General features: G+C 46.6%; 10 protein-coding genes, 6 long non-coding RNA genes, 1 other non-coding gene and 2 pseudogenes across 38 annotated transcripts in view; 8 read left to right on the forward strand and 11 right to left on the reverse strand.

Annotated features, from left to right (window-relative positions):
• Window positions 1–7,527: 7,527 nt before the first annotated feature.
• Window positions 7,528–14,231, reverse strand: LOC129628781 (trehalase-like). Of its 3 annotated transcripts, none has more exons than XM_055548301.1 (4): window positions 13,557–14,231; window positions 10,320–10,431; window positions 8,429–8,482; window positions 7,528–8,184 (listed from the first exon to the last, which is right to left on the reverse strand). In XM_055548301.1, the coding sequence occupies exons 2-4, from the start codon at window positions 10,404–10,406 to the stop codon at window positions 8,044–8,046; spliced, it is 282 nt and encodes a 93-aa protein (XP_055404276.1). In that variant the 5' UTR covers window positions 10,407–10,431; window positions 13,557–14,231; the 3' UTR covers window positions 7,528–8,043. The 3 variants fall into 3 exon arrangements, with proteins under 3 accessions (XP_055404276.1, XP_055404274.1, XP_055404275.1); XM_055548299.1 differs by lacking the exon at window positions 13,557–14,231 and adding an exon at window positions 12,116–12,207; XM_055548300.1 differs by lacking the exon at window positions 13,557–14,231 and adding an exon at window positions 11,103–11,369.
• LOC129628782 (uncharacterized) lies at window positions 11,551–16,315 on the forward strand. The gene is made up of 2 exons (XR_008702901.1): window positions 11,551–12,098; window positions 15,401–16,315. It is a non-coding gene; the product is annotated as an uncharacterized LOC129628782 (long non-coding RNA).
• A 26,009-nt stretch (window positions 16,316–42,324) lies between these two features.
• On the reverse strand, window positions 42,325–74,033 carry DDX6 (DEAD-box helicase 6). Of its 6 annotated transcripts, none has more exons than XM_055548307.1 (14): window positions 73,851–74,032; window positions 69,916–70,385; window positions 66,812–66,875; window positions 65,827–65,931; window positions 57,882–58,011; window positions 56,860–57,006; window positions 55,609–55,703; window positions 53,541–53,663; window positions 52,992–53,120; window positions 51,865–51,981; window positions 50,528–50,591; window positions 48,237–48,338; window positions 47,658–47,840; window positions 42,325–46,634 (listed from the first exon to the last, which is right to left on the reverse strand). In XM_055548307.1, the coding sequence occupies exons 2-13, from the start codon at window positions 70,113–70,115 to the stop codon at window positions 47,665–47,667; spliced, it is 1,452 nt and encodes a 483-aa protein (XP_055404282.1). In that variant the 5' UTR covers window positions 70,116–70,385; window positions 73,851–74,032; the 3' UTR covers window positions 42,325–46,634; window positions 47,658–47,664. The 6 variants fall into 6 exon arrangements, with proteins under 6 accessions (XP_055404282.1, XP_055404278.1, XP_055404280.1 ...); XM_055548303.1 differs by having other exon boundaries at window positions 47,634–47,840; window positions 73,851–74,031; XM_055548305.1 differs by lacking the exon at window positions 73,851–74,032 and adding an exon at window positions 73,350–73,435 and having other exon boundaries at window positions 47,634–47,840.
• Window positions 74,034–89,999: 15,966 nt separating this feature from the next.
• On the reverse strand, window positions 90,000–92,817 carry LOC129628092 (uncharacterized). The gene is made up of 3 exons (XR_008702721.1): window positions 92,708–92,817; window positions 92,346–92,494; window positions 90,000–90,326 (listed from the first exon to the last, which is right to left on the reverse strand). It is a non-coding gene; the product is annotated as an uncharacterized LOC129628092 (long non-coding RNA).
• A 5,750-nt stretch (window positions 92,818–98,567) lies between these two features.
• On the forward strand, window positions 98,568–98,639 carry TRNAW-CCA (transfer RNA tryptophan (anticodon CCA)). Its single transcript has one exon. It is a non-coding gene; the product is annotated as a tRNA-Trp (tRNA).
• Window positions 98,640–99,355: 716 nt separating this feature from the next.
• Window positions 99,356–100,327, forward strand: LOC129628825 (CBY1-interacting BAR domain-containing protein 1-like; annotated as a pseudogene).
• Window positions 100,328–111,863: 11,536 nt separating this feature from the next.
• LOC129628752 (ATP synthase F(0) complex subunit C1, mitochondrial-like) lies at window positions 111,864–112,240 on the reverse strand (annotated as a pseudogene).
• A 14,429-nt stretch (window positions 112,241–126,669) lies between these two features.
• On the reverse strand, window positions 126,670–151,367 carry LOC129628786 (uncharacterized). Its single transcript, XR_008702903.1, has 3 exons — window positions 151,232–151,367; window positions 150,597–150,674; window positions 126,670–127,245 (listed from the first exon to the last, which is right to left on the reverse strand). It is a non-coding gene; the product is annotated as an uncharacterized LOC129628786 (long non-coding RNA).
• Window positions 151,368–154,756: 3,389 nt separating this feature from the next.
• LOC129628788 (uncharacterized) lies at window positions 154,757–167,348 on the reverse strand. Of its 2 annotated transcripts, none has more exons than XR_008702905.1 (3): window positions 167,257–167,348; window positions 166,111–166,210; window positions 154,757–154,886 (listed from the first exon to the last, which is right to left on the reverse strand). It is a non-coding gene; the product is annotated as an uncharacterized LOC129628788 (long non-coding RNA). The 2 variants fall into 2 exon arrangements; XR_008702904.1 differs by lacking the exon at window positions 154,757–154,886 and adding an exon at window positions 161,660–161,801.
• Window positions 162,241–173,791, forward strand: CXCR5 (C-X-C motif chemokine receptor 5). The gene is made up of 2 exons (XM_055548310.1): window positions 162,241–163,003; window positions 172,724–173,791. The coding sequence occupies exons 1-2, from the start codon at window positions 162,947–162,949 to the stop codon at window positions 173,789–173,791; spliced, it is 1,125 nt and encodes a 374-aa protein (XP_055404285.1). The 5' UTR covers window positions 162,241–162,946.
• A 3,202-nt stretch (window positions 173,792–176,993) lies between these two features.
• BCL9L (BCL9 like) lies at window positions 176,994–203,109 on the reverse strand. 2 transcript variants are annotated; one of them, XM_055548312.1, is made up of 10 exons: window positions 202,907–203,109; window positions 196,672–196,727; window positions 188,110–188,211; window positions 186,487–186,872; window positions 185,665–185,784; window positions 182,467–182,677; window positions 182,227–182,311; window positions 179,843–182,126; window positions 179,120–179,401; window positions 176,994–178,686 (listed from the first exon to the last, which is right to left on the reverse strand). In XM_055548312.1, the coding sequence occupies exons 3-10, from the start codon at window positions 188,133–188,135 to the stop codon at window positions 177,593–177,595; spliced, it is 4,488 nt and encodes a 1,495-aa protein (XP_055404287.1). In that variant the 5' UTR covers window positions 188,136–188,211; window positions 196,672–196,727; window positions 202,907–203,109; the 3' UTR covers window positions 176,994–177,592. The 2 variants fall into 2 exon arrangements, with proteins under 2 accessions (XP_055404287.1, XP_055404286.1); XM_055548311.1 differs by lacking the exon at window positions 202,907–203,109 and having other exon boundaries at window positions 196,672–200,404.
• Window positions 203,110–206,230: 3,121 nt separating this feature from the next.
• LOC129628045 (uncharacterized) lies at window positions 206,231–208,294 on the reverse strand. The gene is made up of 3 exons (XR_008702703.1): window positions 208,167–208,294; window positions 206,879–206,991; window positions 206,231–206,770 (listed from the first exon to the last, which is right to left on the reverse strand). It is a non-coding gene; the product is annotated as an uncharacterized LOC129628045 (long non-coding RNA).
• A 19,798-nt stretch (window positions 208,295–228,092) lies between these two features.
• UPK2 (uroplakin 2) lies at window positions 228,093–230,067 on the forward strand. The gene is made up of 5 exons (XM_055548637.1): window positions 228,093–228,168; window positions 228,643–228,777; window positions 228,964–229,102; window positions 229,344–229,414; window positions 229,796–230,067. The coding sequence occupies exons 1-5, from the start codon at window positions 228,093–228,095 to the stop codon at window positions 229,930–229,932; spliced, it is 558 nt and encodes a 185-aa protein (XP_055404612.1). The 3' UTR covers window positions 229,933–230,067.
• A 6,879-nt stretch (window positions 230,068–236,946) lies between these two features.
• On the reverse strand, window positions 236,947–239,888 carry LOC129628798 (uncharacterized). The gene is made up of 3 exons (XR_008702907.1): window positions 239,722–239,888; window positions 239,570–239,614; window positions 236,947–238,036 (listed from the first exon to the last, which is right to left on the reverse strand). It is a non-coding gene; the product is annotated as an uncharacterized LOC129628798 (long non-coding RNA).
• A 151-nt stretch (window positions 239,889–240,039) lies between these two features.
• FOXR1 (forkhead box R1) lies at window positions 240,040–259,272 on the forward strand. 3 transcript variants are annotated; one of them, XR_008702906.1, is made up of 7 exons: window positions 240,040–240,251; window positions 247,258–247,332; window positions 247,427–247,671; window positions 247,910–248,136; window positions 249,119–249,357; window positions 249,822–256,905; window positions 257,791–259,272. XR_008702906.1 is itself a non-coding variant. In XM_055548325.1 (6 exons), exons 1-6 carry the CDS (start codon window positions 240,191–240,193, stop codon window positions 257,847–257,849), a joined length of 906 nt encoding a protein of 301 aa, XP_055404300.1. In that variant the 5' UTR covers window positions 240,040–240,190; the 3' UTR covers window positions 257,850–259,272. The 3 variants fall into 3 exon arrangements, 2 of the variants coding, with proteins under 2 accessions (XP_055404300.1, XP_055404301.1); XM_055548325.1 differs by lacking the exon at window positions 249,822–256,905; XM_055548326.1 differs by lacking the exon at window positions 249,822–256,905 and having other exon boundaries at window positions 247,427–247,596.
• Window positions 259,273–262,988: 3,716 nt separating this feature from the next.
• CENATAC (centrosomal AT-AC splicing factor) lies at window positions 262,989–271,194 on the forward strand. 3 transcript variants are annotated; one of them, XM_055548322.1, is made up of 11 exons: window positions 263,153–263,372; window positions 263,514–263,677; window positions 264,095–264,193; window positions 266,741–266,807; window positions 266,883–266,945; window positions 267,264–267,328; window positions 267,483–267,588; window positions 268,663–268,693; window positions 270,599–270,688; window positions 270,766–270,898; window positions 270,985–271,194. In XM_055548322.1, exons 1-11 carry the CDS (start codon window positions 263,253–263,255, stop codon window positions 271,058–271,060), a joined length of 1,014 nt encoding a protein of 337 aa, XP_055404297.1. In that variant the 5' UTR covers window positions 263,153–263,252; the 3' UTR covers window positions 271,061–271,194. The 3 variants fall into 3 exon arrangements, with proteins under 3 accessions (XP_055404299.1, XP_055404298.1, XP_055404297.1); XM_055548323.1 differs by lacking the exon at window positions 270,766–270,898 and having other exon boundaries at window positions 263,137–263,372; XM_055548324.1 differs by lacking the exons at window positions 268,663–268,693; window positions 270,599–270,688; window positions 270,766–270,898; window positions 270,985–271,194 and adding an exon at window positions 267,681–268,588 and having other exon boundaries at window positions 262,989–263,372.
• RPS25 (ribosomal protein S25) lies at window positions 271,158–272,978 on the reverse strand. Its single transcript, XM_055548329.1, has 5 exons — window positions 272,799–272,978; window positions 272,466–272,561; window positions 271,752–271,935; window positions 271,314–271,412; window positions 271,158–271,207 (listed from the first exon to the last, which is right to left on the reverse strand). The coding sequence occupies exons 1-4, from the start codon at window positions 272,799–272,801 to the stop codon at window positions 271,318–271,320; spliced, it is 378 nt and encodes a 125-aa protein (XP_055404304.1). The 5' UTR covers window positions 272,802–272,978; the 3' UTR covers window positions 271,158–271,207; window positions 271,314–271,317.
• A 177-nt stretch (window positions 272,979–273,155) lies between these two features.
• TRAPPC4 (trafficking protein particle complex subunit 4) lies at window positions 273,156–276,625 on the forward strand. 2 transcript variants are annotated; one of them, XM_055548327.1, is made up of 5 exons: window positions 273,156–273,465; window positions 273,655–273,829; window positions 275,142–275,245; window positions 275,877–276,003; window positions 276,281–276,625. In XM_055548327.1, the coding sequence occupies exons 1-5, from the start codon at window positions 273,291–273,293 to the stop codon at window positions 276,357–276,359; spliced, it is 660 nt and encodes a 219-aa protein (XP_055404302.1). In that variant the 5' UTR covers window positions 273,156–273,290; the 3' UTR covers window positions 276,360–276,625. The 2 variants fall into 2 exon arrangements, with proteins under 2 accessions (XP_055404302.1, XP_055404303.1); XM_055548328.1 differs by lacking the exons at window positions 273,156–273,465; window positions 275,142–275,245 and having other exon boundaries at window positions 273,694–273,829.
• Window positions 276,626–277,284: 659 nt separating this feature from the next.
• The window catches only part of SLC37A4 (solute carrier family 37 member 4), a 6,328-nt gene continuing 1,566 nt past the window's right edge, over window positions 277,285–282,046 (reverse strand). For 6 of the 8 annotated variants that reach the window (XM_055548319.1, XM_055548315.1, XM_055548318.1 and 3 more), the window contains 9 exons: window positions 281,975–282,046; window positions 280,924–281,156; window positions 280,374–280,617; window positions 279,744–279,902; window positions 279,412–279,497; window positions 278,825–278,938; window positions 278,568–278,633; window positions 278,073–278,211; window positions 277,285–277,962 (listed from right to left, as the gene is read on the reverse strand). The exon at window positions 281,975–282,046 is cut by the window's right edge and continues 269 nt beyond it. In XM_055548319.1, the coding sequence (XP_055404294.1) occupies window positions 277,796–277,962; window positions 278,073–278,211; window positions 278,568–278,633; window positions 278,825–278,938; window positions 279,412–279,497; window positions 279,744–279,902; window positions 280,374–280,617; window positions 280,924–281,156; window positions 281,975–282,046 (1,280 nt within the window). In that variant the 3' untranslated portion in view covers window positions 277,285–277,795. The remainder of the gene's footprint in view (window positions 277,963–278,072; window positions 278,212–278,567; window positions 278,634–278,824; window positions 278,939–279,411; window positions 279,498–279,743; window positions 279,903–280,373; window positions 280,618–280,923; window positions 281,157–281,974) is intronic. The other 2 variants (XM_055548321.1, XM_055548320.1) reach the window with 2 other exon arrangements.

Here is a 282,046-nt window from a genome sequence, read left to right on the forward strand (position 1 = left end):
AATTCCCTGGCAATCCAGTGGTTAGGACTTGAGCTTTCACTGCTCACGGCCCTGGGTTCGATCCCTGGTTGGGGAATTAAGATCCTGCAAGCCTAGCAGAGCCAGCAAAGCAAAAACAAATAGCAACAAAAAAGTAGAGACGAGTATTTTTTAAACACTTTATTGAAGTTGATTTACACTGTTGTGTTAATTTCTGCTGTACAGCAAAGGGAGTCAGTTATACACATAAACACATTTTTTCTTATTTTTTTCTATTTGGTTGATCAAAGGATATTGAATGTATGTTTCTGTGCTATGCAGCAGGAGCTTGTTGTTTCTCCGTTCTACATGTAATAGTTTGCAGCTGCTAATCCCACATGCCCAGTGCATCCTTCCCCCATCTCTCCTCCCCCTTGGCGACCACAAGGCAGTTCTTTATGTCTGTGAGTCTGTTTCTGTTCCACAGATAAGTTCCTTTGTAGACCACATTCTCTTTAACCATGCGTCTGTCATCGGACATTTGGTTCACTTTTACTTTTTGGCTATGTGACTAATGCTGCTATGAACACGGGCATACAAATATCTGTTCCTGGCCTTGCTTTCAGTTCTTCTGAGTATGTATCTAACAGTGGAGTTGCTGGATCATCTATGTTTAATCTATGCTTAAATCTATATTTATGCTTAAATCTATGTTTATCTTAAGTCATATATTTATTAATATGCTTAAATCTATATTTATCTATGCTGGTCAATCTATGTTTAATATTTGAGGAGATGTCAGATTGCTTCCCACAGCAAGTGGATTTTAAATCTTCCCACCCGGGATGCAGGATGGTTCCACTTCCTCCACATGCTCCCAGCACTTGTTATTTTCTGTTTGTTTGTTGTTTGTAACAGCCACCCTAAGGGGTGTGCGGTTATGTCTCATTGTGGTTTTGATTTGTGTTTCCCTAATGATTACTGATGCTGAGCATTTTTTATATGCTTATAGGCTGTTTGTTTATCTTCTTTGGAGAAATGTGTAGCCAACTTTTTTGACCTTAAAAAATTTGTAGTAAGCTTTGAAATCAGGAAGTGTTAGTTCTCTGACCGTGTTCTTCTTTTTCAAGATGGTTTTAGTTATTTAGGGTGTCTTTCAATTCCACGTGCATTAGAAAATGGCCTTGTCCATTCCTGCAGAAAAGGCCTTTGGAATTTTGATAGGAATTGTGTTGTATCTGTAGATCCCATCAGGTATTCAGGATATCTTAACAATAGTAAGCCTTCTTACTCCCAAACACTGGATGCTTCTGCATCCATGTAGATCTTTCTTAGATTCAGCAATGTTTTTTAGTGTTCAGCATACAGGTCTTTCATCTCCTTGGATAAACTTATTCCTGAGTATTTTATTCTTTTAGATGCTATTTTTAATGAGATTCCTTTTCAAGTTTCTTTTTCAGTTTGTTCTTTGCAAATGTATAGAAACTCAATTGATTTTTGTGTGTTATCTCGTACCCTGCAGCTTTATTGAATCTGCTTATTAGATCTAGTAGCTTTCCTATGGATCCTTTGGGATTTTCTATGTGTAGAATCACATCATTTGTGAATAGAATATTCCTCCTTTTCAATTTGAGTGACTTCTATTCCTCCCCCCCACACTACCCTGCACTTTACTCTGGTTAGAACTCTGGAATAGTGTTGGATGGTGAAAGTGAACATCTTTGTCTTGTTCCCTGATTTTAGGGGACCGTTTCCAGTCTTTCACCATGAGTGTGCTGCCAGATGTGGGTTTTTCATAAATTCCCTATATTATACTGAGGAAATTTCCATTTCTAGTTTTTAGGTGTTTTTTTTTTTTAAATCACGGACGGGTGTTCAGTTCAGTCAGAGTCGCGTCTGATTCTTTGTGATCCCATGGACTGCAGCACGCCAGGCCTCCCAGTCCATCACCAACTTCCAGAGCTTGCTCAGACCCAAATCCTTCGAGTTGGTGATGGGTGTTGAATTTGGTCAGATGGCTTTTCTGCATCAATTAATGATCATGTGGGTTTTTTCCTCCAACTTCTCTGGTGGCTCAGGGGTAAAGAATCTGCTTGCCAATGCAGGAGACACACTTTGGATTCCTGGTTCAGGAAGATCCCCTGGAAGAGGAAATGGCAGTCCATTCCAGCATTCTTGCCTGGGAAATTCCAGGGACAGAGGAGCCTGGTGGGCTACATGCAAGTCCATGGAGTTGCAAAGAGTCGGACACCACTTAGCGACTAAACAACTATTAATGTTACACATACTATTAATGTACTTATTGGTGTTACATTAAGATTCTTATGTTGAAGCACCCTTGCATTCTTGGGGTAAATCTCACTTGCAATGTGTATAATCCTTTAAATATGCTGTTGGATTTGGTTTGCTAGTATTTTGTTGAGGGTATTTTCATCATGTGCATAAAGGATATTGGATCATAATTTTCTTGTGATATCTTTATTTGCTTAGGTGTCAGGTAATGCTAGTCTCATAGGAGTTAGGAAGTGTTTTTTCCTCTTCTGTTTTTGGAAGAGTGTGAGGAAAGATTGGTGTTAATTCTTTAAATGTATGGTAGAAGCCCTTGTTCTTGGACTGTATTAAGGTTCTCCAGAAAAACAAACAAACCAAAAAGAAGAAAAGAAAACAGGGAGATAAGAGAGAGGGAGAGAAAGGATTTATTTTAAGGAATTTGCTCACATGATGAGGGAGGCTGGCAAGTCCAAAATCTGCAAGATAGGCCAGCAGGCTGGAGACCCAGGGAGGAGGTGCAGTTCAAGTCTACAGACTCTGTGCTGGTAGAATTCTCTCTTTTTCTGAGGAGGTCGGTCATTTTTCTATTAAGGCCTTCAACTAATTGAGGGTAATTACCTTATGGAGGGTAATTTACTCAATGTCTACTGATTTAAAGGTTGCTACTGCTGCTGCTGCTAAGTTGCTTCAGTCGTGTCTGACTCTGTGTGACCCCAGAGACGGCAGCCCACCAGGCTCCCCCGTCCCTGGGATTCTCCAGGCAAGAACACGGGAGTGGGTCGCCATTTCCTTCTCCAATGCATGAAAGTGAAAAGTGAAAGTGAAGTCACTCAGTTGTGTCCAACTCTTAGCAACCCCATGGACTACAGCCCACCAGGCTCCTCCGTCCATGGGATTTTCCAGGCAAGAGTACTGGAGTGGGGTGCATTGCCTTCTATCCCACCTAAAAAATATATTCACAGAAACATCTAGAATAATCTTTGACTTCATATCAGGGTACCTTGGCCAAGCTAAGTTGACACCTAAAATAACTATCACACAGAGTTTTATATGTTGAAAGGTTTTAAATTATAATCGCAAAGCATAGACATTACTTTGCCGACAAAGGTCCGTCTAGTCAGTTCAGTTCAGTTCAGACACTCAGTCGTGTCCATGGACCGCAGCACGCCAGGCCTCCCTGTCCATCACCAGCTCCTGAAGCTTGCTCAAACTCACGTCCATCAAGTCCGTGATGCCATCCAACCATCTCATCCTCTGTTGTCCCCTTCTCCTCCTGCCTTCAATCTTTCCCAGCATCAGGGTCTTTTCAAATGAGTCAGTTCTTTGCATCAGGTGGCCAAGGTATTGGACCTTCAGCTTCAGCATAAGTCCTTCCAAAGAATATTCAGGACTGATTTCCTTTAGGATGGACTGGTTTGATCTCCTTGCAGTCCAAGGGACTCTCAAGAGTCTTCTCCAACACCACAGTTCAAAAGCATCAATTCTTCCATGCTCAGCTTTCTTTATAGTCCAACTCTCACATCCATACATGACTACTGGAAAAAAACCATAGCTTTGACTAGATGGACCTTTGTCAGCAAAGTAATGTCTCTGCTTTTTAATATGCTGTCTAGGTTAGTCACAGCTTTTCTTCCAAGGAGCAAGCATCTTTTAATTTCATGGCTGCAGTCACCATCTGCAGTGATTTTAGAGCTCCCCAAAATAAAGTCTGTCACTGTTTCCACTGTTTCCTTATCTATTTGCCATGAATTGGTGGGACCAAATGCCATGATCTTTGTTTTTTGAATGTGTAGTCAAAGCTACATTTTTTTCCAGAAGTCATGTATGGATGTGAGAGCTGGACCATAAAGAAAGCTGAGCACTGAAGAATTGATGCTTTTGAACTGTGGTGTTGGAGAAGACTCTTGAGAGTCCCTTGAACTGCAAAGAGATCAAACCAGTCAATCCTAAAGGAGATCAACCTTGAATATTCATTGGAAAGACTGATGCTGAAGCTGAAGGTCCAATACTTTGGCCACCTGATGCGAAGAAGTGACTCATTGGAAGAGACCCTGATGTTGGGAAAGAGTGAAGGCAGGAGGAGAAGGGGATGACAGAGGTTAAAGTGGTTGGATGGCATCACGAGCTTCAAGGACATGAGTTTGAGCAAGCTCCAGGAGTTGGTGATGGACAAGGAAGCCTGGCGTGCTGCAGTCCATGGGGTCGCAAAAAGTCAAACATGACTTACCAACTCAACTGAACTGAACAACTCGTTATAAATCTGTTCACATGTTCTGTTTCTTCTTGGATCAGTTTAGGTAACTTGTGTGTTTCTAGAAATTTATCCATTTCATCTAGGTTATCTTATTTGTTGGCATACCTTATTTGTTGTTCATCGTATTCTCTTTATTTTTGTAAGGTCTATAGTAATGTCTTCATTTCATTTCTGATTTTAATGATTTGTGCCTTCAGTCTTTTTTTTCTTTGTCAATTTTTTGTTCTAGTAAAAATTTTGTCAATTTTTTTTTAAAGAACCAATTTTTAAAAATTATTATTTATTTATTGGCAAGGAGGTGTGTTGGGAGGGAGGAACCTGTCCCCTCCCTGGCAGTCATACCTCATCCTGGAAGGTTGGAAAAAAATGTCGCTGGGTCCGGGTCACTGTGGAAATGCACACCAAGTGGATCGACACCAGGCTGTGTGCCTGCGGCTCCAGCAATGAGTCCCTGCTGCCCAGTGGCCCCATGCATCCCGCTCACTCAACTGCCAATTATCCTATCTCTTTTCTTTTTAAATGTGGACCTGTGCAGCTTCCCTGGTGGCCCAGATGGTAAAGACTCTGCCTGCAATGCGGGAGACCTCGGATCAATCCCTGGGTCGGTCACATCCCCTGGAGGAGATGGCAACCCACTCCAGTGTTCTTGCCTGAAGAACCCCATGGATAGAGGAGCCTGGTGGGCTGCAGTCCACGGGGTTGCAAAGGGTCGGACACGACTGAGCTGTAAATTTCCCTCCAAGCACTGCTTTTGCTTCATCCGATAAATTTTGGTGTTTCGTGTCCTTGTTTTATTCATTTGTAAGGATTTTCTCATTTCCCTCATATTTTCTTCTTCAATTGTCTTCTTCTTTGATTGTCTAAAAAGTATGTTATTTAATTTCCATGTTTGTGGAAGCAGTTTTTGTTTCTGTTACAGTGTGTTTACTTCAAGCATTTATTTTTAATTCTTTTTAAGAATGTCCATCTCTCTGCTTACGTGACCCATCTCATTTTTGCAGGGTTACTTCTTCCATTAGAGCCCTTAGCATATCAATCATATTGTTGTTTAGCACAGGGAACTATAGCCAATCTCCTGGGATAAACCGTAATAGAAAAGAATAGAAAAGAATGTAGCCATGTCTATGTCTAGGAGTCATTTGCTGTACAGTAGAGAGTGGCACAATGTTGCAAATCAATTATACATCAATTAAAAAGTTCCAGGCTCTGCCCTACAAGCGGCAAATCAGTGGAGGGTGCTCTGGACAAGAGGACAGTGAAAGTGAAAGTGAAGTCGCTCAGTCGTGTCTGACTCTTTGTGACCCCATGGACTGTAGCCTGCCAAGCTCCTCTATCCATGGGATTCTCCAGGCAAGAACACTGGAGTGGGTTGCCATTTCCTTCTCCAGGGGATCTTCCTGACCCAGGGATCAAACCCAGGTCTCTGGCATTAACAGGTGGATTCTTTACTGCTAAGCCACAAGGGAAGCCCAGAGTTGTTTTTAAATTCCTGGTCTAATAGTTCCTACATCCTTGTTATATCTGAATCTGATTCTGGTGCTTTCTCTGTTTCTTCAAACTGGTTTTTCTTTTTTCTTTTAGAATGCTTTGTAATTTTTTGTTGAAGCCTGGACATGGTGTACTGTGTAAAAGACACCTGATAGTTACTCCTGTAGAAGTTTTGACTTGCAAGGTTTTGCTCTGGTAAATTGTGATTCTCTGTACCCACTTGTCTCTCTGATTTGGGGGCTATCAATTTGCCCTGTTACTTCAATCTCCGACCGATCTGAGAGTTGTTAATTTTCAGTGTTGTTAAAACAGACTGATGACTTCCAAGTTCCTTACGTGCTGAACTAAAAACTGGAAACCCTTGTTTGGTTTTTTTTTTTTTTAAATTTCTCTATATTCTTTATTTGGTGCAACACTATCATGTACTTCTTTTTAAAAAACAGATAAAGGAGTCTGGATGTTAACCTTTTTTTAAATTTATTTTTTAATTGAAGGATAATTGCTTTACAGAACTTTACTGTTTTCTGTCAAACATCAACATGGATGTTATCTTTTTAAAATTAAATTAATTGATTAATTACATTTTTGGCTGCGCTGGGTCTTCATTGCCCTGCACGGCTTTCCCTAGTCGTGGAGTGCGGGGGCGGCTCTCCAGTTCTGGCATGTGGGCTTCTCACGGCAGGGGCTTCTCCTGCTGGCTCTAGAGCATACAGGCTGCAGAAGTTGCGGTGCACGTGCTCATTTGCCCCGCGGCACATGGGGTCTTCTCAGGCCTGGGATCCAACCCATGTCCCCTGCACTGGCAAGCAGATTCTTAACCACTAGACCACCAGGGGAGTCCTATACGTTACTTCTTTAAGTATTTTACCTCCTTGGACATACTTATAGTGGTCACTTTGAAGTTTTCACTTTTAACTCCACATTTGTTCACTCTTACAGGCAATTTTCTCTTCTCTGCTTTGTGTGCATGTGTGATACTTGTGTCTTTGCATGTCTCAGAATTTTTGTTGTTGTTGTTGGGAAATGGACATTTAGAATAAGAGAGCAATGGCACCCCACTCCAGTACTCTTGCCCGGAAAATCCCATGGACGGAGGAGCCTGGTGGACTGCAGTCCATGGGATCGCGAAGAGTCAGACACAACTGAGCGACTTCACTTTCACTTTTCACTTTCATGCATCGGAGAAGGAAATGGCGACCCACTCCAGTGTTCTTGCCTGGAGAATCCCAGGGACAGCGGAGCCTAGTGGGCTGCCGTCTATGGGGTCGCACAGAGTCGGACACGACTGAAGCGACTTAGCAGCAGCAGCAGCAAACTGGGGGACTGTCTCCCTTTCCCCATGCCCCTCAACCACGGCTTGTTATTATTATCTGTATGTGTATGTGTGGAGTGACTGCCTAGTTTATTTTAGTGAAGGCTATTTCCCTCCCTTGGTGTTAAGCGTATGTTGCTTCCAGGAGGCTCAGCTTTGATTATAACCTTAGTAATCCTGGGATGACAGTGATCTTCCTTTCTTCCCCTGAGTACATTCAGCTGATAAAATAACTGCTGGCTGATTGCTCTATTTTAAAAAATCTCTAAAGACATAAAATGATCTAGACTAATGCTTTCAAATTTGAACTTCCCTGAAGGGCTAGTTTAGGAGGGCAGTGTTTGACACTGTTCTGATTCCACTTCTTGGGACTTGTGTCCCCTGGTTTCAAGGACCCCAGGCTGGATGATTTTAAGCATTTTCAAGCATCTCAGCAAAACAATAAAGCAGTTTTGGACTATGTGTTTGGGAGGCCTTGTGAGCAGCGTGGAGTTGGGGTTCGTGGGAAAGGAGACTAGGTCTGATCCATGATGCAGCATTTCCAGCCTATTAAATGTTTCAGGAGGGACCCAGGGCCCAACCATGGCCCCCAGGTCCTTGCCCTGCCCCCACTCTGTTATGACCAAGGACTGGGCTGGGGGAGGGGACAAGGAGAGGGGGGTGAGCTTTCCAGGGATAAAGGATCGAGGCGCAGAAGGTAGGGACACGTGTGGAGGTTGAATCGGCAGGAGCTGCAGCCAGATGGGGACCTGAAGGCCCGTCACTGTGGCAGGAGGCTGAGCAGGAGGGCAGCTGCGAGGCACTGGGGCGCCAGCAGAGCGGTCTGGGCCCCTGAGCTCAGCCGGTCCCCATAGCGGTCCAGCAGCATCAGAGCCACACCATTGGTCCAGCCAAACCCCTCCTGGAGAAAGGTAAGGTCCATGGGGCAAGACCCCTGGGGCAGGCCCCCAAGTCCTCTTATAGGTTGTGGGGTCCCCACCTAGAGGCCCAGGCCCCCCAGCCCCAGGGGTACCAGGGAGCACCAGTCGGGCTCCTCCCTGGGATGCAGCCTCCACAGAAGAAACTGAGGCCCAGAGAGGGGAGGTCATGGCCAGTTATGGGGACAGTACAGCCCCGAAGCTTCCTGGAGGATGTGGCCCACTCACCTGAACTTCATACTCCCCTCCACCACCTGGCTGTCCACCGTTGCTGATGTCATACTGAGGACAAGAGGATGAGCTTTAAGGTCAAGCCCTGCCCCAGCCCCCAACCCCAGGCCTCTAGGGAAGCAAGCAATGGGAGCCCCTTACAGGGAGAAGCTGCTCTGGCCAGCGGCTGAGCCCTGCAGTGCCCAAGAATGACCACCAGGTGCCGCCACTGCCCCTGAATGTGCTGGGCACCGGCTTTGCAAAGCCTGACAATTAATTCCCCCATCTCGTTCTGGGCAGGAGGACCCTGAGGATCTTCTCATACAAGGTTTTTTTTTTTTTTTTTTTAAGCCTTTTTCTGTTTTTTAATTTTTATTTTATATTGGATTACAGTTGATTAACAATGTTGTATTAGTTTCAGGTGTACAGCAAACTGATTCAGTTATCTATTCTTTTTTCAAGTTCTTTTCCCATTTAGGTTATTACAGAGTACTTAGCAGAGTTCCCATGATATACAGTAGGTCCGTGTTGGTTATCTGTTTTATCTATTTATTAAAAATTGGAGTATAATTGCTTTACAATGTTGTGTTTCAGCTTATATATATCCCTTCTCTCTAGAGCCTCCCTCCCTCCCACCCAGCCCCGATCCCACACCTCTAGGTTATCACAGAGCAGAGCTCCCTGTGTCATGCAGCAGCTTCCCTCCAGCTCTCTATTTTACACATGGTAGCGACTTCACTTTCACATTTCACTTTCATGCACTGGAGAAGGAAATGGCAACCCAGTCCAGTGTTCTTGCCTGGAGAATCCCAGGGATGGGGGAGCCTAGTGGGCTGCCGTCTATGGGGTCCCACAGTGTCAGACACGACTGAAGCGACTTAGCAGCAGCAGCAGCAGTGTATATATGGCAATGCTACTCTCGATTTGTCCCGTCTTCTTCTTCCCTCCCTGTGTCCACAAGATCATTCTCTATGTCTGCGTCTCTATACCTGCCTTGCCAATAGGTTCATTAGTACCATTTTTCTAGATTCCATATATATGTATTAATGTATGATATGTTTTTCTCTTTCTGACTTACTTTACTCTGTATGATAGACTCAGTGTTCATCCACATCATTACAAATGACCCAATTTCGTCCCTTTTTATTGTTAAGTAATATTCCATTGTATGCATGTACAACATCTCCTTTATCCATGCATCTGTGGATGGACATCTAGGTTGTTTCCATGTCTTAGCTATTGTAAACAGCACTGCAGTGAACATTGGGGAACATGTATCCTTTTGAACCATGTTTTTCTCTGGATATATGCCCAGCAGTGGGATTGCAGGGTCATATGATAGCTGTATTTTTAATTTCTTAAGGAACCTTCATACACCCGCTCCAGCATTTATGGTTTGTGGGGTTTTTGATGATGGCCATTCTGGCTGGTGTGAGGTAATATCTCATTATAGGTTTGATTCACATTTCTCTAATAATCAGTGATGCTGAGCATCTTTTCATGTGCCACTTGGCCATCTGTATGTCCTTTTTTTTTTTTTTTGGCTGGGGCAGGTAGTGTATGGGATCTCATTTCCCAGGCAGGACCCAAAATCGCCAGAGCCCCCAACCCAGGGGAAGCAGAGGTCTGAACCTTATTCTCTCAAGGATTGGAAGAGGCCCAGGTGCTAAGACCTCCTTCCTGGAACCAGAAGCCAAGCTGCTCTTAATCTAGGTTGGCTTAAGGAGAGTGGAGGGTTGGTTCCCCTGACAGGTGGGGGCAGGAGTAACTGTTTGCTGAGAGGCTGAGAGAGCAGAGAAGTTAGAGAAAAGCCTCTGCATCCTTTGTTCTCGCCTCCCAAGTGCCAGGGAGGCCGAGCCTCTATCCTCATGGGGTTGAGTTGAGGTAGGCCCCATCCCTGCCTCCCTACCTCTGATGACCAGGTCCTGCAGGGGGGCCCAGGCATTGGGGAAGTCCCATTGCTGGCCTGTCTTCTGGAGAGAGGTCGGGATTCCATACTGGTAGGTGAGGATCCGGCTGTCCTAGAAGGTTCGAGACATTATCGTGACTGTGGGTGGGGGCTGGACAGGGAGCCAAGAGGCTGGGCCCTCCTAAAGCCAGGTGACCCCTCCTGGGTCTTCTCTTCTTGGCTCACAGCCGCCCCCTTGTGGCCGAAGTAGGACCTGCATGCTAAGACACTGGGTGGAGTCGGGATGTGTGGCTGCCACTTGCCAGAGATCACAGGTCAGAGTCAGGGAGCAAGCAGGTGGTCCTGCCCCGGTGTAGCAGCCCACCATGCTGCCTCCTCACCTCCAGGTATTTCAGAGCCTTATCCACATCGTCCGGGTCAGACAAGCAGCCGGCCCAGAGGAGTGTGGTTAATGCATAAAACTTAAAATCTTTGACACTGAAGGACATATTAGAACCAGTCACCTTTCTCCTCATCTCACAGGACAGCTTTCAGGGTGACCTAGCTCAGTTTCTGTAAATTTCAGTATTTCACAGCCTGGGAGTCATTCTCCTGGTGGCACTGGGTTTAGAAGGAATAACCAGGGCCCCTCCTCGGACCCTACAGAAACTCTCTACAAAGAACTGAGCAGGAGGAGGGCAATCTACTTCTAACTCCTCACCTCCTCCCTGAAGCCCTCCCTGCCTCCCCCAGGCAAACCGAGCTCATCCTCTACCCCCAGCTACCCCGTCCTGCCCTTCACACCTCACGGTGACTGTTCACTCTGCTGCTGGGCTCACTCTTGCCTGAGGTCCTGAGGCCAGGCCTCTGCTCAGGAACCATAATTGCTCCCTCTGATTCTGGCCCAGGCCTGTGCTCAGCATGGTCTGTTATGCACTTTCTCCCCTTTGTCTGAGGCTCAGAGAGGGCAGCCTTTTGCCCAAGGCTGCGCAGCTCCTGTCCTCCAGCCCGGCCCCAGGGCCCTGGCACCCACTGCACAGAGCGCAGCTCCTGGGTCATGCATGTGCTGGCTTGGGCTGCTTCCTCACCAGCCCCCACCCAAAAGGAAAAACCTGAGCCCCTTCCTCTGCTCCCCTCCAAATCTCTGACATGCTGGCCTGTCTCCCTCTAAGCCCCCTCACGTGTGTAGCGCTGGGAGGGGATGAACAGAAAACACCTGATGTAGAGCAGCGAGCCCTGCTCTGACGCTCCCGCGCTCTCCCCGGGCACGCTCATCCACGTCCGCCTCACTGGAGAAAGCTGTTGGGGTTTCATCCACACCTGGGCCAGAACTAGGGGCCCTGAGCCTCTGGGCCTGGCTTCACGGTGACCACAGAGATTCGGGGGCACTGGGAGCCAGAGGAACCTGCCACCAGCTGGCTGCTAATCCTGGCTGCTGTGTGGTGAGCACTGGGGTGCCGGGCTGAGGGGGTCCCGGCTCCTGTACACCATTGCTCTTGCTGGGATTCTAGAGGCCGGAACGTGGGGGCCAGCAGACCAGACTCCCCATGGCCCAGGCCTGGACCAAGGCCACACGGCTGAGCAGCGCCAGAGCTAGAGCCCAAGCCCGGGCTGCAGGGCCACCAGCCTCCGCTCCACACGGGCCCAGGGTGCCCGTGTCCTCTCTCCTGACTCCAGGTGAAGCCAGAGGTCCTCAGCCACCCCGAGCAGTTCTCGCTGATCTACTCAAGACACCCCTTCTTTGTGCCCGATGGGCGCTTTGTGGAGTTCCACCAGTGGCAGATGTCCGGGGACTGCAGGGTGAATGAGGGGTTAACCTGGTGAACGGGTGGGCGCCCTGACGTGGCCAGGGCATGCAGGACAGAGGGTGGCAATGGGTGATGCCTGAGCTCTCCTCCCCCAGGGACTCCTTGGGTGATGGAGGCTCTGCTCCTCTCTGAGGTGACTGAGATGGTGAAGAGCATGCTGCAGAACTGACTTCCTGAAGTGGGCACCCCTCCCCATGCTGCCCCACAACCCCCTTCCTGAGACCTCCCAGGGTGGGGCTGGGGCGGGGCATCTGCTCTGAGGTGGTGCCCATCCGGCTCCACTCCAGGGACCACATTGACACCTTGGCCTTAGAGCTGGACTTTTTTTTTAATTTATTTATTTGGCTGTGCTGGGTCTTAGATGTGACATGTGGAATCTTTCGTTGGGGCACGCGAACTCTTAGTTGTGGCATGTGGGATCTAGTTCCCTGACAAGGGGTTGAACCTGGGCCCCCTGTACTGGGATGCCTGCACGGGTCAGTCTTAGCCACTGGACCACCAGGGAAGTCCCTAGAGCTGGACTTTTGGGCTAAGAACAGGAGCATCTCTGTGAGCTCCGGGAGAAGAACTATGTCCTGAATCGCTATGAAGTCCCTTACGGGGGCCCCAGCTGAGGACCCACCTGGCCAGCCTCTCAATCTGTTGTATGTTCACTCCGGTTTGAGTGTCAGGACTTCCCTGGGCAGGAGGGTGGGGGACTGAGTCCCACCTCTCAGATGGTGAGCTGATAGCCCTGGGAGATTCAGGGCTGTGGGTCCCAGCTGAGGCAGCCTCCTGCCTGGGCATGGAGGGCCTAGAGCCCCAGTGCCAGGCCCCTCCCAGCTCCAGGAGTGCCGGTGACTTAGCTCCTCCTCTCAGATCGTGTGGGCTCCCAGGAAAGGGGTGTTGATCTGTGCTCTGGGGGCTGGATCACATCGACCCAGATGCTCATGTATCCTGGGCCAGGCCCTGCTCTGGGCCATACCTGGGGCAGGAGAGGCCCCAGAGGACCATGGGAGCAGGCAGGACACCACTGAGACCGGGGGCAGGGGCTGCATTCTGGTAGGAGGAGAGCAGAACACCCTGGCACTAGCTTCTTTGTAGTTCAGACACCAGCCTGCGCAACGCAGCACTGCCCCTCCTCCCAGAGCCAGGCCTGGAGCAAGACAAGGGAGCCTCAAGTCCCCACCCCCACCTGCTCAAACCACAGCCACCTGTAGATCAAAACACATCTTTTTTAAAATCCTCAGCTGCCTGAAAGATGTACATGGTTGGGGGTGGGGCTGAGACTACACACATGCGGTGGGGGGACTCCTGAGTGCCCTCAGACTTTGCACGTTTCTGCATTTCTGCACACGACAGCGATTTTTGCAGAAAGATTGTGGAGGGTGCATCTGGGCCTGGGACCAGCCTGTGGCAGCTGTCTGTGGCTGCTCTTGTCCACCCAGGATGCCCAACCTCTTGTTCTCACCTCAACCACTGTGGCGGCTTCCTCTCCCCGTGAGAACAGGGACTCCCACAACGCCCAGAGGACTGGCCGTCTCCCTGCCTGGCCTGGAGTTCAGGGCCACTGCCCAGTATTAGCAAAATTCACAGGCTCCCAGGTGATCCACTCAAGTCACACACGCTTTCTCCCACCCAGGCTCTGTAATTAAGGGTATTAGCAATGTTTGTAAATCTCCATGAGAGAGGATTTCAACCAGAACTGGGCCCCAGAAGCCCCTGATTGAAGCCATTCAAGGCTGTGGGCTCCTGAGCGGCTCATCTGTATCACCTGAAGGCTTTGCTAGCCACAAGGGGTTGCAGACTCAAATTCCAGGACACAATTATGGGATGTAGTTGAGACTAAGGAACTCGAACTATGCAAGCAGGAAGATGCTTGGTGGGGCTGGGGTGACCAGAAAGCACATTCCTTTTTTAAAATTTGATTAATTAATTAATTACTTTGGCTGCGATGGTCTTAGTGATGGCACTCGAACTCTTTGCATCATGCAGGGTCTTTCACTGTGGCGCACAGAATCTCTAGTTATGGCGCACGGGCTCAGTAGTTGCAATGTGCTGGCTTAGATGCTCTGTGGCAGCTGAGATTCCCGGGACCAGGAATCGAACCTGTGTCCCCTGCATTGCAAGGTGAATTCTTAACCACTGGACCACCAGGGAAGTCCCCGGAAAACACATTCCTGTGTAACTGGGGTCTCTGCTTCTGGCTAGTGTAGGGGAATGCAGGGTCCTTGTTTGCTAGATCTTCCAATTTCTCAACATAAGATGGAGATCCATAGTTTACATGAAATATTCCAATTTTTAAGTGTCTCGATGTCCCAAATTCTGACTGTAGCTCTAGAAGTGCAAGCCTGTGAGGAAGTGAGGCGTAGGAAGGAGGAGACCTGAGCCCACTACAGGGTTCCCTTTTCCCCACTGCGTCCAGAGCCCCACTGTTGAATGAGTCAGCCTGGATGCTCACTCCAAGTCATGTGTTGCCCTTAACTGTGTAATGTAATGTGTGTGTGCACACTCATGTCCGACTCTGCGACCCCTTGGACCATAGCCCACCAGGTTCCTCTGTCCATGGAATTTTCCTGGCAAGAATACTGGAGTGGGTCACCATTTCCTACTCCAGGAGATCTTCCTGACCCAGAGATCAAACCCACATCTCCTGTGTCTCTTGCATTGTCAGGTGGATTCTTTAACCACTGAGCCACCTGGGAAGCCCTCTATAGTGAGATACTCTTAATACGTAAGGATTGAGATCCTTAATACGTAAAGATCTCTTGCAAATCAAAAAGGAAAAGTAATATTGTCACGCTTGGAAAAAATCTATAGAGTGACTGGATGGCCGATAAACATGATGCTCGGTTCATTCTTTTTCTGGATCTGGTTCAGCTCTCAGCCCACAGGGACACAGCTCCTCACTGCCCTCTGTGCTCTGACCTTCTTAGATGTTCTCAGCCAGGTCTCACCACTTAACTTGTCTGTCTAGTCCTTCTTGGCACATTTACAAGCAGATGCGTCACTGGTGGGAAAGATAATACATTACTTATTCAGCTTTGGTTTTGCAGTGAAATGGCAGGCTATGTGGGGGAAGGACTGAGAGAGGGACCCCGAGAGGCAGCCCAGGCTTCTCTCAGCCGTCTCAGTAAGCCAACTCTGGCCCAAACTTGCATCCTCATGCAGTAAAAGTGCTGCTCGACCCCCATTCTTGGAAGGCAGCTGGCAGGGGCGGGGGGTGAGTGGGAGGGGGAGGAAGGTTCTCCTTGCCTTGGTCCCAGAGTATTTCTTTGAGGAAGAAATTCTGGTTTCCTTCTGTACTCTTCTCAGGGTAGCGATGTGACCAGCTTTTTTGAAGAGGTTGATTTCCCAGGCTCCCCTGTAGTGAGGGGTGACCGGGGACCCAGTTCTGACACACGCAAGTGAAAGCCACTGGAAGAGGCTCCTGGGAAAGCTCCTTCAGAGGAGAGAGACTCGGCCAGCTTTGCTTTTGGTCCTCTGCCCTTCGCCTTCCTTCCTGCCTTGAGCACAGATGAAGTGCTTGGATCTGCAGAAGCCACCTTGCAACCACAAGGCAATGAACGCAAGGCTGAAAACCAGGGACTTAGATGGCAGAGCAGAAAGATGGAGAACCTGGGCTTGGGTTGTGCTGTGAGTCACACAGCCTTGTGTGCATGTTTTAGTCACTCAATTGTGTCCAGCTCTTTGAGACTCCATGGGTTGCAGCCCGCCAGGCTCCTCTGTCCATGGAATTCTTCAGGCAAGAATAGTGGAGTGTGTTGCCATTTCCTACTCCAGGGGACCTTCCCCACCCAGGAATCGAACCAGGGTCTCCCGCACAGCGGGCAGATTCTGTACCGTCTGAGTCACTTGGGAAGCCTTCATGGCCCTGGGCTCCCCTCAGATGAGAAAAAAAAAATGATTAGTAGTTTAAGCTGCGGGTGTTCAGATTTCTGTCCCTTCTGGCTGACTCCAGCTCTGGCAGGTCCTCTTGCAAGGCCTTCCGGTCAGTACTTTCTCCCTCACACCTAGCTCAGTGCCCTCCTGGCCTGTCAGGGTGGCAGTGCCGCCGCCTGCCTGGCCTAATCTCAGTCCAGCTCTTTGTGGAGGGGCAGATCAGTCCAAATAGGACCAATCCCAGCACACCGTCCGCACAGTCTTGGAACCGAACCCCAGACCCCCTGCGTCCTCATCGGCACTCGTGTCCACAGCTCCTGGCCTCCCCACAGGCAGTGGAGCCAGGGTGGTGTGTGACTACAGATGGAAAGTGGCGCTTGCAGCTCTGGGGGTGCCGGCGATGTTCTGTTTCATGACCCATGACAAGGCGTTTGGTTTACGTGATCTGTTCACTATCGTTTGTGTTTTATGGACGTTCCCACTTTGCATCTTAATTCACAGTAAAATCATTTGAAAATTTCAGAGGCCATTGGTCAGCTGGATTTGGCCCATTTGGACAGGAGGGGGAGGGTCGGCGGTGGCCGCAGGCTGGACCGTCCAGCAGCGGCCTGAAGAGCCAGCAAGGGGCACCTCCTGGGGAGGGGCAGGGTGAGCGGGCAGGACCGAGCCTTCCATGGAATCGAGTGTCAGCCAGTTCATTCTCTTAAGAATAGCTGCACACCTGCAGATCAGCAGTTTCTGTTGTGGTGAGAAGTATTAAAAAAACAAATGAAAGGGCGAGCTCGCCTCTGACACGCCAGCCTCACGGCCCCGAGACTCCTGCCACTGTCTGTCACTGCCCACGCGCCTTCCTCGATCCGTGCTGCTGGCACATGTAGGGCCTGTGACCTGCGACCCCACTCCAGCCCCCCAGGGCCACGGAGCCAAGCCTGTCTCTGAGTGGGGGTCTCACACACGGGCTCCCCGTACGGGCAAGTCAGGTGACCATTCTGAGCCTCAGTGTCCTCACTTGTGAAGTGGCGCTATTATCTCTCCTGCAGGCGTGTTGTAAAAATCAGACGTGATGTGTTTTCAGGTACAGAGAGTCAGCCAAGGGCAGCGTCTGCTGTGTTCGTGAGTGGAGATGCCCTAGTTTAGTCCATCCCAGCAGTGGAGGGGAGGGAGCGGGACTGTTCTCTTCGAGGCCCCCTGCAAACTTCACACCATGTGGATGAGGGTCCCCGAGGGCTCGAGGGAAGGTAAGGTTAAGCTTCCCTCAGCCCCCACCCTCCCCTGGAAGACCTCCTTGTCAGCCACTCCCCATGAGGCTGTCCTTCCAGACCCTTCAGCTCTGAGCCTTGTTTGACACAAACCTGCAGGGAGCGGTAGGCCAGCAGGTGCCCAGCAGAGTGAGCATCATGCCAAGAAGAACTGGTGGTTGGACAAGCAAAGACCAATCTCCAGGCAACAAAAGAGGGCTGTTCTGGGGGCCTCGAAATCTGGGTAGAGTGAAAGGTAGCAGGAAGGCTGCTCAGAGCCAGCCACCCACAGCGGCCTGCGGCCCAGCATGGGGCCGTGGAGACCCTGGACTGGAAGGCTTCAGGATTCCCCGCAGAAGGCCTCCTGCAGAGCTCACAGCCCAGGCTCATGGCTTGTTAATAGCTGCATTCCTCAGGCTGTCTCTCTGCCGCTCCACTTCTGGGGTTTCCTGCAAGAAGGATGTGGTTTGGTCAGCCTGGAGAGGATAGGCCTGGAAGGATCTTCTGACATTGAAAGTTCCAGGCTGTACAAAGAAAGACATGTGGATGGCCATTAGGCACAGGAAAAGATCCTCAACATCACTAATTATTAGAGAAATGCAAATCAAAACTATCTCACACTGGTCAGAATGGCCATCATCAGAAAGTCTATGAGTAACAAATGCTGGGGAGGGTGTTGGCGAAAGGGAACTCTCCTGCAGCTTCAGTGGGGGTATAATCTGGTGCAGCCACTGTGGAGAATCGTATGGAGAGCCCTCAGAAAACTAAAAATAGAATTACCATATGACTCAGCAATCCCACGCCTGGGCATATACCTGGACAAAACTGTAATCAAAAAGATACATGCACTCTAAGTTCGTAGCAGCACTCTTCACAATAGCCAAGATATGGAAACCTAAATGTCTGATGAGTGGATAAAGAAGATGTGGTGTATATATATACACAATGGAATAGCACCCAGCCATAAAAAAAGAACAAAATAATGCCATTTGCAGCAACATGGATGGACCTAGAGATTATTACAGTAAGTGAAGTAAATCAGAAAGAGAAAGCCAAATACCATATGATATCACTTATATGTGGATTCTAAAATATACCATACGTAAACCTGTCTACAAAACAAGACTCACAGACATAGAGATCAGACGTGTGGCTGCCAAGGGGGCGAGGGGTAGGGAGAGGGATGGATCAGGAATTTAAGGTGGGTAGATGCAAACTATTGCATTTAGAATGAGTAAACAAGGCCCTACTGTATAGCACAGGGAACTATAGCCAATCTCCTGGGATAAACCGTAATAGAAAAGAATAGAAAAGAATGTAGCCATGTCTATGTCTAGGAGTCATTTGCTGTACAGTAGAGAGTGGCACAATGTTGCAAATCAATTATACATCAATTAAAAAGTTCCAGGCTCTGCCCTATAAGCGGCAAATCAGTGGAGGGTGCTCTGGACACGAGGACAGTGAAAGCGAAAGTGAAGTCGCTCAGTCGTGTCCCACTCTTTGAGACCCCATGGACTGTAGCCTATCAGGGTCCTCTGTCCATGGGATTCTTCAGGCAAGAATACTGGAGTGGGTTGCAATTTCCTTCTCCAGGGGATCTTCCCAACCCAGGGACTGAACCCGGGTCTCCCGCATTGCGGGCGCACCCTTTACCATCTGAGCCACCAGGGAAAGTTAATTCCTAGGTCTGAGTCTCCAAAGAGGTGATGGGTCTGTGTGGGGCAGACGGGGCTGAGTCACAACTCCTCCCTAGAAGGCATACCTGGCATCCTGTACTTCAGCTTACGAGAAACTCAAAGAGTATTGAAAAGTTGGGAGTGTAATGGCAAGAAACACACGAATGCCTGCCACCTGACTTTGCCCTGTTTTCGTCTTTGTTTTTAGAGCTGAAACAGGTCCCTGCTTGCATTCCTGACCCTCCCAGGCTTAGCCGCTCTTCTGAATTTGCATTGTCAACAGTTAGAACTGGACTTGGAACAACAGACTGGTTCCAAATAGGAAAAGGAGTACGTCAAGGCTTTATATTGTCACCCTGCTTATTTAACTTATATGCAGAGTACATCATGAGAAAGAAACACAAACTGGAATCAAGATTGCAGGGAGAAACATCAATAACCTAAGATATGTAGATGACACCACCCTTATGGCAGAAAGTGAAGAGGAACTACAAAGCCTCTTGATGAAAGTGAAAGTGGAGAGTGAAAAAGTTGGCTTAAAGCTCAACATTCAGAAAACAAAGATCATGGCATCTGGTCCCATCACTTCATGGGAAATAGATGGGGAAACAGTGGAAACAGTGTCAGACTTTATTTTTCTGGGCTCCAAAATGACTGCAGATGGTGACTGCAGCCATGAAATTAAAAGATGCTTACTCCTTGGAAGGAAAGTTATGACCAACCTAGATAGCATATTCAAAAGCAGAGACATTACTTTGCCAACAAAGGTCCGTCTAGTCAAGGCCATGCTTTTTCCTTTGGTCATGTATGGATGTGAGAGTTGGACTGTGAAGAAGGCTGAGTGCTGAGGAATTGATGCTTTTAAACTGTGGTGTTGGAGAAGACTCTTGAGAGTCCCTTGGACTGCAAGGAGAGCCAACCAGTCCATTCTGAAGGAGATCAGCCCTAGGATTTCTTAGGAAGGAATGATGCTAAAGCTGAAACTCCAGTACTTTGACCACCTCATGCAAAGAGTTGACTCTTTGGAAAAGACTCTGATGCTGGGAGGGATTGGGGGCAGGAGGAGAAGGGGACGACAGAGGATGAGATGGCTGGATGGCATCAGTGACTAGATGGATGTGAGTCTCAGTGAACTCTGGGAGTTGGTGTTGGACAGGGAGGCCTGGTGTGCTGCGATTCATGGGGTCAGAGTCGGACACGACTGAGCGACTGATTTGATCTGATCTGATTCTCATGCACGCCTTCATACTTCTGCTGTATGTATCGACAAACCACATGTAGTATTAGCTTTGCATGTTACTTTTCACTGTGGTAAAACACATAAAATAAAATTTCCCATTGAACATTTTCACCATGGTTTATTGCACGCTTCAGTGGCACGAAGTACATTCCCATTGTTGGGTAACATCACCACTGTCCAGCTCTAGAAATTCTTAATCTTCCAAAACTGAAAGTCTGTGTCCATTAGTCAATAAGGTTCCTATTCCCTCCTCCCCCACAACTTCTGGAAACCATCATTTTACTTTTTATCACAATGAATTCTTGGTATGAATAGACTCATATAATGTTTTTCCTTTTGTGTCTGACTTATCTCACCTAGCATAGCATCTTCAAGGTTCCTGCATGTCGTAGCATGTGTCAATTTCTTTCCTTTTAAAGGCTGAGTAAATTTCATTGCATATGTCAGCCAAGCTTTGTTTATTCATTCATTGATGGACATTTGGGCTGTTTCCACCTTTTGGCAACTGTGAATAATGCAACTGAACACAGGTATTTAAGTATCTGTTCAAGTAGTTGCTTTCAGTTCTTTTGGGGACGTACACAAAAATGGAATTGTTGGATCATATGGTAATTCTGTGTTTAATTGTTTGAGGAACCCCCCCTATTGCTTTGCATGTTTTAAAATCTTATGTACTGTGTATGGAGGGTATTGTACTGTGTTATTTAGCAATTCGTTGCTTTTTTTTTCTTTGGCGCTTGTATGTTTCTCAGTTTCAGCCGTATTAATACATAGATCTAATCTGAGAATCTGTGTCCTTTAACTTACAAGTATTGTCATTACTTGGACTTATTTTTACCATCTTATTATTTTGTGCTCCTCGATCTTCTCATGGGTTTTTCTTTTTCGTTTTTCTCTTGTTTCCTATATCAATCGAATCTAGTGAGCCTTTTTTATTTTTTTATGTTTTATTTTTTGGCGGGACCACTCGGTAGGCAGGACCTCAGTTCACCACGCAGGGTTAGAACCTGTGCTCCCTGCATTGGTAGGCAGATTCTTAACCACTGGACCATCAGGGAAATCAGAGCCTCTTTTGTTATTTTTTTCTACTTTTATTCCTTCCTTCTTTCATTCATTTTCTGGGAAATTGTAGGTTTCATTCCTACTCTTTAGGGCTCCTCTCCCCTTCTTTTCACACGTACACTGATTCAATTAATGAGGAACAGGACCGTCCCCTGATGGGGGAAGGGCCTTGGAACACTTCGATCACCTCCTCCCCTTCCATAGCAGCACCCGGGCTTGTGGGCCGCCTTAGTTTCCTCCAACTCACCGCCGTCAGAGTCGCACGTTTCCACAGTCGGTGCGTATATCCATTTACCCGCATGTTTACCAGAGTGTATTTGCTCTCTTCATTGCTTTTTTAAAAAATTTAAGTGTAGTTAATTTTTAATGTGTTAGTTTCAAGTGTACACCGAAATGATTCAGTTACATATATATATATAATTTTTTTCTTTTTCAGATTATTTTCCGTTACAGGTTATTACAAGACACTGACTATAGTTCCCTGTGCTAAGCAGTAGGTCTGTGTTTTTGCTCTTCACGGCTTTTTTACATCTCACACCTTCTGAGTTCCATTTCCTTTCTCTTAAAATAAATGTGCTGGCAGCCCTAACCCGGTGATGTTATCGTGAAGTCTTTTCCGTCTTCATCTGAAAGGTCTTTATTTCACTTTCACTCCTTGCGTTGGGTTGTCAGCAACGCTGGCCACCAAGTTCTGTCCATCCCTGTGATGCCCATGTCACTCCTCCCAAGGAGATGGAGTTTATTTCCCCTGCCCTTAAACACGGGCTGGCCTTGTGACTTGCTTTGATCAGTAGAATGTGGAAGTGACCCCGTGCCAGGTCCAGCCTTAGGTCATAAGAAGACTGACTGATTCCACTTTTACCCAGCTGGGGTCCAAGCACCATGAAGCTAAGCCCAGTTGCCCCACTGAAGAGATAGAGGGGGCCTGGAGGATGACAATGACAAGGGGCCAGAGAGTCACCTGAAATCCCGTCCCTTCCGCTGAGGGCCTGCGTGTGAGTGAAGCTGCCTCGTTTCTTCCAGTCTCAGATGGGCCACCCTAGCCAAGGCCACACAGAAGGTAAAATGAGCTGTCCCCACTCTGTCAAATTACAGAACTGTGAGCGAATACACAGGGGAGGTTGCCTTAAGCCACTATATTATGGAGAGGTTTACTATGCAGCAAGAGCCAACTGGAGCCCTCTTGAGTGGTATTTTAGGGGAGTTTGAACTCTAGGGTGAGTTAGTTTTTGCCAGCACTCTGTAGCATGCCTCTGACTTCCGTCTTCTGTTCTGCCATCGAGAAGGCTGCTGTAAATTGTTTTCCTATGTAGGTAATCTGTCAGGTGATTTAAAATCATCTGTTTGTCTCCACTGGTCTGCAGTTTCTCTAAAACATATCTGGTAGAGTCTCTGTTTTCTTTTTCCTGTCAGAAATTATGCTGATATTCCTGCTTCTGCCTTCTCTTCCTCTTACTCCTACAAATAGTTTTGGAGTATATATTATGTGCTAAATACTATTCTAAGCGTTGGGAATTAAACTGTGAACAAAAGAGAGGAAGACTCTATTCTCATATGGGGGGAGACTCTGTTCTCAGGCACAGAGCCTGAGAATGAAGCCAGCGTGCAGAAGAGCAGAGTTGAGGTTTTGGGAAAAGCAAAACTTGAATGCATGGTTGAAACCTGCATGGTGCCATACCCAAAGGCAGCCCTACTCATTATATTTTCAGTAACGTAGCGATCATTGCCCCTTGTTTCTTTCTTTTTTTTAATAAATATTTTTAAATTATTTTGCTTATTTATTTACTTTTGACTACATTGGTTCTTTGTTGCTGTGCTCAAGCTTTCTCTAGTTGCGGAGAGTAGGGGCTACTCTCTAGTTATGGTATGAAGCCGTCTCACTGCAATGGCTTCTCTTGTTGCAGAGCACAGGCTCCAGGGCACAGGGGCTCAGTAACGGCAGCCTGTGGGCTCTAGAGCACAGGCTTAATAACTGTGGTGCACAGGCTTGTTAATAGTTGCTCCTCGGCATGTGGGATCTTCCCAGGCCAGGGATCCAACTGGTGTCCCCTGCGTTGCAAGGTGGATTCTTAACCACTGGACCACCAGGGAAAACCTGCCCATGGTTTCTTAAGATAGTTTAAAAAAAAAAATTATTTAGCTGCACCAGGGCTTGGTTGCGGCACGCAGGATCTTCGTTGCCGTGTGGGATCTTCGTTGCAGCGGACAGGCTGGACTCTCCCGTTGTGGCGCTCTGCCTCGGTAGTCGTGGCGCGTGGGCTTAGTTGCTCCACAGCATGTGGGATCTTAGTTCCCCTACCAGGGATCGAACTCGCATCCCCTGCATTGCAAGGCAGATTCTTAACTACTGGACCACCAGGGAAGTCCCTTAAGACTTTTAATTTTAAAAAATCCACTTTTAAATGGATTTTTATGCCATTTACAAGTGAAACGGTACTAACTGATACCTATCCCAGCCCAGCCTGATCCAGATGTCCTTCCTCTGTGAAACTTTACATTCATCTTTTCATTTAATTTATTTTAAAATTAATTAATTAAAATTTCTGTTTCTATTTGATCTTGTTCCAAAAAAGAAAAAAAAAAGATATAAGTACATTAACAAAGATGGATAAAACACAGGTAGCATAGTTTAGAAGTGTTACTATTCTTACCAAACCTGAAGAGGCGTATGTTTCATTAACTCTGAAAAATTATCAATTGTCATCTCTCAATAACGCCTTGGCCATTCTCTTTTGAAATTCCTGTTAGACAAATGGTAGACCTTCTCATCTTATTCTTTGCGTCACTTAACCTCTTTTTTGTAATTTCTATTTCTTCTTCTTCCTCTGGGTAATATTCTTAGACCAGTTTCCCAATTCACTATTTTTCTCTCTTCATTTGTATTGAATCTGGTGTTTAGCCTATTTATTGAATTGTATATTTCAGTTATTTTTTCATTTCTGGAAATTCTATTTGGTTCTTTTACACCTATTCATAGTATTTTATTCTTTTCTTATGCTTTCAATGCCTTATATGCATCTAGACATTTTAATGATATCTATTGTATAATATCTTTAGTCTTCATATAACATCTCAGATGCTTGAGAGTCTAATTTTGAGGTTAAGTCCGCTGAGTCTTTCATTATGATGGCTTATTTCCCTTTCCTTTCTTTTTTCCTTTCTTTCTTTCTCTTTCTCTTTTCCTCCCTCCCTTCCTCCCCTCTCCCCGCCCCTCTCTTCCTTTCTCCTTTCTTTCTTTTTTGTAAGTCTGGGTTGCAAGCTCATGTTCAGTGGGGCTTTATCCTTTGGGATTCCATGTGATCTGGGTTGAAAGCATGATATTCCAGAGTTACTTTGTGATTGCTTCTTTTAGGAACCCCAACAGTATCACTCACTATGAGAAGTTTTTTGTTTTTTTTTTTTTAATGTTATTCTCTTGTCTTGTTGCTGGATCCTATATAAATAATCATGAAGGCAGCATCAACTCAAGCCCCAAACAGGAAACACAGACCTATGTTTAGAAATTCTAAACAGGAGAATTTCATTTTCTACCCAGAACCCAAGCTGAGACATCCTTTTTTGCTATTTTCCTGGGCTAGGGAAGATTTGCTTCCCTAGATCACCTTTTCATTGAGGCTGTAACTCTTTGAGGATTATGGATCTAGGTGAGGACTCAGCTCCATCTTTTTACTTCACAGCCCTTGGGTATTATTGACTACCTTGCAGGATAATTTTCTAAGTGATATGAGAACTAGAAGCATGTTTTGTTCTACTGAAGTGCCTCCGAACGGGCTCCTGGAGGCTCCTGGACGGGGGCTGGTCATCAGAAAGACCAACCAATGATGAGAAGCTTGGAATTTTCAGCCCCACCCTCATCTTCCAGAGAGAAGGCAGGGGCTGGAAATGAAGTTAATAATTGATCATGCCTATGTCAGGATGCCTCCATAAAATCCCAATAGTACATATGGAGCTGGGAGAGCTTCCAATTAGTGAACATATGCACATGGGGAGGTTCTTTAGCAAATTTATTAAACCCAAAAAGGGGGATCGTTGAACTTCAGATCAATGCCAGTTAGTCAGAAGCACTGGCATCTGAAGAGTGTGTGTGTGTGTGTGTGTGTGTGTGTGTGTGTGTGTGTGTGTGTGTGATGGTGTGGCAGTCTTGTGGGACTGAGCCCTTAAGCTGTGGGACCCGATGCTATTTCTGGCTAGTGTCAGAATTGAGTTAAACTGTAGGACAAAAGCTGAGCGCTGAAGAATTGATGCTTTTGAACTGTGGTATTGGAGAAGACTCTTGAGAGTCCCTTGGATTGCAAGGAGATCCAACCAGTCCATTCTAAAGGAGATCAGTCCTGGGTGTTCTTTGGAAGGACTGATGCTAAAGCTGAAACTCCAGTACTTTGGCCACCTCATGCGAAGAGTTGACTCACTGGAAAAGACTCTGATGCTGGGAGGGATTTGGGGCAGGAGGAGAAGGAGACGACAGAGGATGAGATGGCTGGATGGCATCACCGACTTGGTGGATGTGAGTCTGAGTGAACTCCGGGAGTTGGTGATGGACAGGGAGGCCTGGCGTGCTGCGATTCATGGGGTCACAGAGTCGGACAGGACTGAGCAGACTGAACTGAAATGAACTGAGTGTCATAGAGGTTTGCTCCACACGTTTGGTGGCCAGAAGTGTCATAATTGAAGTGTTTTCTGTGAAGGTAAAAGAGACACAGAGAAGACAAATACCCAGGAAGAAAAAAAATCTAAGCTTTTCCTTATACTCAGAGAATAGCTTGTTGGTTTTGAGAGGTGAGGGGGTGGGCAGTGGGCAAAACGAATGAAAGGAGTAAAAAAGTACAAACTCCCAGTTGTAAAATAAGTCATAGAGATGTAATATATGGTATAGGGATCATAGTTTATAATACTGTATATTTGAAAGTTGCTAACAGCGTAGCTCTTAGAAGCTCTCATCACAAGAAAAAAAATTGTGTCTACGTGTTACCTAGAGGATTCTAGGGTTACCTAGACTTACTCTGATGATCGTTTCTCAATATATATATATATTGATTCACTATGCTGTATGCCTGAAACTAATATAATGCTGAAGGTCAGCTCTATCTCAGTAAAGAAAAAAGGATCTTTGTTACATTTTATCCAACATTTTAGGCAATCGCTTTGGGAGGGTTTTTTTATATTTTCAGAAACAGAAGTCTAGATTTTTCTTTTTAACTCCATTGTCTAGGATTCCATTTTTATTTATTAAAAATTTTTTTTCATTTCTTTGGCTGTCCTGGGGTTGGTTGCGACACGCAGGATAGTTTTAGTTGCGGTGTGTGAACATTTTGTTGCAGCACGTGGGATCTAGTTCCCTGTCCAGGGATTGAATCAGGGCCTTCTGTATCGGGAGCTCAGACTCTTAGCCACCAAGGAAGCCCCTCCATTTTAAAAAAGGAATGAAAAATATTAATCTCATTTACTGACATTCTTCTCATTAAAAATAACTTCTTACATGTTCATTGTGGGAAATTTAGAAGCATTTAAATAAACAAAATGAAAATATGCTCTAAGATGACCATCTTGGGCCAATATTTTGGCATTTGCTCTTCCAGGTTTTTTCCTAAGCAGATGTCAACATTTCATTTTCTAAATCAAAATGGGATCATGCTATACATATTATAACATGCTTTTTTTTTTTCATGTAACAACACATTATGTGTGTTAGTTTTCTACTGCTATGTAAAAAACCACCACAAAGTTAGTGGCTTAAAACAATACACATTATCTCATAGTTTCTGTAAGTTATAAGTTTGGGCACAGCTTACCCACGTTATCTGTTTCAGGTGTCAGCAGGGGCTATGATCTAAACAGAGGCTCAAGTGGAGAAACAGTCCTTTCTCAGTTTATTCAGATTGTTGGCTGAATTCATCTCTTTATGCCTGTAGAGTCTGTCTTTTGCTGGTCATCAGTTTGGGTGACACTCAGCTTGTCACAATACGGAAGCTTCAGAACCAGCACTAGAGAGAGTCTCTGACCTTGAGACAGCCTAGATCCTCTTTCAAAGCCTTTCAACTCACAGCCTTTCAACTGATTAAGTCAGGCTCACCCAGCCACAATAACTTCCCTTTGACTACAGTAAGTCTCCTACCTATGAACCTTCAAGTTATGAATTTTCAAACATGCGAACATGCATTCACATGTCCAAGCACAGAAGTTAGTTCGCATGTCTGGTGTACCATGTCGTGTGTGTGCAACATCTACGAGTAGTTGTGCGTTTGCATGCTTTACTGTGCAGTACTGCAGAGAGTACAGCAATGCAGTGTCGTTATTTCAAGCCCAGGACATCTGGAAGCAAGCACAGTGTCAGCAGTGAGGTAGCTGGTACTGCTGAAATTTTCAAGGTACTGTACTGCAAGATTAAAAAAGTTTTCTTCATTTTCTTGTGTTTGTTTTTAATGTATTATTTGTGTGAAAAGTATTATAAACCTATTACAGTACAGTACAATATAGCCAATTGTGTTAGGCTAACTTTATTGGCCTTATGAACAAATTAGACTTACAAACGTCCTTTCAGGAAGGAACTCATTCATATATAGGGGACTTACTGTATTCCAGGTGGCTCAGCAGTAAAGAATCCACCTGCCAATGCAGGACACACAGGAGTCGCGAGCTCAATCCCAGGGTTGGGAAGATCTCCTGGAGTAGGAAATGGCAACCTACTCCAGTATTCTTGCCTAGAAAATTCCATGGATAGAGGAGTCTGGGGGGTTACAGTCCATGGGGTCGCAGAATCAGACACAACTGAGCATGCACACACACGCTATACTTCAAAATCAACTCAGAACATTAATTACAAATGCAAACCCCCTTCATCTTTGTCACATTCTATTGGCTACGAGCAAGTCACAAGGTAGGATTCATGAGGTCCCCCCTAGGGTCTGTCCACCGCAATGTATTTATCATTTCATATCATTATGTATTCTATTAACACTTGCGTGTAATGTTAACAGCCTCACCACATTCTAGTATACGGATGGACCATGAGTTAATCAATGCTTTATTATCAGACCCTGAATAAATGTAAACATTGAAGTTTATTCTTTTTTCTTATTACAAACAATGCTAGAGAGAATGCCTTTATACTGATTTCATTATAAACAGTAGTATTATTTCCTCAGAATAAATTCCTCCACATGGAATTGCAGGGTCAAAGGATTCACAGAAGGTTCGGCTTTGGAGGCAACGAGCCCGCCTGTAGTAGAGGGCAGTTCTCAAGCGGTAAAGTGAAGCAGCATGGGTTAGAGGTGGTGATGGCCATGGTGAGGAACTCGCTCTCACTTGGAAGTCGAATAACGCCCGTGCTCTGAAAAGTGTCTGCTTTGTGGTTGCACAGCCTGCCCTGTAGAAGGTAGGCAAGAGTTTGTGTCTACAGTCTCACACATTCAGGTGTCTTGATTGTAGGTGAAGCTGAGACCAAGAGCTCTCCTGTCACAGCTGCAGCTGAACCACTGTCCCTGAGCACAGCTCACATCTGCCCGCGGCCCTTGGTTTGTTTGTGTTCATCCAGAATGAGTGACTTCTAGTGGGTGTGAGCCGGCCTCTCAGTCTCCCTCATTTCACCTGTCCCAGAGAGGAGCCCAAATGTAATAACTTCCCGGCAGCGTGGGTCCCCAGGTGTCACGGCACCTTAAACAATTTGGACTCCTTAAGCTTAAACAATCTGGACTCCTCCTTTAAGAAAAGGAATCAAATTATGAATGCAAAACTAGGAGTAGAACTATAGAGAGGCTTGGGTTTATGCGTCATTGCCTTGGCAGGAAACCCACCCCTGCTGGCCACAGCTAGGTGAGCCCTGCCTAGAGTTCGATTCTGTTTATTTCCAAACATCTTAAATTAGATATGTTTCTTCCTTGCCTTTTGTGGTGTATCAACATTGAAGAATTGAGCAGGACTTTAATAAAATAGTCATTTGGAGCGAAACCTCTCTGGTTTAACCCTCTCCAGTGAAATCACTGACATGCATGACGGGCACACACACGATGTCAAACGCGCTATTCTTGTTTGAAGTGCAGAGTCTGGGGCAATGGGAGGGTGATTCTTCTAGCATTTATGGAGTCTGCCCCAGGCACTGTGCAAGGTCATTTCATTGTCTTATTTCACCCTTTTGCCTGCCATGGCTCAGACAGTTCTAGGGGCTCAAAGCAGCTCCCATTTAAGGGCAGAAAATGCCAGGACACCCCAAGTTGACGTGCAAACACAAAACCGTTAGCAGAGCAATTGTGACATAAATCCTACTGCGTCAGTCTGTCTCCCAACAGGAAACAGATGGCACATTCAAAATAGGATAATTTGAGGAGGGTTTATTTACAAAAAAAGACGTGGTTATTGGGGAACCACAAGGATAGGGCAGTAACCCAAGTTTAGGAGCAGCCAGGCATGGCCATCACGAGGCTGGCAGTGGGTGGAGGAGAGCTGTGCTTCAAGCCTGTGGTGAGAGAAGTCGTGGTCATTGGTTGAGGGATGCGGCCAGCTCAAGGAGAGGGAATAAGTAACTTGACCACACTCTATTTTCTCTCTCTCTCTCTCTCTCTCTCTCTCTCTCTCTGATCTCCTGTTGGGCTCTTCCAGGATACTGAAGACACAGGATGTGGACCATACAGATCAGCCTACTGGGTCAGAGGACAGGGCGAAGGGGATGTGGGGTGGGGTGACAGGGGGTTCTGGAGGGGCAAACAAAAGATAAATGGCAGAGTCCACCCCTTTGGCCCTCAGCATCCACTCTAGACATTTGTCCACAGGAAAATTTTGTTTCCTCAACACAAAGGACTCATAAAGTCCCATCAGCTACTGTACCATCTTGGGGTGATGCTAGTTAGTTATGCTTTGAGCTGAAAGCACTGGTGTTCTTCAGATAAGGTAAGAAAAAGAAACAGTTGTAGTTCATCAAATGTGGCTGCTGCATTCCCATCTCTATAGCTGACCCCAAGACCAAGGTAATCTTAGCTGCCTTCTTATACCTTCTATTCTCTGATCTCCTTAGCCTCTGACAGGATGTTTCTGGACAGGGTTCTTTTCTTTTTTTTTGGCCTCGTGGAATGTGAGATCTAGTTCCCCAACCAGGGGTTGAACTGGAACCCCCTGCATTAGAAGCGTGGAGTCTTAACCCCACTGGACCACCAGGGAAGTCCCAAAAGGGGCCATTCTCATCTCCAGCTCTTGGTTCTTGGACCCGTGCATCTTGCCTATGGGGAAATGGCCCTATACATTGGCAGCAATTTAGGCGTGTACTGTATCTCACAGGATGGCACCCCAGTCCTGCAGGATGCTGCCCCGGTCCTGCAGGACGCTGTCTCTCAGCAGGTGATTCCATCATCCCATCAAGGCAGAGTCTTCCAGGGTGCTGAGTGAGACCAGGAGTGAATCCTGAGTCTCACTACAATCAATAAACAAAGGGGCAGTTGGTTTAAACCTCCTGTAAGTTATCAGAACCATAGTTATAAAGTAACACAATCATGTCAAATGAAGAAAAATATACAACCTAAAAGTTGTAAGTTGTGCTTTGCTAGGGGACCTTGCTGAGAGGACCATAGCCTCTCAGATAGTTTGGAGGAACTGCTCCAAAGAGGTAAGAGAGGAAGCAGGATATATAGGAGATTTTGCTGAAACAAACGTGTAGTCAAACATTTAAAGATGACAATTAATCACAGAAAACAGGCATCTCAAGTTCATGGTTTTAGTGCTTTTCTCTGTATGGAAAGATGCAAGGGTCTGGGTTCATGGAAATTATTCCTTATGCTTGTTAACTGTCTAGGGCCATGTACGGTCAGGCCACTCAAGATGGCTGTTTTCCTGCTGTCTGTACATCTCATGCTTGACCAGACCCTGCTGCACTCACGTGACTATCCAATCCTCTTAATTACAGGGCTTAATCAGTAACTATCAACATGCTTGCCCCCTGCCCTAGCCGCTGGTTTCCCTGGTAACTGATGAGCCAACCTTATGGCAATTTCCCCTATAAATGGTAGCCTCCGTCTCCCCTGAGTTGTGAAGGTCTAGCTAGCTCTCACCTGCTGTACACAAAGTGGGTGTCACTCCAGGACCTTTTGCTTCAAAAGTGTAAGTTCCCCTATCTAATAACCCACTGATGTCTCTGTCACTGTTTCTGGGTTCTTTGGTCTCCAGGCTGGGCAGTTATTATACACAAGGTTTCCAAGCCTGCTACATGGAGCCCAAGAGACAGGTCAGCCAGGAGGCCAAGGAAACTCCCTTGAGCCCTGACATGTCTAGAAATAAGGACAGGGAGCAGAAAGTTGTGGGGACAATCCCAAGGTGGCTCTCCACTAGCACGTGGGGCTCTGTGGCAGCTGACTGCCATGAGAGACGTGTTTCTCTTCCATTATATTCACAATATCCTGTTAACCTCAGAGTCTCTGTCTAGTTTAAAGGCAGCAGCCTTGTGCTGGTGGTTCATCTGAGTGCACAGGGATGGCTGGTGAGTACAGACAAAAGGCAAGGACCTGTATTATCTAAAAAACACAGGCATACTCCCCGCTTCCTCCCGTATAACTAATAACGTACATTTGCTGGTACATTGGTCACAAGTGATGAACCAACATTGATATATTATTAGTGCCTAAAGTCCATGCTTTATTCAGATTTCCTCAGTCTTTCACTTACGCTTTATTTCACTTACTTCTTTATTCCAGAATCCTACCTTTCATTTTGGAGAAGGCAATGGCACCCCACTCCAGTACTCTTGCCTGGAAAATCCCCTGGACGGAGGAGCCTGGTGGGCTGCAGTCCATGGGGTCGCAAAGAGTCGGACACGACTGAGCGACTTCACTTTCACTTTTCACTTTCATGCATTGGAGAAGGAAATGGCAACCCACTCCAGTGTTCTTGCCTGGAGAATCCCAGGGACAGGGGAGTCCGGTGGGCTGCCGTCTCTGGGGTCGCAGAGTCAGACACGACTGACGCGACTCAGCAGCAGCAGCAGCAGCCTTTCATTTAGTTGTCACACCTCCTTAGGCTCCTCTTGGCTGTGACAGTTTCTCAGACTTTTCTTGTTTTTGACGCCCTTGATAGTTTCAAGGAGTACTGGTCAGTATTGGCCAGGAACATTTTTAGAATGTCCCTCAAGTTGGAGTGTCTGGTGTTTTTCTCATAGTTATGTTGGAATTGCGGGTTTGGGGGAGGAAGAGGACAAGTGCTGTTCGCGTTGCATCATTTCAAGGGTACATATGGTCAACATGGTTCTTTACTGTTGATCTTGACCTGAACCACCTGGCTGAGTTATGTTTGTCCGATTTCTCTGCCATCAGGTGATTCTTTTCTTCTCTCCTTTCATTCTTTAAGAATGGAGAAGGTTTAAAATTTTTAGCCTGGTTTCAGTTCAGTTCAGTCACTCAGTCGTGTCCAACTCTTTGTGACCCCATGAACCACAGCACACCAGGCCTCCCTGTCCATCACCAACTCCCGGAGTTCACCCAAACTCATGTCCATCGAGTCGGTGATGCCATCCAGCCATCTCATCCTCTGTCGTCCCCTTCTCCTCCTGCCCTCAATCTTTCCCAGCATCAGGGTCTTCTCAAATGAGTCAGCTCTCCACATCAGGTGGCCAAAGTATTGGATTTTCAGCTTCAACATCAGTCCCTCCAATGAACACCCAGGACTGATCTCCTTTAGGATGGACTGGTTGGATCTCCTTGCAGTCCAAGGGACTCTCAAGAGTCTTCTCCAACACCCCAGTTCAAAAGCATCAATTCTTTGGTGCTCAGTTTTCTTTATAGTCCAACTCTCACATCCATACATGACCAATGGAAAAACCATAGCCTTGACTAAATGGACCTTTGTTGACAAAGTAATGTCTCTGCTTTTCAATATGCTGTCTAGGTTGGTCATAACTTTCAAGGAGTAAGCATCTTTTAATTTCATGGCTGCAGTCACCATCTGCAGTGACTTTGGAGCCTGGTTTATGTATGTCCAAATGCCCCATCCCACATCTCAGAGGGCTCCTCCCTCCCCATCAGTATTGTGTAACATGAGAAACCTGGTAGGCTGTGCATTCCAGTGGGTCCTGTGGTTCTATAATTCTTGCAGTCAGACCCAGGTCTTGGTCTTCGGTTTTCTATGCCGTAGGACCACATATGACTCCTTCAAATCTTCCTTAAGGCCTTCTGCTTCTTTCTGCATGCTCTATTTTTTTTTAAAAGAGCTTTCTCTGCTAAGTCACTTCAGTCGTGTCCGACTCTGTGCGACCCCGTAGACGGCAGCCCACCAGGCTCCCCCATCCCTGGGATCTGAGGCACAATTGACCTACAATAAACTGCACATATTTAGAGTCTGTAATTTAATATTTTAACAAGTATATACCTGTGAAGCCATCATCACAATCAAAATACTGAACACATCTATCACTTCAATGTTGCCTTGTATATCTTTATAATCCTCCCCTCCTTCCCACCTCTTCCCCAATAGGCAACAACTAATCTGCTTCTTGTCCCCAAGGGCTTACATTTTCTAGAATTTATTTTGTGTTTTTTAATTTTTTTAATTAAAATATAGTTGATGTCCAGTATTGTTAGTCTTTAGGAATACTACATGATTCTGACATTCGCTTACAGTAGGAAATGATCCCCACAGTGAGGCTAGTAACCATCTGTCCCCATACAATGTTATTACAATATTACTGACCATACTCCTTATGCTGTGTATGCCATCCCATGGTTTGTTTATTTTGTAAGTAAGGATTCGTATCACTTAATTCCCTTCACCCCTACCCCCACCGCCTTCCCCTCTGGCATGCGCCCATTCTCTGTATCTTCATCTGTTTCCATTTTGTTTTATTTTTTAGATCCCACATGTAAATGAGACAAACAGTATTTGTCTTTCTCTGTCTGATTTATTTCATTTCGCATAGTACCCTCTGAAAGTGTTAGTCACTCAGTCCTGTCTGACTCTTTGTGACCCCTGGACTATATCTCTATCCATGGAATTCTACAGCAAGAATACTGGAGCCATTCCCTTTTCCAGGGGACCTTTCCAACCCAGGGATTCAACCCAGGTATCCTGCATTGCAGGCAGAATCTTTACTGTCTGAGCCACCAAGGAAGCCCCTAATACCCTCTAGATCCATCCATGTTGTTGCAAATGGTAAATGTCCTTTTTTCTGATTGAGTAATAATCCATTGTGTGTGTATGTGTATTTCAAGTGTTTATCCATTCACCTATCAATGGACACTCAGATTGCTTCCTTATCTTAGTTATTATAAATAATGTTGCAATGAACATTGGTGTGTATATATCATCTTGAATTCGTGTTTTTGTTTTCTTTGGGTAAATAAATACCTAGAAGTGAATTTGCTAGATCATGTTGTAGTGCTGATCCTAATTTTGGGGCAAATTGCCATACTGTTTCCACAGTGGTTGCATCAATTTAAAATCCCACCAACAGTGCACAAAATTCCCTTTTCTCCACATCCTTGCCAACTCCTGCTGTTCGTCCTCTTTTTGATGATAGCCATTCTGGCAGGTTTGAGGTGATAATCTTATTGTGGTTTTGATTTGCATGCTTGCTTGTTATTAATTAGTTGTCAGGCATTATTAATTTTAGTTTGGGTGCTGGATTTTTTTATATTCTCATAAATATTCTTGAATTTTTTTTTCTGGGAAGCAGTTATTTTGGAAAAAGTTAAATCCTTTGGGGTCTTATTTTTTTAATTAAAATTTTTTTATATTTATTTATTTGACTGTGCGGGGTTTTAGTTGCAGCATGTATGGTCTTTGAGCTTCATTGCCGCATGCAGAATCTTTAGCTGTGGCATGTGGGATCTAGCTCTCACCAAGGATCAAAACTGGAAGTGTGGAGTCTTAGCCATGGACCACCAGGGAAGTCTCAGTTCTTGCTTTTTAATATGCATTGCTGCTGCTGCTTAGTTGCTTCAGTCATGTCTGACTCTGAGTCACCCTACTGCCAGGCTCCTCTGTCCATGGGATTCTCTAGGCAAGAGTACTAGAGTGGGTTGCCAGGCCCTCCTCCAGGGGATATTCCTGACCCAGGGATGGAACCCAGTCCCCTGCATTTTAGGCAGGTTCTTTATCACTGAGCCACCAGGGGAGCCCTTAAGATGCATTTGGTGGGGACTTATCAGCACTCTAATGATTCCTCATTACTATGGCCAGACCTTTCTCAGTACTCTACCCAATGCCTCATGAATCAGGAGGTCTGCCTGGTGGGCACAGGCACTATTTCCAACCCTGTGTGAGCTCTGGGCACTGTACCCCCCTAATCCTTTTGGGTGGTTCTTTCTCTGGTCTCAAGTAGTTTCCAGGCATGCTTGGGCAAATCAATGCTCAGCCAAAGACTCAAGGCGGATCCTCTGCATATCTCTGGAGTTCTTTTTCTCTGCAGTCCTCTCCTCTCTGACACTTTGTCCTGTAGTCTCCATCTGCTCGCTCTCCTCAGAATCTCAGCTCTGTTTCCTCAAGCCATGTAGCTTGCTGGGTTCCACTTGGGTTCCCTTCCCTGCATCACAGCTGGAAAGCTTTCTCAAGGCAGTAAGTTGGGTGTTCATAATCACAGGGCTCATCTTGCCTTTCTCCGTATGGTCAAATGCTTAATAATGCAAAGGAGACATTTGAAAAATCTAGGTTTTGCAGCCATGGGCAGAAGTAGCATCTATCTACAAATCCTGTTTGTTCATTCAATAGTTATGGAGCCTCCATCTTTGGGTTTCACTGTCTTTCATCGCCTGGTGTCTTAAACTATTGCCTCATGTATTGTCCATTGTTGGCTGCTTTAGGAAAGGGAGTAGATTTGCTCACCATTACTCTATCTTGGCAGGAAGTCTTGGAAGGCAGTCCTCTTCTACTGCCCTCACTGGCAAGTTCCTAATTGTGTTTGCATGCATGCGTGCTAATTTGCTCAGTTGTGTCCAACTCTGTGAGACGTTATGGACTGTCACCCACCAGGCTCCTCTGTCCATGGGATTTCCCGAGAGTGGGTTGCCATGCCCTCCTCCAGGGGATCTTTCTGATCCAGCGATCAAACCTGATTTTTTCCATCTCCTGCATTGGCAAGTGGGTTCTTTACCACTAGCACCACCTGGGAAGCCCCAGTTGCATTTTTATAGCCTTTAATTTCTTTTCTTCCCCTACATGGTCTGGTGGTTTAGTTGCTAAGTGGTATCCAACTCTTGCGACCCCATGGTCTGTAGCCTCCCAGGCTCCTCTGTCCATGGGATTCTCCAGGCAAGGATACTGGAGTGGGTTGCCATTTCCTTTTCCAGGGGATCCTCCCAACCCAGGAATCGAATCTGGGTCTCCTGCATTGCAGGCAGGTTCTTTACTGACTGAGGTACTACAAAGGAAGCTTATATGGTCTCAGTTCAGTTCAGTTCAGCCGCTCAGTCATGTCTGACTCTTTGCGACCCCATGAATCGCAGCACGCCAGGCCTCCCTGTCCATCACCAACTTCCAGAGTTCACTCAAACTCATGTCCATCGAGTCGGTGATGCCATCCAGCCATCTAATCCTCTGTCATCCCCTTTTCCTCCTGCCCCCAATCCCTCTCAGCATCAGAGTCTTTTCCAATGAGTCAACTCTTCGCATGAGGTGGCCAAAGTACTGGAGTTTCAGCTTTAGCATCAGTCCTTCCAAAGAACACCCAGGACTGATCTCCTTTAGAATGGACTGGTTGGATCTCCTTGCAGTCCAAGGGACTCTCAAGGGTCTAGAGCCCTATATTAGCCAGGCTTAATTCGAGGAAGCAGAACTACAATGGATATTATAGAATGAGGAATTTATTAGAGGAATTAGGCTTTACTCCAGTGGTTTCCAGCATATGTTCCCTGGATCAACAGCATCAAGCCTCAGCATTACTTGGAGGCTTGTTAGAAATACAAATGTATAGGCCCCACCACAGACCTATAAACTCAGAAGCTCTGGGGGTAGACTCAGAAAGTTGGTTTTAATAAGCCCTCCAGGTAATTCACATGTCTGAAGTTGGAGAGCCACTGTTTTACATAATTGGAGGAGAGACTGGGGAAGTAATGGTCCAAATGAGGATATTAAAAAAAAAAAAAAAAAAAAAACAGGGGAAAATCACTAATTGACCCTCTTAATCACTAGTTTGAGTGAACAAATTAGTGCATTCACAGCCAAGTGGTCTGGCAATAGATCTGTGTTGCTATTGGTCAGCAGAGCTACCAATAAGGAACAAGAGCTGGACATGAAGCAAGAACAAGAATGTGCAGCAAAAATAAAGAGCAAGGGGAAATTGGAACTTTCTGGCACCTCTCTCATCACCTCTGACCATGATAACCTTCAGATTGTGATTCCTGCTGCTTCAGTTTCACCTTCCAAATATTGTGCAAATTTTCTTTTGGCCAGCTCTGATTCTGAGCCAAATAGGGAAGGGAATTGTGGGAAATTTAATTTGAGCTTAACCAAATTAGTATATCACAAATCTACCAAAGTAGAACTTAACAAGACAGGAGATTCTAGGAAAGGTAGTTGCAGGTTAGCTAAATGGACAAATTAGAAAAAAAAAAAACCACAACATTCCATCTCATGTTAATATGACATTCAGTCACTTCTATTAACCATTTTTAGCTTCCAAATTTAAAAATTAGCAAAATTATGCATCTGATTAAATACTCCACTGTCCAGCAGAAAATCAAAAGCATTCTAACCCTCTCCCCAAACAGGATACAAATTCCTATATGTCATTTTATATTTTCAGGCAAGTTCAAGCCTTTTCTAGTGGGTCAAAACCCTTTTTGACACCTATTAATAAATCTTATCTTTGATGGTAGGAGAATGAGAGGAGAAAAAAATAACTAGTTGATACATACCTAATAGATTTATAATAAAATAAGGAATAAATACTGATAAATATTATAATCTTCATTTCTACAACTAGTCATGTGGTCATATGGTATCAATAACTTCCTTCTTCCACTACCCATTCCATATGTCCTTTGTCCTCTGCAAGTATCTTGGATAATCTTGATTCTCTGCCTGGTGGAATGACCCAAACCTTCTGAAGAGTCTGGACTATTACTAATCCAGTCTTTACTAGATTATTGTAGTTTTCCATTAACTTTTATCACATTATAAGGTATATTGAAAGTAGCCCCAGGAGATTTGCATTCCAGACAAAGTCTTCCTTGCTCTCTCTGTGTAATCACAACACAATTTCTCCCTTTCAAATTAGGGTCACAAAGCAGCCTGTTGGTTGAGTAGCAGGAGAAGCCCAAAATAGGCAGAAGTCCAGTGTGGCAGGCTCAATTTCCAGTTTAATGGAACTTCTGATGAGTTCTCTGGAGGAAGCATTTCTCTCTTGGGAATTAAGACCTCTGGTTTGTAATCTATTTTATATATAGTAGTATGTATATGTTAATCCCATCCTTCTAATTTATCCCTCCCCACTCTTACCCCTTTGGTAACCATAAATTTTTTATATTTGTGGATCTATTTCTGTTTTATAAATAAGTTCATTTGTATCTCTTTTTTCAGATTCCACATGTAAGTGATATCATATGATATGTCTTTGGCTTACTTCACTTAGTATGATAATTGGTAGGTCCATCCATGTTGCTGCAAATGGCATTACTTCATTTTTTATGGCTAATATTCCATTTTATATATATATATATATACACACACACACACACACACACACACACACATTCATACCATATATTCTTTATCCATTCCTCTGTTTATGGATATTTAGGTTGCTTCCATGTTTTGGCTATTGTAAATAGTGTTTCTATGAACATTGGGGTACATATATCTTTTTTAATTACAGTTTTCTCTGGTTATGTACCCTGGATCAGCATTGCAGGATCCTATGGTAACTCCATTTTTAGTTGTTTAAGGAACCTCCATACTGTTTTCCATAGTGGCTGCACCAGTTTAGATTCCCATCAACAGTGTTAGGAAGGTTCCTTTTTCTCCATACCTTCTTTAGCATTTAGTGTTGGTAAACTTTTCAATGATGGCCATTCTGACTGGAGAGAGGTGACCCTCATTGTAGTTTTGATTTGCATTTCTCTAATTAGCAATATTGAGCATTTTTTTCATGTGCATTTTGGCCATCAGTATGTTTTCTTTGGAGAAATGTCTTAGATCATCTGCCCATTTTCCAATTGGGTTTATTTTTCTGTTGTTGAGTCATATGAGTTATTTGTATATTGTAGAAATTAATCCCTTGTCACATCATTTGCAAGTATTTTCTCCAAGTCTGCAGGTTTACTGATTGTCACAGACCCTTGATTTTCCTGTCTCATCCTTTACCTGCACTTAATCCCATGGTACTACCAACGAAAATCCGAACTGTGATGCCACCACGTCCATGAATAGCCCATGCACCAACCCTGCTAAGGAGGTTATCATTGAGCTCATCAAATATAAATAACTCCATGCCAGAATCTCATTTTAAGAGTCTCTTTTCTGGGACCACTTCTGGAACCAATTATTCTGTCTGGGTCCCAACAAGAAACAGATGGCACATTTGTAGTAGGAAAATTTGAGAATTTATTTTCATCATGCCTATTTACAAAGCTGTGGGTGTAGGGAAAATCTACCAAGGGGAGGGAACCAGAAAATGGAGGCAGGGTGACACTTAGCTGCAGAGATCTCCAGGTGAGAAACAAAGCGGCTAGAGGCATCTTGTGCATGCGTGCATGCTAAGTCACTTCAGTTGTGTCCAATTCTTTGCCATCCAATGGACTGTAGCCCACCAGGCTCCTCTGTCCACGAAGTGGGTTGCCATGCCCTCCTCCAGGGGATCTTCCAGACCCAGGGATTGAATTACTCTTTTCTGTCTCTTACATTGGCAAGCAGGATCCTCACCACCAGGGAAGCCCTGAGGCATCTTACAGGCTGGGAATTAAAGGAATACAAACTCCCTCTTTGGGCTTCCCTGGTGGTTCAGACAGGAAGAATCCGCCTGCAATGTGAGAGACCTGGGTTCAATCCCTGCATTGGGAAGATCCCCTGGAGGAGGGCATGGCAACCCACTCCAGTATTCTGGCCTGGAGAATCCCTATGGACAGAGGAGCCTAGCAGGCTATAAGTCCATGGGGTCGCAGAGTCAGACACGACTGAGCAACTAAGCACAAACTCCCTTTCATCTAATTTCCTATGGGAGTCTCTGGTGAGTAAACCCAAATGCAAGCCAGCAATCGGGAAATATTTATGTGGCTCATCTTAGGCTGGACTGTACATACCCATTCTTTGAAAAGGCTGGTGGCTTGTCTGTCATTTCTTCACAGTGTATTGTAGTGAAAACTGAATTTACAACTTCCTTGAAAGTTGGCAGACCTCTGGCCTGCAAGGAGATCCAACTAGTCAATCATAAAGGAAATCAGTCCTGAATATTCATTGGAAGGACTGATGCTGAAGCTGAAACTCCCAATACTTTGGCCACCTGATGTGAAGAACTGACTCATTTGAAAAGACCCTAGGAAAAGATGCTGGGAAAGATTGAGGGCAGGAGGCGAAGGGGACGACAGAGGATGAGATGGTTGGATGGACATGAGTTTGAGTAAGCTCTGGGAGTTGGTGATGAACAAGGGAAGCCTGGCATGCTGCAGTTCATGGGGTCACAGAGCTGGACACGACTGAGCGACTGAACTGAAATTTGACTCCTCTTGCTTTTTTAACTTATATGCAGAGTACATCATGAGAAACGCTGGGCTGGAAGAAGCACAAGCTGGAATCAAGATTGCTGGGAGAAATATCAATAACCTCAGGTATGCAGACGACACCACCCTTATGGCAGAAAGTGAAGAGGAACTAAAAAGCCTCTTGATGAAAGTGCAAGAGGAGAGTGAAAGCTGGCTTAAAGCTCAACATTCAGAAAACTAAGATCATTGCATCTGGTCCCATCACTTCATGGGAAATAGATGGACAAACAGTAGAAACAGTGTCAGACTTTATTTTTGGGGGCTCCAAAATCACTGCAGATGGTGATTGCAGCCATGAAATTAAAAGATGCTTACTCCTTGGAAGGAAAGTTATGACCAACCTAGACAGCATATTCAAAAGCAGAGACATTACTTTGCCAACAAAGGTTCGTCTAGTCAAGGCTATGGTTTTTCCAGTAGTCATGTATGGACGTGAGAGTTGGACTGTGAAGAAAGCTGAGCGCCGAAGAATTGATGCTTTTGAACTGTGGTGTTGGAGAAGACTCTTGAAAGTCCCTTGGACTGCAAGGAGATCCAACCAGTCCATTCTAAAGGAGATCGGTCCTGGGTGTCCTTTGGAAGATATGATGCTAAAGCTCAAACAGTACTTTGGCCACCTCATGCGAAGAGTTGACTCATTGGAAGACTCTGATGTTGGGAGGGATTGGGGGCAGGAGAAGGGGACGACAGAGGAGATGGCTGTATGGCATCACCAACTCAATGGACCTGAGTTTGAGTGAACCCCGGGAGTTGGTGATGGACAGGGAGGCCTGGTGTGCTGTGATTCATGGGGTCGCAGTTGGACACGACTGAGCCCCTGAACTGAACTTGTTCTTTTCTAAAGCTGTTGTGGATGGCGGTTTGCCTTTCCACATGCATTTTACAATCAGCTTTTGTCATAAAGCTTGCTGGGGTTGACTGGAAGGAAATACAGGGAACCTGTAGATGAAACTGGGGAACGGACAAGACAGCTGTAGTACATGGATTGAAGACTGTTATCTTCAGGCCTGATTCCTCACCAGCGTTATCTTGCAGTTTTCAGCATACAAGTCCTGCACATACCTTGTTACACAAGTCTTTTGGGTGCACAGGTGAGGATGTCGGGTCCAGCTTTGTCTGCTTTTCTCCAATTACTTCGGTCTTTTGATTTCTTTCATCAGAATTTGTAGTTCTCATAATACAAATTCTATTCACTAATTTTGGGGGGCAGGTTCTGAACAATTCTAGGGGGTAATTACTGGCAGTTCTTCAACATACCGTGGACCAACTCTCTCCTTTCTCTTTTCCTGTTCTGTTTAGGCTATGAAAAATTAAATGCAAATGGAGAGACAGCCTTAGGGCTGGACAAAGGTGCTCTCAGATTTTATTGAACTGGGGCTCAGAGGAGTAGTGCTGAGTCTTCTTGCTTTTCAGAATGTGAGTCATTTAACTAAAAATGACTTCAAGATTGAACAGCTGCTACTAAAGACACACCACACACATATTTGGAGTTCCAGTGGGCTTTTATTGAGATAAATTAACAAATCAAGATTTTATCCACCATCTTTTCTTTTAAATTCAGCAGAGACTCTGGTCAATATATGTGTACATACAACATAAGACATTCCAACAAAAACACAGCCCCACTGGAACATTTGCCAATTAACAGAAAGCCAATTTTCCCATTCCCCAGATGTTTTCAAAATTGAGTCCCCACTGTTCACTTCTCAGTGGAACTGGTCCCTTGTGGCTAGGGACACTGGAATTCTATCCTGTTTTTACTAAACAAAAAATAACTTGTCTTCGTTTTGTTTCAAAAAAGGGAATAGTGACTTTGTTTTCTCCAAGCACCCCTCCCCCACAACCACTGGTTAAAATACAGTAGCCTGTATCTTAATAGCCCAACCCTACCCCCTCCCTTGCCCTGCCCAGTACTGTCTACTGGAGAATTTAAATACACTTCTGTTGGAATCTGTCAGCTATGGAGGGGCACAGTCCAGGTGCCAGGCTAGCTCCCTCTGACCTCATGAACCTTTGGACACTTAACTCTTTACCCCAAAGATGAGTTTTTAGATCAGAAAGAAGTGGGTTTTCTTTGGAAGTTAAAAAACAAAAACAAAACCCAAAACCCTAAAGGTATGAAGTAGAACTACAGGCTCAAAAGGTCCACTAAAGTCACTAAGAAGTTGACTACATCAGCTCCCATGAGGCCAAAAATTTTTGGCTTGACAAAGGTATTTTGCCAGGAAAATGATTCTACAACAGCTTAAGACACACAGAACGCTGAAAAAAGTAGCAAATAAAAACAACATGGCTTAATTCCCAAGAATTTATTTCATCTTTTTCTTACTCATCTATAGTAAGGTCAGGAGTGTGACTAAAGGCAGTTTCTGATGAGGTCACGAGCTTCCAAAGTGTTTCTAAATCCTTAGTGCAGATACCCTCCCTCTTGGGGCAAAGTAACCTCCCTCCCACCCCTATTAAAAAATAAAAAAGAAAAAAATTAAACCAAGTGATCAGAATGAGATGTTTTGATTCCAACAATGTACACTCAAGGCTTTGTGCTGAGTTGTCTGGTTCTAATCCAAGCATGATGGTATCAAACACAAAGCACAAGGCAAAGGAAAGATGCTCCCATCTCATTCTGAAAACAAATACTGACAACCAATCACCTCCCCCCTCCCCCCGCCCCTTGAGGCCAACCTGTAATGATGCTGGGACCAACTTGAAAATAATTTAGAGATTATATTTAGGTTTCTCTCCCCCTTACTTCTTCCCATGGAAGATCATTTTAGAATAAATTTATTCCATTCCATTCCTAAGGGAAAAGGCAAGGTTTCTCCATCGGAATGTAAGGACGAGAGAGACAGCAAGCTGTGTAACAGTCCATAACTCATTACACGACTATATAACCACTGGTTAAACCAGGAGCTAATTGTAATTTAAATATTAAGAATAAGGGGAGTAGTTTTTATCCAAATGAACCACTGGAAAAATATTACCATTACTTAAACACCCAATACTGGAAGGAACAGAACAACAACTAATAGTAACAATGCTCCTTATTTTAAGGGGGAATTGAAGAAAAAAAAAAAAAAAGACTAGGCTTTGACCTAGTTTGTAGAGCATCTTTCCATTTAACAATTCCTATTCAAGAGTCAAGCACCAAAACTGGACAGCTGCCTGTATAAGACTGTGTCCAATAGTGGTGTCCCAGATAGTTTTAAGTGCCACTCCTCATCAGAGGCTGTACTTCAGTAATACTTTCCATTTAAAGTCTGTGCTTTTAGAGGGACCCACAGGCACGTGGCACCGCAGAGCACAGTCTGAGGATGGCGAGAGACTGCGCTGTTGTTTAGTCACCCACTCTCTCTCTAGCGAGACACAAAATTGCGTTTATGAACTTTCCTTGTTTTTCTTCTATAATGAATGATCCCTCTTATCTCGCCAGAGATGGGGGGGAAGAGAGAGCTGCATCAGTACAAGGGCAAGATTTTTTGGTCAAAAGTTGATGCCTTTTAAGTTCCCTCCCCCCACCCCTCCCTGGGAAAAGGTTACTTTCTTAATTAGGCCTTGCATTTAGTAACCAACATTGGCTGGAGACACAGTGTGGCTTGGATACCAGATAAATGAGTTATTCTTTTTTGGGTTTGTACTGTGCAGCTCTTGCTACAATTTTTAAGGAGTTAGGGCTATGTCTGATCAGGAGGCATCGGCAGGATTTTGATCCTCAAGGAATTTTGGAATTACAAATAATTTTGCTTAGACCTAGGCAGAGTCAAAAAAGCAACTTTGAATAAATGACTTCTTTATCCAGATGAGTTAAGCATGAAAGTTTATGTAAGACATATCCTGGAATATTTTAGGGTTTTAAAAGACAATGACAAATGAAAACCAATTTTTTTTTAAATTTTTTTTCTCTTTTTTTTTTAATCCTAGATGCCTCCTGATTGACCTAGTATACTGGGTTAAAAGGGAATTAAAAACATTAAAAAAAAAAAGTTCACTGGTATTGATTCATCTCACTCCTTTTGCCTGGAGATCAGGCCAAACATCAAGCATGTTGGGAGGGGCACAATTTAAAGCAACACTATTGACTGTAAAGCATTTGCCAGCAATTTACAATGCAAAATGACAGATAATTCTTGTCACAAAGCAAGAGAATGGCAAGCAGCTTTCTGTAGCATGAAAGTTAACAGCTCTCAGGGGTCGCCCGTTCCTGCAAGTTTATGTATCAAGGTGGGCAGAGGGCAACACACAAAAGTACAGGAGGTGATCCACAGAAAGTAAGCCCCAGAACTGCTGAAGTTACCAAAGCTGGTACTGGCTAATATTCTGAAATGCAAATCCATGCTTTATACATACACTGCTCAAAGACACTGCCGCTCAATCATACCCCCACACTGCAAGGCAAATTCTTTGTCCCCTTTTGCAGAGCTTGAAAAGTTTCTCAAACTTTTAAAAAAGGCTGGCGGGGAACAGTATCAGAGAGAACGTCTCAAAAAAATAACATCTTGAATTCTAGGTTTCTGAAGCTTCCTTGCTCTCTGTCAGGCCTACTCCAAAGGTACTGTATGAGACAGTGTGGCAGCAGTGAGCCCCAGACTTCTGGGTCTCTTTTCCATGTAGGATTCCTGTAGAGGTCTGCTCTCTACAGTAAGAAGCCAAAATACTTTTTAGATTTAGTGTTGCGGAAAACTGAGCCCCTCTCATCTTTAGCTGCTCCCATAATCACTCTAATCCCCTTAATCCCAGCAACCTTCATCCAAAAAAAAAAATATATATATATGTATATATATATATATATGAACCCAGAAAAAAAACCTATTTACAAAGTTTATACAAGTATACACACCCAATTTTCTATGGGACACGCTCTGCCACAGAGGAAAGAGGGTCAAAGGCTCTGACATGTCTACACATCAAGTGCCATAACTGCTAATGGAGGCGTATGTAAACCAGTCTTTAGTGTTCTGCTATAGAGCACAAAAGGCTTGTCATATGGCTCCTGCGATGATAGACTGCTCTTTCCTTTGGGAGCGATGATGTTGCATCTACTCAGCCCAGAAGAAATTTTTACTTGGGATTGTTTTTTTTGTTAAATACATGTATTTACAGTGCGGATGAACTGCAGTTGCATATCAACTCCTCCACATAAAGAAAAAGAAAATGGTGTTTAACATTACTAATACGTTTCATCTTCCAGCCCTGGGCTTGAGTATCGGGTAGAAAGGGAACAGAGAGACTTCAACTTGAAACCAAAATGAAAAGACAAAAATTTTTAAAAGAAAGAAAAAAGAAAAAAAAATACTATTGTTGATTCCTTGGGCTGTGTCTAAAAGATGATATTCTGAATGGTCTCATAGCATAAGGCACTTCGCACAAATAAGTAATAAGCTCTTCAGGCTTAAAAACGGATGAGTAACCAGGGAGAAGTTGAAATGCACTCAAGAGTCAGCTGTTGGAGAATTTTGAAATCGTAGACAAGCTTGTGTTCATCAAGGTTCTTCTCTTTTTAGGGTTTCTCCCCTTCTTTCTCTTCCTTCTTTGTCCCCCCTTCCCCAGAAAAATTTTTAAAAAACCAGCAGTTAGTGCAACTAATGTTCAGTCAGCACACAGTGCAAACAAGTGGAACAAAAAAGGTAAATTCCTTTTCAGCTTTTCTCTTCACCAGTTAAAAAAAAGAAATGTCTGAGCTCTTACGTCTTCATAGTTCCAAAATAAAAGAAGATGAAAAACCCACAAAGAGAAGAGCATTCCCCCCAAAATCGATGTGTCACAGATCCAAACGAGCCTTCCATAGTTTGTCAAAGCCTAAAGAAAGAAGAAACCTAAAATTATCGCCAGTAAGCAATATAAACTAGGACACACACACGTGAAGCACATGTGAAGTAGGCGTTCACAAGTCCATCCCAAATGCTCTCCATAATAGCTTCTACTGAGCCTCTTTACACACTATAGAATCAGCTCAGGATTAAGGAATTTCCACTGGACATCCCAGAGACAGGATGAAATCCTGAAAGTACTGGTAGCAGGCAGTAGTCATCTGTGACAATTTTAAAAAGTTTTTTTAAATCCTTTATGAACTCAACAGCCTGTCAGTGTACTAGCATACATGAGCTAGTTTTTGTCCACGAGTTTTGTGTTTGACAAGTAAATTAGGACAAAAAGGTTAAAGTGAAGAGTTAATTTGGAAACTCTAAAAATAATGGGTAAAATGTTAACTGCTAATTTGAAAACTATCATCTCTGAAATCAGATTTTCCTTACAGGAATATTGGCTGTTTTGGAGGGTTTTTTCCTATGTTAATTAAGCCTTGTTTTAAGCATTTCTTCCAGAGTCCTATAGTCAACAAAAGATGAAAAGGTGGATGCACGTGAGTCCAGTGGCCATTTAAAGTAAGGCAGTTATCCTTATAACCTGATTATACCTTTAGCAATAAGGTTCTACAGATAATTTAACCTATTAAGGTACCCATTAGAAATTAAGAGTGAATGCTAACAGATGACCAAGTGATAAAGGAAAAGAGCAAAAATATTTTCATATTCAAAATTGCTAATTTTTTTTGCTTCCATTATTTTAGAAGTCTGAATTTGTCTTAAGTACCGTTCATATACATTCCTTAGGAAGATGGCATTCAAGAACTGCATTTATGGATTGGCCAGTAAGATCACATCAACTGAAATACTTCCTGTTTACTGCCATTTATGTCAAGAGGTATTTCATCTTTTATGCTAACTGTATACGGTAGGACATTGCATCCCTCCTGGGGGAAGAGGACCTTGATCTCCTTCCTGGAAACATTATGCTTACTTGGCTATTTTCTCAGGTACACACATGCTTGTTAAGCTTTCTCATCTTCTACAGGCTCGCTGTGGTATTCTGCCACATACAGGCTCTTGTCAATGTTGCTCGGGATAGGTTTGATTTCAGTTCCCAGCTGCTCCTCAATACTTTTCAGGTTGAAGCGATCATCATATGTGATCAAGTTGATGGCTAAGCCAAGATGACCAAAGCGACCTGACAAAAAACAATTCTAATTAATGAGTTAAATATGGGAGTCAATGTGTAAGCACTAGTCTCTGTGGTAAATCCATATAGGATTAATGTTTTTATTCAGTGCCACTCATTCACAGCCTAAACTAACAGTGTCAAAAGTTGCCAAAATACACAGTATAAAATACAAACAGTACAGTTACAAAAGTGAGGTTCTAATTTGTACATCTTAAATTAGGCATCAGGTTATTTTAACTTAAAAATAAATGTTCTGGAAGAATTAGAAATTGATATATCAAAAAACAAGTTTAAATTCACTATTTTAATTGCTACCACACTCTACTTCACAAAAGGAACAAAATTTAGTGATTAAACTTCTCAAAAAACTTGCACAAAGAACATCTCCTTCCTTTTCCTCACCTGATCTTCCAATACGATGGAGATAGGTCTCTGCCAGCTTTGGGAAGTCAAAGTTTATTACCACATTCACAGCTTGTATATCAATACCTCGGGTAAACAAATCTTTAAAACAAACAAAAAAAACCTCCATTATATCCTTCAATTTGGTGTCATAATACTCTTTAACATTTATTTCTAAAGGAACCTAAGCTTCACTCACTTCATGCAGTAATTCAAAAGGATCTGTAAATTACTGGCATTATTTCTCATGCGCATTAACCATAAGCAGCTTTCTGTTCACAAGTTACCTTTCTGAGGTAACATAGTACAAATCAAGGATGACTGAAAAAGCTTATACACTCAAAAATGAGCTCCCAAGTATAATTTTCTTCACTCTATTTTTAAGTATTTAATTCAAGGTTAATAAGTTATTTTTAAAAGTTCATTGCATAATGGAGAAAACTTTTAAAAAGAGGCAATCTACCAGCAAGTAATTTATACTTTGTTCAGATTTCTTTCATCCCATTCTGCTGAATGACTTATAACAGGTCTGAGGTAAGCTAATATGCACGACTATCCCTTCTCCTTTTTTCCAGTCCCACAATTATTATGCTAATTTAGGCTTTGACAAATACACACAGACACAACTCCAGTAAGTTCAATAAGCTAATAACTAGGTTTCCCTGCACTTCTCAGCTCCACATGTCAAAATAATCCATGATGGTCAGACAAGTATTTCTAATATACTGGTTTGAATTTGTAACTTGTTATTTTCAACTGTCTCCAGATAAAATTTAAAACTGACATTCAAAGTCCTCTGTTCTATATTTTGGTTGTAACACATCTCAAAACTTCGACTATACCAACCTCACCCACTATACTTCTTTAAACTATCTTCTTAGCAATCTATAGATTACTTTTTATGCCAGGCCCCTAATGAAATATTCCTTCTTATCCAAGTCTAAAACTCATCTATAGCCTATGAATTACAATTTCATATTTTCTCAGATCACCTCAGCTAGTTATTTCCCTCTCCTATGAAAATTTAGGGTTATTTAATGTATATACCTCACACTTGCAAATTACTCTTACTCCCTTGGAGATCTAGCCCAATGCCCGTTTTTGTCAAATTTTACTGCCACATAGCCATGGCCATTTGTGAAATATACTGCCACTGAGGTAGAACAGCAGAGTCAAGTCACTTGTAACACAGACCACATAGTATGCAAAGTCTAAGATATTTACTACATGGACTTTACAGAAAAAGTTTGCAGGCCCAGCCTGAGGTTCTTAATGTCATCTTTTTATCTCTGATTAAACAACTACTCTAGAGGGCTGGTACTTTGTATGTATTTATACATGTTACACATAAATGTTCAGTACTTATTTAATGATGTATTTGCCCACCGTTCTGAAAAATGAGAAAGAAGAAAGCACTGGCACTTCAAAACTTATCTGAGGGCAGCCTCAGCAAGTTAATGCTTAAAATAAAACCATGTAACCACAGCAGTAATTCCTAACAATGTGTGAGTTCTGTAAGTACTACCAACTCTTTCTAGGGGAAAAAAAAAGTATTTTTCATTCTCAAATAAGGAAATGGTTAATGGCAAACGGCACCTTTCTACTTGTCTGTACAGTTGATCCTTGAACAATCAGGAGTTAGGGTCTCAGTTGAAAGTCTGCATATAACTTTATAGTTGGCCCTCAGAACCCATGCATTTCTGTATTTATCTCTGTGTACAGCTCAAAAATTAAAAAACAAAAAACTAGGTTCTTCCCTCTATCCAGAAACCTAGTTTAGATTATAAACCTAGTATCAATACTAAGACTATATTCCCAGTGTACAGACAGGAGGCTACTGAATCTAACTGTCCACATGCACCCCCAGTCCGCTTTTCTTTATGTAGTGAAATACACCAGAACACAAACTAGTCTGATTCTGGCAAAAGAAAGAAAGGCCATAATAAACGTCCAAAACATAGTTTCTTAACATAATTCATTTTGCATATGCTAAATAGAACTCATTCCTATATGCTAAAACTATTTAGAAAATACACAAACTCCAAAACTGGTTTAATAGGCAGAGATTAGGTAGGAGTGCCAAAGTAAGTGTTTTGCAGTTTCAGGTACGGAACCTAATTTCAAAAGTTAACTACAAAAAAAAAAGTTACCTACAGCTCATTCTCAACTTCAGAAATTCTAGAAATGGTAGGAAAGGGAGCTGACTATGTAAGCAGCTTCACTGCAGGACAGGACCGAGAAAGAACAAAACTAGGAAGGAAACAATGGGTAAAGGAATAGAAAATACCTACCAGTGCAAACAAGATTGCGGCATAAGCCATTTCGAAAATCATGAAACACACGATTTCGATGTTCCTAGGAATAAAGCAATGCATTTATTTGATTACAACTCACACAAGCCTCCAAATTTCCATCATTTTTTTCTCCTACCCAAGCAGTTTCTTTATATCCAAATTTGTTTTCATGAATGAGAAAAGAGCCACATTCAATATACATTAAAAACAAAAGGTAGGAGAAAAAGAAAAGTCTCCCGTGGGAATTAATAAGCAACAAATATACATGTATTCATATTATCTCAATTCTTAAAGGTATTTTTTTTTTGCTGGAGTGGGTTTTAAGTAACAATTTTCACCATATTTACTTCTAAAATGTTTCAAATAAAAGAGGCCAAAAGTTTAGCTTAGCTGAAACATCTACTACTTATCTTTTCAGTTATTATATACAAAAGCTAAAAATAACTACTTTTCAGTTAAATAAAAATGAAAACACATTAACTCAGGCAAAATCAATAAATCTACCATCTGGCAAAACTGGTCTTTCTTTTCAATGCAATGTTCCTCCACTCTGAAATATTCTCTTCAATTTTATACACCATTTCCTGTGATAATTTTAATATTAGGTGCCTACATGATGGCACCTGATCCATGACAATAAGCTTCTTTGAAAACCATATGTGAGCTGATTAAGTTCTTAACCTGTCAGACTACAGAAATTGCTTTCCTATCATGAAATTTCACAATGTTAATTAGCACATACAAACACAATATGTTGATAGTTTTGAATTTATTTTCTGTTAAATCAAGTTCTGAAACAGATTACATCCTTTTTCTGAAGGCAAACAATAAAGAGAAAAAGATGAACCTGAGAAGGTACACAGATAAACTAGAACCTTCTACAAACCTTCCAAAACTGTGGCTGACAGTCACACATAAAGTGGCATCTGAAATGTAGTATGACTGAAGACTAAATTTTAAATAGTTTAATGTTGCTAGTGGTTACTGTACTAAACACTAGCCCAAATCTAAGATTATGGGGAAGGAAGGGAATAAAATCTCATATTTCTATTATGCTTGGCAACTGAGAAACTATTCATTCATACACAATCTCAATCTTCCTAAAACCTTGTGAAGTAAGGTTCTTCACATAACAGGGGTAATAATATACTATTACCCCTGTTTATAGTTAGGAAACCTTACCCCACAGAAGTTAAAATGAAGGGTCCTTTGCCTACTAAACAGTAATTTATTCTTAAACTCAGGGCACTTGGAAGAGCATTAAAACAAAATTCAAGAAATATTCAGAAAAAGCTTAAAAAAAAAATCTATGTAAGTACAAGTTTTACACTCACCTGCCTCATTTTAGCATGGATATAGAAGCAAGAATAACCCAGTTGAGAAATCTTCTTGGCTAGCAATTCAACTCTCTGAGAGGAGTTACAGAAAATAATCGACTGGTTTATCTGAAGCTGAGCACAGGAGAGAGAAAAAAAAAGACATAAGAAAGAAAATAAAATATTGACAAACAAATGTTGAAAACACTAAGAGTTATAATCTCATGACCCAGGAGATGCAAAACTATAAAAAATTTTAAGTACTATTCATTTAATAGTAGTTGCAGTTAAGCGCAGTTAATATACGACCACTCCTTCCGGGGAAATAGAGGGTTAGGTTCCTGTGAGGAACTCGTAACTTTTTTCATCAATGGGTGAACAGATAATCTGGTTTTATGCATGTTACTGAGTTTTTTTTGGCTGCACCACATGGCTTGCAGGATCCCAGTTCCCTAACCAAGGATCAACCCACATTCCCTGCATTGACAGTGTGGAGTGTTAGCCACCCGACCACCAGGGAACTCACCCCATTTGTTACTGTCTTAAAGACACCTTATTTACTCATGGCCAACAGCACTATAACTCAGGTCTTTATGAAGTTTATCTAATACATCATCTCTTCTTAGGAGCACTGGACAACATGTCAGCACTATGCCTAAGGACCATTTAAAACAGTGGAATCAAGAAAAAAGCACAAAAAAGTGGGGAATGTGGCATTAAATAGACTGTGAAAAGGGTGTTCATTTCTGAGCTCAAACAAGAGGGCAGGGATAAACAGCATGAAGTCTCAAATTTTTCACGTGTGTCTTTGAAGAGCATCTTGAGTACTGACTTCAGGGTGACAAGAAAATTCTGGCAAGTAGGCAAACTTGCAAAAACACATCTACTTATAACAGAACAATTATAATTACTGAGAATAATGGGATTACCTATAATTAAGGTCAAATTATTTTAGAATCAAATTAAAAGTGCCTATGACCTGTCAATAATATAGTATTAGCTTCAGATCAACAACTAAAACTACCTTTTAGGAAAAACTAAGGACTTTTTTTTCCTGCACTCAAAATGATGAGAAAACAAATACAACTGTTTTATCAAGGTTAAGAAATGGATAACATTCAGCAGTTGAAGTCTAACTGGCTCACCCTGGAGAAAAGTGTGTTGAGGCAGTGTACTTTTTGGCGCTCAGTAACATATGCGTAGTACTGGGTTACTCCCTTCAAAGTTAGTTCCTCCATCAGGTTAATCTCATAGGGTTTCTGCAAATGGGAATTCTGAAGGAAAAAAAAAAAAAAAAGTCTTTTATAGTTAAAGCAGTTTATTTCTTTAAATAAACTTTAACTCAAAATATATCCTCATACATGTCTGTCTGATAAACTCTTAATTGAAGGGATGCAGCTCTCTTTAAAATATAATCTGCCATTACCATAAAATGGGAGATCTAACATTCAGATATACAGCTAAGTTATTACTATTTTGTACTTTAAATATAGGATTATGCTGTAATCAATTTATCTAGCATCAATGGCTATGTCAGACACCAGCTTAATGAACAAATAAAAATCAAAATACTTTTGTATCTTAAAACTTGAAACCAGCATAAAATATACACTAGTAATATAATGTCATTATAGATAAAAGTACACTCATGGGCAACAGGAAGGTACTGCTTCTAAGTACAGATTTATACTCACCATGAACTTCTGTACACTAAGAGGGAAAGTAGCAGAATATAATAAAATCTGTCTGTTTTTAGGTAGCGTGAGAATAATATCCTCCATTATCTGCACAAAATCCTGTGACAGCAACTTATCTGCCTGCAGTACAAAGAGAAGATGATCTTAAACAAAATGAAATCATGTCTAAGGTTTCTGGTTAATAAGGAATCATTCCAGCAAAAGAGTTCACAGAATGTTCCTGGCTGTAAACATTATATAGTCCAAAGGCACCAAGACACATTCAGTGATACAAAAAGGGGCAAGTCTGTAATACTGAACTAAGGGAAGAAGAATCCTAGACAGACAAAATCCTTATTCCCATAAAAAATTTTAATGTGATTTCCATTAAAGAGACAAAATCACTACAGATGGTGACTGCAGCCATGAAGTTAAAAGATGCTTACTCCTTGGAAGGAAAGTTATGACCAACCTAGATAGCATATTCAAAAGCAGAGACATTACTTTGCCAACAAAAGTCCGTCTAGTCAAGGCTATGGTTTTTCCAGTGGTCATGTATGGATATGAGAGTTGGACTGTGAAGAAAGCTGAGCGCCGAAGAATTGATGCTTTTGAACTGTGGTGTTGGAGAAGACTCTTGAGAGTCCCTTGGACTGCAAGGAGATCCAACCAGTCCATTCTGAAGGAGATCAGCCCTGGGATTTCTTTGGAAGGAATGATGCTGAAGCTGAAACTCCAGTACTTTGGCCACCTCATGCGAAGAGTTGACTCATTGGAAAAGACTCTGATGCTGGGAAGGATTGGGGGCAGGAGGAGAAGGGGACGACAGAGGATGAGATGGCTGGATGGCATCACTGACTCGATGGACGTTGACTCTGGGTGAACTCCGGGAGTTGGTGATGGACAGGGAGGCCTGGCGCGCTTCGTGCGATTCATGGGGTCGCAACGAGTCGGACTCGACTGAGCGACTGATCTGATCTGATGGTGTTAGAAGTACAGGCTACAGCATTAAACCACCTGTGTTTCAAACTTTTCAGGGATACAGTTTTTTGAGGCAGAAGCAGGGTGTATTTCCCTTTGCCTGGCAAATAATAAAAGCTATCCTTTTCTACTTCACCCACTCACACACACAAACAGAAAACTTGCCTCCTTCAGTATTATCTATGTTGGGAGGTTTCTTAACTACTATTTCAGTTTCTACAATTTAAAAATCAAGATGTCTTCTTATTGTAGGAATTACTTTATGGGATAACTAACTACCTTATAGGATTGTTGTAAAAATTCAATGAAAAAACACATAAAGCACTTAGTGCTAACACAGCCACTAATAAATGTGCTCTCTCATTACTCAAAGATAAAAACCTGTTTCAAATTAGACCAAGAGGAAATGGATCCAGTTATCTTAAAACAGACCACATAGGAAAATAACTTCATTTCAAAACATCAACACTGGGGGGTGTGGGGGTGCTCAAGGAGAGAATGTACGCATACTTGGAGCCTGATGTACAGCAAAAACAACACAACACTGTAAAGCTATTATCTTTCAATTAAAAAAAAAAAAAAAAAACCCAAACATCAACACTGACTGCATATACATATAAAACACTTGCTTGCTAGGTCCCAAGAATGCAGAGCTGAGTAAGTTCTCAACAGGCACTTATAGTCTGGTGAAAGAACACATATAACAGAGACAAAAAACCAAACAATACCAAGCTGGATATGTTAAATAAGGGGTTCTTAAGATGCCTTTTTTTTAACATGCTTTTTAAGATGAATCACAGAATGAAGCGAGATGCAGAATGGGCTTGGCTTTGAGGTTATTCAATGACTTCTCACTGCAAAATAAAAACAAACTGACTTCCCTAAGAAAAAGACACAAGGCTGAATTATTCCTATAAATACCTATCATCTATTGCTTTTAAAAGGCAAAACACGTTTTAGAAGCAAGTTAGTTTGAACAAACCAACAAGAGTAATGAATTTACTAGAAGGTCTTAAACACAAAGAGGTTATGCTTCATTCACTGGCAGTTATAAACAAAGCCAAATCAGTACAGAATAGTATGCTTCCAAATGAAAAAACATTACCTCATCCAATACTATCATCTGGACATGATCAACTTTTGCTACGCCTTTCTTGATAAGATCCAGGATTCTTCCAGGGGTAGCTATCACCACATGCACTACACAAGATTAGAAAACATGTATTTTCGTTAATTTTAGATGGGGCAAAAAGGATACAGTAAAGGTTTATCACATACATATTTTACCAGAAACACTGCTGCAGGAATAATACAAAGAGGCCAAGATGTGTTTTAGAATATGGATTTCCATCTCATCTTCAGTTGGCTAGAGAATACCAGTTAATTTCACCTCTGCATGCAGTGGGCTATAGCTTTCCAATTCACCTGTTCCAAATAAGGAACACAGTTCTTTGTCTGAGGGAAACCCCCAGGGAAAAACAAAAAGTATGCCGAACTTTTGATACAGCTGCTGCTGCTGCTAAGTCACTTCAGTCCTGATACAGCAGCTTGCCTCTAATCTATTAATAGATCAATGGTCTGCAGAAGACTGTAACAGGATCAAGTAAGATGATCATTTTTAATTACAAAGGCAGTACAAAGGATATAGGAATTAAACTAATCAAGTAACAATCATATATAAAATCCTGACTAAAATTCAATGTACAACTTTAACTGGATTTCAACTCTTGCTGTTTTCTTTTTTCACTAAACAATGTTATCATGGAGAGCTCTTCATGAAAATGAATACAGATCAGCTGCACTCTTTAATGGTATGTGGCATTCCATTCAGTCTATACCCCAATGTATTTAGCCAAATTTCCCTGATATTTAGGTTGCTCCAGTTTTTCAGTACTACAAACCACACTACAGTAAACACCTTTGCATTTGTCCAATTATTTCTTCAAAAAAAGATTAAAAACATACATTTATAATTTTGAAACATAATGCCAAATTGCCCACCATAGAGATTGTATCAATCTATATCCCCATGTTGCAAGACAACAAATTTCTTCACAAATGCATATTACTGGTTACTAGTTAGCCTTTCCAATCTTAATTAATCTTGTCCATCAGATAGAATATCAATTTACTGTTTTTATAATTTAAAAAATTTAAAAATTTACTAGTAAGGTTAAATATCCTTTCAATGACAAAAATAATTTTTTTTTTTCTTGACTGAAATGGTCATTTCCTTTGTTTTTCTACTGCAATGTTTGTTCCCTATTTTAAAAACAATTTTAATAAATTACTGAAAGGAAACACTTGTGTGTCAAATTATAGCCAGCAAGCCAGCTTATATCCAATCATTTCCTACCTGTATCATCAAGCCTCATTATGTCATCCCGTAAATTGGTTCCTCCTGTGGTTGCCATCACTTTGGCCCCTCCCATGTGTTTGCTGACCTGGATGCAAATTTGACTGACCTGTAGAGCAAGTTCTCTAGTGGGAACAATCACCATTGCTGGAAAATATCAACAAACAGAAAAAAGGAGAGAGAGGAAAAAAAAAAGCCATGTATTAAAGAGTTTAAGAAGCTACAGAAATATTGCCTCTTATAATCGAGACACTCAAATGAATAAATTTCAAAAAAAGAACCTATTATAGTGCACCAGATTTAGACTTTTCTTCAGTAACAATGCTATACAATTCTTCTACTCTTCCTGGTTACAAAGCCTTAAAGGGTTCTTTGAGTTGGCAATTATTAGCTCAAAATATATTAATATTTTAGTAAGAGATCACTAGTTAAAATGCCCAAATAGGAAACTCCTGCTGCCCAGGTCTATTTATACCATATGAACATAATAGGAAGATGGCAGAAATAATTATTATAGATCAAGAAAGCATGGGGAGAAAAAAACTGAAAATTTTAGAAAAAGCTTTAGAGGTGAAAACATAGATCTACTGGGTACAGCTATGGAAATGTGTTTCTTCCCTACTGCTTAAGATTTTAAAATCCCCAAGCCACAAGGCTTCAGAGAGAAAAAGTTCCTGCTTTTACAAGGAACTCTGCAGACACAGCTGTCACGAGAAACATTCTAGCTCCATAGTTTTAAGTATCTATTTCAGATAATTTAATTCCCCTATCCACAGGACAAATTCTTATTTTGCCTATCTCATTGGAATGTTGTTGTAACTGTATAATATGCAAAATAACCTTAAAAACTAGAAATCTCTTTTTAAAAAGTTAGGAATCATTTTTATAAGACAACCAGGCCAAAAGCTGTGAAAAGGGTAAATACTAATTTCAGATGATTTAAGTTCTGACTGAGAAAAGATGGTAATATCTTCTATATAGCTCCAAGATTTAAATCACCATTTACAGTTTAAACAACCAACCTTGTATATTGTCCTTCTTCAGGTCTAGCCGTTCAAGTAAGGGAATGAGGTAGGCACCGCTCTTGCCTGTTCCGTTTTTTGCTCTAGCTAAAATATCCCTACCAGATAAAGCAATGGGAATGCTCTCCTCCTAGAAGAGATCGAACAATGCTTATTACTTGTATGCATTGCTAATAACAGTACATAGGCAAGTTCTTCTCTCAAACACACTGAAAGTATATAAAGTTCCTTGGTATTGAAGTATTTTACAGAAGTAAAGACCAAATAAATCAGCAGGACCAGTCAACATCACCGTTAGTATCAACTGACATTTATCAGAACTACTCATAAAATACATACTAAATTTAGTAATAAAAACCTTTGAGTTTGTATGAGCAAACAACATACATGATGTCTGTGAGCATCAACAACAGAAAAAGAGGAGGAACTTGGGATGACACAATAAACACATAGAGGAAAATAAGCAAAGGACATTTCACAATTAAAAACTGGAAGAAAAAACAGCACAAACAATATTCAAAAGAAGGACTATATGATATTCTGAGACTAGTAAACCAACTTGACCACAATGAAAAATTGTAGGTTGGACAATTTTATTCCTACATAAATAGGACTCAGCTGGAAAAGTTTAGTCTTGGGTCCTATCTTTTTTTTAAATTGCATTACATAATGACCAATGTCTGTCTCGCAGCCAACTTCTGTCCTGAGATGTGCCCTGACTTCTCGTTTTCAAATTTGGCTTACTCATGTGTGTTTTGCACACATGAGTGTTTTGCAGAAGATAATATTTCTTATTAGGGCAAATTTCCTAGACAATAGCAAAGGATTCTCAACAATTACTATATATTAAATACACATATACAGAGAGAAATTTAAAAAGGTAAAACAGGTATGAACAGAGGAAGCAGAACACTTCTATTTCTAAAACTAATTTCTACAACTAGAAAATTAGAAAAATAAATTAGGAAAAATATTCATAATCACTATAATAATCACTATAATTAGTTCTTTCTATGCTTGAGCTAATGACCAAAACAAATATGTCTAGCAATTTAAAACTGTTACTGGAGAAATACCCAAGTCATAAGCATCATGACTTTCATTTCCTACCATGATACTTATTTTAGAACCCCAATCACAGGGGTCAGATGGGTTCCATATAATCAGAATAACTAACATTGTTGCCAGAACAACTGTGAAAATAGTTCAGTGACAACACTCTGTTATCTTACTCCAACAGCCAGCATTAAACAGTCTGCTTATTATGTAGGGTGAAGCAGGTCAAAGAAGAAAGTCTTGGTTCGACCCTCTGGTCTTAAATCCTTCCTTGCTTGAGCACATGTGTTACTCAGTTGTGTCTGACTCTCTGTGACACTGTGGACTGTAGCCCGCCAGGCTCCTCTGTCCACAGGATTTTTCAGGCAAGAATACTGGAGTGGGGTGCCATTTCCTCCTCCAGGGATCCACATCTCCTACAGCTCCTGCTTTGCAGGGAGATTCTTTATCCCTTGAGCCATAACTCTGAGTCAACTCTATTAATCTTCAGTTGTCCTGAAGGGCAATTATCACATGGGTTCAATCTCTGTTATGGTTTTTAAACAGGTTACCAGTATACCACTCAGTTCGACAGCAGAAAAAGACTTTTGTCTCTCAGTGACTTCCTGAGTCAGGTCCTTTAAAAGGATAAGATATCTCAATGAAGTGAGACAGGATAGAATTAGATTGGGGGTATCCTAATTCCTTTTTGGGGTTTACATTATGACTTAAAGGCCACTGACTTCTATTTCTCTGCTCTTTGACAGGACTTATGTTCTACAGAAACAGAAACTGTTTAAGGATAGGGCTTTAACAAAGTAAGCTAGCTAGCCTGTAAGTTAAGATGCACTGTACTTTGTCTCTTATGGTGGCTATTATGATTAGCAGTCAGAGAATTCAGTATATTCACACTGTCTCTTACCACTGTTTGCTAGGAAGATTAAACAATATGAAGTGAGAAAATTCAAGTCAGATTCAGACAGCTTTGAAACTCAAGAGAAGTCATGGGGAACTGCCAGGGAGAAGAGAAAGGAGGAAGGAAGCTAAAAATTTTAAAAACTTACTGTGATGGGTACTACACTTAGATATTTAATGTTAATTATATCCTTTCAAGTTAGGTTCCTTTTTGTCTTACGAATGGCAAAATGGATCCTCAAGATTGCTTTGCACAAGGTGACTAAGCAAGAAATGCTAGAATCAGGATTTGAACTTAGGTCTGCAAATAAGAGAAACTGGAACCTCATACACTACCAAGTAGAATATACAGCCATTTTGGGAAATAGTCTGGCAGTTCCTCAAAAAGATAAAAAAAATTACCATATGAACCAGCAATTCTACTCCTAGGTATATACCCAAGAGAAATGAAAATACCTCCACAAAAAATTCTATATACATCAGTGTTCAAAAAAGCATTATTCATAATAGCTAACAGTGGACACAACTCTACCAACTGAAGACTGGATAAACCAAATGTGGTATAGCTATACAGTGGAATATTATTCAGCAATAGAAAGGAATAAAGTACTGACACATGCTACAATATGGATGAATCCTAAAAATATGCTAAGTCAAAAAGCCACAGCTGAGTCACAAAGAGCATGAATTTTATGATCCCATTTACATGAAATTGTCTAGAATAGGTCAATCCATACAGACAGAAAGTAGATTAGTGGTTGCTTAGAGCTAGGAGAAGAAGGGTAACTACTAAGTTTCTTTTTGGTGAAAATGTTCTTAAACTGATTGTAGTAATTGGCTGCACAACTGTGAATAAAAAAAATAAAAAAAAACCCACTGAACTAACTGCATTACTTAAAATGTGTAAACTGTATCTCTGTGACCAATACCCTAAGGCAAAAAACAAGCATACAAAACACCACCAGAACACAAAAACCGAAAATAAAAAAAATCCCACGAACTTAAAGGTATGTCTGATTCTGCCATTTTCCAAAGTCCATGTTCCAGTTTCACTGTAAGATCTAGGGACTGAGCCAATATGTATTTATTGTGTTTTAATAACCCTAGTATCCATTTCCCTTTCTTTGCTGTTGTTCAGCAACCCAGTCGTTCGACTCTCTGTGACCCCACTGACTACAGCACACCAGGCCTCCCTATCCCTCACCATCTCCCTAAGCTTGCCAGAGCTCATGTCCATTGCATCAGTGATGCCATCCGGCCATCTCATCCTCTTGACACCCCCTTCTCTTTCTGCTTCAAGCTTTCCCAGCATCAGGGACTTTTCCAGTAAGTCGGCTGTTCACATCAGATGACCAAAATACTGGAGCTTCAGCATTCAGGGCTTCTCTGGCGGCTCAGATGGTAAATAATCTCCCTGCAGTGCCAGAAACCAGGCTTCAATCCCTGGGTTGGGAAGATCCCCTGGAAAAGGGAATGGCTACCCACTCCAGTGTTCTTGCCTGGAGAATTCCATGGACAGAGGAACCTGGCAGGCTACAGTCCATGGGGTCTCACCCGACTGAAAGACTAACACTTTCCCTTTCTTAGTAGAACCCTAAACTTTTTTCTGAGGAATTACGTTCTCTCCAGTCCCCGATGGATAGTCTAGTCAACTTCCGCAGCTAAATGGAGACACCAACTGCTTTTTAACTCCTAGGGTCAGTTGAACTTAAATCTTAGTTTCAGGGAGAACAAAATGGATACTGTGGAGGCAGTTATGATTAAGGTATCTACTGCTCCGTAGAAAAAAAAGGAGATGGAAGACAGTAATTTCAAAAATAGTATCTCCAGCCTAAGGAACACACTCCAGTTTTACCATAGTATCCAATGAAGACATGCATTTTTGAGAATTTAAGAAAACAATTCTTTTAGCCATAGTAAATTCTGTTAGCAGGAGGAATGAATTACAAAAGAATTAAGAATGTTCTAATTCTTAACTATAAATTTGATAAATGACTAATTAGACTTGGTTAATGAAATAATTCCTAAAAATAACTTGAGATTCCCAACTTAATATGAAATTTGGTTGCCAAAGCTAACTTCTGTTTTTCTCTCAATAATTAACTACCTGCTATTCCATCACCTTCTTATCTATAAAGTCCTCAAAAGTTGTGCCTCAAGTCTGGAAACGGCAAGGGCTGTCATTTTTCAATCATCTCCAAGTTAATATAAGTTTGCAATGTTAAACAGAATAAAACAGTAGACTCCTAGGTACTCCAAAAAAGGCTCTGTTACTGTAGAGCTACGCCTTTAAAATGGCACAGTTATGTTACTGTGCATAGCATTCAGACCTAGAACTAGAGTCACAGATGGCTGTAGCAAAGAAAGATGTGTGGAACCAATCTGTAGTGTATCTGGTTCCAGCTTGTCGGTGTAAAATTATATCCTCTCAAAAGATTTTAAGTGCCTAATTTTCCAAAAATCTTATACCACAGCCAAAGTGCAACCAAGTTTCATCTCTAAAGGAGGTGACACCCATCAAGAGGCTTTTATATTTGGAGAGGAAAAAAATGCCTGGATAACATGGTAAAACTAAGTACTATACAAGACAACAGACACATTTTGGGGTGGGGGGAAGAAAAAAGAAAACAATGACAAGAAAATAAGTAAGGAGAAAAGGTAGATAAAAATAGTAGAAGAATGCCACTCATGAGGCTGGATTTCACTAGAGAACCTCTAAACTTATTTTTGAAGTCCTAGTATTTATGGTTTGTTACACAGAGTCTAAAACACGTTATCTTATATTTTCCATGGATTCTCAGACAAAGCAATACTATAGGAAAAGTCAATGTGAACGGCAGTCTCAGGTATATATAATACCTTACACTCATACTGTGCTTGCTATTTCAAAATATACTTTGAAGCACTACAGATTCGTTTCTACCATTGAAATCGAGTCACACAAATATTTTTGTTTCCCAGGGCATACAAAAATTACGCTTACATTATACTCTAGTCCATTCAGTGTGCAGTAGCCTTGTGTAAAAAAACAACATACATACCTTAATTTAAAAATACTTTAATACTATCTGACAACACAGGGTTGCCACAAACCTTCAATTTGTTTAAAAAACAAAAAGACAAATGCAGTATCTGCAAAATACAATAAAGCAAAGCACAGTAAAACGAGGTATGTCTGTACACTACATTTGATCCTCACAAAAAAAACCCTGTGAAGGAGTTCATTTCTACTTTACAGAAAAAGCCATATGGTAGACTGGCTAAGTGGCTGGAGAGTTACTTGCCTATATGCTATATCAAACTGAGGATGCAAATAACAAAGTGAATTTAAAATTTTAATACAAAGGTGTGAAACATGAGACATTAAGGGTCCATCAAGAATTACGTCTGCTAAATGAACCATATTTTTTGATAAAACTACTACATAAAATAAAAACCTGTAACATTTATTGAGCATTTATCTCTTGCCTGGAAAATCCCATGGACGGAGGAGCCTGGTAGGCTGCAGTCCATGGGGTTGCGAACAGTCGGACACGACTGAGCGACTTCACTTTCACTTTTATGCACTGGAGAAGGAAATGGCAACCCACTCCAGTGTTCTTGCTGGAGAAGCCCAGGGACGGGGGTGCCTCGTGGGCTGCCGTCAAGGGGGTTGCACAGAGTCAGACACGACTGAAGTGACTTAGCAGCAGCAGCAGCCACTGTACTAAGGATACTAACATGAGTTGCCTCACTTCATCTTTACAACAACTCTATGGTCTACACTGCTGTATCAACTTTATAGGCCAGAAAGTTGAGGCTTAGAGACATCTCAAATAATCAACTTGGAAAGCAGGAGAGCTGGATTCAATCTGGGCAACCTGAATGCAAAGCCAGTACTCTCAAACAGTTCTCTAGACCAAGTTCACCTACAGACATCTGTTAATCATAATTTCATCAAAATAATACAACTGAGGGCCTATTTCCTGCCACACACCTTGCTAAGTATAGAGTTATAAAGTGGAATGATTCAGTAGAAAAGTACCCATAAAACTTTTCATTCCTATAGATAAAACAGATTAACATGAACTACATTATAAAAAAGCAAATTCCTAAATATTTTTGGTCTCTGCACTCAGACTGCCTAATGAGGTATAACTTTATCTTCATACTTTTTCCAACCACAACAAAATTCTTCTAGCTTGTCCACAAAGGCACTTTCATTCCTAGGCAATCACTATTCTAGTTCTCCACTTGGAACATGGATCTTTTCTTCCAGGTTGTTCCATTTTCTCCTAATGTCTACATATATGTGCCCATTATATCACACTCAAATTACCTGTATAATTAGCAGTCCTTTCCATCAGACTCTGAGTGCAGGAACCCTATTTATCTTGTTCATCATAACACCCTCAGGGTCTAACACTTTCTAGGTCACTTGACACATGCTTGTTCAATGAAAAAGTGCTCAATGATGTCACAGAGTTTGTCCTGAGTACAGCTTGGATTTGACAGCTTCAACTTATGTGAAGACAAAAGACACATCAAATTTGTATGTAGGTCTACATACGTGTGTATATATACATATATTTCCTTGCTCTTTCCACTGAAAGAGTGCACCTAGTGTTTAGATCTTGGTCTCTAATACTATTCCCAACTAACTGGAATTTGAGTTCTTTGGAGAAACAGCTGATTCTGAGGCTGGGGAAGCGTAGCTGTACCGATAAGCTTGGCATCATGATATACCACCAAAAAGTGCTCAAGAAAAATGAAGGGGGAGGGAAAGGTAAAAAGACAGAGCACAGAGTTCAGTGACACTGCTCTGTATGATACTATAATGGTGGATACACGTCATCATACATTTATTCAAACCCACAGAATGCACAATATCAACAATGAACCCTATTGTAAACTACGGACTCTGGGTGATAATATGTCAACATAGGTTCATTAGTTTTAACAAAAACTGCTCTTGTGGGGAATGCTGATAATCAGGGAACCTATGCATGAATGTCACCAGGGATTTATGAAAAATTTCTTATGCTCAATTGCTATAAACTTAAAACTGCTTTACAAAATAGTTTATCAGAGGAAAAAAATGAACACATTACAAAAACAAAGGAACTGGCTTGAAGGAGCTCACACTGGCCAAATATGGGACAATTCAAGCACAAAAATACCATTTAATAAAAAAGGAATTTATGAGTTACACTGATAATATACAGATACATCAAGGAGGAATTAGGGGAAAATTCTGATGAATAGTATATCGGCATTGCCTTAAATGCTTCCCACAGACTGTTAGTTTCAAGGGGAGGGGGCAGGGCCGGAAATATGTAATATAAAAATCAAGATACCATTTTGAAAGAGTAATCAAAATTAAAATCACCCTTGGAATAAATGAACACCGTAACTCCGAAAGTGACTTCTGCAGTATTCTGGCTAAGAATGCATAATTTGAATCACATCACATGGAAACAGGAGACAAACTCAAAATGAAAAATGTTCTACTGGAATAAAAAAAGGAAGGGAGTTCTATTTTTAACATGTCAATGTCATAAAAGACACCCCCTCCCCCCCGCCAAAAAAAAAAAAGAGTAGGGAAAAACTTAACTACTAAAAGAGATGTAACAATTACATGCAATATCTGATCCTAGGATGGGTCCTGTACAGAAGAAAAAAAAATACTTTAAGACAAAATTTGGGACCCAATTAAAAATCAGACTACAAATGACAGATGAGTTAGAAATACTGCATTAAAACTGACTGAACATAACTGTACTATGCTTGTTCAAGAGAATATCCCTAGACTTAGGAAATACATAGTGAAACATTTAGAGACGAAATGCCAAGATTTTGTAACTTACCCTTTTAAGGTTCAGAAAGTGTGTGTTCATGTACAAGCATACATACATGTGCGCACACGCTGGAGAGCAATACTGCTTCACTAAACCATCAAAAAGTATGCAACACTTAATTCATAACATTACATAGGAGGTAAAAAGGGGAAATATACCTGAATAGGAGATGGCTTTTCCCAGCCCATTTCAAAAATTCCCATCAGCAACTCCCGTTTCAAACAGTAATCTTCAAACTCATTTCCTTTTGTGGAGGTCACATCCTGGTCAAACAAAAACAGACAAGCTTCAAAAGAATGAAGTACAACTGTGTTTCTTTAGTAATTACCATGTTTAAGAAAGTGTCTGAGAGACTAATTCTTTATCCCATTTAAAAAAATATATGCAGATTAGTTCTCTGTCCTAATCTGCAGTTCAACTGTTTCCGAAAAACAGCCACTCTAACACAAATCAGCCATTTAAAAACTATGTTTTGGGGAAAGACCAGCCACCCTGTGGTCATTTTCTGCTAAGGAGTGATGGAATACTGTTATTTCTATACAAGTACCAGGCTGTGAACTGTAAACCACAAGGTGTAAAGTCAAAACCTAGTTCTACCATGCACTGCCTACAAACACCCTAGTCTAAACCAGAGTTTTTCAAGCCCAACACCATTGACATTTGGGCCAGAATATTGTTTGCTCTAAGGGGGCTGTCCTGTAGCATATCCTCAGCTGTGATAACTTATTGCTAAATGCTTCTGAGGGGACAAAAATCACCCTTGGTTGACACTGCTGGGCTAAGAGAACTAACCTCTCAACTTCAGTTTTTCCATCCACAAAATGTGGATAAAACCTAGCCTGAATCTTATTGTGCTTCTAGAAACAAGAGACTTTTGAGAAAATGCCATGAAAACTATGTGTTCCACAAGTGAGATAAGATACACATATGTATAAACACAATATTTAATATGGATACACATTATTACCAATTCCTCCAAATAGTGGAAATTTTTGGCAATTAATCATATATAAGCTATACAATTTCAACCAGTTAAACTTACTTAAGAGTAAACATGCAGTGCCTACTGTCATCATCAAGTAGCTACTTCACTTTTAAGAGTTTCCACATCATTTTTCCACTTGAATGTTACAACCAACTTACCGAAGTTTTGATTCTTAGATCCTTTGGAGGGAGTTTTAAAGTCTTTTTCCAGTCATCACCAGGTCTAGAGAGAATAGAGTAAAATTGAAGTATCAGAGTTCACAGCATTACTTTCTAAAATACAAAGGTAATTCATCTTGATAATAATTTCTAAAAAGCACACTAATATATTGCCATTTACTTAAGAATACAGGTAACAACAGAGATAAACAACTCCAGAAAAAATACTCTTTCTTACAAAGCACAACAATCTAGGGAAAACTTAAAAAATCAAGAATGGAAGGAAAAAAAGATATCCATCCTCTTCAAGAGAAGCATGTTGTATACAATTCAACTGTTTTCAAAACTGGTAACCCATGTGTTTTGTCTGACCTAAAATAGTACTACTTCATTTAAAGTTGCCAACATTAAAAAACTAGGATATTTTGTATAAAGTTGATTCTGGATTTTCTTGTGGGGGGGGGGGGGGGGCAGGGCGGAAAGCTTTAGCAGCAACACTGGTTCCAAATTTCCACATAGCAACAGTTTGATAGGCGTTAGTAACTGGAGTTTAAAATCAAGCACCTGATGCCTTTAAGTAGGTCAAGTCCCCTCTCATCTGGCAGTCCCCTATGCTGATGCTGCTGCTAAGTCGCTTCAGTCGTGTCCGACTCTGTGCGACCCCAGAGACGGCAGCCCACCAGGCTTCGCCATCCCTGGGCTTCTCCAGGCAAGAACACCGGAGTGGGTTGCCATTTCCTTCTCCAATGCATGAAAGTGAAGTCGCTCAGCCGTGTACAACTCTTAGTGACCCCATGGTCTGCAGCCTACCAGGCTCCTCCTCTAAGGGATTTTCCAGGCAAGAGTACTGGAGTGGGTTGCCATTGCCTTCTCCGGCAGTCCCCTACAGGCATCTGATTTTGTAGCTCCTGGTGACTAGTTAAAACCAAAGAATCTATAAAGTTTCAGACTTCAGTTCAAGCCTTGACTCTTCTACATATCTGTTCTGTGACCCTGCAACAGTTACTTTTCTAAATCTCCATTCTCTCATATATAAAATAAGATAAAAATTATATAAAATAGCTTCTATAAAGCACTCAGCACAGTGCCTGGAAAAATTAGCTGTCAATAAAAAACATCTCTCAATCTTCTTTAATGGGGATCTTGAAACCATGAAAGAAAAAAATTTTCTTTTTGGTCATGTAAAAACTTCAAGTAATATAATATCCAAAGCATCTAACAGAAAAAAAGACTGTCAATAAACCAGACAATGCTTTCAACTGTTTTTTAAGTTTTCACTGATTTAATGATAACAGCTCATAATTAAAGCCCCCCTCAAACATCTCGAGTCTTCATTCAGGAAGATAAGGACATATTTTATTTAAAGTTTCATCCCACATAATCCAAGATACTCTATCACAGGAAACTATTTGCCACCAAATCCAAGAGTTGTAAAGCCTTTCACCCCAGTCTATAATACCACACCAAAGTTTCTGAGCATTTTCAGTTGAACATCCTAGTAGGCCAGCTTGTCACATTGTCAAATTTACTAAACAGTGGATAAAAATGCATACGATACAATGCAAAATCTTCCCACAAAAAAATTTATCATCTTAGAAAGTTAAAAATTTTTTAAATGCGAGATTAACTAACAGAGACAGGTATTAACTATCTCTGAGACATGCGATCTAGGAGTCTTCACAGAAAAGATGGTATTTCAACTGAAATTTAACGAGTCACAGAACTGAAAAAAACCCATTTATCTAAGAAGAGCAAAAAAAAAAAAAAAAAAAAAGGCAAAATCCACTGCAGTCTCAAACCAGAGTTTAAGCATTAAATGCTCTCAAAATGGAATAATGCAGCTTTATGTTTCAAATTAAAAGTAGACTAAATGTTGCTAGTCTATTCATATTTTGTCAAGACGAACTGCGATTTAGAAAACATTTTTGATTTCTATACCAATTATAGTATTCACCTCAAAAATAATAATAATATGCATTAATGCCAATTCTCCCAGTGACCAAATGAATTCTGTTGAAAATTTGGGCTATTTTTCTTTAGTAAATGCTTCTTTTAAGCATGAAAAAGACTTATATTGTAATAAAACACATACTTTTTGAGTTTCATCATATTTCTAGAGGTTAAATCAACTCACACAGCTAGATTCTTAACAAAGACAAATACCAAATGGGTCAAGATTCTTAATTGTTAATTTTCTATTAAACTGATTCTTTGGAATCATAGTCACCATTCACATACTTTAAAGTGTACACTTAAAGATGACAGCCTGCTGCTGCTGCTAAGTCACTTCAGTCGTGTCCGACCCTGTGCGACCCCATAGACGGCAGCCCACCAGGCTCCCCCATCCCTGGGATTCTCCAGGCAAGAATACTGGAGTGGGTTGCCATTTCCTTCTCCAATGCATGAAAGTGAAAAGTCAAAGTGAAGTCACTCAGTCGAGATGACAGCCTACATGCTTTCAAATTTAAAAGAAAAATATTCCGTAGTAAAATAAGGCTCTTAGTTTTTAAAAGTCTTCGAAGAGGTTTGGGACTATTCAGAGATGTGTTCCAAAGAGTTCAAAGTCCTGAGTTCCCTATGATATAAACTGCTTGTTATTTTGTGTATGTGTAAAAGGAGAAAGCGTATTTTAAAAATAAATAAAATAAGACAGAAAAGCAAAGTGTCATAGACTAAAAAAAAAGTTATGGATAAATTTTCTGAGTACTTTTGAAGTTCAGAAAGCTGGACAAGTCTTTAAGATTGGCTTTAACTGCCATTCACATTAGGATAAAGTCAAGTTATCACACTAGGAAAAAAGCCATACTGGCAAAAACCAGATGAATCTGAGCTCATTATGAAAGCCAGAAATGTTTCAAAAAATACTCTATGCAAAATATGTATTATCCGTGCCTATGTTTGTTACTTAACAAACCTGAATTAATTATGACAGAGATACATTCTTCTATCACAAATACCTATTGACCACAAACAATCAACTGTCCTCTATTCACAATCAAAATGGTTAAACTAAAATGGTATATACATAAAGTAGTCAACAACAAACTAGCAAAATATACCTCCTTGGTGCCCCAAGTGTGTTTATTATTTATTCTAACACTTACTTAATAGTGGTGGTCATACTCTGTGCTTGCTGCTGAGTGCCATTATTGATTGTGTTGGTGTTTTTCAGCTGGTTCATCTGTTGCTGAGTCTGCGTGCCCCCTCCTCCGGGGCCACCACTGGGCTTCACAGGGCCCCTCAGCTGACCATTTTGACTGGACAGACCCATTATAACAGGGTTCTCTGTTCTGGCCGTGCTCATGCTGTATTAATTTTAAAGATGTCTCTTTCAAACTTCAAAACTTTTGAAAGTCAGTAGAGAAACTGTAATAACAGTTTATTAGGCTCTCCAAAACGAAGAGATAAATATAAGTCTTGCTCAATATATGAGTCCTTTATTGCAATGCAGGCAAGCACCTGTAAGTCTCTGAACGGTAAGCAGCAGTAACTTGCTCTCATGCACGAATCAACTCTTTATTTTTTAAAAAGCCCTCTAACAAGGTTGAGTTATGTATCTGAATCTCACTTCAATCTGAAACAAAGGAAAAAAGTTAAATCAGTAAACACAGTAAATTTTGGAAAAACAAAACAAAACACCCCTTTGTTGTTTCCATTTGAAGAACTCCTTTAGAAGCACTCTCTTCTTTTAAAGAATTAAGGATACAGCTGCATGTAGATCAAATCACTATCCAGGATAGGAAAGAGGATGTAAAAAAAATGAATTGCTTCAAAACCCAAACCTGCACTGTGACAGATCTCATTTAAATCATCAGTTCAAAGCAACCCAGAAAATATCAGGTAGAACAATGCTGTGATTAAATTAGCATTAGCTGTCAGATGATAATCTCTTCCCTTCAGGTTCCTCCCGGAAGAATTCTCTGAAGTCCCTGCCACCTCTAAAAGTCAATGATTCATTACATTCAATGCATTACAACTCAATGAAGAATGGCACAACTTAATTAATGTAAATCTACAAAGGAACAAGGCAAAACAATTCATTCATTTTTTTTTTTCTATTTCTGACAACTGAGAATCCTTGGAAGAGTTGAGCTTTTGATTTCACTTTGTGCTTTCAGAAAGCATTATGTACGCCCTTATGAATTTCAACCAAAGAAGTTAAACCTGAAGAAAACTACATTTTCTTTTCCCCCCTAAGTTTTTGCCCTTTAAAACAATAACTAAAGCAGTCAAGGGACATAAATACGTCTACACGTCAAAATCTTCTGTTCAAAAAACAGCCAAGAAAACCTTTAGCTATCTTAAGTCTGACTACTACAGAACTGTTACATTTTTAAATATAACACTTTTCAAAAGTATGTCTCAACCTGAAGTAGCAATTTTTTAATTAAAAAAAAAAAACCAAACCCCAACACTACACAAAAAGGAAACTGTTATTCAGTCACAAAGTCTCACTCAACTCTCTGCGACCCCACAGACTGCAGCATGCCACACTTCCCTGTCCTTGACTATCTCCCAGAGTTTGCTCAAACTCATGTCCATTGAGTTGGTGATGCTATCTAATCATCTCACCCTCTGTCGCCCCACTCTCCTCCTGCCCTCAATCTTTCCCAGCATTAGGGTCTTTTCCAATGAGGAAATTACCTGTGCTTAAAAAAAAAAAAAAAAATCTGTGAAAGAATAAAGACATTACTAACTTTAATCAAACTTTCTAGGACACCCAGAGTACTGATTAAGTTATTTTTAAAAATTATTCCCCAAATAAAATTATTTTTTTTTAAAGTAAGACCTTAATTTCACAACCGCGGGTGGGAGGGAATAAAGGCCTACTCTGGTGTTAACACCTTTATATACGAAAATACAGTAGCTAATTAATTACTGTTCCTTCTGCCATACGCCAAAGCTTCTCAAACAATACAAATTTTAAATTCTTTGATGTCTTTTTTTAAATTGAAAATAAAGTTGCTCAAAAGCAAATCCTGATTATCACATACACAAAGCTGTATATTTTGAAGTCATCCAGAAACTGACTGACCTCTTAAGCAGGGTAGTTAACAGCCACCTAATTTCAGTTCAAGGTAGTAGGTGGTTTCCTGTATTGACAGGTTTATATATGATCAGCGATATCACCTATTTCACACCCGAAGATTACTTATTTGCAAAGCACTAAGAGGATGAAGAGGGCAACTTCTCAAGATTAAATGGTATATTACTGTCCATCATGCACCTAAGACCTCGTATCTCCCTAGAGCCAAAATGTGACTATGTGAGAACTGCTCCCCTCTTAATTAAGCTGCTCTGCAGCTTTACGTCTCAGGAAAAGAAATATTCCTCCTACCCCTTCCCAATTTAGATTTCCAAGTTGTATTTCTATATTTTCAAAAATACGAACGAAACAGAGACTAGTTGGGAGGGAACCCTAGCGGAGTTAATTACAGCACTTCCCAGACTGTAGTCAGCGACTGACAGTTTCACACCCAAAACAGTCTCGTCATCTCCAAAAAGACCTTTTGTTTGCAAATGCAGCGCAGTTTCTCTAAGCTCGGTCTGCAAGTTGGAGTGTCTGTTCTATTTTGAAGGGGCAAGGGGACTGAGAAAGAGAAAGGGGAGTGAGTGATAAAGGAAAGAAGCTAATGATTTTGATTTGCAAGCAAATAATTGCTTGTTCCCCTCCCCTTCATACCCCCCTCCAAAACCCCTACACACTTCAAGTCAGCTCCCTGGGCCCATAAACACAAAAGGGTTGGGGCCCTGCAATCGTATCTGCGCAACCAGAGCAGAGAACCAGCTCCACAGCTAGGGAACAATAGGGACTCCCCCCAAAAGAGAAACCTTTAAGTCTGACAGCCCCTTCTTTCCTCCGATATTCGGAGGCTCCATAATCACCCCGTTATTGACCTGCAAGGCCTTACTCCGTCAAGCAGCCGGTCCTCTTCCAAACTGAGCCCTCCGCTACAGCATATCCCTGCCGCCCCCTATAGGGCCGCCTCATACCCTATAACCTCCGCCATCTCCCTAAATCCTTGCCGCCCCCTACGGTCCCACCCTCCCTCGTCACCCACAAAGCTCCTCTGAGGAACTCTCTCGCTCTTCCTCCGGGCCCCACCGGGCACAACACTGCTCTGTGCTACTCCTCCCGGCGCCCCCACCCCACAGCTGGCGCCCGCCGCCCGCCTTCCTCCCCGAGGCCCGGCCAGGCCTCAGGCCTCCGCCTCAGAGCGCCCCCCACGCCATCCTGGGGGCTTCCTGCAGCCCCCGCGACACGGCCGACCGCCACCCTTCCACCTCACCCCACGCCCCGCGGCTCAGGCCCGAGTCCTACCACCGAGGCCACTCCCGCTCGGCACCCTCGGTCCTTTATTGTTGACTCGAAGCTCCCAAAATGGCGGCGGCTCCTTCCTCCTCGGAAACCTCCGCCCGCCCCCACCCGGCCCCTCGCTTCGGCCTCCTCCCGCCCCCGCCCCGCCCCCGCTCGGGGGGCAGCTCCGGCCGGCCTGCCTTCGCCCGCCCGCTCGCTTCCCCGGCCGCCCAGTCCTACCTCCGCCGCTGCCCGCTCTCAAGGCGCCGCCGAAGCCGCCGCCCGGACTGAGCTAACTCGGCTCCCCCGCCCCCTCCGTCGCCGACCGCCCCCCACCCCCCTCCGTTCTCCGCATGGCGGCCGCCGCGGCTCCTCCTCCGCGCAAAATGGCGAGCGCCCAGCTGCCGCAGCTGCACCCGTCGCGGCTCCTCGGCCTCCGTTGCTTCGCGTCAGGAGAAATCCGGGCCGAGGAGCCTTCCTCAGGAGAAAATGGAGGGCAGTGTTTTTCCACCGACGGGGAGCCTGCGGGGGCTGAAATGGAGGGGAAGTTGAAAGGGAAATATGGATCCCTTCAAAGAGAAAGGAGAACTGCCTTTTCCACAGCTAAGGAGAAATGATCCGGGAATGGTGGGTGGTAAGAGTCTCCCCCCAAACTGGAAGTCAAGGGTTTGGAAGATCCGAGGAGGATCTGCTTATTCCTGACCAAGGACCCGGTAGCGATTCGGGGACGAGAGAGCTGACCTGACATCTCTCGCGAGCCAGGGAAGCTGCTGCAGGTCCAAGGGGGCCGCGTCCGAGCCCCTCCGGGGCGCGCCTCCATCCAGGAACGCGCGGAACCAGTGGTCCGGAGGCGCCGGCTCGCACCCGGGTGTGGGGACTGGAAAGGGGACCGACCGGCCGGGACGGGTGCAGCAGGGAGAACCCCGGGGAGAGCGCGGGGCGGGGGCCAGGGGGCGCTGTGCGCGGGCGGGCGGGGGCGGGGGTGGAGAAGGCTGTGGGAAGAGTTGGGCGGGGGTGGGGTGCTGGGTAGCTGGGGTGCGACCAGGGCAGGAACCCAGAAAGCGAGCCTCGGAGAGGGAAGTGGGAGACTACAGCAGCGATTCCCGCTTTCTCAGTACTAAAGGGCAATCCTCAAAGAGAGGGAACCAGGGAGGCCGAGCCTCCCCAGAAGGAAGGAAACGCCGCTAGAGCCAGTTATGATGGGAATAGGAGTTCTGTACGGAAATGAACTAGAAGACCAAGCGTAATTCTTTTCCCAGCCTGACCCTCATCAGAAAGATATTTATGTATTTGTTCCCATAATTTTCATATTCTAGTGTCTCCGTTTATCCTTAACAGGAATGCAGTCTTGTTCCAGGTAGAACAAAAATCGGAAGCTAGCAAGTTGGCTAGGTTAAAGGAAAATAAAAACCTGGCTCTCACTCAACTGAGAGACAATATACAGGGCAATGACCAGACCATAGGTTCACAACAGAACTCCGACCCACAACCTCTGCTGCAACCAACACGCGAAGCCAAACCACAACCTCTGCAGTGATCAGCTCAGAATGAGCCAGACTCGGTCATTGACTGCCAGCTTCCCTAATCTTTGCCCGTGTTTCCAACTCTGGACCAATTAGAGAAAGCCAAATATGTTCCCCTAAACCAATCACGTTAGACTCCCCGCTTCTAGTTAGCCCGCCTCCAGCTTCCCCGAGTTAACCTCCAATCAGAGCAAACCCTGAAGCTTCCTTCACCCATCCCCACCCGCCCCTTTATTTTTAACTGTCGGCGTGTGAGTCCCCAGCTAACTGAAGGTGGCTGGCTCTCTTACTGTAGCAAGCTTTGAGTAAATAACTTGTTCTCATTTGGTGGTCTTTTTTATTTCCACACAGCCAAAGAAGAGGTGTTAAAGAAATGTGAAAAGGCTGTTGTTGAGATTTTTTTTTTAACGGTCCTTTTAACAGTTTTTTGGTGTTTTTTGTTTTTTGTTTTTTTTTTTTAATTCTAAATTTGTAGCATGTGGTCACCCACCCAGCTTTTAAAAAACCCACTCATCTAAAGGAAATAACCAACATCTTGAGTCCATACCGGAGAGAGAATGGCTAAGTGGTTGTTTAATAAAATGTTGAGGTCTGAGGCCCCACTGTCTTGCCATGTAGCAGGAAGGTGAAGTGGAGGAGGACAAGAAGTGAGTAGGAGGGAGAGGAGCCTAGGGATTTAAAACAGGCCACAGCCTACCCCGGTCTCTTTCCCCTAGACCTCTCAAAAAATGAGACCAGCCAAAGGAAAGGGGTTTGTATTCACAAATAAATTTCTTACCTTCAAAGGGGGCCTGGCTGAGGTCATGACAAAAACCATATGTGAGAAGGCAACCAAGAGTAGAACATGAAATAGCTGCCCGTTCTCACCTAGGAATCCTGCCAGGGCTAACACCTTTAAAGATTCTGCAGCATGTTTTTGTAAGATCTCCTTCCATCTGAGTTATTTATGTCAGCCCTTTTCAGTTCTCTGTGAGAAGTATGGATGGTATAGAATTAAATTATGAAACCTTAGATCTTTTCTCGGTTCAGTTTACTGATTGATGGATCCAATTCAACTATCTCAATACCTTTTTTCTCTCTAGTTCAAACAGATTAACAAAAATGATAGAAAATATGACACCTCACACATTATAAAATTTATATTTAAAAATATTACATAAATCCAACCCTTTGGCCTTATTGAGTATAATATATTGGGGGATCTGTGGTAAATATGGTTTACCGAGGGTGTGCTATCCCCAGTGAGGTCACCTAATAATGTGTTTCCCAAAATGTATTGGTCATTTTTATTTTGTTTTTAGTCACTCTCACTTCCCCCTACTTTTTTTCAACTATGAAGCTGTAAGCTGAAGTGTTAGGCCTGGATTGTTGGCTGGCTCCTAGAGAATCTGTCTGTAGGAAAGATATCTTAAAAAAGAAAAAGATTCACAAATAGAATTGAGGTTTTCAGTATCTCCGTTTGAAACAACAGGATGTGTGTGTGTGTGTATAAGAATGAGATGCAACTGAGAAATACTACCTGGAATTCAATCAGTAATGGGCCCTCCCAGCAAATACTGTTTACCAGCTTCACATCCTGTCCTTGGCTATTTACTGAAAAATAACTAGACAAAAAATTTCAACTATAACACCTTTAAAGATTCTGCATCATGTTTTTGTAAGATCTCCTTCCATCTGAGTTATTTATGTCAGCCCTTTTCAGTTCTCTGTGAGAAGTATGGATGGTATAGAATTAAATTATGAAACCTTAGATCTTTTCTCAGTTCAGTAATATTCATATAATATTTAGAACCTAGAATTCTAAGTAATTTAAACCTGGAATATATACATTTGTGATACTATCTTAAAAACCCAAATGCTTTCATCAGGCTAAAATGGGTTTCATACTTTTGCTTTCTATAAGATTTTTTTAAGGAAGCATGATGGTTTTTTTAAAAACTCAAACTGTAAGCAAATATATTCATTACCTAAAAGAAAAAAGGTTCACCCACACCACAGCCTAAAGAAAATGACTATATCACACCTGGCTAAGCTTTCTAGTACAGCATTTTCCTTCCTTCACGATTTGAATTAAAATGTTCTGATTTTCCAAAAGAAAGTTCAAAAAAGTTCTTTTCCAAATTTGCTTGAGCAACCTCTAATAATTACTAACCAAGACTAATGAACCAAGGCTAATGAACCCAAAGAGCCAAGTACCATTTTCTTTGGACTTTAGAACTGGTAAAATTTGCCTCTTTGATTTATACACCAGAAGAAAATGAAGTAGCGTCAGCCTACCGAGAGCTTAGCAAAGATAGCCTCAGAGAAGTGCAAGTTGCGTGCCATGGGTACTTATTCACGTCTGACTCTTTGCAGCCCCATGGACTATAGCCTGCCAGGCTCCTCAGTCTGTGGGACTTTCCAGGCAAGAACACTGGAGTGGCTTGCCATTTCCTCCTCCAGGAGATCTTCCCAATCTAGGGATTGAACCATGTCTCCTGCTTTAGCAGGCGGATTCTTTACCACTGAGCCACCAGGTAAACCCTGGTGCAAGTACTACACCGAAGTTAATGCCTATAAAACAGACATCTTTAATCACTGAGAGAGCACACCGGGCACATTTTGTTGGAATAAATGTTCCACTTCCAGAGTAAACTCAAGTTGAAAAGTAGGAAAGCAGTATTAAAAACAAGGAGGAAAGTGAGTGCCTTAAACACATTTCCCCCAGACTACCACGTTTGGTCTGCAGAATTTTATTCCTTTTGACAGATAACATCTCCCCCTTCCCTGGGTACCACAGCCAGCTAGCTCAACTCACCTGAGGTGTCTTCTGGCCTCCTCAGGTCCCAGGATTATTTATGTTCTGGTCATCACTCAGAGAACTCTAGCTGTAAATTTACCCTCTTGAGTTTTCTTTACTTACACCAGCAACTTTAACCTTCATTAATTTGAAAACAATGTGTGACTGGAAAGATCCTGAAATCTGGAAACTGATTCTTTAGGTATGATTTTAATTTGGTTTACTCAGATCAAGAAAGAATTGACACTGTCCCATCTATGATGTCTTGGTCTTCTCAGGTACTTTCTGAGTTAGCTTGGGGCAGTTGCTAACCGGTGATGTTGATGGGGACCCTGGCAATCCCATGGAATTGTTGCTATGTGCATGGTGCCTCCTTTGTACCCAGGACCTTGTAACAACATTGTATTTCGGAATAACCTTCTCTGCCGCAGTAGTTACAATCATGACAAAGTGCCTGGGCCTGATTTCCTGCCTCTAGTCAATTTGCAGAGCCTTCTATTGATCCTTGAAAATAGAACTATGATCTTAGGTACGAGTCCTGGGAAGATAGCTTAGAGCTGAGGGCTGGGCAGTCTGCAGCCCTGAATACCATGGGTGGGTGAAGTCACATCTGTGGCTTCCAGGACAAGACAGGGAACAAAGGAATAAAAAGAATTCTGTGCAGAGGTTTCCTCAGTGAACTTCCTAGCTCTTTACCTGCTTGATGAATTTTAAAGTTATTCTTTATCATGTCAACCACCTCCTGAATAACCCCTTGCATGCATGTGTGCATGCCCAGTTGTTTCGGTATGTCTGACTCTTTGCAACCCTATAGGCTGTAGCCCACCAGGCTCCTCTGTCCGTGGAGCTCTCCACGAAAGAATACTGGAGTGGGTTGCCATGCCCTCTTCCAGGGGATCTTCCTGACCCAGGGATCAAACCTGCAACTCCTGTATTGCAGGTGGATTCTTTACCACTGAGCTGCCGGGAAAGCCTGGTGAATAATCCCTGTCTCCCAGTACCTTTTCACTGCATGGCTACATTCTCTTGAAAGATTAGGCCTGTCAGGGTGCCTCTCCAGTCTGATTTCCCACTCTCTCTCCAATGCCTCTTGCTCTGGTCTCCTCAGGACCCATTCCCTCACCTTCCATTGTTTCCCTCGGAAACCCTCTCATCTCTTTTCCTCAGGGCCAATCTCAAGCCCATTCAAACCAGTAGATTCCCACAGGCTCCTATCTTCCCTCCTTTCTACTTCCTGCCCAATCAGATCTCGGGTTCTAGAGTCAGATCTGGGTTCAAATTCCGATTCCGCCACTTGTTAACTCCATAAACTTGGGAAACTTTCTTAACATCAGAGCTTCAGTTTCCCCAATTATAAAATGGGGGAAATAGGACTTAGAGCTGCGGTGAGTGCTCAATCGTGTCTGGCTCTTTGTGACCCCGTAGACTGTAGCCTACCAGGCTCCTCAGTCGGTGGGATTTCCCAGGCAAGAATAATGGAATGGGTTGCCATTTTCTACTCCAGAGTATCTTCCCGATGCAGGGACTGAAATCGTGTCTCTTGCATCTCCTGCTTTGGCAGGTGGATTCTTTACCACTGAGCCAACTGGGAAGTCCTAGGACCTAGAGCTATGTGAGAATAAATGAGAATTTGCATGTGCTGTGCTGTGCTTAGCTGTGTCCCACTCTGCGACCCTAAGGACTGTAGTCCACCAGGCTCTTCTGCCCGTGGGATTTTCCAGGCAAGCATGCTGGAGTGGATTGCCATTTCCTTTTCCAAAGAAACTGTAAAAGTTGCTTTATTTTTGTAGTTGGTAGATAGCCTCAAAAACCAATTATGTGGTGTTGCTATTATTGGTTTATCGACTTTGATCTGAACCTCAGCTTTTTCTTTCAGATTAGGCAATCTGTGGTGGGCCCATCAGTTCTCTTCCCCCAGCCTCTATTCTCCTTCAGTTTAGTGCCTTACCAACCTCAGTAAACAAGAGCCATGCTCCTGTTTCACAGCTTCTGCTCAGGGAATGTTGGTGCTAGGGAGAGCCCTGAAACCAAGCTAATTGGCTCAACAACAAATTCTTGCTTCCACACATCAGCTGAGCCCCTTCTGAGGCCCTAGAAACTCTCATGGTAGTTCGCAATCAGGGCTAATCATTAGTGTCAACACAAGCACTTTTGAAAACATGGGTGCCTGGGTCCCACTCAGAGGAATTAAATCAGAACCCTTGGGGCAGGGGTCCAGTATAATTTTTTGCTTTAAAGTTCCCTGGAAGAGTATAATGTAGTCAAGGATGAGAATCGCTGTTGGGCAAATTTTCTCCCACAGCAGCATTCCAAACTTTTTCTTCTATTCATACTGCTGCTGCTGCTACTGCTAAGTCACTTCAGTCGTGTCCGACTCTGTGCGACCCCGTGATGGCAGCACATCAGGCTCCACCGTCCCTGGGATTCATTCTCCAGGCAAGAACACTGGAGCGGGTTGCCATTTCCTTCTCCAATGCATGAAAGTGAAAAGTGAAAGTGAAGTCGCTCAGTTGTGTCCGACTCTTAGTGACCCCATGGACTGCAGCCTACCAGGCTCCTCCATCCATGGGATTTTCCAGGCAAGAGTACTGGAGTGGGGTGCCATTGCCTTCTCCGTCTTCTATTCATAAGCCCACCTTAAAATCAAAGATGTTCCATAGACACTTCATTAACTTTCCACCTCCCACAACAGACTTCTGTTGATTCTGTCTTGGAGGATAAAGTATCACATTTCCTATCTCTAGACTCTCTTAACTGTCACATCTTTGTTGTTTTTGCTATTTAGATGCTCAGTTGCATCCTACTCTCTTGGGACCCCAGGGACTGTAGCCCACCAGGCTCCTCTGTCCATGGGATTCCCCAGGCAAGAATACTGGAGTGGGTTGCCGTTTCCTTCTCTAGGGAATCTTCCCAATCCAGAGATTGAACCTGCCTCTCTTGCATTGTTAGGTGAATTCTTTACCAGTAAGCCACCAGGGAAACCCCCCTTCACATTGATCCCTTTTAAAATAAAATATACCGATGGTAACTTCCTTCATTTTTTTAAAAAATTTATTTATTTGGCTGCAGTGGGTCTTAGTTGCAGCATGTGGGATCTAGTTCCCTGATCAGGGATCAAACCCAGGCCCCCTGCTTTGGGAGCACAATCTTAAGCACTAGACCATAGTTCTTCCTCAACTTGAACCTGAATTCCTGTCCAGATTTTTCTTGATTCTAAACAACAAACAAAAATAGTCTTCCTCACTTCCATTACCTGAGTGAGAGGAGGGAGGAGCTGGCATTTACCTCGGGACTGACACTGTGCTGGATGACATCATCCAGTTATGAAATCCTACCTGTTCTAGCTCTGGGGTATCACTTCCATCTCTCCTCTTCCATTATTACTGCCACTGTCCCAATCCAGGAGTTTTTTTTCTCCTGCTTGGATTATTTCAATAGCTACCTGGATTTCTTTCTTTAACCTCTTTCCCTTGCCAACCCACCTTATACACTAGCACCAGGGTAATTTTTCCAGTCATATCAGTGTTCTGTTCAAGTCTCTTTAATGATTCTCTATTACCTACAGAATAAAATTTAAATCCCCTCCTTTCTTTTCACACTAAGTAGGGAGCCTCTGGTACCTCTTCACTCTAAACCTCATGAATGTGAGGCTGGTCCTACTGACCTGCAGATCACTGTTGAGGTTAGACTCTACTTGAGATTTTTTTTTTTTGTCTTTCAATTTCTCGATTCTTCTCATCTTTCAAATTTCAGCTTAAATGTTATTGCCTCTGAGATGAACATGACTTTTTTTTTGTCTGTGTCATGAGGCTTAGAGGGTTTTAGTTTCCCGAGACCAGGGTTGGAAGCCAGGCCCTTGGCAATGCAAGCGCAGAGCCCTAATCACTGGAACGACAGGGAATTCCACTGACTGTGCCTTTATAAATAGTCTGCTTCCCCACCCTGGCTTTCCTGGTGGCTCAGTGGTAAAGAATCCGCCTGCCAATGCAAGAGACACAGGTTCGATCCCTGGGCCAAGAAGATGCCCTGGAGAAGGAAATGGCAACCCATTCCAGGATTCTTGCCTGGGAAATCCCAAGGACAGAGGAGCTTGGCGGGCTATAGTCCATGAGGGTAACAAAAGAGTCAAACACGACTCAGTGACTAAGCAACAACTTCCCCCCTCACTCTTTACCACATTAAGCTGCCTAAAATTATTTTGTTTGCCTGTTTATTATCTGTGCCTTTGTTTGCATGTTTATTGCCTGTGCCCTCCCAAGCAGCAAGCCCAACTCAGCCCATTTCTGGTTTCACTGATTCATCCCAATTGCTCTTGTGCTGGCCACCACTTCAAGCTCTTTCCCTGCTGAGATAATACAACCTGGATTGTTCAGAGTAGTCTGTGTTTAATGCCTGGATTGCTCCACAGTCATTATTAATAGTGTTTCTGTTTTTTCTCAAAATTATTCCAATTTGGATAATAAATTATACAACCACTGTTATTATAGCCTTGTACCATAGCCATTTGTGGTTGTGTGCTCTCGCTTCAGCTGTGTCTGACTCTTTGTGATGCTATGGACTGTAGCCCACCAGGCTCCTCTGTCCATGGGATTCTCCAGGCTAGAATATTGGAGTAGGTTGCCATGTGCTCCAGGGGATCTCCCCAACCCAGGAATAGAACCTGTAGCTCCTGCATTGCAGGTGGATTCTTTACAGCTGAGCCACGGGGAAAGACTTCAGAGCCATTTGTACATATGTCTTGTTTCTAAGCTCACTGAGGACAGGAAGCAAGTCATGTTCCTATGTCTTTCATCAATAACACATAGTAAAGTATGTTGTATAAATATAGTAGAAAGCTCAGAAAGTGTTTGTTAAATAAGACTGGCTGATACATTAAAATATCACATATGTGGAGAGTCTAGCAAAATACTTAACACATTCTAAGTATGTTAGGTTAAAACAAAAAAGATCGATATATGTTGGTTTCCTTTGCCCCAGTTGACTCCAAATGTCATGTCTCCCAAGCTCTTTGTTGAGAGGCTGTGCCACATAATTTAGTATCCAGCTACATACTAGCTAGTTTGCTTTTATTGAGTTTTTTTGTGTGTGTGATCGTATATCTTCTACTAGATTGGAAACTCTTTGAAGGCAAGCATCATTGTCTTATAATTCTCTATTCCACATAGCAAAACTAGTTCATGTTTATAAACTTGTTGATCACTAGGATTCTCCACACTCATTGGCTGGTAATTTGTAGGAAAGAGTGAAATGATGACCTTGGTAGAGGTATCAGTTTAGGTGCCAACAATCAGAGGCACCAGGGTTGAAGATCACCTTCCCTCTTTGTAGATGATGCCTCTTGTGTTCTTCCAGCCAACAGAAGCAGGAGGAGTAGGAAATCCTATTCCTAAGGATTTCAGTAACATTTTCAGAGTATGGGTTCAAAAGATCAGGTAATAGTTATGCAAAAGCATAGTTGTCTTTTGGAAGTAGGGGAAGAATGAAAACTATGCATAGTGTTGAGACCTGACTTTGGAGTACAAGCTGGGATTGAATTCCTCAGCTATTTAACCTCCCTAAACCTGTTTTCTCATCTGGAAAATCAGGATGATACCTCTGCCTCTGGGGTGGTCGTGAGAAGAGTACATGAGAAATAACACATAAAATGCTTAGCAGAGGGCCTAACTTATTGCAAGCCTCAGTAAACAATAGCTATTTTTATAATGGGTGATCTAGGTAGCTAAAGGTTTCGATGCTAAAGGTGGGGTAGCTAAAAATATAATTGCTATCGAATTTTTAGTTAAACCTTGTTTCTAGTGTCAGTGACAGCTGTAATTCTTTACCTGTTTATTCATTCAACCATTTATTCTTTTGTTCATTTATTCATTGTTCATTCGTTTATTCTATGCCAGATACCAGGATTCCCTGATGGCTCAGACAGTAAAGTGTCTGCCCACAATGCAGGAGACCCAGATTCGATCCCCGGGTTGAGAAGATCCCCTGGAGAAGGAAATGGCAATCCACTCCAGTACTCTTGCCTAGAAAATATCATGGATGGAGGAGCCTGGTGGGCTACAGTCCATGGGGTCGCAAAGAGTCAGATACAACTGAGGAACTTCGCTTTCTTTCATGCCAAATACACAATAAATGTTTATTAAATATTGTTGAATAAGGGTGATGTGAAGAAAGAAATAGGTGAGGAAGATTAAAAGGTACAAACTTCCAGTTACAAATAAAAGAGTTGTGGGTGTGAAACGTTCAGTGTGGGGAATATAATCAATAACTATGTTCTTTGTAAGGCGACATATGGTAACTAAACTTATTGTGATCATTTTGAAATGTGTAGAAATACTAAATAACTATGCTGTGTAATAGAATGAACATAGTCTTGTAGATCAATTATACCTCAAAAACAGACAATTAGGATTGACATATGAAGAAGGCTGAGTGCCTAAGAATTGATGCTTTTGAACTGTGGTGTTGGAGAAGACTCTTGAGAGTCCCTTGGACTGCAAGGAGATCCAACCAGTCCATTCTGAAGGAGATCAGCCCTGGGATTTCTTTGGAAGGAATGATGCTAAAGCTGAAACTCTAGTACTGTGGCCACCTCATGCGACGAGTTGACTCATTGGAAAAGACTCTGATGCTGGGAGGGATTGGGGGCAGGAGGAGAAGGGGACGACAGAGAATGAGATGGCTGGATGGCATCACTGACTCGATGGACATGAGTCTGAGTGAACTTTGGGAGTTGGTGAGGGACAGGGAGGCCTGGCGTGCTGTGATTCATGGGGTCTCAAAGAGTCGGACACGACTGAGTGACTGATCTGATCTGATCTGTAAAACAGATAACTAATGAGAACCTTTTATGTAGCACAAACAACTTTACTTGGTACTTTGTAGTGACCTAAATGGGAAAGAACTCCAAAAAAGAGGGGATATATGTATACATGTAGCTGATTCACTTTGCTGTCCACCAGAAATTGACACAGTGGTGTAAAGCAACTATAGTCGAATAAAAAACAAACAAATAAACCCATAGTGAAAAAAGATCAGATTTGTGGTTACCAGAGAGGCAAGTTGGGGCAGGAGGAATTGGATGAAGGCAATCAAAAGGTACAGACTTCCATGCATAACATAAATAATTACTAGGAATGTAGTGTAGAATATGATAAATATAATCAACACAGCTGTATAGTGTACAAGAAAATGGTTAAGAGAGAAAATCCTAAAAGTTCTCATCACAAGAAAAAATTTTGTTTCTTTTATATCTGTATGCAATGATGGATGGTCACTAAACATTTCATGATGTATGTAAGTCAAATCATTATTCCGTATTCCTTAAACTTATTCAGTGCTGGATGTCAATTATAAATAATTGTAAATAAAGCTGGAAGGAAAAAAATTCAGTTACAGTTAAAAATGTTGACTTATTTGTTGCCTTACAAATAGCTGAGAAAAGAAGAGAAGCTAACAACAAAGGAGAAAAGGAAAGATATACCCATCTGCAGACAGAGTTCTAAAGAATGGCAAAGAGAGATAAGAAAGCCTTGTTAGTCAAACAATGCAAAAAAAAAAAAAAGAAAAATAGAGGAAAATAACAGAATGGAAAAGACTAGAGATCTCTTCAAGAAAATTAGAGACACCAAGGGAACATTTCATGCAAAGATGAAATATCCAATAAAGGACAGAAACAGTACAGACCTAACAGAAGCAGAAGATGTTAAGAAGAGATGGCAAGAATACACAGAACTATATAAAAAAGTTCTTAATGACCCGGATAACCACAATGGTGTAATCACTCACCTAGAGCCAGATATCCTGGAGTGGGAAGTCAAGTGGGCCTTAGGAAGCATCACTATGAACAAAGCTAGTTAAAATCCTAAAAGATGATGCTGTTAAAGTGCTGCACTCTATATGCTAGCAAATTTGGAAAACTCAGCAGTGGCCAGAAGACTGAGAAAGGTCAGATTTCATTCCAATTCCAAAGAAAGGCAATGCCAAAGAATGTTCCAACTACCACACAATTGTACTCATCTAACATGCTTAGCAAGGTCATGCTCAAAATTGTCCAAGCTAGGTTTCAACTGTACATGAACCAAGAATTTCCAGATGTTCAAGCTGGATTTAGAAAAGGCAGAAGAACCAGAGATCAAATTGCTAACATCCGTTGGATCATAGAAAAAGAATTTCAGAGAAACATCTGCTTCGTTGACTAGGCTAAAGCCTTTGTATGGATCCCAGCAAACTGTGGAAAATTCTTAAAGAGATGGGAATACCAGATCACCTTACCTTCTTCTTGAGAAATCTGTATGCAGGTCAAGGAGCAACAGTTAGAACTGAACATTGAACAACAAACTGGTTCAAAATTAGGAAGGAGTATGTCAAGGCTATATATTGTCACTCTGCTTATTTAACTTATATGCAGAGCACATCATGCAAAATCCCAGACTGGATCAAGCACAAACTGGAATCAAGATTGCCAGGAGAAATATCAATAACCTCAGATATGCAGATGACACCACCCTTATAGTAGTAAGCAAAGAGGAACTAAAGAGCCTCTTGATGAAAGTGAAAGAGGAGAGTAAAAAAGCTGGCTTAAAACTCAACATTCAGAAAACTAAGATCATGGCATCTGGTCCCATCACTTCATGACAAATAGATGGGGAAACAGTGGAAGCAGTGAGAGTCTTTATTTTCTTGGGCTCCAAAATCACTGCAGATGGTGACTGCAGCCTTGAAATTAAAAGACGCTTGCTCCTTGGAAGAAAAGCTATGACAAACCTAGACAGTGTATTAAAAAGCAGAGATATTACTTTGCTGACAAAATTCTATATAGTCAAAGCTATGGTTTTTCCTGTAGTTGTGTCTGGATGTGAGAGTTGGACCATAAAGAAGGCTGAGTGCTGAAGAATTGATGCTTTCAAACTGTGGTGCTGGAGAAGACTCTTGAGAGTCCCTTGGACTGCAAGGAGATCAAACCAGTTAATCCTAAAGGAAATCAACCCTGAATATTTATTGGAAGGACTAATGTGAAGCTGAAGCTTCAGTATTTTGGCCACCTGATGTGAAGAGCTGACTCATTAGAAAAGACTCTGATGCTGGGAAAGATTGAAGGTAGGAGGAGAAAGTTAAAGTGAAGTTGATCAGTCGAGTCCGACTCTTTGCGACCCCATGGACTGTAGACCACCAGGCTCCTCTATCCATGGAATTTTCCAGGCAAGAGTACTGGAGTGGGTTGCCATTTCCTTCTCCAGGGGATCTTCGTCAAACCCGGGTCTCCTGCATTGCAGGCAGATGCTTTACTGTCTGAGCTACCAGGGAGCTGACTATGAGGAGAAGGGAACGGCAGAAGATGAGATGGTTGGATGGCATCACTGACTCAATTTATATGAGTTTGAGCTAGCTCTGGGAGATAATGAAGGACAGGGAAGCCTGGCATGTTGCAGTCCGTGGGGTCACAAAGAGTTGGACACAACTGAGCAGCTGAACAACAACAAAAAAAAACGTTGAATAAATAACAGAGTAATAAGTAACATGAGGAGATGATGACATTTTTGGAGATATGCTCTCAATGTTATCTCTGGATGAACATAAAATGCCCTGTGACTAAGGTCAGGTTGCTGGTTGCTGAAAGTGCAAAACCAGTGACTTCACCTACAGAGAACACAAAATATGTAACATTCCCTCAAGTCTTCTAACCTATTACTGACTGGCAGCAGATGACTGCTTCCCGTGTGTGTGCCTGCTCAGTCGCTTCAGTTTTGTCCTTTGCGACCCTATGGAGTGTAACCTACAAGGCTCCTCTGTCCTTAGGATTCTCCAGGCAAGAATACTGGAGTGGGTTGCCATGCCTTTCTCCAGAAGATCTTCCCAACCCAAGTTTCAAACTTGGATTTTCTGCATTGCAGGTAGATTCTTTACTGCTGGGCCACTGGGGCAGCCTGACTGCTTGCTACTTTGTGCAAAAACTCAGGGTTGCAGAGGTCAGTCCTCAGTTTCCCTTCTCTACCTCTAGACTCATCTTCCACAGAATCTAGCCTTCCTTCTAATGCTCCAGGCAGAGTGAAGCATTCCCATTTTGGTGCCACCATTGTGCAAATTTCTATTACTGTGCACATCTCTTGGTATCAGAGATAACTTGGTTGTAGGTTCACAAGTACTGGATCTATCTATGCCTCATTCTTTATATGTCCAACACCTGACATAAAACCTGACATTTGATAGGTGCTCAGTAAACGTTTACTGAATGGGCTCTTGAGCAAACTAAACTGTACGTTCCCTTTAGTCTCCTTTTCAAAAATAATCCTTCCAAAGAAATTACATATTATCTCAATTTCTACTTCCTCATCCTAGATCTTTTCCTGATGTCTTATATCCAATGCACCTCCAAGTCCTATGGGTTCAATCTCTAAAATATTTCCTGAATCTGTCTGCTCCTTATTACCCCATTGCCTCCAATATCAACCAGACAGAATTGTTTTCCACTGGCCTGTTTCCTCGGAGAAGGTGATGGCACCCCACTCCAGTACTCTTGCCTGGAAAATCCCATGGACGGAGGAGCCTGGTGGGCTGCAGTCCACGGGGTCGCTAAGAGTCGGACACGACCGAGCGACTTCACTTTCACTTTTTACTTCCATGCATTGGAGAAGGAAATGGCAACCCACTCCAGTGTTCTTGCCTGGAGAATCCCAGGGACGGGGGAGCCTGGTGGGCTGCCGTCTATGGGGTCGCACAGAGTCGGACACGACTGAAGCGACTTAGCAGCAGCAGCAGCAGCAGGCCTGTTTCCTGCTGTTGTGTCCTAAACTGGGCTCCCTACTTGCCCCTTCTTGTCTTATCCCAATCTATTCTCCACACATCCTCAGTGATATTTTTCATGTAAATGACAGCGTCGGCACCGTGCATTGTCAATAGCTTCCCAACATGCTGAGAATATGCTCCCATTTCCCTTCCCTGGTCTGCAAGGGCCTATATTATCCAAGTCCTACCTATCCTTCCTGTGTCAGCTCCTGCGACTCTCCTTGTTGCTCATTCTACTCCAGCCACAGTGGCCCTTGGAAGTTCTTAACATCAGCAAACTCTTTCCCACCTCAAGACCTGCTGTTTTCTCTAACAGAAGCACTTCTCCTCTCTCCTTACACACCTGGCTTCTTGTTGTTCTTCAAGCAAATGTCATTCCTCAAAGACCCTCCCGAACACACATACACCCTGTCTTCTATCACAGGATCTTGTTTATTTTCTTCATAATTCTTATCAGAGTTCTAATTATTATATTTCATCATGATGACTTGGTTTGGGGAGGTGATTGTTTGTTTCTGGCTGCATGGCATGTGAGATCTTAGTTTCCTGACCGTGGATGGAACCCTTGCCCCCTACAGTGGAAACACGAAGTCTTAAGCAGTGGACCGCCAGGGAAGTCCACCATGATTACTTGCTTACTGCTTGTCTTCCCTATTAGAATATAGGTGAGCGTGGAACACAACGTATATTTTATTCCCCACTGTATCCCAAGTGCTTAGTACAGTCCCTGGAGCAAAGAATATACCAAACATGTACAAGTGAATACATGAATGAGTGCCCTCACTATTTTCAGTGCAAACTGTCTAGCTTTTCTTTTAACTTGCAAATCGGTATAAGACTCCTCAGACTAAAAGCTAAAGATTTACCCTTAACTTTCTCTTCCTCTTGCAGCTGCAGCCCTGTTGCTTCTTCCCTTACTTGACCAAAGAGTGGATTGTCTGTCTAGACCTCATCCACTCCCACTCTGTGTAACAGCTCTCACTAGTACCATGAATGACCTCTTTGTTTTTAAATCCACAGACATATGCTCCACTTCTCAGCCTACTTGACCTTTCTACAGCCACACTTCCTCAATTTCGTTCCACAGAACACTGGTCCCTTGAGTGGCTCTAATGAAAAAGTGTGTTCCTGTTCCTCCTATTAAACACCTTTCTAGCATCCTGTGCTTCAACTCTGCAGCATTTAGCTCACTTGCAGTTAATTTGTTTAATTAGTTAATATCTGACTTTTCTGAGAAATGCAGGTTCTTGAGGGCAGGGACCCTTATCTGATTTTTACTGAATAGTCCCATATTCTAGAATATAAAAGATGTTTGTTGAATTAAATGAACGAATGAATATGTTGCCCTCAGGGGAAATCACAATGTGAATATATTAAATGTAAAATCCTACACAGAAGAAATGTGTTCAAATTTATTTAGATCAGGATTTTCCAAACTCAATTGCCCATAGCTCTCTTTGTTCTCTCACACTCCCAGTAGAATACCAGCAAACATCCTGGGGGAATTTATAAAACACACATGGGAACATGTTACTCTCCAGTGTTACATATTGCTGAATAATCACTGTTTCTCCATATCTTCCTCACCTGACTCCTAAGGACTCCACTTTTCCTGATTCTCTTTTTTTCCTTCGCAGATGATCTCACCCATCATGAAGTCACCAGGCATTCAGTGTGTTGTTAACCACCGATTGTATAACCCCCAGGCTTGTGTCCCATCTAGTGACTAGATACATCTATCCTGGCTGCCTCGCTAGCCTTTCATCCTGTGTCTAACCCCCGCAACCTCCCGGACCTTCTTGTATTGTATATCTTGGTTAATGGTATCGTCATTCATCTAAGACAGAAACCTAGAGGTCTAAATTAAATTGATCAACTTTATTTCAGAAATACTGTTTATAACTTGGGCTTCTCTGGTGGCTCAGGTGGTAAAGAATCCTCATGCAATGCAGGAGATCCAGGTTCAATCGCTGGGTGCAGAAGATCCTGTGGAGAAGGAAATGGCAGCCCACTCCAATATTCTTGCTGGGAAACCCCATGGACAGAGGAGCCTAGTGAGTCCAAGGGGTCGTGAAGAGTTGGAGGCGACTGAGCAATGCAGCACACATGCCTGGTAGCTCAGCTGGTAGATTCTGCCTGCAATGCGGGAGACCTGGGTTCAATCCCTGGGTTGGGAAAATCCCCTGGAGGAGGGCAACCCACTCCAATATTCTTGCCTGGAGAATCCCCAAGGACAGAGGAGCCTGGCAGATTACAGTCCATGGGGTCCCAAAGAGTTGGACATGACTGAGTGACTAAGCAAAGAACAGCCTATGTGGAAATACTGAGACACATTCTGGGGATAGAACAATAAAACAATAAACCAGTAATTATAATTATGTGTAATAAGGGCTATTATAGAGGAAGTAGACCAAGTTGCCTGCAAGAGTCAGCAGGAGGGGGCACATAACTGGCAGGGTTTTCCAAAAGAAATTAAACTGAGACAGAGGTATGAGTCAGAATTAGCCAGATGAATGGGGAGGGGAGAATGAGAAGCCTGGAGGCAAGACGCAGTTTGGCACATTTGAAATAAAAGTAGTTCCAGTTGGCAAGAGAACAGAGCTGTGGGGAAAGATGAGGCTGGAGAGAGGTGGGCAGGGCCAGATCATGCAGGTCTTGTAGGTCAGACAGAGTCTGTAGTTTACCTGAGGGCAATGGAGAAATCATTTAAGCAGGGAATCAGAAGCTCAAATGCCTTCAGGGGAAGGCAGGTGGCCTAAATCAATGTCCTAGAGGAAGCAATGGGGCCCACAAAGACTGCCAGAGTCCACACTCCCCTGAAAGCACTCAAAACTCAAAAGTTTTGAATTTTAAAACTGTGACCTGGACAAGAGCCACAATCACACTTTTTTTCTTTTTTAATTATTTGGCTGTGCCAAGTTTTAGTTGCGGCATGTGGGGTCTGTAGTTGCAATATATGGGCTCTTAGTTGTGACATGTGAAATCTAGTTCCCTGACCAGGGATAGAATCTGGGCCTCCTGCATTGGGAGGGCGGAGTCTTAGCCACTGGACCACCAGGGAAGTCCCTGCATTTGTTTTTTAGAAAAAGAAATTAGATGCATGGAATGAAGCTAGGCAAGAGGCAGGAAGGTCAGAAGGCAGTCCAGGTGAGAAATGAAGGTTTGAGTGGGAATCAAGTGTGGAGGGAGAGAAGTGGTAGGTTCTAGAGATATTTAGGAAGAAGAATCACCAGGCCTTGGGGTAAATTTGATCTGTGGCTAAGGGATGATGAATTTTATAATTTTATATTTTATGTCATGACAAGAAAAATTTAAACAAAAATTTTCTTTGCCCATTTGAGCTTCCTCCTTTCCCTTTGGTATGTATTGTGTATCTATATTAACTAGATCTCCTTAGGAGATAACATCTTTCTTGATCTCATCAAGGGTCACAACTCCTTAGGAGATATCCTTCCTTCTTACTTAAATATAGCCACAGCGACCCATAATCTGGATTGTGTAAATTGCCAATAATATATCATTTAATATAATAGAGCCCTCTGTCTCAAAAACTGATATAACTGTGTTTTGACCTTTAATGGGCTGAACTGTTCTAAGCACTTTCTGAGAGGCTGTTCCCAAGTTATACTTTGGCTCAAATAATTATTTGTCAACAGGGAGAAATCAAGATTTGTTTATTACTGTTACTGTTGCTATTGCAAAATGAGGATTCTATAGGACAGTGAAAGAGATGGCAAATAGGTCAATGGTAAGAACAGCCAAATGGAAAGAAACACAAAGAATTAAAAAGATGAGGGGTTAAAAGAAGATGCAATTTAAAAAAATTGTATTTGGGCTTTTGACCTTGATACTGAGTCATGAAGGCAAATTAAAAGCCTGAAAGTTCAAACTGGAGTTCCAGTAAGCAACGCCAGATTAAACACGCATTTAATTCCACTTCCTTTCGAAACTCTACTAAAATGACAGAAAAGAGACTGAAAAAACAAAACCAAACCAAACACTGCTTAAGAACAAAGAGAACAAGAGAGGAGAGGAACGATGACCAAATTAGCAGAACCAGGGAAGTGGCTTCCTAAACTGACAGAGAAAGCCAAGAAGCAACTTGGATTTCCACCCCACAACTTGCAAAGGCTCAGGAACTGATGACATTGGTACCTCTCGAAGTTGTGGAGAGGAGGGACTATGAACAGGAGATGGATTGAGAGTCTGGTTAAAATGCTGTTAGACATCCAGAATCGCTCACTGACCCCAAATGGCTGGGCAACCTCTCCTCTCATTCCAACAGAAAGCTGGAGGTCTTGTTTCTGGAGCAGGTAAAAGAGACAAAAACCTAAAGATACAGCCTTTAGCTGTTCCTCAAAGAAATAGCCCTGCAAGATCAGTAAAGTACCTCGATGATAAGCAAACACTCCCCTCCACCCATTCACCCCCACATAGACAACCAAGAACCACTAGATATCTGAGAATGTCCTCTTATATGAAGATGAGGCCAGAACAAATAGAAAAAAACTACTTACAGAAAACAGACTAGGTAGAAACCTGCCTCCTGTCTTCCTCTCTTCTATTCCCCTTCACTAATTTAGTCCCAAAGCCATGGGTATGAGCAGATAGATATCTATGAGGGCTTGGGAGAGGTGGTATTAAAGCAGGGTGGGCAGGACTTTTGTTGGGTGGAGACAGTGGTCATGACACTGGCAGCCAGGTATAGGCTGTTGAAGTCTAAGTAGAGTGACAAGGAATCCACATAGGTATTGAGCCCAAGTCGGGTAAAGAGAATATTTGCAGAGGGAGTGGGAGTGGCAGCAGCAGCTGCCTGCCAGGGTATTAGAAGTCAGATGAGTCAGACAGGCCATCAAGCATTGAGGATGCTGCTGCTGCTAAGTCATGTCCAGCTGTTTGAGACCCCATAGACTGCAGCCCGCCAGGTTCTTCCTCTGTCCATGGGATTTCCTAGGGAAGAATACTGGGGTGGGTTGCCATTTCCTTCTCCAGGGGATCTTCCCAACCCAGGGATCAAACCTAAGTCTCTTGCATCTCCTGTACTGACAGGCAGATTCTTTACCAACTGCATCACTTGGGAAGCCCAAAGCATTGAGGGGTAGGTGGCAATAAGCCCAAGCTTGGTGTCAGAGCCTGGGCAGGGCAAGGAGAGTATTTGTCCAGGAGAGGCAGGGGCAGCCATACAGTTTGGGAGATCAGAGTTTGAGCAGAGTAAGGAGTTATGTCCATAGCCAGTGTGCTTTGTTAGAGCCAAAAGGGAGGGAAGATGGCATCTGAATGGGGTGGGGGCTGGATGAGACAGTAGCACCAAACAGGTTATGGGTATCTAAGAAGAATAAGAATGGCTAGGATCCGGGAAAGGCAAGTATCTGTGAGTGGAGTTCTGGATACACACATTTTCTAGCTGTATCCGCTGCGAGAGAGCTTGGAAACAACAATGCGTGCACGCGTGCGTGCTGTCACTTCAGTGGTGTCCGACTCTGGCTGGCAACCCTACGGACCTCTGTCCATGAAATTCTCCAGGCAAGAATACTGGAGTGGGTTGCCGTGCCCTCCTGCAGGGGATCTTCCTGACCCAGGGATCAAACCCGTGTTTCTTATGTCTGCAGCATTGGCAGCCAAGTTCTTTGCCACTAACACCACCTGGGAAGCCCAGAAACAACAATACTCCAATGGCAATTAACACCTCTACTGCCCAAATCCTGGTGTCTAAATACCATCCTCAACTAAAAGAAACCTGGGACCCTTGAGGAAATGATTGATTCCAGAGTTGAGATAGGGAAAGTACAAGATAAACCTGGACCGTCTTTCTGTGTCAGAAATAAAGAGATTCTTAAAGAATAATGCAGACAAAGCAAAAGAATATAAAAGGGGCTTGACAGGGTCTCTTATTAACAAAATCTGAGCATCAAATAAATAATGACAGTCAAAGGTTATAATACATTGAATAAAATAGGAACCTATATGTCCATCAGATCAGATCAGATCAGTCGATCAGTTGTGTCCGACTCTTTGCAACCCCATGAATCGCAGCACGCCAGGCCTCCCTGTCCATCACCAACTCCCGGAGTTCACCCAGACTCACGTCCATGGAGTCAGTGATGCCATCCAGCCATCTCATCCTCTGTCGTCCCCTTCTCCTCTTGCCCCCAATCCCTCCCAGCATCAGAGTCTTTTCCAATGAGTCAACTCTTCGCATGAGGTGGCCAAAGTACTGGAGTTTCAGCTTCAGCATCATTCCTTCCAAAGAAATCCCAGGGCTGATCTCCTTCAGAATGGACTGGTTGGATCTCCTTGCAGTCCAAGGGACTCTCAAGAGTCTTCTCCAACACCACAGTTCAAAAGCATCAATTCTTTGGCGCTCAGCCTTCTTCACAGTCCAACTATCACATCCATACATGACCACAGGAAAAACCATAGCCTCGACTAGACGGACTTTTGTTGGCAAAGTAATGTCTCTGCTTTTGAATATGCTATCTAGGTTGGTCATAACTTTCCTTCCAAGGAGTAAGCATCTTTTAATTTCATGGCTGCAATCAACATCTGCAGTCATTTTGGAGCCCAGAAAAATAAAGTCTGACACTGTTTCCACTGTTTCCCCATCTATTTGCCATGAAGTGATGGGACCAGATGCCATGATCTTCGTTTTCTGAATGTTGAGCTTTAAGCCAACTTTTTCACTCTCCTCTTTCACCTTCATCAAGAGGCTTTTTAGTTCCTCTTCACTTTCTGCCATAAGGGTGGTGTCATCTGCATATCTGAGGTTATTGATATTTCTCCCTGCAATCTTGATTCCAGCTTGTGTTTCTTCCAGTCCAGCATTTCTCATGATGTACTCTGCATATAAGTTAAATAAACAGGGTGACAGTATACAGCCTTGACGAACTCCTTTTCCTATTTGGAACCAGTCTGTTGTTCCTTGTCCAGTTCTAACTGTTGCTTCCTGACCTGCATACAAATTTCTCAAGAGGCATATCAGGTGGTCTGGTATTCCCATCTCTTTCAGAATTTTCCACAGTTTATTGTGATCCACACAGTCAAAGGCTTTGGCATAGTCAATAAAGCAGAAATAGATGTTTTTCTGGAATTCTCTTGCTTTTTCCATGATCCAGCGGATGTTGGCAACTTGATCTCTGGTTCCTCTGCCTTTTCTAAAACCAGCGTGAACATCAGGAAGTTCACGGTTCACATATTGCTGAAGCCTGGCTTGGAGAATTTTGAGCATTACTTTACTAGCGTGTGAGATGAGTGCAATTGTGCGGTAGTTTGAGCATTCTTTGGCATTGCCTTTCTTTGGAATTGGAATGAAAACTGACCTTTTCCAGTCCTGTGGCCACTGCTGAGTTTTCCAAATTTGCTGGCATATTGAGTGCAGCACTTTCACAGCATCATCTTTCACGATTTGGAATAGCTCAAACTGGAATTCTATCACCTCCACTAGCTTTGTTCGTAGTGATGTTTTCTAAGGCCCACTTGACTTCACATTCTAGGATGTCTGGCTCTAGGTCAGTGATCACACCATCGTGATTATCTGGGTTGTGAAGATCTTTTTTGTATAGTTCTTCTGTGTATTCTTGCCATCTCTTCTTAATATCTTCTGCTTCTGTTAGGTCCATACCATTTCTGTCCTTTATCGAGCCCATCTTTGCATGAAATGTTCCTTTGGTATCTCTGATTTTCTTGAAGAGATCCCTAGTCTTTCCCATTCTGTTGTTTTCCTCTATTTCTTTGCATTGATCGCTGAGGAAGGCTTTCTTATCTCTTCTTGCTATTCTTTGGAACTCTGTATTCAGATGCTTATATCTTTTCTTTTCTCCTTTGCTTTTCACGTCTCTTCTTTTCACAGCTATTTGTAAGGCCTCCCCAGACAGCCATTTTGCTTTTTTGCATTTCTTTTCCATGGGAATGGTCTTGATCCCTGTCTCCTGTACAATGTCACGAACCTCATTCCATAGTTCATCAGGCACTCTATCTATCAGATCTAGGCCCTTAAATCTATTTCTCACTTCCACTGTATAATCATAAGGGATTTGATTTAGGTCATACCTGAATGGTCTAATGGTTTTCCCTACTTTCTTCAATTTAAGTCTGAATTTGGCAATAAGGAATTCATGGTCTGAGCCACAGTCAGCTCCTGGTCTTGTTTTTGCTGACTATATAGAGCTTCTCCATCTTTGGCTGCAAAGAATATAATCAATCTGATTTCGGTGTTGACCATCTGGTGATGTCCATGTGTAGAGTCTTCTCTTGTGTTGTTGAAAGAGGGTGTTTGTTATGACCAGTGCATTTTCTTGGCAAAACTCTATTAGTCTTTGCCCTGCTTCATTCCGTATTCCAAGGCCAAATTTGCCTGTTACTCCAGGTGTTTCTTGACTTCCTACTTTTGCATTCCAGTCCTCTATAATGAAAAGGACATCTTTTTTGGGTGTTAGTTCTAAAAGGTCTTGTAGGTCTTCATAGAACCATTCAACTTCAGCTTCTTCAGCGTTACTGGTTGGGGCATAGACTTGGATTACTGTGATATTGAATGGTTTGCCTTGGAAATGAACAGAGATCATTCTGTCGTTTTTGAGATTGCATCCAAGTACTGCATTTCAGACTCTTTTGTTGACCATGATGGCCACTCCATTTCTTCTGAGGGATTCCTGCCCGCAGTAGTAGATATAATGGTCATCTGAGTTAAATTCACCCATTCCAGTCCATTTCAGTTTGCTGATTCCTAGAATGTTGACATTCACTCTTGCCATCTCTTGTTTGACCACTTCCAATTTGCCTTGATTCATGGACCTGACATTCCAGGTTCCTATGCAATATTGCTCTTTACAGCATCAGACCTTGCTTCTATCACCAGTCACATCCACAGCTGGGTATTCTTTTTGCTTTGGCTCCATCCCTTCATTCTTTCTGGAGTTATTTCTCCACTGATCTTCAGTAGCATATTGGGTACCTACTGACCTGGGGAGTTTCTCTTTCAGTATCCTATCATTTTGCCTTTTCATACTGTTCATGGGGTTCTCAAGGCAAGAATACTGAAGTGGTTTGCCATTCCCTTCTCCAGTGGACCACATTCTGTCAGATCTCTCCACCATGACCCACCTGTCTTGGGTTGCCCCACGGGCATGGCTTAGTTTCATTGAGTTAGACAAGGCTGTGGTCCTAGTGTGATTAGATTGACTAGTTTTCTGTGAATATGGTTTCAGTGTGTCTGCTCTCTGATGCCCTCTTGCAACACCTACCGTCTTACTTGGGTTTCTCTTACCTTGGGCGTGGGGTATCTCTTCACGGCTGCTCCAGCAAAGCACAGCCAATGCTCCTTACCTTGGACCAGGGGTCAGCGGCTGCGATGGGCGTGCTAAAGCGCAGGCAGCTGCAACGGGCGCACTACTGATATAAAAATGAATAAATAAATGAATGGGTAGAAGAGAAAAATTTTCCTTACTTTTAGAATGACAACTAATAAATTAAAAGGAATAATATATTGAAAAATCACCATTTGGCAACCATCATAGTAAAAAATTCATTAAGCCAAAGAAACTAATGAGTAGAAGTTTGAAGAGGAACAGGATATATACGCAGTCTCAAAGTAGCTCTGCACAAAATGTTTACTAAATTACATGGGGCAAAAGAGTAACTTCACATGGAGAAACCTAGCAGATACCACTTTAACCAGGTGATCAAAACAATCTCAAAACTGGGACACATTGAAACCGATTATTACCTGGGCATTAACTGACGCATGTGTGTGTGTGTGTGTGTGTGTATGTGGTTAGTTGTGTCCAATCTTTGTGACCCCACGGCCTGCAGCCTGCCAGGCTCTTCTGTCCACGGGATTTTTCCCAGCAAGAATACTGGACAGGGTTGCCATTTCCTCCTGCAGTACTGGCGGCACCAGTGGTAAAAAACCTGCCTGCAGGAGATGCAAGAGACACAGGTTCGATCCCTGGGTCAGGAAGATCCCCTGGAGAAGGGAATGGCAACCCACTCCAGTATCCTAGCCTGCAAAAATCCCATGGACAGAAGAGCCTGGCAGGCTGCAGGCCGTGGGGTCACAAAGATTGGGCATGACTGGGCGCGCACATGCAGGTGCAGGCCTCCACTATTACCTGAGAGGCGATAAGGACACATCATCACTTCACGATGTTCTTGCTCCCAAAAAGCATAACCTGAATTCAGTCATGAGGAAACTCCAGCTGAGGGACATTCTATTGTCGAGATCACGAAAGCCAAAGAAACAGTGGAATAATTGTTTTAGACTGAAAGAAACTAGAGACATGACAATAAATGCAGTGTATGGTCCTGGATTGGATCCTTTGTTATTAAAGGCAGCGTTGGGACAACTGGAGAAATTTAACTGGGGTCTGTGGATTAGATGGGGCTTCCCTGGTGGCTCAGAGGTTAAAGCATCTGCCTCCAATGCAGGAGGCCCGGGTTTGATCCCTGGGTTGGGAAGATCCCCTGGAGAAGGAAATGGTAACCCACCCCAGTATTCTTGCCTGGAGAATCCCATGGACGGAGAAGCCTGGTAGACTACCGTCCATGGGGTCACAAAGAGTCAGACACGACTGAGCGACTTCACTTTCACTTTCACTTTGTGGATTAGATGGCAGTCATGTATCAGTATTAATGTGTTGATTCTAATGATATTGTTAGGTATATCTTGTTTGAGGAAATACTCAAGTACTGGGAATGATGGGTATGACACCCATCATTGGCAATTTACCCATGTTGGCAATTTACTCTCGAATGATTTAAGAAAAATTTTCTTTAAACTATTCTTGAGGGGACTTCCCTGGTGGTCTAGTTGTTAGGACTCCTTGCTTCCACTTAGGGGTCATAGGTTTGATTCCTGGTTGGGGAAATAAGATTCCACATGCTGCATGACACAACCAAAAAGCAAAACAAAACAATCTATTCTTGTCTTTTTTTTGAAAATTTAGACTTCTCTTACAATAAAAAGAGAAATTAAATTAAAAATATATCACTAATATCCTCAGAGAAATAAGTAGCTATCAAATTAATGAAACAAGAACAGACACTATGAAAAGAAACACTCAAACAAAAAAGAACCCTTGCAAATTAAAAATATGGGTGCCCCAGGACACTTCCGGGTGCCCAGACTCTGTCACTGGGCCCAGCCCAGGGTCTCTAGTCGTGAGTAAGGAGGCATGTTGAGATGCAGCTTGGAAAACCAGGACGCTCAAACCAGACAACTGCAAGATGCTGTCACAAATGTGGAGAAACATTTTGGAGAGCTGTGCCAAATCTTTGCTGCTTATGTGCAGAAAACTGCCAGACTGCGAGACAAAGCGGACCTCCTGGTGAATGAAATCAACATATATGCCTCTACTGAGACCCTGCATTTAAAGCAGGGCCTGAAAAACTTTGTTGACGACTTTGCCAAACGTCGGGATTATTGACGAGCTGAGCTTGAAAGACTTGAAGCGGAAGTAATTGAACCTTTGAAAGCTTATGGAACCATTGTAAAAATGAAGTGAGATGATCTCAAAGCAACATTAACAGCAAGGAATCGAGACGTTAAACAATTAACTCAGTTAGAAAGAACACATCAGAGAAACCCATCTGATTGACATGTTATTTCGCAGGCAGAAACTGAATTACGAAGAGCTACAATGGATGTGACCCGAACCACTCGTCATCTGGAGGAAATTACCGACAATTTTGCAAAGCAGAAAATAAAGGATATAAAGACTGTATTTTCAGAATTTATCACTATCGAAATGTTACTTCACAGAAAAGCTTTAGAGGTCTACACTGCTGCCTACCAAAATATACAAAAGATTGTTGAAGAAGATTAGAGGTTTTCTGACATTCTCTATATCCACAAGATTATTCATCCCATTTAGATACTGTAAGAGCAAATTCAAAGTTACCTCTTCGGAGATCATTGTCAGCTAAGCGTGTATCTGGAACAGGACAGGTATTGACCTCTCCACTAAGAAAGGATCAACAAACAGAAGATGATGATGAAGAGGATGAAGATTTAGATGTTATAGAAGACGAAAATTAAATTTCTTAAATAAACTTTGCATTTCTATTTTCATCTTAAATGACCTGGAATCCAGAATTACTAAAATTGTAAAGCATAATACTGGCTTGATACGTTAAACCTCAAAATTAAATCCTATTGGGAATTTAGAAATTATTAAAGAAAATTTATGCCAACCAAAAAAAAAAATATGATAGCAGAACTTTTTTGTCTACTTACAAACTGTCACGATAGTAAAGTATTGCACATTTATTGACTACTTTCCCCACACTGCACATTTCATGACTGTGACTCATTTATTTTACAACTGGAAGTTTGTACCTTCTAATCTCCCTCAGCTATTTCTTTCCTCCCCCCACCCTCTTCAACTCTGGCAACTACCTGTTTATTCTATCTGTGACTGTTTCTAGTTTGTTATGTTTATTCATTTGTTTTGCTTTTTAGATTCCACATATAAGTAAAATCATACAGTATTTGTCTTTCTCTGTCTGATAACAGAAATTAAAAAAAAAATTCACAACAGAAAGCTTGCAAAACAAGTTTGAGGAAATCTTACAGGAAAAATTATAAAGATAGATAATAAACGGGTTAAAAAGCAAAAACAAAACAAGCCCCATAATAATTGGGTTAGACCAGGGGATACAACATCTGAATAATAGGTACTCAAGAAAGAGAACAGAGAAATCAGAGAGGAGGAAGTTATTAGATGAACAGTTAAAGAATTGAAAGACGTTACTTTCCACATTGAAATGTCCCACCTAGAGCCAGCACAGTGAGTGAAAACAGACCCACAATGAGAAATATTACATCTTCGAGGTACACCAGAAAATCTGGGATAAAGAGAAGAACAGATCCGAGAAAGGAAACAAAACTAATTAAACATAGAGAAAGACTTAGGAATCCAAATGATTTGAGACTTATTAGCAGCCACACAGAACTCGAAGGCAGTGAAGAGATATCTTTAATATTCGCCAGTCCAGGTTCGATGCACGATACTGGATGCTTGGGGCTGGTGCACTGGGATGACCCAGAGGGATGGTATGGGGAGGGAGGAGGGAGGAGGGTTCAGGATGGGGAACACGTGTATACCTGTGACAGACTCATGTTGATATATGGCAAAACCAATACAATATTGTAAAGTTAAAAAATAAAAAAAATAAAAAGATTCTGGGGAAATATTACTTATAGCCTGCTGCTGCTGCTGCTAAGTCGCTTCAGTCATGTCCGACTTTGTGTGACCCCATAGATGGCAACCCACCAGCTCCCCCGTCCCTGGGATTCTCCAGGCAAGAACACTGGAGTGGGTTGCCATTTCCTTCTCCAATGCATGAAAGTGAAAAATGAAAGTGAAGTCGCTCAGTCGTGTCCGACTCCTAGTGACCCCATGGACTGCAGCCTACCAGGCTCCTCCGTCCATGGGATTTTCCAGGCAAGAGTACTGGAGTGGGGTGCCATTGCCTTCTCTGACTTACAGCCTAGAACCCCCCAATATAGCCCAGCTATCCATGATGTAGGAAAGCAAAGACATTTTCAAGCATGCAAATTCTTCAAGAATTAATTTCCCAACTACAGGAAATGGTGGCTGTATTCAAGAAGTTATTGAGGGATGTACTTCACCAAAATGAAGAAATAAACCAAGGAGGAAAACATGGGCTGAAAAGACACAGCTCAGAGAAAAGTGAAGGGTATCTGAGGATGATGGTGAAAAGAAGTCCTGGGCAGACACTGTGCACTTGGGGCCACAACAACCAGTCCAGATTGGAGTGGGTCCAGAGACTCCCGGAGAGATGTTGCCAAAACGAAAGCACTAGAACATCCAAAACACTTAATGTATTGAGTGAGGATTTCATAGTGGGGCGGGGGGGGATGTTTGGAGCTGAATTAATATGTACCTAGAAACTAAGCGTTCAAACAAATAAACTGAAAAGATAATTATTAACTTCCAGGAAGCAAAAAGTTTTGCAAGAAAGGAACACTAATATGACATTATATGACTCATTTATGAGCAGTATTTACAAAGCCTTAATGACTTAATAAGGCTTCCCAGGTGGCTCAGTGGTAAAGAATCCGCCTGCAATGCTGGAGAGGTGCGTTCGATCCCTGGGTTGGGAAGATTGCCTGGAGAAGGAAATTTGGCAACACATTTCAGTATTCTTGCCTGGAAAATTCCATGGACAGAGGAGTCTGGCAGGCTACAGTCCATGGGGTCGCACGACTTAGCGACTAAACAGCAATGACAATGACTTCATAATCTTAATAAGTCTAAATAACTAAAATTATGATATAATTATATTAGGGAATGAGGAATGGGACATATGAACCAGTGGTAATGGTGGTGGTGTGTAAGTGTAAAAGAGAGATAAATCTTCATCTTCCATAGCAGGGAAGCCAGTAGAAAATATGTGAAACAGAAAAATCAGTAAGTAGCAGTATAACCATGTTTTTCAAAATATGCTGGAAAATACAAAGGAATCAGTTAAAAGAGTAAAACGTGAGGCAAGAAAATGGGTTGGAGGGAGCAAGAGACTACTATTTTTGTTTCTTGTAATAAGTCTTGCAAAATGTTTAAACATAGAAAGAAAACCAAAAAAATAGAAAGGGAATTGTCTGGCAGTCTGGTGTTTAGGACTCGGTGGTTTCACTGCTGTGGGCCCAGGTTTGAGCCCTGGTGGGGAACTAAGATCCCACAAGTGTGCATGGCTGGGGAAAAAAAAAAGAAGGAAGAAGGAAGGAAGGGACAGAGAGCGAGAAAGAGGTGGGAGGGAGAAAGAAAGAAAGAAGAGGGAAGGAAAGAAAGAAAGGGAAGGGAAGGAAGGTAGGGAGGAAATAAAAAGAGACTACCCATTGGGGGAAAATGTTCAAAGTGAAACTATTGAAAACTTGTTTTGAGAGTCTTAATTTGTTTTGTTTTTGGCTTTATTTTTATTTATTTATTTATTTTTGGTTGTGCTTGGTCTGTGTTGCTGCTCTCAGCCTTTCTCCAGTTGGGAGGGGTGGGGGGCCACTCTCTAGTTGTGGCCCATAGACTTAATTGCCCCTCAGCATGCGGAATCTTCCCAGACCAGGGGTTGAACCTGTGTCCCCGGCATTGACGAGCAGATTCTTAACCACTGAACAGCCAGGGAAGTCCTTGAGAGTCTTTGCTTTTAAAAATCTGTCCCCCAGGCAGTCCTGGAGCTCCTACTGACTGGATTCTTTCCCTGAATGGTGGAAGTTTCTGAGCTGTGAGTTGCAGAGGATGGAGTCAGGCTGCAGCAAATCTGTCCAGAGGCATTGAATGTTTAGACCCCATGATGTCTTACTTGAGGGCCCTTTTTCAGAGCATACTTTCCCTTGTTTTATATGCAATTTTAACACATTTGGTTACTAGGAATTTAATATAACCAAAAAAAAAAAAACAACAAAAAAAACACAAAATTCTAGATTAAGAAATGTGAGACCTGGGTTGAAGTTCTCTTTCTATGACGTGTATTAATTTGTGAGCTAAATCATTAGTTTCTCAATCTGTAAAACCAATAATAATATTCCTATTATCTCAAAGTGTTGATGGGAAGTTTGTATTTTTCAAAACTCTTTTGGTTATAAATGACAGAAACTCAGAAGCCCAACTCAAACCAGTTTAAACACAACAAAGATAAATGAAAAATGGATATGTATGGTGGAGTGAGCTCGTGCAAGCTCAAAAGTCTAGGATTCAGATGTTTAGACGATATTGTTTCAGGTCTATGTCCCTCCATCTCCCAGCTATTTTTCTGTATGTTAGGATCTTGGCGGTAAGATAGACAGGCAGCTCCAGATTTACCCGATTTTATAGCATTAAGATTGGAGAAGGCAATGACACCCCACTCCAGTACTCTTGCCTGGAAAATTCCATGGATGGAGGAGCCTGGTGGGCTGTAGTCCATGGGGTCACGAAGAATCGGATACGACTGAGCATCTTCACTTTCACTTTTCACTTTCATGCATTGGAGAAGGAAATGGCAACCCACTCCAGTGTTCTTGCCTGGAGAATCCCAGGGATGAAGGAGCCTGGTGGGCTGCCGTCTATGGGGTCACACAGAGTCGGACACGACTGAAGTGACTTAGCAGAGAAGAGCAGAAGATAATCTTCAGAAGTACTGTTTCCTTGACCAATCTGAAAAATCCTAGGACAGATTCGATAGGCCCAGTTTGGGTCATGTATCCATCCTTGAACCAGTCTTTGGTGAGGGAGATGGAATATTCTGATTGGTCAGGCCCGACCCTAGCGCTATTGACAATGACGTCAACTGCAAAGGTCCCATAAGCATTTTGCAACTGCTAACGTGTAGTGCCAATGTAAGTAGCTTTTATCATCTGCTGACAGTAGATTAGAAACTGTATTAGAAGGGAAGACAGTCTGTCATAAATAAGCTCTACCCTAAGAGCAAAGAGAAGTGGGAGCCAATATTAGGGAAACTGATAAGAAAAACGATTAAAATCCTACATGAAAAGTTTAGACGTGCAGTATTCTGAGACATTTGGTGTACAAATTGCTTTATAATCTTTACCCTATTGTTATCAATTTAGCAAACTTTTGTGTATGTTGAAAAATTAGTGCTTGCCTATGTGTTTAACTTGTCCATCTACAATGACTTTTCTCGAAGTTTCCAGGTAGTTGGTGATTTAACAGGGACACTGTCCTAGAGAAAAGTTAATCTCATGGGTAAGATTGTGTAGATTTATTACATGGCAGTGCAGAATGAGAACTAAATCAATCTTTTACACAATAAACTCTACACAAAAATGAAGTTTTCACTTCCACTCTCAAAGACAGAATATTGAATTGGGTGGGTCTATTGAAATAGGACAATACTCATGTTTTCACGTTAAGCTTGCTTGGCCAGATCTGCTGAGCTAAAAATATACCCACTTTACCTACGTATAGTATGTAAATACATCTCTCCCTGGAGATCTGGCTTTAATCTTTTGAGTTCTCTTTTGCAGTTTCCTTTTTAGCAGAGTGTATGTTGGCGGGACCTGCCCCTGGCAGCACAAAGCACAAGGTTTTTCTTGGATTTTCATATCGATAGTGCTTATCACAGAAGATGACATGTTTCACCCTTTCTCCCGTATCACACAGCTCTGACATTAGATTCACCTGTTGCTACAGGACATTCTAGGAGCTTCTGTTCAGTCGGATCTCCTCCCCAGCTGATCTATATCTCAACTCATTAGGAATGTCAGTATACATCATATAATGTCTGTGATCACAGCTTGTCCCGAGTTATGACTTTATTAGGAAGAAGAAGAAGGAGAATGAGGAGAAGGAAGGAGAAAGAATGGTTAATACATAGTTCATTTATGAACTTTCCAGATTTTCATTGCTCCCCTCAATCCATTTGCTCTAATTCTTTTTTTTTTTAATTGGAGTATCATTGCTTTACAATGTTGTGTTGGTTTCTGCTGTACAGCGAAGTGAATCAGTCACATGTATACATATACCCCCTCTTCCTTGGATTTCCTTCCCATTTAGGTCAACACAGAGCAATGAGTAGAGTTCCCTGTGCTGTATAGTCTGTTCTCATTAGTTACCTATTTTATACATCAGTTCAGTTCAGTTCAGTCGCTCAGTCGTGTCTGACTCTTTGTGACCCCATGAATCGCAGCACGCCAGGCCTCCTTGTCCATTACCAACTCCCAGAGTTTACTCAAACTCATGTCCATTGAGTTGGTGATGCCATCCAGCCATCTTATCCTCTGTCATCCCCTTCTCCTCCTGCCCTCAATCTTTCCCAGCATCAGGGTCTTTTCCAATGAGTCAACTCTTTGCATGAGGTGGCCAAAGTACTGGAGTTTCAGCTTTAGCATCAGTGCTTCCAATGAACACCCAGGCCTGATCTCCTTTAGGATGGACTGGTTGAACCTCCTTGCAGTCCAAGGAACTGTCAAGAGTCTTCTCCAACACCACAGTTCAAAAGCATTAATTCTTTGGCACTCAATTCTTCGGCGCTCAGCTTTCTTCACAGTCCAACTCTCACATCCATACATGACCACTGGAAAAACCATAGCCTTGACTAGATGGACCTTTGTTGGCAAAGTAATGTCTCTGCTTTTCAATATGCTTTCTAGGTTGGTCATAACTTTCCTTCCAAGGAGTAAGCGTCTTTTAATTTCATGGCTGCAATCACCAAAATCAGTGATTTTGGAGCCCCCAAAAATAAAGTCTGACACTGTTTCCACTGTTTCCCCATCTATTTGCCATGAAGTGATGGGACCAGATGCCATGATCTTCGTTTTCTGAATGTTGAGCTTTAAGCCAACTTTTTCACTCTCCTCTATAGTAGTGTATATATGTCAATCCCAATCTGCCAATGTGTCCATCTCACCCACCCCATTTCCTCTAATTCTTAATTTTATCTAGGTCATTCATTGTTTTGGATCACTATTTTGTACCAATTTGTATGTGCCGTGCCATGCTCAGTAGCTCAGGCGTATCCTACTCTTTACAACCCCATGAACTGTAGCCCACCAGGCTCCTCTGCCTATGGAAGTTTCCAGGCAAGAATAATGGAGTGGGTTGCCATTTCCTACTCCAGTGGATCTTCCCAACCCAGGGATCAAACTGGCATCTCCTGCATTACCACTGGGAAGCCCACCAATTTGTATACATATCACTAATTCCTTGAAGCTCTGTGCTGTTCATCTTCTTATAAAAATGGATTACTATTTACTTACACAGTTTTAATAGAAAGCAAAGTGTCAATACCCAAAGTATTCATAATTCTAATCTATTTAGCACCACAAAAAAATGGAAGTCTTTGCAGGAAGCAATCCCATTGGTGAGAGGTTAGTTTCCACAAAGAATGTATAACTTGGGAGGCAAATAGTTATCACACACTCAAGAGTACTATCACACCAGGAGAGGGAGATTAGGAGAGAAATTTAAGGGGGCAAAGAGAAGGGGGATAGGTGGGTTGGCAGAAAAAGGTGATGATTAATTGCAGAGTTATGGGAAGTGGCCATGAGGGAGAAAGCAGAGGGATAGAGCTCAGGGTGGAATTCAGCAGTCCAACTAGGGGGAAATAGTTATGTTTGTTTATGTTTCCATGACAACCAAAGTACCTTAGAAATAGGAAATAGGCCAGGTGGAGAAATAAAGAGAAGTGCAAATCCCCAAATCACAACATCCTTAATTGGTTGCAGATTTTCTTTGTGTTAACTTTATAGAGATCACTTGTTTTTAGATTTCATATTTAATCTTTTTCTTGCAAGATACCTATTTGTTTGGGGGAAGTTAAGAACTACCTCTGAAAAAAGGGGCTTGTATACTGATTTCATGTCCATTCAGTCCTGGAATTTTAAAAAAATAGGTATTATTCAAAATGGAGATGACTGGAACACTCTTCTTCATATTTTTAACTTCCTTCTGGTAACGGGTCAGGAAAATCCTCTAAAAAGTCTATCCAGACCAGAGAAAAGTTGGTCATGGACATGTGATGGCTGACATGTTAGCATAAATATATCTTGTCAACTCAGAGTTAAACTGTAATCTCCTAGTGCTGTGCTCAGTAGCTCAGTCATGTCCAACTCTTTGAAACCCCCTGGAATGTATAGCCCAACAGGCTCCTCTGTCCATGGAATTTTCCAGGCAAGAATGCTGGAGTGGGGAGGGAGGAGGGAGGAGGGTTCAGGATGGGGAACACATGTATACCTGTGGCGGATTCATTTCGATATTTGGCAAAACTAATACAATATTGTAAAGTTTAAAAATAAAATAAATTAAATTAAAAAATTAAATAAAAAAAAAAAGAATGCTAGAGTGGGTTGCCATTTCCTTCTCCAGGGGATCTTCCTGACCTAGGGATCGAACCTGCATCTCCTGCATTGGCAGGAGATGGATTTTTTACCACTGCGCCACCTGGGAACCCTGGTCTCCTAGTAAGGGACTATATATTTACAGGTGGACTACACTCTTTCCATGCTCATCTGTCCTTCACACTGACACTGGAATTATCTTACATATACTGTTTAATGGCCTTCCTTTGCCTGCAGAATATGGGGCTAAACTCTTTAAATGCATTCGAAACCCTCCTCAATCTCCTTGATATTCTCATCTCTGATTCTTCATTGTTCTTCTCCATCAACTTATTCTCCATCAAGTCTCAGTTCAAAGCCACTACCTCCATGAAGGGGCTTCCCTTGTAGCTCAGTTGGTAAAAATCCTCTTGCAGTGCAGAAGACCCAGGTTTGATTCCTGGGTTGGGAAGATTCCCTGGAGAAGGAAATGGCAACCCACTTCAGTATTCTTGCCTGGAGAATCCCGTGGACAGAGGAGCCTGACAGGCTACAGTCCATGGGGTCACAAGAGTCAGACATGACTTAGCAACTAAACCACCACTAAAAATAAATGTTTAGTTATTTTCATGTCTGTTTCTTCCTTTAGCACAGAAGTTCCCTGAAGTCTGCTTCCAATCTTTTTTTTAAAATAAATCCTTATTTATTTATTTTTGGTTGCACTGGGTCTTCGTTGCTGCACGTGCGCTTTCTTTAATTGAGGCAAGGTGGGGCTACTCTTCATTGCAGTGCGTGGGCTTCTCATTGCAGTAGCTTCTCTTTTGTGGAGCACAGGCTCCAGGGCATGTGGTTTTAGTAGTTGTGGCCCACGGATCTAGTCGCCCTGAAACATGTGGGATCTTCCTAGAGTAGGGATCGAACCTGTGTCCCCTGGATTGGCAGGCAGGTGCTTAACCACTGGGCCACCAGGGAAGCCCACAATTTTAAAATCTATTAATATCATTCTTCCATCTTTCCTCCATACCTCTCATTCAACCAATCAACAATCAACAAATATTTATTGATCACTTAATCTGTGCCAAAGAGTGGGAATGAGTAATTCTCCTTTTATAATAATAATGGCAATAATTAAGAAGAGAATAATGGTTAACGTTCACCGAGCACTTACTATTGTATCATGTGCTGTGAGAAGTTTTACACTTTTTACTTTGAAATAATTATAGACTCACAGAAAGCTGAGGCAGTAGAATATAGAGTACTATTTGCTGTTCATTCTGCTTCCCCTATGGTAATATCGCATAGAATTGTAGCACAATATGAAAACCAGGAAATTGACATGGAACAATATTTTTAACTAGACTCTGGATCTGATTCAGCTTTTGCCATTTCTTAGTATGCATCCTTTCACATGTTTGTAGTTCTATGCAGTTTTTAAACCACGTAGATTCATGGAACCACCACCGCAGTCAAGATAAAGAACTGTTCTACCACCACAACAGATGCGCTCTTACTTCATACTTGTGAGCAACACACACACACCATCCCTGACGCAACAGCCATCAATCATCTCTCGCTCTCTACAGTTTTGTCATTTTGAGAATGTCATTATCAATGGAATCATATAGTGATTGACTGTTTTCATATTTTATGTTTTTTAATTTTTTAATGAAATACAGTTGATTTGCAATGCTGTGTTAGTTTCAGGGGTACAGCGAAATGATTCAAATGGGTAGATAGATTTCTTTTTTTAATTTAACCTTTTAAATTAATTTATTTTAATTGGAGGAGAAGGAGAAGGAAATGGCAACCCACTCCAGTGTTCTTGCCTGGAGAATCCCAGGGACGGGGGAGCCTGGTGGGCTGTCATCTCTGGGGTCGCACAGAGTCGGACATGACTGAAGCAACTTAGCAGCAGCAATTACAATATTGTGGTGGTTTTTGCCATACATCGACATGCATCAGCCACAGGTGCACATTTTGTGCCCCCATCCTGAACCCCCCTCCCACCTCCCTCTCCACCCTATCCCTCTGGGTTGTCCCAGAGCACCAGCTTTGAGTCCCCTGCTTCATGCATTGAACTTGGCACTGGTTGTCTATTTTACATATGGTGATATACATGTTTCAATACTCTTCTTTATAATCATCCCAACCTCGCCTTCTCCCACATAGTCCAAAAGTCTGTTCTTCACATCTGTGTCTCTTTTGCTGCCTTGTGTATAGGGTCGTCGTTACCATCTTTCTAAATTCCATATATATGTATTAATATACTGTTTTAGTGTTTCTCTTTCTGACTTACTTCACTCTGTATAATAGGCTCCAGTTTCATCCACCTCATTAGAACTGACTCAAATGTGTGCTTTTTTTTAGCTGAGTAATAGTCCATCGTGTATATGTACCACAACTTCCTTATCCATTTGCCTGCTGATGGACATCTAGGTTGCTTCCATGTCCTAGCTATTGTAAACAGTGCTGCAATGAACACTGGGGTACATGTGCCTCTTTCAATTCTGGTTTTCTCACTGTGTATGCCCAGCGGTGGGATTGCAGGGTCCTATGGCTGTAGATAGATTCCTTTTCAAATTATTTTCCATTATAAGTTATTACAAGCATAACCTCTAATTCCCTGTGCTGTACAGTAGTTCCTTGTTGGTATCCATTTTATACATTGCAGCACTCTGCTCAGTCAGTGAATGGGGTCTGACTCTTTGTGACCCCATGGACTGTAGCCCATCAGGCTCCTCTCTCCATGGAATTTCCCAGGCAAGAATATTGGAGTAGATTGTCATTTCCTTCTCCAGGGGATCTTCCTGACTCAGGAGTCAAACCTGCATCTCCTGCATTGACAGGCAGATTCTTTTCCACTGAGCCACCTAGGAAGCCTATAAATGGTAATATGTATCTGTTAATCCCAAACTCCTAATTTTTCCCTTCTCCCCTCCACTTTCCCCTTTGGTAAATATAAGTTCACTTGCTAAGTCTTTGAATCTGTTTCTGTTTGTAAATAAATTCATTTCTATCATTTTTTTTTAGATTCCATATGTAAGTGATATCATATATTTGTCTTTGACTTAGCATCGTAATCTCTAGGTCCATCCATGTTGTTGCAAATGGCATTATTTCATACTTTTTTATGGCTGAGCAGCACATACATGTATATTTCACATCTTCTTTATCCACTTGTTTGTTGATGGACACTTAGGTTACTTGCGTGTCTTGGCTATTGTAAACCGTGCTGCTATGAGCACTGGGGTACTTGTATCTTTTTTCTTTTTTGGCTGCTGCTGGCTGTAGTTGCAGCGTGTGAACTTTTAGTTGTGGTATATGGGATCTAGTTCCCTGGCCAGCAATCCATCCCACGTCCCCTGCACTGAGAGTGTAGAGTCTTAGCTGCTGGGCCATCAGGGAAGTCCCCATGTATCTTTTCTAATTAGGGTTTTTTCTTTTCCAGATATCATATTTACATTTAAATTCATGATCAGTTTTGAATTAACTTTTGTATAAGATATGAGATTTAGGTTAAGGTTCTTCTTTTTCTTTCTTTTGCCTATAGATATTCAATTTCTCCAGCACCACTTATTGAAAATGGTATTCTTCCTCTGTTGAATTGTTTTGTCCCTTTGTGAAAATTCAGTTGGGCATAGTTGTGTGGGTCTATTCCAGGGTCTTCTGGTCTGTTCCATTTATCTACGTGCCCATAAGCCTTAACATAAGATGGTGATTCCTCCCACTCTACTCTTTCAAAATTGTTTTAACTGTTCTAGCTTCTTGGCCTCCTCATATAAATTTTATTTTATTTATTTATTTGTTTTAGAGAAACATTGTATTTAATGTTAAAGTTTAACTCTCTCCAGCATCAGGCATGGAGTTGTAGAAGCAGGGGTGGGTAGGTAATCTCCATGGAGCCTCATGTGTCAAAGAGGATGAGGAGGGTTTTTAAAACAGAAAACCCCCATAACTTCAGTCAGGGCAAAGCCCAGAATGGCATAACAGAAGAGCTGCTGCTTCAGAAACAGGTTTCTGGCATAGCCAGTGATCAAGCTGCCAAACACTGTTCCAAAGCTGGCCCCTGAACCAGCCACACCAATTATGGCAGCCACACCACCAGTAAACTTGGCCACTGTGTCAATGTCTAGTCTAGCCAAGTTCCGCTTGGCCACCTGGATTGGGACACTGCTGTAGGAAGGCTGTTCAAATGGGACCTCTGAAGAAGTCAGACACAGGACTCATTAGACCTGGTACAAGAGCAGATCAGAGCAGAAGGAATAAGTAGTGCCCTGGTGGTCTGCATTTTTTCAGTCTCTTAGTTTTAACTCTGGCTTCCTTGGTGGCTCAGATGATAAAGAATCTGCCTGCAATGCGGAAGACCTGGGTTCAATCCCTGGATCAGGAAGATTCCCTGGAGAAGGAAATGGCAGCCCACTCCAGTATTCATGCCTGGGGGATTCCATGGACAGAGGAGCCTGGTGGGCTACAGTTCATGGAGTCGCAGAGTCAGACACAGCTGAGCAACTTCAGCTTTAGCTCTAGGACTCCATATAAATTTTAGGTTAAACTTGTCTGTACCTACAAAAAGAATCTTGCTTGGATCTTGAATTTTAACATTTTTACGTGTTTTCTTCATTTATTTTGTCTTTATTAAATTTCTATTTATTGCTTATTCTATTGTATGCCCCACAGACGGTCAGAATACTTCAATTTTCTTGCATTTTTAAGAGATAGGACAAGCTCACTTTTGGCATAGTGGTCACCAAGCTGTTTCTATACATGATATTTACATGTGTTCTTTAAACTTCATAGTAACTCTAAGAAAAAGATATACTAGTACTTCCTCCATTGACAGATGAGAAAAATGAAGCATGAATGGAATAAATAATTTGTCCAATATCTCATAGCTGGCAAGTGGTGGAACTAGGATTTGAACCTAAGCAGTCTAATTCTAGAACACACACTGATCCTCTGTGTATGTCTCTTTTCTTTGAAAGTAATTATTTCATTCAAAACATTTTAGAAATATTTTCTTTTATTTGTTTATCTGGCTGTGCCAGGTCTTAGTTGCAGCATGCAGGATCTTTTTAGTTGTAGCAAGTAAACTCTTAGTTGCAGCAGGTGGGATCTAGTTCCCTGAGGAAAGATTGAACCCAGGCCCCCAGTACTGGGAGTCTTAGGCACTGGATCACCAAGGAAATCCCAAAACAGTTTGAGTGTCTATTATGTGCCAGGGACTGTTCTGGTGCTAGGGCTATAGCAGCCATGAGTATAATAAAATAAGGCAGTCAATAAAACAAAATTCCTGCCCTCATAAAGCTTCTTTCCTAAGGAAGGGTAGAAATTATGGCATGAATGCAATAATTATTTTATTACAGGATTACTTTATTATTGTGTCTATAGTAGGGGCATGAAAAAATGAAATTCACATAGTCATTTCTGACTCTTTTTGATCCCTGCCCTGCTCCTCTGTCCATGGAATTCTTCAGGCAAGAGTACTGGAGTGGGTTGCCATTTCCTTATCCAGGGGATCTTCCCAACCCAGGGACTGAACCCGGGTCTCCTGCATTGCAGGCAGATTCTTTACCAACTGAGCCACTAGGGAAGCCCATATTAGGGGCATAGCCATGCTTAGATACAGGGGCTGGGATCTCACCCAAAAGATAGGCCTATTCATTGAATCAGGCTTCCCTGATGGCTCAGCGGGTAAAGAATCCATCTGCAACACAGGAGACACAGGAGATGCAGGTTCGGTTCTGGGTGGGGACAATCCCCTGGAGAAGGAAATGGCAACCACTCCAGTATTCTTGCCTGAAAAATCCCATGGAAGAGAAGCCAGGTGGACTACGGTCCAAAGGGTCACAAAGAGTCAGACACAGCTGAGCGACTGAACACACACACACACACACGTTTGTTGAATCATTCACCATAGTCCTGCCAATTTTCTGGGGTCGGGAAAATCCCTCATTTGGGAACCAGAAACAGACTAGAAGACCCAGGGGGATAGAAAGCTAAGCCACCAAGGTGACACAACTGTCTAGACATTAGCTCTTGTGTGGTGGGAAATAAAAGCACACCTGCTCCCAGTGAGTGTTCAGGGGACAGAGGAAACAGGAACATATGCAAAGTGCTTGGGTATTTGCCCAGTCTGAGTGGGTTACAGATCACTCAGACCAAGCCTATGAGTTAGCTAGAAAAGGATCAGGAAATCAGACTCTTCTATACCATTTTCTAAAAATCATTTTATTGAAATACACTGTATATATAGAAGTGCAGAAGTAATAAGTGAATGAGTGAGTTCACCTCAATGAATTTCCACCCTGTAACCAGAACCTAAATCAGTGAGAGAGAACATTACTCGCCCTCCAGGGCTAGTTACCTGTGCCCTTTGTCGTCACTAGTTCCAGTGACAATGACTTGATTGCAAACACAGATTCCTCTGTGTGGGAAATGTAGATAAACAGAGCCACACAGCAGATCCGCTTTTGTGCCTGGTTTAACCCTCGACGTTGTGTTGGTGAGATCCACGCATTTTTTTACCTAGAGTTGTAGTTTGTTGTGCTGTGTAGTATTCCATTGTATAAAGATACCCTAATTATCTATTCTACTTCTCATGGACATTTAGGTTGTTTCCAATATTTGGCTATTACACATAATACTGCTATTATCGTCCTAGTACATGGTTTTAGTGAACAAATATACCCAAAAAATGCACCTTGGGTACATTCCTAGGAATGAACCTGCTGAGTCTTTGCATGTATATGACTGTGAGCGGCTTCAGTAAATACCACCAATTGTCCGAAGTCATAACGATGCTTCATATTGTTTTCAAGAATGTCCTTTTGTTCTTTATTTTTTTTCTTTTTCAATCCATTTATTTATTTTTGGCAGCACTGGGTCTTCATTGCTGTGTGCCGGCTTTCTGTCGTCGTGGCGAGCGGGAGCTACTCTAGTTTCAATGTGTGGCTTCTCACTGCGGTAGCTTCTCTTGTTGTGGAGCAGGGGTTCCGGGGCGAGCAGGCTGCGGTAGCTGCAAATCCTTGGCTCTAGAGCACAGGCTCAATAGTTGTGGCGCGTGGGCTCTGTTGCTCCACAGCACGTGGGTTCTTTCCAGACCAGGGATTGAACCTGTGTCTCCCATATTGGCAGGTGGATTCTTAACCACGGAGCCATCAGGAAGCCCCTCCCATACTTTTTTTTAATAGAGTATTTTTTTGGGTATTCCAGCTGATTTCATCAATATGCAAAAGATTTATAATCTATGTTTGGGCCAGAGGATTAGAGAGGAAACAGCAAAGACACAGGAAAACTGATAGACAACAAGGTCCTACTGATAGCACAGAAACGAACACGACATTGTAAATCAACTATAGTTCAATTAAAAAAAAAAAAAAAAGACAAAGGAAACTTGAAGGAGGGGGAACCTGGGACAGAGTCAAGACCCTGGTCAGCCAGTTATTCTATCTAGATATTTTCTCTCGAGCTAAGCTTCAAGGGTTCTGGTTTATTTTAATAAACCACAATGTTCCCTTACATAGTTGAAATGCTTGCAATGAAAATTAGTTCAATTGCCCCATTATTTCTTTAGGTTAAATAATGAAACTCTAAGCTTAGGTGGAAAGAGAACTTGTATGTTTTCCAACATAACAGATGTTCAGTAGATATGTGGGTGAATAATCAAATAATTAAACAACTGAGTTTCCTAAAACTTCACAACTATGTATCATGGCCTGACATAGCACGTTTGGTTCACTATGCAGATATTAATGCTGTGTCTCAAAATCAGTGGTCCGGGCCTTTCTCCTGTGTACATGCTCAGTCGTGTCCAACTCTTTGCAACTCCACAGACTATAGCTCATCAGGCTACTCTGTCCATAGGATTTCCCAGGCAAGAATACTGGAGTGGGTTGCCATTTCCTCCTCCAGGGGATTTTCCCGACCCATGGATCAAACCTGTGTCTCTGGCATCTCCTGCATTGCAGACAGATTTTTTTACCATTAGGGCCACCTGGGAAGGTACCCCAAGTACCATGAGACTGTATCTCAGCTTTCTTGGCATGATGCATGTAGAATCAATCAGCTGGATAACCACCAACTCAGGTGGTAGAGCCTGGTGCCACCCTCATATAGATCATGGTCACGAAGCAGAGGTGTACAGAGAGAAGGTATGAAATAACATGTACACATAGTAATGCAGCTGTTGCTTAACTGTTCACAAGTGTGAACAAGAGGCTCTTGTACATAATCTGAAAAGCCTTATGAGGCAGATTAGGATCTTCATTTCATGTGATAAGCGGTTCAGAGAAGTGAAATGAATTGTCCAAGGTCACATCCTCTGTCCATGGAATTCTCCAGGCAAGAATACTGGAATGGGTTGCCATCTCCTTCTCCAGGGGATCTTCCTGACCCAGGGATGAAACCCAGGTCTCCTGCATTGCAGGCAGATTCTTTACCATCTGAGCTACCTGGAAGCCCAGGACACAACTGGGCTAAGTGGTAAAGCCTAGAGTTAAACTTAAGTCTGTCTAAATGAAGATCCTGGGATTTCAATAATGATGTGTGCATAGATAATATAAAAATTAAAACTGCCTTGGCTCTCAAGTACATGTGAGTGCTAAGTCTCCTCAGTCATGTCTGAGTCTTTCTGACCCTATGGACTGTAGCTCCCCTGTGGACTGTAGCCTGCCTGTGGACCCTATGGACTGTAGGCTCCTCTGCCTATGGATTCTCCAGGCAAGAACACTGGAGTGGATTACCACGCCCTCCTCCAGGGGATCTTCCTGACCCAGGGATTGAACCTGACTCTCTTATGTCTCCTGTATTGGCAGGTGGGTTCTTTACCACTAGCACCACCTGGGAAGCCCTATGACATTATCAATTAAATTAAATACATTTGGTGCTTACTATGTGTTGTTTTTCAGTTGCTAAATCGTGTCATACTTTTTTCAACTCCGTGGACTCCAGCACACCAGGCTCCTCTGTCCTCCACTATGTCCTGGAGTTTGCTCAAATTCATGTCCATTGAATCCAACCATCTCATCCTCTCATCCTCTGCCCCCTATCTCATCCACTGCATGCCCCCACCCTTCTCCTTTTGCCTTCAGTCTTTCCCAGCTTACTATGTACTGAAGACATGTGTGTTAACTTAAGCTAATAGTAAAATCCATTTATTTTCTCTAAACACTCTTTCAGCTTCCCTGGTTAGGAGGTAACTTGACCTTGAATGAAAACTCTTTTTTGATGGTCAGAGGAGAGATGAACAGGAACCTGAGTGAGCAGGTCTTAGCCACAGTTAAGGAAGGCTTTCCATCAGGGGAGACACGCAGGAGGAAGGGAAGAAAACTACTTAGCAGGGAAAGGTAATTCAAGAAGGCAGCCTGAACCTTTTCCCCATCAGAGCTTTCTTTGCTTTGTTTTCATGACAGCTCTTCACTTCTTGAAGGCTCAAGAAAGCAGAATAAATATGAGGACCGTTGACAGATTCTTGCGTCGCTGGACTGCAGGGAACATAAACACTCTGGGTTGCAGATGACTGACATGGCTGGCCACCTCAGCCACTGGTCTGCCCTCTGGATCTGGGTGATGCCAGCTCCTTGGCAACCCCGCAGGCTGCTGTGACCCTGGGCTGGGCGGGGGGAGGGGCAGAGCACCAGGTGACGTGGCAACACTGCAGTACGTGGCCAAACAGTTCTCAGAGACCTGCCGTCCTGCAGTCCTGCGGCAGATCAGGGGCGTAACTGCAGGAATCCTGGGAAAGAGAAGAGAGAGAGAATACCACTGGTGCACGATTCTAGCCAGAAAGGAAATGCTATAAAATTCTGCTTCCTGGCCCGGCTCCCAGGGTGCTAATGCTTGGAACTGTCCGGTCACCCAGACCGTTTCAATTTTTTTTATCACGTGCAGCTCCTGCCTTGGTGTTCGGCTTTCTTTTGCCCCTCAGTTTCACATGGCCCACTGAGGCCCCTACTCATGATTCAGACTGAAATAGCGGCCTGCTTTGCATGCCAGCTCAAGCTACATTTCAGTTCTTGTTTCTTTGAAAAGGTCCTGCCAGGGAAGCAGAATGAAATGTCAGGTTCCGGTCTGGTATTCCCCCTTAACCTTCACGTTGTAGTGTGACTTCTGTGGGATTCCCACTCAGGCCCAGAATTCCTGCATGTTAATAGACTGGTCTAATTTAGCCATGGGTGGATGACGTGATGATGTCACGACCCTCTGAGATCATACTCTTTTGCCTTCCGCGGGCCAGCTGAAATCCAGATTAATTAACCCATCCCAGTCTCCCATAGGACATGGTTATTATATCCAAAAAGTTATCAAGGGATTCTCAATTTCTTCCTACAAAATAACCAGATTTTCCCAATGATCTGACCCAGAAACTCACCCAGCTGACAATTGGCTCATCCTTATTGATATTTAAACCATACCTGTCCTAAGGCAGTTTGTGTTTAGTTTTTCTTTTCCTGCCTTGGGCATAAATAGATAATGACTTTGCTTCACTTTTGCAGGGCACCCCATGCCAAATCTTTTCCAAATACAAGACCATTTAGATCTTTCTGTGTGTGTTAGTCACTCAGTCATGTCCGACCTTTTGCAACCAGGCTCTTCTGTCCATGGAATTTTCCAGGCAAGAATAGTGGAGTGGGTTGCCATTTCCTTCTCCAAGAGATCTTCCTGACCCAGGGATCACACCTGGGTGTTGTGCACTGCTGGCAGATTCTTTGTCTGAGCTACCCGGGAAGCACATTTAGATCTTTACCACAGTCTTAAGGCACTTAAATTTAAGGTTGTATGTAAGACAATGGGAACTTAAATTTGGAGATTTTTAAGAATGGAAATTCTCAAGACCGTGGTGTTTTGCCCAAGGCTACATTTGTCAACTTTTCAGGCTGTTGAATCTGGTCAGAAAGTGCTAATGGCCCTTTCAGAAATGGATATTTGTACTCTGACCCCACTTTTTCAATCTGTCCACTTTACAAAGAAAAGCCCATTTCTAGATATCTATGTATTTAATATCCTCTTTATTTAGAAAGCCGCTTTCTGTATATTCTGAGCAAATGACCCAGGTGTGTTAAGAGGGTGGTTAGGAACAGGAAAGTTAGGATCCAAAGTAATTGGTCAGAATTGGTCAAGGACCCCACCTGAAAAGTAAATGAACTTGAACAGTTCACAAAAGAGGAAACATGCATGGCTAAAAGACACGTGGGAAAATGTACAACTTCACTAATAACAAAAGAGATGCAAATTTTAAAAACCAGGTACCATTTTTTTATCTATCAAAACTTGCAAAAGTTAAAAAAAGAAAAGAAAAAAAAAAGACTATCCAGTGCTGGCAAGCATGCAATGCAAAGGCTATTCTTATGTCCTGCTGATGGGAAGGCAAATTGATACTGCTTTTAGAGAAATAATCTGGTGATGCATATCAAGTATTTTCCTGTTAAATTATCCTAAAAAAATTATCCAAAATATATACAAAGAGTTATTTACAAATATTCAGTGTTATATACGAGGCTGAAAAAAATAGAAACATCTTAGGTACCAAAAAATGAAACTGGTTTAATACATTTCAGTTTATTCCCACAGTAGAACATTAATGCAATCATTAGAAAAGATGCTTTGCATAGTTTCTAGTAAATTGGGGAAATGCTTTGATTTCTTGTTTTAATTTTTGATTTTTTTTTGGAAAATTTTTCAATTGAAGTATTTTGATTTATAATGTATTAGTTTCAGGTAAAGCAAAATGATTCAGACAGACAGGTAGATAGAGATTCTTTTTCAGTTTCTTTTTCCTTATAGGTTATTACAAAATATTGAGTGTAGTTCCCCATGCTATGCAGTAGGTCTTTGTTGTCTATCTATTATATATATAGTAGTGTGTATCTGTTAATCCCATCCTCCTAAGCATCCCGCTCCCCCTTCCCTTTGATAACCATAAGTTTGTTTTCTATGTCTGTGGGTCTACTCTGTTTTGTAAATAAGTTCATGTGTATCTTTTTTTTTTTTTCCGAATTCCACATTAAGCAATATCATATGATATTTGTATTTCCCTATCTGGTTTACTTCACTTAGTATGATGACCTATAGGTCCATGTTGCTATAAATGACAGTATTTCATTCTTTTATGGCTGAATAATATTTTATTATATATATATATAGGCACACGTACACACACACACACACCACATGTTCTTTATGCATTCTTCTGTTGATGGACATTTAGCTTGTTTCCAAGTCTTGGCTATAATGTATAGTGCTGCTATGACAATAGGAATACATGTATCTTTTTTGAATTACAGTTTTCTCTGGATATATGCCCAAGAGTGGGATCCCTGGATCATATGGTAGCTCTATTTATAGTTTTTTAAGGAACCTCCATACTGTTCTCCATAGGGGCTACACCAATTCACATTCCCACTAACAGTGTAGGAGGGTTCCTTTTCCTCCACACCCTCTCCACATTTATTACCCCAGCATTAATTATTTGTAGACTTTTCTTTTTGCATAGAGAAAAATGGAATTCTTTTCTTTTTTTTTTTTTTTTTTTTTAGACTGGGCTGTGCAGCTTGAGGGATCTCAGTTCCTCCGACCAGGGATTGAACTCAGACCATGGCAGTGAAAGCCTGGAATCCTAACCACTAGGCATCCAGGGAACCCCCCATTTGTAGACTTTCTGATGATGGACATTCTGACAGGAGAGAGGTAATACCTCATTGTAGTTTGGTTAGCATTTCTTTAATAATTAGCAAAATGGAGCATCTTTTCATGTTCCTGTTGGCCATCTGCATATCTGCTTTGGAAAACTGCCTATTTAGATCTTCTACCCATTTTCTGATTGCGTTGTTTGAGGTTTTTTTATATTGAGCTGTAAAAACCATATATTTGGAAATTAATCTCTTGTGGGTAGTATCATTTGCAAATATTGTCTCCCATTTTGTAGGTTGTTTTTCATTTTCTTTATGATTTCCTTTGCTGTGCGAAAAGTTTTTAAGTTTAATTAGGTCCTCCCCAGGAGACCCTCCCAGACCAGCCTGGCCTAGGCTTCTATGAGGCCAGTGCTTTGCCCTGGGTTTCTGTGCATGCAAGACTTTATGTGCACCCTCCAAGAGTGGAATCTCTGTTTCCCCTAGGCCTGAGAATCTCCTGCAATCAAGCCCTGCTAGCCTTCAAAGCCAAATGCCCTGGGGACTCTTCCTCCTAATGCCAGACCCCTAGGCTAGGAAGCCTAACGTGGGGCTCATAACTCTAATTTCCATGGGAGAAGTTCTGCAATATAATTGTTTTCCAGCTGGGCTTCCCTCGTAGCTCAGTCAGTCAAAGATCTGCCTGCAATACTAGAGACCTGGGTTCAATCCCTGGGTCAGGAAAATCCCCTGGAGAAGGAAATGGCAACCCACTCCAGTATTCTTGTCTGGAGAATCCCACGGACAGAGGAGCCTGGCAGGCTACAGTCCATGGGGTTGCAACAGTTGGACACACTGAACTGACTAAACCACCACGAGTTTATGGGTTGCCCACCTTGGGAATATGGGTTTTATTATGTCACAAGTATGCCCCTCCTACCATCTTGTTGTGACTTCTTTATATCTTTGGATGTAGAACATCTTTTTTGATTGGCTCCAGTCTGGTTGAGAAACTAAGATCTCACATGCCATGGGGCAACTAAGCCCAAGTGCCACAACTACTGAGTCCACCTGCTCTGGAGCCCAGCAAACGATCCCACATAACACAGTGAAGATCCTGCGTGCAGCATCTGAGATCTGACACAGCCAAATTAATTAAGTTACAAAATGTTTAAAAGACTGGATAATACTGATATAAGGAGAGCCATATAAGGTGAACAGATTTGAGAGTCCAGAAATAGACTCTTCCTATTATGGCCAATCAGTTTTCAACAAGGTGGTAAGACAACTCAGTGGGGGAAAGAATAGTCTTTTCAATGAACAATGCTGGGATAACTGGATATCCACATGCAAAAGAATAAAGTTGGACCCCTTTTTTACACCACACATAAAATTTAACTGGATCATAGATCTAAATGTAAGAACTAAAACTCTAAAATCTTAAGAGAAAACATAGAAGTAAATCTTCATGACTTTAGGTTAGACAAAATCTTCTTAAATATGACACCAAAAGCACAGACAATAAAAGAAAAATAGATATATTGGATTTTATCAAAATTAAATATTTTGCGGATCAGAGAACATGACCAAGAATGTGAAAAGACAACTTACAGAATGTGAGAAAATATTTACAAATTATTTATTTGATAAGGGACTTCTACCCAGAATATATAAAGAACTCTTATAAAATGTTAGTTGCTCAGTCATGTCTGACTCTTTGCGATGCCATGGAATGTAGCCCACCAGGCACCACTGTCCATGGGATTTCCCAGCAAGACCACTGGAGTGGGTTGCCATCTCCTTCTCCAGGGTCTCTTCCTGACCCAGGGATTGAACCTAGGTCTCCCACATTGCAGGAAGATTCTTTACCATCTGAGCCACCAGGGAAGCCAGGAACTCTTATAACTCAACAATAAAAAGATAAATAATCCAGTTGAAAAATGAGCAAAGACTTGAATAGACATTTCTCTAGAGAAGAATTACAAATGTCATTCTTTCTAATTTGCTTATTCACTTTCTATCACTGCCATTTATTATCTTGTAGCTGTGGAAGTCAGAAGTCCACCACAGGTAGAAATGGAGAGTGGCTGGTACTGCGTACAGGGTTTCTGTTAAAAGTGATGAAAGTATTCTAATATTCATTCTGGTCATGCTCACACAACTTTGTGGTTATACTAAAAACCATCCATCTGTGTACACACGTTAAATGGACGGATCATATGTACATAGATTGTATCTTAAAAAATTCTATCTCAATAAAGCTGTTAAAAATTAATGTGAATAAGGTAAGTAGGATCCCATAATCAGTTTTATTAAAAAAAGCCCACTCAAACTGACTTAATAAAGGAAATTTATTGACTCACGTAACTGAAAAGTATAGAGGAAGTAAAGATTTTAAGTGCAGGTTAGTCAGAATCTCTTTTTACCAGGAGCGGGAACTCCAATGTATGTTTGCTGCTGCATAAGTGGGGGAGGTGGGCTGGATATTGTGAAGAAAACATCCACTATGATCCTAAGGGAAGAAAATAGAAGAAGGGCAAGTTCAAATATGCATATGAGGGAACGTGTGCACCAGTTACGGGTGCTGTCCTAGAGACACTGAAGCCGGGGAGGAAGACCACCCCTAGCATGAGGCCTGAGAAAACCAGCTAAGGACAGTCATAAAGCCACTTTAAAAGTGCTTAGGACTGATTACTAATAGGTATGGGATTTCTTTAAGGGGAGAGGAAAACATTCTAAAATTAGATCACTGTGAATATACTAAGAAATACTGAGTTATATACTTTAAATAGAAAAACCCTTTGAACTGTATATGAATCATATTTCAATAAAGCTGTTTTTTAGAAGTATTTAGAACAAGAGAATCACTAACTAGTGCTCAGGCATAAGGTTCCAGATTTGCAAGCGGCAGACAGAAAAACATGCATCCCCTATTTAAAGCACCACTAAAGACAATGGAGTTAAATGTGAATTGAAGTCCAAGATACAGGAAAGATAATAAGTGAACCTCTTTGTGTTTTAAAGACTCCAAACCCCAATAAATTACTCCTAGGGCCCTGAAAGAAATTTAGGACTAGTCACTATTTAGCTCACGCTTGTGTGCATGTGCTAAGCCGCTTCAGTCACGTCCAACTCTTTGCGACCCCATGGACTGTAACTCACCAGGCTCCTCTGTCCATAGGATTCTCCAGGCAAGAACACTGCAGTGGGTTGCCATCACTTTCTCCAGGGATCTTCCCAACCAAGGGATCAAACCCGAGTCTCTTATGTCTCTTGCTTGACAGGTAGGCTCTTTACCACTAGTGCCACCTGGAAAGCCCATTTACCCCATAATCTAAGAGAAATTCTGGAGAATTGGGGAGGGAAGAGAAGTTGTGTTTTTTTTTAAATATGGTTTTTATTTATGTTATCATGGGGCTCTTTCAGGGGGTTGTTTCTGTTTTGTTTCACTTTTTGGCCACATAATATGTGGGATTTTAGTTCTCTGACCAGGGATGGAAACTGCACCCACTGCATTGGAAGCAAGGAGTGTGAACCACTGGACCACTGGGGCAGTCCCATGGAATGAGAAGTTTTGAAGACAGGCACAGATCTGATTTTTCAGAAGTGGTTTGGGTAGGATGAAAGGAAAGAGAATTCTCCTAGAACATTTAATAAAATCAAACCTATTTCCAAATTCTTTAAGGTAGGGACTTCTTCTGTTGGTTCACATCTGTATCCTCGGCTCCTAGAACATAACTAATCCATTATAGGCACTCAAATGTTGCAAGAGAATGGGGCACAAGAGGATGGTGGTCATGTCCCAGGTCTTGGGTGAGTTCCTGGGGCAGGCCGCCAAGTAAGGGCCCTCGGCTTCACACAGGAAAGAATTTAAGAGCAAGCCATACCAACATGAAAACAAGTTTATTAAGGGATATACACACTCCACAGACAGAGTGTCAGCAGACTCAGAAGGCACGAGGCCTCCGGGTGCCAGAGTGGTTAGTTTTTCTGGGCTGGGTAATTTCATAGGCTAAAAAGTGGAAAGATTATTTTAACTATTTGGGGGAATGATTGGGAATTTCCAGGAACCGGGCCACTGCCCACTTTTTGGCTTTTTATGTTCAGCCTTGGAACTGTCACGGCACCTATGGGTGTGCATTTTAGCATATGGTAATATATTACAATGAATGTATAATGAGGCTCAAGGCAACTGGAAGTCGAGTCTTCTGCCATCTTGGGCCTCACTGGTTCTAACCAACATATTGTATCCTCCACGGCTATGTCATCCTTTTAAAAGTCGCACCCTGTCCCTTTCTCTCCTATGTCACAAATATTTGTTCAAAGTTGTGTGTTGACTCCCTCAGGATTGGCTGTAGAGGGAGACTCAGTGCAGAGTGAAATCACATGAAAGTTAGGCTACATACACAGTAAATCTTGGACAAAACAAACAAACAAAACAAAACTTGGTGAGTGTTTTGTAGCTATTGTTACAAATTAATTTTGAATTTGTTCAAATGTTGTTTTCTGCCTCCATTGAGATAACCATATGGCTTTTCTCCTTTGTTCTATTAACACGATAAGTTACGTTAATTGATTTCAAACCAATCTTGATTACTTGGGAATGCTGTGTTATCCTCTTGATGAATTCCATTTACTAATATTCTGTTAACAAAGAAGCTCTCTCTGGGCCTAAGGGAAGATTTTTTTTTTTCACTCCAAATTCAATTATTTGATTGATATAGGACAATTCAAGTACTTGATTTCTTCCTGAGTCAGTTGTTATAATTTGTCTCCATCTCATCTAAGTTGCCAACTTTTTATTGGAATAAGGTTTTTCGTATTTCCATTGCTGTCTTTTAAAAATCTGTAAGATCTATAGTAAAATCATCTTTTTGACTTGCACCCCAAACTAAATCTTGGGACAAGAGTCAGACTTCAAATTGTAGGCAAAGAAGGTCCACACATTACCGCTGGTTGCTATGTCTCTTAGATCTCCTATGCTTATTTTCTTTTCTCAGTCAACCTTGAAGGATCCATTTTAGGCTTAATTAAATCTGTTGGGAAGAAAGGCAGACTCCAGAAACAACAAAAAGCAAGCTCATTGTTGATCTTGGGTGAGATTCTAGAACATGTTTGTGAGCAATACAAAAAAACTTGGTCATCACTGAGAGCTGTTGTATATTCATTAAGAATAATTTTACTTTATTTTCTAAATGTTATATACCTACCTCCCTTGCACAGTTGGGATTGTTTAAACTCATATTTTCTGTTGGCCTGTTTTGTACCAAGCATTATGCTAGGTGCAGGCAAAACAGGGGTGAGAAAAACAGACATACCGTCTCTTCTTACTGTGTACTGAGGGAGATGGCCATTTAAACAATAAGTAATGAACAGACATATTCAACACAAAGTGTATTGAGTGCTATGAAGAAATTGTGTAAGATTATCACAGGGTGACCTCATTTAGACTTGGTGGTGCAAGGTAGGGGAGGTTGCTCCAAGTAAAGCCTCCAAGAGATTTTATTTATTCATTTATTTATTGTTTTCTTTTGGTTGTGCTGTGTCTTCGTTGCTGTGTGGGCTTTTCTCTAGTTGGGGCAAGCAGGGGCCACTCTCTAGTTGTGGTGCCTGGGCTTCTCACTACGGTGGCTTCCCTTGTTGCAGAGCACGGGCTCTAGGGCGTGTGGGCCTCAGTAGTTGGAGCTCCAGGCTCTAGAGCACAGGCTCAGCCATTGTGGTGCAAGGGCTCAGTTGCTCCGTGGCATGAGCCATGGATCACGTCTCCTGCATTGACAGGCAGATTCTTTACCACTGAGCCACCAGGGAAGCCCAGGAGCTCATATTTAAAGATAAGTAGGAGTTAACCAGGGAAATAGGGCCAGGAAGAGTGTTCTAAGCTGAGTGAACAGAATGGACAAAGATCTTGAGTCAGGAAAATATTTGGTAAGTTTGAGGAACTGGAAGAAGGCTACCGTTTCTGGAAGGTAGTGGGAGAATAAGATGAGTTGGGGCCAGAGAGCTGAAAGGGTCAAATTTATGCAAGTTTTAAAAGCTTTTGGTTTTTGTCCTAAAGGCGCGAGAAAGCCCTTGAAGTTTAGGCAGGAATGTCGCATGATCCAGTTTTGTTTTACTTTTTATTACAGAAAACTTTAAACACATATGACAACATATAGCAGCATTAGGAACCCCTTCACGATATGAACAGCTTCAAAAATTATCAACTTACAACCTTCTGGATCTGGGAATAAGAAATAAAAATCCCCAGGAATTCTTGAGGTTATATACTGTTCTGTATTTTTCATAACACTTTATTTACATGTTTTAAATAACAGTGAGTGATCTTAATAATAATCAGTTCTCTGTAATAAGGTTATACTAAACATTTCAGAGGCTTGCTACAAAAAAGCAATGTAATAATAAATGCACATTTATTATTATTATGACCCAACATATTGTGACAAGATTATGTATGTCAATAACATGTTAACATGATCTCTATCTGATACAGACATTTGATAATAGAAGACACTGAATGACACTCTAAAAGGTTAACACAAAATAAATGCCCCCAAAAAATCATCTTAAAAATTGAGAGATAATGCTACCAATATTTAGTATTTAAAAGTCAGCGTTCTTGGGACTTCCCTGATGGTCCAAGGGCTGAGCTTGCAATGGAAGGGCCTGGATTTGATCCCACATGCCACAACTAAAAAAAGAAAAGATCCCGAATGTTACAATGAAGATCAAAGATCCTGAGTGCCGCAACTAAGACCCAGCTCAGCGAAATAAATAAACGTTAAAAAAATTTTTTTTTTATTGAATGAAAGTCAGCATTCTTGCTGGAGAGAATGTGAATACCTGCCGTTAGCAGCAGAAAGAACCCCAAACACACACTTTTGAGATGGCAGTGAAGGTAAATTGATGTGAATGGGATCATGCTGTGCTTTGGTTTAGGTCAACACCACAAGACTGTACAACACATTTTAACAGCCTCAGTGCATTCCAGCATTGTTTTGTTGACACTGTAACAGTCTAAGTGGAACACAAGGTGGGCATTAGAAATTTACAGGGAGATAAGATTGGATAGTTAGGGAGCATGAGGACGCTTAAAGAGGGGGGCAAACTACAGGACAAAATCAGCTTGTTTTTGCACAAGAGGAACAAGTAGGGAAAGCGAAAGCAGTGGAGGGGCCCAACTGATGAGATCAGAAAGGCCCACGAAACAAACTTCTGGTAGGATTTCATCAACACTTGTTTGAGTAACTTTCTGCTGTCACTGGGAAACCTGGGGGACTTTCTCCTCCAAGATGAGCCAGGCCCATACACTGGCCACTTTCACTTGTCCCCTGGTGGCTGTGCTCAGTCCACGAAGGACTGCGTTAATTTACTGGGAAGGTGTCAGGGGATGCAGATTAGGGGCTTACATGGTCACACATTTGTCACTTGGCTCAGTTCAGTCTCACACTCTGATCGTTATCATCTTGCTCTCTCTTTTATTCCTTGAAAAGGCCAAGTCTTTCTGTAAGCTGAGACTGGTAAAGTCCCTTCCTAGCCAGTTTACCCTGTCTCTGAACCCATAGTTCAACGTTGAGCTATTCTTACTCCTTTGATTACTGGAGTTACCAAATCCCTTTGTAGGGCTGGTGCTGCTGCTGCTAAGTCGCTTCAATCGTGTCCAACTCTGTGCGACCCCATAGACGGCAGCCAACCAGGCTCCCCCGTCCCTGGGATTCTCCATCCCCAAACTTTTTGGCACTAGGGACCAGTTTCATGGAAGACAATTTTTCCAGGAACCAGGGAGAAGGGGATGGTTTCGGGATGATTCAAGGGCATAACATTTGTTGTACATTTTATTTCTATTATTATTACCTCAGCTCCACCTCAGATCATCAGGCACTAGATCCTGGAGTTTGGGGACCCCTGGTCAACGGTACTGGTTTCATGCAGAAACTGCTCCTCTGTCTACATGCTTATTTAAATGTGGTTGTTATATAAGTAAGTGCATATGAATACAATGAAATACAAGGTAGCCTGTGTAGAGAATGATGTAGATCTATCCATACAAGGATGTGGATCATCAAGTTAAAGAAAAAAGTAAGTTACCAAACAACATTTTGTGGGGGGGTGTGTGTGGGGGTGTTTATAATTGCATAGAAATGGTTCTGGAAGGATACATTTTAAACTCTTGACTCCTGGGTTGGAGTATATGTATAAAACAGGAATGAAACAATAATTTAATTTTCCCTTTACTACTCTATTATTTTTATTTGCGTATATTACTTTTTAAATTTGAAACAAAAAATCTTAAACTCAAAACCTTGCTTTCCTTAGATTCACTTGAACCCTAATTTGATGGTATCTCTGAAGCAATTCCTCAATTAGACTTTCTTCTGTTCTTGAGCGAATAAAGATTAAGGGAGTACCTACTCTGTGTCAGAAACAGGAAGAAACATTAGAAGAGTTAAAGACCAGAGACAGCTGTGTCCTTTCCTTTTTAAAATATGTATTTATTTGCATGCACCAGGTCTCAGTTGTGGCATGACGGATCTTTAGCTGCAGTATGTAGGATCTAGTTCCCTGACCAGGGATGGAACCCAGGCCCCCTGCATTGGGAGTGGGGAGTCTTAGCCACTGGGCCACCAAGGAAGTCCCACCTGTGTCTTACAAAGACTTCAAAGTTTAGAGGGGGAGAGAGATGAGAAAGCAAGAAATTGAAGTACAATGTGATAAATGCTTGGATGCTACATCTGGGGTACTTGCAGAGTAAAAGAAACAACATAACCACCTTGGAGGAGAAGAGGGGAGATGGGCAGGAAAGGTTTCCAGAGGAAGTAATGACCACAGCAGTCTTTTCTTTTCCTTAATATTTTAATTATGAAAAATTTCAAACACAAAGAAAAGTTGAAACATCTGCAGATCCACCACCTAGATTCAGCAATGATTAACAATCTACCATAGTCACTTAATAAGTAATAAAAATAAATAAATGCTAAACCATTGGAAACTTTACCCCTAAATATTTAAACAGCTAGCTCCTAATAATAACATTCTCTTACATAACCACAGTGCCATGATCAAGCATAAAAATTAACATAATCTCTTTTATGGGAGTTCCCTGGTGGTCTAGCGGTTAGAATTCTGGACTTTCACTGACACAACTCCAGGTTCAATTCCTGGTCGGGAAACTAAAAACCCCACAAGTCGCACATCAGGGCCAGAAAAACACCCACTAGTCCCTATTAATCATCTATATAGAAACCATTCCAATATCCCCAAAATGTCTTTTTTATTCTAGTTTTGGCTGCTCTGGGTCTTTGCTGCTACACTTGGATGTTCTCTCGTTGCAGCGAGCAGGGGCTATTCTCTAGTTGCAGTGCCTGGGCTTCTCGTTTCGGCAGCTTCTCCTGTTGCAGGGCATGGGCTCTAGCGTGTGCAAGCTTCAGTAATTGTAGCGAGCAGACTTAGTTCCCCCAAGGCGTGTGGAATCTTCCTGGATTTGGACCAGGGATCCAATCCATGTCCCCTGCATTGGCAAACGGATTCTTAACCACTGGACCACGAGGGGAGTCCCCCAAAATGTCTGTTACGGGTTGTTTTTCTCCAGTCCAGGGTCCGGTCCAGGCTCACACGTTGCAAGTACGGCAATGATTTGTACTGTGAGAACTTGGTTCAGCTGGAGCTATGTTTGCCAGAATCCTGTTCCCTGGATGGTTTCAGGTTAGAATTAGTCAAATGAGGGATGGGCACGAGATTCGGAGGGCAGAAATGAAGCAGCAAGTATGATTCTCTGAAGGTCATTGTGATTAGACATGGTGACTGTTAGAAACAAGTGTTAAAAATGAGCTCAAGCCTGTTCTTGCTTTGTTCTCCTTTGTTGTTGTTCTTCAGTTGCTACATCATGTCTGATGCTTTGCAACCCCGTGGACGGCATGTCAGGCTTACCTGTCATTCACAATCTCCTGGAGTTCGCTCAAACTCATGTCCATTGAGTCAGTGATGCCATCCAACCATCTCATCCTCTGTCGTTCCCTTCTGCACTTCTTAGAGTCCTGCAATGCAGTCCAATTGTTGACCCTCCTGACCAACAGTGGCCCTGGGCCCACCTCCAGACACTTGCTGGTAGACCCGCAGAGGTGGCAGTTTTCATGAGCTTTCCCATCAGTGTCCCATGTCTGCTAGATGTGCTGGGTTTCCCACATTTGTGACTCCTTTCCTGATCCTCTGACTTCTCTGTTGGCCCTTCACTTCTCCAGCTCTTTCCAAAACTGTGTAAGCTCTAATTCCCATAGAAAACTACACTTTTATTAACGGTCTTGCACTGTGATTGGCTGAGGTACCTTTTGTTTATTTAATATTTAATATTTGGCCATGCTGGGTCTTAGTCCAAGCACATGGAATCTATGATCTTTGTTGCAGCACGCAGGTTCTGACTTGTGGCACTCAGGTAGTTGCAGCATGTGAGATTTAGTTTCCAACCAGGAATCAAACCCAGGACCCCCTGTACTGGGAGCACAGAATCTTAGCCACTGACTCAACAGGGAAGTCCCTCCCATAGTAAACTTCTTATTTCATAATTCACAGTGGTTAAGCTTTCCTGACTGATACACTTACTGGTTCTGACTGTGGTCTCAGGGAAATAGATTCTTAAGGATGGGAATCTGGAATTGGTTTTCTAATCTAATGAAATTTAAACACATTAATGATTATTGCCAGTGGGAAAGGGGCCTTCAGTGTTCCAAGGCATTCAGTGGCAAAGCAGTCACTTAATTCCCAGTTGTAGATAAAGCTCACTGTGATAAATGCCTATGGAAGGCAAACCTTAGGGTAACCAAATATTTGCAGTCCTAGAACATTTTAGTACAAACAGTGAGCTTTGTTGGTTGCTTCTAAGTGTGCTGGAGAGTTCAGAGAAAGAAAATAATGAACCTAGGCCTTTAAATTCCCAGCCCAAAATCTGGGAAAGGGACCAAAAACTTTCTCTAACTGCCATGGAGGAAACTTTTATCTCTTGTAGCCTCAGGGTCAAGATTTCTGATAACAAAACCCTCAGTTTTCACTTGGCAGGGAACTGAATTTCCCTACAAATTGAATTCATAACCAAGCAGGGTCTCATGTAAAATAAGACATTGACTGGGAAGGAATGAGATCCTGAATCTTAGGATGGGGACACGTGGACAGATTCTGATGAAACTAAGAAGTCCTTAACCTCTAAGTTCTGCTGACCCTCCCTGGGCAGTAAAAATAAAGTTACTCTTCTTTTACCTGAAGAACCTGTAATGATCTCCCCAGAAGTCATTGCCTCGCAGGCAACTCATCCTCCTAGAAACCTAGCCCCACCACCTCTATTAGATCTGTGACCTGATTCAAGTGCAAGCAGGCCCCAGCATGACCCATTAGGAAGCGCCAAACACACCAAAAGAATATTGAAAGTCTGTCAGTTTATATATTGTTTCGCTTTTTGTTTTGACAGAATTTCACCCTTACTGAAAATTGCAAGAATGGTACAAACGATACTCTTTACCTTTCATCCAGACCCCCACTGATGCCAATGTATATGGACAGAAAGCCAGAGAAAATGTGTGAGGATGGATCCTAAAGGTGTTGGGTCAGGATGGAAGGAATATTTATTGTGGCTTGGGCTGAATGTGTTTACATGAGTACACTAAACAGAGGTTCTGGATTTTATGTATTTGCTCATGTTGGCTGGGAATAGCTCTAATAGTTTGATTAAATCCAGAAAGGGCTTTCATTGAAGGAAGCTGAGATGTCAGAAATTCCAATATTGAGGAGGAAAGTATTCTGAACACTAGAGTAGGTTGATAACATAAAACCAATGTACAGTCTTCCTGGGTAGGATCCAGAAGATATTCCCTTCACCAGAGTTTTGAGACAGACATTGGTTAGAACACCAGCATCCTTGAAGAGTGCTGCTGCTGCTGCTAAGTCACTTTAGTCGTGTCCGACTCTGTGCGACCCCATAGATGGCAGCCCACCGGGCTACCCCCTCCCTGGGATTCTCCAGGCAAGAATACTGGAGTGGGATGCCATTTCCTTCTCCAATGCATGAAAGTGAAAAGTGAAAGTGAAGTCGCTCAGTTGTGTCCGACTCTTAGTGACCCCGTGGACTACAGCCTACCAGGCTCCTCCATCCATGGGATTCTCCAGGCAAGACTACTGGAGTGGGGTGCCGTTGCCTTCTCCCTGAAGAGGGCTACAGTGGCTTTTCTCTAAAGGCAGGCGTGGTGGTGGGGAACAGTCATCAAGACGGGCTTCCTGAATTAACTCAATGGGAATGACAGGCTATCAGGTATCAGAAGCAAAGTGGAGGCATTTAGTAACCTAGACAAGTTAGTGTAGTTACTTTAATGGGCAGGAGAGCCCAAACAGGCATCAAAGTGGTTTGGCCTACAGAGCTTTGGCAGCGGCTAACTGATCCGAGTGTCCCAGGGGCAGAAGTTTTACTTGGTTACTGTGAGTGAAATACTCTAGTTGTGGTCAGAAATCTGACTTCTAACGATAGAGCAAGAGCCCTTCAACCAGTTCTTAGATTGGAGCCTGTTCCAACTTTTTGGAATGAAGAGAAGCCTGAGACCACTTGAGGAAGGACCCCGCTCTATTGCCAAAAAGTCACACTGTAAATCTTCTACCAACCCTTTCTCCTGAAGGAACCTGCAACCATTTATCATGGCAACTGCATTAGGAAGGGGAGATAACCAGATTTTTAGGGGATTACTGAACATTGGCTCTGAACTGATACTAATCCCTGGAGACTCAAAATGCCACTGTGATTCACCGTCAAAGTAGGGGCTTAGGAAAGTCAGATGATCTTGAGTTTTGGCTTAGCTTCATGTCACAACAAGCCCAGTGGTTCCCAGAAACCATCCCATTATTTTTCCTCAGTTCCAGAATACATAGATGGATATATATTGCAGCTTAGATATACTCAGCAGGTATCTGAGAAGATAAAATCAGCAACTGGTAGACATTCCCCTGACCCAGGAAGTAAAAGCTATCATGACAGAAAAAGTCAAGTGGGCTTCCCTGGTAGTCCAGTGGCTAAGACTCCCTGCTTGCAATTCAAGGGGCCCAGGTTCCATCCCTGGTCAGGGAACTAGATCTTACATGCTGCACCTAAAGATCCCATGTGCCACGACTGAGACCTAGCTCAGCCAAATAAATACATATTTTTTAGAAAGAAAAGAAAAGGCTTAGTGGAGTCACTGGAACTGTGTCCACTTCCTAAAACAGGATACCAAAACCAGTATTGCATTCCTGGATGGACTGAAGAGGTCAGTGTCACCAACACGGTCTTGACAGACACAGAGGTAGTTATTCCTACCATATGCAGCATTCAGATCACCTATTTGTCTCTCTGAAGACTGATGGAACTTGGAGAATGACAGTGGATTATCCAAACTTGATGACTCAATCACAACTGCTATTCTAGGTATGATTTCTTCACTAAAGCAAATCAACATATCCCATGGTACTTAGTTTTCTATTGATTTGACTAGTGCTTTTTACTCTATACCTTTTAGAAGAGACCATCCAACGCAATTTTCTTTTAGCTGGCAGGTCCAGCAGTATACCATCATCGCTCTATCCTAGGGCTCGACCTACTCCTCGGCCTTTGTCATTTTCTAGTCTGCAAAGCCCGGAGAAGGCAGTAGCACCCCACTCCAGTACTCTTGCCTAGAAAATCCCATGGACAGAGGAGCCTGGTAGGCTGAAGTCCATGGGGTCGCGAAGAGTCAGACACGACTAAGCAACTTCACTTTCACTTTTCACTTTCATGCATTGGAGAAGGAAATGGCAACCTACTCCAGTGCTCTTGCCTGGAGAATCCCAGGGACGTGGGAGCCTGGTGGGCTGCCGTCTCTGGGGTCGTACAGAGTCGGACACAACTGAAGCGACTTAGCAGCAGCAGCAGCAGCAGTCTGCAAAGACCTCTGACCTCTTTTGCATTCCACATGAATGCAAGTTGGTGCTGCTTGTTGGCAGGATGACTCAGTTCTTCATCACATGTGACTCTCCACAGGGATGCTTAAGCGTCCTCAAAACACTGGGGTTGGTTTTCCCTAGAGCAATCTTAGATATCCCTAGAGCAATCTAAGAAAGAGCAAGGTAGAAGCTGTAATGTTTGTTATGACACACCTTATTGCTTCAGTTTACTGGCCAATATTCTGTTGGTCACACGGGTCAGCACTATTGAATGTGGGTGGAGACTCCCAAGCCCACAAATACCAGAAGAAAGGATTATTGCAGGCCACCTGAGTGGCTGGCTCCCATAGTCACGAAAATTATAAAGTTCTTTCTGTCTGTCCAACTTTTAGAAATTTGGACTTGTTTCAGAATATGAATTTATTTTTAATGGTATATACATACAAATACTATTACTATTAATATTACCAATTGAATGCATCAAGTCTTAGCCCAGAAGACAAGGACGCCACCTTCAATCCTGAATCTGATACCAGTTCAAGACATGTCCTTGAACATTTCTTTCTCATTAACATCTTTGACCTTAACTTCCTTATTGGTAAAATGAAGAATAAATACCTGTCCCTTGCTCCTTCCCCCTGAAGTGCTTTAGTTTTTGAAAAATTGACCCTAAAGGTCAATCCCATAAAGCTCCTCATTTTACAAATGTGGAAACAGTTCTCTAGAGAAATGAGGGGATTTACCCAGGATCATGCGCTTCCCTGGTGGCTCAGATGGTAAAGAATCGGAGTTTGATCCTTGGGTTGGGAAGATCCAAGATCCCTTGGGGGAGGGCAACCCACTCCAGTATTCTTTCCTGGAGACTCCCCATGGGCAGAGAAGCCTGGTCGGCTACAGTCCATGGGGTTGCAAAGAGCTGGACACGACTGAGTGACTAAGCACAGCACTCAGAATCACATAGCTGGCTAGTGACACAGCCAGAGTTAGAGCTCCAATCTCTCTAATCGTCAGTGTCTGCCTGACTATACTGCCTCTGCCTTAGAAGAAAAGTGCTAAGGAAATTCTACAAATCTTCACATTATTTATGAAGAGTAGGGGCTTGCTATCAGCCTGTAGGGTTATCGCTAACATTGTGAATCTTGAGCTTTGTAGTCTTAGGATCTTCCTTGACACTTAAAATTTTTGAGGACTCTCAGAACTTTCATTTATGTGGATTATATCTCTTAATAGAAAATTATTGTATTGGAAATTAAAATTCATAAAATACATTAAATGTTTTATTGCTTTAAAAATAATAAATCTATTGTATGTTACATAACCTTTAAACAATTTTTTTAGACTTTTTTTGGCTGTGCTGGGTCTTCGTTGCTATACATAGACTTTCTCTAGTTGTGGTGTGTGGGCTTCTCATTTGTGGTGGCTTCTCTCATTGCAGAGGACAGGCTCTACAAGACTTGATTTTTTTTATTGAAGTATAGTTGATTTACAATGTTGTGTTAGTTTCAGATGTACAGCAAAGTGACTCAGTTTTATATATATATATATATATTCACACATAAAAACACACACATATATATATACACATCAGTTCAGTTCAGTCGCTCAGTCGTGTCCGACTCTTTGCGACCCCATGAACCGCAGTACATATTATTTTATATACATATTTATATACATATATACATACTATTTTTCAGATTCTTTTCCATTACAGGTTATTACAAAATATTGACTATAGTTCCCTGTGCTATGCAGTAGGTCCTTGTTTCTCTATTTTATATTATATAAACTTTTCATTTAAAATGGTTATATCTTCCAAAAAGAAAAAAAAATAGTGAAAAAAGAGTGGTTTTGTTCTACAGTTTTGCAAATCTTTTTAACATCTGGATCGTGGAAGACAGCTGGATTTTCATAACTACTTCTGCATAGTCTAGAGCAATATCATATGTCATGTAACCTCTAGAAAATTCAAGGTTTGTTCATGATAGAATGAGAGGGATAAAGACATTTAAGCATTATTATGAAAATAGTTTTGATCTCATAAATCCTCTGAAAGGGTCCCAGGGAACTCCAGGATTTGTGGACCACACTATGAGAACCCCCAATGTCATCCTATGCCACAAGGCTCTGTTTTGCCCTATTTTTCATTTTCATTAATTATTAATGCTGTTTTGTAATTAATTTTCACTGACTACAAAGTAATTGATGCTCATCAGTTTTGCAGGTGATACAAAGCTGCAAAGCAATTATTATAAAAGGTGACAGAGTAAAATATTTACAGTAGTTCAGCAGACCAGAATCGAATAAAATTAAAAAGTGAAATGTCCTGCATTTACATTTTACTTTATTTTTGATCAGTTGCACATGTACTAGAAGCTTAAGCTGGGAAAAACTGGCCTCACAGCAGTTTGTATGAAAAAAATCTGGTGGTTTAGGTCAACCACAAGCTAAATATGAACCAACAGCTTACAGCAAAATGTTAAGAAGTATCGATAAAAGTGCAATCATTGAGCTGCAACAAATAGGCTGGGTTCTTTTCTTGGAGGAGGGGTGGGAGAGGATGGAGTTATTACAATTTCTTTGCTCAACCTCCGGCCTGGATTCCCCCAAAATGCAAATTGAGTGGATAGGAGGCAGGCGGCATTTGTGCTCTGCTAACAATGTGGTTTGAAAAGCAAAAAGTAAAAAATGCTAAATCTACAAACAAAAGTTCTCTTGAGTCCTACAGGCCTCCCTACCCAAAAGGATAAGGACATCCATCCCTCTGTTTTGGACCCTCAGGTCTCCAATACAGTGCCCAGCCCCAATCTGCACCAAGGGGGCAGCTCTGTCCAGGAGGTGGCTTCAGGCTGCTCGTGGGAGGTGCTTTCAGGTTTCCTTCCACTTGCTGAAATGGATCACCCCAGCAGTCACTCTGGCCAGTTGCCCCTGTCCAGTGGGCTCTCTGCTTCTGGGAGACACTAGGTCTGTCAGCATCACCTTGAAGCTGTCCTCAACATCACCCTTCTGAACTTGGCTTGATCACCTGGGTGGGGCTCAGCTCTTCCTGGCCTGTCCCAGAGTGGGAAAGGGCCTTGGTTCCTTCCTGCCTGTTGCATCTTTATGCCCTTATTGTAAAGTGGTTCCACCCTCTCTGTCTTGGGTCAAGAAACAAATTTAGAAGTCAGAAGGATGACTCCAGTTGGCATTCACCTCATAGAAAATGATGGCTTCTCTTGCTCTGCTTGTCTGAGTCAGTCTTGAGGATACCCTTCTAGTCTGGGCATTCCACAGTAAAGGATTATTAACAATTCCAGAGGTTGATAGAGGTGGTTCTGTCTCTGGTGTCAGATGAAGGTTCAAATCCCAGCTTTGTACTTGCTAATTGCATGACCTCTGCACTAGTTACTCAAACTCGATGAACCTCAGCTTCCCTATTTATAGAATGAAGATGATAATATTGGGTATCATGAAAACTGAATGAGATAATCCATGTAAAGTGCTTATCATAATATCTGACACATGATTGTTCATTTAATATTATTGTATACATTACACTTTATACAAAAAAAAATTCTGTTTTTGGAAATAGAAACTGAAGAGATGCCTTTCTGCCTACAACAAAGGCCATCAATATCTGACCAGAAGTGGTGCTCCTGGGCCATTGGACCACTTGGCCAGTGGGCCAGAGGCATCTCCTTTTCAGAGGGGTAGTTCTGCTCTATATTTGCATAACTAAAAGTCCCCTAAGTGGTTTCCCTAGAGTGAAAATGGATTAACGAAAGCTTTGAAATGACAGTTTTTCATTTCCTCCCCTCCTATCAAGGCATCAGAGATTTGAGAGTCAAGTTTCAATGGAGCTCCAACACTGGGTCTGTGTGTGTCCCCACTCACTAACCACAGAAGGAGAGCTCAGCCCCAAGAAGGCGCTGTCCATGCATTCAGCCATGCCTGTGCCTGACCCAGCCAGGCCCAGGGCAGAAGTGCAAATGGATGTCCATAGACCATATATCTAACATTTAAAAGTTATAAGTCAATACAGGGAACTGAATTAAGTTATCAGTCAATACAGGGAAATGAACTGTATTCAATATTGTGTATTAACCTATAATGGAAAAGAATCTGAAAAAGAATAATACATATTCTTTTTTTAACATATATTCTTATATATATAGTTATATATGTATGGTTATTTTTATATATATATATATAGTTTTATATATGGGGCTTCCCTAGTGGCTCAGACAGCAAAGAATCTGCCTGCAATGTGGGAGACCTGGGTTTGACCCTTGGGTTGGGAAGATCCCCTGGAGAAGGGAATGGCTACACACTCCAGTATACTTTCCTGGAGAATCTCATGGACAGAGGAGCCTGGCAGGCTACAGTCCATGGGGTAGCAAAGAGTCAGACACAACTGAGTGACTAACACTTTTCACTTTTCAGTTTTTATATATATATATATATATATATATATATATACACACACACACACACTTTTATTTATTTTTCTTTTCAAATTATTCCTATAATTTTATTTTTTATTTTTATTTTTAATTGAAGTATAGTTAATTTACAATGTTTATTAGTTTCAAGTGTACAGAAAAGTGATTCAGTTATATATATATATAAATATATTCAGTTTTATATATATACATATATATTCAGTTTTATATATATTCATATATATATTCAGTTTTATATATATAACTGAATCACTTTTCTGTATACTTGAAACTAATAAAACATTGTAAATTAACTATACTTCAATTAAAAAATAAAATTATCATTTGAAAAGAAAAGTAAATAAGTAGACGTCATAAGTCAAGCTAAGAGACTTATTTGATAAAATATAGTCTATCCTCTGCGCCTAGAGATTATCGCACTAAGTGAAGAAAGTCAGAAAGAGGAAGACAAATACCATATGGTATCACTTACATGTAGAATCTAAAATATGACAAAAATGAACTTATCTATGAAACAGAAACAGACTCACAGACAAAGAGAACAAACATGATTGCCAAGGGATGGGGGGTGGGGAGTGATGGTTTGGAAGTTTGAGGTTAGCAGATGCAAACTATTGTGTATAGAATGAATAAACAACAAGGTCCTAGTGTATAGCACAGGGAACTATATTCAATATCCCATGATAAACCATAATGGAAAAGAACATGAAAAAGAATATGCATAAGCTAAGCTAAGCTAAGTCACTTCAGTCATGTCCAACTCTGTGTGACCCCATAGACGGCAGCCCACCAGGCTCCCCCGTCCCTGGGATTCTCCAGGCAAGAGTACTGGAGTGGGGTGCCATTGCCTTCTCCAATGCCTGAAAGTGAAAAGTGAAAGTGAAGTCGCTCAGTCGCGTCCGGCTCTTAGCGACCCCATGGACTGCAGCCCACCAGGCTCCTCTGTCCATAGGATTTTCCAGGCAAGAGTACTGGAGTGGGGTGCCATTGCCTTCTCCAATGCATGAAAGTGAAAAGTGAAAGTGAAGTCGCTCAGTCGTGTCCGACTCTTAGCGACCCCACGGACTGCAGCCCACCAGGCTCCTCCGTCCATAGGATTTTCCAGGCAAGAGTACTGGAGTGGGGTACCATTGCCTTCTCCAAAGAATATGTATACCTATGGCTGATTCCTGATGTTTGGCAGATGTTTGGCAGAAACCAACACAATACTGTAAAGCAATTATCCTTCGATTAAAAATAAATAAATGAAAGTATATATATATATATTTATATCTGTGTGTATGTGTGGATCATTTTGCTATATAGCAGAAACAACATTGTAAATGAAGTATACTTCAATAAAATACATTTAAATATGTATGTACATACATATAGTCTATCCTCCTACCTTGAGAAATATACCTTCAGAACAACCAGGAGGTCCTGGCTCTAATTTAGAATTCCTGGACTTAGAGCTTCTCTCCAGAATGCAGAGGTGGAGGCAGGGCTGGCCTCTCGCTCTTCTAACCCTGCACCTCCACCCCATCCTGCACAGGGTCTCGGGGGTATGCTTGTGATCTCCTCAGCCAGCACATCTAGGTTCTACTACACGCCCAAACTTCAGGCCTAGGGATGCACACATAGATGAGCCAACCTATCCTTGGGATGATGGGCCCAGGAAAGAGGCCCTTGAAGGCCATGGAAGAGGGTGAGGGGCATCGCGAAAGAAATTCTAGGATCCCAGGTACATGGACTTGAGGGGAGAAGCCTGGTGGACACATATTCTCTGCTTCCTATAGGGAGGGGCAGAGTATGGGAGGACCACAGCAGGGGCCTCTAAAGTGCAGGCCCAAAGTTGGAGCCCCCCTTGCTCTTGTCTTTGCATGCATTACATCAGTGACTGTTTATTGACCATTTACTATAGGCCGGACACTGTCAGAGATTCAGATCAGTCGCTCAGTTGTGTCCGACTCTTTGCAACCCCATGAATCGCAGCACACCAGACCTCCCTGTCCATCACCAACTCCCGGAGTTCACCCAGACTCACGTCCATGGAGTCAGTGATGCCATCCAGCCATCTCATCCTCTGTCGTTCCCTTCTCCTCTTGCCCCCAGTCCCTCCCAGCATCAGAGTCTCCCAATGAGTCAACTCTTTGCATGAGGTGGCCAAAGTACTGGAGTTTCAGCTTTAGCATCATTCCTTCCAAAGAAATCCCAGGGCTGATCTCCTTCAGAATGGACTGGTTGGATCTCCTTGCAGTCCAAGGGACTCTCAAGAGTCTTCTCCAACACCACAGTTCAAAAGCATCAATTCTTTGGCGCTCAGCCTTCTTCACAGTCCAACTCTCACATCCATACATGACCACAGGAAAAACCATAGCTTTGACTAGACAAACCTTTGTTGGCAAAGTAATGTCTCTGCTTTTAAATATGCTATCTAGGTTGGTCATAACTTTCCTTCCAAGGAGTAAGCATCTTTTAATTTCATGGCTGCAGTCACCATCTGTAGTGATTTTGGAGCCCAGAAAAATAAAGTCTGACACTGTTTCCACTGTTTCCCCATCTATATGCCATGAAGTGATGGGACCAGATGCCATGATCTTCGTTTTCTGAATGTTGAGCTTTAAGCCCACTTTTTCACTCTCCTCTTTCACTTGCATCAAGAGGCTTTGTAGTTCCTCTTCACTTTCTGCCATAAGGGTGGTGTCATCTGCATATCTGAGGTTATTGGTATTTCTCCTGGCAATCTTGATTCCAGCTTGTGTTTCTTCCAGCCCAGCGTTTCTCATGATGTATTCTGCATAGAAGTTAAATGAAGAGGGTGACAATATACAGCCTTGACGAACTCCTTTTCCTATTTGGAACCAGTCTGTTGTTCCTTGTCCAGTTCTAACTGTTGCTTCCTGACCTGCATACAAATTTCTCAAGAGGCAGATCAGGTGGTCTGGTATTCCCATCTCTTTCAGAATTTTCCACAGTTTATTGTGATCCACACAGTCAAAGGCTTTGGCATAGTCAATAAAGCAGAAATAAATGTTTTTCTGGAACTCTCTTGCTTTTTCCATGATCCAGCGGATGTTGGCAATTTGATCTCTGGTTCCTCTGCCTTTTCTAAAACCAGCTTGAACATCAGGAAGTTCACTGTGCTGCATATCAAAGCTGCTGTAGACAAGAAGACTGAGTGGTCCCTGCTCTCAAGGAGCTTAGACTATTCAGGGGAGTTGAGCAGTAAAGAAAGGAGAAAACAAATAGCAAATATTTATACATTCGGGGGGAAAAACACACTATGAGAGAGGGAGCTGCTTGTGTTTGGGTGCAGGTGACCCAGGCTGAGGAACGGGGGATGAGAAACCAGGGGAGAAGGGAGTAGAGGGAAGAGTACTGAGTTCAGATGGAACCGAGGACAGGCCAGAGTTGAGAGGGGAGTGTGCAGGGAGGAGAATGGGGAGCGCCTGAATATGAGGCGGGAGGTGGGCAGCGGCAAGGCCACATCCAGGAGTTTGGATTGTACATCAAGAGTATTAAGAAGTGTGAGACTTCGCTTATACTTTAAAAGTCTCACTCTCGCTGCTGTGAGGAGAAAGGATTGTGAGGTGCAGAGTGGAAGTGGGGAGACCAGTTAGGAGGTGGAGGCGGCAGCTCAGGTGAGAGATAATGGTGGCAGGAGAAAGATGAGGCTGCAGGGAGGGAGATGAGGCCACAGACGGAGGCCGAATCTAAACGCCTTGGTGATGCTCAGAGGCAGGTGAGTTTGAGGAAGAAGGAAGCATCAAGATTAAGTGGCCTCTTTCCCTCCCGTCACAGACATGTCCTGTTTCAGTCACAGCTGCCTCTTCCCCATGAAATCCCTCTGATGGATGTTTTAAAAGGCTTAAATAGTCAAACCTGTTAACATTTGCCTCTGTGACATTTTCCCCATCATTTTCTTTCCAAAAAAAAAAATAGTTTACAGTGAGAGAAGGAGAAATATATTATGACATCCCTTATGTGTGAAATCTAAAAAGAAATGATACAAATGAACTTACTTACAAAACAAAAAGAGATTCAAAGACTTAGAGAACAAATTTATGGTTGCCCAGGGCGAGGGGAGGGAAAGTTAGGATGTTTGGGATTGTCATGTACACACTGTTATATTTAAAATGGATAACCAACAAGGACCTACTGTAAATTCCTTATATCATTTTTCTTTTTTTAAATAATGTATTTATTTTTGGCTGTGCTGGGTCTTCATTGCTGCATGGGCTTTTCTGTAGTTGCAGCAAACAGGGGCTACTCTTCATCAGAGTATATGAGCTTCTCTTTGTGGTGACTTCCTTGTTGCAGAGCTTGGGCTCTAGAGCACAGGCTCAAGAGTTGAGGTGCAGGGGCTTAGTTGCTCCGAGACATGTGGGATCTTTCTGACCCAGGGGTTGAACCCGTGTCTCCTGCATTGGCAGGTGGATTCTTTCCCCCTGAGCCACCAGGGAAGCCCTTGTTATATCTTTTATTTTTTTTAATTTTTATGTTTATATATTTGGCTGCACTGGGTCTTAGCTGTGGCATGTGGGATCTAGTTCCCCGACCAAGGATCCAACCTGGGCCCCATGTATTGGGAGATTGGAGTCTTAGCCTCTGGACAACCAGGGAAGTCCCTATCTCATCATTTTTTAATTCTCAAGTCATTTATCACTTCAAAACTTTATATTATTTAGCTATAATTTCTTTTCCTTTTTCAAATTGGAAATTAATCTAACAAGGTAGTATTCTTCAAACTGTTGATGGCTACTCATAAGTATAGTGAGGTCAGCTTACTGGGTAGGGACAAGAATTTTCTTTCTAATAGGGTAGACTAGGAGTAGAATTGGATAGGGTAGAACAGATCAGAGCCCATCTGACATAATAAGAATAAATATGCTTTATGATCTGTTGCTTTAATTATGAATTTATATTTATGAGTGTATTTACTTGGCTGAGATGTCTCACATATTTCATGGTTTGAAAGCTTCTTTATAAACTGTAATGATATGATCTATCATTCAATTCAAATATCAATTCAAATATCATTCAATAGGAAAAGGAGTTTGTCAAGGCTGTATATTGTCACCCTCTTTATTTAACTTCTATGCAGAGTACATCATGAGAAACGCTGGACTGGAAGAAACGCAAGCTGGAATCAAGATTGCCAGGAGAAATATCAATAACCTCAGATATGCAGATGACACCACCCTTATGGCAGAAAGTAAAGAGGAACTACAAAGCCTCTTGATGCAAGTGAAAGAGGGGAGTGAAAAAGTGGGCTTAAAGCTCAACATTCAGAAAACGAAGATCATGGCATCTGGTCCCATCACTTCATGGCAAATAGATGGGGAAACAGTGGAAACAGTGTCAGACTTTATTTTTCTGGGCTCCAAAATCACTACAGATGGTGACTGCAGCCATGAAATTAAAAGATGCTTACTCCTTGGAAGGAAAGTTATGACCAACCTAGATAGCATATTTAAAAGCAGAGACATTACTTTGCCAACAAAGGTTCGTGTAGTCAAGGCTATGGTTTTTCCAGTGGTCATGTATGGATGTGAGAGTTGGACTGTGAAGAAGAAGGCTGAGCACCGAAGAATTGATGCTTTTGAACTGTGGTGTTGGAGAAGACTCTTGAGAGTCCCTTGGACTGCAAGGAGATCCAACCAGTCCATTCTGAAGGAGATCAGCCCTGGGATTTCTTTGGAAGGAATGATGCTAAAGCTGAAACTCCAGTACTTTGGCCACCTCATGCGAAGAGTTGACTCATTGGAAAAGACTCTGATGCTGGGAGGGATCGGGGGCAGGAGGAGAAGGGGACGACAGAGGATGAGATGGCTGGATGGCATCACTAACTCGATGGACGTGAGTCTCAGTGAACTCCGGGAGTTGGTGATGGACAGGGAGGCCTGGTGTGCTGTGATTCATGGGGTTGCAGAGAGTCGGACACGACTGAGCGACTGATTTGATCTTATCTGATCATTCAATTTCTTTCACCATTAATATTAACATGAGTCCTCCTTTAGTATGTGCAAAATTCTAGTTCAGGCATTCAACAAAATATTTTTAGCACCTAGTATGTGTGATACCTATACTGCGTGGGGGGAATGAAACAACCATGAATAAAAATATAGTCCTTCTTCTCACTCCCAGAGCTTATATAAATGCTGAGGTATGTTTTTAGCTGTCTATTCTGTTCCACTGGTCTTTCTCTGAATTCTTGCTCCAATGGCACAGTTGTTATCATTGTACTTGTTCGTTGAGCAGCTGTTAAGGGCTAAGCATTGTGCTAAGTGCTTTGCATCCAGCTGACACTCAATATTATAAGTTTGTGGAGAATGGATGCCTGTACTGTGTATGGCTGAGTCCCTTTGCTGTCTGAAACTATCACAACATTGGTAATTGACTACTTGTGTGCTCAGTCATGCCAGACTCTTTGCCCATGGACTGTAGCTCTCCAGGCTCCTCTGTCCATGGGATTTCCCAGGTAAGAATACTGGAGTGGGTTTCCATTTCCTCCTCCAGGGGATCTTTCAGATCCAGGGATCACAGCATGTCTCTTGCATCTCCTGCAGTGGCAGGTGAATTCTTTACACTGTGACAAAAAGTTAAAAAAAACAAAAACAATACTCTAAATGGTATTCTTCTCCCCACTCTCCTAGATAAGGACATTGAGGCTACAAAATGTTAGCAATCTTTCCAAAGGTGACTATATTAGTCCATTCAGGCTGATACAACAAAGCACTGCAGTTTGTGTGGCTTCAGCAACAGAAATTAATTTTCTCACAGTTCTTGAAGCTGGAGAGTCTAAGATCCAGGTTCTGATGGAGTTTGGTTTCTGGTGAGGGCTCTCCCCCTGGCTTGCTGATGACCTGCTTCTTGCTGTGTTCTCTCATGACCTCTCCTTCATTCCCAGGCATGGAGGGAGACAGACAGACAGGTCTCTTTATGGGTGCAGTCACACTGGGGGTTAAGGCTTCGACATGTGAATTTTGGCGGGACACCATGCCACAACAGGGACATGTCCAGGAAGTGGTAGAAGTTGTAGCTGTTCAGTCGCTAAGCTGTGTCTGACCTTTGCAACCTCATGGACTGCAGCATGCCAGGCTTCTCTGTCCTCCACTATCTCCTGAAATTTGCTCAAGGAAGGAAACTCAAGGAAGAGCCAGATTCAATGTCTGGTCTGCTTCCTCCAGAACCTGAATTCTTACTTATCACCCATTTCTCTCTGACAGGGCAAATCTCATCTCATTATTTTTATTTTCTTTAAAAAAAAAAAAAAAGCGCTATTCTTGGCCCTTTATTCTTTCACATGAATTTCACAAATCACTTTGACACATTCTGTGGTGGTAAGAACAGACGTCCTCACACCGCTGAGTCGCCCCATCCAGGAATGTGCTACGTGCTGTCTGTCAGGGAAGTCACGTGCTTGTCTTCATGCTGGTCTCGCACATATTTCTTGTCAGGGGGTTTTCTGAGGTGATTTTATTTTTAGTTTAGTGCTTCTCAAACTCTGATGTGCATACCATCACCTGGGAATCTTGAAAAGCAGACTCTGAGTCAGCAGGCCCCGGGGCAGAGCCTAGGATTCTGCATTTCTAGCAAGCTCTGGGGTGATGCTGCTAAGGTGCTGGGGCTCGCACGCTGATCACTGAGATTGTGGTTGTGCTATTTGGAATGGGATTATTTAATCTAATATTTTAGACCCTGTTACTGTGATTCTATAGAAAAGCTAATGATTTTTTATTTGGCCAGTTTTGCATGTTCTTCCTTCCCAGAGTCTGCCAGGCTTGCTTGTTGCTGTGGAGACCAACTGGAGCTGCCAGGGTCAGGAAGAGGGTCTAGGGAGAGGGGACCATCATACTTATGCTAAAAAAGGATGTATGGCATCCATGCCTGGAAGTCTAGGTAACTGGGACCAGTTGCCTGGCAGCAGCCACCCTCCCACACACACCTCTTGTGATATTACCCTTCCATGTGATTTAGACTCAGACCCAGCAAATTGTAGAGAGTCCAGTAGGTGCTCAAGGAATACTTGCTGGGTGAATGACTCTGGGGGCAATCCTATGCCCTACCCTCAATAAACAATTCTTGCTGATGGGGAAACTGAGGTCCAGAGGGAGGTCCTGTTTGAGCTGAATTATGGGCCTGACAAGCATAAGAACTCAAGTTCTTGACCTCTACTCAGAGGTCCACCTTGCTCTTGGCCTGAGAAACATCAGAGAAGCTCAATCCAAGATCAGTACACAGAGCTGAGAAGAGGCCTTCAAGATCATCTCACCCAGGGCATCCTAACCAGAGATGTGTCAGAACCATCAAGTTCCTGGCTGGGCCTCACCCCAGCAGAGTCTTATTCAATAGGTCTGTTGTGAGCAATACAGACTCTGAACAGTCCCCAGGTGGGTGAATCAGGTATGGAGCCAGCTTGGGAACCACTGTCCTGACCCAATCCTCTTGTTTACTGAAGAGGAAACTGAGGCTGGGAAGGGAAGCAACTTGCTAATAGCCACAAAGAACCATTCTGTAGGAATCACCTGAAGACCCGAGCTTCAGGAAGTTGGAACCATATCCAACCATGGGCTTCCTGATCGGGAGAGAGGGGAGGTGAAGGGTCTCAGGGTCCGAGGCTGCCTTGGCAGCTATACCTGGCATCCCATTTTTCCAAGCACAGTAACAAGTCAAAAAATGTTTGTGTGAGAGGAGGAAAGCCCATTGTTTAAGGGCTTTAACTTGAGAAATGTTGGGGCTTGCCTTGTAGCTCGATCAGTGAAGAATCTGCCTGCGATGCAGGAGACCCTGGTTCGATTCCTGGATTGGGAAGATTCCCTGGGGGAGGAAATGACAATCCGTTCCAGTATTCCTGCCTGGGAAATCCCATGGACAGAGGAGCCTGGTGGGTTACAGTCCATGGAGTTGCAAGAATCAGACACGCCTTAGTGACTAAACCACCACCATGGCAGGATGATTTAAAAAAAGCCAAGATCTCTCAAAGCAAAGAGTCAATGAGGGATTTCCTATCCCAGCTCTGTCACCAATTAGCAAATTACTTAGCCCAAGGCTCAATTTCTCCACCTGTGCTCCTGCCTAGAGCCCCCCACATAACCTAGAGGTTAAATGCATGGTACTTAGAAGCAGACTGGCTGGTTCAAATCCCAGTACTGCTGCTTGTTGGCTATGTGACTTTTGCCAAGTTGTTTCATCTCTTTATGCCTGAATTTCATCACTTGTAAAATGATGGCAGGGCTTCCTTGGTGGCTCAGCAGTAAAGAATCTACCTGCAATGCAGGAGACACAGACTTTACAGGTTCAATCCCTGGGTCAGGAAGATCCCCTGGAGAAGGAAATGGCAACCCACTCCAGTATTCTTGCCTGGGAAATCCCATGAACAGAGGTGCCTAGTGGGCTACAGTTCATGGGGCCACAAAAGTTTCGGATGCAACTGAGCGACTAAACGACAACAAACAAATAGTGACAATCATAGTAATTTCCTCAAAGGGTTTTGTCGTGAAGGTTAAATGAATGAATGCATTTCCCTGACCTCTGAACCTTGTGCCTTAAGCCAGAATCATTCATCTTTTCTGCCTACACTTACTACCTCTGTTTTAAATACTTTCTTCCAAATTTACATCTTGAGCTCCTTCCTCTCCTCTGATCTCTACATTTCAATACTCAGCTGCCTGGTGGACTACTCCTCTTGGACATCTAATAGACATCTTAAGCCTCACATGACCCACACTGAACTCTTCATCTCCCTCCCTAAACCTGCTTTTTCCCAGGTTTTCTCTGTCTCAGGTAATGGCAACTCCACACTGCTACCTGCTCAGGCCAAAGCCCTTGGAGTCACCCATTAGCAAATTACATCAGCCCTTCCTTCAAAATACACCTGGAATCCGACCACTTCTCACCACCTTCACCATAGCCACACTGGTTCATGTCACTGTCTGCTCTTACCTGGACTAATGAAATAGCTTCTTGGTGTCCCTGCTTTCATTTTTATTCTCCTCAAGCCTATTCTTTTTTGTTTTTTTATCCCCAAATCTACTTTAAAAAAATTTTTTTTAATTTTCTTTTTGCTGTGCTAGGTCCTCATTGCTGCACACGGGCTTCCTCTAGGTGTGGTGTGTGCTGGCTTCTTACTGCAGTAGCTTCTCTTGTTGAGGAGCACAGGCCCTAGGCACATGGGCTCAGTAGTTGCGGCTTGCGGGTTCTAGAGCTCGGGCTCAGTGGTTGTGGTCCAGGGGCTTAGTTGCTCCGCAGCATGTGGGCTCTTCCTTGACCAAGGATCGAACCCACGTCCCCTGCATTGGCAGGTGGATTCTTATCCACTACACCACCAGGGAAGTCCCTCCAAGTCTATTAACATAGCACCCAGGGTAAGCCTATTTACTTGCCTAGAGAATTCCAGGGATGGCGGAGCCTTGTGGGCTGCCGTCTATGGGGTCGGACAGAGTAGGACACGACTGAAGTAACTTAGCAGCAGCAGCAGCAGCAGCATAAAGGTCATGTTATGATACTCTTCTGCCCCAAACTCTCCAGTACTTCCCAGTTCAATGAAAAGTGAAAGTGTTAGTTGCTCAGTCATGTCAGACTCTTTGCGACCCCATGGACTGTAGTCTGCTTTTGTCCGTGGAATTCTCCAGGCAAGAGTACTGGAGTGGGTAACTATTCCCTTCTCCAGAGGATCTTCCTGACCCAGGGATCGAACCCAGGTCTCCTGCACTGCAGGCAGATTCTTTACTGTCTGAGCTACCAGGGAAGCCTCCAAAAGTACTAACCAGGTCCCACCCCTGCTTAGCTTCTGAGGCCAGACGAGATCAGGTGTGTTCAGGGCGGTATGGCTGTAGACTCCCTGTTTCGAGTCAGACTCAAAGTCGTTGTAGGACCTATGAAGTTGTATACAATCTGGTCCCACCATCTCTGCTGTTATCTTCTTTACACTTGGCTCACTTTATTGCAGTCAGCCCAGCCTTTTACATGTTCCCACACCCCCGAATCTTTGTATTTGCTAGCAGAGGCCTGGAACATTTTTACCCCAAGTCATCCTCTTGGCTCACTCTTGTAACCTTCAAATCTTCACCCAAAAGTCCCCTTCTAAATGCTACATATTTCCTGGCAGCTCCAGCCCTCCCTGTCTTCCTTTCCAGCTTTACCTTTTTTAGTAGTACATGTGTCCTTCTCACAAACTATTTATCTAATGCACTATCTAATTTTCTTATTTATTTTGCCTATTTTCTGCCTTTCACCTTTAGAAAGTAAGCTCTGTGAAGACTGGGATCCTTGTCTATTTTGTTCACTGCTACATCCTAAAACAAAACCTGGCTTACAGTACTGAATACACTCCTGATAATAATTGTGAATACATTTAGTTAATATCTAGTCACCCTAGTTATTCTTTTATCATTTTGGAAACAGTAAGAGTCTGGAAAAGAACAATTTTAAGCACTGACATTTCTTGCTAAAAATCTACAAACAATGCTTATGAGAGCGTACTAAATGAAAAGGCTACAAAATCACACAGATACTATGATTACAAATTTGCAAGATACGTAGAAGAAAAAGTTGCATTATTTTTCATTGTAACATTACAAGGAATTTCTTGCTATTTTCCAATTTCATTTAAAATTGTCTCTAAAACAAAAGTTTGACTTACTGAAATAGGGACAACATGACATCCTTTACAGAAAAATGAAGCAAAGCTTACCTTATCTTTTCGGCAGTACCTGGAACAGGTCTGGAGAGAAGGGAAAGCACATTGTTGGTCTTGATCATAGGGCTTTTTCTGTAAATCATTTATAAAAATAACTGTAAAATAACTGTATATACAGTGTTCATATACTGTATAATTAGATTTAAAAATAAGCCTGGAAGAAGGCTCTTTAGAAAAAAAAAGCCTGGTCCATAAGGGAGACTCCAACATGAAACAAAACTCCCATTCTTTAAGTCCCGAAACCAGGAGTGCAATTTCGGTTAAAAGACAGTGGGTTCGAGTCCCAGCCCAGGAGTTCAAGTCCCATTCTGAGTTTTGGCTGGGTTCAAGTCCCATCTGAGGTGTGGTTGGGTTTGAGTCACAGCGTGAGCCGTACGGTTTCACAAGGGTCCTCTGGCCAGCAGCAAGGCAGGTTTCGCTCCAGGGCACACCCCCACGTGCCACATCCCGATGCCCTAGTCTCAGATGATAGGAAGGAGACCCTCAGCAGCCTCCTGTGCCGCCGGTCCGAGAACCTTCTGTGATATGTTCCAAACTCGGCCCATCTCACAGGAGGAACTGGGTGCATGTGAAACCACGGAACCCAGACTGGGACTTGAACCCATGATCTTTTAATTACAATCACTCACCTGGTCTCAGGCCTTAACAAAGCTCAGGTTCTTGATGTCTCATCACAGAAATAATGCAGTGAGAGACTGATAGGCAAGAAGTGGATTTATTTAGAGAGAAAGACTCCACAGAGTGTGGGCGAGAGGTACCAGGGTATGGGGTTGTCAGTTTTTATAAAGGTGGGTAATTTCATAGGCTAATGAGTGGGAGGAGTAGTCCAGCTATCTGGGGGGAAGGGGTGGGGATTTGCAGAAATGGGCCACCACCCACTTTTTGGCCTTTTATGGTTAGCTCAGGACTGTCACCTGTGGGTGGGTCATTCAGATGCTAATGTATTACAATGAGGATATAAAGAGGCTCAAGATCATGGATGTGAGAGATGGACCATAAAGAAGGCTGAGTGCTTTCTTTGACGAATTGATGCTTTTGAGTTGTGGTGCTAGAGAAAATTCTTGAGAATCCCTTGGACAGCATGGAGATCAAACCAGACAATCCTAAAGGGAATCAACCCTGAATATTCATTGAAGGACTGATGCTGAAGCTGAAGCTCTAATACTTTGGCCACCTGATGCCAAGAGCTGACTCTGATCAGGAAAAGACCCTGATGCTGGGAAAAATTGAGGGCAGGAGGAAAAGGGATGCAATGGTTGGATAGCATCACTGACTCAATGGACAAGAATTTGAGCAAATTCTAGGACACAGTGAAGGAGAGGGAAGCCTGGTGTGCTGCAGTTTCTGGGGTCGAAAAGAGTCAGACAGAACTTAGTGACTAAACAACAACAACAAGGTCCACTGGAAGTCAAATCTTCCGCCATCCTGGGCCCAGTTGATTCTAACCAGTTTTTGTCACGTCCTATTACTTTGGTCCGTCCAGTCAAGGCTATGGTTTTTCCAGTGGTCATGTATGGATGTGAGAGTTGGACTGTGAAGAAGGCTGAGCGCCGAAGAATTGATGCTTTTGAACTGTGGTGTTGGAGAAGACTCTTGAGAGTCCCTTGGACTGCAAGGAGATCCAACCAGTCCATTCTAAAGGAGATTGGTCCTGGGTGTTCTCTGGAAGGAATGATGCTAAAGCTGAAACTCCAGTACTTTGGCCACCTCATGCAAAGAGTTGACTCATTGGAAAAGACTCTGATGCTGGGAGGGATTGGGGGCAGGAGGAGAAGGGGACGACAGAGGATGAGGTGGCTGGATGGCATCACCAACTCGATGGACATGAGTTTGAGTGAACTCCAGGAGTTGGTGATGGACAGGGAGGCCTGGCGTGCTGTGATTCATGGGGTCGAAAAGAGTCGGACATGACTGAGCAACTGAACTAAACTGAACTGATGGCTAGGATATTCTTTTAAAGGTCGCACCCTGCCCCCTTCCCTCCAGTTTCACATGGAAGTTGTCAAGGCCAGTTTGGGTTCCTTCTGCCCTATCCCCAGGCACCTCCCCAGCCATTGTCTTTCCCCACTGCTCAGCCTGAGGAGCCCTCTCTTTGCTGCTGACCAGGGCTCAGGCTCCCTGGCCAATCTCCAGGACAGAGAATTCTACAGCTGTGCAGCCTTGGCCAATGTCCATTTTCTGGGCACTGCACTGATTCATAAGACTCAGTGACTTGTGGCTTTCTCTTCCCCACCCTAGACCCGATAAGGACAAAAAGCATTGTTTCTTTTCCGGCTCAGCCGTCAAGCACAGGGTGACTGCCCCTTTGCACAAGCTGAGCCTCTCTTCCACCGCTGCCTCCACAGCCTCCCTTTGGCATCTAGCCAGAAGCCCTGGAAGATCACAGGGCTGGATCAACCACTTAGGAAAAGAATTTCTCTGCCTGAAGCTGAACAACCGTAACAGCAACAGCTTACATTCCTTTAGTTTCTAGAAGTAGAATTTTAGATTCCAGAGGCTATTTACTCAATTATCGTGCATGTGTTCATCCATCGTTCATCAAACCTCTGTGGACTACAGACTCCACTGCCTTGTGTGCCTGGCACTGTGCTAGGTCATTATCTAGCAGGACCCTTGTGCGGATGTCTCTGCTACAAAGAGGAGTAAGGCAAATGCCCCGCCCCGCCCCACCCCACCTAAAAGAAACAGTTAGAAAAAAAGTCACTCTCACTTGGCTAAGTGGTCAATGACTTTATTGAACACTACTGTTTTCCTGTATTGATCATATATCTATCCTCACAATAAAATTTTGAGGTAGGTATTAGATCACTTCACCTGCAATGTGAGAGACACAGAAGACATGGGTTTGATCCCTGGGTCGGGAAGAGCCCCTGGAGAAGGACATGGCAACACACTCCAGTATTCTGACCTGAACAGAGGCCAGAATCCCATGGACAGAGGAACGTTGCAGGCTTCAGTCGATGGGGTCGCAGAGTCCACGATTGAGTGACTACGCACGTAAGATCACTTGCACAAGGGGAAGAAGACAGAGACTTTCCTAAGGTCACACAGCTACTGAGCCTGTGTTCTTTCTCCTGACCTTGCTGGCAGTCCCAGGATAAACACTGCAGGCTCAGTCCACAGAAAGACTCAGGGAAAGCCAACCCCCTGGGGCCCTACCCAGACTTCCCACCTCTCCTCCACTGGCCCCACTCTCATTCCCTCGCCATTCCTTCATTCAGTGAGTCAGTCAATCAGACAATTGTTGAGCACCTACCAGGTGCAAAGCTCTTTGGGGCAGTAGGGAAATGGCTCATAAAAGACTTAGTCACCAAAAACTCTCATAGCCTAATAGAAGAGTATACATAAATAATTATGATGCCAGGTGAAAAGTAAGAAATGTAGATAAAGGGCTAGATCAAGTTCAAGAAGGAAAAAATTGCTCTGATTTAGGAGAATCTTTGTGGAGAAGGGGCACTGAGATGGGCCTTGAGGATATTCAGTTTTGGGTCCAGCAGAGATACGGGGGAAGGACTGCTGAGATTAAAGGAAACACATTCAATAAAAGGTGGAGGCAGGAAGGGGTGGAGAAAGGAAGGGAAAAAACTATAGGAGTCTGTGTGGTTGGAAAATGATGTACCTGAAGGGGAATAATAGCAGGCTCGAGTTTTAGAAATAGACCGTGGGGGACTTCTCTGGTGGTCCACTGGTTAAGAATCTGTGCTTCCAATGCAGAGGGTGTGGATTTGATCTCCGGTAGGAAACCAGATCCCACATGGCATGTGGCATGCGCCCCACCTCTAGAAAAAAAGAAATAGACTGTGGACGTTCTCTAAATATTTACTACCTGAAAAATGGTACATTTGGGCCAGATTACAGAGACCAAAAATGCCAAATGACAGAATCTGGTGCTTGTTTTCTTGCTAATAGGGAGACATTACGGGATTTTCCCAGCATCCCCCTCTGATGGGTAAGGCCAGGTGTCTGCCCCATCTTGGCCTCTCCTAGCCTCCTCCTCAGCAGCTGGAACCACAGTGTCAGCAGCTCTGTCCCCCGCTGCTGTGTCATCGTTTACTCTCTTTTAAGTGCCTGGCCCACACCCAGCAGCCCCCACACAAAAGCCCAGAAGGCTTCCTTCCTGGGGCAGCAGGGCCGAGTCATTTGGAAACCTCTCTCTGATGAGCTCCGTGATCAAGGTGCTGATATGGCAGGTGGGTCTGCCTCACCGTGTCCCCAGTCTCAGAGGTGAATGTGGCGGTGAGTTTCGTTGGCCCATCACCTCCGCCTCGGCCCGGTTCACTTTCACTGCCGGAGACGGAGACAGAGAAGGTGTGATGTGGATGCCTTTGACGATGCCCGCTCAAGGTCCTGCTTCTCATTTCCTGCCTTCACCTTTCAAGGCTGCTCTGTCCTGCCCGCCCTATGCTGGGCCATCCCAGGCCAGGCCCCTCATCTACCCCCTTACTGACCACAGTTCCTTGCTCTAGCCTCACTGTAGAGGCTCTGAGGACGTGCAGGCGGAGAAAATGAACTTTTTGCCACTTTTCATCTCTAGAACAAGCAGGTTAACTGCTCCCCTGGGGGCCGGTTCATCTCTTGCTCCCTGGAGGGCAGAGCACTGGGTCTGGAGTCAGAAGAACTGACTGGGCTTCCTTTCCTACTGGATAGACTCAAGCAACTCATGAGACTGGCTGAGCCTGGGTTTTCTCAGGACATAAATATACTGTTGACACTATGTATAAATAGATAACTAATGAGAACCTACTGTATGGCTCAGGGAACTCTACTCAGTGCTCTGTGGTGACCTAAATGCAAAGGGGATCCAAAAAAGAGGGGATATATGTATATGTATAGCTGATTCACTTGGTCTTCCCTGGCGGCACAGGGGTAAAAGAATGTGCCTACAATGCAGGAGACAGCGGTTCAATCCTTGAGTCAGGAAGATCCCCTGGAGAGGAAAATGGCAACACATGCCAGTATTCTTCCCTGGGAAATCCTATGGATAGAGGAGCCTGGCAGGCTACAGTCCATGGGGGTCACAAGAGTCGGACATGACTTAGTAACTAAACCAACCACCACCGCCATAGCTGATTCACTTTGCCATACATTAAATACTAACACAACATCGTAAAGCAACTATACTCCAATAAAAATTAATTTAAAAATAAAAGTAAAATAAATAATTAAAAAGTAATTGAGGAAAAAAAAAAAAAAGAGTTGAAGAACTCCTGGCTGGTTTTCTCCATAAGTTTGAGATGAGGTCCTTCTGAGACAAAGCATGGGAAAGAACTTCATAAATTGTAAATTAATCTGGGAGTATTCTGATTGCCATTATTAGTTTGTGGAGACTGAGTTCACATTATTGTTCTCTTTCTGGGAATCTTGTTCCTTTCCTTCAGAGCACTTACAGACTCTTATAAGATACCATAACTACTGAGCAAATTGTTGGCTTGTTGACTGCCGACCTCCTCTCCAGAGTGTAAGTTACATGTGCAATGGGCAGAAATCATGTTTAGGGTTGTTTCTTTTTATCTTCCCAGTATCAGATGCAGTGCAAGCCTAAAGAATAATGATTTGAGGACCCATTACCCATCTTCCCGAGAGACACCTGGGAGGCTGGCCTGTCTTGCTCACTGCTTCCCCTTGGCATGTAGTAGATGATTAAGTGTTTTTTGGAAGTTGAAATGAACAAACCTCCTTAAATTCCATCTTCGTTGTGAAGTTCTGTTGCTGAAGAAGCTATCACGTTTCCCAGTTTCTCCATCTGTGATCCCAATGCCTAGAGAGGAGGCTCCCTGTGCCCCCTCAGAACCTACCTTCCCGGCCTCTTGTCCTCACATATCTTCCTCGGCTCCAGTCCAGACAAGCTGCCTACCATCCTCTCCCCAAGATATGCTTGTGCCTACCTGCAGACCACTGCTGGGGCTCAAGCATTCCCCATTCCCTTCCCTCAAAGTCCTGCCTAAACTTCCTTCCTTTCCAAGCCCCTTTGACAAGTGTGTGTGTGTGTGTGTGTGTGTGTGTGTGTGTGTTTTGGCTGCGCCAGGTCTTAATTGCAGCACACAAACTCTTAGTTGCAGTATGTGAGATCTAGTTCCCTGACCAGGGATCAAAGCCAGCACCGTCTGCTTTGGGAGCGCAGAGTCTTAGCCACTAGACCACCAAGGAAGTCAGAGTATGTGTGTTTAATAGCAGTTTGTACCTATGCAGGATTTCTGTTTGGAAAAAAAAGACATTTTACATATATGATATCATTCAAGATAAAAAGTAGCAAGATTGGCAGTGCAGGCACTTTATAAGCCTACAGGTTAGGAAGTTAGGCTCAGAGAAACTTTATTTGTAACTTCTATACCCAGGGATTGTACTTAACTTGTGGATCCATTAAAGCAATTTGGTGGAGTGAGTTCCACTGAAGAAAAAAAGGAACAAGGAGAGATAGACTAACAGACTGAGAGAGAAGCAGAGACAGAGGCAAGAGACCCAGATGGAGGTGGGGAGGAAGAAAGGAAGGGTAGAAAATATGAGTATGTCACACCAAGATTAAGAATAAGTAAAGAATAAGTAGTATTGGGAAAACGTGTGTGTGTGTGTACACATGCCAACAAGTCTGAGACATAAGACATATTTCATATGATGGGCCACGGGCAAAGTGCCTGGGTTACACAGTGTGCTGAAGGGTTACCCAGAAGGACTTAAGCTTCGCAAGTTCTTGTAGGGGCCGAGATGGTCAAGAGAGAGGCCAGAGATGGGAGCCATGACCTAAATTTCAGCAGTGCCAGCCTGGGGCCCAGGGATGCCAGCGCTCTGGGGGAAGCCATCTGTGGGTTGTGGTTCCTACTGTGTGAGGTGAGCTGTTCTAGAGAAGCCTCAGCCACGGCAGTGTTTGTGTGGAGAGGCTGAGAGCCGTGCTGGGTGGGTTGGGCTGTGTCAGGGCCAGCCATCTCCAGGTGCCAATGCCTTGTAGCCTAGGGCAGCAGTTCTCAAAGTGTGGTTCCCAGGCCGGCAACTTCAACATCACCTGGTCACTTGTTAAAAATTCGAATTCCCAGGTCCCATCCCAGACTTCGGGAATCAGAAAACCTGAGGGCGGGCCCAGCCATCTTTTTAACAAGCCTTCCCGGTGACTCTGAGGCAGAATGTTTAAGAACCACTTTCCTAAGGATGCCCTGTTAGGCATTCTGTATTTTATGTGTCTTGGAATATCTAGGCAGGTCTGGTCTAAAAGCAGCCTTGTTGGAAAATAGAAATGCTGGGCCTCCAGTCCAGGCCTTTTGCTACAAAACCTGGCTTTCTTTCCACAGTCTACACAGCACATTCACACACAGGACGTGTAAAGGAATACTGGGTATATACTTCCTACACTGTGTACCTTCCACGCTGCTGGATTTGGCCTGCACTGGGTTCAAATGCATGCATGTATGTTGCTTTGAAAATGTTCTCAAGTTACACATGTAGATGAGTGTGCAGACTTGGGTGCATTCTGGACAAGGTGCTCCCAGCACAGAGCCTGACTCCTACCTCCCTCCATCTTCACATCACCCCTCTGGATGGGGCTCAGCTGTGCTCAGCATGTAAGCACCTGATCCAGGCACCTGACTCCCTCTCTAACCCTGGCCACAGAGCCGGCCCCAGACCGAAGTTTCCCAGACACGCTCAAGGCCCCTATAACCTTGAGGCAACCTTGATGTACCTCCCCAGCACCTGCAGCTCATTTCCTCCCCGCAGGACTCCTACCTGTTACCTAATGAGAGAGGAGCTATGCGTGGGTGCTGGCTCCAGCGCTGAGAACCTTCACCACCCCACTTCCTGTGTTGATTTTTATTGTGCTTTTGGGTCACTGGTGACTGAGTGAGCTGTTAACACTCACAACTACTTCCCACTACTACCTGAAGCTCAGTTTCCACATGTGTGATAATGTGATAAAAATACCTAACACATAGACTGTTCAGAGGACCATAGGAAATGATGTGTGCGAACAGCTTAGCAGTTCATGACATACAGTAAGTATCTGATAAACAGCCCGTACATTTAGGCAGAATTTTCCCCTCAGATGGCCAGGTAAGTGCCTGTCATTTGCAAAACTGAATCTCTGAGAGAAGGTCGTGTGGTCTGGTGGAGAGACCCCTGGGTTTGGTTTCAGACATTACTCTTCCTGTACTCCTGAGGGAGGGGCTGAGGCTCTGTCTCCTCATACCTCCCCCACCGTAAAATATGGCCACGGGCGATGCCAATACCTGCACGGTGAGTTTTGAGGATTAAATAGAGTTAAATGTGAAAGTAAGGATAAACATTATTCAAACTGTGCGACTTTGTAGATTGGTAAATACTGGACCAAAGTTACTGTCCTATCCTAGACAGATACCCAACACTTCCTTGGGCTGATTCGCTAGATGGGGACCTGTGGAGCTTTGTTCTGAACAGCTGGGGGAGACCCAGAGAAAGAAGAGAACAAGATCTCAGTCCAGGTCAAACAGAGCCAGCATCCCGGGGTAGTGAAAGAACAGGGGAAAACCCCAACCCATTCCTTGCCCCCCAGACACTCTGCTGCACAACTTAACTTTTCTGTGGAATATAGGAAATGAACTCCAAGACAAGTGATGGAGTCTAATATCTGAAATAAAGAGAGGCAATTAATCCATGAACTATGAAGCAAAAATCACTGAGAAAAATCCACCTGAGCTGATATTAAGCCACCAGCTTGCCTAAGGCAGACACAAGTCTACTCTTGTCAGAACCATCAGCGGTTGTTTTGTTGAGAAGCCTGGAAAATAACACTGCCTTGGGTAGACTACCCATGGGTGGGGACTGGGATCCCACATGGAAGGAATATAAGCAAGTTGCATGCTGAAATAAAGTCTGGGCTGCCTTATCTGGAAATGTCTCCCTCACACGCCGGTGGAACTCCTGCCGTCTCCTCTTTAAAATCAAAGGGTCACAGGCTAGGCACTGCCCTCTCTATTCTAGGGGGCTTAGTCTGACTTTATCTGTTTGAAGATCATCTTTTCTCCTAGAGGCAGTTACTTTCTGAACCTTCTAAGGTAACGTTAGAACTCATAGTTAGCAGGTATTTATTCATTTAGGGCAAACCCAGCTGACTATCAAAGGTCAGTGACTGGGACAAGTGGGCCCTGGGCACCTGCAGTATCTCCCAGGATCTGGAGAGACGGGAAGGGCCATCTGAATGGCCCAAGATGCACGGTAAGTTAAGGGACTCGAGAGGAGTTCAGGAAACAGGCACAGCTTTCTCTTCTCCATAAAACCCAGGTCAGCCACTGAGAAGTTAGATGCGTTGCTGCCCACAGCATCATGGGGCAACCACAGCCATGGCCTGCCACCACATCTGAGGAGTCATCCCGAACCTCTTACCAAACCCCTCTTCTGAGCCTGTCATGCATCAAAGTAAATGGAAAACCGTGGGAAAAATAAGCGAGGAGAAGGCCACGAGAGCAATTCCTACCTTGTCCAGTGTACACTCCAACCTCCTCCATCTTCTTGCTGCTGCCGCGCCCCCCTCTGCCATACCATCACCATCATCACCACACCCATTGCATCTTGAGTAATTATTTCCACACACTTCTTCATGCGGTCCTCATTTTTCTCCCCCGCCCCCTACCTTGCACCCTCCCCTCTAGACACATCAGGTCACTCTATCCAACCTTCCAGAGTGTAGCTCATGTCCTTCTTCATCCCAGAAATCTTCCCTGACTTTTGAGAATGGTAGGTCTCTAATGGCATGAAACAAGGTTCTGTTTTTGGCATTGTTTTGTCAATATTTCCCATCAGGACTTGGATAGGCCCAAGGATAGCAGGCTTATCTAAGTTAGCATCATGTCAACAAAGGACTGAATCAGGGTTTCAAGTTTCCCTTTATAAGCTGAGATGATGGACTGTGTGTGCGTACTAAGTCGCTTCAGTCATGTCCAACTCTTTGTGACCCTATGGATTGGGGCTCGCCAGGCTCCTCATCCATGGGATTCTCCAGGCAATAATGCTGGAGTGGGTTGCCATGCCCTTCTCCAGGGGATCTTCCTGACCTAGGAATCGAACTGCATCTCCTGCGACTCCTGCTTTGCAGGTGGATTCTTTAGTGCTGAGCCAACAGGGAAGCCCAAGATGATGGACTAAAACCACTGAAATGAAATTTGTTAGTCATTTTGTCCAGGGGAATGGGAGCCCCCTAGAAAGGCCACTTTAATTGCAGTTATGTAAGTATGGCACAAGGAAACTTATCTTCCTGTATTTTGTCCTAGTGAGATTGTATCAAGACCATTAACCAGAAATCACACAGAGGTCAAAGAACAGATTGATAATGTCATCCTGTATTAAAACACGATCTCTTGAAAGGACCAAACTTCTCACCCTTGTTGATGTTTGACTAATACTGGGTGACCATCTGATGAGGACGTAGTGACAGGGAACGTGAATTTGCTGGGGGTGGGGGAGGGGAGAATGAGAATGGAATGGTTGCGCTTCCAAATTCCCTTCCTATTCCTACATGATTCTGTACTTGTGTGTGTGTTAGTCTCTCAGTTGTGTCTGACTCTTTGCAACCCCATGGACTGTAGCCCACCAGTCTGCTGTGACCATGGGATTCTCCAAGCAAGAATACTGGAGTAGGTTGCCAATTCCTTCTGCAGGGGATCGTCCCTGGCCCAGGGGTTGAAATGGGTCTCCCACACTGCAGGCAGATTCTTTACCAACTGAGCCACCAGGGAGATTCTGATCAGTTTCCTTAGAGTAGCACAAGCTAAATGGAATATATCAATCGACTGGAGGGACAGAGATATTGGGATGAGGGGCTGGAGGAATGAGAAGTACACAGAGAACACTGGAGCAACCTCCTCCTAATGGTTTCAGGAACGGAAATGCAGAAGAGGAACTCTGGCCCCTTGTCCTGAAATTCTTCCTCTTTCAAAAGCTGTTACTGAAGGCACTGAATGGAGATTGAGGCAAGAAAGACCTCAACATTAAATAGAGAGGCTGAAAACTCCTCAGGTTGTTGAATTCCAAGAAAGATGTATCTGTTGGGGATGGTGTGGGGGAGAGAAAAGGGGAAGGTGAATATGGAAGAAAAAGAGAAGGCAGACACTAGAACAAGTAGAATCCCAGCAAATGGCAATTTGGCTGGAAGGGGAGGATGAGGTGGGGCCAGAAAGAGCACGTCATGTGTAGGTGCCTCTGTGTGTGTTCTCACTGATTCTGTATCATTGTGGACCTTTCCTGGAAGAAAAAGCACAGAGGTGAGCCTTGGAGGAGAAGTTGATCCATGTCTACAAAGGAGCTTCTTAAAGGTAGGGATCCACAGAACCCTTCAACTGCCCTTCAACTCAGGGCAGAGTTGAGGGAAGGAAAAGGGTTCTGACAAGCCTGTAAGAGCAGCAGCCTGGTGCCTTAGAGAAAATACTGAATATGGAGTCAGGAAGCCTGGGTTTCAAGTCGTAGCTCTGCCACTGGTTACCTGTAGGTCCTAAGGAAGTCACTCTGCCTCTCTGAGCATCAGGGTCCTCCCGTGTAAAAGTCTACTCTAGCTGGGAAGTCTATGACATTTATCATTTATGTGCCAACCAAGTTCATTTATAGCTGGAACATCATTATTTTTGAGTCAGAAAATGACTCTTCTGTGGCTGTTTTTGTGCTTGGTGATTTGGGTAATTTCATTTTTGTCTGCCAGTAATATTTTAGTGTTGTTCCCTTTGAAAATTTCTAACCTATCTCTTTTGAACTGAGCTGGAAAGAGAAGGGTTTTTGCCCTTGCCTGGACAAAAGGATGATGGCAAATAGGGTGTCCCAGTCTGCCTTGGACTGAGGGGTTTCCCAGGACCAGGGACTTTCGGTCCCAGGCACACTGGAGGCTGGGTTGCCATAGTGGTGAGAAAGACTGGGGCTGGGAGGCAGCTTGGAGGAGGGGGCCTGCAAAAGCTCGCCTCCTGTTCCCTTTCTACGTGGAGTTTCCCACAAAGCACCCCCGACCAACCGGTGTGGTGGTTTTCATTACAAGGCATAACTAACTCCCTGTTGGGAGGCTGGTGGAGATACAGGGATGAGAAGCGAGGGGCAGCCTTCAGACCAGTCATAAGCCCCACCTGAGATAACTATTGCCAGGAAAGAAGCTGAAATGCTTGACTAGCACTGATGCTGTGGGGATTTTCCCTTTTTCTTCAAAAAAACAGAAAAGACCAAGTGGAAAAAAAAAAAAAAAAGTGATGAGTTGTGAGACAGGCCTTGGGCCCTACGCAGCCCCAGGAGACAGCGCGCAGTTCATTTGTTTAAATTTGCAGCTGACGGCTGCCACCTCGCTATAGGCACCGAGCGGAGAACCTCTCAAAATCAGACAGTGGCCAGTCGGCTGACATACTGCTACAACCATGAACTACCCCCTCACTCTGGACATGGACCTCATGAACTACAACCTGGAGGACCTGGTGAGTACAAACAGGTTGCCCAGGAATTCAAAATGCCCTGGGCCCGGGACCCAAGGGAAGATGGGATAGTCCCCTCCCACAGTGGATCGGCAGACTCTAGACAGGTTCCCTGGTCCCTGCCTTTTAAGGTTTGATTTCTCATTCCGTGGATGCAGCAAATAAATAGAGCTGATGCCTTACATAGACATCCTTTATTTGGAGGGGACTGGAAGGATGGGTTTAGGTCCTGCATCCTCCCTGGTGTGTTCTGGGACCTAGAACAAGTCACTTCGCCTCTCAACTCTTCAATAGGATCTCCTCTCCTCATCTCTTAGGGCTGGAATAAGGGGTGCGTGGGGAAGTGCGCTGGAGCCTTTCTTCATGTCCAGAGGCTGGCACTACAAGCTGGCCGATCAGTGTGTATTTAGCCAGCTCTTGCTATATGACTGTCATTGCGGCACGACACTCTCTCTTGGGTAAAGCTGAGAACCTGGTGTTGACCCTGAAATAGCTTATGGGCTAGCCAAGAAGTAAAAATGACTCACTGGAAGCTAGACAAGGATTATGTGCTCAAACCGAGGAGATGGTTGGCAAGGGAGAGGACCCCAGTGGGCTGGGGCAGGTGGTGCTGAGCTAATATCAAGTGCATGGAAGAATCTTGTGTTAATCCTAGAAATGTCTTAGAATATGTTGTGGTCTCCCTTTGAAGACTGGGCTCTCTAGAGACAAGGTATTCTTGGGTGGGCTGAAAAATACAGTCCCCAGCATCACTCTCTGCCATCCAACCATGCCTGTCCTGTGAAGCAGAGAAGCCCAGTTGGCTTGGTCATCACTGGGTCCCCGAAAGATGTATGTAGGGGACCACTCAACCAGAGACCGGAGGTGCCTGTGTGAGGGCAGTAGAGGATGGTTTGTAAGGATCTTTTGGACACTTCCTTGCGGCCTTTTCTCCCTTTCCCCCATGGCCAAGGACACTTCTAGGGGAAGAATTTCTCACTCAGTCTGGATTGGATCATGAAAGGTCCAAACCCTTTCTCCTCTACCCTCCAGCTCTCCTGGCCCTAAACTCACCCTGAGATGATCCCTGATTCCCTCTCGCTCCCCTGACTGGAGTCTATACTGTAACTCCATCAACCGTGTTCCCACACGTGCTTGGAAAGTTCTGCCTCTCACTTGCCTAGACCCCAAGACTTGGAAGTATACGTAGAACATGGGGAGGTGGGGGAAGGGCTAATTACCCAAAGTCTGGCTTCTCAGATCCTAACCCCCAGATAAAAGCAGAGTCAGAACCATCAGTCTGATCAGACCTGCTGCTTAATTTGTGGGACCTGATGCAACCCGAACATGTAGGTCTCCTATTAAGAGACCTGAGGCAACCTAAATGTGTAGGGATCCTATTAAGAATTTCAAGACAGTGACAAGAGAGCACCAAGCCAAGCATGGGGCACTTCTAAGTGCTGGGTGCTGCGTGACTGTCCTGGTAGCACACCCATAAAGCTGGCCCTGAGTCCAATCAGGCTAAAACCCCACAGCCCTGACGAGGCACTGTGCTCTCGCCCTGGCCCCCAGCTCTGGCCCCTGCCTTCCCTGATTAGGTTACAGGGCATCTTCCTTTGCCTGCAGCTTCAAGCTGACCACGAGCCCTGACCCAGTTGGATATCACAGTAACCAACTCAAGACCTGGCTGGTTCTGGCTTCTGAGAAACCTCAAGAGTTCCCCTAACAGCACGCCTCACTCCACTGCGTGACCTACTAGAGACAGGTGGTGGCAGGGGGCAGGGGGACAGTGGGGCACGTCCCACATACCAAAGAAAACCCACAGGCCGGGGAGAGAAACCGTTGACTCACTTCATGTCATACCTCAATTGGGTGGTCTCGGGCCAGGGAACCCAGTGGGCCTGAACCACCCCATCCCCATCAGAGTCAGGCCAGGAGCCAGGAATCCCAGGACTGCCCAGGCCCTGGACTCGTCGCTTCATCCCACCTATGCTCACCTCCTATATATTCACCTCCTATATATTAGGGCTGTTGTCTCCTCAGAAGCACAGACCCTCTCTCCACCCCCACCCCTCACAACAGGACCTTGAGCAGTTTCGACAGCCTCCCCCACAGCGTCTCCCCGCACAGGAGCCCTGGGACGGCAGAGCGGCAGAAGAGGCTTGCACGCACATGCTTCTTACCAAGTGTGTGCTGATTCGTGCTATTCTGCTGGGGGTCTCAGCTCCCCATCTCTCTCTGGAGTTAGTCTGGTTTCTATTCTGTTTCCTGTTCCCTTCCTTCTCCTTGTCCAAATCAAGTATCAGTTCAGCTTCCCATAACACTGAGTTCTAGACTCCAATGCTGGGTTAAGATCGGTGCAGGGAGAGGGGGCTCTTGGCCATAAACCAAGTGTTGGCCATCCCGTCTTCCCTCCCTCTTCTTGCATCTATTTTAAACATCTATCAACTGTTTTAAATGTGCATTTTCTTGAGATGGATTGCTAATTGCCATGAATGGAGGATCCAAACGGAAGACATCTAGACGGCTAGGTGCCAGAAACAAGTAGCCAGGTCCCTGGGGTGGGCACGCCAGGGACCCATCCTGCTGGGAAGGCAGATCTAGGCAGACCAGGAAAAACCTCTGTTTACAGGAAGCTGGACCTGAAAGCATGGAGCCTCCTCTAGAACTAGGACCTGAGGCACCTCCAGGGGCCGGTCATAAGCTGCATCTCCAGCCCCACCCAGCACACCAGCCATAGAGTAGGGGGAGCCTGGCCCAGCCCCAGGGCCTGGATTCCCCGACCCCTCCCCAGGGATGACCCCCACAAACTATGACTTCAGCGTGATCAGAGCATCACAGGATGCAAAGGCCGTTCACACGCACTGTCCCATTTCATCAAGGAGGTGTCAAGAAGAGGAACCAAAACCAGCTCAGGCTGTTTCTGGGGTTTACCTTGGGGGAGGGGAGGCTCACCCCCCTCCCAAACCAATCAGAAATTCCCAGAGGAACCCCAGTGGAAGGGGCCCCACCTGGAGGTGATTGGTAGGGTCCGATAAGGGAGAGACCCAGGGCCAGCCTGGGGAGGGGTCGGTGTGGGAGCAAACCTGGACTCAGGCACACAGACCACAGTCTCCATCAGGAATTCTCACCTTCAGTGATGAAGCAGACTGTGGCTGATCCACTCCTCTGGCAGACTGGCTGAAAAAATGGCCCTGAACTCGTGCTGACAATCAGGACATAAGGATGAGTCTTCTTTCAGGAAGGATGGGACAAAATGTTTCCAATCAGTACTAGCTCGGGATGTGGTATCATACACACCCAAGTGACATGTCCACCTGTCCCTTGCACAGTGTGGCTCTGTCCCCAAAGTGTACATTGATTTGGGGTACCAAGGGGGACCCACTGAAGCCTAGAGACTCAGTGCAGAGGTAGGGGTAGCTTAAAGTCTCCACCCAGAACCACACCCAGAGTAGTGTCTTGTTCCTCATGGCCAAAACCCTTGGGTGGAGATGGAAGAGTAGCCTGGCAGGTCACTCTTGAAGGCTAGGGGTGGGGAAAGGGGGGGAGATGTGACAAATGGCAAGCCAGAGTCTCAGATGGTCTTTAGGGAGTGTGGGCCCTCTAAAGGAAGAGGGGATACAGACCTCCACCCTTGCCCCTCAGCCCAGCCTCCATCCTCAAGACACACCCCCAGCCCCGGCATCCCTCAAGCCACTGAAAGCCAGAATAAGAGACACCCTGGCTGGCCCCGATCACGGCTCCCGACTCTGGATTGGGAACGTCCAGCCAGGGACATAAAAGGAGATGGAGCCTGTGTGTGCTCCCCGCGCCTCTTGCAGTCTGTATGACTCAGGCCCCTGGAGCCCTGGACTTGGGCCTGGATGAGCCAAGCCCTCAGCAGCCCTGCCCCCTTCCTGGGGGCTGAGAAGCAAAGTTAGGCTGAGCCATTCCCTCCCTGCAGGCCAGACACTGGAGAAGCAATGGCTCCCAAGCAAATGAAGATAAGGCTGAGAACCAGCTCAGGGCAGGGCATGACAGCCCAAGATGTGGAGCATCTGGGAGCTGTGAGCAAGGCGCATCTGAGAGCAGCGCCCAGCCTCCTTTCCAGGGCAGGAATGCCTTCCACACACTTGGCCTCAAATATTCCTCTTCCTCCCAAGTGCCCCAACTCATTGTTGGATAGCTAGAACCTGTTAGAAGGCTCTTTCTCCTTTGACTGAAACACCCCTGACCCCAACCTCAGCCCATTCCTCCTGGTCTACCCTCTAGAATCTCACACAATAAGTCCATCCTACCCTCTCGCCAAGGGCGCTCTTTACAGTCCTTGAAGGACCCAGCTGTCTTTGACTCAAGTCTTCTCTTCCCTGGATGCCACAGCCAGCGACCTGGAAGCTTCCTCCCAGGGCGGGGATTTCCGGGCCCCTTAACCAATGGCCACCCTGGTCCAGCCCAAAGGAACTGGGCTGGTGGCAGCTGCCCACCTACAGGTTTCTGTTCACCTAGATAAGGTAACGGAGCCCTCCTGGCAGCCACGTCACTCTGTTGACTCATCTGAAGCTTGCTGTCAACAAACTCTCGGGTCTTTTTTCTCGTAAACAGTTAAGTCGGGTCTTCCCTCATCTGTCCCTGAAGAGTTAAAGTTTGAAACCCCATCTCGGTCTCTACATTTTTCCTGATCAATTCCATCTGGTCAGTTTGGGCCTATAGTTCTGGATTGTAGAGAACTCTGCATCATCTGAAAATGTCCCCCAGCTGTGTCACCCAGGACAGGGCTGAGTGAAAACAAGGAAAGGATCCAGGGCAGACCCCTGGGGAGGGTCCGAGACACCCCCCTGCCCACCTGCTGACACAGAGACCCATCAGCAAACGTTTGTGAGCTTCACATAGGCCAGGGAAGGGCAGCAAGGTAGCCTCATTATTTAAAGAAGTCAGATGGGGCCTGGGGGCCTTAACTATCCAGGGAGAGGCCTGGGTCCTACAGGGGATCCAGAAGAAGGAAAGAAAGGGGGAGCAGGGGAGGAAGAGTAACAGTTGCAATCCCAAGCATTTAAAAAAATTTTTGTATTGATTCATTTTTTATTGTGCTGGGTCTTCATTGCTGCATGGGCTTTCTCTAGTTGCAGTAAGTGGGGGCTACTCTATAGTTGAGGTGCGAGGACTTCTCATTGCGGTGGCTTCTCTCATTGCAGAGCATGGGCTCTAGTGCCCTTGAGCTCCAGTAGTTGCGGCTCGTGGGCTCAGTAGTTGTGGCCCACGGGTTTCCTTGCCCTGCAGCCTGTGGGATCTTCCGGGACCAGAGATTGAACCCATGTCCCCTGCACTGGCAGGTGGATGCTTACCCAGTGGACCACCAGGCAAGTCTGGAACCCCAAGCACTGCAATCCCATCCTCCCTTCTCCTGGCACCGCAATACCAGGACACAGAATGTTCTAGCCCCCACTCCTGCCCCTCCCCAGTGGTCATAGCAATTTTCTACCTAGATTCCTGGCTCTTTGCTTGGCTTCATCCCCGTCACTGTGTTTTCTTGCCTCCTCTGAGGCCTGGTCCCCAGCCTTTGTTGGGCTACTATCCACTGGGTACCTGCTCACGTTACATGCGGTCATGGCCCCACCTGGCTCATGTCTGAGGCTATTCAGGGTACACACTGCTGTCAGAGTGTGTGTGCCTGAGGGCTGTGGGTTCCTGAAACTTGTCATAGCAAAGAATGAGGCCATATCACCCACAATGAACTCCCTCTGGGTGTGAGTCTTGAGGGGCCCTTCCGTGCCCCGTTCCCATGACATTCAGGATCCCTGATTTCTGATTTCCCGCTGGGCCAGAGTCAGCCTTGTGTGATTACCTCTCTCCATGATTTGGGGAAGGGTGAGGGTGCCGGATCCCCTGGCTGTGGGAAATGGTTTAACACGTGCCACTCCCGGACCCCAAAAACCGTCTGTTTGACACCTCCTGCTGGGCGGTATCGCAGCCTCTCAGCACTCCTCAAACCAGCTTCCTCCATCTTCTCCTCTCTGCCTGAGCGTTCTGCTGAACAACCGCCTCTCGGCAAGAAGGAAGAGACAGCCCCCCACTCCCCTAACTCCCCTACCCCCATGTGTGCGTGCTAAGTCGCTTCAGTCGGACCCTTCGTGACCCCATGGGCTGAAGCCCACCAGGCTCCTTTGTCCATGGGATTCTCCAGGCAAGAATACTGGAGTGGGTTGCCATGCCCTCCTCTAGGGGATCAAATCCAGGTCTCTTACATCTCCTGCATTGGCAGGCGGATTCTTTACCACTAGCGCCACCTGGGAAGCCCCCCCCCCCAACCCCCCACCCCAGCCATCCTTCTCTAAACCTAGTTCAGGAGATGGGGCCTCTGGGGTCCAAGGGACACGTCTCTCTGTGTTGACTTTAACCCATCAACCTAGATGCTTTAGCCAGCAGGTCTTGAGTGGTCCTGGGCCAGGTAGGCTGGCTACACTGAAGCCCTCCGCTGGGCAGTGGGACCGCCAGGCTCCCACCACGAGGTAGATGGAGTCCAGCCCAGTCCCACTGACTGCCAAACCCTGCACCTCTGCTTCTGTCTCCATTGCTTTGTTCTGTATGAAGACAGCTCATCTCACTGCTTTCTCCTTAACTCCTGCTGAATTTCAGGATGAATCAAAGGGTTGTAGTCAATGATGATGTTGGAAATAGCTCCCAGTATGGATAGAGAACTCGATAGGCTTGAGGCTGTCAAGAACTTTGGAAGGAGGCAAGACCTGAAGAAGGGTAAGGAGGAGTGTCTGAGTCTCTGCTGGGGCACAGAGAGGAACTGCCTTGAAGTCCTGGAATATGAGGGTCTCTGGTCTTCTTTCGAAACTGCTCTCTGAAGCCCATCCAGCATGTGCAGAATACATGGCCTTGTAAGGGGGACACAGAAGGCCTGCCTCCAGGAGTTCGCCCTGTACTGAGGCCATGAACATCCCGGCCTGAGTGATGTAATAAAGGACTTGTGACAAAAGAAGAGAGAATGGTCTGGGATGGCCCTAAAGTTTGTTCCACTTTTCCCATAAGATAGTACAGAAAAACCTGAACAAACTTTTAAGCCAACCCAGTAATTCCAAACAGAAGAGTTAGGAAGGACATAGGAAGGTGGGATTGAGTGGGGCATTGAAAAAAGCATAGGAACAGGTAAGCTTTTGCAAGAAAAGACTCCTCAGCAAAAGGAAGAATTTTAGAGACAGGACTATATTGGAGTGATGGGGGCAGGCAGTCAGGAGGACGATGAACCTGGAGAGGAATAAAGCTGTGAAGAGGAAGAGATAAGGTTTGAAAGGTCAGGGAAATTTACATTTTGCAGCAATGCAAAGGTCCTGTAGGGGAGTTTGGACCTCACCCCACTTCCCACGTGCCCCTAGCAGTAAAGAACCTGCCTGCCAATGCAGAAGACACGAGACGCAGTTTCGATCCCTGGGTCGAGAAGATCCCTTGGAGGAGGGCATGGAAATCCACTCCAGTATTCTTGCCTGGAGAATCCCAGGGACAGAGAAGCCTGGAGGGCTACCGTCCAGAGGGTCACAAAGAGTCAGACATGACTAAAGTGACTTGGCACACTGGCACTACGAGCTTATGGCTTTTGAATGAAAGCAAAAGCATATTCTTAAACAAAATCTAGTATGTGAAATGCTACATGAGACAAGGGTGTCCTGGTTTCAAGGAGACTCTCTCCTTGCCCTCCACCCCATCCCTGGTAAAACCTGCAAAGAAAGTCATGGACTCATCCCCTATGGGATGCCCTCCAATTAGTTCTGAAATTGAGTGAGGTAAGGTAAACATCTCTCCCTAAGAGAACATACAGATAAACCTCATCTGGTTTTGAGCGCTGCGTTGTAGTCCGCTGTGTGAATGCACGGAGGTTGGCATCTTCCAAACTTCTATTGAGGAACTTGATCCCAAACATGACTTTTTCTTATTATTTGCTTTGCTATTAAATAAGACTAACACATTTTAAATCAACTATTCTCCAATAAATTTTTTAAGTATTAAATTTATAAGAAAATCACTGCTTAGAGGTAACAGGGAACAGTAAAAGATTTTAAGCAGGACACTGATGTAATGAGGTTCGTGGGTTGGAAAATTCATCCTGCCCTCTGTGTAGGAGCTGGACAAGAGTGGAGAAGTTAGTGGGAATGGGACTGTGGGGAGACAGTGGACCTGAGCATGAGCGTGAAGAAGGGCTAGAGCTTTGGTAGAGGATGCTGAGGTCCGGGCAAGCCTATGGCTCTGCCGCTAAACTTATGTATCCCCCCAACCCCTTCTTCCAGAACCACCTGCCCCAGGAACCAGAAGGAAAGACCCAGGCTGGGGAATGGGTCTTCCCACCATTGAGAGCGAGTGGATGAGCCCCAGCTGGGGTCCTGGCTCGCAGTGCAGCCACGCCCGCTTGCTCTCTTCCCGGGGTTCATCATTTCTAGAAATGACCTTTTTGAGCCCACATAAGTTGGTTATAAGTGGTTTTGAAATGCCGTGGAGGGGGGTCTGGTTAGGGGAGGGGTAGGAAGAACAGAGCTGGGAAGTGAGGAGGAGCAGGTGCAGGGGGACAGCTGTGAGTGAAAGGTATGAAAACAGGCACCCTGCCTTCCTTTGCGGTTTGCTCAGTAAACAACCTGAGTGCTGGCAGGGCGGGAGGGGGAGGGAGGGGGGAGGAGTGAGCTTCCGGAAACAGAGTGGGCACACTTCACTTGGAGCCCTCCCCAGTCCCCCACCACCATCACCCCTGCTGCAGGTATCCACCCCCACTCCCCACCACCACCCCTGTGCCTCCCTTACTTCCTCCTATCGCTCTCCTCTGCCTCTGGGCCCTCTGCTTCCCAAGTGGGAAGGGCGCAGAGTAGCAGGCAGGGCAGCCCAGGCATTGCCGTGTATTGGTGGAAGTTACATCAACATGGGTTCAAGCAGACCCGCTCTCTAGCAAGACATCAGTGAAACAGATATTACATACCTGAGCTTGTTGTGCACGTTAAACAAAACAAGAGGCTCCCACAACAATTTCAGTTATAAGGAAGGCACTCAGGAAAAAAGGGACAAAATGAGAGGAAGCCAACAGCCCATATCAGCATTCAGCCTTTCAGCAGGATCCTGGGCTTTAGTAGGGCTTCCCAGGTGGCTCAGTGTAAAGAACCCACCTGCCAATGCAGGAGCCACAGGAGATGCAGGTTCCATCCCTGGGTCAGGAAGATCCCCTGGAGAAGGAAATGGCAACCCACTCCAGCATTCTTGCCTGGGAAATCCCATGGACAGAGGAGCCTGGCGGGCTACAGTCCACGGGGTCACAAAGAGTCGGACACGACTGAGTGATTGAGCACACATGCACGCAGGCTTTAGTGCCCTCTGTCCTGTCCAGAACTGGAACTCCTTATCCCAACCAGATTCATTCCCCAAACGGAAGTCCTGATCCTAGCCCCCCGAGCCTGCAGCCTTCCACACCTGAGGACTCAGAAATGAGAAATGACTTACAGGTGCACAGCCCTCCAGAGTTCATATTCCCACGTCACGTTCCCCTCTTTAGTCTTTGTTTTACGGATGAAAACTGAAGTTGGAAAAGGCAAAGTGATTTGTTGGAGGAATATGAAGGGAAACTGGGATTTGATCTGTGGGCGGCCTGGAGGCACAGGGACAAGAGCAGTTAGCTTGCAGGGTTGGCGGGAGAGGGGAACAGGATAACTCTACCAGGGAGTCAGGATCCCTCTCTGAGAGGAAAGACTGGTTCTCAGTTTCTGCTCTCCTGTCTCCTTGTCCTTGAAGTACAAGGAATTAGGGAGCTACAATGACAGTACGGAGACCCCCATAAAGGAAAACCATCTCTGCCTCACCGTCGAGGGGCCTCTGCTGACCTCCTTCAAGGCCGTGTTCATGCCTGTGGCCTATGGCCTCATCTTCCTCCTCGGTATGATGGGCAACATTCTGGTCCTGGTGATCCTGGAGCGTCACCGGCAGACACGCAGCTCCACTGAGACCTTCCTGTTTCACCTGGCGGTGGCAGACCTTCTCCTGGTCTTCATCCTGCCCTTCGCCGTGGCCGAGAGCTCCGTGGGCTGGGTCCTGGGCACCTTCCTCTGCAAAACCGTGATTTCTCTGCACAAGATCAACTTCTACTGCAGCAGCCTGCTCCTGGCCTGCATCGCCGTGGACCGCTACCTGGCCATCGTCCACGCTGTCCACGCCTACCGCCACCGCCGCCTCCTCTCCATCCATATCACCTGTGCGACCATCTGGCTGGCCGGCTTCTTCTTTGCCTTGCCGGAGATCCTCTTCGCCAAGGTCAGTGAACCCCATTACAATGACTCCCTGCCGCACTGCACCTTCTCCCAGGAGAACCAAGCCGAAACCAACGCCTGGTTCACCTCTCGCTTTCTCTACCACATCGGAGGATTCCTGCTGCCGATGCTGGTGATGGCTTGGTGCTACGTCGGGGTGGTGCACAGGCTGTGCCAGGCCCAGCGGCGCCCTCAGCGGCAGAAGGCGGTCAGGGTGGCCATCCTGGTGACAAGCGTCTTCTTTCTCTGCTGGTCACCCTACCAAATTGTGATCTTCCTGGACACCCTAGCGAGGCTGAAGATGCTGGGCAGCAGCTGTGAGCTGGACGGCTATCTCTCCATGGCCATCACCATGAGCGAGTTTCTGGGCCTGGCCCACTGCTGCCTCAACCCCATGCTCTATACCTTTGCTGGCGTGAAATTCCGCAGTGACCTGTCACGGCTCCTGACCAAGCTGGGCTGCCCCGGCCCTGCCTCCCTTTGCCAGTTCTTCCCCAGCTGGCGCAAGAGCAGCCTCTCAGAGTCAGAGAATGCCACCTCCCTCACCACCTTCTAGGTCCCAGCCCCCTCCCCTTTGTTTCAGCTTTCCTTGGGGCAGGCAGTGACGCTGGCATCGCAGGAGCTGGGATCCTAAGAGCTTGCCTTGGCCAGTATCCTCATACGGGGCAGCTGGCGGAACCAACCCCTCCTTCCAGGACATCCTTGCCAGCTCTTCTCCCAGCCTCACATCTAGGCTGGGGTCCGGGGAGGGGACAGGATCCCAAAGGCAGAGCCAAGGATACCTGTGCCCTCGGGCTGAGGACCATACTGCCTTCTCTCATCTAAGCCACCCAGAGCTCGAGGAACAACTTTTACTTCTGCCCCTGCCAATAGGGAAAGTCATTCCCCTTCCAGAACATGGTCTGTCATCTTATGGACCACATACCTCCACAACCGCCCGCATCTCCTCCCACCTCACCTGCCAAAAGAAACTAGAAGCTGAGCACCATGGGTCGGATGGAGGTTAAAGCCAAAGAAAGGTCAGCTGGCAACAGAGCATGTGTGGCCTTGACATGTCTAGGTGACTAAGAAGCCCAGACATTCTTTCAGGTCACCAGCCCTGCGGTGTTATGACCAGGCGGAAAGCTCAGGCCAACCCGGTCCACGTGGCTGCCTGGCTCTGCTGAAAATGGTGCTGGGCCAGCCCCACATCACTGGGCCCTGGGAGGTCTACCGACTCAGGGCAGACTCCAGGCACCCTCGGAGACAAGCCAGCGTCCTAGAGAAGACGTGAGGGCAGCCGAGAGGAGCCCAACCAAGGAAAGGAAAGATTCTCCTTCTCCAGTTCCAAGGAGGCACACGTCTTCACCAAAGCCAGCTGTCTTCTCTGCCCAGGACAGAGAGCTCCCAGTATGATCCAGGGCCCTGGTGGGTGTGGGAGCTGATGGGGAAAGAGATAGATGCGTTCCCCCCACCCCTCTCCCCGCAAACTATACTGCCAGGGAAACCCCTGGAGCCGCAGAAAGAATCCAACCACAGCAGAGGGGGCACTTAGCCAAGAGTCGGTGGAGCGAGACCTCCTGAGGAGACAGATCTAAAGAGTTCCTGGGGGTTATCTCATCCAGCCCCCTGCCTGCAGGCCGGGCCATCTTTCTGGGCCTCAGTGAGAGCCGAGGAGCACCCCCTTGGGCTGGGCAGTGTGACAAGTAGGCCTGGGCAAGGAAGTCCCCAGGTTCCAGGAAGCTGAGCCCTGTCCCAAGAGGGTACTACTCATATGGAACCGAAGGAAGCTGCTCTGTGCCAGTCCTGCCCCTGCCCCCTTGCCTGCCACCCTGGCCTCTGGTCTGACCAGAATGGGACATCAGGGACTCCTGCACTTGCCGAGGGCACACGTTGGTTGCTCAGGCCCACTCAAGCCCGTCAGTGGAGGTCCTTAAGAAGCCTCTCTGCAGGGAATATTAGATCTATGACCCAGGGGACTCTTGTCTTCACTGTGGAACACTGGAGAACCCTGGGGTCCCCTGTTCCTCCCAGCCTCCAGTAGGAAGCTGGGCAGTGGAGGAGCCAGACATGAAAGAAGAAAGCAAGAAACTAGATGTTTAATTTTGTCTTTTTAATAAAAAGGCACCTATAAAACAGGTCAATACAGTACAGGCAGCACAGAGAGCCCCGGAACAAGCCTAAAAATTGTCTCAAAATAAAAACGAAGATGTCTTCACATATTGTATTTATATATTTATATTTATATATATATATTTATATAATGGTACAAAATGGCTGGGGGTGTGGCCACAGATGGAGGGAAGCTGGCCTGTGGAGTTCACCTTGGAAAGCTAGTCTGGTGGCAGAGGTGGGACGAGAGGGGCAGGGGGAGGGCATCAGGCCCTTTTCAGTTTGACCCGTCTCTCCTCTGGGCAGGAAACACTTAAGAGTCGGCTTGGGGAGTCTTGGGTCAGGGGTGGGAGGCTCAAGGGCACGGGGCCCAGGTTGGACACAGGGAGGGAATACGTCTGGCGGGGCGGAGGGCAGGTGGCCCCTGAACCCAGAGCCGCAGGCCCTGGCCCCCGGGGAGGGGCCGGGGGAGGCAGAAGCCCACAGCTAGCCCTGGAGGAAGCGCTTGACCTGGCCGACGGGGGACTGAGGACAGCACCAGACTGGGAGAAGCGAGGACAAATTCCCTTTGTATCACAGCTGCCGACAGGAGACCAGGCCCCCTCAGGTCAGGAAGGCCAGGGACGGGCAGAAGACCCCTCGCCGAGAAATGGCCCTGGGTCCTGGAGGCGGGCACGGAAGGCCTCAGCCAGGGAACTGCCCCACCACCTCACAAGGCAGGAAAGGAAGTGAGAAAAGGAGAAGTGTTTTACTCCTGGGGCCAAGGTGGGGGCAAAACACCCAACCGTGTATGGCTTCAGCTCTGACCAGAGGAGGAGGGGAGCTCTTCTGGGAAAGGTCCAGGGGCTGACTGGAAGGCAGTGGCTGTGCCTGGGCGGGCAGGGAGCCCCGAGCTCTGGGCAGAGGGACCATGCCAGTGAACCGCGGAGGCAGAGAGATGCAGAGGACGCGGCCCTGCTCTGAGCTGAACACTTTCTCTACTCTGTCCTCAGCAGGTGGAGGGAGGGAGACTGGGCCTAACCCTTTTCCTTCCTCCTCTGGTGATAGGAAGTAGGTGGCAGCCTGGGGAAAGAGTTGCGGCCTTGGGGGCTACCTGGCCCGGAGCACTGCAGCAGGCAGGGGACCCTCATGGCCCCCTCCACGCCGGGGGGCCGCCCGCTCGGCCTCTGCCTCGTCCTTCTTTCCTTCAGCCCAGACTGGGGACCAAGGGCTTCAAGTTCTGGCTTAAGATGTAGCAGCAGGGGACACCAGACAGCCACAGCTGGGAAGCCAGGGCCCCCGTGTCGCCTGTGTGGGGCAGACACGCGTGCACTTGCACGTGCGCTCCTGAATCGCTCAGCAGCAGACAGGCTGCCGCCCTGGGAGGCCTCAGCCCTGCTGGGGCCCACCAGGTGGAAGCCTAAGGTGGTCTGACCTCAGCTTAGGTGTGGGGGTAGTAGCTATGTCATTTCACCGCTGGAGGAGGGCACGGGAATGGTATCCTTTCTGGACCCAGAGACACTGCCCTGCAGCGGGAAGGTGTGTCGGACTGCGTGCCCCTGGGTCCAGGGGAAATGGAAGGGGCAATCATTTGAAGGGGCGGGGGTGGGGGGCGCGGGGAGGGTTTCTTTTATCCTTTTTTTTTTCTGAGTGACTTCTATCAAACACAGAAATACAGCACACGCACAAACCGGCACAAAAGCGCAGCGCTCTATTTACAGCTACAGCTGGCGCCTGCCCACCTGGCCAGCCGCCTGCAGGCTGGGGTGGGAGAGGGGGTCAGCCACAGCAGGGAGAGGAACTGAGGCAGGAGAAGACAGAAGGAAAAAGACGGGGTGGAGCGGGGCAGAGAAACCAAGAGGAGGAAAGTGAAGCACCAAGAGGAGACAGCAGTGGGATGGGGAGACAGAGGACGGGGAGACTTCTCTCCTTCCAATCCAGCCAAGGATTCAATACAGGGATACAGGGACACAGGACTCGGACAGCAAAGCTGAAGAGGGTGGGTGCAGAGAAACAGGAGAGGCTCCATAGGACTCAGGAGGAGAAGGGGAGCGGCGGTCCTGGCGGCCAAAATGGAACCAAACCCACCCCCCCGATCCCCCACCCCACTCTGCCACTTCTCCCTAAGCTGCCAGCACATCTGGTTTCCACAAATGCCGCTCCCCACACAAGCCCCCTCCACCCCACCCCTTGACCCCAGGCCATCCCAACACTGGAGGGGAAGAAACTTTTTTTAAGGTTATCATATTTGCAACATGGCCCCAGCTCCAGCCCCTTGCCGGGCCTGCTAGAAAGGCAGGTTGGCCATGCCGCCCGGGGCCGGGAGGTAGCCCATCTGGTTGTCCAGAGACACACTGCGCTGCCGCAGGGGGTGGGATACCATGAGGTTCTGCTGGGGCGGGGGGCCCAGGAGAGAGCCCTGCGGGGAGAGCATGTGGGGGGGCTGGCTGTAGACCTCACCCCCCACGCCCCGCTGCTTCATCAGCATGAAATTCTGCTGGGTCATGAGGCCCTGCGGGGGGGATATGACCCCCTGGTGCAGGCCGTGGGGCACCATGCCCTGCTGCGGGGGCACGCCTGTCCTGCCCAGCAAGGACATCTGTCCAGGGTGGCACATGGACATGGTGAGCCCCCGCTGGACGCCCTGCTGGCCCGGGAGGTTGGGGGGCCGGGAAGGGGTCTGCTCCGCCATCATGTTCTGCAGGTTCATGAGATGCAGATTGGGGGGCTGGGCCTTGGGGGGGTGGCTCTCGCTCTTGGGGAAGTACTGGAGGGTGCTGCTTGGCTTCTCCGAGGGGATGATCCTGGACAAGTCGAACTCGGGGATCCCCGTCGGGGTGGGCCGGATCACCTCGCTCAGCTCGGGGTCATTCAGCACTGATGCCACCCCGGGGAGCACGCCCGGGGGGTACGCGTCGCCCATGCGGCTGGCCATGCTTTTGCCCATCAGATGCTGCTGGGGGGGCATGGGGCCTGGCGGCTGGCCGGGCAAGTCCTCGGGGGGCAGGGCCACGCCTGAGGGGTAGTGCTGCTGCAGGCCAGGGCCCCCGCCCCCGCCCCCGCCGGGCGCCATGGCACCGTGGGGCTGCTGCAGCCGAGGAGGGAAGGGCATCATCTGGGAGGAGCTGGGCACCGGGCCGCAGGGCGCACTCAGGGAGTCTGGGCCCCCTGGAGCCATCATCATCGAGTTCTGAGGGGGCCCTCCTGTCCCCTGTGCGTTGGGGTGCAGTGGAATGTTGGAGCCCAGAGGGGTGGGGGAGGGCAGCATGGCAGGTGGGGGCTCATGGGACAGGGGCTGCTGGCCTGGCAGGTTCATGCCCATGGGGCTCTGGGCAGCAGCTGAGTTCAGGTGCATCTGGTTGGACTGGTTATTGCTGATCCCTGCGGGGAAAGAGAAACGGGGGTCAGGAACCATGTGCACCCAGCTGGGGCAGGTTGCAGAACTCAGTCCTTTCTCCATGCCCCAACCAGGCTGGTGCCAGGGGTGATGGCTTTCATCACTGGCCTGCCCTAGCTGCGAGGACAGGGACCCGAGGCATTTAGGTGAGAAGCCAAGAGACCCAAGCTCTGGCCCCGTTACCCAGGGACACATCAGTAGATGCTGGAAAGACCACTCCAGTGAGCTGGGCTTGGTTTCATTGAATGACCAGTGGGAACTGTGTCCCAAGACATCACAACCCCCGACGCCCAGGGCCCCTTGGAAGCACAAAAAAGCCAGCGTGACTGCAGGGGCTCTCGCTGGCCACAGCCACTCTTCACCCTCCCAGAGCCCGTGTGGGCTCTTCTCCCAGGGACCCCCTCCCTGTCCTCGCACCTGGCCCAGAGCCCTGCGGTGGTGCCGGCGGGGGCAGCAGGGGCCGGTCTGGCAGCAGCTCGTCGTCTGAGGTGGCGATGGTCTTGATGGCATTGTGGTAGAGCGGGGTGGAGCTGGGCATGGCGTACTTGGACATCTGGGACATCATCAGAGACAGGGGGTTCTGGGAGGGCGTGGGGTCTGGGGAGGATGTAAACGGCAGGCTGGGGGTCACGAGGCTGCTGGGGGGGTTAGCGGGAGGCGCTGAGGAGCTGCTCCGGGGGCCGCTGGGCGGGAGGGCACCTACAGAAGCGGGGAGACAGACAGAGCGGCGGGGTTGACTGGGGAGGCCAGGGTGAATTTGGCCGCTCACACTGGGGCTTTAGGAAGAGGTCAGCTCCCAGACCTCCACCTGACTCCCAGGCACAGATGGCCCGTCAATTCGGGTTCCCCCATGATCACTACAGCCCACCCATCTCCAGGCAGTTCCTGTAGCCTCAGGGCTCTGAACAGAAAGGAGATCCTAAATATGACAAACTCCCCTCGAAATCCCTGCTCGATGAACATGGTGCTCCCCATGGAAGCTCACACATGGGGGCCGGTGGCTGCTCCTCCAGCAGAGCCGTCCCGCCTCCGGGCCCCGGCACAGACCCCTTAACTCATACACACACACCCCAGCCAGGCAAGAACACACCCACCTGGGAGGCAAGTCCAGGGCCCACCTGCCCAGCCCCATTGACTCACCCTGTTCCATGTTGCCCAGGGTGGTGGAAGAGCTCATGTTCAGAGGCGGCTGCTTGTTCTGGGGGACTCCAGGGCTGGGCATGGCTGTCTTGGGTGAGGCGACCCAGCCTGGAGAAGGCACCGCCATGGAGGGAGACTTGAGCCTGCTGGGCGAGCCGGTGGGCGAACGGACACTGAGGGAGGAGCTGAGGACCTGGGGCGACTTGAGAGGTCCTGGCGGGTTGGCCGAAGGCAAGGGCACCATCTGTGAGGGAGTCTGGGGTGACTTGAGGTTGGCGGAGGGCGAGGTGACCATGGGTGAGTGTACTTGGCTGAGGGTGGGCGACTTCAGGTGCCCCATGCCCGGCGAGCCCATCTGATTAATACTGATGGTGAGGTCTGAAGGCCGTCGGCCCAGCCCCCGGTTCGGGGCTGAATGCACAGAGCCTGGAGGATTGGACGCAGGAGGCAGGGGCATGTGACTAAGCCGGGTGGTACCCACGTTTCCCATGGGCATTGAGCTCTGGTCAGGGCTGAACATGTCTTGAGTGTTGCCCATGTCCTGGGGCATGGCTTGGTAGGGTCCCTGGCCCCCGGAGAATCCCTGCTGGCCTTGGCTAGGAAACTGTGAGGGCATAAGCATCTTCTGCGGGCCTCCCATCATTCCACCACTGTTCTGGGCCCGCACCCGGGCCATCTCCTCGGGACTGAGGCCCTGCGGCCCCATCATGTCCCCAGGGCCCCGCATCTTCTGCGACATCAGCATCTGCTGCTGCGGGGTCATCTGCACGTTCAGGTTCATGTTCATGTTCATGTTCACGTTCATGTTCATGTTGAGGTTGCCGGGCCCCATGGGCGGGTCCACCTCCCTCAGCCCAGACTGCCCCATGGGGGGGCTCAGGAGGCCCCGACCTCCGGCAAACTCCATGCCCATGGGAGTGCCCGCCAGGCCCTCGCCGCCAGCCATTTGCCCAGGGAACATGGCCGGATCCATCTGCCGGTGCGCCTGCATCATCCGCTCCACCTCCATGCCCTGCCCCATGCCACTGCCGGCCATGCCCAGGGGCCGCTGCATCCCCATCGACCGCTTCTCCAGCAGCTGGTGCCGCAGCAGCTCCTCACGAACCCGAGGGGTCATAAATCGCTCCGCTTCACCCTGCCCACCTGGGTAGGGCACAGCGTTCTGGGCAAAATTGCCGGGTCCCCCCATAGGGGGCAAGTCTTCGGTCCAGCCCATGCCTGGCCTCACAGGCCTCTGCATGGCATTCATGGGTACCTCCATGGGCATACCCTGCATGCCCCCAAACCCTGGCACCCGCTGCATCTGGTTGCCTGGGAAACGGGGGCCAGGGAAGGGGGGTCCGGCCCGGACCTGCATGGGATCTTGGACGTCCATGGGCCCCCTCAGCTGGGCACCCATCCCAGGGGGCCACTGATCCCCTGGCTTGCTGTGGTAGGGGGGCGGCGGCCCCCTCACCATCATGCCCCCCATGCCCATCATGTCCTGCAGTGAGCGGCCCCCGTGCAGCCCGATCTGCTCCTCCTTCCTCCGTTTCTCCTCGTAGTACTCTTCCTGAAGCTTGCGCCAGGCCACCTGCTCGGGGGTCAGGCTGTCCTGGCCCAGCCTCTGCATCATCACGCTCATCTGCCCTACGTCCCCACCCGGGGGGTGCCCCGGCACTTCATGCTCCAGAGGGGGGCCCCCGAGGCTCTGAGTCTGCGAAATCATGGACTGCAAGGGCTCCTCATATTTCTTCAGCCCACTAGGCGGGGCCGTGGGTGGCTGCTGGGGCGCGGGAGGGGCTGGTGCTGGTGGTCCCCCCTCACCCGCTCCTCCGGGGGGCCCCTTGAGGAAGGGCTCAGTCTCCCCGCTGCGGAGCAGTAGCCGCTCAATGTCTCGAAGCGTCTGGAGGGAGCGCTCCCGGTGCTCCAGCTGCTCCTTGGATAGGCCCTCTGAGCCCACCAGGCTCCGCTGCCCATTTCCGGTGGGGGCCTCCCCGAGCAGGGCGGGGCCGGGGGCGCTGCTGGGGTCTCCTCCAGGAGGCAGCGGGTTGTTGGTGGTGGAAGCTGTAGGGGTGTTGGGGTGGGTCCCCCCAGTTCCGCCGCCCGTGCTGGCAGCTCCCACCGAGTTGGGCGTCAGGTCTTGATTGGCGTCCTCAGGAGGCCCCTCAGAAGGCAGAGCAGGAGGGGCACTGCCCGGAGCTGGGGGTGGCGGTGGCGGCAGAGGAGGAGGCTGGGTCTGAGGGGTGCCTGCTGATGGCGTGCTCAGGGGTAGCGGTTCCGGTGTGGGTGGCACTTTGGGGGCCTGCGAGAAGACAAAGACAGACCCATGAGATGGGTCAGCGGATGCAGTGGCCGGTCCACTGCTCATGGAGCCCCGTGCCCGGACCAGGCGACACACTCACCTGGTCCAGCTTGGCCCGCGGCACGTTCTGCTGGTGGTAGGCGAGGATGGAGTCGGCTCGGCCCTGTAGCACAGCCTCCGCAGCCCTGCACAGGAGGGTCGGGCACAACCAGCTCAGAGTGACAAGCAGGAGGGAGCCCTCCACCTCACCCATCCCAGCCCTAGCCATCCCTGGCCCCCTGCAGGCAGTCAGGACCCCAGGCTGAGGGGTCCTGGGCAAACGATGGCTGGGGGCACTTACGTGTTGGCCAGGTGGGTGGTGAAGACATACACAAACTGGGAGGGGGGCTTTCCAGGGACACCCCCGCCTCCGCCCCCGGGGGCGTCAGGCCGGAGGCCCGGCGGGGCCCCATGCGGAGGGCCTGGTGCGCTGCTTTCACTGAGGGGCAGTTGGGGGGCTTGGCCGGGACCCAGCTGTGGGGCCGCCATGGCTGGGTCTGCTACATTACAATCTGCACAAGAGAGGAAAGGGAAAGAGGCCCAGGTTTAGAGAGGAGAGCCAGAGGGGAGTCCACGCCCTACCGTCCCATCCCAGAGATGCCCAGGGATAGACAGGCTCGTGCCCACAGGGTCATCTGGTGCCACAATCTGGCATTTTCTCCAGTCTAGCTTTCAGAAACTTGCCCAAGCCCAGTCTTTGACAAGGACGGCAATTGTGTGGACCACACAGAGAGGAGACGGAAACCCACAGGCCCGCATGTGCCTGGAGCCCTGACTACGCCTCTGGAAGTGACTCTACCTTACCATCGTCACACCCTGGGAGGAAGGAGTCGGTGCACTCCATTCAAGAGAGGAGGAACAGCCTCAGAAGGGTGACGCTACTCCCCAAAGGTGACAGACAGGCAGCGCAGAGCCCTGCGCGTGGCCCGGCTCCGGCCCCTCACTGTGGTCTGTGCAGCGGGTGTGGGTATGTATGCGCGCACGCTGGCCAGAGGAGGGAAGCAGGCAATGAGCTTGTACAACTGATGGTCCAAAAGCTGAATGGTGTTCATCCTAGCCTTACCACTAACTGACCGGCAACCGTATCAACAAGATACTTCCTCAAGGCGTCATTCCTTCATCTGTAAAATGGAAACACTAAACTCTAGTCCAGCAGGAGTGGGGAGGGGCTGGTCAAAGAAATCTATTTTTACAGCAAATTCACAACTGTGTCACAAACTAAAAAAACTGGAGAACAGAGAGTTACAAATGCCTGACACACTGGGTTCATTCCCCGCAGTAGACTGGCCACCCACAGCACTAACGGAGGTTTTCGTCCACGGTCACCAGCTTGACAGTGAGTCCTAGCCTAGAAAAGATATCTACACTTGGTCATTACTGCTTCCCTTGTGGCTCAGCCGGTAAAGAATCCGCCTGCAATGTGGGAGACCTGGGTTCAATCCCTGGGTTGGGAAGACCCCCTGGAGAAGGGAAAGGCTACCCACTCCAGTATTCTGGCCTGGAGAATTCCATGGACCAGTCCAGGGGGTCACAAAGAGTCGGACACAACAGAGACTTTCACTTCAACTGGTCATTACTGGGTCTAGTGAGTGGGTGGGCCCTGTGCCACCAGTCAACATGTGGCCCTCAGACAGCGCCAGGACTTACTATTCCAAGTGGACTCCCTTGAACCAGGGAAGCAGCCACTTTCCCACGGCTTAGGGGCAGGCTCCTCTCCTTGCAGAAATCTGCTCTGACTCTCCTAACTCATAATGGCCCTGACCTGGACCCTGTCCCTCCAATTTTACATAGAGCCAAAAGTTTGGGGCATTAGGGGGCTTGAGAGCCAACCTCAATGTGTGAGGACTGCCCTGGAGAAGAAGGTGCATATTCAACACACAGAATTGGGACTCCTGGGGAAAAGCTATAGGGAGAGAGGCAGGCTTTGTTTTATTCTTTCTTTCTTTGTTTTTTTGGCAGTGCCACGTAGCATGTGGGATCTTAGTGTCCCGACCAGGGATCAAACCTGTGCCTCCTGCGTTGGAAGTGCAGAGTCCTAACCACTGGGACGTCCCCGGGCTTTATTTCAATATGAAAACTTCTAATACAATGATAACAACAAAAAAGCTAACACTGTTTTAAGTGTGTTGCATGTATCAACTCATTGACTCCTTATAACAACCCTAAGAGGGAAATATAATTTTTACAGATGAGGAAACTGAGGCCCTTTCCCAAACTGATACAAATGATAAGTAGAAGATCCAGGATATAAACCAAGGGGGGTCTGATTGCAGAGTCTGTGCTCTTAACTTGTACATTATACGGCCCTACCATTAAGAACTCTTCAAGAATCTAATGTCAGTGTAACTAAAACATTGCCTTGGTACTCAGTATGGGATATTAGCCACTTCTTTGATTTCCCTGTGTCTTCATGCTTCTACGATGGTACAGTCTAGTTGTTGTAAAAGTGAACTGAGAAGGGTCTGTCCTGGGAAGCAGTGTCTACCCCCATCTACCACTTAAGGCTTTGGCCAGGGTTTGTGAACCACCAGCCAGTCCCCTGGGGGGTCGGGGATGCTGGGACCAGGTGATGTTTAAAGCGCCGGCCAGCTGCACAGGCTGTGTCTGATCTCAAACACCATCTCCACAGACATGATCTGCTCCTTCTAAAAACATCTGCTGAGTCTGTCTCCTCTTTTGCTTCCTAATAACACCTACCTCACAATACTGTTATCAGAATTAAATAAAACAAAGTAGCAAAGTGTCCGGCATAATTTCTCTTCTTCCTTTCTACAGTCGCAGCCTTGGAAAAGTTCAGTGTAATATTCTCTGACTAGTTTCTTACGCACTGAGTTGTTTCTCCCCACACACAGATGCAAGCTTGGAGGAAAAGCATCAGATCAGCATGTACAGGCTTCCCAAGGGCAGGAGTATGTCTGGTTCTCCCCCATCACTTGTGCAAGGCCCAAATATATGCTGATCTGTGCAAGAATGAGAGAGGTGGGCACCCACCCACACTCACTCTTCGTCTTGATGATGCACTCCAGAAATCAATTAGAGGTTAGGGAAGGGCAACAGAGACACAGTCAATGTCAGCTCACACCCAGGCTTCTTTAGCACAGTTTTGCAGGGTCCAGCCAGCTGTCCAGCTCCCAGGGATGCTGAACCCTCACTGCCCTTCCTCTACTGACCAGTAGGTGGCAGCAGAGGCCAGGAATTCACGGGAGGAGGCCTCTCAGTGTGGCTGGAGAGGCCACCTAAGGTTCCACCTACTCCACCCAGGTCCCTAAGGACAGGGGGCTACTGAGCACCTGGAAGGCGGGGACTGAGCTGTCAGTGCCAGGAGGGACTGAGTCAGAGATGGGAGATGGGAGAGGAGGAGCCCAGGCTCCTGATCCCTTGCTCCTTTTGGCCCAGCCTGGGTCCTCAAAAGCCCTAGGTGGAGAGAGGAGGCTCCCTCAGGGCAACTGTTCCCCAGGGACACCATGAGGCACAGCGTGCTGGCAGCATGGGCACTCACTGTGGGCGGCCCCAAGGGGCTTGTCCTCCTCCTCGCTGTCCGGGCCTGAGCACCATTCGTCCCCGCTGTACGGCTGCTTCCGCTCCAGCACACAGCGCCGCTTACTCCGGGGTGCCACCTCTGCCCAGGCAGGCAGGCAGGGGTCAGAGTGAGTGAGCGAGTCCCCAGGAGGGCCTGTCCTCCCACACCTGGGGCCTCCCCAAGCCCATTCCCCCAGATGCCCCAGTGCCCAGTGCCCAGGGGGCACTGCCCAGGCCACAGTGGGCACTTTGCCAGCCCTTGACCCCCACCACAACACCATTTGTTTCTGATTTCTCTCTACAGCCCTGCTGCCTGTCTCCCCTCCCCCACCCAGCACCAAGCCCAACCTAATCCCCAACCACAACTGGTTCTAATTAGGGCTGGGGGGGTGGGGGGAGGGGGAAGCTGCTGCTACTCTTCCAGGCCCCAGTGCCTGCTCCCACCAGCTGGAACACCAGGAGGTTCCTGGGAGGTGTGTGGGTCTGCGCCTCACCCCAGAGCACCTCCCATTCCCCCTCTGGGGGCTACAGTGGGAAAGCAGGAGAGGCCTGAGGAGAGGCCCTATCACCCTGTGTGGCCCTAAGGATGAGACATCTCCACCCAGTCCTGAGAATGAGCAGATGGGTGAGAATGGGCATAATGGGGATGGGGAGGGTAGAGAAAGAGGCTGCCCCTGCATAAGTGCTGGAGAGGAATGGCAAGTGAGGATTAGACCAGGGGTGCAGAAAGATGCTCTCCCAGCCTCTGTGTGTCTAGGACGATGGACGATGCTGGGGTCTTAGGGATCAAGAAATGTGGTACCTTTGGCCTCTGAATCCAGGGATGGGGTCCCAGCCTCTCGCTGCTCTCCGGAGTCCACAGACACGCTCCGCTCCCTCTTCACCTTGCCCTTGAGCGAGCTGAAAGGGGGTACCCCTGCCTGGGGGTTCTTCAGACTTGAGTTGCTAGGTGAGATCTGGTTGGCCTTGGCCCCATGGTTTCCCGCCCCCACGCCCTTCGAGCCCAGGTTGCAGGTGGGTCCTTGGTTCACATTCTGGTGCTGAGATTGGGCCCCGCCATTCCCTGTCTTGCCATGATTGGTCAACTTATTTTCTGGGTGCATTGGCTTGGCTGGGGCAGGGGGGCAGTGGCCGCGGGGGGACAGCGGCGGGCTCCCTGGAGCTTCTCTCCTCCTGGGGTGGGGTAACCTGGGAGGTGGAAGAGACATGAAAAGTTAATCGCAGTGCCAGGGGTGTAGCAGGCCTGGATTTTCTAACCCCATTTTGCCTCACCTAACGGTTGGGGAGGTGGGAGCTGAGTGGCATCTTAGGACCACCAGCTATCCCCTATCTCCCTCCATGGCTCCTCAGACAAGGGCTGATGCCCTTCTCCACTTGGGGAATGAAGAAGGGCCAATCCCCTCCACCCTCCAGTCCCCAAATGAAAACCCCGGCCTTATGTTGGCAGAATCCAACCCGGCCCCTAAGCCCCAGCATCCATCAGACTGCAAGCCTCCATGGCAACCCCCTCCACTAGCACCTGGCCAACTCTTAAGCATTCTCTCTTCAAGGGTTTGCTGTCTTCACACTCCTTCCTAGGCCCCCCAACCTCAACTTCCATGTGTCCCAACACCAGCAGGGAAGGAACCCAGGACCTGGGAATCACTGCTCCTGGCCCAGCCCCATTTCCCCTTGGGGAAGTGGGAGAAAGCACACCAGATTGCGGTGCCCACTGGTCCAGACAGCTCCCCAGGGCAGGAGGGGAATGCCTTTAGAGGGTGCACCAGCAGGTCTGGCCGGCAGGCAGGAGCAAGAGGAAAGGGGGAGGGGACTGGTGTGTGCAGCAGACTGAAGCCAAGGATTCCTGCAGCCTGGGCTGCGGGCCCTTTAAGCTCCAGCCCGCTCCCCCCACCGCCTCCCCCTCCCCGGAGACCTATTAATAGCCGCTGGAAAGATCACATCACGGGAGAGGATATTTATCCCCCTCATTCCACACCAGCTCAGATTTATTTCAGCTCTGCTGTCCTGCTGCTGCCGCCTGGCCCTGTCTGCCGGCTTCTCCCGGGGAAGGGGAGGGAGGCAGGCACCGCCCCTCCAGTTCCCACCCCCAGCTAGACCGAGGCCAGAGGGCGCCAGCGGACCCGACAGCGGGGCCGGCGGGGGTCTGCTCAAACCGTTTTTAAGAGGAAAGGACTGGAAGGGACTAGAACAGCAGGCTTAGCCGCTTGCCATTCCCTTCTGTTCCCTGGGCTCAGGCGCTAAAGCTGTGGGCTCCTGCCTTCCGATTCTGACCCCCTTTAGCCCACCGGTGGCCGGGAAGCCAGGTACCCGGGGGCGGAGCGGGGGGCTTGCTCTCCAAGCCTGCACGGTTCAGCCCCATCAACACTGGGCCCACCCTTTCCCCTCACTCCACACACACATCCCGCCCTCCACGACACCCACACACCTTGTCTTGTTAGCCAGGATCCTCATGGCTCCCACACACAGTGGGGCTACGGCCCCTGTGCGTGCCCAGGGCCCAGCCAGGTACTCGGTGCTGGAGCAGGGACTGCAGCAACAAGCCCCAAAGAGAAAACTTGTGACTTGGGGAGGGGGTGCGAGGAGGGGAGGGGAAACGGGAGGACCCAGCAGCTCTGGGACTAGGGTACTGGACAGGGTAGGGTGGGAACGGCCGGGAAGGATTCCAGGTCGGGGTCTGAATCCATCCCTCCCGCACCTTACCCTCAGGGAGCTTGCAGTCTCTAGCAAGGCCCCTGGGGCCGCAGGGGCAGAATTCACTAAAAAGATAGGTTGCCAAGGTGCCCGCGTGGGGCGGCTGAGAGGTCTGTCAGGCCCCCGGGGTGGGGGGACTCCCGCCCCCAGGCACGCCCCTCACCCGGGGGAGGGGGGCGGGGGAACCCCTGGCGCCCCGCCCCAGCGCTGCGCCCTGCCCCCGGGCGCCGGGGCGGGAAGGGGGCCGGGGGTGGGGGCGATGACCCGCCTCCAGCTCGAGGCCTAGCCTGTGCCCATCCCAGCAGGCCCGGGCGGGCAGCGAGAGGCCTGGCGGGGCCTCGGGGCTGCAGCTGGGCTCTTCTGGAGACCAGTAACGCTGGCTCAGATTCCTCCCCGACCGCAAGAATGCAGGAGCCTCCCCTCCCCCCGCCCCGGCACCCCACCCCGCCCCCTCCGGCAGAGCCCGAGCGCAGAGGCAGAGCGAGCGAGCGACAGAGCCAGCGAGCCGGGGAGCGGGCCACGGGCAGGGCTGCAGCGTGCCTCTCCCGACCCAGCACGCGCCTCCCCGACAGACCCACGGCCAAGTGCGGCGAGGGGCCGGGCGCGCGCCACGGCGGGGCCCAGGTTCAGCTCTGCGCCGGACGCCGCCAGGCAGGAGCCCCAGGGACCCACCAGCACCCGAACTCTGGATTCACACACACACACACTCGCAGCTCACACGTGGACGGGGAGACAAAGACACGCACGGAGCCCAGGAAACTAGAGGCGCGCTCAAACGCCGGCCCGCGGAGGTGTGCGGGACGGCTAGGGAGGCGCTGGCCAAAGCAGGAGCGCAGAAATAGCCGGGGGCGCACGTTTCCAGAGGCGGCCAGAGGCAGAGAGGGGGCGCGTCGACTCATTGAACAGATGAAAAGACTGAGGTCCGACAACAAGGGAGCCATTGAGAGCTGAGCCCGGTAGTGACAAAGAAACACACACGGGGCCAGAGATACACCAACCAACAGACTTACACAAACACGGAAGCCTCACCCGACTGCCCCCGGTCCTGTCCCCCCGCCCCTCCCGCAGATCCCAGGAAGGAGTGGGGGAGGGGAGGAGCCTTGGGCCGGGAGCTCCGTCCCGGTGACAGGCCCAGCCATACACCGGGGCACATTCCCTGGCGGGCTGCTGCAGGCCGGCCTGGGGCCTGGGGGGCGGGGAGGGGGCCACACCAGGGACCCTGTGGGAATCTCACCCTAACTTAACCCCAGGCACATTGGCCTTCTCAGCGGAAGATTCCTCAGGTTCCAGGCCTGGCTGAACAGCAGCCGGCGGCCAGTCCCCAGGCTTGCATCACGCCGGGGAAGAGGTGAGGTGGGAAGAGCCGGAGGGCACCTGGGCTTAGGGGCAGGCCCATGATTGACATGTGTCCCAGGCTTCCCCTTTCCCCACCTCGCTGATCCTCAAAACTACCAACCACCTGCGACGGCAGTATTTCTATCCCCATTTCACAATGAGGAAACTGAGATCTGGGAGAAGGAAGTCAGAGGCCCCTGGGTCGCATGACCATTACAGGGGCCTACCAAGACCCTATTCCCCGGTGTTTCCCCTACACCGCAGTATCCTCCCCTCCAGTCATGACACTTTGTGCCTGCATCAGACAGATGGGCTTCCAGCAGGGCAAAGGCTACCCACTTTCCTCTGTTTACAGCTTCAAATATTGGGGCATTTAGTAACTTGGGAAGGGGCTGTTAGAAAATTCATCCTGTCCAGGGTACCCAGTGGGGCCAAGGCTCCTCTCCAGAAGAATCTTCCAGTCGCCCTCCCCTCTAGAACTCCACCCCTTCGCTCCCACCCAGCAGGACGAGCTGAGTCAAGTACAGATGAGTCAGGACTTTCCCATCTCACACCTCCCCCTTTTGCCCCTCAGCAGCCCTCGCCAGATCACAGAGACCCTCCTTCTCTATGTACTTAGAGTCCTCGGAAGAGACCTGGAAAGCCCTGGGGATGGAGGCAGGAACGAACAAACAAAGTGAGGGGGGCTTTTTGGCACCAGGCCAGGAGCCCCCTGAGACGGGTGAAAGGGATGCAGCTCTGCAAACACAGACCTGGACTCCTCTTAGGGGATGGGGTGGGGTGGGGAGCAGTGACATGCTCACAAACAGGGAGCAGGTACCAGTCACCTGAGTGAAAGGCCCGGAGCAGACCCATGAGAATGGAGCCCAGGAGGCTGCTGAAACAAAGCCTGCCTGAGATCTTGCCCTCCTGGTGCAAGGTTGGGGGGCAGGTGGGGGCGGGGGTGGGGGGGTAAGAAGCAGTGACCCAAGGGTCAAAGTGGACCTGACCTCAGCTGGGGGAGGGAGATCAGGAAGGCTTTGATGGATGCCCAGGGCCTCCAGGTGGGACAGGCCAGCTCCCTGCTCAGCACAGAACTGCCACAGGCATAGCACACTTGCCTCTGCTTGATTTGCCTACCAGCACACCGGTCTCAAAGCCCAGCTCAAAACCACCACAAAGAGGCACTGAGAACACTGCTTGGAGGGTCCATGCTTCCATAGGCAGTGGGCAGACACCCCTAGAGAGGAAATGGGCAGCTAGGAACCCTGTGTGGCTGAAAGAACAGAGACATGCCGGGAGTATTAGGGGTAGGATCCTCGGCCACTGACCTAGGGAGAGGCAGCCCCCAAGACAACGAGGTCCTGAGTCCCCTTTCTCCAGGGTCCCTAGAAGCTCTCCTCTATCACCCAGGTCACTTCCTCTTCCTGAGGTGGTGACTCAGCGGGGTGGGGAGGTCAAGGATTCCTCACCCAGCAGGAAATCTGCTCAAGAACCAAGGTGTTGCTGGGGACCCTCTGTGTGGGGACTTCCAGGGTTGGGGGGCCTTCCCCTCACCCTGGTTCCTAGCAGCTCTCCCCACTTCCCCCCACCTCCTGCCAAAGGAGACCATGCAAATCAACCATTTTTGTCTGGGAGTTTCCAGCCCCACCCCACCTGCAGCCCTAGGGTGATGTCTGGCAACCCCAGCCCTTCTGGGACATGGAAATTCCTGGCCCCAGACCCTCCAGTCTGGGGTCTTTGAAGGGTGCTTCAGGGTAGGGGTGGATTCTGCCCTTGTGGGGACCACCAGGCTAAGTAGCATTGCCTAGACAAGCTGGAGGTCACCTCACTTGGCTCTGGTAGCCAGAGCCCCTGTGGCCAGGCCTCAAGGAGCAGTCATAGCCTGGCGTGGGGTGCCCCCAAAGGCTACTGCCCAATCCCTGGCTGCTCCCTCCCCCAGGGGGGAGGCGGGGGAGGAGGTGGGGGGCACAAGGAAACAAGACAGGGCAGGAAGCCCAGGCCGGCGGCGGGCACTCTGGGCCAGGCACAAACAGCCAACACAGGAAACCACAGCCCACCCCCGCCCACCCCACCCGCTCAAAGCTCTGGGAGAAAGGAGTGCCAAAAGCCTGGTACCCCAGCGGGGCAAGGGCCAGGGGTTAGCCCGGGGCAAGGGAGGGGCAGAGGCTCTCCAGCCTTCTCTCGGCCCCAGACCCCACCTGGGGAGGGGGAGAGGAAGCCGGGCTGCCAGGGAGGGTGCTGCCTCTTTAAATCCACCGAAATCCTGAGCTAGGCCCAACCCAGCTCTGGTTTCACAGGAAGGAAAGGCGCTCAGGAGCCAGTAGGGCAGGAGGTGGTGGCTGGAATTAGCCCCACCAGCCCAAATATATCTGGTCTCCGCCTGCCACCCCTCTGGCACTTCCTGCCCCCTGGCACCTGCACCACCATGGGGGTGGGAGAGGGTCTAGGGGCTACTCCCTCCCCTGTGGGGGACCCCGGGCTCTCCAGGTGCCCTGTTGCTGGGGACACGTGGTAGGAGGTGGCGTCCCCAGCCCAGATCCCCAGAAGACAGGAATGGACAGGGTAGCTCCTTGGGGACCCTCACCTGGCCTCTATCCTCCAAGGGGTTAATCGGACCCTTTTTTTGGGGGGGGCATTAGGGGTGGCCCAGGAACCTCCTCCAAACTGCCTGGCGGCTGGGAACAATGAGGCCATTGTGGGAGTTGCGGAGTGCGGGCAGGCTGCTGGCACAGGCAGCGCACCAGGGGCGGGACCTCACCCAGAGCCCGCCTGCCCGCCGGCTCTCTCCCCAGGTGCTGCCAGCGACAGAGACATCCTCCCAGCCCTCACCTCGCCGGCCGGGCCCAGACTCCTGGCACCAGCAGCACCTGGAGAGCCCTCCAGCTCTGCCCACGTTGCCATCCAGACTGCCATGACCCTACAGGAAGCAGGGGCATGTGGGCCAGGATGGGGTGGGGGTGGGGGCTGACGAGACAGGATGTATGCCTGTGATCCTCCTGCAGGGAAGACAGGAAGGCCAAATGGGGTTTCTGGTGTCAGTCCTGGCACCCTCAGGCCAGAAGGGCTTAGGGGATTGTGAGAGTGGTGACAGGCAGGGTCCCCTGCCCCCAGGCCTCAGTTCCTATGCTCAGCTCCCGGAGGAGGCCCAGCCCTGGCTGGCAGCCTAGCCACCCTCTGGGGCCAGGACACAGCAGGCAGTATGAGTGATGCAGTGGAATGAGCAGTGGGCTTGTAGTCAGGCTGACAAGGTTGCCAATCGTATCCCACCCCCTCTGAATGACAGGACTTTATCCGTCCCTTCAGTCCTTAGAGCCTCAGTTTCCTCACCTGCAAAATGAGGATCAGTATATCAAGTGAGATGCTAATAGCGAAACTAGCCAACAGAATGCCTGTGACATAGCCCTCAACAAACCACCTCGGGCCATGATGCCCCCTTATTAATCTCCTACATGGCACCCAAATCCATGGGCATTTGGTAAAGATGGGCATGGTCGAGAGATTTTCTCTTGATAGCTCAGTCGATAAAGGATCTGGCTGCAATGCAGGAGACCTGGGTTCGACCCTTGGGTTAGGATGATCCCCTGCAGAAGGGAATGATTACCCACTCCGGTATTATTGCCTGGAGAACTCCATGAACAGAGGAGCCTGGCAGGCTATAGTTGATAGGGTCACAAAAAGTCGGATATGACTGAGTGACTTTCAAGACATTGGGCCCACAGGCATCATCTCAGTGGTATCAAGTACAAAAACTTGGCTCCTCCTTTGTCCTCACAGAGGCCAGGTCCCCCAGCGAGGACTCCTCTGGGCCTCACTGGGTTTATCAACATTCAAACCCAGAGCATGAATCCAGAGAGCAGTTATCCACTCTCTTAGCCATAGGGCTGTCTCAGGAGACAGCAGGAGAAAAGCAAAGGGGAGTTTCCTTTCAACAGTGGCCACATCCCCTCCACCAGCCACCCCCACCCCTTGGCAGTCTCCCTGCAGGGTCTAGGCTGGGAGGAAGCAGGAGCCTACTTTGTTGCCATGGGCCTCTTTAAAGAGTGGAGGGTCTGAGAAGGTAAGAAGAGCAACTGGGACACACAGTTCTGAAAGTAGAGGTCCAGAGAGAAGACCTACCCTCTTCTCAGCTAGAGAGGGCTGTCCCTCTTGGGGTGGCTCCATAGCCCCCAAAGGGTTAACAAGGCCCTAAAAATAACCTGCTCCCAGCAGGACCCACTGATTGGAACCCTCCAGCCATCTGTTCCCATTTTCTCCTGTTCACATTGGAACATCTGAAACCAGCCCCAGAGCCCCAGCCCGATCCCAAAAATAGCCCCAGCCTGCCCAAGGAACAGGCCCCAGGGGCTGGGCAAAGGCAGCACGGCCGGCCCAGCAGTCAGGCATGGCTCAGGCCAACACTGATGCCTCATCCCAGGCCCATGGAAGGGAGATCCCTCTGTTCCCAGAAAGAAGTGGTGAGTAGAGCCAGGGGCTCCAGCCCACCCCTCTTAGTACCAGGCCAGAGCAGGTCCCCAGGAGTCCTGGAATCCCAGGCACTCTGCCACATCTGATCACTTTTACTCCTGAGAAGACCAAACCAAGTGTCTGCAGAGTTTCCCTCCTGGCGGGCATGCCTGCTACCCTGTCCTGGGATCCTCACCCAGAAGTTCCCAAGCCTTAGCCCGTCCATCATCCTGCTGTCATCCCAGGGCCTTTGGGAGCATTGCTCACCCAGAGTCACTCAGCATTCTCCCCTGACCTGCCCCAGGGCACACAGAGTCGAAACAGAACGTTTCTCAGCCCTGCCCACATGTACCCATGCAGCAGAGGAAAGGGTTTCGGGGGTGTCCTCTGGATGCCGATATGACCCCAGCCCTCCTCTGGGCTTCAGGATGGACTTCCTGCCCATCTGTGTGCAGCAGGTGCTGGGCCTGCCCGTCTGGGCTTCTACACATATCACAGACCTTGGCATTGCCCTGCCACACTCAGGGAAAATGCCCAGGCAGGGTACAGGGAATCCAGTAGACCCTGGGCCCCAAGGCAGGCCTGACAGCTGCCATCCATGTCACAGCTCCTCCCTGCTACTCTTCTCCCCAAGGGAGGTCCCAGACCCCTTAGGCCAGGAAAGAGAGGAGGCAGCCATTTAAGCCACTGAAGGACAGAGTGTCTTAATGGCTGTTCAGCCTGGTAAAGGAACAGAGCAGCAGGAGATGGGATTGTGGGAGGGGTGTTGAAGCTGATCTGAGCTAATAGCCTGTGGGAGGAGGGGTTCAGCCCCGAGAAGTGCTGGGCGATAGGGAGGCAGACAGGCCCTAAGCCCTCAGACCCTTCTGTAGGCCCACAGCTATTTCCCAAGCTTGCAATCATGATGCCTGCCAGCACCAGCAGTGGGGAAACTGAGGCAGCAAGAAGGTGGGTCTGGAAGGGTATTATAATCTAGGAGTCTCAAGTATTGGAAAGGCTGTTTCTTCCCCACCCCCATCTCCCCTGCTAAAGCCTCTGGGAGGATCAGGAGTTCCTATGACTAATAATAATTAGGAAACTCTCTAATATTTATTGAGCATTTACTCTGTAACATCAAGCTGCTAATCACAGGCATTATCTAATTTAGTACTCTACAAGAAAAGTCTCTTATCCCCACTTTACAGATAAGAAAACCGAGGCACAGGGACACTGAATAACTGCCTAAGGCAGATAGTCCAAACTTAGAAGAGTCAGGATTTGCACCCAGATACTCCAGCCATTTGCTCTTAACCATTTCACAATACAAGTTCGCCCTGGCAGCAGCCCTCTGTGCTCTGACGAAAGAATGGTGCCTCACTCCCTCATTCCAGACTCCCTCCAAACCTGATGCGCACCAGGTCCTAGCCAGAGGCCACAGTTCCTACCCAGGGACAAGATCAAAGAGAGGCCACAACTCCCCGCCCCCTCAACACAGGTGCCTGGCCTGCTGGGGCTCTGAGAGTAAAGTTCTTGGGCCACCCCAGCCCCGCCCACCCCCAACCCGTCATCCGTCACCCATCCTGGTCCCTAAGAGTCTGGGGAGGGAGCCCAGCAAGTTACCATGACAATGGCACAGGCCCCTGCTGAGAGGCCCAGAGGCAGGAGGAGTCTGTGGCCCCTCCCACTTTGCAGGTGGGGGTCAAAGGTCAAGTGGGACTCCACTAGTGATGGGTGGAGTCTCAGCCCTGCCCCCCACCCGCTCGGCCAGGTGTGGCCGCTGCTCCCAAGTGTTTTCATTGCCTGATTGGAAGCAGGACCACTTTCCTCCCAGTCCCTGGCGGGTGGTTGCCTCCAACAGGGAGGGTGGGGGGATTCGAAGCCCTCCCCTCCTGAGGACAGTCTAGAAGTGCCTCCTCCCAGTTCTGTACTTTCTCCAGCTTTCCCCAGTCTGGGATTCTACAGGCGTGTTTGTTGTGAATTCAGGGAGTTGTTGCTAAGTAAGGAAGGAGGGGAGGGAGGGAAGGAAGGGAAGGAGGGAGGGAGGGGGCAAGGAGGGGGTGGGGTGGCAGTAGGGAGAAAGTGTGCGTGTGCCTGCGTGCGTGCATGCGTGCGCGTGCGTGCGTGTGTGTCTAGGGGTCAGGGCAGAAACCACATTACCGTGGCTGGTGGCCACCCTGGCTTTGACTCAGCCAGCTGAGGCCAAAGCCAGCAGGCAGAGGGTAGCAGGCGCTTGGGATGACCAGGAAAGAAACCATACCTCGCCCTCCAGGGGTGACTGGGCTGGGGCTCCCCACCACCCACCCCGGCTGGGACTTTCACTGGAGCTGCGGTCGGCGCTTTAACCCTTCCTGCCCGGGCCCCGCCCCCGTCCCCACTGGGTCCCAGGTTGTAAGCTGTCAGCACCCTCTTCTCTGGGGGAGGAGAATGAAAGGAGAAGTAGGGGCAGAGAGCCAGGAGGAGGGCGCCCAAGACAAAAAGCCAAGCAGGAGGCTCCGGCAGAGGCAGGCAGAGCTGAGTGCGGAGGGTGTGATAACACACAAGCACACGGACCTCTCACCTCGGGATAACGCGTGTCGGGCTCGGGCTCAAGGGTGCGGTCGGGGCTGGGGCTCCCTGTGGAGAGAGGGTCACAGCTCGAAGCCCCGGGCCAGCAATCTCTACCCCTGCTCCTCCCAGAACCCCAGCCCCACCCCCAGCACGCACACCACTAAGCATGTACACAGACAGGCTTGTAGCTCCAGGAAGTCCCTGAGCTACTCGGACACCACCCCCCCCTCCACGACTTCTGTGGATTGGCCGGGAGCCAGGCCTGACCCAGCCGCCCCACCGCACGGCTCCCCCTCCCTCCCCTGGAAGCAGGAAAGGAGAAGGCCCTGGAGATGCCTGAGGGCTCAGCCCCAGGGTCGGGGTGGGGTGGGCAGGGCTCCCACGTCCAGGCCTGAGGACTTGGGTGGAGGGATGGATGAGAGGCCTGAGGACCCCAGCTTCCAGCACCCACCACCCCGGGGTTATCCTGTGTCAGGGAAAAGAATGGTGTGGGTCCTCTGTCCCTGTGTGGTCTCCCTTGTCCCCGGAAGACTCAAGTCCTGGGGACTGGGCCTAGCTGGGAGGGCCTGGAGGGAGAGAATCGGGCATAGCAGTTCAGTAGGAGGGGGCCGGGTGAAGCTCCCACAGGCAGGCAGGCGGGAGGGAGGCTGGTGGCTCGGCTCAGTTTGTACTGGGGGTCAAAGGGGAGTTCTTTTCCGAAGAATTCTGGGAAAGAAGCCAACTAGAGCAAGCTGCTAACTACCCCTCCTTCTCTCTCTCACTGCACTGGAGGGGGGGGTGGGGGGCGCTGTCCCTGCCAACCAGACTTAACCCTCTCCAGCCTGTGGTGTGCCCAGGCCCAGGACAGGGGAACTGGGGAGGGAAACTCATGCTGGGCCCAACTGCCCATTCTAGGGGGCAAGCATAACATGCCTGCCAGAACATGGTACCACCTGTCCCCATCTGGTACCGCCCTGTCCTACCATCACCTGGGTGACTTTTCTGGGCTCATCTCCTGAAGGTGTCTGCAGTGACGTGCGTGCGTGCGCAGGTCTCAGAGACAGAGATTGAGAAACAAACTGAAGATTCCTTGCCAAGGCCCTCCCCCTGCTGGGTCACTGAGCACTGTACCAACCTGTGCCTTTACCCCTCCCCTCCTCCTGCCGGGTCCTGGGACCAGAGGCCATGGGAAGGGGGGTTAGGAGACAGCTTCTCTCTCTGCCCACCTCTGCTGCTGTCTCCTTAGGCCCTAGACTCCGACAACCAGCCCCTGCCCCAGCCCCCTTCTTCTTCACTGACTTGCTACAAGTGGTTCTAGAAGAAAGTCGTCAATTATAGCCTGAGGTCCCAGGATGGGAAACTGAGTCATAGCGAGGCATCAGGATTCCAAGTGCCTGTATCCCATGCAGACATGACCATCACAATTTTAGCTTTGGCAAAAAAAAAAAAAGAAGGAAAGAAAGCTCCCCCTAACAACCCCTCATCCTGTAGAACACGATAAAGGACTGTAGAACAAGAAGGACTTCTCAGGGTCAAGGCTACAATGGCAGCTGGCCCCACAGCCAATGTTTCATATTTTTGGGGTGGTATAACCCCCCAAGAGACCAGGCCCCTCTGTCTTCTGCTCAGGCTGGAAACATGAGTGTCTTGTTTTGTCTGCCCCTAACTAGCTAAGTCAACTTTTCTGAAAGCTCCCAGGTCTGGTGAGGCTGGCTGTTTCTTGTCTCCAATGAGGCAAGCCACCCCAAGGGCGGGGGGTTAAGTCCCTTCCCCCATCCCTTTCTGAAGAGCACTGGGCCTCCCTGTCACAGCCCCCCACGACAGCACCAGAACAAGAAGAGGAAGGACTGGGAGCATCAGACCCCTTGAGATGCCGGGTGTCTGGGGAGGGCAGAGGAGGAGAGTCCAGCCCTGGGGACAGTTTATCCCAAAGTCTCCCCACTGCGCACTTTCTCTCCAAGGACCACAGAACTGCCAGAAGCCTTGGCTTCCTTCCAGGAAACCTCCCTTTCAAAGGACAGAGGACTTCATGTCCCAGGGGGCCATTGGGAGACCTGTGACTACACCCCCAGACGTGTTCCAAGGGAGGAGGAAAGAGGCGGGAACAGAGCGCACGGAGTGTGCGTGTGTGCACACACACATGCATCAGAGACACAACCCCGGGCACACATACTTCTCAGATACTCTGACACGTGTACTTGAGAGAGAAACGGACACAACCCCCAAACACACACATCCAAGATACCTCTTTAAAATAACACAAACTCTCCAAAACTGACTCCCTCAGACCCACAGAAGTGCCCACACTCATAGAGAAAGCCCAAGGGGGCCCAGGAAACACAAATGACGTCGGCCGGTCACAGAACTGCTGACAGAAGGTAGACCCACATTGGAATATACGCACACACACAGAGACACTGAGTAGTATGCACATGGCCATGTGCTAGCACAAACTCTCTTTCTCTCTCTCTCTCACACACACACCCAGGCAATGCACAGCATGAAGCCAGATTAGAGCACTAAATTCTGGGCTAGTGGGGAGGAGGGGAGTCAGAGGAGGGTGGAGAAGTGCTCAGGGATTTCAAAACAATCCTGGTTTCGAAATGCTGGAAATGCTGGATTCAGGGCCATTCTCAGTTGAGGCTGGGGGTGGGGGGAGGGGAAGACAGGCCAGCACAGGGCCACCAGCCTGTGGGAGGAGGGACTTGGACAGAGGGCATCCCGGCCCCTGGGGACACCAAGGTTAGGAGGGGCAGGTGGCCAGGGCCCAGCAGGGAGGGCCCGGGGCGGAAAGGAGGCGGAGGAGAGGAGGCCTCTGCTCCAGCCGTGGACTAGAGAAGTTGGAAGGCGGGCAGGGGAGACTGCCTGGCCCCTCCCCCTACCTGGGGGCGGTGGTGGCCACCTTCTCCCCCGCAGAGTGGCAGCTGGTTCCCCTTGGCTGCCGGCTAGCAGAGCCCCGAGGCAGGCCTCAAGCTACGGGGCAGAGAGTGTGGGAGGACAGCAAGGGCCTGCAGCGGGTCAGGGATCCTCCCTGGGACCCAGGCGCCCCCCCACACACACACACTCAGGTCAGGGTGGGGGACATCTCCCAGGGAACCCGGACCTTCCTCCTCTCCATGGGGAGGGCCAGCCCTTACTTAGGTGGCTGACACAGTACTACAGACCCCCACACCCAGGAAGTCACCCCTCTCCTCCCAGGCCACCAGAATGTCCTTACAGCCCCTCCCCCAACCCCCAGGGAAAGTCTCTCCCAAGGAGGGGAGGTCAGGCCAGGCTGGGGGTGGGGCTCTGGAGGCCCGGCCCTGGCACCCAGCGGAGGAAATTCCAGGCGGTAACTCCAGGCTGCCTTCAGGGCGGCCTGAATGACCAGCAGCAGATCCAGCGCTGTGGCTTTCTTCACCTAGCCCCTTCGCTCCTAGCCTCTGGCTACCTGGCCCTCCAACTGGCTTCAGCCCCAGCTCTAAGAGTTAGAGAGTAGGACCTGGGGAAACTCGGCACACCCTGGAAGATCCTTTGGAGGAGCCTCGACTGGCCCTTTGGCCTGTCAGAGCCTTCTGGCCCCAGATCCTCGGGGGCAGCCCCCACAGTGTGGCTGCAGGTGGGCAGCCAGTGGGGCTGGCAGGCAGGGACACAGATGCCAGGTTAGAGCAGCCAGGCGCTCAACAGGTTGAGCCAGTCCCTGGAACAACCAGCCCCACCCCGGGGAGAGCAGCCCTGGCAGAGGCTCCCTGCCCGCGGCACCCAGCCTGTACCCGCTTGGCTCCCACGGCTGCCCACTTTCCCACGGTGTCATCCCCTATGCCCCCTCCCCCACAAGTCGGCAACCTAGCAGAGCCCAGGGCTCCTGGCACCAGGAAAGGGTGCTGTTTTCCGGCACCTCTGGGTGCCCAGGCTCTTGGGGTGCCTCACTACCAGCAACCCAGGAGCCCCCAGAAGAGTCAACATGGCATCAGGCCAAGGAGAACCCCAAAGCACCCCCCACCTCCTTGGAAGCCTCTTCCAGTCTTGAGCAGACTGGACACCCAGACACCCTGGCTCCCCGCAGCTGCCCCCCCAGGGCGCTGGGACAGAGTGGCAGCCTGTGGCGTCAGAGGCCGTGTGGAGGGCCCCCGGCTCCCGCCTTGGACTCCCTGGAGGTGGGGCTGCTGTTCTGGGTGGCTCCCTCCACTTCTGCCAGAGCTGCCTGCAACCCTGGTCCTTTCCTCCCACCCCACTCCTGGGCTCCACGGAGCTCCATCCCAGCCCCTCCCCCTGCAGGCAGGCAGCCCCCTTTGCAGGCATCTCCTTTAATCTAAAGCAGGTGCCAGGCATTCCAGCCCTTGCTGAGTCGACACTGCCACCCACTAGGCCTGTGCCCAGAAGGCTATTGCCCTGCCTGTTCATGGAAGTTGAGTCCCCAGCCCAGGGCTCCTGTTTAATTCACGTACCCAGAAACTGGGAGGCAGAAACTATCCAAAGAAAGCATGAGTGCCCAACACAGACTCAAAAAGCCAAGTTCACTAGGTCCCACATCATCACTGTTGTGATCACAAACACTAATCCCTCTCCGGGACTCTGTCATCTCTTCCCACCTGGACCCTCAACCTCAGTACCTGGAGACTCACTGTGAGTCTCCATATGGCCCTCCAGAAGCCATGTCCAGCGTGAGGACCCTGCTAGCCCAAGCACAGGGGTTACTCTGGATCCAAGACTATATATATTCTCTCCTTCAGTAGAGAGTGCTCCCCAACATTAGCCCTTGCCCCACCCCAATCTGGAGCAACACAGGTTAGCAGAGAACCTCCAGAGGGAAGTGGCCAGAAGGCTGATCTTCCAGGCCTGGTGCTCTAAGGCCAAGGAGCCTGATCAGCTGAAGGAGGGCAGCACCTTCCATCCTGATACCAGACCTCCCTGCTCCTTACCTTTCTCTCCCATTCTCACTCTGTCCTGAGGCTTCTATCAGCAGGCGCCTCAGAGCTGATACCAGAAAGACAGGGCCTGAACATGCTCTTCCCCTGGGGCCATGAAATCACAGTCCTGACCTAGAGAAGGCAGCCAAGCCAGTGCTGGGGGGCAGCAGACAAGCCAGGCAGCCCCAGCCCAGAAGAAGTGGCTGATCCTTGGAGAGGCTGAGGCCAGGGGAGAGCAAGGGAAGCGGAAGCCCACCCACCCTGCAGGTCTTATTCAGAGAGCTGCCCTCCTCCAGAGACATCAGCAGGGTTACAGCAGACACTGTGTGAAGACAGCTTTCCTAGGTAAAACAGGAAACCAAGGCCAAAGATCAAGGGGGCCTCCAAGCCCCTTTCCCAGGGCCCAATCACATGCCCCACTCACCTCTCCCATAATAACACTTTTCCTCCATGCAGCAGAGGCCCCCCCAGACACAGACACAGACCCACACCCCAAGCAGCAGACAGACAGAAGGAGGAGGGAGGAGGGGGTGTCAGAAAAACCCGGAAGGAAGGAAGCTGGACAGACAGACAGAAGCTGATCCTGGCTTCCCTGCTCCAGAGAGACACCCTCCAAACTCCCTGACCGTCAGGGACACCCTCCCTCTCAGCTCCTAAGAGAACCTCAGTGTCCCCTGAAACCAAATTCCAACAGCCCTGGGACAGGGCATACTCCAGCCAAGCAAGAAGCCCTAAGCCTCCCTTCTCTTCCTCACGTTACTCTCCCAAGAGCTCTTGAGACCAAGGCAGGGGCCATCTCCTCTGAGCCTGTGCAGAGACACCTCCAAGGAACTGTGTGACTGCCCCACCCCCCAACTAAGCCCACACCACTGAGTCTTGGGGAGACTTCTCTAGTCACAGCCCCTGCTGCTCCTAGACAGTGCTTGGGGGCAGAGGGGGACCCCCAGCAATCTCCAATCCCAGTGCACCTCCTTCCGGAGGCTCCTATCAGCCAGGAGAGGAGTGCTGGGGGCTGAGACCCAAGGGGTTGGCGAGCCTGGGAGGGGGACTACATCTCCCAGAAGCCCCCAGGGCAGGGTTGCTGCTCCAGCTGGCCCAAGGCCGGCCTTGTTCTCTGCGCTAGGGTGGCAGGGTCCCCTGGCTGCCCCTAAGCCCTCCCCCCTGTGCTCTGGGGCTGCCAACCTGATTGGGGGCCCAAGAGTAGCCTCCGCTAACCCTGGGGGCGTCTCCCACCCCTTATACAGCTTGAGGGTGCGTGCCAGAGGGCCAAAGACAATCAAACTGTGTCCCCCCTCCCCAGTTCGAACTGGATCTCCCTCCTCGCGCCTCAGTTGGCCTGGCATGACTTTTCGCCCTCCGTCCCAGCCCACCCCTCACCTCGCGCGGGTCGGGGGTCCTCACGCCAGGCCAGAGTTGGACGCCATGACCAGGTCAGGATCGGTGGGTGGATTGGGGTCCTCCTGCTCGCCAGTTGGAGGTGCGGAGGAAGGCGGGCAGGTGGTGATCTTTTGATCCTGGACGCCTTGATCTCAATACCAGCCCGGCCCGGGAGTGGGTATCCGGGGGTCGCTGGGAGCCTGGGTTCCTGCCTCCCAACCGCGGAGCATGGTCGTGGGTGCCGGGCAGCGGCGGGAGAGCGCGCGCACCCGCCCGGCTCGGGGCTCGGGGCTGGGGTCTCGGCCCCAACCTCACGGCTCCGGCTCCTGCTCCTCCTCCCTTCCTTCCTTCCTTCCTTCCTTCCTTCGCCTCCTCCTTTCACTTTCCCCGAGGCCCGCGGGGAAGGCGGGCGCGGGGCGGGGAGGGGTCTGTCTGGGCGCTTATTGTTGGTCGGACGCGGAGGGTCCGGGTCGCAGCCCCCGGGCGGCGCGGCGCCGGGGGACCCAGGCGTGCGGGTGTCCGGCCGGCTGGCTCCGGGCGGCGGCGGTGGTGCAGCGGCCCCGAGTCCGGGGCATGTCCGGCCACTGGCTCCGCCGCTCGCCGCCGCCTCCCCGGGCTCCCCTGCGCTGCCGGAGCCTCGCTCGCCCCTCCACTCGGCTCCGCTCCCCAGCCTGAATAAGCATCGGGGCTCTCTGGCTGCCTCCTTCTGCCTTCATACCAGAGCCCGGAGAGGCCCCTGTCAAAATAAGAGCTCCCCCATCTCTCTCGCCTCCTCGCCCAACCCGGCTCCCCCAGCCTCCCAGTGGTCTGACTCGGTAAGGCGCCCGGCCGGCTAGCGGGAGGCTGGTTGGCCGGGGGGCGGGGTGGGGGTTTCTATCCCTCCCTCCACCCCATTCCCAAGGACTGGGCAGGAGACGTGCTAACAACATCTCAGGCTGGGGAGAGGTTTGACAAGCGTACCTGCCTATCTACACTGATTGGAAGCAGTGGGAGTTGCCTAGACCTCCCCACCCCACAGCGCGCGCGCGCGCGCGCGCACACACACACACACACACACACACACACACACTCCACTAAGTCCCCTCTTCATCGTACCCACCCACATTCATCATGCGCTGAACATCTCTTTATTCACTTTATTCATCGCTCTTTCCTAGTAGACCATGAGGTCCTTGAGGATAAGGACTGAATTTTTTCATCTCAATCCTCAGCAGAGTGCAATGTGGATACTAATAAAGTATTTGTGAAAATGAAACCTTTGTTTTCCCAAAAGAATTCTATCCCTAAGTGCTATGCAAAAACACCCAAGACCTTACAGGAGAATAGATCCAATGAAAAAGAAGTAAAGGGCTTTAAAAAAGCATTTCACATATGTTATATCAACGTTTGCCACAAACCTGTGAGAAATGTTATGGCCCCCGCACACTGATGAGGACACCAAGGCTTGCATTAGTTAAGGACTTCCTCAGGGTTACACTGATAGAAAGTGGCAAGCCAAGGACTAGAGTTTGGGTCTCTATCCCAGGGCACTTTCCCTGGATCCCACTGTCCCCAAGCACCCAGAATTAATACCAAGAAGGAATAAGCATGGACACTTCAGGAAGGAAGGACACTAGCAAGCCCCTTTGCTCATGCGATTTGATTCCTCTGAGCTCTCCCCTGCCCCTAACCTCCTACTCTTTTGACCACCTATTACATCTATGTCACCCAGCTGAGTACCTACTTGCATGTTTTATCTTCACTCTCCTGTGTGCATGTCGTTGCCCCAAAGATTCTTGAGGGCCCAGACCATGCCTTCTATGCCTCTACATAAACCCACAGCACTCAAGTGCTGGGTTCATAATAGGGATCCAGTAAAAACCTATATGCAGGCCAGGAGGCAACAGTTAGAACTGGACATGGAACAACAGACTGATTCCAAATAGGAAAAGGAGTACGTCAAGGCTGTATATTGTCATCCTGCTTATTTAACTTCTATGCAGAGTACATCATGAGAAGCGCTGGGCTGGAAGAAGCACAAGCTGGAATCAAGATTGCCAGGAGAAATATCAATAACCTCAGATATGCAGGGTGACACCACCCTTATGGCAGAAAGTGAAGAGGAACTAAAAAGCCTCTTGGTGAAAGTGAAAGAGGAGAGTGAAAAAGTTGGCTTAATGCTCAACATTCAGAAAACGAAGATCATGGCATCTGGTCCCATCGCTTCATGGGAAATAGATGGGGAAACAGTGGAAACAGTGTCAGACTTTATTTTCCTGGGCTCCAAAATCACTGCAGATGGTGACTGCAGCCATGAAATTAAAAGACGCTTACTCCTTGGAAGGAAAGTTATGACCAACCTAGATAGCATATTCAAAAGCAGAGACATTACTTTGCCAACAAAGGTTCATCTAGTCAAAGCTATGGTTTTACCAGTGGTCATGTATGGATGTGAGAGTTGAACCGTGAAGAAAGCTGAGCGCCGAAGAATTGATGCTTTTGAACTGTGGTGTTGGAGAAGACTCTTGAGAGTCCCTTGGACTGCAAGGAGATCCAACCAGTCCATTCTGAAGGAGATCAGTCCTGGATGTTCATTGGAAGGACTGAGGCTAAAGCTGAAACTCCAGTACTTTGGCCACCTCATGCGAAGAATTGACTCATTGGAAAAGACTGTGATGCTGGGAGGGATTGGGGCAGAAGGAGAAGGGGATGACAGAGGATGAGATGGCTGGATGGCATCACCGACTCGATGGACATGAGTTTGGCTGAACTCCTGGAGTTGGTGATGGACAGGGAGGCCTGGCGTGCTGCAATTCATGGGGTCGCAAAGAGTCAGACACGACTGAGCGACTAAACTGTACTGAACTGACTGAAATACTCACTTGATGGGTTGATGGTACCTGGAGATGAGCGCTGAGCAAGGTCTGGGGAGGCACCGGTAGAAAAGGGGGAGAAACCCTGAGAGAAGATAACATTCCCTGTGGGTGCCTAACATTGACATTTACAAAGCATTTTCATACACATTATCTCTTGATCCTGCTTTGAGCCAATCAACAAAACTTTGACAAGTGTCTATTATCTGCTATGCTAAGATCAAGCTGGGTCAGGGATTGAATCATCACAGCTCTATGAGGTAGGTATTATTCTCACTTAAACGAAAAGAAAACTAACGCCCAGAGAGGCCCAGCTCTGGTATAAAAGATCTCAGAGCCTAGGATGGTACCTGACCCATAGAAGTAGGGTTTCATCTCCTCTCCCCTCTCTAGGTCCTGAGGATATAAGATGAGCCACAAGACAAGAGGGTTATTTCTCAAAGAAGATTTGCTTGTTAGAAGGAAGGGTCCATTCAGTTACTTGGGTCAGTTTCCCATTTACATACGTGACAAGACACACGGGCTTGATTATCTATTTGGCACCATGCGGGTTCATAGCAGGTCCAGAAAACAATGTTTGTAGCAGGGAATGATGGCCATGTTGCAAGGGGTCAGTTAATTGTGGCACACTGTAAGTTCCAGTGTATTCGGCATGTCCGTGGAGGTGCCATGTAGAGCACTCCCTTGGGTGGGGCTGTGACTCATTGCCCCAGCGTAGGTTCCAGGTTGGGATGCGGAGCCCCAGCTCTGGGCAGCCACGAGTTCTGGGTGGAACCCTGGAGTGAGCGAGGAGGAGAGAGGCCAGTGGCCCATTGCTGGAATAGAGTGGCTCCCTCTACTGGCAAGTTCGGGGAATCACCGTGTGTTTTCCCATATCTCTGTGTCACTATGTCACGAGGAGTGTCACAGGTGTGTCAGCGAGTGTCGGTGGAAGTTCGGGCATGGGTATCGTTGTGTGAGAGTGCCTGTTCGTGGTGCAGTGTGGGTGATCCAGCGTTACGCGGGTCTGTTTCTGGAACCACAACGTGTACACACAACAACATTTTGTAATGCAATTAACTTTTGGGGTGGGGGTAGGGGGTGGGCGGTGTTAGGGCTATTGATTATTTGAGATTTCTACCTGGGATGACGAGGACGAAAGGATCCTCCAGCTGGTACTCATCGCCGATCTCGGGCAGGTGGGAGGAAATCTGAACTGGGGAACAGTTCCTGGGAAGGGACTCTATCCCTAAGCTACAAAAAATCCAAGAAAGGGTTAACTTTGAACCCCCACAGTGACTTCAATCATTGGCTCAGAGCACTGTCAGTCAGCTTCCTGGGGCGGGGCTTGTGGGGGCCGCCTTCAGACTGCCCAGCGCCCCTCACTTGCCCCTAGACCCCCCAACTTGGTTTCACCTCTGGGCTGCAGCCACACCCCCCACCTTGATGAAGACACCTTCCTGAGCCCTGGAGAAGGAGCGGATCTGGGCATCCTGGCTTCTCCACTCACTCCAGCTGCCTGGCTTCCTGATAGATGGTGATTATTATATAATAGACCTGCTGGACAGAGCCGTGCCAGAGCTCGGAACACTTTGCCCCTCCTCGAAGCCTGCCCCAGGGCCTGGCACCAGCAGCACAGGGCCCGCCGCCCAGCTCCACCGGCGCCCCCGGCACCGCCTCCACTCCGGGGCGGGAGACCCCTGGGCCACCCTCCCCGGTGGCCTTTGGGGCCACGTCCTGGGACGGGGCGGGCGCCAGGCTGGGAGTCCGGCGGGCGCCCAGCAGGTCTCAGGGTTGGCCTGAGGAGTACGGTGTTACCAGCGCCTCTCCAGAATTGTGGGACCCACTTGGCCCCTTCCAACCTGAACTTGGAACTTGGGAGCCAATAGAGGTGGGGATTGGGGGCGTAGGGACCAGGGTCGGATTGGGGAAGTTTGGAAAACGTGCGGGGGGCAGGGAGAGGGAGGCTGGGAAAGGGGGCCGACAGGGGCAGTGGGGGAGGGACTCTTATCCTGACAGGGCTCCCTCCTTCCCCGACTGGAGGGTTTGGAAAAACTGAGCAGGCAGCCAAGGCTTGGCTGGAAATTCTGCAGCCCACCCTCCTGGGGACACAAAGCTGGAGGGCGGAGGCAGGGCGGCGGGGGAGAGAGCACGACCCCGGGGAGGGCAGGGCCTCTTTTGGGGCTGGGGGCCTAGGGGCCAGGTCCCTGGGGAGGGGGTTCCTGGCGCTGTCTCCCTGCAGTCTGCTTACCCTTGTCCTCTACCCCCTCCTTCCCCCCCTTCCTCCTCCTCCCCGGCTCCAGTCTTTGCAGATTGCAGGCAGACTTAACTCCTTGAGCGCCAGCCCGGTGGACTCCTAGGTGGTGACGCTTGTGAGGGAGGGCAAGAGGGAGGGACTCCAGACCCCACTCCCACCCACGGCTTAACACCTTGTGGCCCAGAACGCAGTCTCTGGAACTCGGTCTTGTCAGAGCCCTGGAAAGCTGCCTAATCCTCGAAAAGCGACCCACAAAAACCGGCACCTGAGAGCTGCGTAACCCAGCCCGCTCTTCTGCCAAATCTTAACTGTCTTACCCTCCCCCGCCACCCTAACCCTCGGTGCCTCTTCCTCCTCCCTTTGGCCGCCCTCCCGCCGCCACCCCCACTAATTGCTGCAAAGAGCCCTGACTGATAGAAGGCTGCAGGGAACCCGGAAGTCTGGGTGCCGAGGCGGCCTCGGCGTTCTCATCCCGCCCGCGAGGCCCCGCACAGGTGACCGCAGCCCGGGGCCTCTTTGGATTCCAGAGGGCGCCTTCACCCATCTGCGGGAGTAGCTACCCAACCGAGGCGGGGAATGCTAGCCTCCCCCAGCCCCAGCTAGGACAAGAGCCCGAGGAGCCGGAAACCCTGACTTCACTTCCACCCTAGCCCCTCTCCTAAGCAGCACTTCCTCCGCCGTCAGATTTGCGCGCCCAGTTCGGGCAAGGAAGACTCTGCCTGAAGGCAGTGCCTCAGTCTAGGCAGGAAGGGGTTAACGGAGCTCCCAGGCGCCCTGGGAGAGCCAGGTGAGGCACCGCCCATCTTGGCCTTCAGGTGTGCCTGTGGGGAAGCGGAGGGACGCTGACCTCAGGGCTGCTCTTTTGCCCCCTGGTGGCTAGACCTGGCTTAGCAGTCCCTGGCAAAAGATGCGCTCAGGTGGGGATTGGTGGAAGGAAAACTTTGGAGACTGCTGGAGTACTCCTTCTGCAGGAGCAGCACCTTCGGAGAGACAGAGGATGCTCTGGGGAGGCTGGTGGAGCTTCCACAATCCCTGCCATGCCATCCTCACTTATCAGGCTGCCTCAGTAACTTCCAGATGTTTGCCCTAGGGACTCTATTTGTGGGTCCCAGGTGCCCAGACACCTGGAGGAGGATAGGAAAAAATAGAAGACACCCTATCCTGCCAGAATCTCAACCTAATGAAGGGGGGCAGTAGAGGGAAGCTGTCCCTCATCTTCTTTTCTATGTCCCAGGCCTTCCCAGAACTCCCTGCAGTCCGCTTCCCTCCAGACCCCAACAGCAAAAGCAGACCTCTAGCCAGGCTTCAACACTCCTATCAGCTACATGATTCCCCCATCAGTGTCCCTCCCCTCAAGCTCAGTTGCCTTCAGATTTCTCCTCCATAAAGGAGGCCTCTTGATGGATTCGAGGTGCTGACAACCATTTCTTCCTATTGCAGGCAGGGCTAACACCTTTCCTCCCCTCTACCCAGAAACCCTCCCAGGTTAGCAAAGGCTGTGACCTTCAAGGGTTCCTTTCTCCATTTTTCCCCCTAATTGCCCCACTTCCTTCCCTCTCCCATTTCCCATTATCTTCTATCTAAGACTTCCTTTCCCATAAGCAGTTCACCCAACCAAGGACAATCCTGTTCTACTTGGAGGCTATGATACCTGACTCCTCCAGGAATCCTTCTCTGACATCTACTTATTTGTTCAAAAAATATCTATTGAGGACTTCCCTGGTGGTCCAGGAGTTAAGAATCTGAAGGCCAAGGCAGGGCACATGGGTTTTATTGCTTGTCGATCCCTGGTCTGGGAAGATACTACATGCAGCGGAACAACTAAGCCCGTGCACCACAACTACTGAGCCCGTGCTCTTGAGCCCTTGCTCTGAAACAAGGGAGGCCCGCCCACCGCAACTAGAGTAGCCCCTGCTCACCAGCCAACATGTGCAGTGGCAAAGACGCAGGCCAGATAAAAATAAAAATGAATTTTAAAAATAAATAAATATTTTTTTAAAAAAGAGAGAGATCGCCAAGGCTGCATTCCCCAACAATCTACTTCTATTAAGTTCTCCAAGTTCCAAAAGAAAGGAGACTAGCTGGAAAGCCAAGAGCATATGACCTTGGACTAGTCAGCCTCATCTCTGGACCTTAGTTTCTTCAAAAAACAAAGGAGTTGGATGCGCTTATCTCCAGGCTCTTTTTTATCAGGAAGATAGCAGTTAAATAGCAGGTTTAGTTTGTTCAGAGAAAAACAATCACGTGGCTCTGGCCAGCTTGGGAATAGAAGGCAGAGTTCATAAGCCTAGGAAAGGCTGGCGGAGGCAGGGCCTAGAGAAAGCCACTTGAGTCACCTCCTACTCACTTACCAGGTTGCCTGGCAGTTGTGAGTCCTGGGAACATTTAATTCTTGTCATCAACTCAAAGCAAGAGCCTTTCTGAGGTTGTGCTAGAAGGGATGAGCCCTGGGGGACAGCACCCCCTGAATATCAATATAATGAAGCTGCATTAATTTGCTCTTCCCTCACTCAGCCATGTCCAACTCTTTGTGATCCCGTGGACTGCAGGTTCCTCTGTCCATGGGGATTCTCCAGGCAAGAATACTGGAGTGGGTTGCCATTCCCTTCTCCAGGGGATCTTCTTGACCCAGGGATGGAACCTGCATCTCCTGTGTCTCCTGCATTGCAGGCAGATTCTTTACCATTTGAGCTACTAGGGAAGCCCATGTAGCACCACAGAGCTTTTATTTTGAACAGATAGGATGTTCAGAGGTAAGGAAACTGAGGCAGAGGGTGGTAAAAGGACAGGCCTGAAATCACATGGCTGGTGAGTGACAGCTGGAAGGGGCGCCCGGGTCTCCTCACTCCCAGTCCAGACTCTTTCCACGACACCACTGCAGCACTTGCTTCCAACTTTCCATTGGACTTCTTCCTGCGTCTGGCTCATTTCCCTGTGAGGCCATAAGATCTGGGAAGGCAGGCTTGGCCTCCTTATCTGGACATCCCCCAGAGCCTGGTACATGGCTCTAAACAGAGGGAGGGGTACTCAGAACTCCCAGTCTCCCAGGCACCCTTTCCTCTCTCATCATGACCCTATTTACATGCACGTAGATCTCTGACTCAATCTAAAAAGGCATCCCAGGATTGTGGACAGAGCCTTGGGCCAGGCATATTCCCAGGCCTAAAATCTGCTCTGTGACTCTGAGCAAGTTGATTAACTTCCCTGGGCCTCATTTTCACCATCTGTCGAGACCTATAGCAAATTCTAACTCCAGGAGCATTTGTAACTTGAAATCACAGATTAGGATGTGTTTCTTAAAGCTATAACTCTGAAGTAGGGTAAAAGCTTAAACCTTTCTGCCTTTGGGGGCTTCTCCAGTGGCACAGATAGTAAAGAGTCTGCCTGCAATGAAGGAGACCTGGGTTGAATCCTTGGGTCAGGAAGATCCCCTGGAGAAGGAAATGGCAATCCACCCCAGTATTCTTGCCTGGAAAAATCCCATGGACGGAGGAGCCTGGCAGGCTACAGTCCATGGGGTCTCAAAGAGTCAGACACAACTGAGCAACTAACACTTTCAGTTCACTTTCTGCCTTTTTGCAGGACCCCATAACCCCAGGACTATGTCCGCCCTATCTGCAGAAACTAGGTGCTGCTTGATGCAGGCACTGATACCTTGATACCATGCCAGGTTGTATGAAAGTGACAAATGTGTAGCCTGAGTATATTCTGGGGTCCCAAATAACAAGAATAATTTTGAAAAGGAATCACAGTTTTTACTTGTATCTCTTTTTCTTTTTTAAAAATTTTATTGGACTATAGTTCTTTACAATGTTCTTTTAGTTTCTTCTGTGCCACTACTGGTAAAGAACCCACCTGCCACTGCAGGTTAGATGTAAGAGACTCCAGTTTGATCCCTGGGCCAGGAAGATCCCCTGGAGAAGGGCATGGCAACCCACTCCAATGTTCTTGCCTGGAGAATCCCGTGGACAGAGGAGCCTGGCAAGTTGCAGTCCATGGTGTCCTGAAGAGTCGGACAGGACTGAAGCAACTTAGCACAGCACTGTACAGCAAATTGAATCAGCTATATGTATACATATAGTCCCTCCCTTTTGGACTTTCTTCCCATTCAGGTAACCACAGAGCATTATTTACTTTTATCTCTTGAAGGTGATCCAGTTCTTAACCTACAGCACATCTTGTTCAAATTCCCTTTCCTCTTCTATTCTGCTAAACCTTGCAACAGTTAAATTGCTCACTGCAAACCCGAAATCAGCCCCCTTCTCTGCCTCTCTCTATTCTTTATATTCAAAAGGTTTTCTGTCTCTTTCACCAGTCACCTTTTTACTTTTTCCTAGAGTAGCTTAGCCTCTCAGGTTTCATTATTTTCTTTTTTCCTTCACCCATTACCCAGATTCTCCCTAACACACAAGAAAGTTACCTGTCTCCTGTCTCTCTAGTCTTATCTGTCACCTCCTATTCTCCCAGCTCTATGTTACAAAAGCCCTGAGCAGGCCATGACAAGATTTCCAACAAGTGAGGGATAAAATTATCTCGGGGGTGAGGGGCTGCAGGGCAGAGGGAGTCTGAGAACAGTCATTGGTTAATAAGTTTTTATCCTGTAACAGATAATAAAGGCACCTGCCCTAAAGGAGCTTATAAAATGGGGACAACTAAAGAACAATAAAAGATGCTAAATCATTAAAAGATGCGGGGTTGATGCAACCTGCACTGGTTTCGTCCTTTGGTCGACATGGAAGAGAAACAGGAAACTGACCTCAGGTACAGGGGAGCACAGAGGTGAGGGGCACAGATGGAGCCGAAGCAGGAGGAATCACAGATCCTGGTGGGAAGGGGTCTCAAAGACCAACTGCTGCTGCTGCTGCTAGGTCGATTTAGTCGTGTCTGACCCTGTGCGACCCCATAGACGGCAGCCCACCAGGCTCTGCCGTCCCTGGGATTCTCCAGGCAAGAACACTGGAGTGGGCTGCCATTTCCTTCTCCAATGCATTAAAGTGAAAAGTGAAAGTGAAGTCGCTCAGTCGTGCCGACTCTTTGCGACCCCATGGACTGCAGCCTACCAGCCTCCTCCATCCATGGGATTTTCCAGGCAAGAGGTACTAGAGTGGGTTTCCATTGCCTTCTCTGCCAAAGACCAACTACCTAACTCTAATTCTTTCTGATTCTCAACTCTCTGTTAACATCCCAAGCAAGCAGTATATCAGCATCTTGATGAATATCTCTAGTAATGGGACAGTCCGTTCCACTTACGAACATCTGTTTTTCCTTTCTTTGAGCTGAATTCTATCTCCTAGTGGTCTCTATTCATTAGTCCATGAATTACCTCCTGGCCCTTCATATATCTAAGCTTTAATGATTTCAGTCTCTTCTTTTCTCTGGCCTAAACATTCCCAGTTCACTAATGTTATGCCCACAATGACACCTGGCCAGCTTAAAGTAAAGCAGGACTATCAATCCTCTCCTTTATTCCAAACACTATACCTCTATTAATATGGCTTAAACTTGGATTCACTTTTGGTGACCATGTTATGATGATGACTCGGACTGAATTTACTAACCCCCCCCAATTCTGTTTTACCTGAACTGCCTCTAAGACACGTGTAGTCTCTGTGTGTTGCTGAGATCTTACACAGATCTCTGATCATTTCATCTTGTTAGGTTTTCCTACCATCCTACGCATGGAGATGATATTTGGATCCTTACCCTGTCTTTCAAAGCGTTTACTATACCTTGAGGTTTATCTCTGTGAAATGTGATACTACATTTTCATATACACTATCTAAAAAATATTTAACAGGACAGAGATGAAAGCAAGTCCTAAAGCAAACAAATGTTCCTGGTTGATACCAGTCCACGTCATACTGAGAAGCAGCAAGATCCAGGGTCTTGTAGGTGGAATGGGTCAGATCATAATGAACCTCACAAGCCTAATAGAAGATTAAGAAAGTCAGAAGGCTCAGAACCACAACAGAGTTTTTGAGTAGAAGAGTGACATGGAAGCAGACTATAGGTATAGCAACAGAATAAAACACTAACTGTGGAACTCCACAGATCTGGACTTGAGTCCTAGCCTTATTGCTTACTAGCTGTAGAACTTGGACAAATTAACCACTCTGAGCATCAATTCCTTCTTCTGTAAAATGATACCTACTTTATAGATTAGAGTGAAGATTAAATTAAATGACATATATGAAGAGCCTAATACATAATGGGTGTTCAATAAATCAGGCTTTCCCAGATGGCTCAGTGGTAAAGAATTCACCTGCCAACATAGGAGACGTCGGTTTGGTCCCTGGGTAGGGAAGATCCCCTAGAAAATGGCAATCCATTCCAGTATTCTTGCTGGGAAATCCTATGGACAGAGGAGCCTGGCAGGCTACAGTCCACGAGGTCGCAAAGAGTCAGACATAACTGAGCACGCAAACTCAAATCAGGTAGACAAAAAAGGAGAGAAGAAAGTCATGTTTCAGATGGGTTTGGTTTCTAAGAGGAGACTATCTTTCTAGGAGGCCCAGGAAAGAATGAGGCTATAGGGAGAGCCCCAAATGACTCACTGGGCACTTGGTCTCAGGTCATCTAGATGAAAGGGTACAGGGGTAGACGTAGATTCTCCTCTTACAAAGAATTGATACCTCCTGAACTCTAGTTACATATGGAGGATGACAGAAAGAGAGGACTCACAGGTAGCACCAATATTTTTACACTGGGTGGTGATGAGGAAGTACTGTAAGGAGGGGTGATGGTGTTCAGAAGACAGGTTCATGGTTAGAGTTGTTGAATCAAGCATGATGAGAAGTATACCCTGGTTCTGACCCCGAGGATGTAAGAGACTTGAGTAAAGCCTGGAGAGAAGTCAGAGCCAGATTCATGTATTTGGGACACACCCCATGCCAGTGGGTGTTGTAGGCATGGCGTGAGGTCTCTGAGGATGAGTTGGGAAGTGAACCAAGGACTGTGCCATGCAGGACCTCCCAGAGCCGCACTGATTCTGTTTGGGACTGAAGAAACTGTCTGATCCCGTGCCCCCACTCCCATTTCCTGCCCCCTGGTCAGAATTGAATACAGAGGAGACCTTCCATACACCTTCGCATCACTGAACTCTGTCCAGAGCCCACGGGAACCCAAACTGTGTCCCTCCATAACCCTCTGCTTTTCTACCCTGATGTCAGAAGGAATTCAAGCTCTTGTCCAGCCAATAGACTCTAGCTTGTTGCTATAATCCTGGACTTGAGAAGGAAAAGACGAAGGGGAAGGTGTAGAGACAGGGGTAGGCAGGGACAAAGTGAGCTGCAAGAGAGAAACAGAAAAGCTGAAGTTGGGGGGGGGGAGGTGGGGGAGTGGGGAAAGGTGAGCACCATGGGTACAGGAAAAGGCAGACTGATAGAAGAGAAAACAAGACTCAAGGAGGGGGCAGAAAAAAAAGATTTGCCGAGAAACTGATGAAGTGCAACTGAGAAAACTGTTGCCATGGTGACGGGTCCAGAGGAGGGAGTAGGAATATAAATCGGATTATGAGTTGGGGGAGTGAAGAGGGGGGGTTGCTCAAGACCCAGAGGCAGTGTCCCCACCTCAGGCCCTCCCCACCAGACCTCCTTAATCCATAGGAATGCCTTTCTCAGAGGTCTTGCGTGGCCAGTGGGGAGGCCAGTGGGGAGCGAGGAGTGAAGGAGGGCCCCAGGCACCCTCCTATCCCCGGCTTCCTAGGCTCTTGGCGAGTTCGCTCCATAGACCCTAGTTTCTGTCATTCTACCTCTTCATCAGTGAAGAGAGGGGAGGGAACTTGTTTTAAACACCTACTATGTGCCAAACACTGTGTTGGGCACCTCAGGCGTTGTTACATTCCGTCGGCAGCACAGCCCTTGGAGGTAGATTTGATCGCCTCCACTGGTAGGCAGGAAACTTCGAACAAGGCCCCAAGCTGGCAAGCAGCAGCCAGAGTGGGGCACAGTGGGGCCCATCTCCTCCAAAGCCATTTCCTCCCTTCCTAGCCCTCTGCCTACCTTGCAGAACCTGTGTCGCAGTCCCTGGCTTTTCCTGCACCCCCTTCGGACTGGACGGGGCAGGATGGGCAATGTTGGGGGGGGGAGGGGAGGGGTAGATGAGTTAGGGGCTCTCATTCTGTTCTGAGAGATAGAGTTGGGGAAACCGGAGGAAAATACACCACAGCGGCCAGACTCTGGGCTCAGTGGGAGGCGCCGGGGTGCTCTGAGCTCAGGGCTGCGGGAGTGGGGAGGAAGGGCTGAGGTGGGGAGGACCGTGGGAGTGGGGGAAGCGCAGAGGCCAGACCATTTCCGGCAGTGCTGCGGAGGAACTCCAGCGCGGCCACGTGGGGAGCCGGGGAACCGGCGGTCTCGGTTTGCAAGTCTCTGAGCTAGTGAGCCAGAGGGACCGGGGGCTGGTATTTGACTGCAGGTCCCTGCAAGTGAAGTGCCTGGAGGGGGCAAAGAGGGGCGCGGCTTCCCTCCCCCTCCCTCGGGCTTCTGTACAAATAACAGTTTTGCAAAGGGCACCGTAGCTGATGCGCATGTTAAACAGGGCCTGGGGAGGTGGGAGAAGGCCAAGTCTGGGGCTGTGGCCTGGGCAGTTCTGCCAAGACCACCCCTCCCCCTCAGGAGGGTGCCCTGGAATTCAAGGGGATTCTGGCCCTCTGGCCCACCTGGCTACCTTGAAAGAACTCTCTCTGGGGGCTGGCTTGAGCCACACCCTAACCAGGAAGTGTGTGTGTGTGTGTGTGTGTGCGCGCGCGCGCGCGCGCCTGTAATGGCTCCAGCTTGTCTCTGAGCTGGAGATCCCAGGTCCCTGCCCACCCCCCCCCACCCCGCCCCTGTAGAGGAGGTTGAGGAGGGGGGCGGGGGCGGGGGTAAAGCTCCTTCCTCCTGAGGCCTGAGGGAAAGCTGATCTAGATCAACCCACTTCTGCTGCTTCATTTCACACCATCTCTTCCACAAGCCACTAACATCCAGTATGGCCCTCCTGACCCTCCTTCCCTGTTCCCATCACAGGTTCGAGACCCAAAAGGGTTTGGACTGCAGGAGGGTGGGGGGTGAGAAAAAGCCTCTTGGGTGTCCTCCTTCACACCTGCCCTCCCCAGACTGTCTGGTCAACCAGCCCGTTGCCAAGCCTCAGACTCAACTCCTCCCAGACCTGCCAGCCTTCAACACCCTCATGCCCAGCCCAATCCCCCTCACTCAAGAGTCCCCCTAGTCTGAAGCAGTCCCCATGACTCCTACTTGTCACATGCAAAGAGCACATGTCATGGCTCTTTATTTGCTGAACACCAACTAGATGGGGAACATGCCTCCTAGAAGTGTTCTCCTTTCTGTAGCTGGGATACCTCTCCTGGCTCTTCTCTTTTCCTTTTGGGAAGCTTCTTGGTCTCCTCAGTTGGCGCTGAAGGTAAAGAATCCGCCTGCCAATGCAGGAGACAAAAGAGACTCAGGTTCAGTCCCTGGGTCAGGAAGATTCCCCTGAGAAGGAAATGGCAACCCACTCCAATATTCTTGCCTGGATAATCCCATGGACAGAGGAGCCTGGCGGGCTACAGTCCATAGGGTCGCCAAGAGTCGGACACATTTGAAGCTATGGAGCACGCACGCACTCATGCACTCAATCTCCTTTGCAGGCTCCTCTGTTCCTTGCCCATGGTATTGGTGTGCCCTCGTTTCTCTCCTTGACCTTGTCCTCTTACTGGCACATCCTTCTCTCCAAGATTGCAGCTGTCACACCTGAGCCGACAACCCCTGGGGCTCCAGAAAACGCACCCGCCCACCTTCCATACGCCTCCACCTGGGTGTCCTGCAGCACCTCAACTCAGCAAGTTCAGTGATCTCCACCCCCTTTCCACACATCTGCCCCTCCCACCCCGACGCATGCCCAGCTAGTGACGCTGCCATCCTCCACCCAGATGCCCCAGCCAGGACCTGGGAGGCATCATTAATTAACTCTGTTCTTCACCCCTCTCCACAGCCTTCCCAGCCCAACCATCACCCCCAAATCTCCTCTTCTATCATCTTTTGCCTGGAATCTTATCTCCACAGCGTATCAGAGATGTCCAAAATATCTCCCAGCTGTTCAGCCAACAAAATCTCTGCATTGCAGCAAAAGCCATCTTTATAAGATACAAATCTGATCATGACGCTCTCCAGTTTAAAACCTTTCAAGAGCTTCCTTTTAGCCTTAGGATAAAAATTAAAATTGCTTAGAACTTTCCTGGTGGTCCAGCGGTTGACAGTCCACCTGCAATGCAGGAGACACGGGTTCAATCTCTGGTCCAGGAAGATTCCACATACTTTGGAGCAACTAAGCCCATGTACCATGACTACTGAACCCCAAGCACCCTAGGGCCAGAGTTCCACAAGAGAAACCACGGCAATGAGAAGCCCATGCACTGCAACTAGAGTATCCCCCATTCACCACAACTAGAGAGCCCATGTGCAACAATGAAGACCCAGCACAGCCAAAAATAAATCATATTTTAAAAAACTAAAATTGCTTAATGGGGCTTACAAAACTTTTCATCTGATCCCAGTTACTTCTCCAGTGACTCTCTCAAAATCCACACTAACACACCCCCACCTTGCCCCCCACCAATGGGCCCATTCCCTAACTTTGGTCCCTAACAGCCTAGAACAATCTCCCCTCTCCACTCCTCCCCCACTGCCTTCACACTGCTAATTCCTACTCAACCTTCAGGTCTTCACTTAATCACTACTTCCTCTGGGAAGCCCTTTGGAACTACCCAGGCCCCTTCTGTGAGGTGTCTCTCTGGCAAGTCACTTAAGTTCTCTGACCTTAGATTCCTCATTAATAAAATAAGGAGAGAGCCTTCCCTGGTGGTCCAGTGGTTAAGGCTCCCCGCTCCCAGTGCAGGGGGCTCCGGTTCAACCCCTGGTTGGGGAACTAGATTTCATATGCCACAGCTAAGAGTTTGCATGCCACAAGTAAAAGATTCCTCATGATGCTACTAAGACAAGGCACAGCCATATATATAAATATTTTTTAACTATTATAAAAAATAAAATAAGGACAATAATAATAGAGGTTGTCATGAGGATTAAACAAGAAAATAAACATAATGGATTAGTACAGTGCCTGGCATGTTGTAAGCACTCAATAAATAATAGCTGTTATTATTACATCTTCCACTAAAACCCTGATACAGTGAGTAGTGGCCTCTTCAGTATCTCCCACTGGGCCATAATTTAAGGGAGCACAATGTCTTGTTCACCTCTGAATGTCCAGCACTTAGCACAGTGACTGATGCAAAGGCATTTAATAAACATTTATTGAATAAATTAATTCAGGCCATCATTATTTCTTGTATGGATTAGCTCTCCTTCAGCCTAAGGAGAAGCTTAATTACCCCACAATCAAGCCTCCACCTACTCTTTCAGTAATTTTTCTACAACTAGGATGAATTACGCGACTTCCCTGCTCAAACCCTGTCAGAGGCTCCTGCTGTCTGTGGAAATGGCTGGGCAGTTGCTCCTTCACCTCTGCACCCACTCCTTCCACTGCAAACCCTCCTGCCTAGGATCCCACCCACTGGCTGCACTGAACCCCTAGAAGCAACCCCTGGAAAGGTTGCTTCCACACCCTCCAGCCTTTCTGCCCCAGCCTCAAATACCTTTCCAACATCCTGTGTCCCAGATGACACAACCTGGGGACCCCAGGGCAAAGCTGGCCTCGGAGGTATATATTGTTTGGCTCACAAAATGCATTTTCCTAATATATACTTGGTTTAAAATTTGAAAATATGATCATTTTACAAAATTATTCAGATTTATGGCTTCTCCTGAAAAAGCGCAGAGGCGTTACCATACTATGTTCCCCCTTCCCCAGAGCAACTCTTTCAGTAGACGGAGTTCGTATTGCTACACTCTCTCCGGTTGGCCCCAGTCTCACCCACCTGGTTTTACTACTTCTGTTATCTGCCTGGACCCTGGAGACACCGGGTCTGCAGCCCCTGCCAGCCTCACAACACTTTGATCCCATCCAGCTGCAGTGAAGACCTTGGCTCTGTCTCCTCAGCCGCCACCTAGCCCCGCCTCAGCCCCACGTCACCTCCTGCCACATCCACGAACCCCTGCTCCTTCGCCTCTCCCACGCCTTGTTCTACCTTGACCTCACTGAACACCCGCTCCTTCCATCCTCTTTCCTGTCCTATCTATTGCTCCTTCTCGAAACCAGCCTAGATCTTTTCTCCATCCCTCCACTCTTGCCAATACCCTCAACTTTCCATGCCTTGAAAACCCTAACCCTGAGCCACCACAACCAGACAGTTTTATCATTTCTACATTCCAGCTGTTGAGTAATTTGAAAAACTCCCAACACGTCAAGGTCTGTATGATGGTTAATTGTATATGTCAACCAGGCTGGGCCATGTTGCCCAGATATTTGGTCAAGCCATTATTCTGGATATTTCTGTGATGGTGTTTTTTGGATGAGATTAACATTTAAATTCGGAGAAGGCAATGGCACCCCGCTCCAGTACTTTTGCCTGGAAAATCCCATGGACGGAGGAGCCTAGTAGGCTGTAGTCCATGGGGTCGCTAGAGTCGGACACGACTGAGTGACTTCCCTTTCACTTTTCACTTTCATGCATTGGAGAAGGAAATGGCAACCCACTCTAGTGTTCTTGCTTGGAGAATCCCAGGGACGGGGAAGCCTGGTGGGCTGCCGTCTATGGGGTTGCACAGAGTCGGACACGACTGACGTGACTTAGCAGCAGCAGCAGCAGCAACATTTAAATTAGTGGACTTTGAGTAAAGTAGATTCTCTCACAATATGGGTGAAGGTTGAAGGTTCTAATGTAGCAAAGGTGACCTCCACCCTCTCCCCACTAGAAGGAAGGAATTCTGCCAACAAGACTCCCTTTGGACTCCAAAATTGCAACTCTTTTCCTGAGTCTCCAACCTGCCTGCCTCTCCCATCAGATTTTGAACTTGCCAAGGCTCCACAACTTCATGAGCCAATTCCTTAAAATAAATCTGTCTATATATACACATCCTGTTGGTTCTGTTTCTCTGGAGAACCCTGACTAACACAGTCCGTGCCCCTGAAGACCAGTGGTCCCCACTCTCAGCTGTCCGTCTCCTCCAAACGCACTCTTCCTCAGGGTTCTTGGTAGCTGTGTCTTCCTCTCCCCCAACAGCTCTTCAGGCCCCAAACCTCCCTCCCCAGTGAGCTTCTACTTTCCAGGGAAAGCAGAGATATTCCGGAGGGAGCTCCCTTAGCTTTCTTCTTTCATCTCCCAGCCTTCCCCAACCCATTTCTCTCCACCCCTGCCCCCCACCAAAGGTATAAGATTTCTCTGCACCATTGCTCCTATTCTCTTCTCTGCTGGAAAGTGTCGTTCCTACCGCCACAGGCTAATACCTCCACTTCTGACTGCCATCTTCTCCCTCCTCCGGGAGCCTCCCCATAAATTATACCTTCCATTCTCTTTATCTTTAGTTTATGTTTTAAACATGTTTTATTCTACTTTATTAAAAAAATTTTTTTGGCTGCATGGCAAGGCACAGCACGACACATAATGTGAGATCTTATTTCCCCAACCAGGGATCAAACCTGCGCCCCTTGTATTGGAAGCATGAAGTCTTAACCACTGGGCCACCAGGGAATTCCCTCTTCAACTTTAAAAACAAAACAGATGAGATTGTTCCCTCCGGGTTGTACCCACAATTCCCTCCGGTTATCTGTCTCCTTCCCTTTGCAGCCAAGTTTCTTCAGAGAGGTCTACACAGTTCTAACTCCACCTACTCCCAGTTATCCCTGAACTCTTGCTATCTGGCTGCTGCCCCGCTCACCTGCAGGAGCCTACTCTGAAGGACACACAACACCCCTCAAGATGCTAGGCCTAGGGGCATTTAAAAAAAAATATTTATTTATTTGGGTCTGCTGGGGTTTAGATGTAGCAGTCAGGATCTCTAGGTGCAGTATGTAGGATCTACTTCCCTGACCAGGGATGGAACCCAGGGCCCCTGCCTTGGGATCATAGAGTCTTAGCCACTGGACCCCCAGGGAAGTCCCTCAGGGACATTTTTGAGTCCTGGACTCCAATCCTGACCTTCATACCATCTGACACTTCCTTTGCAAAACCATCCATCCACTTTCTCCTGGTTCTTCTCCTAAAGCTCGTTCCTCCTTCATCAACTCCTCTCACTCCGTCTGTCCTTTAGACACTGGGTTCCCTAGTATTCTGTACTTGGCTTTCTTATCCTTCCCTTCCACCACTGTCTTCCAGGACTCTTCTACATTTCTGATTTTTAAAAATTGTTTATTTTTATTGTGTGGCGCTGCTGTGGGCTTTCTCTAGTTGTGGCCAGTAAGGGCTAATCTTTGTTGCAGTGCAAGGGCTTCTCACTGCGGTGGCTTCTCTTGTCCTAGGGCACAGGCTCCAGGGCATGTAGGCTTCAGTAGTTGTGGCTCACGAGCTTAGTTGCCCCTTGGCATGTGGAATCTTCCTGGATCAGGGATCAAACTAGCATCCCTTGCATTGCAAGGCGGATTCTTAACCATTGGACCACCAGGGAAGTCCTTACATTTATGATTTTAGCCATTGTCCACCTTCCCTTTCTTCATCCCAGACTTCTCTCCTGTGTTCCAGACTTATATACGTTCACTTCACTTCACTTCACATGAAAACATCGCTTTCATCTGACTTGCCCAAGATATTGGTGAAAAAAGTGAAAGCATTAGTCGCTTAGTCATGTCTGACTCTTTGTGACCCCATGGACTGTAGCTTACCAGGCTCCTCTGTCCATGGAATTCTCCAGGAAAGAATGTTATCAATTCTTGCATAGCAGCTAATCTCCAAATTTAGTGGCTTATAAAAACGAACATTTACTGAGAATCAGGAATCTGAGTAAGACTTAACCGGTTGTCTCATGAAGTTTCAGTGAAGGTGTCAGCCTGGGCCACAGTCACCTGAAGGATTGACTGGGTCCGGAGGATCTGTCTCCAAGCTCACCCATTCACATGGCTGTCGGTTGGAGGCCTCAGTTCCTCCTTGGATCTTGGCTGCTGCTGCTGCTGCTAAGTCGCTTCAGTCGTGTCCGACTCTGTGCAACCCCATAGACGGCAGCCCACCAGGCTCCCCCGTCCCTGGGATTCTCCAGGCAAGCACACTGAAGTGGGTTGCCATTTCCTTCTCCAATGCATGAAAGTGAAAAGTGAGAGTGAAGTCGCTCAGTTGTGTCTGACTCTAAGCGACCCCATGGACTACAGCCCACCAGGCTCCTCCGTGCATGGGATTTTCCAGGCAAGAGTACTGGAGTGGGCTGCCATTGCTTGGTCCCTGCCATGTGGACCTCCCCGTGGAGGTGCTCCCATATCCTCCAGGAGAGCAGTCCATGAGAGCAAGGGGGCAGGTGCGATGCCTCTTAGGACGGAGCCTCAGGAGTGACCTACTGTCGTTTCTGTCCTATTCTATTGGCCACATAGACCAACCCGGACACAATGAACCAGTCTCTTACCTGCCGCCAATCCATTCCCCACACTGTTTCCAGAAAGATCTTTAAACATGTAAAACTCCTCACAGGCTTCCTGTTTTCTTCAGCAAAAAAATCAGGCTCCTGGCTTCCTTGGTGGTCTAGTGATTAAGAATCCGCTTGCCAATGCAGAGGACACGGGTTTGATCCCTGGTCAGAGACGATTCCATGCCACAGAGCAACTAAGCCTGTGTACCACAACCACTGAGCCATCACTCTAGAACCTGTGCTGCACAAGAGAGGCCACTGCAATGAGAAGCCTGCGAGCCACAACTGCAGAGTAGCCCCTGCTCGCCGCAACTAGAGAAAGTCTGCAAGCACCAACAAAGATCCAGCACAGCCAAAAATAAATACATCTAAAAAAAAAAAAAAAGCCAGGCTCCTTAGAATACCTTACAAAGCCATTGGTGGCCTAACCGATGACTAGAGCTCTCACCATGTTCATCCTTGAATACTTCTTTCTAGCCAAGATGTATTGTTCACAGTTCCAGGAGGTGTCAGGATAAATCACATCTTTGAGTTTTTTCATGTGCTGTTCCCTTTTTTTGGAATATCCCTTTCCACTTAGGAAGGCTAACTCAGCAACTCTCCAAAAATCAGCAACTTGAGAGCAGGAGTTGTGTCTTGTCATCTCTGTATTTCATCACCTAGTGTAGTACCCACCACAGAGATGTTGTTCAACAAATATTTACTGAATGAATAAGTGTGTGAGCAGGCTGTTCCCTCATGCCTGGTACCCCTTCGGTACGTGTGTTATAGCTGATCCACCACAGTCACTCACCCCCCACCCTGATCCCAGACTACCTTTCCTGCCCAGCCATCTCCTTTGCATCAATGCGTGCATGCTCAGTCGCTCAATCATGTCCAGCTCTTCGCAATCCCATGGACTGTAGCCCACCAGGCTCCTCTGTCCATGGGATTTCTCAGGCAAGAACAATGGAGCAGGCTGCCATTTTCTCCTCCAGGGAATCTTACTGATCCAGGAATTGAACCCACATCTCCTGCATTGGCAGGCGGATTCTTCACCACTTAGCCACCTGGGAAGCCCCTACATCAATGACATGGTTGGAAAAGCAAATTCTGAATTCTATCCCACCTCATTTTTTGCTCACTCTGAGACCTTCAGAATGTTATTTATTGCCTCTGAGCCTCTCTAGCCTTCTTTTGCACCAAGGGTTAATAAAAAAGAGAGGATAAGATAAATTACTTAAATTAATATTTATTGAACCAGATACAGTGCTAGGCACTCTTAAATAAATTATCTTGAGTGATAGTCATAGTGTCCTGATGAGACAGATTTTATACCCTTTCTATGGAAGAGAAAACTGCAGCTCAGAGTAGTTAGGTAGTTAACTTGGTCAAGGTCAGAAAGCTGAAAGATTTGAGGGAAGTCGTTGTGTCATGGGCAATATTAGAAAAAAAATAATAAAGACGCATCCCGTTGCATTCTATCATTGAACAACTGAGATTTTCTGACTCTCACAGCCTTTTCCAGCCTCGTATCTCAAGGACAGATGCTCTACCATTCATCACTGGACCAACATTTGGTGAGCACTGCATCTGACCTCTAGATCCAAGTTGCCAGGGTTTCCCCCAGTCTGCTACTATAGATTCTGACAATGGTCTCTACATTCCTCTTGCACCTTTATTTTTAAAGCATTTTTACATCTGCCATATGTTGCTAGACAAATGGTAAGGAAAGAGTCTTTCCATTTTCTAGGTGAGAAAATTGAGGTTCAAAGTGACTCACCTAAAGTTCCATGGCAGTGCCCATCAGAGGTTGACATGCCCACGAAACCAAGTGGCCGTGCTCTTCTAAGTGACTAAGACTGGCATTGCCAAAGGAGAAACAAAAGTATAATATATCAAGCAGACCTGGATTCTGATCCAAGCTCTTCTGGTTGCAAAACTACCATAGTTCAATTTAAGAAGAATGAAAGAAAGGAGGGAGGGAGGGAGGGAAGAAGGAAGCAATGAAGGGAGAAAGAGAGGAAGAAAGAAAGAACCACAGTTTAGAAAGAGTAGGTCTGTTTCAGGAGCTAATCTTTGGAGCAGAATAGAACAATCAGGAACTCTTCGAGGGCAAAAATTTATCTTACCTTCATATCCCTGGTGCCTAGCATAGTTCCAGGGACATAACTGGTATTTAATAACTATTTGCTATTTGGAAGGAAGGAGGCAAGGGAGGAAACTTGAGTGAGTTGAGAATCGAGAAACCAAGAGGGAGACAGCCTATAAAGAGTGGGTCCAAGAGAGAGACCCCAGGCATTTGTGGCCCTGGCTCGATTTCTCCAAGCCATGAGGAAATCCTCCAGAGGAACAAGAGTGCTGTGGCTTTAAATGACTTCAGCGTTGTCAATGAATCTGCTCTGCTAAAAGAGTTATCCTCTTGCTCCTGTGCTTGTCCTCCCCCTCCTCTCAGCTCCCCAAACCCTTCTCCGCGGCTGTGATGGGATAATTAGATGCGAGAGCTCAGCACAGATGATGCTCCAGTTGCTTAGCAACTAATGGTTTCCATGGAGACCCCAAAGCACAGCCTCCAGAGCAGCCAGTGAGCAGCTCGGCAGGGCAGGGAGAAGACGCAACTCTCAGCTCCTCCAGAAACCTGGGGAGGGCCAAGGGTGGGGAAGGGGGGAGGACTGAAGGGAGAGAAAGGAGGGTTTAAAGGCACAGGCCCCTCTTATCCTTTTAAAATCTGGTCAGAGCTCTGTCCTCCCTTACCCCACTCTGTCCCACTCATAATTTCAGATGGAGATGGGAGGTTAGGAGTAGACACAACATGACTCAGTCTGCAATAAACCCAACCTCTTCTCCTTTCTGCTGCTGGTTTGTGACTGAGATGGGACGTGATCTCTCCCAAGCCCAAGTGTAAACATCCTCCTGGCTGGGGATGGGATTTGAAGAGTACTAAGAAGATCCCTCACCCTGGAATTCCACCATTTAGTCTGTTCCCTCTCTCCAAAGTTCTCAATGTGCCAAAGATCCTCTTTCATTTTGCAGAATTATGATTGGATCTTATCTAAAAGGGAACAAAAGCCAAGGCGCAGGGAAAACAGAATTCATTTCTTCACCCAAAGGCAGCCTGTGCTGGGAGACAGGGGAAAAACACCCGACCCTGATCTCCAGAAGAGGATCCAGAGTGTGTGTGTGCGGCGGGGGCGGAGAAGGAGGCCATACTGAGCATCTGGTGACTCGAGTGTGTGCCTCCCAGGCTAGCATCAATCAACCTTACCTGGAAGCTCGTTAGAAATGCAGAATTTCAGGCTTCACCTCAGACCCACTGAATCAGATACTGCATCTTAACAAGATCCCCGGTGATTCACATGCACATTCAATTTGGAGAAGTGCTGGTCTGAGGCCCTCCCACTCTCCGCTTTGGTCCAGGAATCTGGTCTTTATTGTCACCCCCTGCTCAAACCCCAGGATGGGAGCTGACCTTTTCACTGTGGGGTACGGACACACCCTCACCAGCCCCTCACTTCCCTGGTGGGACCCTGGCCCTCTTCTGGGACTGGGGGAGCCAGAGTGGCTCCACTAGTGGAAAGACACACATAAACGCTCTCTGTGGAGATCTACGACCTCTCCTGACAAAGTATTCCACGTTCCACAAGTGGCTCTGAGTCTCAGTTTCCACATCCACGAAAGGCGCCAATAACGTCCACCGACCGGGCTGGCGGTGAGCGTGAGTGTAGAACAAGCAAAGCGCCTGCCTGGGCCCAGGAGAGGTGCTTTCTCTTCCTGTCTGTTGTCTCTGCTCACAACTCCTTCAGGGCTCTCTAACCGAGCACAGGGGTGGGAGGGCCTTTGGAGAAGTTGTGTCTCTCTTTCATTTTCTCCCTCCGTCCCTCTCTCCTTTATTCTGAAACAGTTCTGCAAATGTTGTTGACCAAGGCTGACGGTATGCCTCCCCCACCCCTACTGGGCAGGTCAGTGCCCACCTTTCCGATCTCTGGAAGGCCTCCATGGCATCCTTGGAGGATGGGAAGCCCTGTGTGCTTCCTGGCACCCATACCCCTCCCTCTGCCTCTCCCAGAGTTCAGTGCCTGGGCCTCAGTGGATGCCAAGAATTGAGGCCCTGGGCTCTGATGCCCCGACCCTGTCCTGCCGGTTTCTCTGTTTCTCTCCCGTTCCTGCCCAGCCAAGGCCCTTTCAGGAGCCCCTCAGGGTGACTCCCCTCTCTCCACACACCAGGGCAAACTCAGTACTTGCCACCCTCCTGGGAAGACCCCCACCACATGGGGGGTGGTCCTCTACAGGCCGGGCTCCAGATACTCTTGCAGGCGGGAACACTCATGCTTTTACATGTGGGTGTCCCAGAAGAAGGATTTTCCACCCCCACCTCAGCTCCCCTGCCCCTCTGCGGTGACTAAGCCACGGAGATCCAGCCAGGCCCTCCCCATCCTGGCCTGAGGGCTAGCTCCCCATCCTGAAAAACCTGTTTGGGGGCCTCCCCTGAGGCTGTTGGTACCCAAGGGGCAGGTTGGGCAGGATTCCCCTCGAGCTCCTCCCACCCCCCCAAGACAAAATCAGGCAGCCCTAGGGGAAGGGCTTCAGTTGCCTTAGGCAGTCACAGCCCGCCAGCACCCACCCCAGCTCCCAGCCCAGCGATGGCATCTCCGTGGCCTGTGCGGACCTTGTCTTGGATCCTGATTCTGCTGGCTGTCCTGGCCCCCGGGGCTGCAGGTCTCTGCCATCTCTGGCCAGGCTGGGGAGGGGCTTGGAAGGGGGCTTCTGGAGAGGAGGCACTGTGCCTTCCAGGGCTGTCAAAGAGGGGCTGGTCTGGCCAGCTGGGGCTGGGGAACTGGTGATGGCGGTGACCAGGCATCAGTCACTGGGCCCAGGGCACACGCCTGTCCCCTTCCAGATTCAGGAGGCAGGCAGGAGTGGGGAAGAGACCAAGGCTTTGGACAGGGGTGGGGTTGGGAGCTGCCCTCTCCTAGCACCCCTGCATCCGGAGGCTTGGAGGAGTACCCAGCTTCTGCAGCCCAAGCCTGCCACCTGGTGGTCATACGGGCAAAGACTCGTGTTCCGCAAACAGACCACAGAGTGGAAGGGACTCTTCATCCTTAGAGAGGACCCCCAGGGGTGGAGTGGGGTGGCCAATCTGCTGGCGAGAAAGGAATTGATCCTCCCCTGAACTCCTTCCTGGCCCCTTAGCTGACTTCAACATCTCAAGCCTCTCTGGTCTGCTGTCCCCAGTGATGACGGAAAGCCTGCTAGTTGCCTTGCCCCCATGTCACCTCACAGGGGGCAATGCCACACTGACTGTCCGGAGAGCCAACGACAGCAAAGGTCTGCTTCTCGCTCCCAGCACCCCCTAGTGCCCATAGATCCCTTCCCAGGATACTCAGGCATCCCTCCTCCCACTCTCCCTTCCTATTGACCCCCTTTTCCCACCATCCATACTCTAAATACTGCCCTTCTCCTTGGGGCCTTTCGAAGCTTGACCCTGCCTTTCATCACCAATTTCCCGCCCAGTGGTGAGATCTAGCTTCGTGGTGCCTCCGTGCCGCGGACGCAGGGAGCTGGTGAGCGTGGTGGACAGTGGGTCTGGCTTCACGGTCACCCGGCTCAGTGCATACCAGGTGACAAACCTGGCACCAGGAACCAAATACTAGTAAGTACCAGGCCCGGGCCTGGGGCACGGGTGGGAAGGGCTATAGGAAGAGGAGCTGGGCCCTGACTTTGGTGGCGGTGGTGGTGGGATGTGGTGAGTATGGGGGAGAGAATGGGGGCACAGCTACCAGAACAGGCCTCTCCTGGACACAGCTGTGCAGGGGGAGGCCTGGACTCCCTCATACTCTAAGTCCTGCACACTGACTGAGGATTCTCTCCCCTCCTGAACCTCACCGCAAAAGCATTTCCTACCTCGTGACAAAGGGGGCATCCACCGAGTCCAGCAGAGAAATCCCAATGTCCACATTTCCTCGTGAGTAGTGTCTCAGGGCCCCAGAGCCTTCCCTGGCCCCTCTTGCCCCATCCCCCACCTGCCCCTTCCTATCCTCCCTTAGCTTCTCTGCCTTCCTCTATCCTCACACTGAGCCCCTGGCATTTTAAGTGGCCGCTGACACATTTCCCCGCACCACTAAACTTTGTGGGTAGTGACCGTGTCCGATTAATTTCTGAATCCTCAGTGCCTCACATAGGAGATGCTTCATAAATGTTTATCTGATGATTCATTGGTTGGTTGGATGAATACACGGATGAGGGGATGGCTGGCTGGATGAATGAATGAGGGGCCGGGCTGGGAGCCTTGGGCAGGGTGGGGGCCCTTCGTGCCTAGAACTGCCTCCCTCCTCTCTTCTGACAGGAAGGAAGGCAGAATCCATTGGGCTGGCAATGGCCCGGACAGGGGGCATGGTGGTCATCACGGTGCTGCTCTCAGTCGCCATGTTCCTGCTGGTTCTGGGCTTGATCATTGCCCTAGCACTGGGCGCCCGAAAGTGAGGAGGACAGCCCTGGGGAGCAGACAGCAAGTCCAAGGCACTGTCCGTGTTCTTAGCCCGGGGCTCTGCGTCTGCTCTTATCTCCACTGCTGAGAAGATGGCCTGCTCCCAGGCCACAGGCACCAGGCCTGGGATCCTTCAGTGCCATCACCTCCCCTCCCTTCTCCACTACAGCCCTCTCCTCCCTCCGTCCCCTCCTCATCCCCTAAGGTGTCCCCTTGGCCCAACACTCCCTATTACTGCCCTCACCCCACTCCTGTCAGAATTGGTTTTTCTCCCATTTCACCTCTTTAACCGCTCTACCCCTGACAGACAGGAATTTTTCCCTCCCCCAGTGAATTAGTCCCTACAATAAAGCCTGATGCCACGTTGCTGTGTGTGTTTCTCTTCAATGGGCTCCACTTTGGGCTTCCCCGGTGGCTCAGCTGCTAAAGAATCCACCCACAATGTGGGAGACCTGGGTTTGATCCCTGGGTTGGGAAGATCCCCTGGAGAAGGGAACGGTTACCCGCTCCAGTATCCTGGCCTGGAGAATTCCATGGACTGTATAGTCCATAGGGTCGCAAAGAGTCAGACACGACTGAGTGACTTTCACTTAACTTTCACTTTGGGCAAACGTATAGAATCTATGTCCAGGCTGCAGCTGCTCCCAGTCCTCTCTCTGCCCTGGAACCCCAAAGTTACTTTTCCCAGGAAGTAGGAAGGTGTGGATGAGATAAGAATCCAAGAGTCAGAGTTCTCAGACCCATACCTGGACTGTGGGTTTTACACCATCCAAGGGCCCTGGGGTGGGAGTGAAGCCGAGGCTGGTCCACCACATGGGACCCAGAGGCCTGAGGGCCTTTGTGAAAGCCAGGAGCCAGGAGAGCAAGGGGAAGTGCTGCAGAAAGAGAGGCTCTGACCAAAAAACAACCCAGAGGGCCAGGACTTCCCTGGTGGTCCAGTGGTTAAAAATATGCCTTCCAATGCAGGGGTTGCTGGTTCAATCCCTGGGGGGAACTAAGATCCCACAACTAGAGAAGTCCAAGCACCATAATTACTGAGCCCAAGCACTCTAGAGCCTGTGCTCTGCAACTAGAGAAAGCCCTGGCTTTCTTCATCATGATGAATAACCAGCACAGTGAAGGGAAAAAAGCCAGAAGTCTACCAGAGTGAAACCCAAGGACAGGGTGCTGGGGATGGGGCAGGGAGGGGGGAAGAGGGGTTACAGTTACAGGGGGAGTGAAGAACAGGCTAAAGGGCACTAGGAGAAGAGAGAAGAAGTGGAACACCCTGCCAGAGGGTGCAAAAGTGGTACTGTGAGTAACCAAGGGGAATGAGTGGGAGTGGTCACTTGTGTTCTCTCCAATATGTTATTCCTTCTAAGGATCAGTGATCTTTGCCTTGCTCTTAGGGTAAAGACCAAAATTTTTGTGGTGACTTTCAAGGCCAGCCCGGGGTCTGTCCCCTAACTACCCCTCAGCTCTCACTATATCCCTTCTAATGTCCTGCGTTCCCTCTTGCCTCGAGGCCTTTGCACAGACTCTTCTTTAAGCCTGTGTGCGTGCTAAGTCGCTTCAGTCATGTCTGACTCTTTGCAACCCCATGGACTGTAGCCCACCAGGCTCCTCTGTCCATGGGATTGTCCAGGCAAGAATACTGGGGTGGGTTGCCATTTCCTGTTTCAGGGGGTCTTCCCAATTCAGGGAAGACTTCCGTCACCCACATTGCAGGCAGATTCTTTACCATCTGAGCTACACAGAAGCCCCTTCCTTAGGCCTACACTGCTTTTAAGACCACCCCCACCCCCAATTCCATTCTATTTGCATAGTTAACCCAGCTTCTCCAGGGAAGCCTTCTCTGACCTCCACCCCACCCCCACCATTAGGTTGGGTTCTCCCATTTTGTCTTTCATGGCATTACTATCGTTTATTACTATGTTTATGTGATTATTCAGTGGTCTTCCCTCCAGACTTTATGTTCCCTGAGAGTTGTCTCTTTGCTCCCAAGGGCCTATAGTACCTTTGTGGTTCCTGGGACATGGTGGATATTCAATACCTATTGTAGAACAAGTGAGCAAATGGATGAATCAACAAGCCCCTGAAGAGAAGGTGAGGGCTAGGAAAAGTGCCAAAAATTCTGAAAATGCAATAATAAATCACACAGAGCTAGAAGATCCTGGAGAGGGAGGCAATGGAAGAGAAAAACAACAGCATTTTTTAATTCCACAAACACTAACTTAGTGTTTATTGTGTGCCAGGTGCGAGAAATAAACTGTGAAAAGACACTCTTCCTTCCTTATAGAACTTACAGAGAATTTAGGGGAAGAGAGATTCCCCAAAGTGTGAACAGGTAAATAAAATTTCAATAAGTGTCATGATAGATGACAGGAGGTGAACAGGGGACCCTCCTTAGTTTGGGTGGGTTCAGCTCCCCTGAGGCCTGAAGTCAGGAAGGAGGGTCAGGGAGAATCCATCAGGCCCTTCTTCCCATCCTAACTGGACCAGCCAAGGGAGGTATGGTGCCCACTCTTCTTGTATTGTGGGCAGAGCATCAGCTGTCCTTGTTGTTCAGTAGCTAAGTCTTGTTGACTCTTTGCAACCCCATGAAGTGCAGCATGCCAGGCTCCTCTGTCTTCCACTATCTCCTGGAGTTTCCTCAAATGCAGGTCCATTGAGTCTGTGAGGCTATCTAACCATCTCATCCTCTGCTGCCCGCTTCTCCTTTTGACTTCAATCTTTCTTCAATCTTTCAGGGTGTTTTCCGAGTTGGCCCTTCGTATCAGGTGACCAATGGTGGTAAAGAATCTGCCTGTCAAGCAGGAGACCCTGGGTTGGGAAGATCCCCTGGAGAAGGAAATGACAACCCACTCCAGTATTCTTGCCTGGGAAATCCCATGGACAGAGGAGCCCAGCAGGCCACAATCCATGGGGTCCCAAAAGAGTTGAACACGATTTAGCAACTCAGCAACAACAACAAGAGCACCAGACATGGAGCCAAACTGTGCCACACATTAGAATCATCCAGGAGATTGGAGAAGGAAATGGCAACCCACTCCAGTGTTCTTCCCTGGAGAATCCCAGGGACATGGGAGCCTGGTGGGCTGCCGTCTATGGGGTCTCACAGAGTTGGACACGACTGAAGCGATTTAGCAGCAGGAGACTTTTAATAATCCCAACACTCAGGCCATATCCTACACCAGAATCAGAATGACTGGGGGTGGGAGTCAGGCATTAGTACTTTTTAAAGATCCCCAGGGGATTCCAACATGCAGCAAAGTTTGGAAATTACTGATATATACATTATTTATTTATTAATTTTCAGTTTCCCTCCTGCCTGTGCTCTGCTTCTAGAGTTCTGTCAAATGGATGTGGGTAGGGGGATGATATAAACATTTTTAAAGTCATGGTCATCACCATCACCATGGTCATCACCATACACATGGACATCACCAGATGGTCAACACCGAAATCAGATTGATTATATTCTTTGCAGCCAAAGATGGAGAAGCTCTATACAGTCAGCAAAAACAAGACCGGGAGCTGACTGTGACTCAGATCATGAACTCCTTATTGCCAAATTCAGACTTAAATTGAAGAAAGTAGGGAAAACCGCTAGACCATTCAGTTCAGTTCAGTCGCTCAGTCGTGTCCGACTCTTTGCGACCCCATGAATAGCAGCACGCCAGGCCTCCCTGTCCAACACCATCTCCCAGAGTTCACTCAAACTCACGTCCATCGAGTCGGTGATGCCATCCAGCCATCTCATCCTCTGTCGTCCCCTGTTCCACTTGCCCCCAATCCCTCCCAGCATCAGAGTCTTATCCAATGAGTCAACTCTTCGCATGAGGTGGCCAAAGTACTGGAGTTTCAGCTTTAGCATCATTCCTTCCAAAGAAATCCCAGGGCTGATCTCCTTCAGAATGGACTGGTTGGATCTCCTTGCAGTCCAAGGGACTCTCAAGAGTCTTCTCCAACACCACAGTTCAAAAGTATCAATTCTTCAGCACTCAGCTTTCTTCACAGTCCAACTCTCACATCCATACATGACCACAGGAAAAACCATAGCCTTGACTAGACGGACCTTTGTTGGCAAAGTAATATCTCTGCTTTTCAATACGCTATCAGGTTTGACCTAAATCAAATCCCTTATGATTATACAGTGGAAGTGAGAAATAGATTTAAGGGACTAGATCTGATAGACAGAGTACCTGATGAACTATGGACAGAGGTTCCTGACACTGTACAGGAGATCGGGATCAAGACCATCCCCATGGAAAAGAAATGCAAAAAAGCAAAATGGCTATCTGAGGAGGCCTTACAAATAGCTGTGAAAAGAAGAGAAGTGAAAAGCAAAAGGGAAAAGGAAAGATATTCCCATTTGAATGCAGAGTTCCAAAGAATAGCAAGAAGAGATAAGAAAGCCTTCCTCAGCGATCAATGCAAAGAAATAGAGGAAAACAACAGAATGGGAAAGACTAGAAATCTCTTCAAGAAAATTAGAGATACCAAGGGAACATTTCATACAAAGATGGGCTCGATAAAGGACAGAAATGGTATGGACCTAACAGAAGCAGAAGATATTAAGAAGAGGTGGCAAGAATACACAGAAGAACTGTACAAAAAAGAGCTTCATGACCCAGATAATCACGATGGTGTGATCACTCACTCACCTAGAGCTGGACATCCTGGAATGTGAAGTCAAGTGGGCCTTAGAAAGCATCACTACGAACAAAGCTAGTGGAGGTGATGGAATTCCAGTTGAGATATTCCAGATCCTGAAAGATGATGCTGTGAAAGTGCTGCACTCAATATGCCAGCAAATTTGGAAAACTCAGCAGTGGCCACAGGACTGGAAAAGGTAAGTTTTCATTCCAATTCCAAAGAAAGGCAATGCCAAAGAATGCTCAAACTACCTCACAATTTCACTCATCTCACATGCTAGTAAAGTCATGCTCAAAATTCTTCAAGCCAGGCTTCAGCAATACGTGAACCGTGAACTTCCTGATGTTCAAGCTGGTTTTAGAAAAGGCAGAGGAACCAAAGATCAAATTGCCAACATCCACAGGATCATCGAAAAAGCAAGCGAGTTCCAGAAAAACATCTATTTCTGCTTTATTGACTATGCCAAAGCCTTTGACTGTATGGATCACAATAAACTGTGGGAAATTCTGAAAGAGATGGGAATACCAGACCACCTGACCTGACTCTTGAGAAATCTGTATGCAGGTCAGGAAGAACTGGACATGGAACAACAGACTGGTTCCAAATAGGAAAAGGAGTATATTGTCACCCTGCTTATTTAACTTCTATGCAGAGTACATCATGAGAAATGCTGGGCTGGAAGAAGCACAAGCTGGAATCAAGATTGCCGGGAGAAATATCAATAACCTCAGATATGCAGATGACACCACCCTTATGGCAGAAAGTGAAGAGGAACTAAAAAGCCTCTTGATGAAAGTGAAAGAGGAGAGTGAAAAAGTTGGCTTAAAGCTCAACATTCAGAAAAATATCATGGCATCTGGTCCCATCACTTCATAGGAAATAGATCGGGAAACACTGGAAACAGTGTCAGACTTTATTTTGGGGGCTCCAAAATCACTGCAGATGGTGATTGCAGCCATGAAATTAAAAGACGCTTACTCCTTGGAAGGAAAGTTATGACCAACCTAGATAGCATATTCAAAAGCAGAGACATTACTTTGCCAACAGAGGTCCGTCTAGTCAAGGCTATGGTTTTTCCAGTGGTCATGTATGGACGTGAGAGTTGGACTGTGAAGAAGGCTGAGCGCCGAAGAATTGATGCTTTTGAACTGTGGTGTTGGAGAAGACTCTTGAGAGTCCCTTGGACTGCAAGGAGATCCAACCAGTCCATCCTAAAGGAGATTAGTCCTGGGTGTTCATTGGAAGGACTGATGCTAAAGCTGAAACTCCAGTGCTTTGGCCACCTCATGCGAAGAGTTGACTCACTGGAAAAGACCCTGATGCTGGGAGGGATTGTGGGCAGGAAAAGGGGACAACAGAGATGAGATGGCTAGATGGCATCACAGACTTGATGCACATGGGTTTTAGTGAACTCCGGGAGTTGGTGATGGACAGGGAGGCCTGGCGTGCTGGGATTCATGGGGTCACAAAGAGTTGGACGTGACTGAGCGACTGAACTGAACTGAAAATCATGATAATACAAACATTAAGGGCTTCCCTGGTGGTTCAGATAGTAAAGAATTCGCCTGCAATGCGAGAGCCCTGGGTTTGATCCTTGGGTAGGGAAGATGTCCTGGAGGAGGGCAAGGCAACCCAATCCAGTATTCTTGCCTGCAGAATCCCCATGGACAGAGGAGCCTGGCAGGCTGTAGTCCATGGGGTTGCAGGAAGTCGGACATGACTGAACGACTAAGCACAGCACAGCACATTCATTCTTTGCTTCCCTGGTGACTAGGTGGTAAATAATCTGCCTGCCAATGCAGGAGATGCAGGTTTAATCCCTGGGTCAGGAAGATCCCCTGGAGAAGGAAGTGGCGACCTACTCCAGCATTCTTGCCTGGAGAATCCCCATGGACAAAGGAGCCTGTTGCGCTACAGTCAGTCCATGGGGTGGCAAAGAGTTGGACACCACTGAGTGACAAAGCACACAATACAAACTTAAAATTTACGACTTTAACCATCTTTAAAATACATCTGTTTGGCTGCCTCGGGTCTTAGTTGCGGCACAGGGGATCTTTTGTGAGCTCTTCACTGAGGCATGTGGATTTCTCTCTAGTTGCCCCAGGGATGTGGGATCTTAGGTTCCCAACCAGGGATCCAACCCAAGTCCCCTACATCGCAAGGCAGATTCTTACCATGAAAGTCCCTGTTTCCACATTTTAAATACTGTGAATAGGCAGTCTTGAACATGGGTATAAAGATATCTATCCAAACCTCTGATTCCAGTTCTTCAGGGTATTAACCAAGAAATGAGACAGCTAGATCATATAGTAATTCTTTTATTTTTTTCTTTTTTTTTGAGAGCCTGCATCATTTTACATTCCCACCAGTAATTCACAAGGATTCCAATTTCTCCACATCCTAGTCAACACTTGTTATTTCCTGTATTTTCTTTGTTTATTTTTATAATAGCCATCCCAATGGATACGAAGTAGTATTTCATTGTGGTTTTTATTTGCATTTCTCTACTGCTAATGATATAAAAGCACATCTTTTCATGTGCTTATTGGACATCTGTATTTCTTCTCTGGAGAAATGTCTATTCAAGTCTTTTGCCCATTTTTAAACTGGGTTGTTTGGATTTTTTGATGATTTGTGGGATTTCTTTATACATTCTGGGTGTTAACCTCATCAGAGATATGATTTATATGATATTAACATTTTCAAATGATACATTAATTTAAAAGGGGCTATAAAACGGTAGATCCATTACAATAACTTTTTATATAAAACAAAATGAAACACAGGAAAAAGATTGGAATACTATACATCAGAATGTAATTAATTATTATCTCTGGTGGATAACAAGAATGATTTTTGTTTTCTTGTCTTTTTCTTTGTGCTTTCTGTATTTCCAAGTTTTCTGTATCAGGCATGTATTATTTTTATAACTAGGGAAATTATCATAAAATTACTGTTATTATTGATATTAAAGGTAGGGTGCCAGTAAATTTTTTAAAAGGAAGTTGTTGTTTTCACCATAGTTAAAACAACATTTATTGAGGGTCTCCTACATGCCAGGTACTACTCTCAAAGTTTCCAGTCTAGTAAGCAAGCAACTGGCAACACAGTACAGGGTGGATGGGCTCTGATGGGAAAACCCAGAATGCACAAAGAGGGGGCTGCCTCACCCTCTGGCCAAATATGAATAATTTAAGGATAAAACAAATACAGTACTGAATTATAATCCACTCTGTAACATATGATTTCCTTGGTGGCTCAGACGGTAAAGCGTCTGCTTACAATGTGGGAGACCTGGGTTTGATCCCTGGATTGGAAAGATCCCCTGGAGAAGGAAATGGCAATCCACTCCAGTATTCTTGCCTGGAAAATCCCATGGATGGTGGAGCCTGGTAGGCTACAGTCCACGGGGCTGCAAAGAGTCCGACACAACTGAGCGACTTCACTGCCACTTTTCACTTTCTGTAACATAAGAATCAATCTTTTGAGTCCATACTGATAACAAACAAATATGTGATAAAGAAAAGTTCTTCTTTACAAAAGAATGTGCTGTGCTGTGCTTAGTCCCGTCTGACTCTTTTGTAACCCCATGAACTGTAGCCCGCTCTGGTTCCTCTCTGTCCATGAGATTTTCTAGGTAAGAATACTGGAGTGGGTTGCCATTTCCTTCTCCAGGGGATCTTCCTGATCCAAGGATTGAACCTGCACCTCCTACATTTGTAGGTGGAGTCTTTATCACTTCGACACCTGGGAAGCTCTTACAAAAGACTGCCAACTAAAATAAATGGAGATAGAACGATAGATAGATTTAGAAAAATCAGGGAACTCCCTGGCAGTCCAGCAGTTAGGACGCAGTGCTTTCACTGTCATGGTCAGGGAACTAAGGTCCCACAGGATTGGAGGTGCAGTCAAAAAATATATATAAAATAAAATCATTTCACACGCATCATAGTAATGATTGATTTAGGCAAGAATCATAAATGGACACTAGAATTAGTGGGTACAAATTTGATGAGAAACAAGATTTTAGATCACTTTAATATATCTCCCCACAAATTGCTTACTAATTACAAAAGAGAGAAAAAAAAGGTACCTTCACAGTTGAAAAACATAATGGATACCACTAATAATGAGACAAACTGACATCACGGGTCTCTTAATGTGATGTACTAATAAGGAAACATCTCTTCTCTGACATTCTTGCCAAAATTACATAATCTAGTTATGAGGAAACAGGAACCTAAACTAAAAGACATTCTACAGAATAAATGGCCTGTACTCTTCAAAATGCCAATGTTATGAAAGATTGAAGTCTGAGAAATTGCTCCAGATTAAGGGCTAAAGAGACATAAAAATTAAATGCCTTGCATGATCCTGAAATGGATTCTAGATAATAAAGCAAAGTCATATAAAGCACATTATTGGAGCAATTGGTGAAATTTGAATAGGATCTGTATTTTAAATACAGTATTGAATCCATAAGGGCTTCCTTGGTAGCTCAGCTGGTAAAGAATCTGCCTGCAATGCGGGAGACCTGGGTTCGATCCCTGGGTTGGGAAGATCCCCTGGAGAAGGGAATGCTACCCACTCCAGTATTCTGGCCTGGGTCACAGAGAGTCAGACACAGCTGCACTCCTCTCTGCGATGGCCCACACTATGTCTTTGGAGTGTGCTTATCTCTGAATCTGAATAAATCTACTTCTTACCTATCAAAACAAAACAAACAAAAAGAGAATTGGACACGATTGAGTCACTTTCACTTTCACTGAATCCTTGTTAAGTTTTTTAATTTTCTCATTTCTGATTTTCTGGTTATATAAACCAATATCTTGGTTTTCAGGAAATACACACTTAAGTATTGATGGGTAAAGGGGCAGGATGTCAGCAAATTACTCTTGAGTAGTTCAGAAAAAGATAATGTATGTCTTACACAGAGAGAAAAACAAAAATGTGATAAAATGTTAATAATTGGTATAATTGGTTAGAGGACTTAACCAATTAGGTATACTGGAATTTTTTTATAGCAGTCTTGGGACTTTTCTGTAAATTTGAAAGTATGAAAAACAAAATTTAAGAATCACCATTCCAAAAAAATGACATAAAATAATAAAAACCACCATTTAATTCCATCTCCACTTTACACTTACAGATGCGATCTTGGATAAACCATAAAATCCTCCAAACTTCTAGAAAGTCTCTACTAATACCATCACAGGATCATTCTTGATTGGTAGACTGATTTACCAAATAAAAAAAGAGCTTGGGGTAAATGTAGAGGGGAAAGAGCGCCTGGGATCCCTCCCTTCCGAATCCCCAAGGTCCCCAAACCCCAAAGTGAAAGCGTGAGGGGTTGTGGAAAAGGCGGGGTGGGGGGGCGCTCAGCGTAGGCCCGAGAGGCCGAGGGTGTCAGATGAGGCACACCTGAGCGGGCTCCACTCAAGTCAATCAGCACCAGGGGATTTAAGAACTTGCCTCCCAGGCCTCAGCCTCAGTCTCTCCCGACTCTCTCACCCTGTGCTGGCTGGCCCTCCTCTCCTAACCGTGGACCTGAAACTGCAGCACGTCGACTTCTGGGCCAGCCTCCATGGCCAGGTCCCGGGGCTGCTGGACTGGGACATGGGGAACGAGTCCTTTCTGGCCTTCGCCACGTCGCACCTGCCCTTAGCCGAACAGAACCGTGAGTGTCCTGGACGGGGTCGTGGGGGGTGGGCGCGCCGCGACGTTTGAGGGGGGCGCTCGTGGGCACCCCAGGCCCGAGGCTCCGGCGCTTGGACCTCCTCCCCGCCCGCCCTCACGAGCCCGGTTACGAAGTTGCGGTTCTGGACTCCTTGCCCCCTTTGCTGCGCCCCTGCCCTGCCCCTACTTTTCCCAAGAGGCGAGGGGATCCCAGCCTCGACTGGAACCCCACGGAAGGTAGGGGCCTGCCCGAACACTGCTTTTCTACCCGCGTTCACGGGCGCCGTCGCAAAACCTTTAGGTCTCTTTTCAGCCTTTTCTCCGTGGCGCCCAGGCCGTTTTGGGCACACTACTGATTTCGATCATCTTTCTCTTTAAAAAGATTTTTTAAATCAATTTTGTCTGTGGCCGTATCCCCCTCTTAATACATTGTCTGACACCTAGAGCCACTCAGTATTTGCTGAATGGATAGTTGACCGTTGTCTTTTGAAATTTTTTTTTTAGTTTGGTCTCCGGTGTTTTCTCAGGTGTTGAGAGTTGAGGTAATTGCTTACTTCATTCTTGATATATGACTGCCATCTGTTTGGGCAGAGTAGTTGGATTAACTCATTTTCTTCCTTCAGTCCCCACCCTCTTTCCTCACTTCCCACACTCCCAATCCATTTAATGTCTTTATAGATAAATGTATCTTTGAAAACTGTTTAGCATTATTTTGCTTTTATAGGCCACCTTACTGTACATAATACTCTTTGCGTCCCCCCATTCACATTGTTTTTGAGAGTAATTTGGGGTTGCTAAAGGAAGATCTGATTCATCATTTCTGATAGCTGTGTGATATTCTATCATCTGCATATATTATCTTTTTGTATTTAATTTTCCTTACTGACGGAGACACAAACTCCATTGGAACTCCTTGTCACCATGAGGAATGCTGAACATTCCTGTGTCTTGATTCAAGAAATATTTACTTATCAGGTGACTTCTCTGGTGGTCCAGTGGTTAAGATTCCACAATTCAGGGGGCCCAGGTTCAATCCCTGGTTACTAAGATCCTGCATGCCACAGGCATGGCCAAAAAAAAAGAGAAATATTAATTGAGCACCTCCAATTTTCCCAGGCGCTATTCTGGATACTCTTGATACACCATGAGCAAAAGAGACAACTCTTCATGGAGCTGATATTCTACTGGGGCCACACAGGCAGTTTATATTAATATATATATATACACACACACATGGGGTGTGTGTGTGTGTGTGTGTGTGTGTGTGTGTGTATATATATAATATATATTAGTCGCAGCATGTGGGATATAGTTCCCTGACCAGGGATTGAACTGGGGTCCCTTGTGTGGGGAGCACCAAGTGTTAGCCAATGGATCACCACTGGACCACCAGGGTAGTCCCAGGAACATGTTTGAGCACAGCTGAAGGAGGTGAGATGGTGAGCTAGACCATACTTAGAGGAAAAGTTTCTCAAGCAGGAGAAATAGCTCATGTAAAAAGCCCTCAGAAAGAAATATGCCTGGAGTGTTTGAGGAACTCGTAAAGAGGCTAGTGAGGCTGGATCAAGGTAAATAAAGAGAAAAGTTCAGAGGGTGTGGAGCATGGAGCAGAGGTCAGGAAGAGCCCTCTTCCCCTCTCAGGGCATTAGGGTTGACTCAGTAAGATTTAGTACGGTTGACAAAGTTTAGAACAGTGGAGTGACCTGATTGCCAATATAGTGAGTGACCTGTGCCATTACATAGGGTGTTTATACTGAGTTTAATGTCCTGCTAGCACTGTCAAGATTTTTAATAATTTTTGAACAAGGAACCCTACATTTGAATTCCCTGGTGGCTCAGAGGGTAAAGCGTCTACCTACAATGCAGGAAACCCAGGTTCAAACACTGGGTCGTGAAGATCTCCTGGAGAAGGAAATGGTAACCCACTCCAGTATTCTTGCCTGGAAAATCCCATGGATGGAGGAGCCTGGCAGGCTACAGTCCATGGGGTCACAAATAGTTGGACATGACTGAGCGACTTCACTTTCACTTTTCACTTGCAGATTATACAGCTTATCCTGAATGATCTATAGTCTGAAAAGATCATTGTGGCTGCTGGGTTGAAGTGTAGAGAGACTGGGAACCAGGCAACTATTTAGGAGGCTATAGTAGTAATCCAGACAAGAGCTGATGGTGGACTGGACCACCAGGGTGGTGGTGGAGGATGTGGTGAGAAGGAACCAGCTGGATTCTCTTGATGGGTTGGATGTATTATGTAAAAAAAAAAAAGATTAGAGGATGACTCTTCCAGAGCTTTTGGCTGACCAGGTTCAAGGATTGAGTTGTCTTGTACGGAGATGTGGAAGATCTGGGGAGGAAAACCAGGAATTCTGTTTTTACATGCCAAGGTTGAGAGATTTCTTAGATATCCAAGTAGAAATATTGAGTAAGCTGGTGGATATGTTTTAATTATGGAGAGGGATAGGAATTTTGAAAGTCTTTGTTACACATGTGGCATTTAAGGGGAGAAAATAAAGTGAGCCCTAGGGAGCATTCCATTTTAAAGAGATTGGAGAGAAGAGAGATAACCAACAAAAACTGAGGAAATGACCATTGAGAATCAAAACTGAGATTGTCTTTTCCTGGAAACCAAGTGAAGAAAGTGTTTCAGAGAAGGAGTGGTTACAGGAGAGATCAGATCAGGGATGGGCTGACTTGGAGTTATCAAAGCAGAGTCTTGATAATATGGTTTTGGTGGAGTGCAACCTTAAGCATTGTGGTTTTGGGGGAGTGGTGGAGGAGTCTGATTGGCAAGGATATAAGAGTGGAAGGGAGGGGAAGTGAAGATGGAAAGTACAGACGATTTTTTCAAGGAGTTCTGCCTCAAAAGCAAGCAAAAATGGAGTACTGGCCTGGCACAGAAAGTGGGAACAAAAATTGTTAATATTCGTATTTTATTTATTTGACTTCACTGGGTCTTAGTTGCAGTTTGCGAGATCTTTGGCCTTTGTTGACACATGCAGGATCTTTAGTTGCAGTGTTCGGGATCTGGTTCCCTCACCAGGGATCAAACCCAGCCGCTTGCATTGGGAGCATGAAGTCTTAACCACCGGACCACCAGGGAAGTCCCAACAAGTTCTTCTTTTTAATAAGATCAGAGAATTAACAGCATATTTGAATGCTGATATGGTCCAGAGACAGAAATTAATAACAGAAAAGAGTTGTTGTTGCTCTTGCTGTTCAGTCGCTAAATCATATCCAACTCTTTGCGATCCCATGGACTGCAGCACGTGAGACTCCTCTGTCCTTCACTGTCTCCAGGAGTTTGCTCAAACTCATGTCCATAGAGTTGGTGATGCCATCCAACCATCTCATCCTCTGTCTCCCCCTTCTCCTCCTGCCTTCAATCTTTCCCAGCATCAGGAAAGAGAGGAGACAGGAATTCCCTGGCAGTCCAGTTTTTTGGACTCGGCACTTTCACTGCCAGGGCCGGGTTTACTCACTGGTCAGGAAACTAAGATCCCACAAACCTCCAAGAACTCCTCCCCTCCCCGACAAAAAAAAAAAAAAAAAAATAGGTACATTGTGTATGCTTGAGGAGGCACAGAGCCACCTGTGTCAGAGCAAGGACAGAAGAGACAGAGACCTTATCCTTTGATCCACTGAGATTACCAGTCTGTTGATCCTGTCACCATTTTTCTTGCTCTCAAAGAGTGGAGTTAGGAAGTCCTCTCTTTAACCTGGAATCCCGCAGTCAAACACAATCACTCTCTTGCATACACCGTCAGTCCTTTGGCTCTGGAACACTTGCTACGCCAAACCACAACCCTGATTAAATCCAGCTCTTCCAAACCAGTGCTCCAAAGCCGTAGATCAGTGGATTGGTGTTATCACTGGTATCAAAAGATGGTTGGGGTTGAGAAGAAGATGGCTGGAAAGGGGAGGTGATGCAACCCTTTTACAGGGTGCAGCAATGAGGTTATGGAGAGGTTGCAGTTACTGGTTCAGGTTATTACAATGAGAAGGACTGTTTATATTGGGATGGAAGGCAAAATTTGGGGAGCAGACGAATTCAAAAAACTTCAAGGCCAGGGTCTTTGGAGAATCATCTATGTATCAATTGAAATAGCCAAGATTTAATGCAGGAGTAGCTTTAGTGACTGTGAGCCAGGAGCTAAATTTCTTTAAATGAGTGGACCAGAGTTTGGTAGATGATGGCAACAGTGAAGATTAGTGTATAAATTCCTCTGTTAACGAGAATAGACGCACCCAGTGGCAGACAGTAATCTATAGTGCTGCTTGATTATTCTTCACCAGACCAGTTGGTATTCAGATCTGCAGTGTAATAAAGGATCTGGTTTTGCTGCATCTTTGCCAATGCTTTTTTTTGCCTGTCTTTATAATTCTTGTCAGTTCCATGTCACGTATTAGCTCATTCTTTTATTGTGTTCCTCTGACTAGTGAGGTTGAGCGTCTTCAGGTATCCCCTCCTTCTGAATACTGATTCGTATCTTTTACCCACAAACAGGTTTGTCTTAGCTTTTTATTTTTTGATTTGTAGGAGTTGTCTGTCAGAGAATTGAGAGTTTGGGAGATTATTTTTTTTCTGATTTCTTATCTATTGATTTTTTTTCCCCCTTGTGAGTTTTACTGTGCAGACCCTTCTAATTTATGTGTTATAATATCTGCATTAAATGTATAGGTTAATTTGAGAATAATTGGCAGCTTTATTATTGTTTTTTAGTTGCTAAGTAGTGTCTGACTCTTTTGTGACCCCATGGACTATAGCCTGCTCTGACTTCTCTGTCCATGAGACTTCTCAGGCAAGAATACTGGAAAGAGTTATCTTACCAACCCAGGGATTGAACCCTTATCTCCTGCATTGGCAGATGGTTTCTTAGCACTGTGCCACCTGGGAAGCCAATTGGCATCTTTATAATATATATTATATGTCTTACTTTATTGAAGTCTTTTAGGTCTTCAAATAGTAATTACATTTTTTTCACATAAAGGTCCACATTATAACTTTGATTGCTATTGTAAACAGCATCTTTTTGGAAAAAATTTTATTTTCCAGTTTCTTAATGCTGGTATAGAGGAACAGTGGTGAGTAGTATGTTGCTCTTATATCTATCAAACCTGCTGGACTCTTATTAGTTCTAATAATTTTTATTACTATATCAATTTTATATAGTTTTCTATGCTAATCTATTTTCCCTGTAAATGATTATAGTTTTCCTTTTTCTTTATTATATCTCTTACTACTTTTTCCTTTCTAGAGACTGAGCTTTCCAATAAGTATATCATCATTTCCCAGACACAGACCTAGATTCTTCTGTAATATGACACTCATGGGGACAATGATGGAGACAAAAGCGGTTCCCCCTAACTGGACCAGAAGCCAGATTCATACCACGCAACTAGCTCTAATATATACCTGATTTACTCTGATGAGCCTACCATGTATCCATTCATTAATTTAAATTGAGCTCCTCCTATGTCCCAGGCAGTGAGGGAAACAGACCTGGAGACAGACTCTAAGCAAGCAGTTAGAATAAAATGTGTGCTATGTGTGTGTTTGGACAGATAGTCAGAGAAGGCTGCTTTAGAAAGATGTTTAAACAGACTTGATGGGTGAGTAGCAATTAATGAGGCAAGCAGGAAGAGGGCTTCCAGGAAAAAGGGAACAGCTTATGGGAAGACCTAGGCTCTTCCTCGATAAGGTCTGCTGGAGATGGGTGGAGAGCCTGGAGCTAGGGCCTTATGGACTATCTTAGACTTCCCTGGTGGCTCAGACTGTAAAGCATCTGTCTACAATGTGGGAGACCCGGGTTTGAGCCCTGGGTTGGGAAGATTCCCTAGAGAAGGAAATGGCAACCTACTGCAGTACTATTGCCTGGAAAATCCCATGGACAGAGGAGCCTGGTAGGCTACAGTCTATGGGGTTGCAAAGAGTCTGACACGACTGAGCGAGCCTGAGAGCCTGGAGCCAGGGCCTTATAGGCTATCTTAAGGAATTTAGATTTGGCCCAATGGCAATGGAAAGCCATCCAGGTGAAGGGTGAAAAAATTGGATTAACATTTTAGGAGATCACTCAAAACTGCAGTTGTTCAGTTGTGTCCGACTCTTTACCACCTCTGGACTGCAGCATGCCAGGCTTCCTTGTCTTTCTCTATCTCCTGGATTTGCTCAAACTCCTGTCCATTGAGTGGATGATGCCATCCAACCATCTCATCTTCTCTCGCCCTCATCTCCTTATGCCCTCAATCTTTCCCAGCATCAGGGTCTTTTCCAATGAGTTGGCTCAAAACTGCAATATGATAAGTTAAAGAAAAGGTAAACAGAACTTTTAGGTTACAGGCTTGGACTGGGATGGTAGAACTTGGTGATTGATTGGGTGTGGCTCTAGAGGAAAGAGGAGACAAGAATGATTTCCACCCACAGACATAGAAAACAAGCTTATGGTTACCAAAAGGGAAGTGAGGGGAGGGATAAATTAGGAGTTTGGGATTAACAGATACATATTACTATATATAAAATAGATAACCAACAAGGACCTACTGTACAGCACAGGGAACTATATTCAGTATCTTGTAATAACCTACAATGGAAAAGAATCTGAAAAAGAATACATATATATGTGTGTTGTTGTTTAGTCACTAAGTTGTATCTGACTTTTTTGACCTTGTTGACTGTAGCCTGCCTGGTTAAAGTGCTTGTGGGTTATCCCAATTAAGGGCTAGCAGAGAAGTCTAGGCTAGAAATAAAGATATGGAAGCTTTGAGTTTATAGATGGTGACTGACTGAAGTAACAGGCATTAATGAAATGGTTCAAGGACATAATGTAGGGTGAGAAGGGAAGAATGCAGAGGATAATGAGAAGGTCAGAGAGGTAAGGGGAAACCCATAGAATAAGATATCGCTTCCCAGGCAGGGTCCACAGCCACCTCCCAGGGAGGCTTCAAGGCCCAGGACTCTGGGGCCACAATGGAAATTCTAGGATGTTTTGACTCTTTCTTTTTGTCAGTTGCCAGATATAAACTCCGAATAGTTCAGCCACCAATGCTACCTCTGGAAAAAAAACCCAACCCTGATAAAGATGGTGAGTGAAGGGAAGTGACATGGCCCTGTGGCCTGGGTGGGACACCCAAAGTCCTTGAGCTATGGGCCACAGTCTCCTTTTTTCTCTACTGCAGGTCCAGATTTTGAGCCCAACCTGTGGATGTGGGTAGACCCCAACATCATGTTCCCCCCTGGAAAGCTGGAGGTCCCAGAACCCAGTAAGGGGAAGAATCTGACAACCACAGCTGCCTCCCCTCAGCCAGTCCCAAAAGAAGACTTTGCCAAATGTCCGGAGGCCACAGAGGTGGGGTTGCTGTCACCCCCTGGAGACCAGTGTTCCCCTTGGAAGCAGTTTGCCACCTGCCTCCGCAACTGGGAGGTAGGGATTTCTGGGGTGGGCTCTAGGCAGGGGGTGGGCCCAGGGATGACGCAGCAGAGGGCTCTGTTTTCTTAGGACTGACAAAGGGTTAATGGGTTCAGAAATTAGCTGTGCCCCCCGTCTTCTGGGTTGGGGAGAAGCCCAGATGGTGGCCCTGGCCCACTACCCCTTCCTGCCACCGCACCCCTGGAGTTGAGACCATGGAGTCAGGACCAGTTCCTACTCTGTGCTCCTCCAGCTCACAGAAGAGAAGGAGGCTGAGGACCAGGATGACCGCTCCTCTGTGGCTCTCCCGTCCTCTCACAAACCGGCCCCCCTCCAGAGTCGGAGGCTTCGGCAAGCCAACAGCCAGGAGGGGAGGCTCTGGTCCAGGCCCCCTCTCAATTTCTTCCACCTAATTGCACTGGCATTAAGAAACAGTGCCCCCTGTGGCCTCAACGTGCAACAGATCTACAGTTTCACTCGGTATGTGCCGGGGGGCCCTATGAGGAGGGCGAAGGGAGGGGGCAGGGCCCTGCTCTGATACCTTCCAGTTGGCCGGGGCCCTGGGCTGCTGCCTCAGCTCCCCCATATGTATCCCAGAGGATCCCTCTCTGTCCCCAGGCTCTGGTTCCAGGTTGTCCCCGAATATGTGTCCTCACCTCACATAGACAGGATATCCACCGCCACCCCTCACATCTAAGAGACTCCAACCTTTCTATAGCTTAGTTCTTTTTTTTTTTTTAAGTTTTTGTTACAATATTGTTTCTGTTTTTTGTTTTTTTGACCATGAGGAATGTGGGCTCTTAGCTCCCTGATCAGGGATCACACCTGCTCCACTTGCATTGAAAGGCAAAATCTTAACCACTGGACCACCAGGGAAGTCCCTATCTTAGTTCTTCAAAACATATTTTCACCTGGGTCATAAATTCTCTTATCTTCCCTCTCAAGATCCCCCAGCAGTTTCTCACGTTTTCCCTTTGGACTAAACTAATCTGGCACAGCCTGTCCCCCAGGGACCCGGGGAAGCCGAGCTGAGAAAGGATTTACGTTGCTTTCTGACAGTCAGGTACCCATGAGTATGAGTTTTTCAGACCTTTTCCCTTTGTTAGAGTCAGAGTCACAGAATATTAATCCTCAAGAGGTGTCCTCCTTGACCAGGATTCCTCTGACAGGAGCTGTTGGCCTGATTTCAGCTCTGTTCCAGTTGTCAGTCCTGAGCCCTTGGAGGGAGGGAGGAAGGAAAGCGAGCCTGGGAGTGTAGGGGCAGTGGACTGAGTTCAGAGGGTGAGGCTTTTACCAGCTGCGCAGCCACAGGCCTAGTCAGCACAGTGCTTCATGGGCCAGCTTCTGCTTCAGCACCTTGAGAGGAGGGCTGAGGGCTTCTGGCCCCTGGGTGAGAAGTTGTCCAGGAGAGGCATCTCCCAGAAAGACCACCCCTCTCCTTACCATTCCTCCGTGTCCGCAGACAACATTTCCCCTTTTTCCGGACGGCTCCTGAAGGCTGGAAGAATACCGTGCGTCACAATCTCTGTTTCCGAGACAGCTTCGAGAAGGTGCCGGTCAGCATGCAGGGTGGGGCCAGCTCCCGGCCCCGATCCTGCCTCTGGAAGTTGACTGACGAGGGACACCGCCGCTTTGCAGAAGAGGCCCGTGCCTTGGCCTCCACCCGGCTGGAAAGGATCCGACAGTGCATGAGCCAGCCAGGTGTGAGGCCTTGTCACCCTCGAGGCCCAGGGGAGGGGACCTGAAGATCCTGACCTGAGGCTGGGTGTGCATGGAAGGAGCCAGGGTCACACTAAGGTAGAGGTTGGGGGGCAGCTTCTGGAGGAAGGGGAGAAGCCAGAGGTGTTCTGAGATGCTGGGGTGGTGCCTGCCTGAGGGGTCCTCACATACACAAACGTGGAACGTGAGGTATCAGGAGCTGAGGCAGAAACAGCTGGCGCTGCTCACAGCCCCGCAGCCTGGGGAAGTGGTAACCACACGATGTGAGAAACATGGTATGGGAGATTCTCTGCAAAAGGGGGCTTTTTCCTCTCCTGGAGACCAGGTGGCATTTGAGCTTGAGAGAGAAGTACGTACGTCATCTGCCGTGAGAGAGAGGTCCAGGCTTAGGGTAGAGCAGCTGCAGGGGGCAGACAGATCCCTTTGACTTTCTTCTTTCCTTTCAGATGTGATGTCCTCACTCTTTGACCTTTAGTTCCAAGAACCAGCCATCAGCCCATGCCTTATTAAAGAATCTGCAGCAGCCTGGTGTGTGTGTGTGTGTGGTCTGAGGATGAGGTAGCACGGGAGGTGCAGGTCAGCTCTGAGGTTGGACATGGGTTGCCCTCAGAGCTGTTGGATGCTCCAGAGGCAATGGGCCAGTTGCCTGGTGTGCAGCAAAGGGAGTCCATACTCTTCTTTCCTCAAAGGAAGAAAATACTCAACCTTGTTTGAGATCTTTTTTTCTTGGAAGATGGCTAGCATAAAGCAGCCAACCCTGCAAAAGGCCCCCCAAATCACCACCCACTCACAGGAGTGGATGTAATCAGCTGGGGACAGTGAGGAGAGGCCTAAGGAAATGTATCGTTTATGGAATAGTTGAAGGGAATACCTTCTGGGAGGCCACGAGGGAGCAAGGAGAAAGGTGAGAGGGAAGAATTTCTTTTTGAAAACTATATTTGGCTGTGCTGTGTCTTCATCGCTGTGCTTGGGCTTTCTCTAGTTGCGGCAAGTAAGGAAGGGCTGGTAGCTAGGCTGGAAAAGAATCTGCCTGCAATGCAGAAGACTCCAGTTTGATTCCTGGGTCAGGAAGATCCCATGGAGAAGGGAACAGCTACCCACTCCAGTATTCTGGCCTGGAGAATTCTATGGACAGAGGACTCTCTCAGAGTCAGACATGACTGAGCAACTTTCACTACCACTCTTTGCAGCAGTTGGGCTTCTCATGGTGGTGGCCTCTCTCGTAGCAGAGCACGGGCTCCATGGTGGGCGGGCTTCAGTAGTTGTGGCTCCCAGGCTCTAGAGTACAGCCTCAGTCTTTATGGTACATGGGCTTAGTTGTCCTGTGGCCTGTGGGATCTTCCGAGACCAGGGATTGAATCTGTGTCCTGTGCATTGGCAGATGGATTCTTGACCACCAGGGAAGTCCTAAAGGAAAATAATTTATTGAGAAAAGGAGTAGCTGGGCTCAAGCCTCATTTCTCCCACTTAAGCTTTGGGGGGGAGGTGAGGGGGATGGCCCTCTCATACCTCAGGGTTCAGTAGAAGCCAGAGCACGTGGAAATTCAGGGTCCCCAGAGGCTATAGATCTCAGCTGGGCTGAGGTGGCTTTCTGGACTGCAGGAAACTGTGTCCAGGGCAAAGCCAGCTGCCACCCTCAGACCTGAGCAATAGGGAGAGAAGCCAGCAGAATGGATAAGAAGGGAACAAGATTCAGAGCTGTGTCAGGATGCCACAGATGTTCCTCACAGTGCTCAAAGATCATTCTGGGTTTCCCACGGGGCTGAAATACCTGTCCTTCTGCTGTTCCCCCTTACCCTGAAGCTGGCCTGCATAGAAGTATGGCTCCAGCCTCAGACACGGTCCCAGGGGACTGGGTATCACTCCTCCCCAGAGGTGGCAGTGGGTGGTGCTTGAGTCTCAGGAAGGGCGCCCCTTGTCCGGGCAGCTCCCTGGTCTCTGTGGTTGGTCAGGGTTGAGAGTCTCACCTCTCCCTTCCTTCCTGCTCGCCTTCCTGTTTCTCAGCTCTGATATAGCCACTTGGTTCTCCTGCATCCTCATGGTAGAAGAAGGTGCCTCAGGCAGCCACTTTCTCAGTGTCTTGATGAGGAAAATGAGTCAGTGATGGCTTTCTTAGCACTGTACCAGTGTGGAGATCGACAGGGATGGAGTAGAGTGCTTCCTGCCGAAACTGGAACTCAGTTCTAAATAAAGGGTAGCTATTTTATTGCTTATTGTGGTGTCTAGTTAGGACACCCTCTCTGCTCCGGGAGGCTGGTGGGCTAGTAATAGCCTATGTCTCCTTTCAGCACTTGGCAACTGTCAGTGGGAACTGGGACCTTGCTGTTGCTGGCAACAGTCTGGTTCTCCATCTCTGACTCCCAGCTCAGCTCCCTCTCTGCAGACCACCTGTCCTCTCTCACTGTATCTTTTTTAGCACAAGTTTTCTTAACACTTCTAAACTTCCATTTCTTTTGCATGCAAATCGGGGATAATAGAAGTACACACAGATTTTGAATCAGGAACTAAATAGGACAATGGAAAGTGTATACTCCCATGTCTGGCTTATTAACATTGACACTGAGCGCTTACAGTTGGACCAGACATCATTTTACATGCGTTTGCAGGGTTAATCCATACAATTAAACCTGGATTAAAAGCCTTAAAGAGTAGGTACTGTTAATCTCCCAGGTGGCGCTAGTGGTAAAGAACTGGCTTTCCAATGCAGGAGATGTAAGAGACACAGATTTGATCTCTGGATTGGGAAAATCCCCTGGAGGAGGGCATGGCAACCCACTTCAGTATTCTTGCCTGGAGGAATCCCATGGACAGAGGAGCCTGGAGGGCTATACAGTCCGTGGGATCGCAAAGAGTCTGACACGACTGAAGTGACTGAGCACACATGCAGTGTTATTCTCTTCAGGTCATTGAGTGTGATGGTCATTATATTTAAGGAGTTGCCTTCATTTTCTGTCCATTTATTCAGCTCTTAATCCCTTGTAGCCTGTATCACTATAAAATCAGACTGTTTCCTCCCTGGTCTCTGAAAAGTGCTATTCTTGAAAAGTACAAGCAGTATCCCACCTGACCAAAATCTCTACCTTGAAAGAAAGGCCCCAGTTCATGTGTGGTTTGCACATTTTTGGTAACAGAAATGAAGTCTCGCCCTGGTCACCGGTCTATCACCAGAGCCATCTCTTCTTGACCCATTGCAGCTTTGCCTTCATTCTGGAACATGCACCAAAAGTAGTGCTAGGCCAGGGGCTCTCACTGAGCCTGGGGAGCACTGTGGTTGTGCAGTGATTTGGGGGATTGGCAGGCCCTGGAGTGTCCAATGGCAGTGTGGGAGATAGTGTCTCACCTTGAAGAGCTGACCCTTATACCTAAGGCCATTGACAATGAATGAGCTGAGCAAGAACCTAACCCAGTTTTACATCTAAGCAGAAACTATTTGTTGTATTGTTTTATTATACACTGACTTTTCCAGGAATGCAACTCTTAATGTAAAATGAAGGAAGACTGTCGTTTTTTTCATTTGGAAGTTTACCAACTGTTGTTTGCCATTTTGGAAAATCACTGACAGTAGAGCTGCTCTGGTATTTAAGTCACCAGTACCACATCCCTGTATTGGCCTGTGTTTGTATCTGTTGTGACCACAAGGATTCTACACGTATAAACAAATAATGTGGTGGTGTCAAGGTAGCCAGTATAAAGGAAAAGGATTTTCAATAATCATCTGAATGACATCTCTTAAATTTCAGCTATTTACTGTAAGAATGTGCAAATGTTTAACTGTTTCATGTTTTCAAATATAGTGTATCCATTATACTCTCATCCAATACACTCTTATTATAAATTTCTCTCCCTTTATTTTTTTGTTATATTACAGAGCATTACAGTTTATTTTTTTTTAATTTTATTATTTATTTTTGGCTGTACTGGGTCTTCGTTGCTGTGCATGGGCTTTCTCTAGTTGCGGCAAGTGGAGGCTACTCTTGATTGTGGTGTGTGGGCTTCTCATCGTGGTGGCTTCTCTTGATTGTGGTGTGTGGGCTTCTCATCGTGGTGGCTTCTCTTGTTGCAGAGCTTGGGCTCTAGGGCATACAAGTTGCAGTAGCTGTGGCTCCCAGACTCCAGAGCTCAATAGTTAGGATGCATGGGCTTAGTAGTTCGTCATGTGGGATCTTCCAGGACCAGGGATCGAACCCAAGTCCCCTGCTTGGCAGGCATATTCTTAACCTTTGGACCACCAGGGAAGTCCTCCAGTTTGTTTTTTAATGATATGTATAGGTAGGTTATTTTGCCAGCAAGGTTCACTTCAGGGTGGTAGAGATGGTTGTACAGGACTTCCCTGGTGGTCCAGTGGTTAATAAACTACCTGCCAATGTAGAGACACGGGTTTGACCCCCCAGTCCAGGAAGGTGCCATGGGGCAGCTAAGCCCATGTACCACAACAGCTGAAGCCCACCTGCCCTAGAGCCTGTGCTGAACAAGAGAAGCCAAGGAAGCGAGAAGCCTGAGCACCTCAATGACGAGGAGCCCCATTCGCTGCAACTAGAGAAAGAGAAAGCAATAAAGATGGTCTTAGAGTATTTGCTCCATTCTAGGGTGTTCAGTCGGAGAAGGCAATGACACCCCTCTCCAGTACTCTTGCTTGGAAAATCCCATGGATGGAGGAGCCTGGTGGGCTGTAGTCCATGGGGTCGCTAGAGTCGGACACGACTGAGTGACTTCCCTTTCACTTTTCACTTTCATGCATTGGAGAAGGAAATGGCAACCCACTCCAGTGTTCTTGCCTGGAGAATCCCAGGGACAGGGGAGCCTGGTGGGCTTCCGTCTATGGGGTCGCACAGAGTCGGACATGACTGAAGCGACTTAGCAGCAGCAGCAACAGGGTGTTAAGTGATTTGATTTAGGTCATACCTGAATGGTCTAGTGGTTTTCCCTACTTTCTTCAATTTAAGTCTGAATTTGGCAATAAGGAATTCATGATCTGGGCCACAGTCAGCTCCTGGTCTTGTTTTTGCTGACTGTATAGAGCTTCTTCATCTTTGGCTGCAAAGAATATAATCAAGCTGATTTCGGTGTTGACCATCTGGTGATGTCCATGTGTAGAGTCTTCTCTTGTGTTGTTGGAAGAGGGTGTTTGTTATGACCAGTGCATTTTCTTGGCAAAACTCTATTAGTCTTTGCCCTGCTTCATTCCGTATTCCAAGGCCAAATTTGCCTGTTACTCCAGGTGTGTCTTGACTTCCTACTTTTGCATTCCAGTCCCCTATAATGAAAAGGACATCTTTTTTGGGTGTTAGTTCTAAAAGGTCTTGTAGGTCTTCATAGAACCGTTCAACTTCAGCTTCTTCAGCATTACTGGTTGGGGCATAGACTTGGATTACTGTGATATTGAATGGTTTGCCTTGGAAACGAGCAGAGATCATTCTGTCGTTTTTGAGATTGCATCCAAGTACTGCATTTCAGACTCTTTTGTTGACCATGATGCCTACTCCATTTCTTCTGAGGGATTCCTGCCCGCAGTAGTAGATATAATGGTCATCTGAGTTAAATTCACCCATTCCAGTCCATTTTAGTTCGCTGATTCCTAGAATGTCGACATTCACTCTTGCCATCTTGTTTGACCACTTCCAATTTGCCTTGATTCATGGACCTGATGTTCCAGGTTCCTATGCAATATTGCTCTTCACAGCATCGGACCTTGCTTCTATCACCAGTCACATCCACAGCTGGGTATTGTTTTTGCTTTGGCTCCATCCCTTCATTCTTTCTGGAGTTATTTCTCCACTGATCTCCAGTAGCATATTGGGTACCTACTGACCTGGGGAGTTCCTTTTTCAGTATCCTATCATTTTGCCTTTTCATACTGTTCATGGGGTTCTCAAGGTAAGAATACTGAAGTGGTTTGCCATTCCCTTCTCCTGTGGACCACACAGGACTGGAAAAGGTCAGTTTTCATTCCAATCCCAAAGAAAGGCAATGCCAAAGAATGCTCAAACTACCGCACAATTGCACTCATCTCACATGCTAGTAAAGTAATGCTCAAGACTCGTCAAGCCAGGCTTCAGCAATACGTGAACCGTGAACTTCCAGATATTCAAGCTGGTTTTAGAAAAGGCAGAGGACCCAGAGATCAAATTGCCAACATCCGCTGGATTATGGAAAAAGCAAGAGAGTTCCAGAAGAACATCTATTTCTGCTTTATTGACTATGCCAAAGCCTTTGACTGTGTGGATCACAATAAACTGTGGAAAATTCTGAAAGAGATGGGAATACTAGACCACCTGATCTGCCTCTTGAGAAATTTGTATGCAGGTCAGGAAGCAACAGTGAGAACTGGACATGGAACAACAGACTGGTTCCAAACAGGAAAAGGAGTACGTCAAGGCTGTATATTGTCACCCTGCTTATTTAACTTCTATGCAGAGTACATCATGAGAAACGCTGGACTGGATGAAGCACAAGCTGGAATCAAGATTGCCAGGAGAAATATCAATAACCTCAGATATGCAGATGACACCACCCTTACGGCAGAAAGTGAAGAGAAACTACAAAGCGTCTTAATCAAAGTGAAAGAGGAGAGTGAAAAAGTTGGCTTAAAGCTCAACATTTAGAAAATGAACATCATGGCATCTGGTCCCATCACTTCCTGGGAAATGGATGGGGAAACAGTGGAAACAGTGTCAGACTTTATTTTTCTGGGCTCCAAAATCACTGCAGATGGTGACTGCAGCCATGAAATTAAAAGATGCTTACTCCTTGGAAGGAAAGTTATGACCAACCTAGATAGCATATTCAAAAGCAGAGACATTACTTTGCCAACAAAGGTTCGTCTAGTCAAGAATTGATGCTTTTGAACTGTGGTATTGGAGAAGACTGTTGAGAGTCCCTTGGACTGCAAGGAGATCCAACCAGTCCATTCTAAAGGAGATCAGCCCTGGGATTTCTTTGGAAGGAATGATGCTGAAGCTGAAACTCCAGTACTTTGGCCACCTCATGCAAAGAGTTGACTCATTGGAAAAGACTCTGATGCTGGGAGGGATGGGGAGCAGGAGGAGAAGGGAACGACAGAGGATGAGATGGCTGGATGGCATCACTGACTCGATGGACGTGAGTCTGGGTGAACTCCGGGAGTTGGTGATGGACAGGGAGGCCTGGCGTGCTGCGATTCATGGGGTCACAAAGAGTCGGACACGGCTGAGCTTCTGAACTGAACTGAGGGTGTTAAGGCTAATGAAACAGAAAACTACCAAACCAAGGACTGTATAAGATATAGTCCCCTGTCCCAGAGGCACTCACCCTTGGTGACCTTGGCAACCACTGAGGAGAATACAATGGAATAAGTCCCTTTTATGTCCAAACTCCAGAGCCTAGCATGGGGCCCATTAGGTAGTAAGAATGCTGTTTGCTATTACTTGTCACTAGTAACTTCTCTTAACAGAGTCCGTGTTCTCTGGAAGCACAGAGAAGAGAGCAATTAGCTTGAGAGGAACTGCGGAAGACTTCTCACAGAAGACACGAGCACAGGGTTTTTTTTTCCAGGTCTGGAAAACAATAGCTAGTTCTTCTCCAGACGTGCTTAAAGGCAGCCCTGCCCTGCTGGGTGAGGGGTCAGGATGCTTTGGGCAAGCAGTAGAGGAGGCTGGGGAGGTGGGGTCGATCAGGGAAGAGAAAGTGACTGGTGCCAAGAAAGAGATGACAGACTCATGCAGATTCCTGGCTGGAGCAAGTCAAGAACTGCCTTTCTGAGACTTCCCTGGTGGACCAGTGGTTAAGACTCTGCTTTCAATGCAGGGGGCACAGGTTCAATCCTTGGTTGAGGGATTAAGATCCTGCATGCACGGCCAAAATAAAGTCTCCAGCCACTGGGGAAAAACAAAACAAGTATACCCCCCTTTTTAAAAAATATTTTTGGCTGTGCTGGGCCTTCATTAGTGTGGGGGCTTTTCTCTGGTTACAGAGAGCAGGGGCTTCTCATTGTGCTGGCTTTTCTTGTTGCAGAGCACAGGCTCTACAGCTCAGGCCTCAGTAGTTACAGTGCCTGGGCTCAGTAGTTGCCTCTCCCTGGCTCTAGAGCACAGATTTAATAGTTGTGGCACACGGGTTTAGTTGCTCCACAGCATGTGGGATCTTCCCAGACCAGGGATTGAACCTGTGTCTCCTGTATTGGCAGGTAGATTCTTTACCACTGAGCTACCAGGGAAGCCACCAAGTATATTCTTTGAAAAAAAGAAAACTGCCTTTCCCTGGCCCACCTAGAGTGATTTTCTCTGGACTGTCTGGATGCTGTTTTTTGTTAGTTGTTTGTTTTTAATGTGGCATCCACCAGAGGAGGGGTGGAGGGCCAGGTCATTAGTGTCATCGGCTCTGGGCCCACCCAACATGCTGCAGCCAGAGTCCCCTTACCGACTGCCCTTGTCTATACAGGTCCCAGGAAGAAGAGGGTCCTGAATCCTAAGCTCTGGTTTCAGCGGATCTGGCCTTAGCTTGCCTCACCTGTGCTACGTACACATCTTTATCCCTGTCCACATTCTTGTTGATGTTTGGTTTAAGCCACAAGTGGATCCCAAAAGGCAACAGATCAGAAGGAAAGAACATACAATATAGCCTTTGTGGGAAAAGGAACTCGGAGAAAAATCTGCCTTTGCTCATTTGTTCTCTAGCAGACTATTGTACTCCCACACCTGCCTCCTCTTTTTTTGTTCATTCAACAGCTATTCATTTTGAGCTTTCATTATGCCAGGCCCTGTGCCAGCTGCTAGGGATAGAGTGAAACCCAAAATGACTCCTCCCTCACAGATAGCAACCTCCCTCACAGTCTCAAAGGATATTAAACAGACACCCTAGTAATGTACAATGATGATAAATCTTAATAAGGTAGACTTAGGTTATTGTGAGAGAGACAATATGGATACTCAACCCTAATTGAAGAGGAGGTCAGAGAAGGCCTTTCTAAGAAAGGTATTTTAACTGAGACCTGTTTAATAGAGTAGCCAGGCTGAAGCATGGTAAGGAAAAGTGTTCTAGCAGAGGGAACAGAATAGACAAAGCTCAGGAAGTAGGAACCTCCTCACTTTGGCCTATTGAGAGAATGGGGATGGGCTACAGAATATGGTAACCAAGGTTATGTTGGGAAGGGAGGCAGAGACCAGACCCTTCTAAGCTATGATATGAAATTGAGAGGTTTTGGTTTTTTCCCAAGTATAGTGAAAAGTAATTGAAGTAACTGACATAACTCGCTTTAATTTTTTAAATGATGCTTAGCTATTCACTGAAGGTGGCTTGTAGGGGCAAAAGTGGAAGCAGGAAGCCTGTAGGGAGATGACTGCAGAATCCAGATGGCAACAGAAAGGGGAGAAGCAGCCCAGTTTGATGCTGTAGGGTGGAGACAGAGTCAACAAGTTAACAGGATTGATTAGATGCAGAAGAAGAAAATAGTGACTGAGGTTTTTTGTTTGAGTGATTGGGTGAATGAGTAGCAGGTGTGAGCAGTTTTGTGTTTAGAATCTGAGACATCACAGTGGTTATGTCAAGATGATGATTGTAAGTCTGGAGTTCAGATGATAAGCCTAAGCTGAAGATGTAAACACATTTGACAGAGGAATATATAGACAGTATTTAAATCACACTCAATGTACTGATATAGAAAGATATCCACAATGAAAAAAAAACACAGCATAACAGTATGTTCAATATGATTCCAAATGTGACAGAAACTATGTTTATATAGATACACATATGTTGTTGAAGCAGAAAGTGCCTTGAAGAAAATAGATATTGAACAGTAATAGTCATCTTTGGAGACTGGCAGGTAACAAAGAGATGGAGACCAATCTTTTTTATTTACAACCTTGGTACAGTTGGTTTTTTTTTAATTTTTAGAATTTTAAAATAAACTTATCCACTAGGCTGCTTTGTAGTTTGATACTATTAATTGTTAGGGAAGTATTGATTGAAACTGCCCACCTTGGCCAGGCACAATGATGACCACTTGCTTAAGTTATCTCACAACAGGAGGTCCCAGTAAGGAACATGGTGCTGCCACCAAAAACTGGGAGAGTTTGGGAGGGGCCAGAAGGAGAGAGGAGATGCCATAATATTGTCCTACTAACCTCCCACAATCCTTCACACTGGAATCCATGTTGGCTGAGAGATGCATGGGCCACTAGAAAGGACCCTGAGATCAAATATGGGCCAAGCAAGATGACTGGCCAGAGACAACCTGGAAATTAATTCTATGACCATAAGTGCTAGTGGTAAAAAAAAAAAAAACCCACCTGCCAATGCGGGAGACTTAAGAGATGTGGATTCAATCCCTGGGTCAGGAAGATCCTCTGGAGGAGGGCATAGCAACCCACTCCAGTATTTTTGCCTGGAGAATCCCATGGACAGAGGAACCCGGCAGGCTACAGTCCATAGAGTAGCAAAGAGTTAGACACGAATGAAGCAACTTAGCACTAGCACCATAAAACCTTGGACTGTGAGCCAGGTGGCAGAGTAGTTCTGGATTCCCTTCCCTCCTGCTCTCTGCCCAGCTGTCCCTTCCCAATAACGTCTCTTGCTTTGTCAGCACGTGTATTTCCTTGGACAATTCATTTCTGAATGTGAGAAAAGAGGCCACTCTCAGGCCCTGGAATAGGTCCCTCTTTCTGCAACATAATTAGGAGGCTGTTAGCTGCATGTTTCTGAGGCTCTTCCCAGCACAGATTACCACCCCATGGGCATGTCAACACAAGTGTTCCTGGAGTTTTGATGATTTTAACTTAATTTGACAAACATGCACTGAGGACCCCTTTCTGCTAGTTCTACCAAGTCAGGCACGACCAAGACACAGTCCCTACACTTGATCTTTCAACTGTTAGATTTTCAACTGACTATTGAACAAAATGACAACAAGATGAGCAAAGGATCTTGGAATTGAAAAATTAATCCTGCAGGATCCACTCTGGTAGGCTTCACAAAAGGGGTGACATCTCATTCATTCAATCATGAATTGATCCAAGAGTTTATGAATAGACTGAGATATTACTGTGTTCCAGACAAAATCACCAGCCTTAGGGAAATTCCATTCTAGTTCATATTTCACAGCAGTTTCATAGTTCTATTATATGTAATAGAATTTGTCAGGCAGAGCTGGAAAGAAGTAAATTCTAGGCTGGGAAACCAAGGGCTGGAGATGCCAAAGTGCAAAGAAGCTGTGGAACTGTAGGAATATTGCCTGGAGAAGGGGAGGGGAGTGCGGGGTATAAGACTGAGAAAGGAGGTTAGGAAACTTAGTGTAAAATTCTTGCTGCAAAACTTAGATACTTCCTGAAGGCAATTTAGACATAAAATTAATCAGGAAAGTAATTTTAGAGACTACCTTCAGACCAGAGTCTGGAGGATAAATGGAGGTGAAGTACACCAGACACTTGGGAACCAGACAGAAAGATTTTACATGAATCAAAACAAGAAAGAAAGGGAATTGAAATAAAGTGTGCTCTGTGAGTGTAAAAGGTGGAGAACAGATTTTAAACATCTCAGAAATCCAATAAGACAACTTGTGCAGGGTGGATGTGGGGACTAAAGGAGTGTCAAAGATAACTCACTCTAGAACTCCAGGCTTTAACTTGGTGGTACTATTTCCTGGGAGGATGAAAACAGGAAATGATCTGAGGAGGAAGATGGTGAGTTCCATTTCACACAATCTAGTTCAAATGGCAGCCCAATAGATAGTGGTGGAGGACTTTAGGGAAACAGTTTCAAAAGCCAAACTGCAGAGGGCTGAGAAGTTAGAATTTGAAGCAGACGGTGTAGACTACCTAATGCAGTTTTGGAACAAATGATGGAGACAGATGAGATAGCTGGGTTGATGGTTGGGGTGTGACAGAATGAGAGGTCTTGGTAACAAGAGAAGTGATAGGTTGCCATGAGAGTGTGGTGAAAATATTTCTGGGTTCCAGTGGGTAAAGCAAAGCCAAGAGGACCTAAGACCTAGACCAGTGATTCTTTTGTTGTTTTTTTTAACAGAGATAGGTATTTATTGTTTATTATTATTTATTTTTGGTTGTGCTGGGTCTTTCTTGCTGTGTGCAGACTTTCTGTAGCTGCAATGAGCAGGGCTACTCTGCAGTTGTGGTACATGGGCTTCTCACTGCAGTGGCTGCTTTTGCTGCGGAGCACCGGCTCTTGGCACGTGGGCTCAGTACCTGTGGGCTTAGTTGCTCCAAGGCATATGGAATCTTCCAGACCAGGGATCAAACCCATGTCCCCTGCAATGGCAGGCAGATTCCTATCCACTGTACCATCAAGGAAGTCCTAGACCAGCAATTCTTGACTGGGCATTAGAATCACCTGAAGGGCTCATTAAACCAGATTGCTGGGCCCTACTCCAGAGTTTCCAATTAAGTAGGTCTTGGGTGGTGCCCAAGCCTTTGCATTTCTAACAAGTTCCCAGATGCTGATGCTGCTGACCTGGAGGCCACACTTTAAAGATTTTAAAATCTTTAAACAAGCAAAGTATTTAGCAGCTAGCAAATGCTGAATAATTTTCTCAGTGAATGGATAAGAGTGCTTATATTCATCCCTGCAGTTAAAGACTAGCTGGAAGGTAGGGCCACAAGGGAGGATGGAAGACGGTGGTCAGAGAAGAACTTCTGAGTTTGAAGTCAGAGAAGGTGCAGTTTTTGCTGAAAAAAGTCCGGGATCACCCCTGCCAGGGGAGTGATGAGAAGTCAAGGAATTAAGAACTGCAAGGATCACCAAAATGGATCACATCTAGTGAAGGCCTGAGTCTAAGGGGAAGCTCCAACAGGAAGTCAAGCTCTGAAGGGGAGTCTGCCTACTTCCTGGGTCTGAATTATGTAGGGTTGACTGTATACACTCACAGACATTGGAACCCATCCAGGTTAATGCACCAGTACAGGTAACACACAGTCAGGGAAGCTGGGGACCCTGTGACAGCTCTGTTTGCAAGCCCTACAAGTAGAGTCTGGGCCAGGCCCCAGATATCTTGGAGGGAGCTCTAGGGTGCAGATCACAATCACAGTCTGGGGATTTCAACCCTATGAGTTCTTAAGGGAGCTAGACAGACAGGAAGGCTGTTGACTCTAGGAGAAGTGAGTGGCTTGTAAAGAATGAAGTTCCACTAGTTTAGCACGCTTATAGATTAAAGATGTCAGCAATGATTCTGAACCCCTTATAGCTTTCCCTTTACAGCTTTACAGGGGCAGCATTCAGATCGTCCCTGTGGGGGCATGGGTGTGAGTGACTAGGTCTTAGATTAGGCCATCCGCCTTGTGCTCCCAAGAGGTCACTGTGGTAAAGAGGTCACAAAGAGGTAAAGAATCTGCCGGCAATGAGGAAGACCCAGGTTCGACCCCTGTGTCAGGAAGATACCCTGGAGAAGGGAATGGTAACCCACGCCAGTTTTCTTGCCTGGGAAATTCCATGGACAGAGGAGCCTGGTGGGCTACACTCCTTGGGATCACAAGAGTCGGACACGACTGAAGCTACTTCAGCACGCACGCACATAGAGGTATAGTGATCACAGAGTACGTGTCAAGTTCTGGACACATACTGAACACCCTATAAACACAAGTTATGATTTTTTACATCGTACGGGTCCTTGTCAGTGTTCCCGATACGTGTTGGGGTCTCCCTTAACTATTGCGGGCGCTCTTTCCTTTTACCTTTCCCGGCCAGACAGCATTTGGCAATGCTGGTGACTGGTTGGGTTTGCGCACGGGGAGGAGCCGGGAGAAAAACGTGCGCAGCAGCGAAAGGACTTGCAGTGGCGCCTACCAGCCGCTGGGGGCCGCGGAGCCTCGGAGTTCTCCCGCCCCCAGAGGTCAGAGGTCACGGGGCCGCGAAGGAGAAGCTTTGCGTCGCGGCTTCCCAGTCCTAGGCAGATGGCGCCGGCGCAGCGTTGTCCTCTTTGCCGCCAGACTTTCTTCTGCGGTCGCGGGCACGTCTACAGTCGCAAGCACCAGCGGCAGCTGAAGGTGGCTTTGGAGCGGCTCCTGCCGCAGGTACGGACGGGAGGCTGGAGGGGACCATGGACGGCCTGGGGCGGGGCTGCGGGCGCGGCTGTGAAGGCCCGAGGGCTGGGATCTGCGGATCCTGCCGGGGTCCTACTTAGCCTGTCCGCCTTGGCATCCTCTCCGCCGCAGGTGGAGGCCGCCCGCAAGGCAGTCCGCGCCGCTCAGGTGGAGCGTTACGTGCCCGAGCACGAGCGATGGTGCTGGTGCCTGTGCTGCGGCTGTGAGGTGCGGAAACACCTGAGCCATGGAAACCTGACCGTTCTGCACGGGGGGCTGCTGGAGCATCTGGCCAGGTGAGCGCCGGGCCCGGAACCGCATACATTAATAGGTGTATATTAATCTACAAATAAATGGAGGGAGGGTTTAGGGTGGGTGAGAGGAAGAACGTTATTGTGATTTGATCAGATTGGATGATTCAGTCATCTTGTAGGCATGGCCAACCCTGAGGGGTAGCGGCCTTATGGTCCCAGTGGTCCCAGTGCTGGGGTGGCCTTGATTGGACAACTGGCTCAATCAAGGTTCCTACCCATCACTTCCTCTCAGATTGTCACATTTATATTGGAAGGGGGAAACTGGAGATCTTGAGGAAACTACTGTTAGTATTCTCTCAGCCTTGCCCAGAGACCCAGGTGTCAGTTTGCATTATTTATCAAATGCCATGTAATATTCTGTAATCTATCATTGAGATTACTTGTCCTTTCCATTCTCAGTCCAGAGCACAAGAAAGCAACCAACAAATTCTGGTGGGAAAACAAGGCTGAGTTCCAGATGAAAGAGAAGTTTTTGATCTCCCCCCAGGACTTTGCACGGTAAGTCATTCCTTCACATGATGAGGTAGCAGAGTGTGGATTCTTTGCATGTGTCAGGAGCTTCCTCTACTAATTGGACAGTTTAGAAAGGACTTCGTTAGTGTCCATTGTCTTTGTAGCACTCATTATTCTAGGCACCATGTTGAACACAAATGAAATATGACAAAGTCCTTGAAAGGTTTATAATCTAGTTGGGGGTGGGGGTGGGATTTACAATGTGTTTAGCAAATAGGCTTCCCTGGTAGCTTGGACGGTAAAGCGTCTGCCTACAATGCGGGAGACGCGGGTTCGATCCCTGGGTCGGGAAGATCCCCTGGAGAAGGAAATGGCAACCCACTCCTACCTATTCATGCCTGGAAAATCCCATGGACTGAGGAGCCTGGTGGGCTACAGTCCATGGGGTCGCAAAGAGTCGGACATGACTGAGCGACTTCTCTCTTCTCTTCTCTAGCAAATAGAGAAGTATATAATAAAAGCTGACCATAGTCAACTATTTAAATATGTGACAGACTACTAAGTTTCTTTAGAAATAAAAGATGCTTTTTATAGAGTGCAAAAATCTGATGCTCAACCAGTACCCACTTTTAATAGTTTTAACTGGCCTTGGAAGGCCCCAACTACCTGGAGTGCAGGAAGCTTGGCAGCACAGAGGGGGTGAGTTGTGACTGCCTCACAAAGAGGACTCATGCAGCCTCACATCACCACTTTCATTGGGACTGTATTGAGATTATGGAGAGTGGAACCCAAGGGGATCCCAAAGCCAAAGTTAAGAAATACATAGTGTTTATCATTCCTTTCTATTCAGTGTGGAGAATAATGTGGAATTAAGAAGTACTTAAATCCCATCACCTTGTCTTCCCGGTTCAGACTGGGAGGAGATAAGAAACTGAGGCCAGGGACGCCCCTGGTGTGCATTCCAATGCAGGGGGTTCCCATCGATCCCTGGTTGGGAGCTAAGATCTCACGTGCTTTGCAGCCAAAACAGAAACAATATTGTAATAAAGACTTTAAAAAAAGTGGTCCACATCAAAAATTTTTTTAAATTAAAAAAAGAAATAGGCCCTTACTTGTCACAGTCTGACCCAGCTCTATAGAATTTTTGGTGGATGCATAAAGGGTAGTTAGCAGAAAGGTTATAATTGAGAATTATATGGACTCTTTGAACTTTTTATTTAAATATAGTTTTGATTTTTAAACTTTATAAATTTCAAGCTCACAGAAGACAGGGCCAGGCCAGGCTTGACTGATTTGACCCGTAAAGATACAGATAAGCCACTTTTAGATTCAGGCAGCTTATTATATACATAGGCAGTGAAAAGTGCCAGCTTCCCAGGTTGTCCCATACCCCAAAAAGAACCATAGTGATACAAATAGGGCTGGGTGACTGTAGCATGAACTGTGGGATACTGTTGTTGGGGCGCCAAGACTAGACTGCAGCTACAGGGTTTATATCTGCAACTCTAATCCGAGAGCAGAAAGCCCCATACACCATCAGAACTGGGAGTTAATGAAAAGCTGTTTCGTAACGGCCTCCCGTGAGCAATGAGACGAATGGGAGATGGCTTCCTAGCAGTTCCTTTGAGACCTCCTATCCTCTTATGTTCCGGGAGGATCATGCAGACCTTCTGCTAAAACTTTGATAAGCTGCAGTTCAAGGCTTTGCCTGTAAGGACTGCCAGGGCACCATGGTAGAGCCATTCCCCTATATAAATGTTTTACATAGTAAAATTAGGCAAAGACAAATCATCATATAACTTAAATTGATAACAATGACAAAAGAATAAGAATTTAAGTAACATCTTAAAAAAAAAATTTTTTTTTTGGCTGCTCTGGGTCTTGGTTGCTGCATGTGTGCTTTCTCTAGTTGTGGAGTGGGGGGCTACTCTCTAGTTGCAGCTTACAGGCTCCACAGTGCTGGTTCAGTAGTTGCGGGGCACGAGCTTAGTTGGCTTGCATCATATGGGATCTTCCAGGACCAGGGATTGAACTGGTGTCTCCTGCATTACAAGATGGATTCTTAACCACTGGACCACCAGGGAAGCCCAGAATTCAAGTAACATTTGAAAACAAAAATCTATTTTCCAAGGACTAAAGAACTGCAAAGAAATCTTGAGCTTTGCTTAGTAGTCTCGTTGATAGTAGTACTGATATTATTCAGATACTTTTGTGTGTATTATAGGATAAAAACTACTGCAAATATATTGTGCCAGATATGGGACAATTTGGACATCAGAAAGGGTAATTGATTTTTTTTTTAAAGTATGGTAATGGTTTCATAGGCTGTTCCTTTTCCCAGGAAATGCATACTGAAAAATTTAGAATTAAGTCTCATGTTCTTGGGAGAAAGGAAAAGAGAACTGGAGCCAGTATGGCAGAATGTTAACAGTGAATCTGGGTGAGAGGTACATGGGTGTTCATTGTACTACTGAGATTTGGTTTCTGGGAGCCTGACACTATTCAGAATCCAGAGAAAAATGATCTACTGAGGATCTTTTCACAACTGGCAGGGACTGGGATTCTGGGGTGACTTGCCCCTTTCCTTTTTAGATTCAAGAAATCCATGGTGAAAAGTCTGGATTCCTATGAGGAAAAAGAAGATGAAGTGATTAAAGAGGTGAGTTAAAGGAAAGGCCTCTGAAGGACCCAGCCCCACCTTCTGGTACCTGCCTAAGTCACCCCTCTCCCACAGATGGCAGCTCAGATCCGAGAGGTGGAGCAAAGCCGGCAGGAGATGGTTCGGTCTGTCTTAGAGGTTGGTTTCCCTCGGAGGAGCCAGAGCAGTATCCAAATCCACTGATTCCTGGTTCTCCCAGGTCCAGCATTTCACCTACCAGCTCTTCTGATGAAAAATTCATGGACTCCATCTGTTTGTCTTGAATTCCCTTCCCTGCCCACCAGGGGGCAGGGCTTATCAGTGGAGAAAATGTGGGCATGGCTGGGAGGGAGGGAGGTTGCCAGATGGGGCAGTATCCTCAATTTGTCAATTTGTTTACTTCTGGAGGTGGGGAGCATGGCCTAGGCAAATTCTTAAGCATTCTAGACACATTTATTTTTCCTGAATCAAACTCAGCCTCAGACAGTGCCAGACCCAGAAGAGGGCTCTTCAGCACCTGGAAGCCGGAAAGGGACAAACAGGTAAAAGACTGTTAGGAAACCTCTTATTGGACATTCTGATACCTCTTAGAACGTTCTGTAACTTTGATCAGGACATGGAAACAAATCTCATTCTTGCTGTCCTCATGGCTAAAGGACCTTGTCTGCCAGCCTGGCTCCGGTTTGTCTTTTTCAGCCAAGTAGCCTCCACCTCACAGCAGCCCTCATACTTGGACCTGCCACCAGCCCCCGAGCTTGACTGGATGGAGACAGGACAGCCTCTGACATTCATTGGCCATCAGGTACAATGGGAAAGGGCTAATGCCCCCTCGGTTCCCGGGACACCCATCTCTCCTGCCTTTTCTGTGTATTCTGACCATTCCTGTGTTCGCAGGCTTTTCCCTCTTGCTGCCCTGTTCCACAGCATCATGTGCTCATTCCTCAGCCTCCATGGTATCCACACGACCCCCACTGTCACATAGGAGCGCCAACTCCCAAATCATCCCGTGCAGAATCCAGTTCCAGCTCAACACAGGGACACTTACAGATACCCACAGGCACCTAACCCCCACCACTCCTTTTTAGTAATTGTAGACAGATTATCACCTTTTTTTCATCTCTCACATTCCCTCAATGAGTATGCCCACCTCCTTTTTTTATCTCTCAGATTTGCTCAGTGAGTATGCCTTGTCTCCTGAATTTGGCCTCTATTTCACCTTGGAACAATCTCTACTCCTCCTGCAATCTTGTGCCAAACACGAGAAATAACCTCATCACCTGCTATCTTACATCCTATCCTCCAGCCTCCTGCTATGCTCTTTACTTTTGAACATGTAATTGCTATTTTTTTTAAACTGAGGGATAATTGCTTTACAATATGTGTTGGTTCCTGCCATACGTTGTGAGTCAGCCATAACTATGTCCCCTCCCTTTTAACTTTGCTCCCACCGTCTTAAATGACATGTCTTCCTTCCCTCCTCTACTTACCCATACCTTCCCCTTCAGCTGTCCCTTTTTCATGGAAAACTTATAAATGTATGTCATACCATGTAAAAAGCTGTGAATGTAATTTGTGTAACTCATACTTAGTTCTCTTCCCCAATAATATGTACGCTCTGTGAGGAAGGGGTTTTGTTTACCTACCATGTAGTAGGCACTTTATTTTGGGACATCTCCAGCCTGAGCCCTTGAGTCTGGTGGGGACAAGACTGTCTTTTAGTGATCTCCTACGCTCTGTGGGATTTAACATAAACCCAGTGCAGCAGCAGCATTGTGGCAGTGGTTCCATCCACCTCCTGTACAATTTCTTCCTCTAGGCTGAGTATCCTTATCATCTCTTGGCTTTCTTATAATTTTCCCCCCATTTTCCACTACAGGATACACCAGGAATTGGTAACATACACTCAGGTAAGGCCCACGGCAATGTTTCTCAAACTGTAAGAGGTTTTTCTTTTTGAGTTGTAGGTCTTTCACTGGTAGGAGGGTATCCGACACATATGTCAAATGCATCTAACTCAGAAAAGTAACAGACATACGTTTACCTGTTTACCAGATTTTTTTACTTTCATATCTAAGGTGTTTTAATGTTAGTAAATGTTGGGACATGGTAATTCTTACATGGGTTTTTGTACAACCTCTGTATTTTTTAAAATAATACTTTATATTTTTATATTAAAGAGAAACAAGAACTATAAGGATAATTCTTTTATAGCAAGAATACATGCAGTTGTAGAGACAAAAATAAGGGTATCAACTAAATAGGGTCCTACTATATAGCACAGGGAACTGTATTTAATATCTAAAATTACTTGCAGTTGAGGGTCAGAGTCTCTGTACCTTACATAATGCCCACCATAGCATTAGACCTGCCACAGCCAGACAGCCTCTTTGTGTTTCAACTAAGGGAAAAAATATTTTGCCTGAAAAACGGAACACTGCAAAACTAGCTTAATAAACATGTTTTTCAAAAGAAGAAAAGCATCTGATGAAGAACCTGTATCTTCAATATATGAAGACCTCTCAAAACTCAATAGGCTTCCCAGGTGGCACTACTGGTAAAGAACCTGTGTGCCAGGGCAGCAGATTTAAGAGGGGTTTGATCCCTGGGTTGGGAAGATCCCCTGCAAGGGTCATGGCAGCTCACTCCAGTATTCTTGCCTGGAAAACCCCAGAGACAGAGGAGCCCAGTGGGCTACAGTCCAGAGTCAGACACAACTCAAGCAACTTAAGCATAGCACAAAACTCAATAAAGACATATAAAAAGTTGGTCATCAAAACAGCTAGAACTATGGACTTATCTGGTGCTTCAGTGGTTAAGGGTCTGCACTCAATGCATGGGGTGTAGGTTTGATCCCTGGACAGGGAATGAGTTGACCATGTCACACAGCAAAAAAAAAAAAAAAAATGTATGTATGCAGAGCTCTTCAGAGAAGGCAATGGCACCCCACTCCAGTACTCTTGCCTGGAAAATCCCATGGATGGAGGAGCCTGGTAGGCTGCAGTCCATGGGGTCGCAAAGAGTCAGACACACCTGAGCGACTTCACTTTCACTTTTCACTTTCATGCATTGGAGAAGGAAATGGCAACCCACTCCAGTGTTCTTGCTTGGAAAATCCCAGGGACGGGGGAGCCTGGTGGGCTGCCATCTCTGGGGACGTACAGAGTCGGACACGACTGAAGCAACTGAGCAGCAGAACTCTCATAGACTGCTGATGAGAATGCAAAATGGCGTAACTACTTGGGAAGAGTTTAGCAGTTTCTTTAAAAGTTGAAAAAATCTAAACGTGCCCCAACAAATCTGAACAATTGAAAGAATACTCTACAAAGAAGGAATAACTGATACCTGCAACACACAATCTCAGAATAAGGTAGACGAGAGTACACATTATATTCCATTTATGCAAAATTATAGAAAAGGCAAACTATAGCAACAGAACACACATCAGTGGTTGCCTGGGCCTGGGAAAGGGGTATAAAGGAGGTGCGCTAAAAAATAATTTAAAAGGGACACAAGGATACCCGGTGTGATTTTACCCCAAACATTTCAAACGGTACACTTTAAACGTGTGCAGTTTGTTATGTCATGCCTCCAATAAGCTTGCTGCTGCTGCTGCTCAGTTGCTTTAGTCATGTCTGACTCTGTGCGACCCCAGAGATGGCAGCCCACCAGGCTCCCCTGTCCCTGGGATTCTCCAGGCAAAAACACGAGTGGGTTGCCATTTCCTTCTCCAATAAGCTGAAGCCCCTCTAATTCCCATGGTCCAGAACTCCTCAAGTGTTTTCATTTCTGCTTAAAGGGTCTTCCTTTTCCAGGTGCCACACCTCCCTGGATGGTCCAAGATGAGGACTGTAGCTCTGGGAACCAACAAATAGGACCCTCCTATGAAGAGTTTCTTAAAGAAAGTAAGTTAATACAAGAATGGTGATGGAGGCTTCCTACTCTATAAGTCTTTCTACTCAAATAAAACTGCTCATTGTAGAGGAAAAACAGAAACTGAAGAAACTCCCACCAGACCGAGTTGGGGCCAACTTTGACCACAGCTCCAGCACCAGTGCCGGCTGGCTGCCCTCTTTTGGCCGGGTCTGGAATAATGGACGCCGCTGGCAATCCAGGTACCAGCCCAGCGTCAGGACCTCAACCTGCTCCCCCCACATGGAGATCTCACTCTTTGTGCTGCTAACCTTTCATTTCTTTTCAGGCATCAATTCAAAACTGAAGCCGCAGCAAGAAACAAACAGCAGTCACATAAAGGAAAAACGCTAATGGCTTCCTGATGTATTTCCAACCACCATAAGGCTCAAAGCCAAGGCAACAAATCTGTTATATGCTATTATCCTGTAACTACCTTTCTTAGGAACCAGACAAACCCACTTATTTAATTTAATAAAGTTTTATTTTTCAGAATGTACAGCTGGTGGGACCTGTTTAAAAAAAAAAAAAAAAAATCAAATCAGAACTATAGACCCTTGTGAAGGGGATGTGTACTTCATATAGGAGCCCCAGGTTCACGAATCTTCACCAGCTCACCTGTTCATGCATCTTCACCAGCAGCTGGGGCATCTCCACCCTTGGTGTTTCTGGTGTAAATAACTTGAGCTCTGTGCTTTGAAACCAGTTTAATAAGTCCTAGGAAAAGAGGACAAAATTTTCACACAATAGTACTATAAAAACTCAACAAACTAGAAATGCTCAATTTAAGCATGACTTTAGGAGACATGCCTACATTTCTTGCTGATAATCTAATCTGACTCACCCCTTAAAAAGAAGGGACTCATTACCTGCTCTTGGGATGGCTACCCTCACAACACTTTACTGTAATCTGAAAACCACTGTTTCCACTGTTAGGCACTACCAATAGCCTAGATTACATGCTAGAATTGTACTGCTAACTTCTACCTACTGCATTTAAAATACAAACTAAGGTGCAAAAAGCATACAAGCCAGTACAACACACTTTTCTCTCACCTTTACTAAGGAGTTCCTGAAGGGCTGCTCTGGCCAGGGAACCACGAATCTTCAGTCTCTCAGAGACGACAGCTGGAGTTATAAGCTTATAGTTGGGAACTTCTTTACAGAGTTTGTCATATGTTGCTTTGTCAAACAAGACTAGGTTATTGAGTTTGTCCCGAACTTTGCCTTTGGACCACTTCTGCTCACCAAAAAAAAAAAAAAAGAAAAAAAAAATCAGTGCTCTCCAAAGAACCATTATTTCCCTTCTCTGGAACAACCTGACTCAATTGTTACACGGTTGCACAGCTATACAAGAGTGGGTCTGTCCCTTGGGCTGCAGAAACCTATAAAATTCAGAATCTGCAAACACTCAGCAAATTAAGGTTGAAGTAACTATAGAGCCAAGTTCAAAGTAAAAGAGACTTTAGTTACTGCTGAAGGCATTGGAGACACTACGTTGGTGGGAAAAATAAACTATCTTTGAGGCTTTCGGATACTGGCTAAGCCCCACTAGCCCAATTAAAGTAGCTCAGTATACACTTTGTCATTTCTGAGTAGCATACACACCCCCGTTCTTCGTATGAGTCAAAACCAAAACGGTGATGTGAGTATAAACTCTTATTAACCTGACTCTAAACCCCGCAACCTTACAAGCCATTTGCTACAGTATACGGAAATGAGACTAGACGTCCCCAACATCCCTCACCGTTTGAGGAGCTTTACTCCTACCTTCTTTTTGGCCTTGCCCCCAGATTTGTTCACTGGATCTTTGTCTTTCTTGGCCGACTTTCCGGCATCTTTCTTCTTCTTGTCGTCCTTGGGCGGCTGTAGGAGAAAAGCCGGAATGCGGCCAGGTCACAAGGCAGCCCTCCACGCTCCCGCTACTCCTTCGCCCCCCACCCTGCCCAGACTCCACTACCGGAGCACATGGGGCAAGCTACAGCCCTCCCATCTCCACACGTGGCCCGACAGTTATGTAAGCCCTCCTACGATGCTGTCCCAAACGCGCGCCGGCACTGCCCGCTCCCAGAACCACGCCAGCTTCCCCTACCCCAAGCTCACCATAGCGAAGCCCGGAGAGCAGCTACAGCCACTGCAGCCTCGTTAAGATGTCGGACAAAAAGGAAATGCGCCCCGCGAGTAAGCCCAGAAACCTCCGGCCGCAGCGATTGCTTCCGGGACAAGGGGCGGAGCAACGCAGAGGAAGTTGGGAGAAGCAGGTCGGGCTCAGGCCCGGAACTGGCTGCCGGAAGCAGGGTCCGCCTCCGCAACGTCACACTCTCGGCGTTATCCCTGGCTTTTCGATTTTGCGGCCAGTTGAGAGGCAGTCATATTTTACACTTTCCTGGCGCTAAGATCCGGTAAAAAGGAAAGGAGAACAATTTTATAGGTCCCGGCAACTAAAGTCCCTGTGTTAGTGACACCCAGGCGTGCTCCAAGTGCGCAAGAGCCTCAGCGGGCCCCGCGGGCGCCGAGGGCGGACCCCGTGCTGCGCTTCCGGGGCGGGGCCGGGAGGAAGAGGCGTATCCTAGTCCGGCAGCCTCGGCGGCAGCTATGGCGATTTTCAGTGTTTATGTGGTGAACAAAGCTGGCGGCCTTATTTACCAGTTGGACAGCTACGCCCCACGGGCCGAGGCTGAGAAAACTTTCAGTTACCCGTTGGATCTGCTACTTAAGTTGCACGACGAGCGTGTGCTGGTAGCTTTCGGCCAGCGAGACGGCATCCGGGGTGGGTTAGGCTCGGTCCCGGGGCGCGGGGAGGGGGGGGGGGGGGAGGCTGGGGAGGCGGGGCAGGTGCTGCCTCGGTGGGCTGCTATCTCTGGGCGGGGGAGCGGATGAAGTTGGGGGCCGGGTAATTTGTACCGTTGGCGGGATCCGCAGTCTGAGGCTTGGTTGACGGTTAGCTTCGCCTTTGCAGTGGGCCACGCAGTGCTGGCTATCAATGGTGTGGACGTGAATGGCAAGTATACGGCCGATGGGAAAGAGGTGCTGGAGTACCTGGGCAACCCTGCTAACTACCCGGTGTCCATTCGATTCGGCCGCCCTCGCCTCACCTCCAATGAGAAGCTCATGCTGGCCTCGATGTTCCACTCGTAAGTCCCACAACTCTTCCTAGATTCTGTCCGTCTACTCTTGGCTCACAGGCTGACTGGATTAGTGTAATTCTGCGCTCAGAGACTTGCTGACTGGCGGTGCTTACCTTTCTCTAAAAAAAGTAACACAGGCCCTCAGCTGTGTCCCACTCTTTGTGACCCCCCTCCCCCCGCACTCGCCATGGACTGTAGCCCACCAGACTTCTCTGTCCATGGAGTTCTCCAGACAAGAATACTGGAATGGGTAGCCATTCTCTTCTCCAGGGGATCTTCCCCACCCAGGGATGGAACCTGGGTCTCCTGCATTGCAGAGGGATTCTTTACCATTTATTTGAGCCACCAGGGACGCCCCATCTACATAAATCCATTCCATAATTGTGGGAGATTTTATTCCTTGGCCAAACCTTTGCTTGTTTTTCTGATTGAGCTTGAGTAATAGAAAATTCATATTTATGACCGGGGTCACAGCAATCTTTATCAATTGGCCAGGTGAGGGGAGTCCATCTAGTCATACCAAGAGTGACCTGAACATAACTATAATTTTTTTTTAAAGTAAATTTTCTCAGGGCCAGCCAGTTAGAGCATTTGAGGGGAGAAATCCACTAAGGTAACCCAGAACTACTAGACATAGGTAATTGGTCACAAACCCAACAATTGGGTTGATTTCTAAAACTAGCATAGGATCATGCCCACGATAAAAAAACATTTGATTTGTATGCCAAGGTTCATGAAGTCAAGAAAATATAAATGATCGTACAAGTCGTGTCAAGGATTTGGGGCAAGTTGTCCACCTCCAGTGTCTTCTGTTCTTCTTGGTGTGAGTGTAGGGTCCCATCAGCCTTCTCTGCCTCCTCCTAAATTGTCAGTTCTGTGTCATGAAAAGAATTGATCCAGTATGACTAGGCTTTAGGTAATGCTGGCAGTGGTGTGATTTTGTTTGCCTAAGTCACCTTCTCTTTCCTGAGTTTTAATGTGTTCATCTTTAAAGTAAGGTAAGATCCTTTTCTGTTGTCCGTTGTATTATAAGATGGGTTGGATATGCATAGTCAGCTGGTGGGTAAACATGGCACGTAATCCCAGAGTGTTAATTTTACCCAAAGTTTTCAATGTACTATGTTTTGTAGCAAAGTGTGAATATAAAATACATGCAGAATTCAAATGGATTCTTAGGAAATTTTGATACTGCTGCTTCTATTTCAAGTTGTAATTTAAGTGTTCAGAAGATAAGGGTCACCTCAGTGGAAAAGTTTGAGAAGCACTCCTCCCTTATAGCGATGAGGTACATTCCCAACTTTGCCTTTCTTGCAAATAGGCTGTTCGCAATCGGCTCCCAGCTGTCTCCTGAACAGGGCAGCTCAGGCATTGAGATGCTGGAGACAGATACATTCAAACTGCACTGCTTCCAGACACTGACAGGTACGCACTTCCAAACAGGCCAGAGGCATGCGATGGGTCTGGTTGGAGGAAGGCATTGACCAAAGTTGGCTCTGGTAAGCAAGGGGGTGGTGGTTAGCCTTTTCTGGGACAAGTGCACAGTTATTTGTTTTGTGAATCTAAAGCCAATATTTAATCTTGACGCCAGTTTTGTCCATGCTCAGCCCTCGTTATCCTGTGCGCAGATAAACTCACCTTAGTGTTCTCTCATGTTGCACACATTTTGGAAGGTGTAAGTGTTGTTCCAAAATGAAACTGGAATGGCCGGTTGAAAATGGCCTTTGGATCCTGAGTGGCATGTCCTCACTTCGTGAAGGCAGAGCACTGAAAACTGCCTGAGTTTGTTCCCTGCCTGGCGCTTTCTGCTGAGGGGCACCCAGGCCAGAAGTAAGCGACAGAGCTAGAACCCAAAGCCTGGTCACTCAGTCAGCTGGGTGGTGCTATAAAGTCATTTCACTTCTCTGCTTTCACCTGTAGATTCAAAGGCTTGCTTTTCATGCTTTATGAGGCAATAAGGATAAAATAAAAATGAGCATATAAAGTGCTGTACAAACAGGACAATATTATTTGCTGATTCTCTACCCTTTGGTAATCATTCATGGTCCCTCTCCAGGGATAAAGTTTGTGGTGCTGGCGGATCCTAGACAGGCTGGGATAGATTCTCTTCTCCGAAAAATTTATGAGATTTATTCAGATTTTGCCCTGAAGAATCCATTTTACTCCCTGGAAATGCCCATCAGGTAAGCGGTCCCAGTCTGTAGATTCTGGTCAAAGCCTCCTTGTTTCCTTTCCCTGTATTTTCTTCCCCAATGTCATTTTGAAGTGTAATAGAATTATTTTTAAATAAAACAAAAGTAACTAGCCTTTCACTTACTTATTCTTTGAGAAAGCAAGGACTTGCCTTGAGGTTCATGGCCTTCAAGCAGAGTTTCCACTGGCTCTGCCTCTGTACCCACGGCGGGGAGAGAGCCAGGCCTAACACTTTGTCCTTACTTGTGCCTCCTGGGCCTGGCGTAGGTGTGAACTGTTTGACCAGAACCTGAAGTTAGCCCTGGAGGTGGCAGAGAAGGCTGGAACCTTTGGACCTGGGTCTTAGGCTGAACCTGCAGTGGACCCCACCAGATTCTTAAGAGATCCTACAGCGGGAATCCTTCGGTTTCCACTTTGATGGAGATCCTGGCAGCATTGTTATTGTACTTGAAAATGGGAGGATGCTGAGCCTGATGACATGTTCTGATCCCGAGCCTTAATACCATTCTGTCTTTCTTCCTATATCTATCATGGTCCTACTTCCCAACTCTATACAAATTATTTATAGGAGGTAGGCCCATAAATGTTGTAATAAACATTCCTTTGAGCTCAGTGTTTGCTATCCTAATTGATGGTTTGGGGGAGAAAACCTCAGAAGGGGAAACAGGAATGATAAGGGAATTCAAGGAAGCTGAGATACTGTGTTCCAGTAGAAAACAAAACAAATATATATTCATTTAGTGAATGAATGAACATGGGACTTGGAAGCAGAAGTCTTGGATTGCCACTGACTTCCTGGGTGGTGTAGTGATGATAATAAAAACGATGGAACATTTATCAAGGGCTCACAGCCAGGTTTTACTGCTTTATCTCACTTCATCCTCTCCCTTAGCTCAGGATGTTCATCCTGTTTGTGTTACAGATGAGATTTAGCAAAGTACAAACTCTCTGCTTCGAAGTCTCAAAGCTACTTACCAGCAGATCTTGAACCTAGACTTTCTGACTATACTGTTGCCTCCCTCCAGCAAGTTATTTAAACTGCCTGACACCCAGTAGCGTCATCTCTAAAATGTTCATTGAATTCTGCAGTATGAAGTTGAAGGCAGAAGAGGCAGGAGCTTAAAGGAGTCCATTTACCCTTCAGCTTTCCCATTCCAGGGGAATGAAGTCTCTCTTGGGGTAGAGAATGCAGGTATTAAGGGAGTATTTCCCAAAGGAAAGCTATCTCTGGCTTGTATTACACCTTTTGAAAGAATGATTCACTGACAAGATTAGTATCAAATCTAGTTTTAATTCTCTATAACAAATCTTTCTACCCTCCCACCTATTGTACCCTTTGTATTGGTGAGAGTGACCCTTTGGCCCTGGAGTCCAAGGTATTGGCAGGAGCAGTTGCCCCCCTGCTGAGGCCTTCTGGCAGAAGTCTTGGGCCATGGCTGCCCAGCTGCGGCAGGCAGGATGGGATGAGATGAACACAGGATGGGGTTCAGGAGAGGGAGAAGGGTATAGGAGACACCCTAAGTGCAGGGGCTTCCTATTTGAAGTCAGGAAATAGGAGCTAATGGAGTCCAAGAACAAAGGTTGTCCTTTAAATAGAGATGAGATGAGCTGGGACCTCATTAACTACTGATAACTTCTAGTGCCACGTAGATAAGGGAAAAAGGCGCAGAAAGGGAAAGTCAAAGGTGTTAGTCAAGACGGCCCCCTCCCTCCTTTCCCTCCCTACCCCCACGGAGGGGAAAGGCCACAAGTAGGACAGGATGCTCCGAGCCTGCGCCGTCTTCACTCAGCCTTCTTGGGCACTCGGCCCATCTTGGTGCGGATGTTTCGTAGAAGGAAGAAGGCACCTGTGCTGGCCGCACAGATCACCTCAGCCACCCAGAAGGCTGTGCTCCAACTGTAATGTTTGGCAATGGTGCTGAAGGGCAACCCAGCCAGAAAGCCTCCCACTGTCAGGGAGGAGGAGAAGAGCCCGTGTCACTGTGAGGCTGGAGCCAAAGGGGCTTAATCCAGCCCCTTGCTGGCCTGAGTGCAAGGCATCAGTGGGGGTATCACTTACCATTGGCCATGAGTCCCACAATGGCATGGGAGGTGCCACACAAGTTGGGAGGGGCGCACTCATTGGCTATAACTCCAAACAAGGCAATGGGACCATAAGAGGAAAAACCAAACACAGCTCCCAACACCAGGATCCAGAGCTGTAAGGGCGGTGCAGGGTGGCAATTAGAGTTTGAGAAAGACTGCTACCTACCTGCCCCTGCCACAGGAGAGAGTGCTTGGCCCTGGGAACAAACAATTGTAAGGAGAGAGTGGCTCCCGCATACAGACCACTTCCCAATACAACTGACTACAGGACTGGCGGAGCAGGGGCCACACTGAACCAACCTAGGGGCCTGTGTGGGTAGGTGAGGGAGGTACGGAAGCCATCCCTCTTGAATTAGATGCTGTCCCCTCTCAAGATTTGTGCAAGCCGGATTGGCTAGGGATGAGGCAGAGCGGGGTAGGATAAAGGTGAGACACACCAAGAGAAAAACCAGAGATAAAGATGGAGCACCTCATTCTCTGTAAAGCCTGTGAGCTCAGCAAGAGGGTGAAGAGCTGGAGTCCAGAAAGCAGTATCCTAGAGGAGCACAGAGAGGAGAAGAAACCAGGCCCAGAGTCAAGGAAGGGCACCAGAGCACAGAAGAGGGGAACTGAGGAACGAACTGCTGAAAAGGACAGTCCGAGAAAGGCCAGGGAGAGGGAGACAGAGTCAGTGGCCCTTGCTTTCTCATCCTTGTCCCTGCTGTGAGCCAGGCCCTCTTTATTTACCTTGGGGGAGTCACTGGTCACAGTGGCCCGGAAGAGGTACATGGACGCCGTCATGCCAGCCATCATGAAGAGGAGCAGGCCATGGCGGGGATTCCCGTAGATGGACAGCCCTGCCTGTGGGCACAGTCCTGGCAATGTCAGGCCCCAGGAGCAGCAGAGAACCCCCACCCCTGGACTCTGACACAGCAGGCCTCTGCTGGCTGGTCTTTGGCAATCCCACTGCAGTTCTTGGCCCAGGGCAGCTCTGGGAGGCCCTGAGACTTGCTTATTATGTTCTGAGGCCAAACTCCACAACATCCCTTCCTCCACCTGGGGCAGGCTCGAGGACATGGGCTGGCAGGCTGCACCCAGTTTTCCTGGGGCTGTGGAGAAGCTAGGCGGAGAGAAATGCTGGCCCTCCTTGACATCATTTAACTTCATCTCCACATTCTTAATGAAGAAAAATATCCTGGAAACTCCCACTTCAGCCAGCCTAAACCAGCACATGCCAAGCTGCATGTGCCTCAGGGCTCCCACTTCTGGTGTCCCAGTCATGCTGGGAAGATTTAAAGGGACCCTCCTCCTTCCTGTCCCTTCTGCCCACTCACCTTGGCCATGGCCCGGTCTGACAGGTAGCCAGCTGCGATGCTGCCTACAAGGCCCCCAACCTCCAGGGCACTCATGTAGGAGCTACCTGCAGTGAGGAGTTGCAGTGGGAAGAGGGAAAGGGAGGGTGGAAGGGCGTTACACCTTGGGGTTGTCCCAGACTGGCTTAAACCCAGAGACGCACAGGGTCCCCAAGAGTGACTGACTACGGCTGCCTGAGTAGTATCTGGCCTCAGGAAAGAGGAGGGGGGATAAAGGGAACTGGGCCTGAATTTCCCATCCCCTGCGTTGGCTCCTGCTCCCTAGGCCTGCTCCATCCCAACACTCATCTCACCCACGAGGGCAGACTGTCCTCTCTCCTGGATGAGGAAGAACTGGCCCCAGTCAGTACAGCACGTCTTTACTCCAAATACCACAAGGTAGCCGGTGGACAGCACCCACAGGTAAGGGGTCAGCAGCAGCTCCTGTAAGGTACTCTCCTCCTTCGAGGAGCCTGGGGGTGGGAGGAGGCCAGGCCTCAGACTCTGCTCCAGCTGCCCTGCCCGCCTCAAGCCCCCACCACTCATTAACTAGCCACAGGGACAGAGTCCATCCACATATACAAGGATCAGCACAAAGGTACCCCTCCACTGCAAGTCTCAACCAATGAACGATAATGTGAGAACCAGTGAGGATGGAGGAGGTACCCAAGACGCTTAAGCTTAGGATGCTGTCCACACAAGGAACTGGCTTTGTTATAAGGAAGGACCAGGCTATAACGTGAGTCATAACATTTGTTGGCTGTGCCACTTGGCTGGTACTACTGTATCAGGATAGAGTTTTACTTACGCCCCCACCCACTCCATCACCATCCCTCCCCTGACATCCATTGGCTAGCACAGGGCCAAGCATACAGCCATCTTCAGTGAAAGTCTGCCACATGAATGATGAAGGTTCCCAGAGGTTGGCTTCAGTGGGTACTCACCCTTCTTGCCGTTGGAGGGGGTGGGGTCCAGGTTTTGGAGTCCAACATCAGCAGGTTCATTGCGGATAAGCAGGAGACAGAGGAAGGAGACAGCTACACACAGTGCCCCAGACAGGGCCAGCGTGGCGCGCCAGCTGTAACTCTGGGCGAGGATGGTTGCCAGGATGGGGCCCAGCCCTCCAGCCAGGTTCATGCTGGTTGATAGGATGGCCCACCAAGTGCCAAACTGAGATGGCTCAAACCACTGTGGGGCAGAGAGGAACAGAGTAGGTGCCCAGACTCCAGTCCATACGGAAGGTGGGGTCAGGTGGGACAGACCCAGGAGCTCACATTACAGGAAAGAGGCAGAGGGCGCTTCTACTTGACAAGGCCAATTCCCTCATCTGCCACCTGATCCCACCACATTCAGCCTCCTAAAATATCTTGACAAGCAACAGGAGCTGGGCTGAAACTCCTGAGGAACCTGCTCTGGGGTGGAGGTGCCGGCGCGCCCATGTGGTCTTTAGGTGTCCTCTCTGCCAACCTAAACCGGCTCTTCAGAAGCACTCACCTTCCGTAGGACCTTGCCACATGGGGGCCAGCCCAGCCCCTGTGCCAGGCCATTGAGGAACCAGAGAGCAGCAAAGACAGGCACTGCGGAGCTCCAGGAAAAGACTACGTTAACCAGGCCAACCAGGAGGAGCCCAGAAGAGAAGAGCCAGCGAGCACTCATCTGGTCAGACAGCACCCCGCTCACAAACTTGCTGATGGCGTAGGCAGCGGACTGGCTGCTGGTGATGAGCCCTGCAGAGGAGGAGAGCAGGGAGCAGGACAGCTGGGGGGTTAGGGATGGGGCAAAAGCACAGGAGGGTGGAGGAAGTCAGGGGGTCAGGTGTGCAGAGGTGCCTGGCAGGGTGAGACAGGTTCCTTCCAAGAGGGAAGGATTCCTGACATTCATTCATGGTGTCAGGCTGTTCCTTCTGTCTCTCCATTAGCATTAGCATTAGCCCCAGGCTGACCCATGACTTTTCAGCCTCTTGGAGAGTTCTAGCAGCAGCTGTCAGGGGGCAGGACAGCCCTCCTCCCTGAGATTCTCAAATACCTGATTTCCCCCTTAGGGCCTCTGGCAGTTATGTTGCCCCATCTCTGAACATGGGGGAAAGGCTTAGAATTGGAGTCAAGGACCTTATTCCTCCTGAAGGGATAGTCTGCTAGACCACATGGAGTCATTGTGCCAAATCCCCAGTTGCCAGTGCTCACAATGTCAGCAGCCAGCACTCACCCTGTGGTCTAAGCCTGCACCCACAGAGATGCAGAAACTGCTCAGAATCCCCCTAACACACAGTGTCTCTGGGACACCTGTTGGTCACAGGCACACATGCACACACACATCAGAAACGCAGCTGTCAGACATGCATAGACCATACCCACAGTCCTTTACCTGTGCCCACTGACATGGATCTCAGAGCTTCCTCATCCTGCACATGCACTGTCCCTTGGGCTCAGCTGTGCAGACAATCCACACACATTCCGCGCCTATACCCACCACACTGCACAGACACCCAGCTTGTCCTACTGGTCCTGTGTTCCTGGGCCCACCACCCAGCCCTGCTAGGACTCACCCAAGTCATCTTTGTCCAGAGGGATCTCCTCCACCAACGACGGCATGACAAAGGAGAAGGTCTTGCGGTTGA

The sequence above is a fragment of the Bubalus kerabau genome, chromosome 15, assembly GCF_029407905.1.
Source record: "Bubalus kerabau isolate K-KA32 ecotype Philippines breed swamp buffalo chromosome 15, PCC_UOA_SB_1v2, whole genome shotgun sequence".
Classification (NCBI taxonomy): Eukaryota; Metazoa; Chordata; class Mammalia; order Artiodactyla; family Bovidae; genus Bubalus; species Bubalus kerabau.

Excerpts from the sequence above, each read along its gene's own strand:
- LOC129628781 (XM_055548299.1), bottom strand. The coding sequence starts at position 12,153 with ATGCCCTGGCCACGTCAGGGCGCCCACCCGTTCACCAG. Across the intron at positions 10,432-12,115 it reads GGCGCCCACCCGTTCACCAG|GACAGCCGGATCCTCACCTA; the intron begins GTTAACCCCTCA and ends CGAACCTTCTAG. Across the intron at positions 8,185-8,428 it reads GAGGGGAGTATGAAGTTCAG|GAGGGGTTTGGCTGGACCAA; the intron begins GTGAGTGGGCCA and ends ACCTTTCTCCAG.
- DDX6 (XM_055548307.1), bottom strand. The coding sequence starts at position 70,115 with ATGAGCACGGCCAGAACAGAGAACCCTGTTATAATGGGTCTGTCCAGT. Across the intron at positions 66,876-69,915 it reads AGTATGACCACCACTATTAA|ACCTGGTGATGACTGGAAAA; the intron begins GTAAGTGTTAGA and ends TATTCTCTCTAG. Across the intron at positions 65,932-66,811 it reads ATCTAAGAATCAAAACTTCG|GATGTGACCTCCACAAAAGG; the intron begins GTAAGTTGGTTG and ends TTGTTTGACCAG.
- CXCR5 (XM_055548310.1), top strand. The coding sequence starts at position 162,947 with ATGAACTACCCCCTCACTCTGGACATGGACCTCATGAACTACAACCTG. Across the intron at positions 163,004-172,723 it reads ACTACAACCTGGAGGACCTG|TACAAGGAATTAGGGAGCTA; the intron begins GTGAGTACAAAC and ends TTGTCCTTGAAG.
- BCL9L (XM_055548311.1), bottom strand. The coding sequence starts at position 196,829 with ATGCTTAGTGGTGTGCGTGCTGGGGGTGGGGCTGGGGTTCTGGGAGGA. Across the intron at positions 182,312-182,466 it reads ACCACCCACCTGGCCAACAC|GGCTGCGGAGGCTGTGCTAC; the intron begins GTAAGTGCCCCC and ends CCTCCTGTGCAG. Across the intron at positions 182,127-182,226 it reads CGCGGGCCAAGCTGGACCAG|GCCCCCAAAGTGCCACCCAC; the intron begins GTGAGTGTGTCG and ends GTCTTCTCGCAG.
- UPK2 (XM_055548637.1), top strand. The coding sequence starts at position 228,093 with ATGGCATCTCCGTGGCCTGTGCGGACCTTGTCTTGGATCCTGATTCTG. Across the intron at positions 228,778-228,963 it reads GAGAGCCAACGACAGCAAAG|TGGTGAGATCTAGCTTCGTG; the intron begins GTCTGCTTCTCG and ends TTTCCCGCCCAG. Across the intron at positions 229,103-229,343 it reads GCACCAGGAACCAAATACTA|CATTTCCTACCTCGTGACAA; the intron begins GTAAGTACCAGG and ends TCACCGCAAAAG.
- FOXR1 (XM_055548325.1), top strand. The coding sequence starts at position 240,191 with ATGGGGAACGAGTCCTTTCTGGCCTTCGCCACGTCGCACCTGCCCTTA. Across the intron at positions 247,672-247,909 it reads CCTGCCTCCGCAACTGGGAG|CTCACAGAAGAGAAGGAGGC; the intron begins GTAGGGATTTCT and ends GTGCTCCTCCAG. Across the intron at positions 249,358-257,790 it reads ACAGTGCATGAGCCAGCCAG|GTCCCAGGAAGAAGAGGGTC; the intron begins GTGTGAGGCCTT and ends TTGTCTATACAG.
- CENATAC (XM_055548322.1), top strand. The coding sequence starts at position 263,253 with ATGGCGCCGGCGCAGCGTTGTCCTCTTTGCCGCCAGACTTTCTTCTGC. Across the intron at positions 263,373-263,513 it reads TGGAGCGGCTCCTGCCGCAG|GTGGAGGCCGCCCGCAAGGC; the intron begins GTACGGACGGGA and ends TCTCCGCCGCAG. Across the intron at positions 268,694-270,598 it reads AATTGGTAACATACACTCAG|GTGCCACACCTCCCTGGATG; the intron begins GTAAGGCCCACG and ends TTCCTTTTCCAG.
- RPS25 (XM_055548329.1), bottom strand. Across the intron at positions 271,936-272,465 it reads GGGGCAAGGCCAAAAAGAAG|AAGTGGTCCAAAGGCAAAGT; the intron begins GTAGGAGTAAAG and ends TTTGGTGAGCAG. Across the intron at positions 271,413-271,751 it reads TCAGGAACTCCTTAGTAAAG|GACTTATTAAACTGGTTTCA; the intron begins GTGAGAGAAAAG and ends CTCTTTTCCTAG.
- TRAPPC4 (XM_055548327.1), top strand. The coding sequence starts at position 273,291 with ATGGCGATTTTCAGTGTTTATGTGGTGAACAAAGCTGGCGGCCTTATT. Across the intron at positions 273,830-275,141 it reads CTGGCCTCGATGTTCCACTC|GCTGTTCGCAATCGGCTCCC; the intron begins GTAAGTCCCACA and ends TCTTGCAAATAG. Across the intron at positions 275,246-275,876 it reads CTGCTTCCAGACACTGACAG|GGATAAAGTTTGTGGTGCTG; the intron begins GTACGCACTTCC and ends GTCCCTCTCCAG.